The 288,358-nt window shown below is 41.4% G+C and overlaps 3 protein-coding genes and 1 pseudogene across 9 annotated transcripts in view; 1 reads left to right on the forward strand and 3 right to left on the reverse strand.

The window, feature by feature from the left end:
- Nom1 (nucleolar protein with MIF4G domain 1) overlaps nucleotides 1-662 on the reverse strand; it is a 16,348-nt gene extending 15,686 nt beyond the window's left edge. Inside the window, exon 1 of the mRNA XM_032907189.1 lies at nucleotides 1-662. This exon is cut by the window's left edge and continues 333 nt beyond it. Within this exon, the coding sequence (XP_032763080.1) occupies nucleotides 1-630 (630 nt within the window). The 5' untranslated portion in view covers nucleotides 631-662.
- A 27,578-nt stretch (nucleotides 663-28,240) lies between these two features.
- Nucleotides 28,241-28,725, reverse strand: LOC116903026 (annotated as a pseudogene).
- Nucleotides 28,726-65,345: 36,620 nt separating this feature from the next.
- Nucleotides 65,346-194,062, forward strand: Lmbr1 (limb development membrane protein 1). 2 transcript variants are annotated; one of them, XM_032907190.1, is made up of 18 exons: nucleotides 65,560-65,611; nucleotides 95,149-95,272; nucleotides 96,410-96,482; nucleotides 99,016-99,055; nucleotides 101,656-101,795; nucleotides 120,091-120,194; nucleotides 134,733-134,859; nucleotides 135,468-135,536; nucleotides 136,345-136,409; nucleotides 140,090-140,162; nucleotides 161,706-161,786; nucleotides 166,370-166,446; nucleotides 166,999-167,076; nucleotides 170,023-170,096; nucleotides 170,309-170,399; nucleotides 171,641-171,707; nucleotides 191,025-191,186; nucleotides 192,876-194,062. In XM_032907190.1, the coding sequence occupies exons 2-18, from the start codon at nucleotides 95,153-95,155 to the stop codon at nucleotides 192,959-192,961; spliced, it is 1,527 nt and encodes a 508-aa protein (XP_032763081.1). In that variant the 5' UTR covers nucleotides 65,560-65,611; nucleotides 95,149-95,152; the 3' UTR covers nucleotides 192,962-194,062. The 2 variants fall into 2 exon arrangements, with proteins under 2 accessions (XP_032763082.1, XP_032763081.1); XM_032907191.1 differs by lacking the exon at nucleotides 95,149-95,272 and having other exon boundaries at nucleotides 65,346-65,611.
- Nucleotides 194,063-197,152: 3,090 nt separating this feature from the next.
- Nucleotides 197,153-242,788, reverse strand: Rnf32 (ring finger protein 32). 6 transcript variants are annotated; one of them, XM_032907195.1, is made up of 9 exons: nucleotides 242,741-242,788; nucleotides 240,907-240,993; nucleotides 240,090-240,354; nucleotides 236,369-236,511; nucleotides 233,761-233,793; nucleotides 233,148-233,272; nucleotides 232,658-232,766; nucleotides 199,759-199,926; nucleotides 197,153-199,076 (listed from the first exon to the last, which is right to left on the reverse strand). In XM_032907195.1, exons 2-9 carry the CDS (start codon nucleotides 240,919-240,921, stop codon nucleotides 198,828-198,830), a joined length of 1,107 nt encoding a protein of 368 aa, XP_032763086.1. In that variant the 5' UTR covers nucleotides 240,922-240,993; nucleotides 242,741-242,788; the 3' UTR covers nucleotides 197,153-198,827. The 6 variants fall into 6 exon arrangements, with proteins under 6 accessions (XP_032763086.1, XP_032763084.1, XP_032763087.1 ...); XM_032907193.1 differs by having other exon boundaries at nucleotides 240,907-240,996; XM_032907196.1 differs by lacking the exon at nucleotides 242,741-242,788 and adding an exon at nucleotides 241,934-242,734.
- Nucleotides 242,789-288,358: the final 45,570 nt, after the last annotated feature.

Below are 288,358 nucleotides of genomic sequence, written 5' to 3' on the forward strand. Positions count from 1 at the left end.
TACGGAGCTACCATCACCCTTCTTACGCTTGTGGAGGCCGAGGCATCGTTCCAGCTTTCTGATCTCTCGGTCCTCCTCCTCATTGGCCGCTAGAAGTGCCCGCTTCCGGGCAGTGGCGGTGGCAGGACCAGGCTTTCCGGGAGCACCTTTAGCCTTTGCCTGAGTTGAAGTCACGGTAGCCTTGGAGTAGGAACTATTGGCCTTAGGCTGGGTCGCCGAGGCCTTGGTGTTAGCGGAGGGAGCACTGGCCTTGACAGGGGTTGCTGTAGCCTTGGCGGGGGTCGGCCTCATCTCAGTGGGCGGCCGAGTTTCCGGGCCACCGTTAAGGCCAACATTCCCTTCTTGGTCCCCTGATCCGGAGCCTACTGTCCTCTGCAGGCGCCGCACTTTCCTCAGCTGTCGCTTCTTCTTTCGAAGCTCCTTGCGGCTCTTTCGGTCGCCAGGCCGGGAGCGCGCCACAGCGCTGCGATTCTCGCAGGCTTCGCTCTCGGAGGTAGCCCGCACGAAGCCTTCCACGGCCAGCCGTAGCCGTTTCAGGGGTCCCTTCCCACCGCCCGGACCGCGACGGACGCCGCTACACTTCGTGCGAGCCATGAGCCTGTGCTCTACACCACAGACAGCAGGCCCCATGCCTACAGACGCCAGTAACTTCCGGGATTTTTCAATGGCATCACTTCCGGCAGGGGCGGGACTTCCGTACGCTAACTTCTGTGGACTAAAAGTCGAGACTGGTGGAAGGTCCCCTCTGCTGGTCGGAGGGCTGCAGTCACAGACACTAATGGAGTCCTTTAAAATCTGAAGCTCTTGTACTTTGTTTTGGGGTGCCATGAGGAAATCACCCTACATATGGCTGTATCATAATCTTTCCACACATTCTCGTATTTTCGTGCATTACCCAAGGGAAGGTAGTCAACGCTGTTTCTGTGTTTTTTGTTTTTTTTGTTTTTTTTTTCTTTTCCTTTGAGATAGTTTCTCAGTCTGTAGCCCAGGCTGACCTTGAATTCTTGGGCTAAGCACTCCTCAGCTGAGTGTCCCAAGTAGCTACAACTCCAGGCCCACAGCATTGCACCTGATTAGTTATTTCCAACATTTTAATATTAGAAATGATGCTGTAATATATCTTTGAATATATAGAATTTTATGTTTTAAGGAGCAGAACCTGAAGGCCACATTTTAAGAAGGATGATTTCTGGAATAAAGAGTCTGTCTCTTTGTAAAATGAATGCGATGATTCTGCTGGGACTCCTGGGAAAAGGCCATGGACTCAATCAAAGTAGATTTATTGATTATTTGCTAGCAGGATGAACAATCTCTGAACCCTATTTGAGATTGCTTTGAAGAACGGATATAAGAAAGTTTTCTTTTTTCTTAAGGAAAAAAATCATAAGACCTTCGATATCTATGAAAGCAAGCGAAAACTGGACTGTTCTGCCTAGTTAAGTGGTAAAGGCAACTCAAAACCGACTTCGAGTATTTGTATAAGCAAGTTACAGAAGCAAAAAAAAAAAAAAGCAGTTAGTCAGGTCATTACAAAGATAGTCATGGTTGTCCATTTTTTTGGGTGGGAATTGGTGTGTATCACAGAGTCAGGGCTACCAGGAACTTATCATCCAGGGACTAGATCCATAGAAAAATGGCCAGTGCTTATCAGGTTGCTTGGCATAAAAATGGAGCTTCTTTAGCCACCGCATAGAAATGGTAGCTGAACAGAGCCTGAGAGAGGTTCAATAAACAGTGTTCCTCCACTGCTTCTGCTTCAGTTCCTACCTCCAGGTCCCTGCTTTGAGTCTTGCCCTGATTTCCCTCAAAGGTGGACTTGATGTGAAAGCATAAACTAAATAAACCTTTCCTCCTTAGTTGCTTTTTGGTTATATCACAGTTTATCACAGTTACAGAAAGCAAACTTATGGTTACTTTTCATTGTTAGTCTGGCTGGATTTACAATCATCCGAGGACACTAAGGCTCCATTTAAGTTTGTCCATGGGGCCATATCCAGCTGGTTAACAGGAAAATACCCATCCCAGATGTGCTTATATTAATTATCTCCTAGGCAGAGTCCAGATGAAATGAAAGGGAAAAGGAGAAAGCCGGGGTTGGGGGCTTTTGCAGTTGCCACGTGAACATTCTATAACACATGTTCCTGTTGACATCATCTGAACCACTCTCACAGGCTTTCCTTTCCATGATGGATGGAGACCATCTGGATGATCCAAAATAAGTGTTGCTTTCTTTTTCTCCTTCTCCTCCTCCTTTTCTTCTTCCTCCTTCTTCTAATATTTATCTAATGTACATGAGTACACTGTAGCCTGTAGCTCTCTTCAGACACACCAGAAGAGGGCATCAGATCCCATTACAGATGGTTGTGAGCCACCATGTGGTTGCTGGGAATTGAACTCAGTACATCTGAAAGACTAGTCAGTGCTCTTAACCTCTGAGCCATCTCTCCAACTCCAAGTATGTTCTATAACTTGCTTTTGTCAGGTATTCTGCTACAGAGACACAAAAGCAATGAATACACACACAGCCTGTTGAGAGACAGATAGAGGGTCTGTCTGAAGAAGGGATGTCCTGTCTAGCTTTGTGTCAACTTGACACAAGCTAGAGTCAACGGAAAGGAGGGAACTTCAACTGAGAAAATGCCTTCATAAGATCCAGCTGTAAGGCATTTTTTTTATTAGTGTTTGATGGGGGAGGGTCCAGTCCATTGTGGGTGCTAGCATCTCTGGCCTGGTTCTATAAGAAAGTAGACTAAGCAAGCCATAATGAACAAGTCAGTACACAGCTCCCTTCCATGGCCTCTGCATCAGCTTCTGCCTCAAGCTCTGCTTGAGTTACTGTCTTGACTTTCTTCAGTTGACTGTGACGATATGGAAGTATATGCCAAATAAACTCTTTCCACCCCAACTTGGTATTTCATGGCATTTCATCATAGCAATAGTAAACCTAACTAACACAAAGGGTATGGGAGCCCTGTCTGAAAAAACATTATGTAGAGGACTTGTCCAGAGGAGGAGTTAGATATAAGTTCCACAAAGAGGAAAAGGATACTGGCTGTTTGGAAAAGTGAGATGGAGGACTTTGCTGTGATCAAGAGCAAAATAATGAATGCTCTGGTTCACCCAATGTGGTGTGACTTAGAATTTTGTCATTGTCTTTATATCATGGGGTATCACTTTAAACGTTGTTCTTCCCCTATGTGGTCAAGTTAGCTATGTGATGCCTCATTGGCTTCTTAGAGAAGGAGGAGGAGGAGGAGGAGGAGGAGGAGGAGGAGGAGGAGGAGGAGGAGGAGGAGGAGGAGGAAGGAAGGAAGGTTAATTTGGAAGAGGTTGTAAATTGCAATGGAGGAGGCCAGAGCATTCTTCTAAAAAAACAGATGTAGGCCAGTTTTCAAAGAGGTTTTCCTGGCACTCTAAGGTATTGAAAAGATTTTTCACGGACAGTGTGTTGGTACATTAGGTATAGGTTAGGTTTGTATCAGAGAACAGTGAGGAACACTTTGCTGGAGTGGAGGGAGGCAGGCACTGGGCAGGAGGACCACAAGACTGGGCCAGAGCATCTATCTCCCTTGACTATTCCCGTTTCAGCTCTTTAGCAGGTCTGTCTCTAATCTATCAAACCAAGTGTCAAGTAGGATTGGAATGGAGAAATGAATTCCTCTCAGCCGTGAAGCTCCAGTATGTTGGGCAGGGTGCCGCCACCCTCTGCTTGCCCAGCTTTAGTCTTCCAGCTTCTCCAGGTGGTGCTCCTACTCAGGCAGGTACTCCCCTAGCAGTCCTGGTGCTTTCTTTGTGAGATGGTCAGACGCATCGCTATGTATTTTCACAGCTAATACTTTTTTTTCCCCTTTTTCCGGAGCTGAGGACCGAACCCAGTGCCTTCCGCTTGCTAGGCAAGCGCTCTACCACTGAGCTAAATCCCCAACCCCGGTGCTTTCTTTGTGAATGATTGACTATCTCCATGCCGCAGTCTGCAGAGAGAAAGCTCAGATTCAGTTTTCTCCATGTCTACAGTGAAGCCATCTCCACTCCTGGAACATAAGAGCCATTCAGGTATTTGCAGGGCCCCTTTAAAGCCCATTTTTAAAATAGTATTTTTTGTGTGTAAATAAAAAATTGATCTGTAGCTCTTCACTCTTAAGACCATCTTTTTTATTCTGGTGTGCTGTCCCGGTCCTGTAATCCCAGAACTCACAGGCAGAGATGGATCTCTGTAAGTTTCAGACAGCCTGGGCTACATAGTGAATCCCCAGTCAGCCAGGGCCACACAGGAGAATGGTATCTTGTGTGCAGGCAGATAATGTGGCTTACTCCATGGATACTTTATGATATAATCACTACCACACTATATCCGTGCTGTCATGTATTTTGCTACCCCTGAAATATAGTACTCTAGGGAGCTGGAGAGATGGCTCAGTGGTTAAGAGCTCAGATTGCTTTTCTGGAGGACCTGAGTTCAATTCCCAGCAACTATATGGTGTCTCACAACCATCTGCAATGGGATCTGATGTCTTCTTCTGGTGTGTCTGAAGAAAACAACAGAGTACTCACAAAATAAAATAAGTAAATCTTAAAATAAGTAATTCTTAAAAGATACAATACTCTTTAACACATGTTCATTGTTGAGCCTGTGGACCTGTGTTGCTCTACAGCTCCTCAGGAAATATAAACATTCACAAAGGAGTGAAAAAGAAATCAGGAAACCCAGAGCCAGGTGCCTCAGTTTTTCTTGCAATACAGTATCAGTTATAACCACACACAAGAGGTAATGACCCTCCAAATCTTGGGACATAGATTTTTATAAATACTGTTGGTCTTGACCATGCCTTTGCTGCTTTTCTTCTTGTTGTTCAGATTTATTTTCATTATTTTAACATGAATGGGTGTTTTGCCTATTGTATGTCTGTGGTCCTCCTGCATTCAGTTCCCTCAGAGGCCAGAAGAGGGAAATAGGTCCTCTGTTATAGTTGATTGGTAGGCATCATGTGAGTCTCCTGAGAGTGACAAATGCTCTTAATCTATGCGACATCACCTCACCTTCTGCAGTTGGCTTTTGTCCTTGCCATGCATGTGCTGTGTTTGTTGGACGGGATCACCTCCAACTAAAGGGAGAAACTGGAGATGTGTAGGTACAGGTACATGAGGTAGGCATGCTCATTGTCTTAGGCTGCCAGGCATCTGTGCAGGGCTCTGCATTCAGGATCATGCCATAGCATCACTCATTTCCAACTTTAGAGCAGAACTCTCCCGCTAATCTAGGATGGCAGTGTAGATAAGGCACATCTGATAAATATAGAATAGAGATTAGCCTTCTGGAGGCTGGGGTGCGATAACAAGAAAAGTATCTTAATCTAAGAAGTATTGGGAGGAAGCTTAAGCACAGCCACAGTGAATGGAACCTGCAGCTGTGGCCACACGTTTCCGGTGGGGAGCATGGCTATGCAATCCTCGTTGAACATAGGAGGGATGGTTGAAGCTGTCCTTTTGCATGGCAGATCTCAGAGTATATTGAGGAAATGTTTCTTCCCAGTAACTATTTTATGATTTATGGAGTGAAACTGACTTACTGAGACTAGAGGTGAGTCAGAGAGTTAAAGTGTGGAAGAAGTAATCCAGTGGGTCCCCAGACAGTGGCTGGCAATCCTGGGCTTTTAAAAGCTCAGCTTCCAGAGAAGCAGGGTAGAGGCTACTTTCTACCATAGGTCACCTGGTCTCTATGAACTGACCCTCACGGCCCAAGGATGGCCATCCACAGATACACTGGAAACTAGGTGAGACTGGGTTTAGACCACACTACCAAGTTACTACTATATTGGATGGGTCACCTTGTCTATCTTAGTACCTGAAAGGAGCCTGGATTTGGCTATGCCTTACTCACCTGTGGATCCTCAGCATGTGGGGTTTGTTTGGTATCCTAGCTTCTTCTAGTGGCACATGTGACATGAGACAATAGTTTCATATCATCCCTTACCAGACTAAACTGTCCTTAGTATACAATGTGGACTGAGATGCCTTTTTTCTCCCTCAAAGATAGCTAAAGACTCCCAGTCTTGAAAACATTCTGTCAGCCATTGCAAGAATCAGTCTCAAGATGGCCGTATTGCCAACTGAGTGTCTTCATCCAGTCTGCCCTGTAAATAAATGTTTTAGAAGCTGCATGGAGTTTCAGACCTGGGATGGAACTTGGTGGTAGAGTATTTGCTTTCCATGCACAGTTATCTAGGTTCAATCCTACCCCCAGGGGTTACAGGGGAAGAAAAGAAGTAAAGGACCCAATTACATTTGACATGTAGCCTACAACAAAAGGAGAGTTTCCATAAAGGCTTTTAGGCCATTTCTAACCTCCAGCCTCCCCACAGCGTCCTCCATGGAAATCATTTGTTAATGTGTGTTTTCATTAATGTTAACATTCATTCTTGGGGCAGAAAGAATGTGTACAATACCAATAATACTCATATACATTTATGTTCTATGTGGAGAACATAAATACAGATAAACAGCCTATGAAATGCCTTGGTTGCAATGATCAGCTGATGAGATGGAGCAGTAGGTAAAGGTACTTGTTGCCAAGCCTAGAAACCTGAGTTCCTTCCTTGGGATCCTCAATGTAGAGAGAACAAACCTCCCATCAAAGTCCTGTGGTCTTCATGTGTGCATTTATGTGATCCATGAACCCATTATAATTGTTTACATAATGATTCAGAAGCCCAAGCCTAGGTGGCTGACAGACTTCTGTTACTAATTTTTCGTGGCACCTTGTTGGTAACATTGACATGGTGGGCTACTTCAAGACACCTGAAATCTGGCAATGTAGTTATCAGTGAGACATCATTACCATGGAGAACAGCAAGAGCTCCATGTATTCCATGCTGCAGTTCCCCAGGAGAGGCAAGGCCTCCTCTCATGGAGAGGAAGCTAGGATTTTAGGGCAGGAAATAATGAAACTGAGGGCTGAAGTCAATTCATTAGAAACAATAAGAAGAATCAAAACAACCAAGAGCTGGTTCTTGGAGATAAACAAGATGGACAAACCCTTATCCAAACTAACTAAAGGCAAAGAGACAGTACTCAGAGATGAAAAGGGAGACATAACAATGGGCACTGAGGAAATTCAAAGAATCAGTAGGTCTTACTTCAAAAGCCTGTACTCCACACAATTGAAAAATCTAAATGTAATGAATGATATTCTAAACAGAGACCACATTCTAAAGTTAATTCAAGATCAGATCAACTACCTAAATAGTCCTATAAGCCCTGGGAAATAGAAGCAGTCTTTAAAAGTCTTCTACCCCCCAAAAGCCCTGAGCCAGAATATTTTAGTGCAGAATTCTACCAGTCTTTTAAAGAAGAACTAATACTAAAATTCCTCAAACTATACATTGTCAAATTCATTCAATGAGGCCACAGTCCCCTGACTACCTAAACCACACAAAGACACAACAAAGAAAGAATTTCAGAACAGTTTCTCTTATGAACATTGATGCAAAAAAATACTTGCAAACTGAATCAAAGAACACATCATAAACATCATCCATCATGATCAAGTAGGCTTCATCCCAGGGATGCAGGGGTGGTTCAGTATAAGAAAACCTATCAGGGGGTTGGGGATTTAGCTCAGTGGTAGAGCGCTTGCCTAGCAAGTGCAAGACCCTGGGTTTCAGTCCCTGAAAAAAGAAAAGAAAAAAAAAAAAAAAAAAAAAAAAAAAAGAGAAAAGAAAACCCATCAGTACATTCCACCATATTAACAAACTGGGGGAAAAAAAATCACATGATCATCTCATTCGAGGCCGAAAAGACTTTGACAAAATAAATGCACCTTCATGTTAAAAGTCCTTATGAGGGATACAAGATATATCTAAACATAACAAAAGCAATATACACCAAGTCAATAGCCAACATCAAATTAATTAGAGAAAAACATAAAGAAACATAAAGCAATTCCACTAAAATCAGGGACAAAACAAGGCTGCCCATTCTCCCTCCTTCTCTTCAATATAGTACTTTAAGATCTAATAGAAAAATAAGACAACTAGAAATCAGGGGGATACAAATTAGAAAGGGAAAAGTTGAAGTTTGTTGTTCTCAGTGCTATCAATAATATGAAACTCTGAGAGAAATAAACTCTTTCCTCCTTTTCGTGATTTAAATGAAAATGTCCCCCATAGATTCATTCAGAGTGGCGTTATTGAAGGTGCGACTTTGTTTGTGTAGATGTGGCACTGTTGGAAGTAGTGGGGATTGATAGGAGGCGCATTTTGTCACTCTCTCTTCCTGCTGCCTGCTGATCAGGATTGAGAACTTGCAGATCCTTCTCCAGCACCTCGTCTGTCTGTGTGTATCAAGCTCCCAGGCATGATGATAATAGACTAGACCTCTAAAGTGTAAGCCACCCCAATTATATGTTTTCCTTTATAAGAGTTACCATGGTTATGCTGTCTCTTCACAGCAATAGAAACCCTAACTGAGGTACCCCCTCAACTTGACTTTTGGTTATGGTGTTTCATCACACAATAGTAATCACAACTAAGACAGGAAATGAAGGAGAAAGGAAAGAAGGAAGGAAGGTCTTTCATGCAGTGGGGCTGGATACAAGGCTCCTGGCTTGTCTGTCTTTTCTTCTTGGAGTTAATTGTGGAAACTGAAAGCCTAGGGTTCAATTTCCCTCCAGAAGCCTTGAGAAGCACTTGCCTTCAAAATGTAGTCACATTGGCCTCAAATAGAGACATTGCTGGCCTTGTGGTAGAAACTTTGGTGCTCTCACCCAGTTTGTCAGCAGAGGCCCGAACTGCTATGTCTGAAGAGTTAGCTGTAGAAGCCAGAGGAGACTACTCTCTGCCCACATTTCTGACTCTACAGGAAAACACCTAGTGCCATCTGGGCCCCCTATGCACAGGGACCCGGGAGAAGACGGGGCAGGCCCTTCTGGTTGCTGCCCTCACAGAGAGCTGAAACTTATCCCTAAGGAGTGACTTCAGGCCCAAGACCAGAGGTAAGACCAAATTTTCTGCTCCAAGTGACCTGACTGTTGGACTCAGGACACACAAAGGCAAAATTCCTCTGGGACCAGACACTTCCGGTGTCTAGCTGGCACCCGAACCTCACTGATCCCGGCCCACAGCTCCTGAACCCTGTGGGAGAGAGAGCTGATTGCCCAGACGTGTGGGCACTCATGAGACTGCAGGGCAGGAGAGACCACCAGTACTGCCTACATTTGTCCACATCCCTGGCCCAAGAGGAAACTGTATAGGGCCTCTGGGAACAGAAAGATAGGGGCACTCAAGCTGCAGGAGACCTGCAGTCTAGACTGCACCCGGATTCAAGGGACCCGGTCAAACAGCTCCCTGCACGCAAGTCCCGTGGGAGAGAGAGCTAGACCTTCAGAGGGGCAGACATGCCTGGGAAACGAGAGGAGACTACTCTCTGCCCACATTTCTGACTCTAGAGGAAAACACCTAGCACCATCTGGCCCCATGTGCACAGGGATACTGGAGAGGGAGGGGCAGGCCCTTCTGGTTACTGCCCTCATGGAGAGCTGGAACCCAGCCCCGAGGAGTGACTTCAGGCCTGAGACCAGAGGTAAGACCAACTTTTCTGCTCCAAGTGACCTGCCTGGTGGACTCAGGACACACGCCCACAGGAACAGCTGAAAACCAGTAGACAGGAACGACTACAGGCCTGAAAGCAGAACATTCTGTCCCCATAACTGACTGAAAGAAAACAGGAAAACAGGTCTACAGTACTCCTGACACACAGGCCTATAGGATGGTCTAGCCACTGTCAGAAATAGCAGAACAAGGTAGCACAAGAGAAAACCTGATGGTGAGAGGCAAGTGCAGGAACCCAAGCAACAGAAACCAAGACTACATAACATCATCTGAGCCCAATTCTCCCACCAAAGCAAACACTGAATATCCAAACACACCAGAAAAGCAAGATCTAGATTTAAAATCACATTTGATCATGATGATGGAGTATTTCAAGAAAGATATAAAGAACTCCCTTAGAGAGGAAACACAAAAATCCCTGAAAGAATTCCAGGAAAACACAATCAAACAGGTGAAGGAATTAAAAATGGAAATAGAAGCAATAAAGAAAGCACAAAGGGAGACAGCCCTGGATATAGAAAACCAAAGGAAGAGACAAGGAGCTGCAGATACAAGCATCACCAACAAAATACAAGAGATAGAAGAGAGAATCTGAGGAGCAGAAGATTCCATAGAAATCATCAACACAACGGTCAAAGAAAATGTAAAATGGAAAAAGCTACTGGTCCAAAACAAACAGGAAATCCAGGATACAATGAGAAGATCAAAGCTAAGGATAATAGGTATAAAAGAGAGTGAAGACTCCCAACTCAAAGGACCAGTAATATCTTCAACAAAATCATAGAAGAAAACTTCCCTAACATAAAGAAAGAGATGCCCATAAACATACAAGAAGCCTACAGAACTCCAAATAGGTTGGACCAGAAAAGAAACTCCTCCCGCCACATAATAGTCAAAACACCAAATGCACAAAACAAAGAAAAATATTAGAAGCAGTAAGGGAAAAAGTCAAATAACATATAAAGGCAGACCTATCAGAATCACACCAGACTTCTCACCAGAGACTATGAAAGCCAGAAGATCCTGGACAGATGTCATACAGACCCTAAAAGAACATAAATGCCAGCCTAGGTTACTGTATCCAAAAAAACTCTCGATTAACATAGATGGAGAAACCAAGATATTCCATGACAAAACCAAATATACACAACATCTTTCTACAAATCCAGTCCTACAAAGGATAATAAATGGTAAAGCCCAACACAAGGAGGCAAGCTATACCCTAGAAAAAGCAAGAAACTAATCATTTTGCAAAGAAACAAAGAGAAGACAAGCACACAAACATAATCTCACCTCCAAATATGAAGATAACAGGAAGCAACAATCACTATTCCTTAATATCTCTCAGCATCAATGGACTCAATTCCTTAATAAAAAGACACAGATTAACAAACTGGATATTCAATGAGGACCCAGCATTTTGCTGCCTACAGGAAACACACCTCAAAGACAAAGACAGAAACTATCTCAGAGTAAAAGTCTAGAAAACAACTTTCCAAGCAAATAGTCTGAAGAAAAAAGCTGGAGTAGCCATTCTAATATCAAATAAAATCGATTTTCAACTAAAAGTCATCAAAAAAGATTAGAAAGGGCACTTCATATTCATCAAAGGAAAAATCCACCAAGATGAACTCTCAATCCTAAATATCTATGCTCCAAATGCAAGGGCACCTACATACATAAAAGAAACCTTACTAAAGCTCAAAGCACACATTGCACCTCACACAATAATAGTAGGAGATTTCAACACCCCACTCTCATCACTGAACAGACCATGGAAACAGAAATTAAACAGAGACATAGACTAAGAGAAGTCATGAACCAAATGGACTTAACAGATATTTATAGAACATTCTATCCTAAAGCAAAAGGTTATACATTCTTCTCAGCTCCTCATGGTACTTTCTCCAAAATTGACCATATAATTGGTCAAAAAACGGGCCCCAACAGGTACAGAAAGATAGAAATAATCCCATGCGTAAGCTATCGGACCACCACGGCCTAAAGCTGGTCTTCAATAACAATAAAGGAAGAATGCCCACATATAACGTGGAAATTGAACAATGCTCTACTCAATGATAACCTGGTCAAGGAAGAAATAAAGAAAGAAATTAAAAACTTTTTAGAATTTAATGAAAATGAAGGTACAACATACCCAAACTTATGGGACACAATGAAAGCTGTGCTAAGAGGAAAACTCATAGCGCTGAGTGCCTGCAGAAAGAAACAGGAAAGAGCATATGTCAGCAGCTTGACAGCACACCTAAAAGCTCTAGAACAAAAAGAAGCAAATACACCCAGGAGGAGTAGAAGGCAGGAAATAATCAAACTCAGAGCTGAAATCAACCAAGTAGAAACAAAAAGGACTACACAAAGAATCAACAAAACAAGGAGATGGTTCTTGGAGAAAATCAACAGAACAGATAAACCTTTAGCCACACACACAAAGAGTGTATCCAAATTAACAAAATCAGAAATGAAAAGGGAGACATAACTACAGAATCAGAGGAAATTCAAAAAATCATCAGATCCTTACTACAAAAGCCAATATTCAACAAAACTTGAAAATCTGGAGGAAATGGACAATTTCCTAGACAGATACCAGGTACCGAACTTAAATCAGGAACAGATAAACCCCATAACTCCTAAAGAAATAGAAGCAGTCATTAAAAGTCTCCCAACCAAATAGAACCCAGGTCCAGATGGGTTCAGTGCAGAATACTATCAGACATTCATAGAAGACCTCATACCAATACTATCCAAACTATTCCACAAAACTGAAACAGATGGAGCGCTACTGAATTCCTTCTATGAAGTCACAATTACTCTTATACCTAAACCACACAAAGACCCAACAAAGAAAGAGAACTTCAGACCAATTTCCCTTATGAATATCGACGCAAAAATACTCAATAAAATTCTTGCAAACCGAATCCAAGAGCACATCAAAACAATCAATCATCCAACATGATCAAGTAGGCTTCATCCGTTATTCAGTGATGGTTTAATATATGGAAAACCATCAACGTAATCCACTCTATAAACAAACTGAACGATAAAGACCACATGATCACTTCATTAGATGCTGAGAAAGCATTTGACAAAATTCAACACCCCTGCATGATAAAAGTCCTGGAAAGAACAGGAATTCAAGGTCCATCCCTAAACATAGTAAAAGGCATATACAGCAAACCAGGAGCTAATATTAAACTAAATGGAGAGAAACTCGAAGCAATCCCACTAAAATCAGGGACTGGACAAGGCTGCCCACTCTCTCCCTACTTATTCAATATAGTTCTCAAAGTCCTAGCCAGAACAGTCAGACAACAAAAGGAGATCAAAGGATACAGATTGGAAAGGAAGAAGTCAAAATATCACTATTTGCAGATGATATGATAGTATATTTAAGTGATCCCAAAAGTTCCACCAGAGAACTACTAAACCTGATAAACACTTTCAGCAAAGTGGCTGGGTATAAAATTAACTCAACTAAATCAGTAACCTTCCTTTACACAAAAGAGAAACAAGCTGAGAAAGAAATTAGGGAAACGACACCCTTCATAATAGTCCCAAATAATATAAAATACCTCAGTATGACTTTCACCAAGCAAGTGAAAGATCTGCTTGATAAGAACTTCAAGCCTCTGAAGAAAGAAATTGAAGCTCTCAGAAGATGGAAAGATCTCCCATGTTCATGGATTGGCAGGATTAATGTTGTAAAAATGGCCATTTTACAAAAAGCAATCTACAGATTCAATGCAATCCCCATCAAAATTCCAATAGAATTCTTCAGAGAGTTAGACAGAAAAATTTGCAAATTCATCTGGAATAACAAAAAACCCAGGATAGCTAAAACTATCCTCAGCAATAAAAGAACTTCTGAGGGAATTACTATCCCTGAACTCAAGCAGCATTACAGAGCAATAGTGATAAAAACTGCATGGTATTGGTACAGAGACAGACAGATAGACCAGTGGAATAGATTTGAAGACCCAGAAATGAACCCAAACACCTATGGTCACTTGATTTTTGACAAAGGAGCCAAAACCATCCAATGGAAAAAAGATAGCATTTTCAGCAAATGGTGCTGGTTCAACTGGAGAGCAACATGTAGAAGAATGCAGATCAATCCATGCTTATCACCCTGTACAAAGCTTAAGTCCAAGTGGATCAAGGACCTCCACATCAAACCAAATACACTCAAACTAATAGAAGAAAAAGTGGGGGAGAATCTGGAACACATGGGCACTGGAGAAAATTTCCTGAACAAAACACCAATAGCTTATGCTCTAAGATGAAGAATCAGCAAATGGGATCTCATAAAACTACAAAGCTTTTGTAAGGCAAGGACACTGTTGTTAGGACAAAACGGCAACCAACAGATTGGGAAAATATCTTTACCAATCCTACAACTGATAGAGGGCTTATATCCAAAATATACAAAGACCTCTCGAAATTGAACTGCAGGGAGACAAATCCTATTAAAAATGGGGTTCAGTGCTAAACAAAGAATTCACAGTTGAGGAATGCTGAATGGCTGAGAAGCACCTAAAGAAATGTTCAACATCTTTAGTCATAAGGGAAATGCAAATCAAAACAACCCTCAGATTCCACCTGCACCAGTCAAAATGGCTAAGATCAAAAACTCCGGTGACAGCAGATGCTGCCCAGGATGTGGAGAAAGAGGAACATTCCTCCATTGTTGGTGGGATTACAGACTGGTACAACCATTTTGGAAATCAGTCTGGAGGTTCCTCAGAAAATTGGACATTGAACTACCTGAGGACCCAGCTATACCTCTCTTGGGCATATAGCCAAAAGATGCCCCAACATATAAAAAAGACACATGCTCCACTATGTTCATAGCAGCCTTATTTATAATAGCTAGAAGCTGGAAAGAACCCAGATGCCCTTCAACAGAGGAATGGATACAGAAAATGTGGTACATCTACACAATAGAATATTACTCCGCTATCAAAGACAGTGTCTTTATGAAATTCATAGGCAAATGGATGGAATTGGAAAATATCATCCTGAGTGAGCTAACCCAATCACAGAAAGACATACATGGTATGTACTCATTGATAAGTGGCTATTAGCCCAAATGCTCGAATTACCCTAGATGCCTAGAACAAATGAAACTCAAGACAGATGATCAAAATGTGAATGCTTCACTCCTTCTTTAAAAGGGGAACAAGAATACCCTTGGCAGGGAAGAGAGAGGCAAAGATTAAAACAGAGACTGAAGGAACTCCCATTCAGAGCCTGCCCCACACGTGGCCCATACATATACAGCCACCCAATTAGATAAGACGGATGAAGCAAAGAAGTGCAGGCTGACAGGAACCAGATGTAGATCTCTCCTGAGAGACACAGCCAGAATACAGCAAATACATAGGCGAATGCCAGCAGCAAACTACTGAACTGAGAACGGGACCCCCGTTGATGGAATCAGAGAAAGGACTAAAGAGCTTGAAGGTGCTTGAGACCCCATATGAACAACAATGTCAAACAACCAGAACTTCCAGGGACTAAGCCACTACCCAAAGACTGACCCTGGACTCCAACTGCATAGGTAGCAATGAATAGCCTAGTAAGGGTACCAGTGGAAAGGGAAGCCCTTGGTCCTGTGAAGACTGAACCCCCAGTTAACGGGATTGTTGGGGGGAACTCAGTAATTGGAGGAGGTTGGGGAGGGGAACACCCATATGGAAGGGGAGGGGTAGGGGTTAGGGAGATGTTGGCCTGGAAACCGGGAAAGGGAATAACATTTGAAATGTAAATAATAAATATCAAATTTAATAAAGATGGAAAAAAAAAGAAATCAGAAAAAAAAAAGAGTTAGCTGTAGGCTGCTCATCCTTTGACACAGTCATCCATTCATTAGATGAGTAAGGAGTTATTTTGGACCAGTGGCCTTGCTGTCATCTCTCACATAGGGAATAGAAGAAAAAGCAGCTGGAGTTATATGTAGCAGTTTTCAGTGCCTTTAGTTTACAAGCCAACTGTTTATCATGTTAGGACATGGACCCATAAATAAAGTTCAAAATGGTAATACATCTGGGTCATTGCAGACCTCAACTTGAGTCAGTGGCTTATAAATATATTTGTCTGTGTCACTGATCCCTTTTTTATTAATGTCATGGCTTTCACTGTAGTTTTCAATCTCACCCAATTACTAAGGTTCTTGAGAAACCTTTGTTCCCAGCACAGTCCCTGTGAGCAAGTCCGCACCCATTTGAGCAGTAAAAGGTTGCAACTGATTCTGCTGGGATTTAGATGCATCATGCCCTCCTGTTAGCATTTTAATTTTTCCTTTACTTTCCCTTACTTCTCTGTGTTTTTCTATTACCAAGCACAGAGTTTCCTAAACTGTGGGTCGCAAGTCTATGCTAGAATTCATAACCAAATGTGGGTGTTAGGAAACATTTGGGAAGTGTAAGAGGTTTCTGAATGTACAACACCAAAAACAAACCTAATTTAAAATTAAATACTCCACAAAGCCAGTTCTGGCTGTGCTTACCCGTGTTATTTCATGTGACTTCACCACAGATCTGGTCTCTAGCTCCAGTTCTGATTGGTTTTGTGAGACAGGGTCTCCCTAGGCAGTCCTGGCTGGTCCCTGTGTAGACCAGGATGGACTCAAACTCACAGATATCTTCCCGACTCTGCCTTCTGAGTGTTAGGATTGATTCCAAGGATGAGCCACCACACACCACTTGTAGCCCTGGTTCTGAGCCTTTAACAGAAACACTTTGTAGTACACATGCCTTCCTGGCATGATACCGACAAACAGAGGTCATGGGTTATAGTGTCTTTACTGTACAGTACATGTACAGCTTTCTGCTTTTCTAGAACTAGCTGCTATTACAGAACACAAGGACTTAATATTCTCCTACCACTAGAGAAAGGGTTTATCCAGAAGTCTGCTGGGTGTTGGAAGGCATGGTTGCAGAAATACTAAGCTGGTCACACTGCATCCACAGGAAGCAGAGACAAATGTTGAGGCTCAGTTTACTGTATCCTATTTATTTATGCAATCCGGGGCCACAGCCCTGGATAATGGTGCCACACACATTTAGGGTGTGCCTTCCCAGAGCAGTTAACTTTACCTTGAGAGTCTCTTACACTCCTGCTTAGAGATTTGTACCCAGAGAGACTCTAGACTCCTTCAAATAACAGTATCATCAGAGTTGATGATTTGAGTTTCATAAAATTGTGCAATATGACTGAAAGATGCATAAGAGCACGTTCCTTGCGAGACCTAAGTTCAATTCCCAGCTCCTGCACGATGGCTCACAACCGTCTGTAACTCTAGTCCCAGGGATCTAAAGCACTCTTCTGACCTTTGAGGGCTTCATGCATGCGCATAATTTACATACATTCATACAAGCAGAACACTCATACGTATAAAATAATAAGTAGATCCAAGTTTAAAATATCATGCAATAATAATCCAATAGCTTTGGATTAGGACAGAATTTTCAACATTTTCTAAATAGCAATGAATAACATACTCCTGCCATTTTATATATGTAGAATCAGTATGTATACAAAGTAATTTGAGTATATTTATCCTTCATTCCCCTTCATTACCTCCCTGGTTCCTCTCACCTCGCATTGGCCTCCTCTTTCCTGAAGGTTCTTTTTCATTTTCATGCCTTGTGCTTGTGTATCACCTTGTATCAACAATAGTTAGCACAGAAAGAACTTGGGTAGTTTAACTTCTCTATGTCAGCCTTAAAAATATCAAATACTGGGGCGGAGGGAATGGCTCACGTGGGAAAGTGCTTGTCACATTGGCATGGGGATCTCAGTGTGATCCTCAGTACTCACATAAAAAGTTGGCTGCAGCAGCATGTGCTGTACTCCCAGCACTGAGGAGGAAAGAGGATCACTGGGCTCTGTGGCTAGCCAGCCTATCAAGTGAGATGAGTTCCAGGTTCAGTAATATGTTACTCACAATTTTTTTTAACATTTATTTATTTATTACGTATACATCATACAGCTTTCTGCCTGCATGTATGCGCTTGCAGGCCAGAAGAGGGCACCAGACCTGATTACAGATGGTTGTGAGCCACCATGTGGTTGCTGGGAATTGAACTCAGGACCTCTGGAAGAGCAGACAGTGCTCTTAACCTCTGAGCCATCTCTCCAGCCCCTGTTACTCACAATTTAAGTTAGAGAAAACTCAGTGGAATGAAGGAGGAGGGGAAGGGGGGGGAGGAGGAGGAGAGGAAGGAGAAGGAGGAGGAGAAGAAATTAATAAACTTGGGAGGAGGCATGGTGACAGGGGTCTAAGAGGAACAGGATGGGAGGAGTGGGGCTGGATAAGATCAAAATTATACACATGGATTTAAATTCTCAAAGAATAAATAAAAACATTAAAAAACCAAATCATTAAAATGGCAACCGAAGCAAGATGGAGAGGGCCAATGAAACTATTCAAGAAGGAAAGTTCTTGTTGCTGAGTCTGACTGCCTGAGCTTTCTGTACCCGGGAAGCACAGGTAGAAGAGAACCTGTCCTTGAAGTTGTTCTCTGACCCCCACATGAGCATGGCACATGCCTGCCCCACCTCTGCAAATAAAAAATGCCAAGAATTTTGTGAAAAATAATAAAGTGGGGGCTAGAGAAATGAATCAACAGTTACGAGCATAGGCTTCCAGGGGACCCAGTTTGATTCCAGTATCAACATGATGACTCACAGCTGGTTGTAACTCCAGTCTCAGGAGATTCAGTGGCCCTTTTGGCCTTCACAGGCACTGCACAAACAGTGCACAAATATACATGAGGCAAAACACACTCATCAAATACAAATGAAGGAAAAAATGTTTAAAAAACAAAGGAGAGAGCAACTGAGGAAGACACATGCCATTGACCTCTGGCCTACAGAGACACACGAATCTCCCCCCACCCCGCCCCCTGTGAGTGCTGGGAACACCCAGCCCCCTGAGGGCAGTGCTATCTCTGTGCAGACAGACATAAGTTTTGTAAGACACTAACTAAGCAAGTCATGAGGAATAGGCTAATAAAGAGTGTTTGTGGGGTTGGGGATTTAGCTCAGTGGTAGAGCGCTTGCCTAGCAAGCGCAAGGCCCTGGTTCGGGTCCCCAGCTCGAAAAAAAAAAAGAAAAAAAAAAAAAAAAAAAGAGTGTTTCTTCATGGCTTCTGCTTCAGCTCCTGCCTTGATTTCTACTGAATTCTCTTCTTGATGGACTATGAACTATAAACTGAAATAAACCCTTTCATCTCCAAATTATTTTTGGTTAGTGTTTATCACAGCAATAGAAAGCTAACTAGGTCACAAACCACGGGATCAGATTTTAACCCTTACAGCCCTGGAGCAAAAGTCTTCAATGTTTATACTCGTAGAGTATCCTTCAGAATTCCATCTTGAAAAGCAAGGTAAGTACACCACTTCTCAATGAATAGTACCCCCAAAATCCTTATTCCATTAGACTATATATTTATGGTGGAAGTAAATATGTGCATCTGGTTGAACATCGCAGAGCAGCTGGTACCCGACTGCAGCACTTTGCAGCCTGTTTAGTGATTTTGTGTCTGCATGCAAAGCCTCAGACATAAAACATCTAAGGGTAGACTCTTACAATTTCTACTGCAAAGTTATAATACAGATTCAAAACTTAATACAGTTTTTGCCTTTGTCGGAATGTCACCAAGAAAGTCAGAGTGAATAAGGATAGCCTTGTGATATCAAATTCCATGTTTAAATGTTTTTGCAAGACTCTTTTTCTGTTCCCCAGGCACCCACAAGTTCCAAAATAGTTCTTATCCAATCTGGTCATCTGACCTCCAGAGTGAAACAAGCAAGAGGCTCCCTCAGCTGAGGACACAGAGCTGTCACAGAAGCCTGGGAAGCCATGAAACCATTGGCCATCTAGCATCAGGAGCAGCTGCAAAGTTTAAACTTGGCTTACATTAAAAATCTATTCTTGTCAGGCTGACTGTGGTATCTGACCCACAACAGTTACCTCTGTCTCTGCAGTGAGTAGATGTCAAGACCCTCAGGAATTCTAGTATAGACAATGCCCAGTGCCTTGGCTGCTGTGATGCAGGGTTTGCATTGCCTGCCTGTTATCGTTCGTGTGTTTTAAGTTGCTGCTAGATCGCGAAGCATACCTTAGTGTGCAGTGTAGATTGATGTTGGATTATATTGGTGATCTCACATGTATGAACACATGTGTTAGAACCAGTACAGCTGTTATCCTAGTAACATGTATCTGTAATCCTAGAACTTGGGAGACAGATGCAGAAGTATCACCATGAGTTCAAAGCTGGCCTGGGTTATACAGTGAGACTTTGTCTCAAAGACTTAACATTGCATACAACTCTTTTTTAAGATGTTGAGGTTGGAGAGGTGGCTCAGTGGTTAGCGCTTGCTACTTTTGCAGAGGATCTAGGTTGGGTTCCCAGCATCCACGCGGTGTCTTAAAATTATCTGTAATCCCAGTTCCAGTGGATCTAGTGCCCTCTTCTAACTTCCATAGTCATTCATACACAAAATAAAAATAAAAAAGTCTTTTCAAAATGTCATTTTGACTGAATTATACTTTAAAAACATTTCAAAGTTACATTGCCAAAGTGATAAAAACTTTAAAAAAGCAGCTATGACCAAAAGTTAGACTTTATGCCTGTGAACTGGACATGGTGGCACACATGCTTTTAATCCCAGTACTCTGGAGGCAGACCTCTTGCGTTTGAGTCTAGTCTGGTCTATGTAGAGAGTTCCAAGCTAATCAGAGCTATATAGTAAAATCCTGTCTAAACAAACAAACAAACAAATAAACAAACACCCAAACCAAAATGCGCCTATGTGTAGGACTCTACAGGCTGAGTTTACTGGGTTTTCTCTCCCTTTACGCATCTCAGTGTTGGGACCAAAGAAGCAGAAATCTAGACACTCCAGTCAGCCCAGACAAAAAGAGATGCCTTTTTATAGCCAAATAACCAGGAAACAGAAAGCCCCAAAGGCTTTTATTTTATATTTGAGACAAGTTGCACTTTGTAGCTTTGGCTGTCCTGGAACTCACTATGTAAACTATACTGGCCTTGAACTCACAGAGATCTGTCGGCCTCTGCCTCTCCCTTTCCTCTGCCTCTGCCTCTGCCTCTGCCTCTGCCTCTGCCTCTGCCTCTGCCTCTGCCTCTGCCTCTGCCTCTGCCTCTGCCTCTGCCTCTGCCTCTGCCTCTGCCTCTGCCTCTGCCTCTGCCTCTGCTTCTGCAGTGCTGGAATTAAGGTGTGTGTCACCATACCCCACACTTCTGTAAGCTTTCAAATAAAGACTAGTTCATTCAAATCAAGCTCCACTGGAAAACCAACCAAGGAGTATCAGCGAAGGCCAGAGGAAGGGCACAGCAGCCATCCTATGAGGGCATCAAGAGCTGCCCAGTGTGTGCTGCATGGTACCAGAGGAGACAGTGTAGAAAATGTCCACCAAAAATTTTAACATAGCTATGATAAAAATGCCTCACCCAGTGAACTAAAAATCCCAGAAGGTAAATGAAAAATACAAAGAAAAAACGATTGGAAATTTCAGAACTGAAGACTGAAGTAATTAAAATTGAAAGCTGGGTGGATGCAGTCACCTTCAGGGAGAGTGAAGTGGAGTGAATCTATAGAGAAGGTAGATTGACTGCTGGGAAGAAGACCAGCTTCAGGAAACATCAGATCTGACATCATCTAAAGGAGAGAAGAAGAGGCTAGAGTAAACTTGAACAAAGCCACAGAAAGAAACAGACAAAAAATACTATGGAAAGCTCACAAAGGGATTTCCAATTGTAAAAGTAACTTTTGTTTGCCTTTAGTATGTTGGAGTCCAGGAGTCTCCTCACAAACCATATGAACAACCAATCTCAGTCAGACAGGAATGGTTTATTAAATGTACACCCCAAGACTGACCAACCAGGGCAAGAGCTCAAAGCTGTGTACTGGACCTTTCTCAGGGCCAGCTTAGAAACGCTAAAACTGCAAAAACCATGATGAGCTCATCCGCAGGTGCTGGAAGTGCTGCCCCATGGTTGGGCTTGACTGGTCATTTTAGACATAACAGCTCATATTGACCTTTAATTTGATGGGTCCTACAGGAAGCTTATAGTTGTGGAATTCCTTAAGATTAACAAATCTCCTAACATGCAGAACATAACAGGGTATGTGGTCAGCATGACCCTGCTCTGAGTCAACCTACTTTTCTGTGTCAATGCCTGGCAGGCATATTACAGCAACAATATGAAATAGCTGGCATGCATGGAACAGATTGGCTACAGCTATGCTGGGGGACGGGCCTCAATATAAAGAACGTGAGGCAGCCATATGCAATGGAAGGAACTCACTTCAGCTATCAAAATGGGTGGTTTGAAGAAAAAGTGTGCAAAGATAAGTCTGATGTAACATTAAAAGAAAACATGGTTAATACTCAATAAAGTAGACTTTAGAACAAAGAAAATTATCAGAGACAGAGAGGAACATTATATAGTAATATTAAATAACAGAAAAAACAGCAATTCCAATTATGTACACTGTTCTATAGCTATTATGCATTGAAACGTTTCTTCCAGGAGAAAGGAGGGCACTCATAAAACTATGAAAGCTCAAAAGTTTTAAGCACCCTCCCCCGAGGGTGGTGGTGTATTGGTTAGTTTTATAGCATCTTGACACAGCTGTGGGCATCTGAGAAGAAGGAATCTTAAGTGAGAAAATGGCTCCATCAGATCAGGCTATGGGCATACCTGTAGGGCATTTTTAAAATTAGTGATTGATGGGGAAGGTACCAGCCCATTGTGTGTGGTTCTATCCTTAGGCTTATGGTCCTGGGTTCTATAAGAAGGCAGGCTAAGGGGTTGGGGATTTAGCTCAGTGGTAGAGCGCTTGCCTAGCAAGTGCAAGGCCCTGGGTTCGGTCCCCAGCTCCGAAAAAAAGAAAAGAAAAGAAAAGAAAAAAAAAGAAGGCAGGCTAAGCAAGCCATGATGAGCAAGACAGTTAGTAGCACCCGTCCGTGGACTCTGCATCAGCTCCTGCCTCCAGGATCCTGGCCTGTTTGAGATCCTGTCCTGAATTTCTTTGATGGTAGAGACACGGAAGTATAAGTCTAAACAATCCCTTTCCTGAAGTTGTTTTGGCCGTGGTGTTTCATCACAGCAAAAGTAACTCTAATTAAGACAAGTCATTACTAATTTTCTCCTTTAGATTAACCCGTGGGCAAGTCTGTGGAGGATTTTCTTGATTAACGATTAGTGTGGGTACTGCATTGCATGGAAAGCAAGCAGAGCAAGTCATGAGGAGTGAGCTGACAGGTGACAGCCTCAGCTCAAGTCATGAGGAGTGAGCTGACAGGTGACAGCCTCAGCTCAAGTCATGAGGAGTGAGCTGACAGGTAACACCCCTCAGTTCTCCCTCCCAGTTCTTGCCTTGAATTTATACCCTGATTTTCCTTCATGAGGGACTGTCAGCTGTAAAATGAAGTAAACCATTTTCTCCATAAGTTGCTGTTGTTTGTGGTTTTAATCACAGCAACAGAAAACAAATTAGGACAATATGCAAATAGGAAACACATCCGTTCTATTCATGCAGGCCGTGTGTAGCCGTTCTGTACAGAAACATTCCTTCCACTAGAGACTCAGGAAGACTCCCATGGCCCCTTTCTAGGGTCATACAACAGTGAGCAGTTGCTGTGAAGGAGGTGAGTCTTCTGGTATAATTGTCTGAAAGTTGAGTCAGGAGCTCTAGGGATCTAGTTCCTGGCTGAAGGCAAGGAAAGTGGGCCTCTAGTTGGGAGAACTAGGAGTATTGGAAAGCAGACTTCTTACAGCCTCTTGAAGCTTGCTTAGGATTTTGCAACCAAAATGTGCTCCTGGGGCTCTGTTGAATGTGTGTTCTATGGTGCTAGTATGAATTATCTGGCAGGAGATGGTTCATGGATGGGAAGTGCAACCTGTGTCTTAGGAAGTCTGGCTAGAGCTGAAATCTTCAGCAAGAGGGACTCCCCAGAGAGGGCAGGAGCATACAGATGGCCAGATTGCCAAAGTGCTCAGGTTCCAGGGACTGATGATGAAGGGTGGGGAGCATGGCCTGGGCAGACACTCTTGCCTCAGAGGATTCCTTTCTTCACTCAGACAGTGACACCTATGATGACAAATGCAATAGCTATCTGTTGACACTTTCCCTTGTACCCAGACATGGAGAGTGATCTCGTGTGCTCTTGACAACCTCTGTGAGTAGGCATTGGTGTATCACTAGACAGATGGGCTACCCGATATGGTACTGTGGTGGTCTGAATATGTTTGGCCCAGGGAGTGGCACTATTTGGAGCAGGTGTGACCTTGTTGGAGTAGGTGTGTTATTGTGGGCATGGATTTTAAGACCCTTAACCTAGCTGCCCAGAAACCAGTCTTCTCCTAGCAGCCTTCAGGTGAAGATGTAGAACGCTCAGCTCCTCCTAAACCATGCTGGGAGTCATGCCTCGGATGTTCTTTTTTCTCGGTTCTCTCATAAGCAGGAAAAGCATATTAATGACAGGAATCTTTCCAAAAATGAAATTCTTGGCCGTGCCTAGAGAAGCAATTCTGTCACTAACTTTAACAGAACATGGTGGAACCATCTCAGGAAGATCATCTGCTATATTTTAGCTTCTCCTGGCAACACCATGCCTGTCTGGACGCTACCATGGTGACAGTGGACTGAACCTCCAAACCTGTAAAGCCAGCCCCAGTTAAATGTTAGCCTTATAAGAGTTGCCTTGGTTGTGGTGTCTGCTCACAGCAGCACAACCCTAACTGAGACAGACACTTATGCAGTGGAGTGCGACTACCAGTACAGGACTGGGGGCCCAGCCAGCCTCTATTCCTCTCATTCCTGTTCCCAGAGTGGGTGCTTGATTATTCTGATGAGAATGCACGTGGGAGCATCCAGCTCTGCTGTTATTGATGGCTGTGCTCTAGGCCAGGTGCTTCCAGGTCCTTTGTCTCACATCCAAAGAATTAAAATAAATTCTTACACAGATATGCCAAAGTAGCAAAGAACTCTTTCCAAAGCAAAGTGGTAAGAAGGGCAGATTATACTGCAAGAGAGCAACGGGCCACCATAGTGAAGCTATTAAAGGACTGTGGTTACTGTTTGAGGCTTCATTTTGCTGGTTGGAGGATTTGGCTACTACAGGTGTAGTGAGTGTGTTTGATTTATAGATTAGGTCACACAATCATATTTCTACTGCTTCTGCAATTTCTCTCTCTCTCTCTCTCTCTCTCTCTCTCTCTCTCTCTCTCTCGGTTATTTTTTATTTACATTTCAAATGTTATTCCCTTTCCTGGTTTCCCGGACATAAGCCCCCTATCCCGTAACCCCTCCCCCTCCTTTTTTAAGGGTCTTCCCCCTCCCCAACCATCTCTCTTCACTCCTCCCCACCCTGACATTCACCTGCACTTGGGGTGGGGGAGTTCAGCCTTGGCAGGACCAAGGGCTTCTCCTTCCATTGCTGCCCAACAAGGCCATCCTCTGCTACATATGCAACTGGAGCCATGGGTCTGTCCATGTATACTCTTTGGGTAGTGGTTTAGTCCCTGGGAGCTCTGGTTGGTTGGTATTGTTGTTCTTATGGGGTTGCAAACCCCTTCAGCTCCTTCAATCCTCTTTCTAACTCCTCCAATGGGGACCCTGTTCCCAGTTCAATAACTAGCATTCGCCTCGGTATTTGTCAGGCTCTGGCTGAGCCTCTCAGGAGACAGCTGTATCTGGCTCCTGTCAGCGTGCACTTCTTGGCTTCATCAATATCATCTAGTTTTGGTGGTTGGCTGGATCCCCAGGTGGCTCTGAATGGCCATTCCTTTAGTATCTGTCCCAAACTTTGTCTCTATATTTCCTCCTATGAATATTTTTGATCTCCCTTTTAAGAAGGACTGAAGCATCTGCAATTTGGTTGTCCTACTTCTTGAGCTTCATGTGGTCTGTGAATTATATCTTGGGTAATTTGAGCTTTTGGACTAATATCCACTTATCAGTGAGTGCATACATGTGTGTGTGTGTGTGTGTGTGTGTGTGTGTGTGTGTGTGTGTGTGTGTGTGTGTGATTGGGTTTACCTCACTCAGAATGATATTTTCTAGTTCCATCCATTTGCCTATGAATTTCATGAAGTCATTTTATTTATTTATTTATTTTATTTTTTATTAACTTGAGTATTTCTTATTTACATTTGAGTGTTATTCCTTTCCGGTTTCGGGCAAACATCCCTAACCCCCTCCCCTCCCCTTCTTTATGGGTGTTCCCTCCCCATCCTCCCCCATTGCCGCCCTCCCCCAACAATCACGTTCACTGGGGTTCAGTCTAGCAGTACCAAGGGCTTCCCCCTTCCACTGGTGATCTTACTAGGATATTCATTGCTACCTATGAGGTCAGAGTCCAGGGTCAGTCCATGTATAGTCTTTAGGTAGTGGCTTAGTCCCTGGAAGCTCTGGTTGCTTGGCATTGTTGTTCATATGGGGTCTCGGCCCTTCAAGCTCTTCCAGTTCTTTCTCTGATTCCTTCAATGGGGTCCCGTTCTCAGTTCAGTAGTTTGCTGCTGGCATTCGCCTATGTATTTGTTGTATTCTGGCTGTGTCTCTCAGGAGAGATCTATATCCGGCTCCTGTCTGCCTGTACTTCTTTGCTTCATCCATCTTGTCTAATTGGGTGGCTGTATATGTATAGGCCACATGTGGGGCAGGCTCTGAATGGGTGTTCCTTCTGTCTCTGTTTTAATGTTTGCCTCTCTATTCCCTGCCAAGGGTATTCTTGTTCCCCTTTTAAAGAAGGAGTGAAGCATTCACATTTTGATCATCCTTCTTGAGTTTCATGTGTTCTGTGCATCTAGGGTAATTCAAGCATTTGGGTTAATAGCCACTTATCAATGAGTGCATACCATGTGTGTTTTCTGTGATTGGGTTACCTCACTGAGGATGATATTTTCCAGTTCCAACCATTTGCCTATGAATTTCATAAAGTCATTGTTTTTGATAGCTGAGTAGTACTCCATTGTGCAGATGTATCACATTTTCTGTATCCATTCCTCTGTTGAAGGGCATCTGGGTTCTTTCCAGCTTCTGGCTATTATAAATAAGGCTGCTAAGAACATAATGAAGCATGTGTCTTTGTTACATGTTGGAGCATGATTTGGGTATATACCTAGGAATGCTATAGCTGGGTTTTCAAGTAGTACAATGTCCAATTTTCTGAGGAGCCTCCAGACAGATTTCCAGATTGATTGTATCAGCTTGCAATCCCACCAACAATGGAGGAGTGTTCCTCTTTCTCCACATCCTCGCCAGCATCTGTTATCACTGAAGTTTTTGATCTTAGCCATTCTGACTTGTGTGAGGTGGAATCTTAGGGTTGTTTTGATTTACATTTCCCTGATGACTGAGGATGTTGAACATTTCTTTAGGTGCTTCTCAGCCATTAGATATTCCTCAGCTGAGAATTCTTTGTTTAGCTCTGTATCCCATTTTTAAATAGGATTATTTGGTTCTCTGGAGTCTAACTTCATGATTTCTTTGTACAGATTGGATATTAGCCCTCTATCAGATGTAGAATTGGTAAAGATCTTTTCCCAAGCTGTTGGTTGCTGTTTTGTCCTAATGACAGTGTCCTTTGCCTTATAAAGTTTGCAATTTTATGAGGTTCCATTTGTCAATTTTTTTTACTTTAGAAAGGACTTTATTTATGTACAAATAATACTTAGCATTCTATCCATTCTATCCATAAAGTTCTACTTTCTTTTTGGTTGTTTTTTTGAGGTTTAAAAAAATAATCAAAAATGTTGGATATGATGGCACATGCCTAAAATCCCAGCACTGTGAAGGCAAAGGGCAGGTGGAACTCTGTGAGTCCAAGGCAGCCTGGTCTACAGAGTGAGTTTCAGGACAGCCAGACTACAGAAAGAGATCTTGTCTTTAAAAAAAAGGAAGGAAAAGGAAACTGCACACTAAAATTTGAAAGGCACCAAGATTCTTCTGTTTCTAGATCTCTGCTGGGCTGGAAGGAGAGGAGAATCTTTTGGGACAGATATCACAACTTGGAACTGAGCATTCTCCAAAGCAAAAACAGTAAGGTGCCATTCAGGCAAAGTTTATCAACCTGGCCCTCCTCCACCATCACATCTGCCTATTAGAATGGCCAAGGCAGGTCAGACAGACCAACATAATCAACTGTATTGTATCCTGCCATTAGGCAACTCTACTAAGCATACTAGTCCAAAACAAAAGAGACTCAGGTAGACATGAGAACAGTCAGTCCCTGTGTGACCTCCATTTCAATAACCCTAACAAACAGACGATCACAATGCAAGAAATATATTACATCATGTCAAATTTCACACTGGCAGACGGTCAGCTGAGCCATGTTATGCCCACAGTTCATGTCTTCATCTACACACAAACTGTCCTGTTTGCATGAGCATAGCACAGTGAAGCAGAGTGCTGAGCTGAGACCTAACACCCACAAGGGGATGCTTTTTAGGCTGCAATGTTTAGGGGGAAGAACGTTGAATCACCCTCGTCTGAGGGACCTTATGGAACCAATCAGTAACTTAGGGACCGAAAGTCTCCGCTTGACTCCAGTGTGCCCAGGGCTGGTTGCAGGCAGCATGGTCAGGAAGCGTTCTCCATGTCCACATCCTCCTGTAACTGCTGCACCATTTTTTCCTCCACCTGCTTCCCTTTGCCTACAAGAGGAGCCTGGATAAGATGGATGTTCTGCTTGACCTCTTTGATGTCCTGAACCTTCTGCAGCTCTGTTTTTCTCCAACCTGTTCATTATGAATTTAGCTTGGCGCTTCTGTTTGATCTCTTCAACTCACTTCATTGCATCAATAGTTTTATTCCACAGGTCTCGCTGGTATTTCACAGGCTCATTTCTATGTTTTTCAAATTCAAATGAGTTGTCCACTTGAGCTCTTTGCCTGCTGCTTTACGGAAGGCCTTAGTCCCCCTGACCTTTCGTGGGTTCCTCTTCTTCTTGAAGTTTTTATGACACTTGGATTTGCAGAATCGGAACACCTTGCAATCGTTGTGGATGAACATCATGCCGTGGCCTGGGTAGACCTGGAGCAGAAATAACACTTCTCGATCCTCATATTAACACCGTATGGGACCCACCTTCCAGACGCGGAGCTTGAGAGGAAGTCCATTTGTCAATCTTAGAGCATAAACCATTGGTGTTTTGTTCAGAATTTCCCTAGTGCCCATGTGTTCCAGGATCTTCTCCACTTTTTGTTTTATTAGTTTGGGTGTATCTGGTTTTGTGTGGAGCTCCTTGATCCACTTGGATTTGAGCTTTGTACAAGAAGATAAGAATTGGTCGATTTGCATTCTTCTACATGCTGACCTCTAGTTGAACCAGCACCATTTGTTGAAAAAGCTATCTTTTTCAGATGGTTTTAGCTCCTTTGTCAAAGATCAAGTGATCATAGGTGTGTGGGATCATTTCTGGGTCTTCAATTCTATTCCATTGATCTAGCTGCCTGTCTCTGTATCAATACCATACAGTTTTTTATCACTATTGCTCTGTAATGCTGCTTGAGGTCAGGGATGGTGATTCCTCTAGAAGTTCTTTTTATTGTTGAGAATAGTTTTTCTCTATCCTGGATTTTTTTGTTATTCCAAATGAATTTGCAAATTGCTCTTTCTAACTCTATGAAGAATTGAGTTGGAATTTTGATGGGGATTGCATTGAATCTGTAGATTGTTTTGGCAAAATTTCCGTTTTACTATATTAATCCTGCCAATCCATGAACATGGGAGGTCTTTCCATCTTCTGAGATCTTCTTTAATTTCTTTCTTCAGATACTTGAAGTTCTTGTCATTCAGATCTTTCACTTGCTTGGTTAGAGTCACACCAAGGTATTTTATGTTATTTGGGACTATTGTGAAGGGAATCATTTCCCTAATTTCTTTCTCAGCCTGTTTATCCTTTGAGTAGAGGAAGGCTACTGATTTATTTGAGTTAATTTTATACCCAGCCACTTTACTGAAGTCGTTTATCAGGTTTAGTAGTTTTCTGATGGAACTTTTGTAGTCACTTAAGTATACTATCATATCATCTACAATAGTGATGTTTTGACCTCTTTCTTTCCAATTTGTATCCCTTTGAGCTCCTTTTGTTGTCTGATTGCTCTGGCTAGAACTTCAAGAACTATATTGAATAAGTAGGGAGAGAGTGGGCAGCCTTGTCTAGTCCCTGATTTTAGTGGGATTGCTTCAAGTTTCTCTCCATTTAGTTTAATGTTAGCTACTGATGTGCTGTATATTGCTTTCACTCTGTTTAGGTATGGGCCTTGAATTCCTGATCTTTCCAAGACTTTTACCATGAAGGGGTGTTGAATTTTGTCAAGTGATTTCTCAGCATCTAATGAAATGATCATGTGGTTCTTTTCTTTGAGTTTGTTTACATAGTGAATTACATTGATGTATTTCCATGTATGGAACCATCCCTGCATCCCTGGGATGAAGCCTACTTGATGATGATGGATGATCATTTTGAAATGTTCTTGGATTCAATTTGTGTGAATTTTAATGGGTATTTATTTTTGTGTAGATATTCATAAGGGAAATTGGCTGACGTTCTCTTTCTTTGTTGGGTCTTTGTTTGGTTTAGGTATAAACATAATTGTGGCTTCATAGAAGGAGCTGGGTAGTGCTCCTTCTGTTCCTATTTTGTGGAATAGTTTGGACAGTATTGGTATGAGGTCTTCTATGAAGGTCTGATAGAATTCTGCACTAAGCTCATCTGGTCCTGAGCTTTTGTTTGTTTGTTTGTTTGTTTATTTGGGTTGGGAGAGTTTTAATAATTGCTTCTGTTTCTTTAGGAGTTATGGGGTTGTTTAGATGGTTTATCTGATCCTGATTTAACTTCAGTACCTGGTATCTGTCTAGAAAGTTGTCCGTTTCCTTCAGATTTTCAGTTTTGTTGAATATAGAATTTTGAAGTAGGATCTGATGTTTTTTTTTAATTTCTTCAGATTCTGTTGTTACGTCTCCCTTTTCATTTCTGATTTTGCTAATTTGGATACACTCTCTGTGACCTCTGGTTAGTCTGACTAAAGGTTTATTTATCTTGTTTATTTTCTCAAAGAACCAGCTCCTAGTTTTGTTAATTCTTTGTATAGTCCATTTTGTTTCTACTTTGTTTCATACATTGTTGATTTCAGCCCTGCGTTTGACTATTTCCTGCCTTCTACTCCTCTTGGGTATGTTTGCTTCTTTTTGTTCTAGTGCTTTTAGGTGTGCTGTCAAGCTGCTAATGTATGCTCTCCCCAGTTTCTTTTTGGAGGCACTCAGAGCTCTGAGTTTTCCTCTTAGCACTGCTTTCATTGTGTCCCGTAAGTTTGGGAATGTTATACCTTCATTTTCATTTTCTAAAAAGTCTTTAATTTCCTTCTTTATTTCTTCCTTGACCAAGTTATCATTGAGTAGAGCATTGCTCAGCTTCCATGTATATGTGGGCTTTCTGTCGTTTTTGTTGTTATTGAAGATCAACCAGCCTTAGTCCATGGTGATCTGATATTATGGGATTATTTCTCTTTTCTTGTATCTGTTAAGGCCTGTTTAATGACCGATTATATGGTCAGTTTTGGAGAAGGTACCATGAGGTGGTAAGAAGAAGTTGTACTTTTTTTTTTTGTTTTAGGATGAAATGTTCTATAGGTATCTGTTAAATCCATTTGGTTCATAACTGCTGTCAGTTTCTCTATGTTTCTGCTTAGTTTCTGTTTCCATGATCTGTCCATTGAAGAGAGTGGGGCTTTGAAATCTCCCACTATTATTAATGTGTGATTTGAGCTTTAGTAAGGTTTCTTTTATGAATGCAGGTGCCCTTGCATTTGGAGCATAGATATTTAGGATTGAGAGTTCATCCTGGTAAATTTTTCCTTTGATTAATATAAAGTGTTCTTATCTTTTGTGATAACTTTTCATTGAAAGTTGATTTTATTCAATATTAGAATCGCTACTCCAACTTCTTTCTTGGAACCATTTTCTTGGAAAATTGTTTTCCAGCCTGTTAGTCTGAGGTAGTGTCTGTCATTGTTACTGAGGTGTGTTTCTTGTATGTGGCAAATGCTGGATCCTCTTTATATATCCAGTCTGTTATTCTTTGTCTTTTTATTGGGGGAATTGAGTCCATTGATGTTAAGAGATATTAAGGAATAATGATTGTTGCTTCCTGTTATTTTTGTTGTTAGAGGTAGAATTATGTTTGTGTGGCTCTCTTCTTTTGGGTTCATTGAAAGAAGATTACTTTCTTGCTTTTTCCAGGGTGTAGTTTTTCTCCTTGTGTTGGAGTTTTCCATCTATTATCCTTTGTAGGACTGGATTTGTGGAAAGATACTGTGTAAATTTGGTTTTGTCATGGAATATCTTGGTTTCTCCATTTAAGCTAATTGAGAGTTTTGCTGGGTATAGTAGCCTGGGCTGGCATTTGTGTTCTCTTAGGGTCTGAATGACATCTACCCAGGTTCTTCTGGCTTTCATAGTCTCTGGTGAGAAGTCTGGTGTAATTCTGATAGGTCTGCCTTTAAATGTTACTTGACCTTTTTCTGTTACTACTTTTAATATTCTTTCTTTGCTTTGTGCATTTGGTGTTTTGACTATTATGTGACGGGAGGAGTTTCTTTTCTGGTCCAATCTCTTTGGAGTTCTGTAGGCTTCTTGTATGTTTATGGGCATCTCTTTCTTTAGGTTAAGGAAGTTTTCTCCTATAAGTTTGTTGAAGATATTTACTGGCCCTTTAAGTTGGGAGTCTTTGCTCTCCTCTATACCTATTATCCTTAGGTTTGATCTTCTCATTGTGTCCTGGATTTCCTGGACGTTTTGGGTTAGGAGCTTTTTTATTTTACATTGTTGTTGATGGTTGTGCCAATGTTTTCTATGGTATCTTCTGCTCCTGAGATTCTCTCTTCTATCTCTTGTATTTTGTTGGTGATGCTTATTTTTATGACCCTTGGTCCCTTTCCTAGGTTTTCTGTCTCTAGGGTTGTCTCCCTTTGTGCTTTCTTTATTGTTTATGTTTCCATTTTTAAGTCCTGGATGGTTTTGTTCAATTTCTTTACCTGTTTGGTTGTGTTTTCCAGTAATTTTTTAAATGGATTTTTCTGTGTTTCCTCTTCAAGACTTTCTACTTGTTTACCTGTGTTGTCCTGTATATCTTTAATGGAGTTATTTATGTCCTTCTTAAAGTTCTCTATCATCAAAATCTTGCTTTTCTGGTCTGTTTGGATATCCAGTATTTGCTTTTGTGGGAGAACTGGGCTCTGGTGATGCCAACTAGTCTTAGTTTCTATTGCTTAGGTTCCTGTGTTGCCTCCTGCCATCAGGTTGTCCCTGGTGTTAGCTTGTCTGCTGTCTCTGACAGTGACTTGACCCTTCTGTAAGCCTGTGCGTTAGCACTCCTCTAGAACTGTTTTCTTTCATCTGGATCTGGGAACAGAGAGCTGCTCCTGGGTTCGTGTGTCCTGAAGCCTCCAGAGCAGAAGAGTTGGTCTTACCTCTGCTCTCAGGTGTGTCAGTGCTCCTGATGACTGGCTTTCAGCTCTGGGCTCAGGCAGAAACCAGAAGTTCCTGTCCCTGACTGCTCCTAGGTTCCTGTGCCTAGAGGACAGAGAGGGCACTAGGCAGGTTCCTCTTTGGCCAGGAATGTGAGCAGAAGTCATGGTCTCCCCTGAGCTCTCAGGATTTTTCGAACTTCTGAGATTCCAGGTTTCTCCCCAATGGGATTTGGGTATAGAGAGCTGTGAGAGAGGTTCATCTCTGGACACAGGCAGCAACTGGAAGTGTCCTGTCCCAGACCGTTCCTGGGTTTGTGTGTCCTGAGGCCATCAGGCAGGTCACTTAGAGCAGAAAAATTGGTCTTACCCCTACTCTTAGGTGTGTCAGTGCTCCTGGTGACTGGCTTTCAGCTCTGGGCTCAGGTAGATACCTGAAGGGGCCTGCCCCTGACTGCTCCTAGGTTCCTGTGCCCAGAGGGCACAGAGAGCACTAGGCAGGTTCCTCTTTGGCCAGAATGTGAGCAGAAGTGTTTGTCTCCTCTGAGCTCTAAGGATTGTCTGCCCTTCTGAGAGTCCAGCTCTCTTCCCCCCCCCCACCCCGTGATTTGGGTACAGAGAGCTGTGGGAATATATCTCATTTTAATCTTATGCGCACCCACTTATGCATAGGAATGAAATTATAAATAGGGAATACTCCTGAAAAGTTTACTGAGTACACATATTCCTAAATACAGTTTGGACTAAATTGGCCTGTATATGTCAAATTAATTATTAACTAATCCCAGTGTGGGGTTACTACCTGCCTCAATGGTTTATGTTCCCAAATGAAAGACACACACACACAGTCTTTATATGTAATATGCCTTAATTCGCATTATAGCTGGGACACTGTCTAACCTCTATACTGCTAGAATCTACCTTCCTCCGATAATTCTGATTTACTACTAATTTCTATGTTCCATGTTGGCTGTTCTGGACCCATTTGCGGTGTCTTATGGGGATGGGCTTTCTTGGCTTGTAGCCCAAGGTGCTCTCCTTGCTTTTCTACCCAATGCTGGCCTCTGTCTCTACTCTCTCCACACCCTCTTAAAGCATAGTAGAAATCTTTCCTCCTGTTCTCCTGGTCCCAAATCTGGGAAATCCTAAAATTCTACTTTTGTCTGGCTTATCCAACTAGTAGCTGCTGGCATCTTTCTTTACCTATCAGAACCAATGGGGACAGGTTCCCAAAAGCTACTGCAGCCCCTCTTGTATACACATCTTTTTGGGAACCTAATTGGCTTCTACAATACAGTTACATGTGTGTATTGAGTACTTTTGGTGGTTAGAATAGGTATGGCATCCACAGACTCATGTGTTTGAATGAGTCTTGGCCCATAGGAGTGGCACTATTAGGAGGTGTACCCTTGTTAAAGGATGTGTGCCACTGTAGGGTCAGGCTTTGAGGGCCAAGCTATGTCTAGTGTGCTACACAGTCTCTTTCTCCCTACCTTCAGATCAAGATGTGAAACTCTCATCTTCTTCTCAAGCACCATATCTGTCTGCATGCCACTGTACTTCCCACTGTGATGATAATGGACTAAACCTCTGAAGCTATGAGCCTAATTAAAGTCCCTTTAGAAGTGTTGTCATGGTCATGGTGTCTCTTCACAGCAATAAAATCCGAACTAAGACATATATATATTATATACATATATACATATATATATACATATATACATTATATATATACATTTATATAAAGCAGAGTGTGTCCAGGTTTGATGTTTGTCAGGGTAGGAGAAACTTATCTCATTGTTCAGAGATGGGTGTATCTATAGCCCAGGCAGGTGGGAGTCTGAGACTGCTAACAGGGACCTCTGCATGACAAAGGTACATGTGCATAGCACATTCACATAAAAAAGCTAGGCTTCCAAGTGGATTATTAGAAGAGGGGTGTGCACAGCCCAATCCAAGTGGAATTCTAGTTGCTAAGCAATTATTCATACTTTCCTGCCTCACAGCCATCCCTCCAAACAAGAACAAAGCTTGACTGATGCACAAGGCTTGATGTACAATTATAAAAAGTGCTGTCTTTTATCCTGCACAAGGTCTGGCACCATAGTACCCCAAGATATCTGGGATATCTTCATCTCAGTTAGCAAAGCCTTTCACCTGCGTTGCTCTATCCCATATCACACTCCCAATGGCTTCTCTCTGAGGCTGGCATCAATCTCTCTACCTATCTAGTTCCCAAGGCAGGTTGCCACCATTCCAGAAATATACATCCCAATCCCATGGTGGCCTAGTGTCTCTGGCTGCCACATACTCTCCTGAACTTAAATCGCCACATGAAAGAACACACAACACAATAACCTCTGATCCAATTGATACGATATAATTGCCCACCTAAACATACAAAGCCCTGTACACATCCATCCCTTAAGAATATTCATAACAACCTGTAAATGTGCAGAGAGGAATTTTAACATCAGCCTCCATGTTCTCTCTGCCGCTTCTCCTCTCTCACTCCAGTCTCCTCCCCTCTCTAAAACTTTTCTTCTGCCCATCCTTCCTTCTTGTCCAATGACAGGCCTCGTTCTATCTTGTACCTGCCTTCACCTGTATGACATCCTACACTTGAACACAGTACTGTGTGGAGCTAGAGCTCAAACCCCTGAGGGAGAGCTACAGAGTACTCTGTCAAGAGTATAGGGCCACCAGGTGGTGGTGGGACATACCTTTGATCCCAGCACTTGGAAGGAAGAGGCAGATTGATCTCTGAGTTCAAGGACAGCCTGGTCTGCAAGAACAAGTTTCTGGATAGCCAGGGCTAAGCAAACAAACAAATAAACCTGTCTAGAAAAAAAAGAAAGAGGGTGGGGTCTCATGTGCATCGGCTGGGCAGCCAGGTGTTTTGGCCACACACAGTGGCCATGTGGGGCTCTTTCTGTGAGTGCTCTGTGTCCAGAGTTGGAACATCTACTTTGTTGCAGAGGATGGAACCCAGTGGACTCCCCTGGTTGGTTTCTGTCTAGGCTGAAGATGTGAAGGGCCTGGTACTGTGAGTCACTTGGAAATGAAGAAGCAGAATGTGGGCTGGATGGCATTGCTGTGTTGGTAAGTGCTCGCCCAGCTTCCATGAAGCTAGTTCACCTCCAGCATAGACTTCGCATGGTGATGAATACCCACAGGCCCAGCACTTGGGAGGTAGATGCAGAAAGCTCAGGAGCTCAGTGTCATCATTGGCTACAGAGAGAATTTGTAGTTGTCCTGGGCTGCATGAGACTCTGGGAGAAAGAGAACCTCATGTGCATGTGCTTTGATTTTAAATGTTGACAAATGCCATTTTCAAATAATGAGCCAAAAAAAAAAAAGATAAAGAAGAAAGGGAAAGGAAGCAGAGTCCACAGACACACTCTGCACAGTGGCATCTTGTCTGTTTGTGTGTATTACTTTAATATGGTACAGCTGGGAACATGAAGAAGCTTCATTAAGACTGGCCAGATGGCTCACTGGTTAGTGTTATTTACAACAAACCTGATAACCTGAGTTTAAGCCCCAGGTCCCAAATGGAGGAAGTAGAGAACTGATTCCCAGGAGCTACCCTGACATAAAAGACAAACTTAAAAAGCTAGAGAGGGGTCCCCTAACTCCACAGGCAGAAGTTTTGGCCCTGGCTTTCAAAGTGTACCATGGAAGGGATGAGAAGGCTTGCAGACAAAAGTACCATATGCTTGCAAAGACTGTCCAACCAGCCCCATCTACTGTCCTGGACTCTTGGTCTTCTAAGGCTAAGAGAACACCAGGCTCCTGCTATAAATGCGGTCAAGGTCATTTGGCTTCTCTAACTTCTGCAAGTCAAAGGGGCCATGTCCTAGGTGTCAAGAGGAACATTGGGCTGTCGATTGACCTCATGTTGTGCAGGAGAGAGGGCCAACACTCCCAGGTAACCTCCAGCCAATCTCCTAGGCTTGGCTATGGATGACTGAAGGAGCCTGATCTCCCTTGGCCTGACGACTGCCATCACTAGCAGGGAGCCCTAGGTAGCCATCATGGTATATGGGTAGCCCATCTTCTTCCTCTTGGACACTGGGGCCACCTACTCAGTCCTGATGGAGTTTTGGAGACCCATTTTCCCTCCCATTTTCCTATTGTAGGAGGACAACTTACCTTCCTCACCAGACCCCACCACTTAGTTGCATTTTTAGGGGTGTACCTCCCACCCATTCCTTTTTGGTAGTGCTGACATGCCCTGTCCCCTTAGTGGGAAGGGATCTTCTAGCTAAGTTGGGAACCTCTATTTCCTTTGCTCCACCCACTCACCTAAACCCAATCTCACCAGCAGTCCCCCTGCTTCTTCTAGCCAGTCAGCCTAGTAACACTAACATGGTGCTTTCTTTACCCCTGAGTCTGTGAGGTTCAGAACCCCTTTGTTGCTAAAAAAAAATGGTCTTTCCAAACAGGGTCTGGAAACTGCTCCATGGCCGGATGCCAGGAACCGATCCAAATTGCTGCCATCCCTGTATTGGTTATCCCATCTAAGTATTATGATCTCTTTCTTCTTTCTCTTTGACCAGACAAAAGATGACTGTAGAAAATGGCCAGACAAGCAAGGGGGGGAGGGTTGGGAGGGAACACCCATAAGGAAGGGGAGGGGGAGGGGGATGTTTGCCCGGAAACCGGGAAAGGGAATAACACTCGAAATGTATATAAGAAATACTCAAGTTAATAATAATAAAAAAATATAAAAAAAAAAGAAAATGGCCAGACAAATATGGGGGATGCCCATATTGGTCTTATCAGATACATATGCTAGGATCACGGACCAATCACTTCTTCTATCAACAGTGCACGACACTCTTTTTCTGCATACATGACCCATGGAATCCCAGAAACAGATTGATTCTTTGGCAGCTGTGCTGCTTCAGAACCGACGGGGGCTGGATGTCCTGACAGATAAAGAAGGTGGTGTTTACCTGTTTCTCCAAGAAGAATGCTGTTTCTATGTCAACCAATCGGGGATAGTGAGAAATAAAATCCAGGAGCTACAATCAGACATGCAGAATTTCAAGGACTGTGAGACCTCCAATTCCTGGATTTTTAAAAACCCTATATGGAAGTCGATACTCCCTTTCATAACACCTTTCCTAGTCATCTTCCTGGTGTTACTATTTGCTCCCTGCCTCATAAATCTTGTTTCTACATTCCTTCAATGACAGATACAGAACTTCTATCCAAACCATCGATCAGTTCCTGTTACAGCCGCCGTCTACAGGGGAGCCTGATATGAATGTTTACCAAGTGGACCCCAATGGTGAAAGTCAGCTATGCCCCGAAATTGACAATGCCCCAAGATAGCAGGAAGTAGCCTAAGAGACACGGCGCCCCTCCTCCCCTTTCACCATTGGCTTCCCCCTCTCCTTTTCCTTCTTCTTTTTATGATAAGAAAAAGGAGGTCTGTTGGTATCAGGAACTACTCTTGCCTCCAGCAGTGATGTTGCCTGGTCACCCGCACATCTGTTGCCATCACAACAGCCATGTATTCCCTTTGGTTCAGCTCCCACCTTCACCTGGGAGAAGTTATGTCACAGTTCAAATAAAAGGCAGACCCTTTCTGCACCCTTCCTCTTCTCCTTTTCTCTCTTTTTCTCTTTCTCTCTCTTTTCCCTCTATCCCCTCCTTGTCTCTGTTGTCCCAGTAAACCTCCTCCATGTGGGGCCGTGTTAGCCTGGTGTGGTTTGTCCTAATGCAAGCCACGATTTCTATCCCAACATACATGACATATCACTAGTCCCTGGTATTTGGCTTTACACATCTATAATGTTTAAAGGTGCAAAATTCTATATAGCTCTATTTGTTCTGAGACATAGCCTAAGATGTTCTTGAATCTAATATGTAACACAGACTGGCCTTGAGATCCTGACCCCGTTACTTCTACTTCCCAAGTACTGGGAGTGTAGGCACACTTGGACCCATGGATGCCATAAGAGGGCCTTGAATCCCCTGGAATTGGAGTTAGAGCCACAATGTGGGTGCTGGAAATCAAACCTGGGTCTTCTGCAGGAGCAGCCAGTGCTCTAAACTGCTGAGCTGTCTCCAACCTCATATCAGGAATGCTTTTACCTAGCTCTTCTAGATTAGACTTGAAGTTGTTCTCAGGAGCTGGGATTCAGGGATACCTCTCTCTGTTGGCTTGCTGTCTTCCTTGGAGTTGGAACACTGGACTTCTCCCAGAAGCTGTTTTAGACGGTGAAGATCCCTAAGCTCTGTGATATAATCCTGTCACCAGGAGTTGTCAGTTTATGCAAGGCCTCTTTGTGCCATAGGTTAATATATTAATGAAGATGGTGGCTGCTCCCCTCCATTAAATAATGACCATGAGTGACTGGAAGGAAAACATCCCTGTGTCCCTTAGCAGCCTGTGAGATTGATGGGAATGGATTGCCCTGCCAGGAGAGAGCAGAAATATGACAACCTTTTATTCCTCTGCAGCTTTGCTGAGGATGTCTTCATTTCTACGTTATTATTTTACAAAACCTTTTTACGATGATTCTGAGCTAAAAACACATTAAATCATATATTTAATTATATTGAAACAGGACCCTGAGACCCTGTCACTAATCTAGCTTAATCTTGACATCTCCTCCTTTAATATTTTATTTCTGTTTGGGTCATATTAGTCAACTGGGCATACGCAGCAGTATTTATTTATCTTGCTAGTTTATTTTGGTAAAGTAGTAAATTATGGTAGAATTATAATAATTCCCCAGTTAATATGCATCTCACAATCACATGCAGATGACATTTTGAAATATGATCTAAGTGTAATATTGGCATTGACACTGCTTTTTCCTCTTTTCCAGGACAGTCTCAGTGGTTGGAATATTCTAGATTTCTCCTAAACTACTTTTGTTCCATCTGTTGTATTACCTCCAGGTGCAAATACAAACAGAGCTACTTAGACTGTGACAGTGAGCCTTCAAACTAGAGCAGCAGAGCAGGGCAGGGCCCAATGTGGTCCTTGAAGGGCAGCAGGCTCTGTGCTAACCAGAGCTGGTGTCCTGTGCCTGGAATTATCCATGAGACGTAATCGAGGAGTCTCCGTTTCCTCTGGCTTCCTCCCAGTCTGCCTGTCTGGTTGAGCTCTCCTGAAGCCCAATGTTCCCTCAGGGCTGCCTGCTTCTCTACTGGAAGAGCTGATACAAACTTTGTAGGGAAGCTCCTTAGACCCACACACAGTACTCAGGTTTCTATTGACCCTCCTTAGACCACTACACGGCCACTTCATGAGCTTTTTTAGTATCCGGCCCCACATTAGCTTCAGTGATTCAGAAATCCAGTGCAGTAGAAGACCCAATGCTGCTCTCAGGGCTTTCATGTTCATAACCATGAAGACATCACGGGGTGGATTCACAGCCTGAAACAGTAAAACCAATGCAGTTGGGTCCTACTGTAACCAGCTCCCAGCAGCCTATGTGCAGGTCCCAACAGAAAATGAAAACACCTTGAAGATAACCGTGCTCAAGGCTGCAACATGAAGGTCTAGAGGGAGGGAATTCTGCGTAACAGAGTTGCCTGACTCAGTGTGAGTGGGGAGACACTGTGCCAAAGGACGCAGACTCAGGGCACACAAGTTAGGACAGGAGCCTGGGAGCTCAAATCTACCGCAGCGCCTGCTATCCAGGTGTGCAGTCTCTCACTTCCCTGACGTTTAAGGAACTCTTTAAAGGTTGTTTGTTGTTTTTTGTGTGCTTGCTTGTTTCTTTTCTCCTCTCTCTCTCTCTCTCTCTCTCTCTCTCTCTCTCTCTCTCTCTCTCTCTCTCTCTCTTAATTTCTTTCTTTTTTTTTTTTTTTTTGAGACAGGGTTTTTCTGTGTAGTCCTGGCTGTCCTCTGTAGACCATGCTGGCCTGGAACTCTGAGAAATCCTCCTGCCTCTGCCTCCTGAATGCTGGGATTTATGTGCCACCACTGCCTGGCCCTCTAGTTGTTCTGTTCTTTCATGGTAGTTCTGACATTCTTTAAATTTTTAAAATTTTAATTTTAATTTTTAAAAATCTTGAATCATTAATTAATTTATTTTTGAGACAAGGCCTTACTACGTAGCCCAAGCTGGCTTGGAATTTGTGGCTGTGCCTCTGAGTGCTTGAGAGACCTTGTATTCGGAGTCTATTTCTCTCTCTTTTGATGTTAGAGAGATGTTTTGATGTTTATGAGAGGCTCATCCTCTAGTCCAGGCTGCCCTAAAACATGAAGCAATTCTCCTGCCTCAGTCTTCTGAGCACTGGGATGGCATACAGAGGTACCATCTACACTCTGTGTGTGTGTGTGTGTGTGTGTGTGTGTGTGTGTGTGTAACTGTTTGCTTATTATGGAGAATTTCTTACAAGTGTACAATGCATTTTATCATACTGACCTTTTACTCCCTGCTTGAACTCCTTCCCAAAGCTCTCAACAGCCTCTGCCCAACTTCATGTCCTCTTTTCTATTTTTTTAAATAACCCGCTGAGTCAAACTAGTGCTTCCATATACTCCCCAGCATTAGGGCATCCATTGGCCCAACAAGAGACCACACCAAAAAGATAGCTTGCTTAACTATCCATGGCTCCTTAGCTAGGGGCAGGGACTGAGGGGCTCCTCCTCAGACTGCTGGGTTATTGCCTGGTTTGATCCCAGGGCAGCCAACCCCTGCTGCTGAGCTCTTGAACATGGCAGTCCTCTGTCATGTTAACAAGACACGGCTTTACCTGGCTGCTCCCCAGCCTCTGGCTTTTACCATGGTTCTGCACCGTCTTTTGAGATGGTTCCTGAGCTTTGGGGAGGAAGCTTCCCTCACCAAGTGATGCAGCATGGAAACAGGCTTCATTTTTGTCATGTCTTTTTCATGGGAATGTTGGACCCCAGAAGGGAGACCCTCACTCAAGTCTCGGGAGGAACGCGCACCCAGTAGGACACAGACACCGACTTGCTGTAATCACACGAGGAAGTTTTAATTGTAAGCAAAATGAAACGAGAGCTCAGGCCAGCATGCTGGGGTCGAGACTCATACACCACACAGGGAGTAGAGGAGTTCGACCCTGACCTGACTTTTTACAGAGCTTTTAAAGGAAAAAACCACAAACCAGGGGGAACAAGGGGGGTAGGAGGGAAATTCCAAAACTATAATCTGCCCATACAGCTAAATCATATATTAATCATGTACCACACACACCCAAAGCATTGTGACATTGTGATTAGGGATTGGGACATTCTACACGGCCAGTAGAACATTGTGGCCGAAAGCTATGGGCCATTATGGCTATTCAAAGAAACCTTTCATGTAAAACTGTTTCGGGAACCATTGTATAGCAAGGGAGGGTGAAAAGTTCAGGTTCTCACAGGCCCCACTTTTTCTTTCTGGGTAGCTGGACCCTTACTTCTCCTTTTGGTATTAATTTTTAATTTTACACTTCTACATTCCCCACTTTTTCTTTTTTATTATCGCTCTAACCTTAGAGCGATTGTTCATCTCATTGTAACTCTTGGTACTGTTGTCGCAGGACCAGTACCTGAACAGCGCTCACTCTTTCTTTTATAATGGCCCACACCTATCTTGATAGAACCCAGGACAAACATGACTGAATTTCCCTCTAGGTCCCAGCTCTCAGCCCCAACAGCTAGTACACGGCTGGTGAGGGCTGAGAATTGACAGCTGTCAGGGTGGTCAGCAGCACCAGGTATAGTCCTTTCTAGCGAGGCTCGAGTGTCTGGGCTCAGTGTAGCTGTAGTCTCCGACCTGGAACTCAGGGGTCTCCGGGGCATAGGCTGCTGTCAGCTGTGAGCAGATTTCTTTCTGTATCACCTGTAGGTCTTTTAGCCTGGCACACAAATCATTATTACTATGGCACTATGACATGTTGGTTTAGTAACATCATCTAATATAGTCAGGGGGGCTGAGGCCCCATATAAGATCTCAAAGGGGTAAGGCTGAATCTGGAAGGGGTATTTCTTACTCTGAAGAGAGCAAGAGGGAAGGAGTGTCACCCAGTCTGCGCCAGTCTCCATGGTCAATTTGGTCAGGGTCTCTTTTAGAGTTCTATTTATTTACTCTACCTGTCCTGAACTTTGAGGTCTGTAAATATAATGTAATTTTTAATCGACCTCTAAATATTTGGCCACACCCTGGCTTACCTTGGCAACGAAAGTAGGGCTGTTGTCTGACCAGATTACCTTGGGCATTCTAAATCGGGGGAAGATTTCTTCCAGTATCTTCTTGATGATTGTAGAGGCCGTCTCTCGTTTGGTGAGGAAAGCTTCTATCTATTCCTGAAAAAGTATCTACAAGCACTAGGAGATATTTGTGATTATATTTTTCTGGTTTTATCTCAGTGAAGTTCACTTCGACTTTTCACTAAACTCTCTAGGTCTCTTTGTCCTGTTTGCTTGTTAAGCATTTATTTATTGACATACCTTATATTTTCTACTGTCTCTCTGGCTAAAATCTTAAAGTCTATTACATATATCTTAACTATTTTTTTATCTAAGTGTGTCCATATCTGTATTTGGCAAAGTGAGTCTTTTCTTTGTTCTCTGGGGAGTATAGCTTTCCCCTCAAGTGTGTCATTGTCCTTTATCTTTTAAGCAATTTGGGCCTTTTCTAAGTGAGGCCATCCCTTAGTCCAATCCCAGTTTCCAGTGGCTGTCTCTTGTAGGCCTGTAACCAGGATAGGCTCCTGTATAGCCATTTTCTGAGCCACTTTATCTGCTTTGTTACTGCCCCATGTCACTGAATCTCTTCCCTCTTGTTTTCCTGGGCAATGAATAGTACTCACAGTTGTTGGCTTCACCAGGGCATCTAAGAGATGGCAAAGGCATCTGTAGTGCTGATGTGCTGGGGGCGTAGAAGTTCAGCCATCCCAGATGACATCGTTTTGTCCACCATGACAGCACCCACTTATCTCTGACCTTCATTCATGAAGATAACTGTTCCCGTCTGTGACAAGGTCCTCGGCTTTCAGCAGCGGTCAATCAGCCAGTCGCAGAGGTCTTTTCTCCACCCATGGGCTTCTGCCAGTGCTTGACACTCGTGCTGTGGTGGCTCCAGGTCCGGACTGGGCAGCAAGGTGACCAGATTGTCCCCACCCGGTGGAGAATCTAGTCCATGGCAGCTGACCAGTGGTCCCATCTTTTGGGACACTCTATTCAAAGGCAAACATCAGCCACTCTATCACAGTTTAAGTCCTGGATTGGGTGATAATTGTTAGTGCCCGGCTGGCAGGAACGGTGTGTTTCAGGCAGAAAAGCACTAAGCCATTCATCTCCCAGCATCAGGTTCTGGTGCACTGAGACAGGTCTTAAGCTCCACATATACAGTCTGTAGATATGTATATACATGGCCTCACCCAGCCATTTCAGCCCACGCAAGCCATTTTGGGGAGCAATTTTCTCATGAGCAAGGGATGGGGGCAGTCAGGGATGTCTATGAACTAGTGGGTTACCCGGCCCACGCCAAGGTCCACTGTTCTTCGGGCAGTCCATAAGTATTGTTCGTTGTCAGTAGCCCCTTGTACTCAAGGTCTTTGGATATTGGCCCACTGGGGGGCATAGGAGCACAGAGCATTGGGTCCCTGTATCCACACTTCCCTTCTATCTCTGTACATAGCCAGCACTCTGGGACCAAGAAGCTCTCTAGTGGCCCCTCTTGTTCTTTCTTGGGCAGTCCCTGACCCAGTGTCCTTTTTCTTTGCATTAGGCACACTGATCTTTAGCCAGTAATTCTCTTCTGTTGTCATGTACTATCTTCTTAGGTTCTCTAACTACTGTGGCCAGTATATGTTCTTCTCTCATCTTTTATCTCTCTTTAGCTCTCTAACTCTTTTTTTTTTTGTTTTTTTTTTCTCTAGCTTTCTGTTCTTTTTAACTTATATTAACTCTCAGCAACTTAACTTAACCCTTTAAGTTTCTGTAACATTTTCTTTATACCCTTTCCTTATCTTGGCCAGATTGGTGGGGCACTTTCCAACCCCTCAGAGACCCACCCTTGGAGCCTGGCGGCCGACCTGGAGCACTCCCTACCTTCAGGCGTCTGAAGACAGCAGGTTTTCTCCGTGGTAAAGGAGTCCTGTAACAGTTACTAACAAGCATCTCAAGAGAATCTTGAGAATAGAAGAGGGCAAACAGCATTTAGTCACACAGCTAAACCAGGAGGCCTTCGTACAAATAAGCACAAGCTTTGTCTATGAAACGGAAAGGTGAGCAGAGAGGCAGCAGATCTGTTATCGACTATCTCTCTAGACTTAGATTTTTCCCTCACGGAGTATCAGCTCCGTGGCTTTGTCTCTCAAGAGAACCAGCCTCCAAATGACACTAAGCTTCTAGTAACAACTAATAACAAAAGGATGGAGAGATGGTTAGAACCTGGTTGCTAGAGTAAGCGGCTGACAAAAGAATCGTAACCGGTTCACCTGGGGCTATCAGGATCTCAGTAGCAGCCCTTTATCAAACTGTCTCACTGGGTTTAAAGGCCCATGGAAAAGAAAACATTAATCCTAACCTTGGCCACCGCCTGACAAGGCAGGCTCCCTTAAAGAACTTCTCTAAATGAGCGCTCTCCTTCTGTGAGCAAATGTCAGAAATTCTTTTCCTGTTCTTGTCTTCCTCATGGTCCTCTCCCACCTCGCTCTCAGCCTTTTCAGATAGTTCCTCCTGTAACATTTTTAACACAGCCTGTCCCTTTTTTATAGCCTGTTGACAGCATTTCTGATCTTTTAGGCAGCTACGCACTAAGTGTCATACCGGCTGAAACTCTGCTTTTAAGATTCTTTACTCCCAAGCAAAATTTAAATCTTTCCCAGTTCTTCACAGCTGGCTGCGAGCACAAGCACAGATAAAACACTATGTTTTTGTTTTGTATTTTTTCTTTCTTTTTTTTTTCAGAGCTGGGGACCGAACCCAGGGCTTTGCGCCTGCTAGGCAAGAGCTCTACCACTGAGCTAAATCCCCAACCCCCACAGGTGCTGGTATTAAAAATTAACTTTGGCTATCAACCAACACACCGCCACTAGAGCAGGGTCCACAAGATTAAGTTTCTTACTCACTAAGCATTAAGGAGACCAAGTAAAACTCTTCGACGAACAAAGCAAACAGTTTCATGATTTCAAACACAGTTGTCGGTCCATGATTTTAAACACAGTCGTCAGTCTAAATTCAAACACGAAACGAAAGTCAAAAAGACACTAACAGACACCAACACGTCCAGTCGTCTGTCCCATGTCGAGCTCGACAACACACACCACCCACACGAACACAAACAAAAAAGACAACAGAAAACAAAACCGACGTCGACCTCGTGTCGACCAGAGGCACTGAAACTGATCGGCAGGTCCCAGACCTTGCCTAACAAATCGGTCGTCAAGGAGTAAAGTCTCCTCTGGACCTACCAGAAGGGGTTCACCAGGCGTCCCTGGTCCTCCCCCGTGTCCTCCTGGGACGTCTCCCAGGGCGAACGGACGGTGGACACCTGGACACGTCTATCCTTATCCACCCCGCTCTCCTCCCTGGAGTGCGGTCTCACTGAGCGTCCGCAAAACTGAAATTGCGATCGCACCAGATTCCCAGACAGGACACAGACACAGCGCTGAGACAAAACAGAGAATCTTACCTCCAAGTGGGTCTAGGACCCCTGGGTGGATCACGCAGATCCCGGACGAGCCCCCATAAATGTTGGACCCCAGAAGGGAGACCCTCACTCAAGTCTCGGGAGGAACGCAGCACCCAGTAGGACACAGACACCGACTTGCTGTAATCACACGAGGAAGTTTTAATTGTAAGCAAAATGAAACGAGAGCTCAGGCCAGCATGCTGGGGTCGAGACTCATACACCACACAGGGAGTAGAGGAGTTCGACCCTGACCTGACTTTTTACAGAGCTTTTAAAGGAAAAAACCACAAACCAGGGGGAACAAGGGGGGTAGGAGGGAAATTCCAAAACTATAATCTGCCCATACAGCTAAATCATATATTAATCATGTACCACACACACCCAAAGCATTGTGACATTGTGATTAGGGATTGGGACATTCTACACGGCCAGTAGAACATTGTGGCCGAAAGCTATGGGCCATTATGGCTATTCAAAGAAACCTTTCATGTAAAACTGTTTCGGGAACCATTGTATAGCAAGGGAGGGTGAAAAGTTCAGGTTCTCACAGGCCCCACTTTTTCTTTCTGGGTAGCTGGACCCTTACTTCTCCTTTTGGTATTAATTTTTAATTTTACACTTCTACAGGAAGAGATGCTGTCTGTGCTCTGACCTGATGCTCCTGCCATTGTTTTCTGGCCTTGAGTTGCACTATGTCTTGGAGTGCACTTCTTTGTTTTTTCTTTTCCTGTTGTGATGTATTTTGTGTTTTGAATCTGTAAGTTTGTCTTTTTACCAGATTAGCAAGTCTGACATGATTTCCTTGAATATGTGCATGTTGTTCTTGGCTGGGACTCTGATAAACCTAATGCTGGGTCTTTTGTTACTGTCTTGAGCCTCTTGGTCAAGCATGGATTCTAGTCCTTAATTCTCTTTTCTGCCACCAACGCCAAGCCTGTCTAGAAAGTTTTCTGTGCTTGTTATTGTATTTTAAATATTTATAATGTTGATTTCTTTTTTTTTTTTTTTTTTTTTTTTTTCGGAGCTGGGGACCCCACCCAGGGCCTTTTGCTTGCTAGGCAAGCGCTCTACCACTGGGCCAAATCCCCAACCCCGATTTCTTTTTTTAAAACAATAATCTCATGTTCTTTAGTGGAGTCTCTAGTTTTTCACTTGTCTCCAGGGAACTTGTAGTTATTTACTGAAATCTTTTTATTTACTTAATTTTTTTCATTCTTGAGGTCAAATTCAGATATACTAGGTACATTTTTTTTTTTTTTTTTTTTTTTTTTTTTTTTTTTTTTGGAGCTGGGGACCGAACCCAGGGCCTTGCACTTGTTAGGCAAGCGCTCTACCACTGAGCTAAATCCCCAACCAACTAGGTACATTCTTTATCACTGAGCCACACCCCCAGCCCCTAAAGCATTTTTACTCATAGCCGTGTCTGGTCTTTCCCAGTAAGTCTGACTCCTGGATGGGTCTTGACATTTATACTGTCTGATCTACATTCCCTCTTTAGGCTCTGATTTTCCTGGCTCTTGGCATATTTTTCATTGCATCCTGGTCATTTTGGCTACAATATTAGGAAACTGGGAGACTGTGAGGGGTTTGGTGCCTCTGTGGGCCATTCTCTGGCTGCCTAAAAACATAGAAATGAATGAACTGGGCATGGAGCCCAGGCTCACAGGTACTGCCACAGGTGTCCTGGGTCCTCCACAGAGATCAGATTGCCTGTGCAGCAATGGCTAAATCTCCTCACTTTTTCTCACTTGCCTTTGAAGGTAAAGTTGAAGCAGTTGTCGGTGAGTTCAAGCCTTGCCTCCTTTGGTCTGTGGTGAGTGGCCCTGAACCTTCCATGAGGATAGTCCGTGAGCCCAACACTGTTTTGTTAACAAAACAGAAGTGAAGATTGGAATTTTTACAGCATTAGACATTATGGTTTCTAAGCCAACTCATTTAGTTATTTTCCAGGGCTAAGGCCACCACATTAGTCTGATCTTTAGTGTTATCCAGTGTCCAGAAGGAAATACGTTCATCTGAATTCCATTAGAATAGAACATTTGTGCTTTCACAATAAAGCATAGCCCATCTAGTAGTGAAAATTAATCTCAGTAAACCCCATAAGAACTGCAGCACTTCTGGAAAAATCTCTCAGAAGAAGAATGCTGTTTGGTTTTAATTTTTATTATTTTATGACCCAATATGTAAACATATACAATGGTCTTAAATGACATCGCCCCCGACTTAAGGTTACATATTTATTTGTATGCTTTTAGCAACTAAAATTTCTAATTAAAACTTTATTCCATTCTCCACCAAGACTTCTCTGAGGATAATTGCGTTGTTAGGATGAGGTTCGTGCTGAAGAGGAATGGGGTCAGGGAGAAAATAGGGCAAGGAGTGCAAACATGAATACCTTTACCAAGGGCAGCTGAGGAACCCCTTCCATGGGTCCTCAAGAACCCACACGTGTGTGCACACACACTCTAACCTGAAGGTCAAAGGCTGAAGTTGGGTCAGGTTTTGAACTCTCAGTCTTTAACTCTTTGTCTGTTCGTCATGTTTTCAAGATAGAATTTATCTGTGTAGCCCTGGCTGTCCTGGAGCATGTTCTGTAGACAGACTGGCCTTGAACTCATAGAGATCTGCCTGCCTCTGCATCCCAATTTCAGGCTGCAGGGAGGGGAAAAAACACTCTTACCCACCTGTGAACCCTGTGAGCTACAATAATAACCAGCCAAAATATGCTCATAGATGCTCATTAGTGACACAAACATTATGGAGGTAACCAATGCCTTCTGATTGATTTGGGGCCCACCCCACAGGAGGAAAAGCATGACTGGTACTATAGATCTGGCTAAGAACCTGAGGTTGGGGAGTTCGCAGGTCCCAGTAGTGAATTTGCTATTATTATTCTGCTAAATAGACATAGTATTAAACTCCCTCTAAATTCATATCTCTCTGCCCAGAGACTACTGCAGCTCTCAGACCTGATCAGGGAAGCTTCTTTGTGTAGTTAGTTGATGGGATGATGCAGAAATTCACAGCTGATCCAATTGCAGAGATTAAGAATCTATAGAGTGCTTAGGCAGAAATGGGACATCTATATCATACCTGCTCCCCAAGGCTCAGAGACCATCTTGGAAGAGGGATCAGCAAGGATGTAAAAGCCAGAGACCAGGAGGCCCTGAGACAAACCGTGTCCTGTGGGCATGACAGAACTGTTATACATATGAACGCAGGGCAGCTGCGGATGCCCGCACAAGATCGGTATAAGACCTTGCCAGTCAACATCCCAATATGGGAGCAGGCAGGAGCTTGTGAACTTCCATCTGTAGTTTAGGAGCTGTGAGCAGATGATGGCTTCTGAGAAGGAAGAGTCGGTTTCTTTAAGGGTATGGCCCTGGGTAGGCTGCTCACACCTCAGCAGATGGTACCTTAGCTCTGAATACATGGACAGCGTGAGTTGGATTTGGTGTGCTTAAAAAAAAGAGGATGCAATGTTGGGAGATGTGGAGGGTGAATCTGGGAGAACTTGGGGTAGATATGGTCAAAACACATGGTATGCATGTATGACGTTCTCAGAGATTTGATTATAATAATTATATATATGAAATGTTCTTTAGAATTATTTATTTTTATGTATATGAGTGGTTTGCTTAAATGTATGTCTGTGCAACATGTATGTGCTTGATGTCTACCAAGGTCAGAAGAGGGCATCGGATACCCTGGAGCTGGAGTTATGGATGGTTGTGAGCTGCCATGTGGGGGTGGTACTTGAACTTAGGTTCTCTGAAAGAACAACAAATGCTCTTAACTGCTGAGTCATCTCTTGAGCTCCAAATAGTATATTTTTAAAAGGCACCGCATTTGGCCCTTAGGACCGCATAAAGAGGTGATGTGTTGCATGTAATAATTAAAAAAATCAATCCACGTGATTGCCAGCTACTCTGTGCCCCGGTGGTCTCCCATGGCTAACCCCATGTGGTGTCTGCCCAACTTTTTGCTGTTCATTTGCTGCTGAACTGTTATTCCCAGTCTTCTACCCCTCCACTCCTCTTCCCCCTCCCTGTGGCTGGCTACTGCCAAACCAATTAGCTCAGTTGAATCACTGCAGAATGGAAAACACCAGACAATCTTAGTTTTAGAATTAACAGATAGCACAATTGCTGGTCATGGAATCTAGCATCCTAAATTCATGAACTATTCTGTTAGAAATCTTCCAGTGGTGGATCCTTGTGGGTTCCACCACCTGACCTAACAGTCCCCAGCCTATTATCTTGTCTGCTTTGCTGCTACCTCTCCATCCAAAGGAAGTGCTCTCCTCCTGCCTTCCCTCTTCCTCTCTCAGACCTGGAAGACCCACCTCCTCCTCGCCCAGTGATTGGCTTCTTGTCATCTTTATTATTTAATCAATTAGGGGATACATCTGCTACAGTGGTACGTGTCTGAAATTGCAGCACTCAAGAGGTAGAAGCAGAAAAATGAGGAATTCAATGCTATAGAGAGAGTTCTTGGCCAACCTGGGCTACCCTGTCTCAAGCAAATGAAAAAAAAATCAAACTCTATAGATATAAAAACTCTATAGATATAAAGTTACAGGATAGAAAACGAAGTTATCTCCTGGATTCATCCAGTGTAACCAATGTGTATTGTTTAGCCCAAGTCCCACCCTCCATTTTCTACAGAATCTTTCAGACAAAATTGTTACTTGCCTACATTGTAGCTACACTGTCAGATGACATGTTAAAACACCAGCTTTGTAAGGTAGCAATCTAACAGGACAACTATAACTATACTGGACTACAACCCAGTACTGCTAGCTGGGGTGCACGGCGGGCAAACGCTCTCTCTCTCTCTCTCTCTCTCTCTCTCTCTCTCTCTCTCTCTCTCTCTCTCTCTCTCACACACACACACACACACACACACTATGGATACCAGAAGGAAGTTTTTACACAGAGAAACCAAACATGGAACACCTTTGCCTCAGTGACAGCCAAAGGCTTTGGAGATGTGATTATAAGCATTGTAGGTAGAGACGAATCATGATCACAGATGAGTTTTTATATCAGCAGTTTTCAGTGCTCAATAAACATCTGTCCAGGCTATCAGCTCACTGAACACATCTACTTCTCTCTTTAGAATACCAAAGCGTACCCTGGGAACATTGGAAACTCATAAATTGTGGATGGGGGCTTCTCACACTCTGGCCTGGTGTAATTCATGCAGCCTTCCTCTGCCCTGCCCATTATAGGAATGTCAGACAGGATTTATCTGAGAGGGTCTGGGGGGGGGGCGTTATTGATGGCAAATGAATGTCCACACAGAGGAAATCATAAGTACTTCTGAAAAAAAGTAAGAAAGAAAATCCTTTTTATTTGAAAGGGCTATAAATCAGCAAATAATCTCAAATTCACAAGCAAACCTTAATGCAATAAGCTGATAGCAGATATGTTACTGAAGAGACAAACACGTAATTATCTTAAAATCTACCATGGCTGGAAGGGTAGTGTATCTCCAAAATAGAATTCATTGTATAATAGTAAAAATATACAATAACATGTTTGCTTTTTTGAGTTTTAACTTTTATCCTGATGTATGGAAAGGCAAGTCTATAGATGACTGTTTATACGTTTGTATCCCAGACTGTCCAGACACTCCTTACATTTTCTAGTCAGAAAAAAGCAGATTTTGATGACAAGAATAAGGAACATTTGAGGCTCCCTTTGAAAATGTTGTCTTGGCTAGTCTTTGTGGCTTTTATTATAGTACCCTTGGGGGGAGGCAGAGGCAGGCAGATCTCTGAGTTAAAGTCCAACCTGGTTGACATATCAAGTGCCAGGCTAGCCAGGGCTACATTGTGAGCCTCTATCTTTAAAAAAAAAATGGGTCCAGCAATCAACATTCTTAACTTCACAGACATCATTTCTGGGTTAGGTCATATATTACGTTCTCTAACCTGGAACTTCCATGGACTGAAGAGGCTGTCATGGGCTGGGGTATGTGCACAGTGTGATCCTGCTGTGGATTAGAGTTTAGTGTGGTCAACACAAAGGGATATAAGCATCCGTGCCCTTCTTTGTATTCACACATCAATCAATACATAAGTACATCTACATTTAAAACAGTAACCCTATATCTGTATAGATGGTGTCTATATCCATAATTATAATTGTGCCCTTGTTTGCTTATACTCACAGAGCCACATTTAGGACTCTCTCTCTGTCTCTCTCTAATATATATATATATAATTAACCTTCTCTTCTCTCTCACATAGTTGTTTTAATTATTGACGCTAGTTCTTTTAAAAATCTATTTTATAAGTGTTTGTCCATACGTATGTATGTACATGCACCAATGCATTCAGTGTCTGAGGAGGCCAGAAGTAGGCAGCTCTTGTGGAAATGGAGTCAGAGAGGATTATAACAAATGGATTCTGGCATAGCAGCAGTGCTGTAGACCACCGAGAGAGGTCTCCAGTCCATCATACACACAGTTTAGTGCTCAGGGTTGTTCTGTGTTAGCTTGGCCTGTCTGTCTACCTCCATGCTGGAGCCATAAGGGCATGTGAGAGAGTTCCTGTCTCAGTCTGGGATGTGCCCTTGATCCACTCTGCTGTTTGTTGGTGGTGGTGTGTTGTATGCAGGCATCCTATTTCATTTCATTGTTTTTCGGTTTCCTCATATGCCAGTAGAGATCACAGTCTTTGTTTACTTTTGGGCTATTGCGAAATTAAATAATATGAACTGTGAAAAATCTAGAAGATAATAAAGTTAAATATAACTGACTACAATTTATGAATCTAGTTTGGGTGGTAAGAGGGTGAATTTTTGTCTTAAGGTTCTTTCTGCATAGAACCACTGTGATCCATTATGCTGTATCCACACAGGGAGCGTCGGGGGCCTCAGAACACCCCCAGCCCAGGAGCAGGAAACTGCCCATTGCCCTGGCTGTCCTGCCCCTGGACAAAGAAGGAAGCTGATTGTACTGAAGATTCCCCGACCTCAAGTTTATTCTAACTCCAAGGCAGTTTAGGAATTATTAACTTAAATTAAAGATAAGTATGACAAGTAACATTCGCTTTTGGTTGAAATTATTTTTATATTCTAATTCACGTTGGCCTCTTGTGTGCAAGCTTGGAACTCTTTCAGGAAAGACAGGACAGGTCTTCAAAGATTCCCCAGCGCTGCGTGTGGCGCTCGCGCCCCCTAGCGGTACTTCTGGACTGTAGCGTGTTGCCACTGCTCCTAATCAGCCACAAAAACTGCTCCTTCTCTAGATCAGTTAAGGTAAGATGGTAAGAAACTTCATCCAGGTCTTGTTCAGGGAGAGAAACCTCACCTTCTGTTACTGATTTTTTAACGCTGCGTGTGCGTGCTCACAGGTTACTAAAGCAATTTTCACAAGTGACATTCTACAAAGCACTTGCTTGGCTAGCTTTTGCATACATTTTTTTTCTTTTATCTTTGTAGATATGGTTTTATGTAGTTCAGGTTCACCTTGAAGTTGAACTTGAAAGGTGACCAAGGCTGGCCTTGAATTCCTTCCTTTCTGTTGCTACCCTCTGAGTTTTGGGTTTGTAGGTGTCCCTCCTCACACTGTGGAATTTTTAAGTACAGATTATATAAAGTATTTTTGCTTCATTCTAAGACTTGATACAGCAACATACAAATGAACCACTTATTGTTGATTCCACTAGAGATTTTAAATCTTACACCTACTGTCTTCAAGTGTTTCCTCAGAGCCCCTGTTTTGCAAGATTTGAAACTGTCTGTGTAAAGCAGAACTCTCATCTCAAAAGTCAAGAGAAAGAGTGTTTGTTCTAGAGCCAAATATTAGTGGCCAATGGCCTGGGAACACAGTCAGGTTGCCCCAAAGACAAGCTCCACTGAGGAGGTGGATGCATGAGATAATGATATCTATAGAAATAGGAAGTCACGGTCAAGACGTTTATCAAGTAAACTGGTGGAGACCACAGGTTACAGTGTTCCTGTAAAGCAGGGGAGATTTTGCCACAGGCTTCAGATGCTATCTGATGGCAATCTGAGCCTTCGGGTTGGAAGGTGGTGCGGCATGCTCAGTCTACATTTTTAAAGGTTTTGGCCATCACAAGGATGTCATGTCAGACATAGGAGTGGGCAATAAATGGCTACTAAGGGGACTAGAAATAATCCGAGATAATTTCTCTCTGCAACATTCTCGGAAGCCATGAAGCTCTAATCAGTGGATTTTCAGCACAGATGTGGCCTTTTCTCTCCCTTTGGGAACTTCAGTTTCTAAAACCATACTAGGAAGATATATTAGCCAAGGTTCTCTAGATGAATAGAACTTATAGAATGAATGAGTGTGTGTGTGTGTGTGTGTGTGTGTGTGTGTGTGTGTGTGTGTGTATTAGGATGGCTATAGTCCAGCAAGTTCAACAGTGGTTGTCTAGCAAAAGGGGAGGTCTAAGAATCTAGTAGTTGCTCAGTCCATGATGCTGGCTTTCTCACTATACACTGAAATTCAGGGAAAGTGGTTCTAATGCCAGTGAAGGAATAGACGCGCCAGCTAAAGAAAGAGTGAAAATCTTTCATGCCTTTTATGTAGGTTGCTTCTTAAAAAACTTTTTATTAATTAATTGTGAATTTCACATCATGCACCCAATCCCACTCATCTCCCTGTCCCTTTGTATCCACTCTATGCTCTTGCCACCTCCCCCCTCAAAATAAAATGAAATGAAATAAAAGTAAAACAAAATACACAAAAGGGTTGGAGAGATAGCTCAATGGTTGAGAGGAGCAACTGCATTCAAATTCCAGAAACCACATGGTGGCTCACAACCATCTGTAAATGAGATCTGATGCCCTCTTCTGGTGTGTCTGAAGTGTACTTATATATAATAAATAAATAAATCTTAAAACAATAAAAGACAAAAAACAAAACCAAAATAAGCAAAAACACACCCCAATGAAAAGAACAAGAACAACAAACCGCCTCATCACCATAAGCTGTGGTATCTACACTTCTTTACTTGCAAATGTTCACTGCAGAAGGCCATTGGCTTCTGCTCCTTCACTACTGGATCCTCACAGGACTCCTCTTGGATGCCTGTTGTTGCCCTGTGTCAGATTCTGTAGCTTTGGATCTGCAGGACCAGTCCCTTCACACACTCTTGCAGTTTACAGACGGAGTGGATGTTGGGCGGGCCAACTCAAAGCCCTGAATCTGGACCTGGGTGGTGGCTGAGTTGGTCAGCCTGCAAACTCTCCTGCACCCACACTACCAGGGCTAGCCATCCAGCACTGCCTTGGCTAGTTCACCCAATGCTGCAGCTAGCAAGGGGCAGGTCCAGCTCCCCTACTTTCATGCCCTCGTGGGTAGCTCACCTGCCCCTCTGCCACCAAGGTCTGCTCTACTATGCTGTCCAGGTGAGGTGCAGGGCCCATCCTCCTGAGTGCAGCTGGTAAGGAGGGCAGGGCTAGCTCTCCCACTCTCATGACCCCTGAGTCAGCTCTCCTACCAGCTGTAGGTGGTGAGGGGCATGACATGGTGTTTGTGTGTGTGGTGTGTGTGTGTGTGTGTGTGTGTGTGTGTGTGTGTGTGTGTGTGTGTGTGTATGTATGTATGTGTGTTGGGGGAACATCTCTTGTGTGCCCACACCACCTCATGGCGGACAAGTGGTAAGGCCAGCTCTCCAAAGCTTGTGCCCCACCAGGGCCAGCTTTACTGTGCTTCCTAGGCATGATTCAGGGCCCACTCTCTGGAGTGCTAATGCCAGCAAGGGGTAGGACCAGCTCTCCCAACCTCCCCAGTCAGTGAGGGTTGGGTTTAGCTCTTCTCAGCTCTTGGACATCAAATGTTCCCACAAGGCAGCCCAGACCAGGGGATGTCCACATGGCCTTTGGTAGTACTATAAGCCATAGACATCAACACAACCCCTGCTGCTACATGGCCTTCGGTGGCCTCTCACACCAGGCTGTTTCTCTCCATCCTCATCTGCTGTTCCACCTCTCTTTATAGTGCTCAAACCATTTTGTCCTGTTTCTCTCCCATCTCTCCACCGTGATCATAGTGGCTCCTCTGGCATTCACACACTCACTCACATCTCATGGCAGATGGGGAGCCTATGGGTGTCTTCCTTATAGGTGTGTCTTACGGTTTCCATGCTGTGAAGAGACACCATGAAAAACATTTGACTGAGGGTGGCTTACAGTTCAGAGGTTCAGTACATTGTCATCATGGTGGAGAGCAAGGTGGATGCAGGCAGACCTGGTGCCAAAATTGAGAGTTCCAAATCTTAATCCTCAGGCAGTCGGAAGAAGACAGAGACATTTGGGCCTGAATTGAGCTTTTGAAACCCCAAAGCTCACTCCAGTGACACACTTCTTCCAACAAGGCCAGACTTCATAACAGTGCCAGCCCCTAAAAGCCTATGGGGCCATTTCACTCAAAGTACCACGGGATGCCAGCTGAAGGTGTGGCCCAGATTAAAAGTGGATCTTCCCACTTCAAAAGATCTGGAATAAAAGTGGGCTTTTCCACTACAAATGATATAATTAGGAAAAAAATTACTCACAGGTGTATCCAGCCCCTTGGGTTTTAGTTCATTCCAGATGTAGTTAAGTTGACAACCAAGAGAAGCCACCACAGAAAATAAACCACACACAGGAACACAAGCAATGTCAACAGTCACCTCAGACTGTCACAGACCACCAAAGCCAAAAAGAAACACACGGCTCTCGTCCACTGTTCATCTTGATGTCTTAAACAGTGTCCAAGAAAACAAACTCCTGTAAAATGACCCATATCTGTCCAGGATAAATGATTTTTCTCTATTTTTGTAGTCACAAAACCGTACCTGTTCCCACCTTACATGTTCCCACCCACAGATGGAAAATAGTCCGGTATATCTGCTCTCTGGTGGCATTTGTACACTCTAGTGATTTGTGGTCCATTTGCAAGAGATGTGCTCCGTGAAGCACACAGGGATAGTTCAGCAGCATCTGACATCTTCCTTTAAAGTCAGTCAGCGTGATGGACACAGCCAAGGGACCGACGGAGCACAGCGGTTATAGCACACTCCTCGGAGAGTCAGTTTACAGGTGGGTGCAGGGACGGAGGGCTGAGAGTGTCATAGAACGTGGACACAAGCAGACACAGATCTTCCCATCGAGGTTTGTATGCCACCTCAGTGAGACTTTCCAGCCCCTTTGCCCAGGCTCTGCTGAGGCTGCAGCCAGCAGCTGGGACTGGTTCTCAGCAATGAGCCAGGACTGTGGGAGGAGTGAGGCTGCTATGCTTTGTGTCCTGAGCCATGGTATTTAGTTCCCAGATATTTCGTCTCATGTTTTTGTCCTATGGTTTGGCTTGTAACTTCAGAGCCAAGAACTGACAAAAAAATATTTGCTCATTTAAAGACATCCCCCTCTTTGGCCAAGAAGGCTCAGATGTTACGACTATGCCATTCTAATCATGTGTCATCAGGACTCAGGGACAGGGCAGAGAGAGAGAGAGAGAGAGAGAGAGAGAGAGAGAGAGAGAGAGAGAGAGAGAGAGAGAGAAATGACATCAAATTGACCTGGAAAGTAAGCAATTGGGAACAATCAGGAAACCCCAAGCTGGAACAGGGAAAGTTTTAGCAATTTAACCCCACTCCCTCCTCTCCCTCCCTCAGCTCACCGATGGGCTGAAGCTCAGGCCTGGAACCTCTGGGAAGACCAGCTCCAGACCTCAGACACCTGGGTTCATCCTGTGTCCTGGAGGCATGAAGCTCCTCCACTCCCTTAGATTAAAAGCCAACTCTAGCTGATTCTGGCCCTCCTTGGTCTGTCTCTGACTTCTTGCCTAATAGATGCTCCTGGGCTAAGCTCTGGGCTGGCTACCTCAGGGGAATGACACATGTGCAGTTCTGGGAGAATTCTTTGAGGTTCCTACAGATACTGTTTGCTCTCACCTGGCCAGGGGTCACTGAGACTGAAAAAAAAATCATATTCTACTTCCTGCCCTGCCTGGTTTGGCCCTTTGATTATTCCACTGGGAGAGACTAAAGATCGGAGAGGAGTATGCTTAGGCATTGTTTAGTGGAATTGAAGCTGATAGGAACTGAGAGTAATCTGAGTCTGGTTAAGTAAATGCAGCCACACTAACCAGTGGACTAAAGATCAAATATGAAGAAGAAGGAAGAGGAGGAAGAGAAAGAGGAGGAGGTGGAGGAGGGAGAGGAAGAAGAGGAAGAAGAGGAGGAGGACATCATCTGGGCACTATAGATGGGAAAATAGCTTGTTGCTGTAAAACTATAAATGATGACACTCGTCCTGGTTCCTGAGAGTTCCCACTCCTGAGGATCTGCTCTAGCTGCTCTAGCTGTTTCTTTGTTACTGTTTTCACACACCATCCCCTTGGTGGTTATTACCATGCCCGAGACTCAGCGTTCTGCGGGCCATGCTGACATGGCCCCACACCATGCTAGCCCCGAGCATTCTATAGACTAGCATGGCTTCCTGTCACAAACTCTGTTCACACTTCCAACACCCAGTGAAATCATTACTCAGCAAACTGGAACCCAACAACTAGATTTATGTGTTAAATGCTCAATGTACAATACATCCACACAACTAACTTACAAACAATTGATAATATATAATTGCCGACTTAGACACACAAAGCCCTGTACACATCCATCCCTTAAGGATATTCGTAACAACCTGTAAAGGTGCAGAGAGGAATCTTAACATCCGCCTCCATGTTCTCTCTGCTGCTTCTCCAGCCTTGCTCCAGTCTCCTCCTCTCTCTAACAGTTTTCACCCGCCCATCCTTCCTTCTCATCCAATGACAGGCCTCGTTCTATCTTGTACCTGCCCTCACCTGTATGACAATAGCTGAAGTGTATCATTAAGTAGCTTGCAATCACTATGGTAAGCTACAAAATGCTTATGTAAGTGCAGGGAATTCTAGAAGAACTTTATTTACCCTCAGGTGTTGCTCAAAAGTGACAGATCTGAGGAAGAGGGGAGAAAGGCACATCCCACTTGTTGCTCCCATCTTTCTTTTCAGGAAGTATACTTCAGAAGCTACTGTGAAGGAGACCTCCCTGACAACCTCACTGCTGTGGTCTCCTTCCTGGAGCATTTATGAGACAACTGTCCAGTTGAAGTGTTTTCCAGCCAGGGAGTTTCAGAATTTGGCTTTGAAGTGCTCATTCCCAAGGCATATGTGAGAACTTTATAGATGGGTTCCAGACAGAGATGGGTTAACCAGTGCTTTTAACTAACCCACCCTGGGTCTGAAGGACCACAGGAAAAAAAATCCTGTCCTATGCCTGATTCACTATCTCTGGCATTAGAGCATCCTGTTTTTCTCCTAGATCATGCACCAAGTTGCCCAGGTTTTTCCTCATCTTCTTAGCCAACTTCCTGCCATTCACTGTGAGCCCCAGGAGCCCACTAAGCCCTCTCCACGGTTGGGCTGAATCTCACTGGATCAGGTGTTTTCATGTTTGTGCTGTGCAGAGCTGAGAGCAGGATCATATGGTATATGAACAAGTCTCTCACCTGAGGCTCAGTGTGCTTTTGCTCTTCTAGAGACTTTGCGATGGGTACTGCAGGGTCTGGTCCTGCCATAACGGCAGACATTAAACCAAGCCAACACACACATGGCTGATGACACCAAATGGATTGCATGTATCCTGGCCATGCCTCTTTGTCTCTTCTGCTAGCAGACTCTCGACCATATATCGCTCTTTCTTTTCTTCTGAGACAAGTTCTTGCTGTGTCTAGCTGGTCTTGAATTTGCTATTTCATCCAAGTCATCCTCCAGGCACAGCCTCTGATTCAAAAGGATTACAAACACACCACCATCTGTGGTTTTTATCATTCATTATACTTTAATGAGAATCACACTATTAGCCTTAACATAAAACCCTTTTTAAAAATCAGAGATGGATGTCAAAGGTATATGTGGAAGTTATAGAGGACACAATTATAATGTGTGCACAAAACTGCTCCATGATTTTCTAAGCCAACTCAAGTTTGGGGTCCATGCATTTCCTCTGACCATTTCTTATTAACCTCAGTCACAAATCACCACTCCAAATTAAAGCTCCTTTCTTCCTGTCTAAGCATCATTGCTTGTATTTTTTGAGGCAGTCTTGATATATAACCCACTCAAGCTTGGAATTTTCAATGCTATATTTGTTAGACTCCAGAGTTACAGGCTATAGACATATACCATCATGCAACATCTTCAGCACTCGTTTGTTCTTAGAAAACTATGAACATTATGATACTGACACTATGCATATATACAATGTTACAAGTGTCAGTATGCTCTCTCCTTAGAACCCAGTGTTTCAGATGATGACCAAGATCTGAGTTCTACAGAAGTCCTTACACCTGATGGCTTATGTCAGTTAGTTAGGACAACCATATCTGGTGACTATCTCTTTGTCTCCCTCCATGTTATTGATGAGCAAACAAGAGGCAATGAACAGATAAGTAGTTGACCACGGTCAGGCACCCACAAGTGAAGCTGGTGTTCAGCCTCCATGCTGCTGAGACGAAGACCTTAACTCATCTGTCCAATGATCAAAATCTTAGTTCACCGAACCTTACTCAGATGTTGCCTGAGTAGAGGGCCCAGGCTCTGCTAAGCAGACATTCTTACCCCAGTCCATCATGGATCCAGAAAGAAGCAGTGGTGACCAATGTCAGAGAAGGTGGGAGTTGTGTGACTGCATGTAAAACCAGTTGTGTATGCAGAACAAGTTGTGTGCTTTGTAGTGGCACTCCTTTATTCTTCCTCATCTTCCCAGACATCCCAGACCGGTAGGTGTAGCTCTCTCATTCCTCTTAAAAAAATAAACTTGTAACTTTTAGAGGTTTCTGATTTATATAAACATTGCAAATACCGAACAGAGTTTCCACTTTCCTCACACCAGGTTCTCTGGCTGTTAACATCCAACCATAGTATATGTGTCACAGTTAATAACCAAATTAGATACACTGTTAGTCTCAGCCACCTCTGCCCTGGGATAGTTTCTCAGACTTCTCTTTTCAATGACCTTGAAATGCTGCCGAGTCCTGTTCTGATATTTTGTAGAAGATGATTTCATGTATACAGTGTCTGTCTCCTTTCCTGCCTCAGCCTTTTACTTAGACTCTATCCAGCTCTGCATGCAGAAATAGGTGGTCATCTGAGAAACATTTTATCCAATATGATAACATAAGGGACTTGGTCTGTTCGCTTGGGTTTCCTCAGCAGCTCAAGTATAGACAGACCTATCACATGGCCAGGGAATTAATGCAAGACATGAAGATAGCTGTATCCCTACAATTTCTGGATGACATAGACTGCCCATTAACCCACCAAGTACAAGGCCAGCTGCACCTGCTTCTGCCCTCAGGGTATTCAGGCACTGATGTGCACTAGGCCAGACTGTAAGGAATGAAACTTAACTTGGGGCGGTGTGTGTGTGTGTGTGTGTGTGTGTGTGTGTGTGTGTGTGTGTGTGTGTTTATCCACAGGACCTCGACTGAAGGCAAGTGTGGGGAGAAACAGCCTTTTCCAGGATGGTTTTCAGTGAAACAGCTCTTCTTTATTGGGAGTGAATAAGGATATGTAAACCTTGGGGGTTGAGTAGGGGTTTTAAGGGTGAGTGTACGTTATTGGCCTGGCTGAGGTTCTGGAAATGCTTCATTTGTATGAAGAGGAATTCCAGGTACTTGCTGGACATGTACTTATAGGGAGAGAGGAAGTTAAATCTGTAATTTGGCCACCAAAGAGTGGCAGAGGTGCAGTTAGACAGACTACATACACCGGGACATGCAGGTCCAGAGCAAGGAGGAACATTCCTACTCCTGCCGGTCTCAGGAGGAGATTTTTGGGGTTTGGACACATCTTGACCTCGCTCTTGCTCCACACTGGTCCCTCAGTTGAGTGACCTTCTAGCCCCATATTTTTGGCATTGGTGCCAAACAAGACAAAACAAAACAAAATCCAACCAAACAAAACATGACTAATGGACTTGAGCCTACATGTGTTGGCCATGAAAATGACCCTCATAGGACTGCAGGGAGTGGCATTATTAGGAGATGTGGCTTTGTTGGAGTGGGTATGGCCTTGTGGGAGTGGGTGTGGACTTATTGGAGGAAATGTGTCACTGGGGTGGGCTTTGAGGTTTCAGGCCTCAAAAGCCAAGCCTCTTTTCCTAGTGCTCACTGGTCCAGATGTCAAATTCTGGGCTCCTTCTCCAGCATATGTCTGACTGCATGATGCCATGCTTCCTGCATTTCGAATAATGGACTAAACCTCTGAACCTGTAAACCAGCCCAGTTGAAAGTTTTCCTTACTAAGAGTTGCTGTGGTCATTGTGTCTCTTTACAGCAATAGAAACCCTAACTAAGACAGTACCTCAGGAAAGTCAATAAGTCTGTTGTCTCCTTTGCTCAAGTGGTCACTTGGTTACTTCCCATCAATGCTGACTCCTTTTGACTTGAGTCAACTGGCTCAGCCTGAGTCCCAATGAAGTGTGTTGCTTGACTATGTGGCTAGACCTCATTGCTATCATTTCTATGACACGTGCTTCTGGTGCCTGTTATCAGTGTTAGAAACAAAGACCTGGGTGCTGAGTCTGCTCATTGTTACTAGCAGACAGGCAGAGAAGCATGTATACCAGTCTGGATGAACTTGTACACTTGTGAAAACCTATAGCTGTTTCTAGAGCAATACATCTGTGCCTGTATCAAGATGGATGTAAGTTCTTATTGAACCCTCTCTGTTAACTCTCTTTTCCTATCTTCAGTGAGCAAGTGTTTGATTTGGGGGAAGCCTGACTCACCTTTTGTTATTTGTTGTGTGTTAGGTATGGTATTTTGGAATTCATCACCTAATCCAGGGTAGTGGATTAGGTGGATTAGTGGATTAGACATACATGGGGTTTCCATCTCTGGCAAAGATGCTCTTGGATACATGTTCTCTAGACTGTTGTGAACCTTTGAATACTGACAAGTTCTTTTTGTGTTCTCCTTGCTTCAATGAAGGAGGAGAGTTTTGAAAATCCTACAACTCTCTATGGAGACCAGGCTTGTCTCAAACTCACAGAGGTCTGCCTGCTTCTGGTTCTCAAGTCCTGGGATTAAAGATACGTGCCAGGTATCTTAAGTGGTAATGTATAGATAATGTCCACAAGCAGTGGCTAAGGGGCTAGCATCATGAGAAGCCAGTTGCCCCCATCCTGATGGACTGGAGGAGTGACGAGAGCCATCCATTCCTCAGATGGCTGATTTTATGTGTAGACTTGACTAAATCCAGGTAGCTGGCCAGACACTACCAAGTGTCATTACTCTTGGCCTGGGAGCAACTGGTGTGGCTACTGGTACCTCTTCCTTGATGCTACAAGGTCACCAATACAGAACCTCAGGGCTGCCATAGATTTGGACATTGAGAGGATCGATCTCCCACCTACAGGAGTCTCTGACTTCTCTGTCAGAAGTGGTCCTACAGGATAGAAGAGGGTTAGATTTACTGTTCCTCAGACTGTGTGCTGCCCTCAATGAAGAATGTTGCTTTTACATAGACCATTCCGGCGTAGTTAAGGATTCCATGACCAAGGTTAGGGAAGGGCTAGCCAAACTCGGAGGGGGCGCGCGCGGGGGCGGGGGGGGGAGATAAAATAAGTACTGTGCAGCTGATGGTTTTATGGCAACAATATGAGTCCCTAAGATCAGGAGAGGAAGAATATGAGCTAGCAAAGCCTTATTACCAAGGAAGAAGAGCTCCGTGATTGGAGCTCACGCAAGAAAAAGGGAATGATAAGATTAAGCAACATTGAGATGGCTCCAGGAAAGGGCGTTAGGGCCCAGGGAAAGTTTCATATCCCTGGACCCAGGATGATTTCCTAGAAACAACTCTGATAAAATACTTCTCAGAAAAACCATAAAATGTACTGGCCGAAGCCCACTTGGACCCTCTGGGGAACGAAGGTACCCTCCCAGGATGATTGCTGTTACTGTAACCTGCCCTCTTAAAAAATGTATAAAAGGTGCTTGTAAGTTAGAGGATAAGCTCTGGTCTCTTGCTTGAGAGATTGCTGAAGGTTGATCCTGGCGCGCCGGAAAAATAAACCTCTTGCTTTTTACATAGATATGAGTCTCGTTGTCTCACTCCAGATCTCCTGGTAGGTAAAAATCCTCTGGGGCTTTATAAGCCCAGATCCCGAGAGCAAGGGTGAACCAAGGCAAAGGAGCCTGCGTGTGGTCCAAGCTTCTGCCAGCAAGGGAGGGCCGGATGCACCTGTGCCTGGATCTCCTCACTTCTCCAAATCCCGTCCGCACCCCGGCTTCCGCCTCTAGACTTCACCCTCTGCCTGGAGCCTCCGGCCTGCCCTTACTCCCAGCCCCGGGTAATGGCCAACAAGGCTAGACCCCAACACTTCAGGCCCAGATCCGAGATTTTCATCCAACCCCAGCACGCGTCAGAGTTCCATTTCAGTCCAGGACCCTAAAAACTCCACCCCCATTCCTCCAGCCACTCCCCTTGACGCCAAGCTACTGTCCGCCCAGCGCCCCAGGCGCAGAGGCGCGCGTCTCTGACGTACGGCGCTCTCAGATTGACGCACAAGTCCCGCCCCGACCTCAAGCCCCGCCCAGGCTGTGGCCATTCCCCGCCTCCCTTATTCTGAACTGCTTCTCTCTGAGCTGAGGCGGCGTTTTCTGAGCCTGCTGCGGTCTAGGTAGTGTTCCGGTCCGGCCACGAGAGACTGTGTAGCCCCGGCGCCGCGGGCAATGGTGCGGCGGAGCGCGCGGACGCGGGCGGCCCTGCGGCGGGCATGAAGGAGGATGGAAGGGCAGGACGAGGTGTCGGCGCGGGAGCAGCACTTCCACAGCCAAGTGCGAGAGTCCACGGTGCGTGGCCGGTCGGTTTCCTGGTGTTGCGCCACGCGCTGGACCCAGGAGCGCAGCGCACACCAGCACGGTCCCATAGCTTCTTCCCGGAGCCCCTCTTTCACGCCGGCCTTTCAGCGCCCCACGGGGTCTGCTGCAGACCCACTCCGACGCCACGCGTCACTTACGTCCTCTGTCACTTGCGACCTGGTCACCTGCTCCCCATCTCCTCACCTATTTCACCTCCTTGCCTGTCGCCCTACTGCCCTCTCATAGGTCTCCCTCGCGCTACCAGCGCTCTCTCCCCTCCTTTCTGTCCTGTCTTTACCTGTATTTCTTCCCTTCACCCTCACTTCCTGTCCCTCTCCCGTCACCTTTATTCCCCTCCCCCATACCTGCGCCCCCCCGCCCCCTGCAACCCACCGCTTCCGCTGAGTCCTATGCCCTTCTCTTTTCCCTGAGCTCCCTCCTATCATCTCTGTCAGCTTCCAGTCACCTGTGCCTACCTCCTGTCACCTGCGCTCAGCTCTCCTCCGATCACTTGCAGCCCTTCCCATTATCCGACATCCCCTTCCTGCCCCCCTCCCCAGTCATCTACACTTAACATTTGCCCATTTCTTCTGTACTCTTCCTACTTGTCCATTCAATTCATTCGTACCTTTATCACCTGCTTCACCATCTTCATCCGAGTTTATTCCACATCTGCTGATTAAGGAAGGGTGTAGGGTGATGGGTGGCTGCCTCTTTTCCTTTACCCTGGCATGGTACCTGGGCTGAGCTGGCTGTGGCTCAGGTGTAGCAGTGCAGGCAGTGCCTGGCTTCCCAAGCTTCCAGCCCTGCAGTGGTTCTGGCCTCTCACCTAGGCAGGACAGAGTTAAAAACTTCCAGAGGAGTGAAGACAGGTCTTTCTTAGGAGGGGCAAGAGCAGGAGCCCACGGTGCTGTGAAGCAGTTGCTCTGGAAAGGATGGACCTGCTTCATCTTGCTGCTTCTAATAGTCCAGGAAGCCAGCTTGGCTCCCTAAAGTCTCCTTTGATGAGTGCCTAAATGGATTAGTTTGTGTCCCCATAACTGCAAAGTATGTCCAAGTTACATATTTGCATTCATCTCTCATCTAGCTCCCTTTTCCCGTTCAGTCATACCCTTGGTTTGAGGTAAACACATTCTGGTTCACAGTAGTCCAATTTGTGCAGTTACTGATTTTGAAAATTGAGAACTGGCTTGCCGAGTCATATTGGAGTAGAAGGAGATGCAAAAATCTGAATTGATAGAGCTCAGAACAGTGCAGTTGGTTAACTTTTATTTTTATTCTTTGAGTATTTCATACAATGTATTTTGAGCACATTCATTCCTCCCCAACTCCTCCCAGACCTCTCCCCATATACTCAACTTCATGACATTAAAAAAAAACCTATTTGAATCAGATATGTGCTGTACTTCCACTCTTGGGTGGTTGGGCATTCCTTGGAGGCTATGGTTGATCTATAAGTAGCATACTCTTAAAGAAAACTGACTCTCTTTTGGCAGCTATCAGTTGTCAATAATTCCTCAGACAGGGGTGGGACTTCATGTCTACTTCCTTTCTCCTTACTGAGATTTTTGTCTGGGTTGAACTTGCCCAGGTTCTGTGTGTATTGTTCCAGCCACCATGTGTGTTGTTCATTTATACAACTGCCCCATCATAGCTGGAAAACACTGGTTTCGTATGGACATCCACTGCTTCTGGCTCTTACAATCTTTCTGCCCCCTTTTCTACAATTATTTTACGTCCTAGGAAGAGGGGAATGATACAGAATTCCTATTTAGGGCTGAACATCCACCTTGAGCAGTTGTGGGTCTCTGTTAGCTGTCATCTACACAGAAAGTATCTCTGGTGAAGATTGAAAGATGCACTAGTCTGGGTTTAGCAGTAAGTCATTAGGAATTAGTGTTTATGGTTTCCAGTTAGCAGTGTAATAGTGTAGGTTCTGTCGTAAGACCTATGGCCTCTTCACCCACTGATTCTTGTCTCCAGTAACAGTGCGAGGTATGAGGTTCATTCTGTGGAGTGGACCTTATAGCCAATCAGAAAATGGTTGGTTCCTCCCACAAATTAGGCCACTAGAAAGGAATTTATAATTTTAAGTATTCCCTAGATGCATTTCCTATAAAACATACTTGACTAATCGTGGTTTCAGATACAGAAATAGAATTTGAGGCCCACCTTTCCTTAACAGTTGTAACTTTTATCCTCTCCAAGAATAACTGCTGCTCTGGCGTCTAAGGTTAAGTTTTGTTTTATTTTAAAATTGTTTTATATGTGTGAATGTTTGTACTTATATCTGTATATCATGTATGTGCATGATACCCATGGAGTCCAGAAGAGGGCATCAGATCTTTGGAACTGGAGTTGAAAGTAGTTGTGGATTGTCATGTGGCTACTGGAAACTGAATCCGGGTCCTCTACCATTGAGCTACAATATCAGTCCAGAGACATGGCGGGTCTACTCATTCCTCTGTGCCTGGTATATCTGGTGGTAGACATCTGTTAGTTTCTGAAAGTTCTCTCAGGGTAGATCTGCTCTGGCACACTCGGGAATCTGAAACATGGCTGTAGGGCAGCATGAGTGTGCCCTTTAAGTACTAGGAGCTGTACCAGTAAGCAGAGGTAGATATTTCACAATTCCTGGCAATGGACTGGAGTGCCTGTTTTGTTCTTGTTTTTAGCATATTTAGGGTGGATGTCTAGTTGCTTCAACAACATACATTATTTTCCTCATTGTATTGCCCTGGTGCTTTGTGAAAGATCAGTTAGCTATATTATATGATTGTATTTCTAGCATTCCTATTCTATTCCATTGGTCAGTACTTCATTGATTACTTAAGCTTTACTTTTACTTTACAAAAGTCCTTTGATTCTATTCTTTCTCTTCAGATTGTGCTGATTATTCTGGATTTTGATTCTCTGCATAAACTTTAGAATCAGTTTGTTTATGTCTACAAAGTAACTTGCTTAGGTTTTGATTGGGATTGCATTCAGTTTGTAGATGAAATAGGAAGAACTTACATCTTGTTCATGAACATGGGCCATCTCCCATTTATTAAAGTTATTTTTAGGTGTTTTTCATCAGAGTTTTATCATTTTCGTATGCATATTTTAAATATATTTTGTTAGATTTCTACATATTCTGTTAATTTTTTTGGCATGCTAATGTAAACAATGTGTGTTTTATATTCAAATTTCACTTATTTCTAGGCTGGTAGCTCATGCTTTTTTTTTTTTTTTATCCCCCGGTGCTGGGTACCTAATCCAGTGCCTTGCGCTTCCTAGGCAATCGCTCTACCACTGATCTAAATCCCCAACCCCAGCTCATGCTTTTTAAAATAATTAATTTACTTTACATTCTGATCAATCGAAGCTTCTCCTCCCTCTTTTCTTCACAGTCTCTTCCTCTGACTACCCCTCCCCCTATCTCAGAGAAAGGGAGGCCTCCCATTCATATTAACTTGCCTTTGCAAATCAAGTTGCAGTAGGACTAGGCACATCTTCTGTTGAGCCTAGACAAGGCAGCCCAGTTAGGGGGAAGGGGTCTAAAGGTAGACAGTGTAGTCAAAGAGAGCCCCTGCTCTGGTTTTTAGGGGTCCCACATGAAGACTAAGCTTCGTATCTGTTGCATATGTGTAGAGGGTGTAGGTGTGTCCCTTGCATCCTCTTGGGTTGGAGGTTCAGTCTCTGTGAGCCCCTATGGGCCCAGGTTAGCTGATTCTGTAGGCTTTCTGGTGTTGTCCTTGACTCTTCTGGCTCCCTCAATTCTATCCCCCACTCTCCCACAAGGTGCCCTGAGCTCTGCCTAATGTTTGCCTGTGGGTCTCTGTGTCTATTTCCGTCTGCTGCTGGATAAAACCTCTCAGATGACAGTTTTGCTAGGTTCATGTTTCTTCATATAGTGGAATATTACTTTGTATGTTAATATAACATTGATGGTGGGATCTCAAGTTGGGCCAGTCATAGGTTGGCCATTTCCTCAATGTCTGCTCCATCTTTATCCCTGAATATCTTGTAGGTAGGACAAATTATGTGGCTGAATTGCTGCCCCCATCCCTCCATTGGAAGTCTTGCCTGGTTATAGTAGGTGGCCAGTTCAGATTGGTGGCACATACTTTTTTTTTTTTACTGGATTTTTTAATTTACATTTCAAATGTTATTCCCTTTCCTGGTTTCCTCGACATAAGCCCCCTATGCCATCCCCCTCCCCCTCCCCATCTTCTATAAGGGTATTCCCCTCCCCATCTACTCCGGCTTCCTGCCCCCCTCCCACCTACATTCCCTACACTGAAGGTCCAACCTTAGCAGGACCAAGGGCTTCTCTTTCCATTGGTGCCCAACAAGGTCATCCTCTGCTACATATGCAGCTAGGGCCATGGGTCAGTCCATGTACAGTCTTTGGGTAGTGGAAAGCTCTGGAAGTTTTAGTCCCTGGAAGCTCTGGTTGGTTGGCATTGTTGTTCTTATGGGGTTGCAAGCCCCTTCAGCTCTTTCAGTCCTTTTTCTGATTCCTCCAACGGGAGACCTGTTCTCAGTTCAGTGGTTTGCTGCTAGCAGTCACTTCAGTATTTGACATGCTCTGTCAGAGCCTCTCAAGAGATAGTTATATCCAGTTCCTGTCAACATGCCCTTCTTAGCTTCATCAATCTTATCTAGTCTTGGTGACTGTATACAAATATGGGGCACATATAGGGCAGGCTCTGAATGGCCGTTCCTTCAGTCGCTGTTCCAAACTCTACCTCCATATCCCCTCCTATATTTTTCTTCTCCCTTTTAAGAAGGAGTAAAGCATCCACACTTTGGTCATTCTCATTTTTGAACTTCATGTGCCCTGTATATTGTACCTTTGGTGATTCGAGCTTTTGGGCTAATATCCATTATCAGTGAGTGCATACCATGTGTGATTTTCTGTGATTGGGTTACTTTACTCTGTTTGATATTTTCTAGATCAATCCATTTGCCTATGGAGTTCATGGAGTCATTGTTTTTGATAGCTGAATAGTACTCCATTGTGTAAATGTACCACATTTTCTGTATTTATTCCTCTGTTGAAGGGCATCTGGGTTCTTTCTAGCTTCTGGCTATTATAAATAAGGCTGCTATGAATATAGTGGAGCATGTGTCTTTGTTATATGTTGGAGCATCTTTTGGGTATATGCCCAGGAGTAGTATAACTGGGTCCCAAGTACAATGTCCAATTTTCTGAGGAACCTCCAGACTGATTTCCAGAGAGGTACCAGTTAGCAATCCCACCAACAATGGAGGAGTGTTCCTCTTTCTCCACATCCTCACCAGCATCTGTTGCCATCTGAGTTTTTTATCTTAACCATTCTGACTGGTGTGAGGTGGAATCTCAGGGCTGTTTTGATTTGCATTTCCCTTATGACTAAAGATGTTGAACATTTCTTTAGGTGTTTCTCAGCCATTCAGTATTCCTCAGCTGTGAATTCTTTGTTTAGCTCTGTACCCCATTTTTAATAGGGTTATTTGGCTCTCTGGAGTGTAATTTCTTGAGTTCTTTGTACAATTTGGATATTAGCCCTCTATCAGATGTAGGATTGGTAAAGATCTTTTTCCAATCTGTTGGTGGCCATTTTGTCCTAATGACAGTGTCCTTTGCCTTACAGAAGCTTTGCAATTTTATGAGGTCCCATTTGTCAATTCTTGATCTTAGAGCATAAGTCATTGATGTTTTGTTCAGGAAAATTTCCCCAGTGTCCATGTGATTGACACAAGTTTCCACTTTTTCTTCTATTAGTTCCAATGTATCTGGTTTGATGTGGGGGGGTCTTTGATCCACTTGGACTTAAGCTTTGTGCAAGGCAATCAAAATGGAACCATTTCCATTCTTCTACATGTTGACCTCCAGTTGAACCAGCAGCATTTGTTGAAAATGCTATCTTTTATCCATTGAATGGTTTTAGCTCCTTTGTCAATGATCAAGTGACCATAGGTGTGTGGGTTCATTTCTGGGTCTTCAATTCTATCCCACTGATCTACCCATTTGTCTCTGTGCCAATACCAGAGATCTTTTACTTGCTTGGTTAAAGTCACACCAAGGTATTTTATATTATTTGGGACTATTATGAAGGGTGTCATTTCCCTAGTTTCTTTCTCGGCTTGTTTCTCTTTTGTGTAGAAGAAGGCTACTGATTTATTTGAGTTAATTTTATACTCAGCCACTTTGCTGAAGGTGTTTATCAGGTTTAGTAGTTCTCTGGTGGAACTTTTGGGATCACTTAAATATACTATCATATCATCTGCAAATAGTGATATTTTGACTTCTTCTTTTCTAATCTGTATCTCTTTGATCTCCTTTTGTTGTCTGATTGCTCTGGCTAGAACTTCAAGAACTATATTGGATAAGTAGGGAGAGAGTGGGCAGCCTTGTCTAGTCCCTGATTTTAGTGGGATTGCTTCAAGTTTCTCTCCATTTAGTTGAATTTTAGCTACTGGTTTGCTGTATATGGCTTTTACTCTGTTTAGGTGTGGGCCTTGAATTCCTATTCTTTCCAGGACTTTTATCATGAAGGGGTGTTGAATTTTGTCAAATGCTTTCTCGCATCTAATGAAATGATCATGTGGTTTTGTTCTTTCAGTTTGTTTATATAATGGATTATGTTGATGGCTTTCCGTATATTAAACCATCCCTGCATGCCTGGGATGAGGCCTACTTGATCATGGTGGACGATTGTTTTGAGGTGCTCTTGAATTCAGTTTGCCAGAATTTTATTGAGTATTTTTGCATCGATATTCATAAGGGAAATTGGTCTGAAGTTCTCTTTCTTTGTTGGGTCTTTGTGTGGTTTAGGTATAAGAGTAATTGTGGCTTCATAGAAGGAATTCGGTAGTGATCCATCTGTTTCAATTTTGTGGAATAGTTTGGATAGTATTGGTATGAGGTCTTCTATGAAGGTCTGATAGAATTCTGCACTGAACCCGTCTGGACCTGGGCTCTTTTTGGTTGGGAGACCTTTAATGACTGCTTCTATTTCTTTAGGAATTATGGGGTTGTTTAAATGGTTTATCTGTTCCTGATTTAACTTCAGTACCTGATATCTGTGTAGGAAATTGTCCATTTCCTGCAGATTTTCAAGTTTTGTTGAATATAGGCTTTTGTAGTAAGATCTGATGATTTTTTGAATTTCCTCTGAATCTGTAGTTATGTCTCTCTTTTCATTTCTGATTTTGTTCATTTCACACACTCTCTGTGTCCTCTGGTTAGTCTGGCTAAGGGTTTATCTATCTTGTTGATTTTCTCAAAGAACGAACTTTTGGTTCTGTTGATTCTTTCTATGGTCCTTTTTGTTTCTCCTTTGTGATTTCAGCTCTGAGTTTGATTATTTCCTGCCTTCTACTCCTCCTGGGTATATTTGCTTCTTTTTGTTCTAGAGCTTTTAAGTGTGCTGTCAAGTTGCTGATATATGCTCTCTCCTGTTTCTTTCTGCAGGCACTCAGAGCTATGAGTTTTCCTCTTAGCACAGCTTTCATTGTGTCCCATACGTTTGGGTATGTTATACCTTCTTTTTCATTAAATTCTAAGAAGTCTTTAATTTCTTTATTTCTTCTTCAATTTCTTCATTGAGTAGAGCATTGTTCAACTTCCATGTATATGTGGGCGTTCTTCCCTTATTGTTATTGAAGACCATCTTTTTAGCCCATGGTAGTCTGATAGGACGCATGGGATTATTTCTATCTTTCTGTATCTGTTGAGGCCTGTTTTGTAACCGATTATATGGTCAATTTTGGAGAAAGTACCATGAGGTGGTGAGAAGAAGGTATATCCTTTTGTTTTAGGATAGACTGTTCTATAAATATCTCTTAAGTCCATTTGGTTCCTGACTTCTCTTAGTCTGTCGATGTCTCTGTTTAATTTCTGTTTTCATGATCTGTCCAGTGATGAGAGTGGGGTGTTGAAATCTCCTATTATTGTGTGAGGAGCAATGTGTGCTTTGAGCTTTAGTAAGGTTTCTTTTATGTATGTAGGTGCCCTTGTATTTGGGGCATAGATATTTAGGATTGAGAGTTCATCTTGGTGGACTTTTCCTTTGATGAATATGAAGTGTCCTTCCTTATCTTTTTTGATGACTTTTAGTTGATAATCAGTTTTATTCGATATTAGAATGGCTACTCCAGCTTGCTTCTTCAGACATTTGCTTGGAAAGTTGCTTTCCAGCCTTTTACTCTGAGGTACTGTCTGTCTTTGTCTCTGAGGTGTGTTTCCTGTAGGCAGCAGAATGCAGGGTCCTCATTGCGTATCCAGTTTGTTAATAAATGTCTTTTTATTGGGGAGTTCAGACCATTGATGTTGAGAGATATTAACGAATAGTAATTATTGCTTCTGGTTATATTCATATTTGGATGTGAGATTATGTTTGTGTGCTTTTCTTCTCTTTGTTTTGTTGCCAAGACGATTAGTTTATTGCTTTTTTCTAGGGTGTTGCTTGCCTTCTTATGTTGGGTTTTACCACTTATTATCTTTCGTAGTGCTGGATTTTTAGAAAGATATTGTGTAAATTTGGTTTTGTTGTGGAATACCTTGGTTTCTCCGTCTATGTTAATTGAGAGTTCCTGGATACAGTAACCTAGGCTGGCATTTGTGTTCTCTTAGGGTCTGTAGGACATCTGTCCAGGATATTTTGGCTTTCATAGTCTCTGGTGAGAAGTCTGGTGTGATTCTGATAGGTCTGCCTTTATATGTTACTTGACCTTTTTCCCTTACTGCTTTTAATATTCTTTCTTTGCTTTGTGCATTTGGTGTTTTGACTATTATGTCATGGTTGGAGTTTCTTTTCTGGTCCAATCTATTTGGAGTTCTGTAGGCTTCTTGTATGTTTATGGGCACCTCTTTCTTTAGGTTAGGGAAGTTTTCTTCTATGATTTTGTTGAAGATATTACTGGTCCTTTGAGCTGGGAGTTTTCACTCTCTTCTATACCCATTATCCTTAGATTTGATCTTCTCATTGAGTCCTGGATTTCCAGTATGTTTTGGACCAGTAGCTTTTTCTGTTTTACATTTTCTTTGACCGTTGTGTCGATGATTTCTATGGAATCTTATGCTCCTGAGATTCTCTCTTCTATCTCTTGTATTCTGTTGGTGATGCTTGTATCTGCGGCTCCCTTTCTCTTCCTTTGGTTTTCTGTATCCAGGGTTGTTTACCTTTGTGCTTTCTTTATTGCTTCTATTTCCATTTTTAATTCCTTCACCTGTTTGATTGTGTTTTCCTGGAATTCTTTCAGGGATTTTTGTGATTCCTCTCTATGGGCTTCTATTTGTTTATTTATGTTTTCCTGCGTTTCTCTAAGGGAGTTCTTTATGTCTTTCTTGAAGTCTTCCAGCATCATGATCAAATGTGATTTTAAATCTAGATCTTGCTTTTCTGGTGTGTTTGGATATTCAGTGTTTGCTTTGGTGGGAGAATTGGGCTCAGATGATGCCATGTAGTCTTGGTTTCTGTTGCTTGGGTTCTTGCGCTTGCCTCTCGACATTAGGATGGTTGTCTCTCGTGTTACCTTGTTCTGCTATTTCTGACAGTGGCTAGACAGTCCTATAGGCCTGTGTGTCAGGAGTGCTGTACACCCGTTTTCCTCTTTTCTTTCAGCCAGTTGTGGGAACAAAGTGTTCTGCTTTTGGGCATGTAGTCTTTCCTGTCTACTGGTTTTCAGCTGTTCCTATGGGCGTGTGTCCTGAGTCCACCAGGCAGGTCGCTTGGAGCAGAAAAGTTGGTCTTACCTGTGGTCCCTAGCTCAAGTTGCTTGTGGGGGCTGCTTTTGAGTTTTCCTTGAGGCCGGCAACCAGGAGGGCCTGCGCTGCCTTTTCCCTAAACTCCAGTGCACCGGGGTCCCATATGGTGTTAGGTGTTTTCCTCTAGAGTCAGAAACGTGGGCAGAGTGCAGTCTCTTCTGGCTTCCCAGGCGTGTCTGCCCCTCTGAAGGTTTAGCTCTCCCTCCCATGGGATTTGGGTGCAGAGAACTGTTGATCCAGTCCCTTCAGGTCCCAGCGCTGAGTGGAGTGCAGGGGACCTGCCACTCAAGTGCCCCATCTTCCGGTTCCCAGAGGCCATATACAGTTTCCTCTTGGGCCAGGAATGTGGGCAGGGGTGGGCAGTATTGGTGGTCTCTCCCGCTCTGCAGTCTCAGGAGTGCCCACCTGTCCAGGTGGTGAGTTCTCTCTCCCATGGGTTTTGGGAGCAGTGAGCTGTGGGCAGGGATCATTGAGGTTGGGAATCTGGCTAAAAACCGGAAGTGTCTGGTCCCAGAGGAATTTTGCCTCTGTGTGTCCTGAGTCTACCAGGCAGGTAGCTTGGAGCACAAAAGTTGGTCTTACCTGTGGTCCCGCGGCTCAAGTTGCTTATGGGGGGCTGCTGTTGAGCTCTCTGTGAGGGCGGCAACCAGGAGGGCCTGTGCTGCCCCCCCCCCGTGCACTGGGGTCCCAGATGGCGTTAGGTGTTTTCCTCTGGTGTCAGAAACGTGGGCAGAATGTAGTCTCTTCTGGCTTCCCAGGCATGTCTGACCCTCTGAAGGTTTAGCATTCCCTCCCACGGGATTTAGGTGCAGAGAATGTTGATCCAGTCTATTCAGGTCCTGGCATCGATGTTTTCTATTGTATCTTTTACTCCTGACTTTCTCTCTTCTATCTCTTGTATTCTGTTAGTGATGCTTGCAGCTATGACTCCTAATCTCTTTCCTAGGTTTTCTATCTCCAAGGTTGTCTCCCTTTGTGCTTTCTTTATTGTTTCTATTTCCATTTTTAAATCTTGGATGGTTTTGTTCAATTACTTCACCTGTTTGGTTGTTTTTTCCTGTAATTATTTAAGGGATTTTTTTTCCTCTTCAAGGGCTTCTATTTGTTTACTTGTGTCGTCCTGTATTTCTTTAAGGGAATTATTTATGTCCTTCTTAAAGTCCTTCATCATCATCATAAAATGTGATTTTATATCTAAATCTTTTCCAGTGTGTTTGAATTTCTGGTATCTGCTTTGGTGGGAGAGCTGGGCTCTGATGATGCCAAGTAATCTTGGTTTCTGTTCATTAGGTTCCTGCACTTGCCTCTCGCCATCAGGTTGTCTTTGGTGTTAGCTTGTCTTGCTGTTTCTGACAGTGGCTTGACCCTCCTGCAGGCCTGTGTGTCAGCACTCCTGCAGGCCTGTGTGTCAGCACTCCTGTAGGCCTATGTTTCTTTCAGCTGCATGTGGGAACAGAGAGCTCTGCTCTCTGGTAATCAGGTGCACCTGGTGACTGGCTTTCAGCTCTCGACCCAGGCAGAAACCTCAACAGTCCTGCCCCTGACTGTTCCTATGTCCCTGTGCCCAGAGGGCACAGATGGCACTAGGTGATTTCTTCTTGGGTCGGGAATGTGGGCAGAGAGGAGTCTCCTCTGAGTTCTCAGGAGTGTCCACACTTCTGAAGGTCCAGCTCTCTCCCCCACAGGATTTGGGTACAGAGAACTGTGACTGGTTCAGTTCAGTTCCGGGTACAGTCCGGACCCTGGCAAATACTTTTAATTCCAGCATCTCCACAAGTAGATACAGGAAGATCTATGTCATTTTAGGGCTACTCTGGTCTATGTAGTGAGCTTCAGGCCTGTCAGCGCTGTATAGTGATACCCTGTGTCAAAACAAAAAGCAAACAAACATAAACAAAACCCTGACATAAAAACTGAGGCCAAACCAAAACAAAAATTTCACTTTTCTATTGCTAGCATATAGGAAAGTGACCAACTTCAGCATATTAACCTTGTGACCTTCACTCTTGCTATACTTACATGTTAAGTCCTAGGGCTTTCTGTGTAGTCTTCAGATTTTTTTCAATTAGATAATATAGTTACCAGTGTATAAAGGCAGTTTTACTTATTAACTTACGTCCTTTTTCTTGTTTTCTTGCACTAAGTAGGATTCCTAGAAATGCACGGAAGAATGAGAAAGGGTGCCCTTGCCTTGTTGTAGGTCTTAGAGAAACTTTGCATTTCTCATCATTAAGTGTGTTCGTTTTTGATACTTTGTAGATATGCATTCTTTAGCAATTGAGGAAGGCCTCTAATCTTAGGTTGTTTTAAAATTCATACTTTCTCTTATGTTTCTAGTTTACTTTTTCATTCATGATGAATTAATGTCTCTTAGCTAAAGTAGTGTTTTATTTATCCTTTAAAATAAAGTTGATGTATTTAGAAATGATTTATTAATTAAAAATAATTTATTTTATGTATATGAGTGTTTTGGTTCTATGCTTTTTTTTAAGTACATGATGATACATCATAGTTATTTCTTCCTTTTGGGTTACTTCCATTTTAAATAAAGTATTCTAGTGGGTCTTTTTTTTTTTTTGTGAGAGATAGGGTCTCATATAGACTAGGTTAGCCTTGAACTCTCATTGTATTATAGAAGGTAAACTTGAACTCCTGGTCCTCCTACTTCCATTTCTCAGGTGCTGAGAATATAGGTGAATGCCATCATTCTTGGGTTAAATTATGCACATTAATTAAACCAATGATTGGATTTTACTGTGACATTTCTATGTATTCATATATCCTCATTTGATTGTGTCCACTTTCTTCTCCCTTTTGTGCTCCTCTGTTCTTAGATACCTCTTGGTCCTTTTACCCTTCCTTTTATATTTCATCTTCTACTTTAGGTTTTTAATCAAACCAGTTTCTACCTAGGAAACAAAACATGGCATGCTTCTCTTTCTTGTTTGTCTTCACTTAATCTGAGTTCTTCCTTTCCATCCATCTCCATTTACATGTTAAGCGTCATCTTCCTTTACAGCTGATTAATTCTCCACTATGTATATGTACCATATTTTTTTTGGTTCAGTCAGATATCTGTCAATAGACTATTGTGTAGCAATAATTTTAGCTACTTCCTTTTGGCCTACAGCCACCCACTCAGGAGTTCTTTGGATCTGGGAATGAAAGACACACACACACACACACACACACACACACACACACACACACACACGTTAGTTGATTTTTGAAATGCCTTGGGTATTCAAAGGTTCAAAGGCTAGGAGTTCCAATCGTTCCTTGGCGAGCGAATTTTTCCCTCCTGTACTACTGGCTCAACATCTTCTAAATCTACCTTTAACTTTGATGCCCTGTGAGGCCCATTGGTTTATGCTGTCCAAGATGCTTCTGGGCTGCCCTACCAGGACCACTTTCCCTCCCCAACTACATTTTGAATGATCTTCCTTCTGCAGCTTTAAATCTGATCTCTCTCAATTCTGCATCTCCTCTTCCCTCCTGTCTTCTAGCCTGCAGGAATCTAGAAGTCCTGTCTCTTTCTCTTCTCCCAGCCATTGGCTATTGTGTTATTGATACATCAAAACCCAACTGGGGACAGGATTTCCAATTTCTGATTAAATCAAAGCATTAGACCCAATCTCCAACACTATTGTGTCAATAGGCTATTGGGAATAGTGCTATGATGAACACAGGAATGCAGTTCTTGTGCAGGAGTTGTATAACTGAGTTATATAGAAGTCTGTTTGTAGTTTTTTTTTTTTTTTGAATCTCCATTTCTATGCTGGCTGTACTGATTCATATACCTGCCAGTGTATATAAAGGTTCCTTTTTGTCCACATCTTCAGCAACATTTTGGATAAGAACCATTTGGATGAGTGGAATCTTAGTTTCCATTCTCTGATAGATAAGGATGTTGAACATTAGCCATTTGTTTTTCGTTGCCTGCCTGCCTGCCTGCCTCCATCTCATTAGAGCATGTGTCATTTATTGATTGGATTATTTGTTCTTTTGCTGTTAAAGTTGGAGTTAAAATATTTTGGTTATTCTCTTTTAGATTAATAGCTGACAAAGATTTTCTCTCACTCTGTGGGATAACACTTGACGTTGTAGTTTTGTTTGCTCTTCAGAAGCCTTTTATTTGGTGTAATTTTGTCTGTCAGTTCTTGCTTTTATTTCTTGAGCTGTTGGAGTCCTACCAGGTAGTGGTTCCTCTGTGCTTCCCTCTAGTAGTTTCAAGTCTTACATTAAGATCTTTGATTTATTTCACAGTTGATGTTTGTGTAGGGTGAAAGATAGAGATCTAGTTTCAACCTTTTACATGTGGATATTTAGTTTCCCAGTACTATTTTTGTAAGACTATGTCTTTTTTTTCACTGTCTATTTTTGGAACATTTGTTAAGCACAATATAGCTGTAGATGCACAGTTTATTTCTTGGTCCATTATTCATTGCTTTGCATATTTGCTTTTATTCTATATACATGCTGATTTTGTTAGTATGGTGCATTATTGTATTTTGAAGTCAAGAATTGTGGTATCCCCAATCATACTTTTCTTTTTTAAACTCAGGATTGTTTTAGATATTAGGGGTCTTTATGACTCCACATAATGCTTTGGTTGCTTTTTATAGTTTTGAAGAAAATGTTAGTATTTTGTTTAGGTGCATTAGATTTGTAGATTGCATTGGTAATATGCCATCTTATTAGTATTAATTCTCTCAGTCCATGAACATTGGAAGACTTTTTATCTGCTATTGTCTTCTTCAGGTTTTTGAGTGCTATATAGTTTTCATTGTAGATATCTTAATGCTTTTGGTTACATTTGTTCTTTTTCTTTTTTCTTTTTCTTTTTCTTTTTCTTTTTTTTTTCGGAGCTGGGGACCGAACCCAGGGCCTTGTGCTTGCTAGGCAAGCGCTCTACCACTGAGCTAAATCCCCAACCCCTGGTTACATTTGTTCTTATCTATTTTTATATCACTTACTCCTTACTCCTCTTCCAATTTACTTTTTCTTGTTCTCTTTTACATTTATGGCCTCTTTTTTATTAATTGTTGTGGTAGTTTGAATGACAGTGGATGTCATATACATATTTGAATGCTTGGTACTTAGTATGTGGAATTGTTTGGGAAGGAGTAGGAGCCTTATTGGAGCAGATGTGTTACTGTGGAGTACTTTGAGGTTTCAGAAGCCCATGCTGGACCCAGTTAGCTTGCTCTCTGTCTCTGTCTCTCTCTGTCTCTGTCTGTCTCTGTCTGTCTCTGTCTGTCTCTGTCTGTCTCTTCTCTCTCCTCTCTCTCTCTCTCTCTCTCTCTCTCTCTCTCTCTCTCTCTCTCTCTCTCTCTCTGCCTTGTGTTTGTGGATCAGGATGTAAGCTTTCAACTACTGTTGGAGCCTTATGCATGAATGCTGCTACACATCCTTCCATAATGATTATGGACTCACCATCTGAAACTGTAACTCCCAATAAACAGTTTCTTCTAGAAGCTGCCTTATTGAAGTCATGGTTCCTCTTCACAGCAATAGAAAACTAAGACAGAAGTTGGTACCAGGGAGTGAACTAATGCTGTGATAGTGCTGACCATACTGTTTTGGGGAGAAATATGTAAGACTTTGGTACTTTGGACTAGGAAAGTAGTTGAATGCTGTAAGGACTATCATAGTAGGAGCTTAGAAGACATAATTGCTGAGAGCAATGGAATCCCAGCTCAAGAGGTTTCATAGGAGAACAATTTTAGCAACTGGGCAAGAGACAACTCATGCTTTTTGGTAAAGAATGTAAGTAGAAAAGCTTTGGACTTAATTTCATTGGCAGAGATTTCAAGACGGCATAATATTGACTCTGCTACATGGTTATTAGTGATCATCTTGAACAGGCCTGCAATGAAAAAGAGCAAGCAGTGCAAAAAGAAATACAAAACATATAGTTTGAGGAGAAATTTAATGTTGGAGTAAAGGTTTGTGCCGAAAGAGGAGAAATGGAATAAAGAGAGTGGTACATTGTGAGACCTTACCCAGCTAATCCTGCAACTTCTAAAAGGGACAGGTCTATGGAGTTATCTGTTCTTAGAAAGAAGCAACAAAGGAAAAATTGTGCAAATATAATTCAGAGAAGGGCCAGCTTTCATCCTAAGCAGGGGACAGAACTTAGCAGCATTGGCCATGTGGTTCTGGCTTTAAAGTCATGAAGGATAAAAGAGTAAAGGGGTCTCAAAAGAAGGGCATCATTCTTCTTTGGATGTGTCTTTTCCCTTTCTATCTTATGGAATAATTTAAGGGTCTACTTTGTTGTAAGGGTCTTATTTTTATCTTTTAATTTTCATCATATATTTTAACCTGACTCTAGTTTTATCTGGGAATAAAGATTGAAACTCAGTCCCAGCACTCAGGAGGCAGAGGCAGTGGATTTCTGGGTTCAAGGCCAGCCTTGCTGGTAGAACAAATTACAGGATAACCAGGGCTACAGTAGAGAAACATTTGTATATTTATCTTTATGATCTTGTGTGTTGAAGTGGAATTGTATGTGTATGGTATGTGCATGGTGTGAGTTTTTTTAATTAGTCATTCCATTTGTTTACATCTCAAATGACATTCTACTTCCTGGTTACCCCTCCACAAGCCCCTCATCCCACAACCTCTCTCTCCTCCTTCCCCTTTGCCTCTCTGAGGGTGCTCCCTCACCCATCCACCCTATCCTACCTCACCCTCCAGCATCTCCCTTCACTGGGGCATCAAACTTCCACAGGATCAAGGACCTCCCTTACTGTTGATGTCAGACAAGGCCATCCTCTGCTACATATGTATCTGGAGCCATAGTTCCCTCCCTGTACACTCCTTGGTTGGTGGTCTAGTCCCTGGGGGCACTGGGTGGTCCAGCCAGCTGATGATGCTCTTCCTATGGGGTGCAATGCACCTCAGCTCCTCTAGTTCTTCTGCCAGCTCCCCCACGAGGGTCCCTGAGCTCAGTCTGATGGTTGGCTCCAAGCATCCATATCTGCATTGGTCAGTTGCTGCTGAACAAGGAGCAGCAAGTGCTTCTTGGCAATGGCAACAGTGTTGGGTTTGGTGGTATCTGCAAACAGGATGAATCCCAAGTCCCCAGATGGCCCTACCTTCGGTCTCTGCTCCATTTTTTTGTTCCTGCTCTTCCTTTGGACAGGAATATTTCTGGGTTAAAACCTTTGAGATAGGTGTGTGACCCCCATCCCTCGTCCGGGCCCTGTGCCTATCTCTCCTTCTCTGCTAAAATCGTTTGGTTGGGTCCTGAGAGGCACTCATTTCCCTGGCACCCGGGACTCTCCAGTGGCTATCCCCATTTCCACACCCTCTCAGCTACATATTTTTATTCGATTTCCTGACCCTCTGTACCTCTCTCCTGTCCCCTCCAGTACCTGATATTGGCCCTTCTATTTCCTCCTCTCTTCTCTCCCTCCTAGGTACCTGCCTCCATCCACCTCCCACTATCATCCAGTTTCCCCCTCAATTCAAGACTGAGGCGTCCACGCCCTGGTCTTCCTTCCTCCTAAGCTCCATATGGTCTGTGGGTTGTACCCTGGTCATTGTGAGTTTTTTGGATTAATATCCACTTATCTATGAGTACATACCTTGTGAGTGCTTTTGTGTCTGGGTTACCTCATTCAGGATGATATTCTCTAGTTACATCCACATGCCTGCGAACTTCATGAAATGATTCTGAGTAGTACTCCACAGTGTAAATGTACCACATTTTCTGTATTGCTTCTAGCTTCTGCCTATTATAAATAAAGCTGCTATAAACATAGTGGAGCATGTGTCCTTGTCATATGTTGGGGCATCTTTTGGGTATATGCTCAGTAGTGGTATAGCTGGGTCTTCAGGTAGAACTATTTCAATTTTCTCAGGAACTACCAGACTGATTTCCAGAGTGGTTGTACCAGCTTGCAATTCTACCAACAATGGAGGAGTGTTCTTTCTCCACATCCTCACTAGCACCTGCTGTCACCTGAGTTTTTGAACTTAGCCATTCTGACTGGTGTGAGGTAGAATTTCAGGGTCATTTTGATTTGCATTTCCCTGGTGACGAAGAATGTTGAACATTTCTTTAAGCGCTTTTCAGCCATGCAAGATTCCTCAATTGAGAATTCTCTGTTCATCTTCATACCCCGTTTTTAAATAGGGTTATTTGGTTTTCTGGAATCTAACTTCTAGAGTTCTTTGTATATATTGGATATTAGCCCTCTATCTGATGTAGGGTTGGTAAAAATCCTTTCCCAATCTGTTGGTGGCTATTTTGTTCTGTTGACAGTGTCTTTTGCCTTACAGAAGCTTTTCAGTTTTATGAGATCCCATTTGCCAATTTTTGATCTTAGCACATAAGCCATTTGTGTTCTGTTTAGGAAATTTTCTACTGTGTTCATGTGTGAAGGCACTTCCGCACTTTTTCATCTATTAGATTCAGCGTATCTGGTTTTGTGTGGAGGTCCTTGATCCACTTAGACCAGCTTTGTGCAAGGAGATAAGAATGGATCAATTTGCATTCTTCTACATTCTGATCTCCAGTTGAACCAGCACTATTTGTTGAAAATGCTATCTTTTTTCCACTGGATGGTTTTAGCTCCTTTGTCAAAGATCAAGTGACCATAGGTGTGTGGGATCATTTCTGGGTCTTCAATTCTATTCCAATGATCTACCTGTCTGTCTCTGTACCAATAGCATGCGGTTTTTATCACTATTGCTCTGTAATACTGCTTGAGGTCAGGGATGGTGATTCCCCCAGAAGTTCTTTTATTGTTGAGCATTGTTTTGCTATTCTGGGTTTTTGTTATTCCAGATGAATTTGAGAATTGCACTTTCTATCTCTGTGAAGAATTGAGTTGGAATTTTGATTGAATCTGTAGATTGCTTTTGGCAAAATGGCCATTTTTACTATATTAATTCTGCCAATCCATGAGCATGGGAGATCTTTCCATCTTCTGAAGTTGTCTTCAATTTTTTTCTTCAGGGACTTGAAGTTCTTGTCATACAGATATTTCACTTGCTTGGTTAGAGTCACACCAAGATATTTTATATTATTTGTGACTTTTGTGAAGGATGTTGTCTCCCTAATTTCTTTCTTAGTCCATTTGTCCTTTGAGTAGAGGATGGCTACTGATTTGTTTGAGTTAATTTTATATCCAGCCACTTTGCTGGTTGTTTTTCAGTTATAGGAGCTCTCTGGTAGAATTTTTGGGATTGCTTATGTATACTATCCTATCATCTGCAAATAGTGATATCTTGACTTTCTTCTTCCCAATTTCTATCCCTCTGATTTCCTTTTGTTGTCTAATTGCTCTGGCTAGAACTTCAAATACTATATTGAATAGGTAGGGAGACAGTGGGCAGTCTTGACTAGTCCCTGATTTTAATGGGATTGCTTTGAGTTTCCCTCTGTTAACTTTGATGTTGGCTATTGGTTTGCTGTATATTGCTTTTACTATATTTAGCTATGGACCTTGAATTCCTGATCTCTCCAATACTTTTAACATGAAGTGGTGTTGTATTTTGCCAAATGCTTTTTCATCATCTAATGAGGTGATCATTTGGTTTTGTTCTTTGAGTTTGTTTATATAGTGGATTACATTGATGGATTTCCATATATTGAACCATCCCTGCATCCCTGGGATGAAGCCTACTTGATCATGGTGAATGATTGTTTTGATGTGTTCTTGTGTTGAGTTTTTGAAAATTTTATTGAGAATTTTTGCATTGATATTCATAAGGGAAATTGGTCTGAACTTCTCTTTTTCTGCTGGGTCTTTTTGTGGTTTAGGTATCAGTGTAACTGTGGATTCATAGAATGAACTAGGTAGTGTTCCCTCTGTTTCTATTTTGTGGAATAGTTTAAAGAGTTTTGGTATTATGTCTTCTTTGAAGGTGTGATACAATTCTGCACTAAAACCATCTGTCCCTGGGCTGTTTTTGGTTGGGAGACTTTTAATGACTGCTTCTATTTTCTTAGGAGTTAAGGGACTCTTAAAATGGTTATCTCATCCTGATTTAACTTTGGTACTTGGTATCTGCCTAGAAAATCATTCATTTCATTGATATTTTCAAGTTTTGTTGAATGTGGACTTTTATAGTAGTATCTCATTTTTTGAATTTCCTCAGTTTGTGTTGTTATGTCTACCTTTTCATTCCTGATTTTGTTAATTTGGATACTAGCTCTGTACCCTCTAGTTAGTGTGGCTAAGGGTTTATCTGTCTTGTTGATTTTCTCAAAGATCCAGCTCCTAGTTTTTCTGATTCTTTGTATAGTTCTTTTTGTTTCTACTTGGTTGATTTCAGCCCTGAATTTGTTTATTTCCTGCTGTCTACTCCTCTTAGATGCATTTGCTTTCAGATGTGCTGTTATGCTGCTAGTGTATGATCTCTCCAATTTCTTTATAGAGGCCCTCAGGGCTATGAGTTTTCTTCTTAGCACTGCTTTATTGTGTCCCATAAGTTTGGATATGTTGTGCTTCATTTTCATTAAATTCTAAAAAGTCTTTAATTTCTTTCTTTCTTTTCTGACCAAGTTATTGGTGAGTAGCTAGTTGTTCAGCTTCCATGTATATGTGGGCTTTCTGTTTTTTTTTTTTTTTAATTTTTTTTTTTGGGAGCTGGGACCCGAACCCAGGGCCTTGCGCTTGCTAGGCAAAATGCGTCTACCACTGAGCTAAATCCCCAACCCCTCTGTTGTTTTTGCTGTTATTGAAGATCAGCCTTCATCTGTGACGGTCCAATAGAATACATGGGATTAATTCAGTGTTCTTGTATCTGTTGAGGTTTGCTTTGTGTCTGATTATATAGTTGAATTTTGAGAAGGTACTGTGAGGTGTTGAGAAAAAGGTATATTTGTTTTGTGATGACATATTCTGTAGGTATCTGTTAAATCCATTTAGTTCATAACTTCTTTTAGTTTCAGTGTGTCTGTGTTTAGTTTCTGTTTCCATGATCTGTCCATGAGTGGGGTGTTGAAATCTACTATTATTGTGTGAGGTTCAATGTGTGCTTTGACCTTCCGTAATGTTTCTTTTACAAATGTGGGTGCCCTTGCATTTGAGGCATAGATGTTGAGAATTGAGTGTTCTTCTTGATAGATTTTTCCTTTGATGAGTATGTAGTGTTCTTCCCTATCTTTTTTTGATAACTTTTGGTTGAAAGTCTATTGGATATTATAATGTCTATTCCAGGTTGTTTCTTGGGACCATTTGCTTGGAAAATGTTTTTCCAGTCTTTTACTTTAACATAGTGTCTGTCTTTGTCACTGAGGTGTGCTTCCTGTATGCAGCAAAATGCTGGGTCCTGTTTCCATATTCAGTCTGTTAGCCTATGTCTTTTTATGGGGGAATTGATTCTATTGATGTTGAGAGATATTAGGGATCAATAATTTTTGCTTCCTGTTATTTTTGTTGTTAGAGGTGGAATTGTGTTTGTATGGGTATCCTCTTTTGGGTTTGTTAAAAGAATATTACTTCCTTGCTTCTTTTAGGGTGTAGTTTTTCCTCCTTGTGTTGGAGTTTTCCATCTATTATCCTTTGTAAGGTTGGATTTGTGGAAAGATATTGTGTAAGTTTGGTTTTGCCTTGGAATATCTTGGTTTCTCCATCTGTGGTAATTGAGAGGGTTTTTCTGGATATAGTCCTCTGGGCTGGCATTTGTGTTCTCTTGGGTCTGTATGGCATCTACTGAAGATCTTCTGGCTTTTGGAGTCTCTGTTGAGAAGTCTGGTGTAATTCTGATAGGTCTGCCTTTATATGTTACTTGACCTTTTCCCCTTACTGCTTTCAGTAGTCTTTCTTTGTTCTGTGCATTTGGTGTTTTAATTATTACGTGACAGGAGGAATTTCTTTTCTGGTCCCATCTGTTAGGTGTTCTGTAGGCTTCTTGTATGTTTATGGGCATTTCTTTCTTTAGGTTAGGGAAGTTTTCTTCTATAATTTTGTTGAAGATGTTTGCTGGCCCTTTGAGTTGGGAAGCTTCATTTTTTTCTATACCTATTATTCCTATGTTTGGTATTTTCATTGTGTCCTGGATTACTTGAATATTTTGAGTTAGGAGTTTTTCGCTTTTTGTACTTTCATTGACTGTTGTGTAGATGTCTTCTATGGTATCTTCTACATCTGAGATTCTTTCTTTTATCTCTTTTATTCTGTTGGTGATGCTTGCATCTGAGACTCCTGCTCTCTTTCCTAGGTTTTCCATCTCCAGGGCTGTCTCCCTTTGTGTTTTCTTTAATGTTTCTATCTCCATTTTTAGATTCCGGACGGTTTTGTTCATTTCCTTCACCTGTTTATGTTTTCCTGTATTTCTTTAAGGGATTTATGTGTTTCCGTTTTAAGGGCTTCTACTTGTTTACCTTTGTCATCCTGTATTTCTTTAAGTGAGTTATTTATGTCCTTCCTAAGGTCCTCTATCATCTTCATGAGATATGATTTTAGATCTGAATCTTGCTTTATATATGTTTGTCTATCAAGGGCTTCTGTGGTGGGAGAACTAGATTTTGTTATTGTCAACCAGTATTGGTTTCTGCTGCTTATGTTCTTGTGTGTGCTTCTCGCCCTCTGGTTATCTCTGGCGTTAACTGGCCTTGCTGTTTCTGACTGGAGCCTTTCCCTCCTGTGTGCCTCTGAGTCTGTGATCCTGTGATCCTGGATGAATCATGACCCCTGCAGAGTTGAGCTGCAACTGTGGTGTTGGCTGAATGGGTTGGGATCCAGAGCAGAGGCTCTTCTTCAAGTACAGGTGCAAAGTGGAAGGATGAGTGATGTGAATTGTATGTGTATGGTGTGAAGTGGAAACTTCTGGTTTCTTTGGAAAGTCAGTTATGTCAAATGATGTTTTGCTGAAAGGATGTTTTGGTGAAGGAGACACATGAAAGGACACATAATGTTTAGAAAGAATATAACTATGACTCCAGAGACAGTGGGAGTTGGAGCATTGGTTCACTTTTTGCTTTGCCTTGCTATTCTTCATTCTTCGCTGAAAGCTCTCATGTATTGGTTCCCTTTGCATTGCATTGTTGAGCTTTATTTGTGGTGAATTCATAGAATTTCTCATGGAGTTCCTGCGGCTTCTTGCTATTTCCAGGATGGACTCAGGCTGGTTGGCGAGCCTTGTGGTTTCTTCTGGATTGAATTGCCCTTCCTGACTTGTATGTGGTGTCTGCTGAGTGTACTGGTCTACAGCTGCTGTTTTGTGTTTGGTATTTGCTAGTGGACTGGACTGAGAACAACAAAGTTTAGACTCAACCCCAAAGAACTATTTCTAAAAGGTCCACTTCCCCCATATCCTAACAACCTGTCTTTTCTATTACCTCTGGTGGGTGGGCCCAGAGGGAGCTTGCATCCTTATTAAAGTAGATTGAGAAAAATTTTAGCCTACAGTAGTGCATTAAATCATGGAGCTCACTGTTTGGGTTGGAATAGCTGGCTAGTAAACCCCCTAGATCTGCTTGTCTCAGCTTCCTGTGTGTTGTGGTTTGCCCTGGAGTTATCTGTATTTTGATGCTAATTCCACTGCCCCAAGGACGGCTGCCTAGTCAAGTACTCAGGAATCAGGCGACTTCACCAAAACCTCCCCATTGAATTTGTAAAGTACAGGTGAGGGGCAGGTACAAGATAGAAGGAGGCCTGTCATTGGAGGAGAAGGAAGGATGGGTGGGAGAGAAGTTTGAAGGAAGAGGAGGAGACTGGAACGAAAAGGAAGGGAGACGGGAGGGAGAGAGAGAAGCTGTGGCAGGACAAGGGAGGCTGATGTAAAGATTCCGGAAGCTCTGTGTATTTACAGGTTGTTATTAATGTTCTCAAGGGATGGATGGTACCGGGCTTTGTATGTTTAAGTGGGCAATTTTATCTTACCAAATGGGTCAAAGATTGTTGTGTTGTGTGTTCTTTTATGTGAGGGTTTGAGTGTAGCAAAGTGTGCGGTGGCAGGAGACACGGCCGCTGCGGAGTTGGGATGTGTTTCCGCCAAGATATTTAGCAGATATCTTGGGGCACTGTGGTGTGGACCTAGCGGAGTAAAAGACACCAATAAATTTTTTTATTTTTTATATTTTTACAACACCTGTGCACAGAGGTTACAGATGTATGTTGCTGAGCCTTGCTTTTATGTGTGTTCTGGGGATCTGAACTCAGGTTCTCATGTTTGTATAGCAAGCATTACTCACTGAGCCATCTTCCTAGCCTGTTTCATCTTTCTATATTTCTTAAATTAACTATTTGATTCTTTGCGTCTTTTATTGATACGGATTTTAACTTTTCCTTGTCATTGGGGTAATTTCAAAGAAGTATGATTTAAAACCTTTTTAATTGGTGGCTAATTTGTAGCCTTTCAGCCTACTTATGTCTTTATATTTTGGATTAATGATATTAACATAAATCTGAGGCAGACAAATGAGCCTCTCAGGAATAGGTCTTAGCTCTCAGGGTAGGTAGAGATGTTTCTGGTCCAACTTGGCATCTTTCAGTTTTAGATCTTAAATAAAAAGTTAAATAGTAAAATTTTATTATAATGTATCAGCTTGAATCTAAGTTCAGTGTTAAACATGGAATTTAAGATTATTAAATTTTAACAGTACATATTAAATTCAAGTTACTGGGGATTGGGTCCCTCAGTTCAAATCAGGAGTAAAAGCATGTAGCTCCAAGGCCTTGGATTGCCTTCTCCGAAGGCTGGATGTCTCTGAGAAGTGCTGTGGGATTCTCTGGGAGGGGTGGTATCAAGATTGGTCTTCTCTGGCAGTAGAGGGAAGCTCAGTGTCCTCAGCTCACCTTTCTGCTCCTGTCAGCTGTGTCTCACCTTTAGTGGTAAGCTGCTGAAACACTTTACTCCTGCTTTTTCTTAGGGGTTGTTGTTGTTGTTCCTGGAGTGCAGGGAGATTAGAAGGCACCATTGTAGCTTGCATTCAGTTCACTTACCTGTAAGGCTCTCACTGAGGAAAAAGATGTGTTCATGTAGAGACCAGTGTGCAGTCCACCTTGGGAAACCACCTGTAGTCAGTTCTTTGATTTCTGTCCCAGTCTCTTACAGATGTATTTTTATATTTATGACAAGTAGCTTTTATTCTAGTTGAGGAGCACTTACATTTTTATAATTTGTAGCCTTGCCTGTACTCCTAAATATATGACTTCCCCTTGCTTTTCTTCTCTGCATTCTGGCTCCTAGAGGGCCTTTTGTTCATTAACTTTCATTATTTATTATCCACTGCTGTATGAACTCCCTGGGATTTCTGAAATTCCTATTTTTCACTTTTAAAGGTCATTAAAAAAATCCTAAACATCTTTGCTGAAGACTTGTATTCTTATTTTGGGGGGAGTGTTGAAGATCTATTTTAGTTTAAAATTTTCCATTTGAGAATTTTTTACATGTATACAATGTGTTTTGATGCTATTCATCTTTCACACGTCTCCTAACTTCTCCCAGATTGACTCCTGACCTGCTTCCAACTTTGTTTCCCCTCCCTCCTTCCCTTCCTTCCTTCTTTCCTTCCTTTCCTTTTTTCTTTTCCCTTTTCTTCCCCAGCAAATCCATTTTGTGTCACCCATATACTTCTGATTATGAGGTCATTCACTGAACTGTGGTTCCCCTACCCTCTACCATTGGCATACCCTTAAAGAAAACTGACTGCCCTTTCCTCTGAAGACTTCAACCATCAATGGTTCCTCAGCTAAAAGTAGAGGCTTGTGAGCCCCTCCGCATTCCATGCTGGAGTCAAGTTGACTGACTGGATCTTACACAGCTCTTCTTCAGGCAGCCAGAATGGCTATGAGTTCATGAGTGCAGTGACTTGTCATACTCAGAAGACACTGTTTTGCTCTGGTCCTTCCCAGTCCTTTGGCTTTATTCAGTTTCTTCTTCCCCAGAACATCCATTCTTGTACTATCCCTGATTCCTGCACTGCAGCCAGCTGTCTGACCCGGCTCCTGCTCCTCTGTTCCTCAGCCTGAGCTTGCCCTCACTCCTCTTCCCGTCTTCATGAGTCTTACTTTGTTTTGCATTCTCATAAGTCAGTGCTTTTCTACCTGTGGTCAGGGGCTTCCTGGGGCTGATGGTTAAATCTGGTGAAGTGACAGAGCCTGTGAAGACTTGTGGAAAGAGACTAGAAGGGTGTCCAGCTCACGAGTCAGAGCACAGCTGGTAAAGACTGAGGAGAAGAGAAGCCATCAGAGAAGGACAGACACTACTGATGGAGGTTGCTGCATTGAGGTTTGGCTGTTGAGGCATTACTCCTCTGCCTGGGTCCTTTGCGCTACCTGGTGGGTATGAGGTCAGGCTAATGATTAGAAGAATGGAGAAATAATGGGGGGACAGAAGGCTTTGGAAGTACAAACTCTTATGTTGAGGAGTTTGACTGGAGAGAAAGGGAGAGGGAGAGGGAAAGGCAGGGTGAGGGGAAGGGAGCGAGGAGGGAAGGGGAGGTGCACAGTCAGGTTGGAGGGGTGCAGGAAGAAAGAGAAGGAGAGAAGATAATTAATGAGAAGGGAGCGAAACTGAAAGTATCTGTGTTGTTAGGGTTATCTAGTGGCTGAAATTGCAGGGGCTCATTGTCAGACTTCAGGTATCAGGAATTCTAGTCTGGGTTTGCCTGGAACTTTAAAGACCATTTAATCTCTATTTGTCCCTTGCTTTTATGGTATTTCTCTATTTTTATTTATTTGTTATCTCCTTCCACTTTCTGTATACAATCAGAATTCTATATGGACTTGGTGAATTGATAAAAATTTCCAGGGAATAGAAGGCAACTAAAGAGGTAATTTATGTTTGTTTCTAGGCAGACGTACTTAACCAGCAGCTGAACTCACCTGTCTGTGCTTACCTTCCCCCTTGCCCTTCTCTAAGACTGAGGACACCATAATGGGCAGGTAGTAGACAATAACTGAGTTACAGTGTCTCCGGTGATGCTTGGTACATGCGTAGAAAGTGTCAGCAGAAGGGCCATCAGGACACACACTTTGTCAAGATGGCATCCAAAGAGTTGTGAGACAAAGGATGAGAGATTCAGACAATCTGTCTTAGAAAGTTGGCTTAGAGGCAGACACAATAGTGTTTCCAAGGGTCTGATGTAGTATGGCTCCGGTGTGCTCAAATGGAGAGAACATAGGAGGTGAGAGCAGAGATTCGTGGAGCTGCCCTCTTTCTCCTCATTTCCCTCCTTCAGGTTTACTCTTTCTAGCTCTTCCCAGAATCTACTCAGCCAGGCTTTTGTCTCCACCTCTTCAGAAAACATCTCTTGTTAAAGTTTCGGTGACTTTCATGCTGCCTGATCCAGTTGTTAACTGTACCACCATCCTTATTCTGGTTCTTCTCTCTATTCCCTCCCCATCACTCATTTCCCGCTCCTTGATCCACTCAGATTTTCCATGAGTTCCTCAGCTGTGTAGTTATTTCAGCATTACTCTATTTCCTTCTTCTGTTATCAATGACTGCTGGATTATTCATTCTTCCTTCTGTAATTTTTCTCAGTTTTTTTTTTTTTTCTTTCGTAGCTGGGGACTGAACCCAGGGCCTTGCGCTTGCTAGGCAAGTACTCTACCACTGAGCTAAATACCCAACCCCAATTTTTCTCAGTCTTAAAAAAGCTTCTTGACTTTGAGTTCCTCTTCACAACTCCTTTGTTTTGTGATAGCACTAAGGAAGAACTCAGCTTGCATTTCTCTCTAGCTCTTCCAGGAGTCCAATTGAGCCAGGCTTTTGTGTCCATTACTCCAGAAAAACAAGTCTTGTCTAGGATGCAGTGACTTCCAAGGCACCAGATCCAGTTGTCAATCCTCTGTCCTCATCTTGCTTGGCCTGTCAGCAATATTTGACACTGTTGTAAATTCTCCATTCCTTCGTGTAGGTCAGCAGATGTGCAAACCCTAGGTGCCCTGCCCTTGGTGACTGCTTGCCTGGCAGCTCTGCCCTGATGATGAGCATCTGAGAGCTATGCTCTGTTTTCAGACTTATCTTCTCTGCCTGTTTTTGCAGCACAGCCTCAGGACATTGTGTGTTATCTGCTGATTGTTCTTTGTTTTTAGTGTGTAGTCTAGCCTTTCCTCTGAACAGTATAGATTTATATAAAGACCTACTTACTCAGCTTTCCACCTGTGAGTGTACGTTCAAACTCAGCAGAGTCTGCTCCTCCTGTGAACCATTTTCGTTTATAATCTTCTCCGACTCAGGACTTTGCAACTCAGGCTTTCCAGTTCCAGGACTAGAACTTTTGTGTTTATTCTTACAAGTCCTAGCAGGCCTGCTCTCAAAACACCCACAACTCATCACTTCTCAATGTTTCATCCTACAGGTCTGAGTGATGTCTCTCCTGCCCTGTTTTACACTCAAGTTTTTTTCTGGTCTCTGTTTCTGTCCTGATACATATATACATACAAACATACGTATAGTGTGTGTGTGTGTGTGTGTGCGTATGTATGTGTGTGTATGCATGTGTGTGTCCCTAGCAATTGGGATGAGTTTTCTTCCCTGAGACTGATCATGCCACCTCTCTGTACAGACTGTTACAGGATTCCTATCCCCTTCAGGACCAGAGCCAACTTGCTAGTTACCATGTGTAAGTACTAGTGTGTGTAACTAAGTCTTCTGTGCCCTGGACTCCTATTAATCCCTACATTTCATCTATTATTTTTCCCTTTCATTTGAACACAGCAGAGCCTTGCTTCAGGCCCTTGACATACTATTATCTGTGCATCACGTACTCCTGCTCTTGCTCCTCTGTCCTACCGTTCTTCCTTAGATGACATCCTGGTGAGTGAGCCTCAACTGCCAATAGCCCATACTGTTCTCAAACACCGTAATTTAATTGTCTTTTATGTGTTGATATTTATTGTTACTGCTCTTTCTGGAATGTGTCACAAGGGTACACCTTTGCTCAGTAGTGTTCCCAGTGTTAGAATAGGTTCCTAGATGTAGTAAGCCCACAACAAACAACTTACTAAATCAACCCAGGAAGACTCTGTTAGTCATCTCACATCCTATAATCTTAGGATTTTTTTTTTTTTCTGCTTAGTTATTCTCTTTGCTTGTTCATGGAGCCTGACATTCATTTCTTCACCAGCATTTAGTTTTTCATTGAATCGTTTTCTGTGTTCCAGAGGATTTCAGGAGGAGGGTGTAACTCTACTAACATCCTCTTACTAGCCAGTTTTTGTTGTTGTTGATGTTGTTTGCTTGTTTGTTTCAAGACAGGGTTTCTCTGTGCAGCCTTGGCTGTCTTGGAACTCACTCTTTAGACAAGGTGGCCTTTAATTCACAAAGGTCTGCCTGCTTCTACCTTCCTGAGTGCTGGGATTAGCCAGCATCCTTAACATCTTCTGGCTTCCAGAACATTCATTAGGATTGTCTTCCATCAGTCTCCCACATGTACGATGAGGATGTTGCCACTCAGTTTGTGGTCCTCCTCTCCATTTTCAGTGTTGTTTTCTAAGCGGATGACTTATAGACAGGGATGACTACCAACCCAGTCTGAAGTCTTTTTTATTACATGTCTATCAACTCATACTCAGAGGTCTGTGCTCAGAGTGCTCTCTAGATTTCAGTACTTTGAAAGTCAAGGTGTTTTTCAATGTGCTCCATAAGCTTGAATGAGGCTTTTTTTTTTTTTTTTTTAGCATTTGGTGTTTGGTGGCTATCCTGTTTCTTGACCTTCCCTGTTTACCCATTTGTTGTCCCAGCTCTGACAAAAATAAAGTGCAGTGTACACATATGACCCAAATAAAAATGGGTGGACTTAGGTAGATATTTCTCAAAAGAAGATAAATATACAACAGAGAAGTGAAAATCTACTTAGCAACCTTTGTCATAGAAAAATGAAAAGGAAGATTCACCTCATATCTGTTGTAATGGCTGCTTCCAAAGGACAAGAGAGAGTTCTGTTGAGGATGTGGAATAAAGGAAGCCTTGTGTACCACTGGCACCAGAGCACTATGGTATGCCCTCCAGAGTGCAAAAATGATATCCATTCTGGATCCACATTCAAAGGAAATGAATTGTTTAGGAGAGACACTGTACTCAGGGTTCACCATGTCCGTTTAGAGAGATAACTGATGTGTGTGTCAGTAGATGAATAGGTAAAGAAAATGTGGAAATCCTGATGTGGACCATTCAGCCTTAAGGAAATTGTGCCATGTAGGGCATCAAGGAATAATCTGGGGAAATTCTGCCAAGTGAAGTCTGCATATATAGAAAAACTAAACAAGTTGAGCTCCTAGAAGTAGAAAGTATATAGAAAGGGGACTGTGGATTGGTGTGTGGCCAATGGATGCCAGAGTTCATAAGATTGAGTTTAATAGGTCTGCTGATCTAGTGATGTGGTGAAGAACAGTGCACTGTGTGTTAAAATCCTTGAGAATATATTGTAAGTTCTAATCAGTAGTGATAAGCCGGCGAGCTCCTTCCTCCATTAACTAGTCCAGTGGGGAGGGCTTTGCCATACATGGAGAGTAACCTCAGGTCACATGTAGTAATCCTGTACAGTTTTTGTTAGACAAAGTGAGTGGAATTTATCTTTAAGACTTAAACCACAGTTGAGTAAAGAGTTTTAATTTTAATATGTGGTATATTTACTGAACAGTTGTTTTTTCCTCCACACTGATCTGTGATGCTGCTTTTATGCAGAAGCTCCATGTGACTGAATCTGTCAGGTTGTGGTGCCAGCACACTCTCCACACATCACTGCAGCTCTTCACATGTTTTGCTTTTCAGGACACTGTGCACCCATTATTTTCAGTTTTTAGAACTGTTGATGATGGTTTAGCTCTTTACACTTCCACATGACTTTGAAAAACATTTTCTTTTCCCCGCCCCAAAAAACATTTTCTTAAGTTATGAAAAGAGAAACTTTGTACTGGGCTTTCTCACCAAAATATTAAGTATTAAGTAGAATAATTGACCAGTTCACATATTAATATTTTTTATCAAAATGTTACATTTGTGAAGTTTCCATAACTTTTACTTTTCAATAGTTATAATCCTTCATTTCCTTTAAACACCAAAGATGTATCTCTTGTTGGTTATAAAAATGACAGACAGAAATGTAAATGACCTGTTAAATTTCTTTGTTTCAGATATGTTTTCTTCTTTTTGCCATTCTCTACGTCCTTTCTTACTTCATCATTACAAGATACAAGAGAAAATCAGGCAAGTAGAAACAGTTTTGTTATAGCTTTCATCAGAGCTGGGTATGTGGGGTATATGGGCTCCACCCACACAATGCAGCCATGTGAACATGCCGGTGGCTGAAGTAAATAGTTGCCTGGTCCTAAGAATACTGAAAATAACCTCCAGGAAACCCAACTACACTCAGTCACCCTCCTAGACCAGACCAGAGTCCTTGCTTATCACAACTCTCATGCCTAACTAAGAACAGCATTGGCTAGTTAGTACCTGGGAAATTCCAGAGTTTATGAGGTCGTTTGGTTCTTTGTGGCTGGTTCTAACTGAGGATCCTAGTCATCCCAGCCCCTTTCATCTTATCACTACAGAACTGTCTTGTCCTTCTTTCCTTCTCTCTGATTTCCTTTTGTTCAGAAAGATGTATTTATTTACTTATTTTTGTTTTATGTTTATGTTTTGCCTGCATGTGTATTTTGCATTGTATGCATGCCTCATGTCTGTAGAGGCCAGAAGGGGTTGTTGGATCCCCATGAACTGGAGTTAAAAATGGCCTCCATGTAATTGCTGGGAATCAAACTTAAGACCTCTGCAAGAGCATCGAGTGCTCTTAAGTGCTGAGCTATCTCTCCAGCCTCTGTTTTCCTTCTCTAAAGCAAAATAGAATTTAGAGTACCTATAATTATACTGGCATTCAATTGTATAGTATCCTGTATATTTCATTTTGTCCTGAGTTAATCACAGTGTTTTTCAAGTCTTTATTTTTTAATGGGCTGATCAATTCACACATTTTTGGATTAGTATTTTATATGTATTCCTTACTACCTTCTGCTAATTCTTAGCTTTTTTTTTTAATCATAGTATTTTCTATCTGTGAATGTTGGGCTAATAATGGTCAATGCTGTATGATACTTGTATCAAAGATTCCATGTATTAAAGATTTTTTAATATAATACCATCAGTTTAACATTCATCAGACTTGTAGTATGTTTCTTTAGAGCCATCAGCAGGATCTGTGACTGTTTGGAAGTGTTCCTTGGATCATGTAATCTGTCAAAACTGTGAAGATCTGCAGATTCAAGACAGTACCTCAGTTGTTTTAAAGATACCTGGTCACATTTCTTTAAAGATTACACACATAGAAGAAAAGCGTGTAGGGTGCAAGTGAAAATCATGAATCTATTGTTTAAGGGGAAGTTAAGGGTGATGTACAGGAAAACTGTAGATTTAGATGACCTTTAGGTGAATATAACAGTCCCAAGGAATGGGAAAGCCTGTGGACTTTGTTGGTTGGATGGAATGGATATGGATAAGGAGACGGGACTTTTTCTCCAGGCTTGGTGATGGGTTAGGTGTGAGAGTAGCAGAATAAGAATTAATCATGAATGTGATTTTGTGGTGCCTTTGACTGTAAAGTTATTTTGGGAAGCCTGTAATTCAGGACAGACACTGCAAGGATTGGTTAAAATGCGCCACTAATATTGAGGCTTGAGAGTTTCCAGAGTTCCAGAGACTCAAGGAGAGCCTTTCAGGACATGAGACAGATGAGGAGCTGGAAGGACTGTGAAGGTTTTGCAATAGTTGTGTACTTATATAGTCCCTTTAGCTGGTAAGTTTATGAATGAAGACAAAAGAGATGGTGTCTGGGAGGTATGAGAGAGGAAGAGGGGGTGAAGAAGGTATCCTGATGGAAGCTGCCTGCTACTTAAAAAGATACAGAAAATGATATTTTTTTTCTGTTTCTAAGTTGGACAATGGTTTTGAATTGTTGAGATGCTCTCTAAGGTTGTCTTAGTTAGGGTTTTACTGCTGCGAACAGACACCATAACCAAGGCAACTCTTATAAGAGCAGTGTTTATTTGGGGCTGGCTTACAGGTTCAGAGCAGTCCATTATCATCAAGGCAGGAGCATGGAAGCATCCAGGCAGCCATGGTGCAGGAGGGGCTGAGTGTTCTACATCTTCATCTGAAGGCTGCTAGCAGAAGACTGGCTTCCAGGCAGCTAGAATGAGGGTCTTAAAGCCCACACCTACAGTGACACACCCACTCCAACAGGGCCACACCTTCTAATAGTACCACAGCATGGGTGGAACATGTACAAACCATCACAAAGGTAGTTTAGGATGGTTTAAGATCTTATCATTTTCTCTACTTACAAAAACTCAAAGAAAAGTCGGTAAGTTTTACTTTATAATAGAAATGTCTTTTGGTCATTAATAGCCCAAACATTTTATTCATAGACACCTTATCCTGACATTGTCTATCTGCATTTTACAAAGGTTCTGCGGTTCTAAGTTTTATTTTCCTGAGACTGGGTATTTATAAAATTTTAATTTACATGTTAAACAGATTTTTTTTTTAAAAAAATCATAACTCACTCACTTATATACCTTCTACATGTTATAATGAAATCTATGGTTGGGTTTTGTTGAAGTCAACAAAAACATGCTCTTTGAAAGTCTTTCATTCAGCAATTGAATTTTTAAAACTTTGTATTTTAGATAAATTCATGGTACATTTTTCTGGAGATAAAATAGTAACACTATAAACATTTTTGCAGATGAACAAGAAGATGAGGATGCTGTAGTCAACAGGATATCGTATGTATTCTAAAATTTAATTGTTCTGTTTATAGTTGTGAAGTTAGAGTCTGAAGGAAGTAATTGCATAATGTACTAATCCTTATCACATTCTTTTTTAAAAAAATCTAGTTTCCTAATTGTTTTTTTTTTTTAAATCCACTTATTTTATTTATATGAATACATTGTAGCTGTCTTCAGACACACCAGAAGAGGGCATCAGATCCCAGATGCTTGTAAACCACCATGTGGTTGCTGGGAACTGAACTCAGGACCTCTGGAAGAGCAGTTGTGTTCTTAACTGCTGATCCGTCTCTCCAGCCCCCCTTATCACATTCTTAAAAAGCACACATAAACAAGTACACGTGGTTAATTTAGATCTGATTCTCTCTTGCTGAAAATGTGCTTATTCAAACTGAGTGTGGCACATGTCTGTAATGGTAAGGGGAGGTAAGGCTGGCCTAGGCTACATGAGACCACATTCCCTTCCTATGCTATGTAATTATTTAAAAAAAAAAAAAAAAAAAGGATACATTTCAGCTTCAGGAGATTTAACAAGGAACAGGACTTAAAGGAACAGTTGTTTAAGAAAGACCTAGTATGGCACAGAGGGCACCATCTTGTAGTCTCAGCATTCTAGAGTTAGAAGCAGGAGGGTTGAGAGTTTGAGGACAGCTTGGATAACACAGAAAGAGCCAGAGAAAGAGGGAGAACAGTCAAGCTGTGCTGGCTGGTTCTGTGTGTCAGCTTGACACAAGCTGGAGATATCACAGAGAGAGGAGCCTCAGTTGTGGAAATGCCCTCTTGAGACCCAGCTGTAAGGCATTTTCTCAATGAGTGATCAAGAGGGGAAGGACCCAGCCCATTGTGGATGGTGCCATCCCTGGGCTGGTGGTCCCGGGTTCTATAAGAGAGCAAGCTGAGCAAACCAGGGGCAGCAAGCCAGTAAGTAACATCCCTCCATGGCTTCTGCATCAGCTCCTGCTTCCTGACTTAGTTGAGTTCCTGTCCTGACTTCCTTTGGTGATGAATAGCAATGTGGAAGTGTAAGCTGAATAAACTCTTTCCTCCCCAATTTGATCATGATGTTAATGCAGGAATAGAAACCCTAACTAAGACACAAGCTGTCAGCTGTTGCAAACTCTCTGCTCAGTGAGCAGATAGACTTTCTGGTCAGAGCAACACATTTGCTCAATTGCCTTATAGGTTCCTTATTTATGAGGGGAGATATGATAGAAATGGACTTTAATTTTTGAAGTATTAAACTGAAGATCAAACAGTTAAGTTCTTCCTATTAGATTTTGCTAACTAAAATGTGAAATCTGGGGCTGGAGAGATGATTTAGTAGTTAAAAGCACTTGCTGCTCTTGCAGAAGATCTGGGTTTAGTTCCCACCATCAACATGGTGGCTCACGACCACCCCAACTCCAGTTTCAGAGAATCTGGCAGGATGGCAAGGTCTCCACGAGAGTATCAATGTCACCATAAGTAAATATAGCCAAAGGGAGGGCCTACCAGGAGTGCTGGGAGCTGAGTTGGGGAATTAAGTTTCCTTTGCCATTAGTGCTGCTGTTTCTGCTTCCTGCCTGCCTTCTTTCTTCCTCCCTTCTCCTTCTTTTAATCCTCCCCTTTCCTCCTCTTCTCCCTTCTTTCTTCATTTTCCCTCCCATATCCCCTTTCTCTCTCTGTCCTCTCCCTCATCCTCCCCTCTTCTTTCTTACTCTGCTGTCCTAACTGTCCTGGCACTCCCTGTGTAGACCAGGCTGGCATTGGACTCAACAGAAATCCACCTTCTTTTGCCTTGTCATTTATTTTCTAAAAAACCCTTTCAAAATTATGTGTATGTTATAAAAGAATTTAAAACTTTTCAGAAATGTCTAACTGAGAAGTAAAAGTCCCTCATGATTGTAGTCTCTGTTCTGTGAGTTGTTATAAATGAGGATAGATTTTGAAATAACATATTTCCCGTTAATATGTAAGCATTTCTTAATGTGAATAGAGAGTCTGCTTTGTATTTATTGTCAATACTTCAGTTTGTTTTGTTAACTTAATAAATAAATAAAGATCCTTTTTACATAGAAGCTGTATTATCTACGAAGTATTGAAGGGTTGTTTGAAATATTGATTAGTATTATAGTTTTGTTTACCACTTCTCTGCTATTTTACTACTATAATTTAACCTTGCTTAATGAGATTACCAGGGGCTGATGAGATGTCTCAGTGTGTCAAGGTACTTGCTGTGTGAGCCTGGAGACCTGAGTTCAATATTGGAGTTTTGTGTAAAGGTACAAGGAGAAAACAGACTCCACATAGTTTTCCTCTGACCTTACATGTATGCCATAGCACCCCACTCCACTGGCTTCATACACAGGCATGCATGCACTTGTGTATACCCACCAATCATAATGAAAATTCTTAAACTGTGCAGCACTCTTTTCAGTATATAGATCTTTTAGGGCCATTTTTTAGGGATTTTGCCTGGTTGCATTTTCCAGATCTTACACATGCCATTTGTACCTCAGTTGCATATCTGTAATGGGATTCCTATGTAAGACTCTGTCCGGTGTTTCCATGTTCACTACTTTGCAAACCCCAGTACTGATGCCTCTTCTCTTTTGCAGGTTGTTTCTGAGCACCTTTACTCTAGCGGTTTCAGCTGGTGCTGTTTTGCTTTTGCCCTTCTCCATCATCAGCAATGAGATCCTGCTTGCTTTTCCTCAAAACTACTACATTCAGTGGTTGAATGGCTCCTTGATCCATGGTTAGTATACATTACATGAGGTTTTTTTTTTTGTTGTTGTTGTTTTTTTTCTTTTTTCTGCTCTTTAAGTTATAGGGTTTTCTTAGTTTCCTTCACAAGTTGTAACATCTTCCAGTAAACTGTTGTCTTAGGGTTTCTTGCTGTGATAAGACACCATGATCGAAGCAGCTTGTGAAGGAAAGGGTTTATTTCAGCTTCTATTTCCACATCATAGTCTCCACATCATTGAGAGAAGTCAGGGTGGGATTCTGCAGGCAGAAGCTAAGATAGAGGCCATGGAGGAGTTCTGCTTACTGATTTTCTTATCAAGGCTTGCTCAGCTTGCTTTCTTATATACTTGAGTACCACCTGCTTAGGGGTGTCACTGACTGTATTAGACTGGCCACCCATGTCAATCACTAATCAAAAAAATTCCCCACAGACTTGCCCATTTAGTGGAGGAATTTTTTTAATTAATAGGTTAAAGTTGTGTCAAGTTGACAAAAAACTAATCGGTACAACTATTGAACTCCTCAGTGAAGTCAGAAACCAAGTTTTCCTTACCGTGCCTAATTGCCTATCGTCCTTTACCTAACCAAGAAATAGTTTTGTATTTACTATAAGTTTTGTGTGCGTGCGTGCGTGCGTGCATGCGTGCATGCATGCGTGTGTGTGAGTGAGAGAGAGAGAGAGAGAGAGAGAGAGAGAGAGAGAGAGAGAGATCTCAGTTAGCCATGTGGATGTGGTATGACATAGTGTCTTACACTGCACCCTCAACTGGCCTGGAATTCACTGTGTAGACCTTGAACTCAAGACAGTTCTCAGCTTCAGCCTTTTGAGTGTGGAATTACGGACATGAGCTATCCTGGAGGAGTTACTGTGATTTTGATTCATTTCAACGTTTTAGGAAAAGATTTTTTTGGTTCATCTGATTATATCAGAGGACTTTAGTTTCCACTGAAGGCCCAACATAGCAGAGGCTACAGTTGTTATTTTGTTTCCTCAGCTATTTTAAAACATGATAGAATAAAACACACTGCCAAGTTAAAATCTTAATGTGATTTAAAAAGTAATGGTGGTGGTTGGGAATGGTGGTACATACCTTTAATCCCAGTGCTGAAAGACAGAGGTATACAAATCTCTGTGAGTTCCAGGTCATGTAGGACTACATGGAGAGACCATGTTTCAAAATTAAAAAACAAAAGCAAAACAAACAAACAAACAAAACATGACAGTGTAGTCCACAAGATCTTTTCCCTTCAAGTGATATAGATCTATAGTGCAACTTTGGGGGAAGGATTTGGGAGGCTGGGACTGTAAGAGAGGAGGAAAGGGGGTGGTGATTAGGATGTAAAATGAATAAAAAAATAGTAAGTACTTGTCACTGACTACTCTTCAAGATATTGTTCACTATTATAAAATACCTTTTCATTGGGATAAGGGAAATGATTTGTGTCCATACAAAACTATCTCATAGTGAGGTGTCCCAATTTTACCTGCCTTTGATGTTTATAAACAATCTATCCAGCCTTCCATATAACTATAAAATTATATAAATATAATAAGATTAGCTTGATACTGATAATACCAGTAAGTAATGATATAATTAACAACATTAGCCACAAAAGTCAACACTAAGAAAATAGAAATGGTATGGACAGGAAGAGTAATAAGAAAACTATGCTTTGGGTTTCTGCCTGCCACTGGAACTGAACTGGTCCCACAGCTCTCTGTACCCAAGCCCGGGGGTAGGGAGAGCTGGACTCTCAGCAGTACAGACAGTCCTGAGAGCTCAGAAGAGACAACTGCTTCTGCTCACGTTCCTGAACCAAGGCGAACATGCCGAGTGCCCTGTGTGCCCTCTGGGCCCTCTGTGCACAGGAAACTAGGAACAGTCAGCGACAGGACCCCTATAGCTTCTGCCTGCGCCCAGAGCTGAAAGGCAGTCGCCAGGAGTGCTCACACACCTGAGAAAAGAGGTAAGACTAACTCTTTTGTTCCAAGCAACCCGCCTGCAGGCCTCAGGATACACAAACCCAGGAGCAGTCTGGGATAGGCCCCTTCTGGTTTCTGCCTGCGCCTGGAGCTGACCCAGTCCCACAGCTCCGTACCCAGATCCGGCTGAAAGAAAACAGGTCTACAGGAGTGTGGACACACAGGCTTAGAGGAGGGTCAAGCCACTGTCAGAGACAACAAGACAAGCTAATTCCAGAGACAACCTGATAGTAAGAGGCAAGCACAGGAACCTAAGCCACAGAAACCAAGACTAGTTGGCATCATCAGAGCCCAGTTCTCCCACCAAAGCAAACACTGGATATCCAAACACACCAGAAAGCAAAATTTGGATTTAAAAATTACATCTCATGATGATAATAAGAGGACTTTAAGAAGGACATAAATAACTCCCTTAAAGAAATACAGGACAACACAAGTAAACAAGTAGAAGCCCTTAAAGAGGAAACACAAAAATCCCTTAAATAATGAGAGGAAAACACAACCAAACAGGTGAAGTAATTGAACAAAACCATCCAGGATTTAAAAATGGAAATAGAAACAATCAAGAAAGCACAAAGAGAGACAATTCTGGAATAGAAAACCTAGGAAAGAGATCAGGAGTCATAGACACAAGCATTACCAACGGAACACAAGAGATAGAAGAGAATCTCAGGGGCAGAAGATACCATAGAAAACATCAGCACAACCATTAAAGATAATGTAAAATACAAAAAGCTCCTAACCCAAAACATCCAGGAAATCCAGGACTCAATGAGAAGATCAAACCTAAGGATGATAGGTATAGAAGAGAGTGAAGACTCCCAACTTAAAGGACCAGTAAATATCTTCAACAAAATTATAGAAGAAAATTTCCCTAACCTAAGGAAGAGATGCCCATAAGCATACAGGAAGCCTACAGAACTCCACATAGATTGGGTCAGAAAAGAAATTCCTCCAGTCACATAATAGTCAAAACACCAAATGCACAAAACAAAGAATATTAAAATCAGTAAGGGAAAAAGGTCAAGTAACAAACCTATACGAATTACACCAGACTTCTCACCAGAGACTATGACAGCCAAAAGACCCTAGGCAGATGTCATACAGATCCTAAGAGAACACAAATGCTAGCCCAGGCTACTATACCCAGCAAAACTCTCAGTTAGCTTAGATGGAGAAACCAAGATATTCCATGACAAAACCAAATTTACACAATATCTTTCCACAAATCCAGCCCTACAAAGGATAATAGATGGAAAACTCCAACATAAGGAGGGGAACTACACCCTAGGAAAAGCATGAAAGTAATCCCTTTGCAACAACACCAAAAGAAGAGAGACACAAAAACATAATTTCACCTCTAATAACAAAAATAACAGGAAACAACAATTATTATTCCTTAATATCTCTTATCATCAATGGACTAAATAACCCAATAAAAAGACAGAATAACATACTGGATATGTAAAGAGGACCCAGTATTTTTCTGTATACAGGAAACACACCTCAGTGACAATGACAGACTCTACCTCAGAGTAAAAGGCTGGAAAACAGTTTTTCAAGCAATGGTCTGAAGAAACAAACTGGAATAGCCATTCTGATATCAAATAAAATGAACTTTCAACCAAAAGTTATCAAAAAAGATAAGGATACTGCATATTCATCATAGGAAAAATCCACCAAGATGAACTCTCAATCCTGAATATCTATGCTCCAAATGTAAGGACACCTACATTAATAAAAGAAACCTTACTAAAGCTCAAAATACACATTGTCCCTAACACAATAGTAGTGGGAGATTTCAACATCCCACTCTCATCTATGGACAGATCATGGAAACAGAAACTGAACAGAGACAGAGAGAAACTAACAGAATTTATGAACCAAATGGACTTAACAGGTATTTATAGAACAGTTCATCCAAAAACAAAAAGATGAACTTTCTAAGCACTTCATGGTACCTTCTCCAAAACTGACCATACAATCGATCACAAAACAAGTCTCAACAGACACAGGAAGATAGAAATAATCTCATGCATCCTTTCAGAACACCACGGACTAAAACTGGACTAAAACAGCAAAAACAACAGAAAGCACACATATACATGGAAGTTGAACAATGTGCTATTCAATGATAACTTGATCAAGGATGAAATAAAGAAATTAAGGGCTTTTTAGAATTTAATGAAAATGAAGGCACAACATACCCAAACTTATGGGACACAATGAAAACACTGCTAAGAGGAAAACTCATAGCTCTGAGTGCCTCCAAAAAGAAACTGGAGAGAGCATACATACATTAGCAGCTTGACAGCACACCTGAAAGCTCTAGAACAAAAAGAAGCAAATTCACCCAAAAGGAATAGACAGCAGGAAATAAACTCAGGGCTGAAATCAACCAAGTAGAAACAAAAAGAACTATACAAAGAATCAACAAAACCAGCAGCTGGTTCTTAACCAGACTAACCATAGGTCACAGAGAGTGTATCCAAATTCAAATCAGAAATGAAAAGGGAGACATAACAGAAGTCTTAAGTATATGATAGTATACTTAAGTTGTGGGATGATGTCACAGGTGAGGCAGGTACAAGGTAGAAGGAGGCCTGTCATTGGAGGAGAAGGAAGGGTGGGCGGGAGAGAAGTTTGAAGGAAGAGGAGGAGACTGAACGGAATGGTGAAGAGACAGGAGGGACAGAGGGAGAAGCCATGGCAGGACAATTTGGCAGGTGACATTAAGATTCCACTCTGTATTTACACATTGTTATTAATGTTCTTAAGGGATGGATGGTACTGGGCTTTATATGTTTAGGTGGGCAATTATATCTTATCAGTTGCATCTAACGTTATTGTGTTGTGTGTTCTTTCAGGTGTAGATTTAAGTGTAATGGGGTGTGGGGCAGCTAGACTGGGCTGCCACGGAATTGGAATGTGTGCTTCTGGCAAGATATCCAGCAGATATCTTGGGGCACTGTGGTGCCGGATCTAGTGGGGATAAAAGACAACCATACTTTTTTTATTTTTTACATTTTACAACAACATTAAGTGACCCAAAAAGTTCCACCAGAGAACTGTTAATCCTGATAAACAACTTCAGCAAAGTGGCTGAGTATAAAATTAACTCAAACAAATCAGTGACCTTCCTCTACTCAAAGGATAAATAGGCTGAGAAAGAAATTAGGTAAGACACACCCTTCACAATAGTACCAAGTAACATAAAATACCATGGTGTGACTCTAACCAAGCAAGTGAAAGATCTGTATGACAAAACTTCAAGTCTCTGAAGAAAGAAATTGAAGGTCTCCAAAGATAGAAAGACCTTCCATGTTCATGGATTGGCAGGATTAATATAGTAAAAATGGCCATTTTGCCAAAAGCAATCTACAGATTCAATCAAAATTTCAACTCAATTCTTCACAGAGATAGAAAGTGCAATTCTCAATTCATCTGGAATAACAAAAAACCCAGGACAGCAAAAACAATGCTCAAAAATAAAAGAACTTCTGGGGGAATCACCATCCCTGTCCTCAAGCAGTATTACAGAGCAATAGTGATAAAAACCACATGCTATTGGTACAGAGACAGACAGGTAGAGCATTGGAATAGAATTGAAGACCCAGAAATGATCCCACACACCTATGGTCACTTGATCTTTGACAAAGGAGCTAAAACCATACAGTGGAAAAGAGATAGCATTTTCAACAAATGGTGCTGGTTCAACTGGAGATCAGCATGTAGAAGAATGCAAATTGATCCATTCTTATCTCCTTGTACAAAGCTCAAGTCTAAGTGGATCAATGACCTCTACATAAAACCTGATACCCTCAAAGTAATAGAAGAAAAAGTGGGGAAGAGCCTGGAACACACATGGGTACTGAGGAAAATTTCCTGAACAAAACACCAATGGCTTATGTTCTAAGATGAAGAATTGACAAACTGGACCTCATAAAACTGCAAAGCTTCTGTTAGGCAAAGTATGCTGTTGTTTGGACAAAACGGCAACCAACAGATTGGGAAAAGATCTTTACCAATCCTACAACTTTCAGAGGGCTCATATCCAAAATATACAAAGAACTCACAAAGTTGGACTGCAGATAGACAAATAACCCTATTAAAAAATGGGGTTCAGAGCTAAACAAAGAATTCACAGCTGAGGAATGTCGAATGGCTGAGAAGCACCTAAAGAAATGTTCAACATCTTTTAGTCATAAGGGAAATGCAAATCAAAACAAGCCTGAGATTCCACCTCACACCAGTCAGAATGGCTAAGATCAAAAACTCTGGCAACAGGAGATGCTGGCAAGGATGTGGAGAAAGAGGAACACTCCTTCATTGTTGGTGGGATTGCAGACTGATACAGTCATTCTGGAAATCAGTCTGGGGGTTCCTCAGAAAATTGGACATTGCACTACCTGAGGACCCAGCTATACCTCTCATGGGCATATACCCAAAAGATGTACCAACATACAACAAAGACACATGTTCCACTATGTTTATAGTAGCCTTATTTATAATAGCCAGAAGCTAGATGCCCTTCAACAGAGGAATGGATACAGAAAATGTGTTACATTTACACAATGGAGTACTACTCAGCTGTGAAAAACAGTGACTTCATGAAATTCATAGGCAAATGGATGAAACTGGAAAATATCATCCTGAGTGAGGTAACCCAATCACAGAAAAATACACATGGTATGCACTCACTGATAACTGGATATTAACCCAGATGCTCAAATTACCCAAGATACAATCCACAGACCACATGAAGCTCAAGAAGAAGGACAACCAAAGTGCTCATGCTTCAGTTCTCCTTAAAAGAGTGAACAACAATATTCATAGGAGGGGATATGGAGAGAAAGTTTGGAGTAGAGACTGAAGGAATGGCCATTCAGAGCCTGCCCCACCTGGTGATCCAGCCCATATATATACAGCCATCAAACCTAGATTTTATTGATGAAACCTCTAGGTAGCAACAGTGAGTCTGAAATGATTATCAGGCATCTGTGGTTGTTGTGAACCAGCAAATTGTTCCTCTGGAAGTATCTTTCTGTGTGACATAGGAGTAAGCTTATTAATCTCCTCTGTTTTGTGAAAGTATAGGAGGCATTGTTGCTGAGAAGATGACTCTGTGAGCAGGGGCAGCTGTACTGCCAGCTTGTAACTTTATTGAGTACAGTTATAGTACATGCTCACTCTAGAATGAACAGGAATATCAAAACATACAAAGCAGGAAACAACATTGCATTTTTTTTGTAGCATATATATATATATATATATATATATATATATATATATAATGTAGCTTGTATTTGTAGCACATTTAACTTGACCTTTTCAAGCACTGAATCTGTGCTGATTATTTTTCTACTCTTCATATTCATTGAAAATATTTTTAGACCTTGTATTAGCTCTTATCTATTGCTTTCAGGAATGAGTCCACTTATTCTTCCATGACTTCTGACAGCTATGAGATGGGGGCTAAATATCCCCAGTTACAGAGCAGCTTTCTCTCTTCTCAGGACCCTTTCTTACCTTTTTCTTTTGGGTCTCCAGGGGGATTTTTCACAGTGACTTTTGAGTTTCTCACAATTTGCATATGAAGTTGCGATGGAAATCATTAGAGTAGTGAGTGTCATTGCCAGACTATGTTTTGTGTGTGGCTGCCTACAGCCTTCTGACAGATGCTATGGGTGCTTTTATCTCTAACATAAACCCAGTAGCATCAAATAAGATAAGACTAAGAAATAGCTTCCCTGAGTATCATTAGAAAACTTAGTAACTTTTCCATTTTAATTCATTTAAAGACATCTAATGTGTGTGTGTGTGTGTGTGTGTGTGTGTGTGTGTGTGTGTAATTTTTCATGAACTCCTCCTGTTTTGTATCAACTATATTGTCTCTTTAAAACTAAACCCATATAAATATTTACTTATAGTTGCTATTTTGATTTTTTATTTTGTATGCTGTTTGGGGATCCAGAGTTTTTATATTTTTGTATTGACTTTTCTTTTTCCCGCCTTTGTTTTTTCTCAATTGTTTTTCTGTGCAGAAGATCCTCTTCCACCATGAACGTAACAAACACTAACATCCTTGTCAGAAGTTTTGTTTGTTCTTGCCTGTTTATTCCGTCAGGAGGTTACAGAGTAGTTTATACCTCACTCTTCAAAACTCACTATCTTAGTGCTACCAGTTTATTAATCTTCCTTTCAGAGTCTTTAACATTCTACCTTTTTATTTTAGAAGTTATCCCTGTTTCTTGACTTTGGAGTCAGCTAGACCTAGCTTAGAATTTCAGCTCTCTGTTTTACTGTTAGGGACCCTGAACAAATTGTTAAAAATTTCAAGTCTGTTTTATCTGAAGAATGAATAGAACAAGAACTAGAAGACCTAGTTTTTATGTGTGGTGAATAGAATGTGTGTAGAGTATAAAGTACCTTCCTAACCTAATGCCCGTGCCAGAGTAAGATGAAGTAAACAGATGATTTTGCTGAGTCCACTGGGTGGTGAACAGTGTCTGGAGAAGGAGGCCACTGTTTATCCAGAGCTACCCACATCCTTTTGGATCATTTTGTCTTCTTTATCCTCTTGTCTGTGAAGACCTCCTCTGCTCAGGGACACTTTGGTGAGATGGGGATGCAGGTGTCTTTTTTATTGTTGTCCTGAGAGGGCTGTAGAGCTAGAGCCTCACACATACCTGTAGCGACTGCAAACATTCTAGACTAAACTAGGCAAGGGACCTCTCTTCAAGGTCAGAGGGAGTCTTGAGTATTTGGGACACTTCTTCATGGAATCACTTTGTTCTATTAGGACTTATGCTGAGCCACACATATATCAGTTTTATTTGATAATACACAGTATTTTTGTGTGTGCCTAGCATTTTGGATTAGGAACTCAGACCTATCATAGTTCCAAGGTCAAGTGCTTATACTTGTATCAGGCCAAGAACTGATTTCCAAAAGGCAAGTAGTTATCCAAAGAGAGTAACTACCCTGTGATTCTTTGATTGAGTGTGCCATACACTTTAAGCTGGAGTGAAGAGGCAGGTGTCAAAGTGGCATCATTGGCATACGTAAAATAGGAATTAAAGGATAAAAGGGGGACAGAAAAGTTCATCTGTAGTGTCTTGGCACTATTAATTTTTTATTTTGGAAGTTATCTCAAGATCTTGCTTTACATTGACTACTTTTCTGCCATGTGTGTTTAAAATTAAAAGCCAATAAATGGTAAAAATTTGAAAGAGAGGAAAGTGATAGAATTAAAGTTTGGGCTTAATTGTCTAGTTTTGGAGGTGGTGCTCAGTGTGTTTGCTTCCGTGATGTTTGCTGGCCTGGGGCTATACATTGACAACTGAAGTGTCCATCTCCAGTTCAGTCGTTACAATGAGCTTCGGTGACCTAGCTAATCTCTGTGAGGACTTTTGATGCCAATGAATATGTCTTGTTAGTAATGAGGCTGAGAAAGAGTGCTTACAATCAGATGCACTCGACTGCACCATTTATTTTGAAGTATAAAGGCTCAAATCCAGGGATTTTGCTCACTGTTTTTTTTTTTTTTTTTTTTTTTCTTGCGAGTCTATCAGATCAACAGAGGCTCTAAACTTGAGGCTCTCTCAACAGGAGTTGAAAATTGTATTTTGAACTATTTTGTGATACCAGCAGGTGGCGATAGAAGATAAAGAAGGCTATGGTAAACTAGTAATTTGGTCTTGTATTTGAACCTCCAACTGAACTATCTTTGGGGTTGGGCACTGGCTGCTACTTCAGTGGCTTGCTGTGGATACTGACCTGACAAACTACCTTTCTTAAGTCTTGCACTCTATTTTATTGATGCATATAATTTTAGTTTTTTTGAAGCAGAGAAATTGGACATTTTTTATAAATTAAGGTAAATATATATAATAAAATATGTGTAAAGTCAGTAATAATAATTTTAATTGAATCAGAATTGTAGAATGCTTTTAAGAGAAAGACCACAAATTTATTGAAGAGTTGGGAGGCCACTTTGCAATGCATATTGAATACACATTTTTTTTTTCCCAAAAAGGATTAGCATTATATTCAGTTCCTTGCCTCTACCTCTCAAGTGCTGTCATTAGAGAGGTGTACTACCACTCCTGATTTTTAGTTTTTGGGAGAGTAAGTTTGAGCCCTCATGTTCATGCAGCAAACACTTCATTGACATACTAGCTCTCTAGCCCTATCTTAGTTTTAAATGAATGACTTGGTTAACATACTGATAATAATAATAATAATAATAATAATAATAATAGTAATAGTAATAGTAATAGTAATAATTATTATTTGATCTGTGAGTTTTTGCCTAAGGCAAATTTTACTTTTTTGACTTTTGGCCTGGAAAGAATAATTTGGGTTTCTTGTTCTGCAAATATATATGTGCATAGATCAGTGATAAGAATAAAAGGTCTCCTTTTTATGCTACAAGTGGCAGTTTATTTCCTGTTTATGAAATTATAGCAGACATTAGCATTCGTATATTTGTATTTGGTAGTTTTAGATGTACGCATGGTGTGGAGAGTGTAGCTAGAAACAGAGTGCCTGGCTTGGGTCTTCAGCTTAGTTTATCTTTGTTGTTTTCTTCCCTTTTAATGGATTTTATGGGGAAGATGAGGTGATGCAGAGATCTGGATATTTAGGCATGTCACAAAGGTGCTTAAATACACACTTAAGACTTTTAGTGTGCTCCTGTGCCTCTTATAGACGGAAGGTTTAGACTATGCAAAGCGGCAGAGAGGAAGAGGAATGCACCGCTCTGCTGTATTTGTGTTGTTAAATAAGTGGTGTCTCTCTTTGCAATTTATTTTTATGCTTAGTTTAAAAAGCACTTATTTGTTTTATAGGTGTTTATGTGTATGTGTGGCTGTGTGTATGTGTGCTATGTTTCTGCTGTGTTGTGCGTGCTCCTCATCACAAATGTGAGTGCCAGAGCAGTAGACTGGAGTCTTCCTCTATCACTTTCATCTCACTTCCTTGAGACAGGGGATCTCACTGAACCGGAAGTGCAGCTGTTTGGGGTGGCTGGGCAGGAAATGCTTGGGATGCCCGTCTCTATGCCCCAGTGCCTAGCTTCTTGTCTGGGTACTTCCATTCAAACTCAGGTCTTGCAGAATAAGTGCACTTACACAGTGAGCCAGTCCCCTGATTCTGATGAGGTTTTTGGTCACTATTATTATTATTTATTTTTGTATTTTTAATGTCATGTTTAGTTTTTTTGTAAGCCTTTTTGAGTAAAATTAGTAAGAAAGGTAAGGAAAGAGTTGAGCTAGTTTCAGCTATAATCCCATTTTTTTTTTTTTGTCCTTGTTTTTCCTGAACCCTGGTGCATTAGAATTTTTCATTTTTTTTTATCATTTATTTAAAATTTTGGGTGTCGTTTCTCTTCCCTTCTCGGTAAGGGCAGAGTTGTAATCCATTTAATAGGAGAAGGCCCAGTGATAGAGTTGAAGTCTTTTCAAGGCTGTGACAACCAAGTAGTCCAACTGTGGCAGATGTAAAATGCTCTCACTCAAATGACTCCTGGAAAGATGGCAAGCCTCCTTTAAGTTACAGACGGGGTGAATGGCTTATCTTTGGCCAAGGCAATAGAATATATCTAAAATTTTGGGTTATTAAAATTGAATTGACTTGGAGAGGTGGCTCAGCAGTTAAGAGCACTGACTTCTCTTCCAGAGGTTCAGAGTTCAATTCCCAGCAACCACATGGTGGCTCACAACCATCTGTAATGGGATCTGATGCCCTCTTCTGGTGTGTCTGAAGATAGCTACAGTGTACTCATGTAAATAAATAAACCTTTTTTAATAAAAAGACTGCTCTAAAATTGAAGTGATCAAGGTTTTTGGTGTGTGAGTGCTGTGTGTGCACATGTATACGTGTGGAGGTCAGAGGTCAACCTTAGGTGGTATTAATCAAGAACCATCTACTTTGCTTTTTTTAAAACAGAATCTTTAATTGGCTTGAATCTCACCAGTTAAGATAGGCTGGCTACTAGCCAGTAAGTCATCTCCACCTCCCCAGCTCTGGGATTGCAAACATGTTTCACCCCACCTGGATTTTTATGTGAGTGCTGGGGGCTTATCTCAGGTCCTCATGCTTGCAAAACAAGCTGTCTCCCCAGCTCCTTGAATTAATTTTTAAAAATGTCCTGCAGTTTGAAGGTGTTTTAAGGAGGCTGTATGTATGTATGTATGTATGTATGTATGTATGTATGTATGTATGTATGTATGTGTGCATGCTTGTTTGTACACAACTGAACAGTTAACCATAGTATTGCTTTGTCCTATTTAATTGTCTTAATGACCATGGGCTCAGTTAAGCACTTATGCCAATGGACAGACTTAGTGGGCTAATATATCCACTATGGCCTGAATAAAATGTTACAAACTGATGTGTTCTTTTGGTAGATAAAGTAATTAAGTTTAGTGATATCCTTCTCAAACAAAATAGTAATTTTGAGATGGCATAGAGTAGTAGACAAAGAGAGACCTGGAGTCAAGTTCCAGGTGTGTCATTGTGAATTAGGGATTTGTGTGTGAGGGGGATTTATCAAAACTCTTTAAACAAAAAATAATTTCCTTTTGGGTGAGATAATTTTCTCCTACAAATTTCTGTTTCTATGTTATTTTTGGAATTACTGTAAATATTTTACTTTTAGTTTCTTAACAAGTGGTTCATCTATTTGTGCAAGGATTCTAGTGAGACAATGGCCTTTATTGAGTACATTAGAAGCAGGAGTAGCTGTCCTCTCAGTTTTAAACTCAGACATTCCTTTGTCTTGAGACAATAGAAAACCTGAATCTTTTCTAAGTAATCTTCTTTCTCAAGAATGAATACCAGTAGCAGACATTGGACATTCATAGGACCCTGGCCCAAGCGAGGCTTGGCAGCCTTCATTTTATGTCTGAGATCTTGTAGCTCCCTGATATCTCTAAAGCTCTGACTTCAAATGGCATCACTCGGGGTCTAGGGCTCCAGTTTGTAAGTTTGGCTACATTTTCATCCATGATAATGTTAACAAACTAGTCTTCTCTCTCATTAATTTATAGATTTAACAGAATGCCAGTCAAAATCCCAATAGACATTTTTTATGGAAATTGATAAATTTACTTAAAATTCAGGTGAGAATTCAATACATTTTCAGTGGTCTGAACAACTTTGAAGAGAATGAGTTTGGAGGATTTTCTACTTCAAGATGTTTTTCAGTCTGTAATGATCAAGACAGGTGGTGACAGCATAAAGACAGAGCAATATTCAATCTATCTGGGGACTGAGTCCAAGAACACACACACCTATGTGTTGATTGACTTTTGACAAAGGTACAAAGATAAAATTTAGTGAGTAAAGGATATTTTTAACAAATAGAACAGTTTGATAATCACAGACATAAATTAACCTATACCTGGTACCATATGAAGTAGCTTGATGAATCATAGAGGTAAATGTAAAGCCACAAAAGGAATAGAAGCAAACAGGACAATCTCTGAGACACTGGTCTACACCATCTTGTCTCATACAATACCAACATCAGGATTCATGAAAGAAAAGCTTCATAAATTTGACTTCTTTATATCTGGTAAACTGTTCTTTGATTAGAAAAAGAACCCAGGAACTGGGAAAGAGAACCTGCAGATCTCATAACTGTTAAAGAGTTTGTTTCCAGGGCATGTGAAGAACTTTGCTTTTCTAGTAGAATGGAAAATACAACCAATTAGGAAATTATTGTCAGTTTTCTAAAATATCACACACATAACTCCTATCCTCTGCCATCTTCTGCTGCACATGTTTTCAAAATGAAAGCCTGTGTCCATTGCAAAGTCTAGACATGCATGGTTAATGACAGCTTCATATGTTATAGCCACAAGGTAGGAGCAACTCAGATGCTGACATGTGAGACAATTCATTAAGTGTTTGTTATGGTTTGTGATACAGACACAGAACACAGTGATAGAAACCAGAGGCCCCTCACCTCCACCAAAACAACAACAACAACAACAACAACAACAACAAAAAACCCAACACAAACTACATGATCCACATACATTGAAATTATACAGAATTCCGTGTTTTGGAAGTACAGAATTAGTGGTTGGCTGGGGTGGGTAAAGGCATAAAGATACAGGAAGCATGGATTCAATAGGGTTTTGTGGAAATGTCTGGGGCAAAGGTGTGTTCACTATCTGGTACAGAGCCAACACTTGCCAAACTGTACCCTTGTGTATTAGTCAGATTTATGTTGCCATAATAACTTCTGAGGTTGGTACTTTGGAAAGAACTGTTGCCTTACAGTTCTGACAGTTCAGGAGTAGGGGGTCTCCTTATGAACGCCCTGTTCCTGATCCCCACCCACCAGAGAAGTAACTAGTTATGTGCTACTTATGAATGCCCTGCTCTTTCGATCATGCACCCACCAGAGAGTAACTAGTTATGTGCTGCTTATGAATGCCCTGCTCCTGACCCCGCCCACCAGAGAAGTAACTAGTTATGTGCTGAACGTATTACGATCATGCACCCACCAGAGGAGTAACTAGTTATGTGCTGCTTATGAACGCCCTGCTCCTGACCCCGCCCACCAGAGAGTAACTAGTTATGTGCTGAACGTATTAAGATCATGCAGTGGTCTCTTTTTACACTGACTTTCTGGGTTTGTTTGTTTTTTGCTTTTGTTTTTTTGTTTTTGAGACAGGGTTTCTTTGTGTAGCCCTAGGTGTCTTGTAACTCACTCTGTAGACCAGACTGGCCTGGAACTCAGAGATCCACCTGTCTCTGCTTCCTGCGTGCTGGGATTAAAGGATTGAGTCACCACCATCTGGTACCAATGACTTTATGTAAGAATGAGGAAGTATTCCCATGAAAAAAGTATTAATCCCTTCACATCACCCTTTAGAAATTAACCATTTTCATGAGACCATGCCCCTAAAAGATTGCACCCCTTCAGCATTGCCACACTGAACACCAGACTTCTCAGACTGGGCATGTGGAGAGGCACGATGTATCTTAACCAGAGCACTGTGTGTAATTTACTGCTCAGTGGGGCTATTAAGATGAATGTGTTTTATTTTTTGTATACATTGTGATTTCTTCATTTTTCATTGACAGTTAAACTTTATTCTAAGGCTGGAGTTAGGAACCCAAATGATAAAGAGCAATAGATGCCTTACAGAGCTTGGATTTGGGAATTTCTCATTATCAAATTGCAGAGATGTAGAATTACTACTGGAAGGTTAGGGAATTGAATTTATTTTGCCCAAAGGTATCTCAACAAACTAGGAAGTGAAGCATAGTTGTTTTCTGGATTTAGATCTGACTTTTTTTTTTTTTTTTTTGGCTTTTCTTTCCTTTTTTTTCTTTTTTTTAAATGAACTATTTTACTAATTTTAAAATTTAAACTTAAAAAATTGTTTTGTCTACATGTTTGTGCCTGGTGCTCACAGAAGTCAGAGTTGGTGGGGGTTGTCTTAGATCTCCTGGAACTGAAGTTATAGATGGTTGTGAGCTACCATGTGGATGATGGGAATTGAACCTGGGTTCTCTGCAAGAACAGTGAGAGCTCTTAATTTCTGAGCCATCTTTCCAGCTCTGCCTGGCATTTTTGAACCTGAGGTTGATTGCAGAACAAAAGCCCCTTGTCAGAAGGATTGGATATTGCCCCATAGTGCTCTAGTGGGTTCTTAACAGATACAGATAGTTTCTTTTTTAAAAAAGAAACCCCTTCTGAAAGGGTTGTGTTTCATCTAATTGTATAAAACCTGCTTCCTCTAAGGTGAGTATGATCCTTGACACAGTGATACTTCTTATAACACAGCTCATTTAAAATTGCTGTTTTCCACCATACTTAGAACCAGGCACACACAGTGCTCCATGATGTGTTTCTAGGATGTAATAATTCACATCATACAATTACTGTTCTATCTCACATATCTGGAAAACCTTAAAATACTGTTGAACAGTTGAAATCGGGAGCAGAGACCACACACAAATGTTTATACTGGACATGATGCACCGCTTTGATCCAGGCCCATTTACTCTTTCTTCAGATAGAGTGCCTGAAAAGTTGTGTCTTGGACCCCTTGCTCAGAGCAGGTTAGGCATGAGGAGACTGGATGGACACATGGAGATTGCTAGTAAAGAAAACCAGGAGTTGATATACCTGGGGTGAGGGAGGTGAAAAGACAGGAAAGGAAAAGGCAGAAAGTGGTGAGTCTAGCGTGCTGGCAGCTAACAGTCCTACCAATTAGTTGTCTCTGGGGAAGTGATGGTTAATAAAAACAGAAAAGCATAAAGTACTTGTTCTGTGGTGACACTGACCCCATTGTCAGCCATTCCTTCTTTCATTTAATACTAATAACGGCCACACATACAGCATTAAACCTCAGTTTCACCGGTGAGGAATCTGGAAACCTAGCAAGGTCGCCACAGCCTAGTTTGAGACTTAGGTGTATGCTTTTACATGTCCCTCATTCTGTATTCCTTTCCTGGTAATTGTAATTACAGGTTTTCAGTAAAGAAAAGAATAAAGCTCTTTTTCTTTTTTTTGAGGGCAGATTTTCCTAAGTTATCCTGGTTAGCCTTGTATACTTTAGTGGTTTTCATGGTTGGCCTCCTTGGTATATAGAGTTAGAGTTATCTTTTTAAGGGTCAGAACATATTAAAGTATTTTAAAGCAATTTTTTACTTTATGTAATAGGAATTATTGTCCTACTTCATATGTCTAGAAGACCTTAAAATAATGTTAATTTAAACTTAAGCTTTAAAAGTTTAGATTAGTTTACCACTAAAGGATGTTAAGACAGTAGCTGAGGATGTAGCTCAGTTGTATGAGAGAGACCCTGGGTTCCAGCCCAGCACCAGATAAATCCATACATCCAGTGTCGTGACATATGCCTTTAATCCCAGAAATCAGGAGGTAAAGGCAGGAGGATCAAGAGTTCAAGGTCATCTTTGGCTACATAGAGAATTCAAGACCAGTCTGGGATATATGTGATGTAGTTTCAAAAAAGAAAAAAATATTTAAGACATTGATTTTAACTTTTTTTTTGTCTTGAAAAGGTTAATGCACATTATGTGTGCATCAAATCTAGATTTCTGGATATGAAACTATGAATTGATGTCATTATCTTACCTATTAAATTAAGTGACTGGCTTTAGATACAAGTGTTCAGGAGCTTAGTTCCCTGTCTTTCACAGTGTCCTAGGAGCAGGATGTGCATGCATACACGTTAACTTATGCCGTCACTTACTGCTTGTTAAGAGAACAGTGTGTTGTGTGTCTGACTCTATGTCTCCGATGATGTAGACCTTGAAGGAAAGGTGTGGCAGGAACAATTTTTGTCTGGCTTTTAAATGGCATGTAGTACTTTGAATGCATTGGTTTAACCTTTAACTTTGACTCTCTTTTCAAGATTACTGCCATCACTCTGAAGCTCAATTTTGAATTTTTTTTTTTTTCCAGAGCTGGGGACCGAACCCAGGGCCTTGCGCTTGCTAGGCAAGCACTCTACCACTGAGCTAAATCCCCAACCCCTCAATTTTGAATTATAATGTTTTTTCTATTTTAAAAAATATATGTTGGGTCAAACACTCTGCCTGTGACATACCTGTCAGTGTATCCTTATTTTGTTGCCATTTATTGTGCCATGACTTGGCCAAGAGGGAAATGGCTCTGTGAGCTTGCCCACTTGGGTCACAGTTTCTTTCCCAATTGGCATTCTTTGTTAGAACTCCTGTGACATGGCTTTTAGGATTCCAGGAGTCTGCTCCGATACTCACATGCTCTGCAGCTTGGCAAGCGACAGTGCTGCCTGCTCAAGGACTCCTGTGACTAAAAATGAGTTCCTACAATGTCTTCATGGCACTGAGTAATGCTTGGCTCATGGAGTTCAGAAAATGCTAGTTTCCTTTAGACTGTCTTGGAGGCTTAAATGGTGTGTATATGAAACACTCAGTTTGGTCCTGGTACTTACTGACAAGTAGATGCTAGTAGCTCTAATTAAAGTATTTCAGCGATGATATCTCTAAAGAGCTGTGTCCTTGGATCTCTGCATATAAGATATCTTTAGTTAATTTACTTGGGGGGAGTGAGGGAAATTAAACAGTTTCTATATTGGCTTCTCCAATAGATAAAAATTACAGATAAAATATATCAAGTAAATATATAATTATTTTCTAATAGTCAAGTTTAGATAGTCAGTTCAAATAGGCATTGATTTTTATTAGTAAAACACAGATCTTGATGGGCATCATAACTTCGCAAACTTTGAAACAATGTCAGTGTTTAACCTGATTTTCTTATTTTTTCTTATTGTCATCTTTATAGGTTTGTGGAATCTTGCGTCTTTATTTTCCAACCTTTGTTTATTTGTGTTGATGCCCTTTGCCTTTTTCTTTCTGGAATCAGAAGGTTTTGCAGGCCTGAAAAAGGTAAGTAAATTAGGTTTGGATTAAATTTATTAAATCACTCATATTAAACTAGAAGTTGATATAAACCAACAGTTGAATTACTAAATAATGATATTGCCCCACTGTTGATAATATTAATAATACTGCACGGTGAATAACTTGTGTACTCATCAGGGAGTGCATTTATGGTGCATATCCAGCTTGATGAGTGTCTCCAGTGGATCTGACAACCTGACATCACAGCCATTAGTTAGGCCTTTCAGGGAAGCTTCATTTACTTCAGAGCCCAATAGGACACACTTAAAGTACAAATATTTTCAGGATAGTAACACATTATAAAAATTAATTACTCTGCAGTATATAGAACCCCCTCCCCCATGGTATTGAGAATGGCCCATCTTATAAGAATGTGGAAGACTGGGGAGCAAGCACACTGGGAAGCTTTTCAAGAGCATCTGAAAACAGCATGGTTTTATAGCAGGGGATAACTGACTCTGACTTTGATACAGAGTGTCTAAAACAAACTTTTGAATATAACTTTAGGATTTAATGAAAAGATTTAAGTAGTTAATTCTTGTCAGAGTGACAGAGCTAGTGTGACAATTGAAGCATTTTACAACATTCTGAATCTTCTATTCCTATTGTAATGTATGGAGTGAATTGTGCTTATCTTATGTGAAGTTGTAAACTGTGGATTATTGCTTGTCCCCTTTTTTGTATGTGGCATATGAGCATTTTGGTTTGTGTTTACATATGTTCTTGCAGGTCCATGTATGTGTAAAGGACAGAGATCAAAATTGGCTGTCTTTCTCAGTTTGCTTTCACTGTTATTTTTTTTGAGACAGGGTCCTTGATGAATCTAGAACTCATTAATTTAGCTCAGCTGGCTGACCAGTGGGCTCCAAGGGTCTTCATGTTTCTGCCTCTCTAACACTGGAGTTACAGATACACACCACTGCACTAGCTTCTACATGAGTGCTAGGGATTTGAACTAAGGTCCTCATGCTTACATGGCAAGTACTTTACTGATTTCTCATGGATTTGTATGCCATTCTTGCCCAGGGACATGTGATGACTGTTTTAGTTTTAGTTGTGGTGCCAAAAGAGCACTGTTGATGTGGGAACAGTCTGAGTGACACTGGTGACAGTCCCTGAGGGGTCATGTGTTTGTGTGGGTTTCTTGTTACTTCAGATGAACACTGTAGGTGAAAGGCATCAGTTGACTTCCTGTTTAGTAAATGTACAGAGACGAGAATGTCTTGTGTTTTGTTTTCAAGCTTCACATTGAGAAAACTGGCTTTCGTATGTTGGAATTATTTTACATTCTTTTGTATTAAGATTAACAATTAAATTGTGTAGTAACATAATTACTTGGTTTTAATTTAGAAAGCTGCTATAGCTGACTGTGGTGGGTAGTGCACGCCTTTAGTTCTAGCACTTGGTAGGCAAGAGACAGGTGGATCTCTGAGTTTGGGGTTAGCCTGATTTAGAGAGTGAGTTCCAGGACAGACAGGGATTAACAGAGAAATGCTGTCTTGAAAAACCAAACAAACAAAAACGAAAGTTGCTTTACTATTTATAGTTTCTAGAAGGAATTATGGCTAAAACTGAGGCTCAGTGGTATTAAATACTGTTAACTTATCTGAAGACCCCGTCTATAAAATAGCAGTGGCCTCACACCTGACTTTCCCAAAGGCATTGTTCTCTTTGTAGTCCCTTGTGGAAAGCACAAGGAGTCCAGCAAGAAGAGGAGAGATGGTCAAGGACAGAGTGTGGAAAGGGAAGACAAGAGGACTGGGAATGCTGACAGTAGAGCAGCTGTGCTGTTAGAATGTAAGGAAAAGGGGGGTGTCTTCGTCAGGGCTTCTATTCCTCCACAAACATCGTGACCAAGAAGCAAGCTGGGAAGGAAAGGGTCTATTCAGTTTACACTTCCACGTTGCTGTTCATCGCCAAAGGAAGTCAGGACTGGAACTCAAGCAGGGCAGGAAGCAGGAGCTGATGCAGAGGCCATGGAGGGATGTTACTTACTGGCTTGCTCACTTGCTCTCTTGTAGAACCCAAGACCACCAGCCCAGGACGGCACCACCCACAATGGGCTGGTTCCTCCCCCCTTGATCACTAGTTGAGAAAATACCTTACAGCTGGGTCTCATGGAAGCATTTCCTCAAAGGAGGCTCCTTTCTCTGTGATAACTCCAGCTTGTGCCAAGTTGACACACAGAACCAGCCAGTACAGTAGGCATCCTGAAACCCACGGCCAGAGGGATTCTAGACCAAGTATAGAGTACACAGCTTGACAGAATGCTACAGTGAGCCAACAGCCTGAGGGTGGCCACCAGACACTTGAGATGTTAGTTTCTGGGAAGTTTGGAGCTAGAGTTTTTCATAGATAGCTGTCTTTTCATCAGAAACGTAGTAAGCAGCTCCATGTACAAGTTACTGTATCCTTAAAGGAGCTTTCTAGGGCTGCTCATGAAGAGCTCAGACTCTGCATTCAAGGGACAGACAGTAGGGATATTCAGCGATGCACACAAAGAAGCCATAGCTTGCCTTATGCTGAGGAACTGTGGGAGCCACTGAAAGAAATGGTGTCTTGATCTTGGGGTAAGAGCGGGGCGGAGGCTAGCTGGGATGGGGCTGAGCGTTGAGGGTGAGCAAGGCTCGGAAGAGAAATTTCAAGGCTTGCCCTGTGGTCTTGAGTTCTGATTGAATTGATGAATGCTAGAGGATGCGGAGCAGTAGAGGGTAGAGGGAACCTCAGGATAAGGTTCTGGAGGGTTTAGCTCTGGCAGGGTTTAGATTTTATGCTGTAGACAATAGGGAGCTGGAAAGTGTTTTTCTGGAGTGTTTTTGCACCTACTGTTTCATCTAAGTGTAGTGATAATTCTGCATTTCAGTGTTTTTCATTTGTCACCAAGGAGAAGAGTACCCTTGGAGCACATGTTCTACCTAGTGCCAAGAGCTGCTGGGGAGGGAGTCATGGAGGCAGTATTGCACAGGTGTATAGGTATTAGATGTGTAGACTCACTAAAACCACTTGCTAGTGTCTGTTGTGTGCACAATTCCTCCTCTTCCTAACCCTACCTGGATGCTGTTGCTGAACTGTTCCTCTTTGCTGTTCCAGGAGGATCTCAGTTCACACTCCTTATGAAGATGTGGTTGTTAGCGAGATACATCATGACTTAAGGCAGCCTGTGATGTGGGCAGTCCTTGCCTTTGCTTTGTCTGCACTGACAAGCCAGGAAAGGGACTCAGTTAGAGTGAGGCATAATTGACAACAGGTTCTGGAATTAAGACTCAGTGGTGAAAGCCAGGAACAGTCACTTCTTGTGTTCCTCCTCTTAGACCTGTGGGCTTCAACCTTCCTACTGCTGCAACCTTTTAATACAATTCATCATGTTGTGGCAGCCCCTGACCACAAAATTATTTTCATTGCTACTTCATAACTGTAACTTTGCTACTATTATGGATTGTAATGTAAGTATCTGTGTTTTCTGATGGTCTTAGGCAACCCCTATAAAAGGTTCATTCAACCTAAAAGAGGTTTTGACCCACAGGACTGAAAACCACTCTCTTAGACCTCACGTCAGCAGGGAGAAAGAGCTGAGCCCAAGAGACAAGCATGACATCCCATGTCCACATTTGCACAGCTCTTGCTGTTAATTATTTTTACTTCTAATTTTTCTATAAAATTGGCTTTAAAAACCCTTGTCCTAAACACATATTTAAACATATTTCGTCCCTCCAAACCCTTGGAGGGTCACCGTGCTCTTCTTCATCTGAAATGTTGAATGGACTTAGTGTTGAATGTTTGGACAGTGTGGTCAGCATCATCAAATAAACTGATTTCCAGCCACAGGGATTTAAGAATTGTCCAGCATGTAGAGGCCAGGAGGTAGAGTTCAACAGGTAGAGGCTATGGTGACTACCATTGCTCTGACTTGGGAAGCTGGAGGAGGAATAGATGTTGTAAAAAGCCAATATAAATAATTTGTTTGTTAATGCTAAAATTGGAAAAATGTGGCTGTGACTTGGAGGTAGAGTGGGGTCCAAGAATTAATGGTGTCCAAGAAAACCTGGCTATGCTGACACACCAAGAAGGGGCCAGGGAAGGGAGATCTGAGGGTGCATTAGGTATTAACATCAGATTAAAGGCCTGTGTCACCACGTCTGGATGAATTAGTTTGATGATTAAATGAGGTAATTTATGTAAAAGCACAGATTAGGACTTTATATATATAAAAATATATAGATATATTTATATATAAAATAATATATATTTATTGCTTTTTCAAAACCATTCATATATTTTTAGACCTGTAATTTATAAGGAGAATAGTGAGGAGATTGCCCTAAGAAAATATCAACTTCTACCATAGTAAAAAGACAGACGAGGGCTGGCAAGATGATTCAGCCTGCTGCCAAGACTGATGACCTAAGTCCAGTTCTCAGGTCCATGCGGTAGAAGTAGAGAACTGACTTCTGCAGTTGCCCAGTGATACCTACATGTGCACCGTGGCACAGGTGCCCCCACCAAACAAGCAAATAGATAAATTCAGTTAAAAAGAAAAGAGAGACGATAGACCGTGAAAGGACCTTAAGAGTGCTGTTTTACATAGCACGGTGATTTAATTAAGACGTACATAGTCTGTGAATGTACTCGGCCAATGAGTGTGTTTATCGAAGGCACTGGCCAGTCCTGAGTAATGACAGATTTCAGATGGTCTAACATTCTAAATTATTTTCTGCACTTTGAAGTATTGAGTGTAGAAGCAAAACAAGCCAGTTTTAGCATTAGGAGTTGTATCCTTTGACAAAAGCTACTGGGAGGTAAGGTGTATTACAGAGCCTAGTAGACATGTTTTCAGATTAAGTGGTCAATGCTATTTTAAAGTATATAAAAGTTTTAAAATCAGTTATAGGAAAGCAACAAAGGCTGCTGGCACTGTACTATAACTATATCTTCAGTGTGTTGAAATCTAGTATGACCTTTGACTCCTAGGGTCTATCTGCACAGGTTCTCAGTGTTTCTCCAGCAGCAGCCATCTCTATAGCTTCTGAGGCTGTATCAGAGCAGTGGACTATACTGTGAGGCTGCTCTTTGTGCTTTGATTGATCAAAGTCATCAAAGCGTTTATGAGGATGGCTGAGGCCTACACGTGTTCATGTATGCTTCTGCACAGCTGTCTGCTGATTGACTTCATTAGGCACATCTGTCTCTGACTGATACTGGAGAGAGGGTAGAAACTTTCTCAGTGTAAAGTACCCCATGGTTTGAGTCATGACAAACTTACAGCCTGGCTCGTTCCATTCCCCTTCCCCTGTGACCACCCTCCTGGGGTGTTTTACTGAGTTTACATCTGGTATATTCTCTAAGTGGCACATGGCCCCCCATGTAACCGTGGATTCCCCTGGGCAATCGATTTTTAAAACAGCTCCTTGCATATTGTGCAGAGATGCGGAAATTGGCTACTGGCTACAGGATGGATGCAGAACTTGAATTGAAAATCCAGCAAAGCAGAATCCTTTCCTTAGTTTTTAATTAAACAGCTATGTTAATTCAAGCAGGGCATTTTAGGTCTAGGGAGCTGGTCATTTTTTCTGAGCTGTAAGTAGCCTTTCTTCCATCGTCTCACACGGGGTGAATTGCTGTTTTATTGGGGCCATCTAGTCACTTTTTTTTTTTTAATGAATTCTCAAGTATGAGAAAACAGAGTTTTGAAAAGTGATTTTCTTTTAATAGTAAGCAGCCTGCTTTTGTTGTAGAGATTTTACTTCCTTCTGTAGTGAGGTTTCTTAGGTATATACTATTTTGCAGCCATTCACTAACACTGCCATAGGCATTTGGTTGTGTGTTTGAACATGATTCTGTGCTTGGATTTTAATTCAACTCTGATAGGAAATGCCTGTGTTGAATCTGTTTTGACCTCAGTCATTCAATGGTATGAGCGAGTCAGTGGTCTGAGGGGTTGGGTTCATCTTAGGGGAGACCACAGTGCTGTGACTATCCGCTTTGTCAATGGTATAATGCTTTCTTCCTCTCCTGTTCAGAAAGGACCTCCTGGTTATTGATAGTAATTCTGGGTTCATAATGAACTCCAGACGGTAACGTACTGGCCAGTGTTAAATGAGAGGAATATATCAGATTCATTTTGTATGTTACCATCATATTTTGAATTAAAACTTTATAGAGACAAAATTAACTTAAAGCAGGGAAAAGATCTCACCACATGATTGTTTTGGAAGTATAATGTAATGACAGATTAATTCATAAGCTCAGGACTTTTCTGGTAGCAGATTTATATTGCCCTTTACTTTAATGCCTATCTTTGATTTGAAGTCCTAGCATAAAACTTAACATAACGACAGCAACATCCTGACCAATTATCCAAACCATCTAGCCATCCTAGAGTGTCCAGAACCTCACACATGATCTGTAGGATTAAGAGGTTAGCTCCTGTAACTTCAAACAAAGTGCTTTCATAATAAAAGTAAAATGCACAAAATCTGAGGTCACTTCCTCTCTTAATTAGTTGCACTGGCCAGGTGGAGGCGAAGTGCTCTGTGCTGGGCTCAGGCTGTCCATAAAGCCAAGCAACATGACAGCACAATAGAGGAGGAACAAAGATCGTTTTAATATGTTTCTATCCTGTGTCACAGTTTGAGATTGCCCTGGTTTATGTCGCTTTTGGCAAACTTACATAAAAGTGACCTTGTACTGTATTTTATGACCAGATGACTTTTCCCTTCAGTGGCTAATTTGTCTCAGGCCTCCATCTTAAAGAGAAGAGAGTAGGAAGTCCAGCCTGGGACTCCATGAGCTTTCATTGGATTCTTTCATTATTTTTGCTCCTTTTTTTTTTTTTTTTTTGCCACTGATGATCCATAAATTGTTGGAAATGAGCGATTAAGGAAGTGCTGCTTAGTGTTAGTGGCAAATGCGCATACTCAGTCTGGTTCTGCTGGGTGAGAGGAAATCACAGACAAGAGGAAGGCTCCTGCTGGGAACCTTGCGAGGAAATTTGACTTGGGCATGTTTTGATCTTGGCATTTATTACAGAAAATGAAGTCATATCTCACTAACTGTTGCTATGTGTTAATTTGATTCTCCCAACACCTGCAAGAAAAAAAATGTAGTCATGTATTAATCAAAACTCTCTGCCCTCCCCCCACTAGGGAGCACTGGTTTCTTCCCAGAAATATTAAAAGACAGGATCGTCTGTTTTCAAAACACTGTTCTGTGAAGGGTGGCTGTGTAGTCCCTTAAACTTTCCATATCTGGAGATGCATGCAGGAACTCAGCAGAACTGAGCACAAGAAAAGAACATGTGACATTTCACTTGGTGATTGCTCAGATTTACAAAGACTGTAACTTAAACTCAAACTTAAGCTCTTAAAAGAGTGAGGTAAATAAAATGGGTAAATAGAAATAACTGTTGCCACCCTTCTTAGTTCCCTGTATGTGTGAGGGACTGGATGGATTACATCCCTGGCTACACTGTTTGCTTTTGTTGCCACTGTTCTTAGTATCCCTGCATGTGTGAGGGAGGTAATTGCATCTTTAGTTACACTGTCTGGTTGTTTTGTTGATGGTATTGGTTTTTTAACACAACTCAACATTCAGACTCTATGGTTCTTTTATCTCATCCTCTAAGTATTATGTTAATTTTCTCTGTACCCATAAAGAATAAGGGATTTCTATATATAAGGCTAAATTGTCTCTCTATTTGCATAGTAATGAGTTTTGGACTCAAGTCCAAACTCTCCTTACCTACTGTGCCTCAGATGTATTTCTCAAGAGTGTTTCTGTGAAGCTTGCTGCTCTTACCTGTGTTGGTATCATGTCCAAAGTGTGCTGGGAACACAGTTATGCTCAGTGCTCACACGTGTTTAGCATGTCGAGGGTTGCTAGTGAGACAGCAGGAGCATGGTAAGTGTTACTTTTTCACACTATAGCCCACTGAGCTTGTATTGCTTTGAGTCGGGGTGGGGGGGCACATGTGTAATTGCAGCATTTGGGAAGCTGAAGCAGGAGGATTGTAAGGACTAGGCTAGCTTGGCCTACAAGGTATGAAGCCAGGTCCCATGACATTGTATTGTCATGGGGCTCTTTTGTTGATCTATCTCTTGAATTATAAGGTCTGTTTTACTTAGAAAAGTACAGGTTCCAAAAGATGGGCTGTGCTGCTTTCATAGGGAACCAAACCTCAGACTCCATTTTATAGGATGATGAAATTAACTAACGTCTCAGAATGTCTTATAGTTCAGCCTTTTGCTAAAAGAGTAGAAGAGCTTTGTGAGGGAAGAAATAAAAAGCTACCAGCTTCACATTTGAAAGTAATATGCTTTTAATTACCATGCTCCCACAGCTTACATTCAGAAAACAATTTTACAGAAATAATTATTGCTAATTAAAACTTTCCCTAGTTTTTTTTTTTTTTTTTTGGGGGGGGTGGGATTGAAAACTATCTACTTTTGGGTTAAAATGAATTTTCTTTGAAAGTGAGGTTAGATTCAGATTTTATGCTGCTGGAGACTTCTTAGGTATGAATCCCAGGCCTACCACACAGGGCCTACCATGTCCCATGCAGTTTCAGTTGTAGATCTTGTGTCTAGTTGACATTTAAACTCATATTCACTTGCTTATAAAATCATTGTTCAGTATGTTGCCCTGGTAACAATTTGCAATGTCTGTGAAATATTTGCCAATGACTCTCTGAATCTACACAGCTGAAACTGTCTGGTTGAAACTTGGAGCAGTGTATTAACTGACAGCCATTATGTAGTTTGTATCCAAGGACTAGAAGTGACAGTAGCACTGTTTGACAGCTTAGTGTAAGTGGCATCTCAAGTCGTGGTGAACTATTCACCACAGACATCACCTCAGACAGAGTCTGTGCACACCTTCAATTAAAAGAAAACTCTAGTCTTGGTAAATACTGCAGCGATGCCTTTTAAATAGCAGACATATTAACCTACATATGTGTATGTATCTTTTTAGTGGGTAAAATAAGATCAGCAGGTAAAAACTGCAAAACAGAGGGATACATTTATAATCCAAACATTAAAACAAATATATTAAAATGAAGAGAGTTCCCTTTTTTTTCTTGGAATACACTGAAAGAAGAAATTTGAAATGATTTTTGTAACAGTAGATTTAAATATTTATACCCTCTGATTCTAACAAGGATTACCTATTAATGTTTTCATTATATAATAATGAGTCTTAAAATCTATAAGCAGCTGTTTTTAGCATAGGTTTATGAATGGCTTACATTTTAAAAGATTTATTCTATTTTTTTGTGTGTGAATGTTTGTATGTGTACCACATGTGTGCCTGGTACCCAAGGAAGAAGGTGTCAGATCCCCTGGAACTGGTGTTATGGGTGATTGTGAGCAACCATGTGGGTGCTGGGACCCAGCTCAGGCTCTTCTGCAAGAACTCGTAACAGATGAGCTACCTCTCCAGGTCCTAAGACTTATATTTAAAAATTTTTTGAGGTATCAAAATTATTGGCTGAATATTTTTTACTTCTTTTTAAAACACATGTAGTTTATGTCATATTTCTGGTGTAAGGTTTATTTTGTTTGTTTTATTTTAAGACAGGGTTTCTTTATGTAGTCCTGGCTGTCCTGGAACTCACTCTTTATACCAGCAGGCCAAACGTGAACTCACAGAGCTTGGCCTGCCTCTACCTCTTTCGTACTGGGATTAATGGCATGTGCCAGTGTATCTGGCAAATGTTTATCTATCTTTTGTTAGGAAAAATTTAATGAAAGACTACCCTGTGTTGTGGTAAGAATGTATTTCATTAGATAACTTTCGATACCTTGATTCCAGAGAGGAATTGTCTTTTCTTTCTGCTACTATGTTGGTACACCTTACTGATTGCTCACGTGGAGATTCAGCTACTGTCTGTTTTTTTCTGGTTCAAGGCTTCCTTCCCATACAAAGTACCTTTTATTGTTTTTTTAGAAGTATAGTTGCTTGTATAAGTAACTTTCATAAAGATTTTGATGGCCTCTAATAGCTGACAAACCTGTCCAAACTTATATTGTATGTCTTACATACACAGTGCTCTGAAAGCCTGACTCTGTTTTTTAATTTTTTTACTAGATTTATTTATATTTTATTTTGTGTGTGTGTGTGTGTGTGTGTGTGTGTGTGTGTGTGTGTGTGTGTGTGTTTGGTGTCCACAAAGGACACACGAAGGCATTTGGTCCTTTTGAGCAACAGCTATAGGAGATTATGAGCTGCTATATAGATGAGAACCAAATCCAGATCCTGGGCTAGGGCAGCAAATACTTCTAACTGCTGAGTCGTTTTTCCAGCCCTGCCATCTGTCTTTTTAATCCATTGTTTCCGTTAGGCACACCTGTTCTTCCTGTGTTGTTCTTGATGAACTCGCCCCTGCCTGGAACCTGTGGGCTCTTCCCTTTCCCAGCTTGGAGCCCAGTGTTGCCTCTGCCTGGAAGTAGTTCCCCTCTCTTATCTGTCAGCATCCTGTTTTTGACTGATTCCTCATGGTTTCCTAATGCTCCTCAGAGACTTTCTTTACTTGTAACTGCTAGGTTCTCCCTCATTAGGGTTACATTGTGATTAATTTGTTGATGTGCTTTTGACATAAGTACTTGGGACACTATGGACAGAATTCTTGTGCAGGACAATGAGGCATGAAAGCGGAGTATTCATGTCTACCTGAGTTTATGGGAAGGCCCAGGAGTATGCTATATATTCCCATGTCTTTAGTAGTTGGTTTAAAGGAGGTAAACAAGCTGATGCCATCATTAAATAAGGACAAGTAAAATAACTTGTGTGTCAAGTATATAGTTCTTAAGAAAGCAACAAAATCTCTGGGAATTTGGACGACTACGACGACAACGACACCACCACAAATCAAAAACAACAGCAAGAAAGAACAAAGCCCAGATAGTGAATGAGCATGTGTTTCCCCAACCTCCTCAGGGAAAAGAGATGATTGGTACCGTCACCTTTGAAATGAGTCCACTGAGCATGGAGGGGGTGGCAGAATATATTTTAAGGAAAAGTTCTCAGCCACAGGGCAAACTGATTTAAAGTGCAGGTATGCCTTCAGGAAGGCTTTTTAGACCCAGCTCTGACAGAAAGACACCTTCCTTTGGAGTTTTTCCATCCACTTGTATCTCCTAAGAATTTGGAATTTAGTATTAAATCAGTGTTATTAGAAAACTAGGTCAAGAAACTAGCATAAAAGTTACTGAGAAATATCAAATATTATCTCATCATTATCTAATGCATAGTACTGACTGAACATATATGGTGGCTTACATAATGTATATTTAATGTAGATTTTGGAAAGTTTATTTGATATAATCTAAAATTCATATTATACAATGCATTTAACTTGGCCCTGCTTGTGCTATCCTTTAAATTACTTTAATTAATTTAAATTAATTGTGGTCGAAGACTCAGGGCATGACAATAAACAATACATTATCAGTCCAAACAGAGAATTTTTTCTGCCTTTTTTATATCTGTTGTTAGCTTCTTTCTTGGTAATTTGATAGTTGATTTAACTCTTAAAGTGCGGACATCCTTTCAAAGCAGGTGTGTATTCTATTTCAGTTACTTTTTCCATGAGTCTTTATAAAGATCTAATATTTATATCTATTTTAGCTAATTTTGTAGAATGATTTAAAAGAGCAAATTACAATTTTATCATATTGCTATCCAGTTTTCCTATAAAAATTTGTACAACATCACTCCTCACTTTTATTTCTTAATGTTCAATTCTTATTCATGATAAGACATATTTTGAGGCTTTTGGATCATAAGCTTAGAGCATCAGGAATAATCACTAACTCATTTTATTTTCCTTTTTCTCCTATGATTTCCTGGTGTTTCTCCACAAGTCAGCTCCCCCTACTCTTGGTCTCGCCAAGCACAATGAGATAGATGCAGTTCAGGCTACTGACTGCTCACACAGATGCTGGGCTCGGGGCTGAGGAAGGGCAGAGGCACTGCTTCTATGCTCTTGCTTTCTCCCTTCTGGTGTGCATGTGTGTCTTACCATCCCAAAGCTGCACCTCTGGGTCCTTTTTATTTCTTGCTTGGAGTGCTATTGGTCTTTATCTGGAACATGGCAGTCATATAATTCTATGCTAACTTTTGTCTTCTGTCCTTGTTTCTGACTCAGAAAAGATTCATGTCCTCTATCTGAATCTGTTCAGATTTCTTCTCTAAAGATGGATATAGGGTTTTCTCCATTGCTTTACCCTTTTTTTAACTGCTTTGGCATCTCATGACCTTACTATTCTCTTTAAGAAAAGTGACTTTTAATCTATTCCTAACTGCTGAGACTCCAAAGTGACACTATAGGACAAATTCTTCCTAGCTGCTGAGACTCCAGAGTGACACTATAGGACACTATAGGACACTATAGGACAAATTCTTCTGAGTGCACCTGGGCTTCAGAGCCTTCACGTTCACTTTCCCTGTGTTGTTTGGCTTGCTGGGACACCCTCACGAGGCAAATGGTTTTAGATAATTCTCTTGTGCATATTGACAAATGCCTGTTTTCATTCATATTTTATTTTTTTAAGACAGTATTTTCAAACATACAATTCTGCTTCAGCCTTTCAGATGCTAGGATAACAGCTCTCTGGTACCACATGTATCAACATCTTAATTTAGACGTTTCATAGAAAGCCAGTTAAATTGGGTTTCATGTTATTCACTGTATTTGTGTTACTGTACATTAGTATGAGAATATATTATTGGTCTTCCTCTCTGTGGTAGTCTGAATGACTCCCATAGGATCATATATTTGAATCCTTAGTCATTAGAGAGTGGCATTACTTGAGAAAGATTGGGAGTTGTGGCCTTGTTGGGTAGATGTGTCCTTGTTGGAGGAAGTGTGTCATTAGAGTGGGCTTTGAGGTTTCAGATGCTCACGCCAGGCCCAGTGTCACTCTCTCTGCTGCCTGCTGATCAGTTATCTGCTGCTCTCAGCCACCTCTCCAGCACCATGTCTGCTTGTATGCTCCCATATCTGCTACCATGATTATCATGGAATAAACCTCTGAACTGTAAGCAAGTATCAATTAATGTTTGCCTTTATAAGAGTTCCTGTGGTGTGGTGTCTTTTGATAGCAATAGAATATTGACTAATCATTTATTTTGTATACACAAATTTTATGGTGCCAGAAAAAAAAAAGATCGCTTAAGACTTAGAAATGGAAGACCAAACAAGGACATTGGTAAGGAAAGTTAACTGAGAATAGTGCACATGGTTTATGTGATGGAAAAAAATTGATGCCTGTTCTGTATGATGCATGACCCCTGAACATTTCATTTTACTGTCCTCTGGGATTTATTTCTCCAGCCTCTATCTGTTACCACACTGTAGATTTCTGATTAATATCTGTGTGGATCGGTTTTAAATTTCTCTTTGACCTTGTTTTAGTGGAAAGTAAACTCATATAACTATGTGGCTGAAGGTGATGAGGACTGGAGTGATCATTGGGGGCATGGTGACCAGCAAAACCAGAAACATTTCCCCAGGGATACAGGAGATGTGGGTCCTCATGGTGTGAGAACAGGGCAAGATAGTCTGTATCAAACCCGAGAGATACAGGAGGAGATGCATGTCCTCCACAGGGCAAGGTAGTCTGTACAGAGAACCAAACCCAAGGGATACAGGAGGAGATGCAGGTCCTTGTGGTATGAGAACTGGGCAAGAGAGTCTGTACAGAGAACCAAGCCCTGCCCACCAGATCCACCAAAACCAGAGGTAAGAGATAATAAAGAGAGGAAACCTCCAATCAGAACTTTCTTGAGATTATTATTATTTTTTTTTTACCTCAGTCAGAACAAGTATGATTAAGAGAAAACAAAACAAAACAAAACAAAAGAAGTACTGTCAAGGATGAGAGGAAAGGGGAACACTTAGAATATTGATGAGGATTTAGTTAAGCTAGCCACTCTGAACATTAGTATGAATTTTCCTCAAAGATCTAAAAATGATCCACCAGACTATTATATGATCCAACAATAATTCTCCTGGACTACAAAGGCTCTAGGATGTTGTGACATTTAATTTTAATTGTAAATTTGACTGGATAACTCTCCAGTTGGCCACTAGAGGACTCCAGAGGCTGCTAGGTGCCCTTCCTGAGCTGGTTATAAATGTCAGTATCCTAGCCCAGTGTCTCCAGTGTCAAACAATCTGTCGTTCTTTGATTAGAACCACAGACGGAAATCCACAAGTGGAGTCTTCTGGGAAGTACTAGGAAAGTAATAGTTAAAAATGTTTCTGCAAAGTACTGGAATGATTGATATTTTTTGTGCTTTATTCCAAGTTTAATATATTTTTAAAAGAATGTAATTTTGTAAGTCACTCTAAACATAAACCATAAACATTTAGTGCTTTCTCCAATCAACATAGATTTATATAAAAACATATTGTAAACTCATTAAGCCTGAATATATGTTTCTCCCCTCCCCTAGACAGTTTTGTGCTTGGTTGTTCATGAGATGATATAAAGTATTAAAATGCTATTGTTGTTGTGTTTCAAGGGAATCCGAGCCCGCATTTTGGAAACTCTGGTCATGCTGCTGCTGCTTGCGTTGCTGATTCTTGGGATAGTGTGGGTGGCTTCCGCCCTGATTGACAGTGATGCTGCCAGTATGGAGTCTTTATATGGTACCTGATTATTGTTTTAGCTAGTTCCTATGATGGGCATCTGAGTTTGGGATACGGTTATATCTGTTTTGTTTTGTTTGAGACAAGACTTCTCAGTATAACAGCTCTTGCTGTCCTGTAACTTGCTTTGTAGACCAGGCTGGCCTCAAACTCAAAGGAGGTTGGCCTGCCTCTGCCTCTGGAGTGCTGGGAGTAAAGGTGTATGCCACCATGCCCAGCATGTTTTAAAAACTTTAAAATAATTCTTTGTGTGGTTAATTTTCTGTTAACTTATAGAATTTAGATGTCTTTAGCGATACTTAAACAAAGCAGTGAATATTATTCATTTGTTCAAAATACTAAGCAGTTTTCTATATATTTTTGATTAATTGGTTTTTGTTCTTAAAATTTCATGGAGCATTTTCTCCCTTTGAAACAGATTTCTCAAAAGGGTTATTTATTATTTTCTTACTTTAGATCTTTTTATTCTGTAATTTAGAAATTAGACTCCCTACTATACCTAAATAGGCAATTACAATGTTTATCTCAGACTACTACTTATTAAGATAAAACAGACTATTTTAATGTGCCATACTTTGACTTACTAAAGTGCTCTGATATTTTCGCAGATCTCTGGGAATTCTACCTGCCCTATTTGTATTCTTGCATTTCACTGATGGGATGCTTGCTGCTTCTCTGTAAGTACTCCTCATGGTGACACTGACAGGGAAGTGAGCTCGGCTTGGACCCTGGAAAGGGTGCGAGTTTCCTAATGAAAGCCCTTAATGATGGAGGCTGGTTTTTGAGTTGGCCCCTTTTTTACTGTTCTAAATGGATTTTAATAAACAGAACCGTGAAATAATTGGGTGCTTTGTTCACTAAGGAAAGCCTTTTACACTGGGCTGAAGACACACAAGCACAAGCATACACACATACACACATGTACCACAGAACTCTTAACACTATCCCATGTCCCCTCCCAGCCCCCACCATGTGCTCATTCTTTACATCCTCTTCTAGTCCAAGCATAACACTGGGTTACTTTAAATGGCAGGAATACAATTCTGTTTGATGAATTTGTGGTTTTTATTTTCAGATCTGTTTGGTTTCACTGAAGGCACCACACTCTGTTTCAGGGACAGTTTAAGTTGTCAAATGTCGTTCAGAGGACTTGGGACTGTGGCTGTCACTTTTACAGTCGCTTGGCTCTCAGTCCTCACAGCTGAAGCAGTGTGTGTGCTTTCTCTGGATCTGCTGAGTTTAAGCAGAGAGTGTTCCTTCTGTAGGATCTTGGCCATTATAGCCACTGTTTGTTCTCACAGTCCCTGTGATATACCTGCCCCCTCACGCTGCCTGGGCTTTCCACTAGGGGAGTCGAAGGGCCCCTGACAAAGTACCTGGAGAAGCTCATCTCAAGATGAGAGTGTACCTAGGTGCTCCTTAGGCTGCTTTGCCTGGCTTTGCATACTGAGGACCTCGTTCTCACCAGTCACCTCATTTCTACAGTGTGTACCCCAGTTGGCCTGTCCCGTATGTTCACAGTGATGGGCCAGTTGCTGGTGAAGCCTGCGGTAAGTATTTTATTTGTATTTGCTAAATACTTATGCTTGTATTTTTGGTTATGTAAAAATATTTAAAAAGCTGAGGACAGTATTTTTCTTGGTTTATTCATATTTTTTTAATGTTTTAAAATTAAGTTTTTAATCGTTGGAAAGAAAGTCTGTTTTTCCTTTTTAAAGTACTAAGTACATGCACTTAAGTAAAGTTTGCATAGAAAATCTCAAGACAGATTTTTCAGGCATCTGTAAGTATCTGTGTGTTCACTGCTCTGCATCCAACTGTGATGGTATCTGTTTCAAAGTCAATCACATAGCTGACTGGGATGTGGATGCCTCTGATTCTAGGATAGGAGAGGCTTGGGGATTGTGAGTTCATGGCTATTTGGGACACAGCTGTCTACAGCTAAAACAAATAAATCAACCAGATGCCCTAAACACACATAAAACAGAGACAGATGCAAAATTGCTCATATCTATGGTTTCATTTATAGATCGGTTTCTGAAAATATGCACATTGTGTTTGGATTATATTTTACCTCTTAGAAATGTTATATATTTATTTTAAAATGACTTTTAGTGGGTAGTAATATCTGTTCCTGTCTTTTGGGTCTTTGAACTATTTCTACAGATAATAACTTCTTAGCTATGCCTAGAAGATCTGTCATTTAAGTTACTCCCCTGACTCCTCACTGCCTACAAACTCAGCCTCAGATATCTACATGTTTGGGCTCCCAGCGTTATGTGTTGCCCACTCTTGCTCCTTCACAGACTGTCATAACAGTGTGAAGCTGCCTTGCTGCGTCCACAGCGTCTGTCTGTCCCTTTTGGGCTTGCTCTGTCTGCACTGCTGCTTACCTGCCACAACTCCCAGCAGGCTCTTGGAGGGACGTTCAGACACCATTGTGGTCACCATTGCATGCCTTCTCTACAGTTACTGGTGTTAGTGGCTTGTACCTGACCAGAGTTACCTGCTGAGCCATTTTGACCATGTGTCTGTCCTCCCTTTGTGGTGATTTCATTATGGGGACATACTGAGACAATATTATGGTAGATGCTCTTTCAGTAAACTCATTGTTTTATTTTGAAAGTTACATTCTCTCATTCAGTTCCCTCTAAAAGAGGTTTTGTGATACTAGATTTGTTTAGTTTTCTCTATTTCTGTTTTTTTTTTCCTTTCTGTCGACAAGTTTTCAATTTCCGTTCATGGTCTAAGGCCTTGTTATTACTCTGCCCTGTGCTCCGGACCTTCTCTGTCAGCTGCACCTCATCTACAGATGGCACTTAGAGGATAGGAAGCCATTATAATCTAAGTGCTGTTGACTTAGTACATCGCTGCCAGCCCCACCTCATTTATAAAGCAACACACTTCTGAGTCACTTGTCCCCATGTTGCCTTATTAACAACACTTCCACAACTTTACTTGTCTTTACTCTTTTCTTTTACCTAACATCCAGTAACAGTGGTTAGTTACTGAGTAATTATTCACCTGCCCCATACTGGTTCTAAGTGCTGTATGTGACATTCAGTTTCATTTCATCTTGATGACAAGTCACGTGGGTGTTGGGTGATGGTAGTCTGATTTTCTAGGTACGCAATTGGCTCTGGTCCAGGGAGGCTGAGTAGCTGGACACAGAGCCAAGTAAATGTAAGTTTGAACCCCGAGCCCAGGATCCAGACCACTATCTTCTAGTCCTTTATGAGTTCCAGACAAGCAATTTCCTTTGCATGAACTTGCCTCCTCTCTACCTCTGTGTTTGCACATGGCTTTCTCTGCCTAAAGTATCTGCTCTCCTCTTATAGTTTTGGCTATCATCAGATGTGGTATTATAGCCACCAGAAACATAGACTGAATGTTCTTTCTCCTCAGTTAGAAGTACTTTTTCCCTCTGACTTTTGCTGACTTTAAGCCTCAGTTTTGACATTTATTTTAATCTCAAAGTTACTGTGTGGAATTCTTGGTTGCTGTCTCCATGGGTGCCCATGACTGAATTCCTGTTAGTCCACAGTAGGAATGAGCCAAGACCCTGAAGGCACTTGGGATTTCTCCATGAAGCCTTTGCTTCTTAGGGTAGGAAGTGCTGGGATACTCAGAGGCACAGGGCACACACCTCTGAGATCCTGTAGTCACTCAGCTATGGTTAGCATTGTCAGTCATTTACTCTCAAAAAGGAAATCCAATTTAAATTCAAATAGTGGAAAGTGATAGAAAACAACAAGAGTTCTTGTTCCCACCCCCAAGAGTCACAATTTTGAGTTGCACTCCATTGGTTATCCAGTTGATCTCATCATAGACCACGCCCACTGATGACCTCATGATTTCTAGCATGTGTTTCTCAGCCTTGGTAAGGTCTCTTGAGAGGTTTCCTTCCCCATCCTCCCCTCATGTGATGATCATCCTGTGTCATTGTTTATTATCTACTTCTGCTTATTTATTTTGTTTTTATTGTTCTATTACTCCCACTGTGGATCTAGTTGCACCTCTATTTGGTAGAAGCTTCATGTCAGGTGAAGGGATGGTAGAAACTTGTGAAAGGATTGGAAAGCTGTGGATTGCTTTATGAATGTTTTCAGATGGGGACCACATAATTTTAGAGCAACTTGTCAAGTTGGCAGGTACACAGAAGTAGTTATACCATACTTACTTTTCTCTAGTAACTCTGCCCATTTTATTGCTTTCCTGGAATCAGTAACTTGGGCTTGAGTGAGAGAGAGAGAGAGCACTGCTGTTAACTTTCATACTTCCTTCAGTGCCAGGAGTCTTTTCATAGGACAGTAGGTTAATAAGGCCAGAACTGAATAGAAGTTTTAGGTTTTACCAGCTTTGAGACAGTAGAGACACTATCCCACCAGATGGTGATTGATAAGAGCTTTTCCCTGCAGTTGAGTGTTTATAAACACAATACTTCTTTAGGGCTATGTCTTGAATGGATTTTATGGCCCGAGCTTCCAGTACTCATGGAAGTACTTAACTGTATCTAGTTTAAAAAACCAAACCAAACCGAACCAAAACAGGATGTCCTGTGTATTTCTGATACAGTTTATGGGGTTTTTGTTTTGTTTTATTTTTATTGTTTTTTGTTTTAATTTTAAGACAGGGTCCCAGTGTGTATTCTTGCTGGTCTAGGACTTGCCATGAAGATGACGCTAGTCTACACATGGCTGCGAGTTGGCTTGTGCCTGATGAGAAGCCAGCATAGGCCTTTGAAAAAGCAACCAGTGCTCATAACCACTGAGCCATCTCTCCAGCCTCTACCTTACAGATTTTTGACTTAGAAAGTAGGTTAAAAAAAACACACAGGAGACAAATATACTAGATGATTTCTTCCTTTTAGCTCTAAAATAATAGCTTGTGCATAAAGATATATATGCTGTGTGTCTCTCTGTTTAAAATTCATGCCCCTGTTAGCCCCTGAGAATGCTACAAAGTGTAATCTCTTAAGCCTTAAAATATCCAATTTAGATGCATGTTATATCAAGTTTTGAAGAATTTGGTTAGTACTAAAATAGAAAAACATAAATGTATTAAAAATAAAGATTGTAAAATATACTCAAATTTTCATAAATTAGATTTTAATTTTAGGGTCTTAGTCAATACAACATATGGTCCTAAAAATGATAGGTTGCAGAGCCTGAGGTGTCATAAACATGAGTGTGTCACACTGTATTATTGAGTAGTTTACTTTTCAATTTAGATTCTTGAAGACCTGGATGAACAAATTTATATGATTACTCTAGAAGAAGAAGCGCTCCAGAGAAGACTACACGGTATGTGTGTCACATAGATTACACGGTATGTGTGTTACATAGTTAGATCAGGTAGAAAGCTTCTTTGATTCAACAGAGACAGACAATTGAAGAATGGAAATATAACCCTCTCTAAGGCTTGTAAGTGACAAAGGACCTTCCTGACACAGGGAGCCTGTGAAAATTAGAGGCAGGTGGACCAGGGCCAGAGGACTAGTGTCCTTGGAGGTAGTGACCCCTGGGGTCCTCAGACTTCTACAGTATCTCCTTGGACATCTGCAGTCCAAAGGTCTGCACACTGCCCCAGTGACCTGGGCCTGCTTGTTTTCTTCCTGCCAAGAGTTGAAGGTCCTCGGGAACAGTGTCGGATCAGGTGACTTTTATACCAGACTTGGTAAGCCTTGGTAAGTCCTTCACCATTGGACCTATTCTAGTTGTCAAATTGCCTTTGAAATTATTTTAGGGAAACTGTTTTATAGAGTGTTGCCATGTTTGTCCACTGTGGACTATTTCAGATAGAAACTAATAGGCTGGATTATTTATTATATAAATGATTCTAAGACCAAGTTGACATTTGACTGTATTAAGATTGTAAGCTTTCGTTGCTTATTGGTTAACATCCATAGAGTATAAGAAGCAAGAAGAAAAGAACATTTGGTGGTTTGCTGTTTTAAACTTTAAACAAGTATTTGTTACATATATGAGTATTTTGGCTGCATGTGTGTCTGCGTCCTGTAACACAGTGCCCATGGATGACAGAAGAAGCCATATGATTTCTTGGAACTAGAGATAGAGACGGTGTGAGCTATTATTTGGGTGCTAAGAATCAAACCTGGGTCCTCTGGAAGAGCAAGCCGTGCTTTGAACCACTGAGCTATCTCTCCCACCCCAATGATTTGCTAATTTTAGGAAAAAGTAGAAGTATGTCTTTAGTAAGTTAAACCTCTTAGGGATTTTATTATATATGGTATAATGTTAAATGCATTTTGCTGTTGCAAGTATTTTATATTTTAAATTATAAAGCAAAGGTATGCTTTACCCTTGCTCTGGGAAGAATTGTAAAACAGCAAGAGCATTAGACTCTAAAGATATGGTCATGCTGCTGGTGTGTGGAATTGATGGTGGCATTTTACTAATGGTGCATTAGTGTGTGGGCTGTGGGGTGTTATTACTGGCAGCTTTGGGGCATGTGTTTTCTCTAGTGCATCCTTTCAGTGCTCTAGACGGACCCTATAATTGACTGGTGGTAAGAAGGACTTTGCTGTGGGGCTAGGACTTGTTTCACCTTGAAGGTAGCATGGCATGTTATAGCCAGCTCTCTGTACTGGCATGGAATTCCCATGTCTTTTTAAATGTCTTAGTATAACTGAAATATGGAATGCCTCACTGGCTTCTCCAGTGTTCTCTGATACTTGAAAGTGCTGCTGTATAAAGTGTTGAGTGGTTTTGTTCTTTTTCATAAGCCATGTTAATGAAATAGTAAAGCTATGTTTGGGTATAGGGTCAGTGCCCTAAGGAAGCCAACCTGTTCTCAGCCTGTCCACTTTCTAAACCCCAACCCTGGTTTTGCATTCGATGTGGTGCAGATGAATTAAGACTATTTCAAGATGATACACTAGTTGACTGATGGAGAAGAAAGACTAAAAATAAAAAAGTCTTAGTGTCCAAACACATAAGAGAGTAGGAGGGATCCACAGAGTTCTACACAGAGATCTGAGTTCCATGCAATCCTGGCAGAACTCTACCCCTTGTGTTCCTCCCATAACCCCCTTCAAATGCTGCCTGGAGGTTCAAGGAAAAGGGTGTACTTAGCCCTCATTCTCTGTGACTGGTGACCGCAGATGAGTCCAGTGTTTGGACTCCTGACTCTATGTTTCTAAGTATCTTATTGCTGTCTAGGATTTCTTGTTCCCTGGCTCCTGTAATCAATCCATTTGTGACTTCTACACCTTCAGTCTCCTTTGTGCTCTCTTCACTGCCGTGTGTCCCTAGTACCTAGTACCTTACAGCTTAGCTCTACTCTGGGGGAGTGTGCAGCACTGTTGAACTCTTTCCTATATGCTGTCCTTTCTCCTGGAGTCCTGCTCACTCCTCTTCTCTTCTCTAACACTTTGATCTCTTGTAGTCCTGCCATTTCTGCTACCAGGCCATTCCAGCTTCTCCTGGCATAGTAGCTCCTTGTTCCCTAGAACTCTCTTTTCTGATGACTCTTTCTGATCTATTATTTTTCTATGCTTGTTATTATAGCCTTTCCAGTGTTTTGGGAAGTGTCATGGACTTCTGTTATGGTATTCTATCTGTCTATAACATCTTGGCCTTGTGCTCTGCAGTGATCTGATGCCTTACACTCAGGCATCTACACTCCTAGCTAACCTTCCTGTTTCTTCAACTCTTTTCTTGTCATTTTCCACTTTCTACAGTCCTTCAGCAGAGATGCAGCATGCCACTCTCTCAGTAGCCTTCACCCTCATATGTACAGTCTTATAGCTGAACTTTTTTTGCTCAAGCCACATTGACTGGTAGATTAGAAATGGAGCCTGCTTTGTTCTGGGACTGTGCCATATTTGGTGAAGCCCAAGCCTTGGCTGCTTTTCCTAATTTGTGCTTATTCCTGATTATCTGGCTGCTCTTCCTACTAATATGTTACCATTCCTTAAGTTTTACTTTAAAGTCTTTGGATGATTTTTCTTTTTAAATTACTTCTTTTGCCTTTTGACATTATGATTATTTTCCTCTTTCCTTTCCTTACTCCAAACCCTCCCATATTACCCCCCCTTGCTCTTTCAAATTCATGGCTATTTTTCATTAATTGCTGTTACATACATGTGTATATATACATATATTCATAAATCCAACCTATTCAGACCATATGATGTCACTTATATGTATGTTTTCAGGGCTGATGGTTTGGTGTTGGATTAACCAGTCAGCCTGCTTTTCTCTGGGGAGGACTGTTCTTCCTCTCAGCACGACTTAGTTGTGTCACAGGACATTTGATCACACTGTGAATCCTGAGATTGTATTATTCACTGAGAAAGACAACTTTTTCTAGTTTTGGTGTGGCTCAGTCTTTAGCATACACTTTTAATCCCTCTGGCTATAATATAGATACAACCTTATTGTACAGTTTTAATTCTAAACAGTGAAGGTAAAGTTAGTTTGTAGAAGGCAGCACCATGCTTGAAAGGATGTCTAATTGAGTAGCAGACAAAGTGACTAATCAGAGAAAGATTTGACAGAATAGGATTTTCTCAATTCTCACCAGAAGAGACAGGAAAAGGAAGCTTCTTAAGAGAGCAGCACAGAGAGGGAAGGAGGCAGTTTTGCTGGGACAGTTATACAGAGACTCATTGGCTAGAGAGAACCAGCTAGACACAGATGAAGGCGGAATGAGCCAGAGAGTGAGAAGGAGCCAGAAGATTAGAGCAGATTGCCAAAGTTAGTCAGAGGCCAAGCAGAGCAATTCAGGAGAGGCCAAGAGAGAGAAACCAGAGTGAGTCACTCAGCTTGGAGAGGAGCTTGAGCTAGAACAGCTGTGTTGAACCAGGCACTGTGAGACCAGAAAGAACTAGAAAGATGTGGTGAGCTTATTCAGCAGTAAATCTCAGAGGGTGAAAGCATTCTAGGCGTAGATAAGTTTGTTTAGGAGGCTAGAAGCTTTCAGGACCAGTCCTAGGTTAGCAGTTAGCCTGGGAGGTGACAATCACACACGAGAATAAATGTTACTTTTACATAGCTACCTATAGTTCTTTGTGTAGAGTTTTGTGGTGAGTTGAGGCTTATGGAACAATAAGTAAAAACAAGGAAATTTAAGCCACTTCCTAGTCTGTAGGCAGGGGTAGGGCCTGGGAGAGTGGGACAGCAAAAGCCCCTGGGCCTACTACAGGGTTTGAAACCTCAAACTCCACCTGCAGTGACACACTTTCTTCAACAAGGATACACTTCCTAAGCCTTCTGATTTTTTAAAAATAGTTCCAGTCACTGGTGGCTAAGAATTCAAGTATATTAGCCTATAGGGAGCATTCTTATTCAAGCCGCCACATTCCTATTCACAGTAGTCTCAAAGGAGATAAAATTCCTATGAATAAACCTTACCAAGGTAATAAAGGACCTTGACAATGAAAAATTTAAACCTTTGAAGAAAAAGATAAAGCCACTGGAAAAATTGAACAACATCCCATGCTCATGGATTGGTAGAATTAATATTGTGAAAATGACTATTTTTACTTAAAGCTATTTATAGATTCAATGCAATCGCAGTCAAAATCACCATCTCATTCTTCACAGAAATAAAAATAACTGTCTTATAATTCATATGGAATCGCAAAAGACCTGGGGCAGTCAGAACAATACTGAACAGAAGAGGTCAGTGCTGGAGGGAACACCATTCCAGATGTAAGACACAGCTTTAGTAATACAAACAATGTGGTACTGTCACAGAAATAGACCAACGGAACAAAATCTAAGATCCAAACATGAGTACATGTAACCTCAGCCATTTAATATTTGGTAAAGATGTCAAAAGGATAAGCTGGAGAAATGAAAGCATCTTCAATAAATGGTGCTGGGAAAACTGGATGTCCACCACCGAGAAGAGCTATATCTGTCATCTTGTACTAACTCCAAGTGGAGTAGGACTAAATTTGAAACTGGAAACGTTGAAGCTGCTAGAAGAAAACCCAGGAAATACCATACATCATATAGGTGTAGGAAAGGACTTCCTGTATAGGATTGCATTTGCCAAAGAATTACCGCCAACAATTGATAAGTGGAACTTCCTTAAGTTAAATAGCTTCTGCACACCTAAAGAAGCAATCAGGTATACATGTAAAGAAGAAGTCCACAGAGTGGGAGAGAAACGTTGCCAACTATAGATCTGACAGAGGATTAATATTGAGAATTTAATATGTAAAAACCCCCCTCAAAAAGAGAGTCAAAGCACACCTAAAATCTCTAAAACAAAAAGAAGCAAACACACCCAGGAGGAGTAGAAGGCAGGAAATAATCACACAGAGCTGAAATCAACCAAGTAGAAACAAAAAAGACCATACAAAGAATCAACAGAACCAAAAGCTGGTTCTTTGAGAAAATCAACAAGATAGATAAACCCTTAGCCAGACTAACCAGAGGACACAGAGAGTGTGTCCAAATTAACAAAATCAGAAATGAGAAGGGAGACATAACAGAATCAGAGGAAATTCAAAAAATCATCAGATCCTACTACAAAAGCCTATATTCAACAAAACTTGAAAATCTGCAGGAAATGGACAATTTCCTAGACAGATACCAGGTACCAAAGTTAAATCAGGAACAGATAAACCATTTAAACAAACCCATAACTCTTAAAGAAATAGAAGCAGTCATTAAAGGTCTCCCAATCAAAAAGAGCCCAGGCCCAAATGGGTTCAGTGCAGAATTCTATCAGACCATCACAGAAGACCTCATACCAATACTATCCAAACTATTCCACAAAATTGAAACAGACAAGCACTACCGAATTCCTTCTATGAAGCCACAATTACTCTTATACCTAAACCACACAAAAACCCAACAAAGAAAGAGAACTTCAGACCAATTTCCCTTATGAATATCGACGCAATAAAATTCTTGCAAACCTAATGCAAGAGCATATCAAAAGAATCATCCACCATGATCAAGTAGGCTTCATCCCAGGTATGCAGGAATGGTTTAATATATGGAAAACGATCAATGTAATCCACCTTATAAACAAACTGAAAGATAAAAACCACATGATCATTTCATTAGATGCTGAGAAAGCATTTGACAAAATTCAACACCCCTTCGTGGTAAAGTCCTGGAAAGAACAGGAATTCAAGGCCCATACCTAAACATAGTAAAAGCCATATACAGCAAACCAGTAGCTAATATTAAACTAAATGGAGAGAAACATGAATCAATCCCACTAAAATCAGGGACTAGACAAGGCTGCCCACTTTCTCCCTACTTATTCAATATAGTTCTTGAAGTTCTAGCCAGAGCAATCAGACAACAAAAGGAAATCAAGGGGATACAGATTGGAAAAGAAGAAGTCAAAATATCACTGTTTGCAGATGATATGATAGTATATTTAAGTGATCCCAAAAGTTCCACCAGAGAACTACTAAACCTGATAAAGACCTTCAGCAATGTGGCTGGTTATAAAATTAACTCAAATAAATCAGTAGCCTTCCTCTACACAAAAGAGAAACAAGCTGAGAAAGAAATTAGGGAAATGACACCCTTCATAATAGTCCCAAATAATATAAAATACCTTGGTGTGACTTTAACCAAGCAAGTGAAAGATCTGTATGATAAGAACTTAAAGCCTCTGAAGAAAGAAATTGAAGAAGATCTCAAAAGATGGAAAGATCTTCCATGCTCATGGATTGGCAGGATTAATATAGTAAAAATGGCCATTTTACAAAAAGCAATCTACAAATTCAATGCAATCCCCATCAAAATTCCAATCCATTTCTTCAGAGAGTTAGACAGAACAATTTGTACATTCATCTGGAATAACAAAAACCCAGGCTAGCTAAAACTATTCTCAACAATAAAAGAACTTCCAGGGGAATCACTATCTCTGAACTCAAGCAGTATTACAGAGCAATAGTGATAAAAAAAAAACTGCATGGTATTGGTACAGAGACAGACAGGTAGACCAGTGGAATAGAATTGAAGACCCAGAAATGAAACCACACAGCGATGGTCACTTGATTTTGACTAAGGAGCCAAAACCATCCAGTGGAAAAAAGATAGCATTTTCAGCAAATGGTGCTGGTTCAACTGGAGGTCAGCATGTAGAAGAAGGAAGATCGATCCATTCTTATCACCCTGTACAAAGCTTAAGTCCAAGTGGATCAAGGACTTCCACATCAAACCAGATACACTCAAACTAAGAAGAAAAAGTGGGGAAGAATCTCGAACATATGGGCACTGGAGAAAATTTCCTGAAGAAAACAACAGTGGCTTATGTTCTAAGATCAAGAATCGACAAATGGGATCTCATAAAACTGCAAAGCTTCTATAAGTCAAAGGACACTGTGGTTAGGACAAAACGGCAACCAACAGATTGGGAAAAGATCTTTACCAATCCTACAACTGATAGAGGGCTTATATCCAAAATATACAAAGAATTCACGAAGTTAGATGGCAGGGAGACAACCCTATTAAAAAATGGGGTTCAGAGCTAAACAAAGAATTCACAGCTGAGGAATATCGAATGGTTGAGAAGCACCTAAAGTAATGTTCAACATCTTTAGTCATAAGGGAAATGCAAATCAAAACAACCCTGAGATTCCCCCTCACACCAGTCATAATGGCTAAGATTAAAAACTCTGGTGACAGCAGATGATGGCAAGGATGTGAAGAAAGAGGAACACTCCTCCATTGTTGGTGGGGTTGCAGACTGGTACAACCATTCTGGAAATCAGTCTGTAGGTTCCTCAGAAAATTGGACATTGAACTGCCTGAGGATCCAGCTATACCTCTCTTGGGTATATACCCAAAAGATGCCCCAACATATAAAAAAGACACATGCTCCACTATGTTCATAGCAGCCTTATTTATAATAGCCAGAAGCTGGAAAGAACCCAGATGTCCCTAGTCTGGGACATGGGCCATATGCCTTTGAATTCCACCTCCACCTGTAGAACAGATCACCCAGTCCTCTGTTAGGTCCTCTGCCTTGACCCTGACATAGCATGAGACCCAACTTGAAGGCTGATGCTGATATGTCAGTGAGGTACTAGAGGCTGGGAAAGGAGGCCTCGGCAAAGAAGAGATGATGCTCAGAGGTACAAAGTCTTAGAGAAGCAGTGCTGTGAGCTAGTGCACTGCACGGAGAGTACAGCTAATAATGAGGACAAGTGCTGGCAAAGATGCAGGGATACGGGAACACTTGGTCACTGCTGGGAGAGTACAAACTGCTGCTGCCACTCTAGGAATCAGAGGGGATCTTCCTCAAAAAGATGGAAGTAAGTCTGCCACAAGATCAAGCTCTGTGTCTTTGTATAGAGCTACTTGCTGATTAGTGTTCACTGCACCTCTATTCACAATAACCAGGAAATAGAAACTTCTAGATGTCCTCAACTGATACATTTACACAATGTATAAATGTGTGATACATTTACACAATGGTAAGTTGTTTAGTTAAGTGGATTTATGACATTTACAGATAATAAATAGATCTGGAAACGGTCATTAACCCAGATTCAGAAAGATAAATATCACATTTTCTCTCATTTATGGATGTTAAAGATTCATAAATGAGAGAAAATATGTGATGCACACATACCCATACATAAGTTTTAATGGGACTATCCTGTAATAGCACCACAATTCTCCTCCTAAATACCTTGGGCTGACAAAACCACAGTGCCAGGTTGCATTCCCTCTTTGTGAGTTGTTGGCTGGTGACGTTCCGGAGACCCTAAACATTACAGACAGTGTTTTTGGTTACCCTTCCAAACTTGACAGAAAGGTCCAATTGCTGAAGTTTCTACATACATGCATAAATTAGGCTGGTTCAAATCTGGACGTTTCATTCCTACTGGCTAGTTTTCATAGTGCAGGAAGATGCTATTGCAAGCTACTGGAGAAGAAAAGTAATCATGTATTACCCAACTGTGAACACTAGGAGCTACAGTAGCAACTGGCCTGACAAACCATGTATATATGAAAATAGGTTTGCCTCTTTGTTCTAGGTCTTGGCCTCAATGCTCCTCCTGCAGGACTTGCCATATTTGTGAGTGCAGCAAGTATTGGTCCTTCGTCCTCAAGCACCTCTGCTGCACACTGCCTCCCTCTACTGCACACTGCCTCCCTCTACTGCACACTGCCTCCCTCTACTGCACACTGCCTCCCTCTACTGCACACTGCCTCCCTCTACTGCACACCGCCTCCCCCACTGCACACCTGCCTCCCCACTGCACACTGCCTCCCCCCACTGCACACTGCCTCCCCCACTGCACACCGCCTCCCCCACTGCACACCGCCTCCCCACTGCACACCTGCCCACCTCTGCTGTACACTGCCTCCCCCACTGCACACTGCCTCCCTCAGCTGCACACTGCCCACCTCTGCTGCACACCGCCTCCCCACTGCACACCGCCTCCCCCCACTGCACACTGCCTCCCCCACTGCACACCACTGCCCCCACTGCACACTGCCTCCCCACTGCACACTGCCTCCCCCACTGCACACCGCCTCCCCCACTGCACACCGCCTCCCCCACTGCACACCGCCTCCCCACTGCACACCGCCCCCACTGCACACCGCCTCCCCCACTGCACACTGCCTCCCCACTGCACACGCCTCCCCCACTGCACACCGCCTCCCCCACTGCACACTGCCCCCACTGCACCCCTGCCCACCCCTGCTGCACACTGCCTCCCCCAGCTGCACACCGGCCCACCCTGCTGCACACACCGCCCCCACTGCACACGCCTCCCCACTGCACACCGCCCACCCCACTGCACATTGCCCACCCCACTGCACACTGCCTCCCCAGCTGCACACTGCCCACCTCTGCTGCACACTGCCCCCACTGCATACTCCCTCAGCTGCACACTGCCCACCCTGCTGCACACTGCCCACCCCCCTACTGCACACTGCCTCCCTCTACTGCACACTGCCTACCTCTGCTGCACACTGCCTACCTCTACTGCACACTGCCTACCTCTACTGCACATTGCCTATCTCTACTGCACACTGCCTCCCTCAGCTGCTATTTTCTCTACAGTCCTTCCCCTCTGTGATATGCCTGTCTCTCCACGTGGGCGGGGAGCCTCATAAGTGTGCTCTACTGGGCCAGGTACAGGCTAGATATGTGGAATATATGTATCCCAAGGTTGTTCCTTGCATCAGTGGGTAGATAAGAAACAAACGAAACCAAGGTAGAGCATTAAGAAGGCAGGCTTGGGAAGTGAAACTCAGTGGGAGGAGAAAACAGAATCCTGGTGAACATGTTTAGAGAGGGTGACACTGAGGCACAGTAAACAGCTGAGGTTGGGCAGGTGGAAATAAGGGGTTTTCCCCCACTGTTGTACCTACACAGTCTGAGCAACCAGAACTGTTTACTCCCAGGACCCTGCAGGGAGGACCCATTACAGTAATCAAGTAGAAAATCATTTATAGCTTCTTCCAGTGTTAAGAGAATGCATATATCATTAACATACTTAAATGTTTAAGTAATGCAGCTGCATTAATTGAAATAATTAGATTTTGTGTGTGTATAGCCCATGGCTGTACTGGATAACTTTAGAAGTTCCATAATGAATAGAAATTATTTTTTGTTGTTTGAGTTCAAAACATTTACAGTTCTTTTAAGGTAATTTATTTTAAACTATTATAGTCTTTGAACTATAATTCAATTCTGTTAAGTACTATTTTCATCTTTGTGATAAAAATTTGTATATCAGTTTTGGAGGGGGTGGCAGTTTCTTTATTCTAAGTTTGTTTTTTAATACTGGAGATTGAACACTGGGCCCTCTTTGTACGTGTTAGCCAGGCGCTCTACCACTGAGCCCTCTCCAGCTTCATGAGCCTAATCTTTTTTTTTTTTAAAACCCTTCTCATTGAAACTTACATTAACTCTTTATTATTAGAGCACAGAAGACGTAGCAGTTTTTTCTAGGTTTTAATATCTTTGGACTAAAAAATAAAGGGACTGAAAAAAATAAGACGTGTCTGTGCAGCCTCTTCCTGGACCTCGGCGGTCTCGTCAGCTTCCATGTCATTGTCAATATTTGAGTCTTGCTACTTAGAAGTAGAGTTTCAGGGTTTCGTGAAGATATTGAAACTTGGGATCTATGGCTGCTGTGTCATAGTGCTTTCTGTTAGGCATCTCCTTGTGTTACTGGCAAGACTGCAGGCAGTTAGGATATTGCTTATCTAATGTCATTCATTTATGACCAACACAAAATGTTTTTAATCACTGAATAAAGAATGCCTCTTTGAATAGGGATATAAACACCATATGCCGAGTACGATAGTAGGCTATGTGCATAGATTACTGTATTTGTTTGCCTACACATAAAATATATATTTATATACCTGTAGGGAAATATTTTGGACTTCAACTCTGGGATTCTATGCAAAGTGTCTGGGCATAGTCAGACAGCCTAGATCTGATACGGAAAGCATTGGTAAATACAGGGATGGAACTGACAGAAGCCATAATTTCTTTGGCTTTTTGGTCCCTTTGAGTCACTTTCATAATAATAAAATGTAGTTCAAACAAATTTTTTGCTGCAAGAGTGACTGTGGGAAATATAAACCAAAATGTCAGTGAGGAGGGCAGCTTTGGGAAACAAAGCAGAAGAGAATGGATCATTTGTCATGCATAACACGTGAAATTAGTAGGAGAAGTTGTATTATAAAACTCACATTCTAAAATTTGGAATGTGAATTCCAGACAATGTCAGCTCCCTTTAAACCACAGTCTGTGTGAGTGATTGGGTTACTACATTTGATGGCAGCATCAAATATGAAGGGTAAAGGGTGGTCTTAACATCTGGTCTAATTTAAGATCTATAGTGCTTGTGTCTAAAATAGAAAAGGACCAAAGCATTTTTCCATTGTATCTAAAATTATATAATATTCTTAAAGCTGGTTGTCTTAATATTTTTGCTCTTGTTTGCAATTATTAGTTGTGGAAGTAGGTTTGCATATCCACCGTTTTATTTATTTTTTTGATGTTAGAAGTCCTGTAACACCAAGTTCATAGTAATAGTCATGAGACATCAGAAGCCAAAAGAGACAATAATGTTAATAGTATAGAGATGGTGTGTGTGTGTGTGTGTGTGTGTGTCTTCGACAGACAGCCTGTGTTAATACACAAACAACAGATCTACTGGAGACTTGAAAATGAGGCTTCAGCTTCTGGGTGCCTCAAACACATGTGGTTTCTCTGGGGACAATCCTTTTGCTCAGTAAACCCTAAGGTGCCTTGGGCTTGAATAATTATTTTTTTGTTACTTGGAGTAATTATCAAAACTTGAAAAATCTCCCATTCTTGGAGATGGGATTGCTGGTAAAATTTAAAATTGTAAGCAGTTAAAATTTTACAGTTACTTGAATCAGATTTTTTAATTTACCTCTTTTTGATCAAATGCTAAATGAAAAATAAATATAATCTGTTTATACTGGAAATTGCTAATTTGAATAATATTCACAGAATACTAAATTTAGTACCCTGATTTATTTAAGGTACAGAATTGTTGTGGGGATAATTTTATTGCCTCAATCTATTTTAATACACATGCCTACGTTGAAATGTATGTTTGTTTTAAAGTTGTATATTTTAAGTTAAATAATGTCTGCCATTGAACATCTTATGTGATCATATATTGAGACTGTTTTGTCCATTGGGTAAGCTTAGTTATTGAAGAAGTGCTGGAGTTTGGGAAATTTTTCTTATCTTGTGAGCAAAATATTTTCAGTACCACACCAGTTTTTCAGCTTAAGAATAAAGCTGGGAAGAATGCCTTCAGCTATCAGTTTTCCTGAATCCAAAGACATGGGTGGGGCAGGATCAAAAATACTCATTTGATCAAAGTTATTGGCTCTGAAGGTATTCTTACCTGTGTAAGGAAGATGAAAGGTGTTGTTTTTATTGTATGCTAGTAACAGTGTAATTTTGAACTAATTGGTGTTGGACTGCCAATCATCTGGGGGGAATGCAAATAGATACTCTTACAATTTCCTTTGAGGTAGTGAAATCTTATGTCGGGGCTGGGAGAAAAAAAGAATAATACTGTTAAATTGACCTTAAGTGAGCTGCTTTGTGGTTTTCTTGGAGAATCCCTTTTTATTTTTTAGGACTTGTCCAAACAGGTTTTTGTCTACGATTTGACTTATTGACTAGACAATGCTGACACTGAACATTTTAGGTTTGTTTTGAAATAAAATAATGATAATATAGTTTTTAGGATGTTTTCATTTTTTTGTGCAGCTTAAATTTATATAATAGTCGAGCATTTGTTTACACTGTGTCATAAATCCTCATACTGGCCATTGTTGACTTTTGGTCATGTATAATGAAAGATTCTGTCCATCAAAGCTTGCTTTTTGCTTAGGTATTAATATATTAGCATGTAATAAAGGAAGAGAATGTCCTGGAAAACTCTCTTGTGGTGACTTTTTGGAGGACTGTAGGAATGTGTTCTTGATTTTCATGTGGAAGATAGCATCACCTCTTGTATATTGGGAATTGGGGCACCTAAAATAAATAACACATTTCAGAAACGTGACTTCAGGGGATTGGAGAGATGGCTTACTGATTGCTGTACCAGAGGACCTGGGTTTAATTCCCAGCATACATACAACAGTTTACAACCATCCGTAACTCCAGTTATAGGGAGTCTGACACCCTCTTCTGGCCTCTGAGGGCACTGCATGCATGGTCCACAGACATACATTTAGGGAACACACCATAGACATACAATAAAAATGTCAAAATGTCACTTTAGTTATTTTTCTTTGAAGAAACATGCATTAAATGTTCTAGACATCTGTATTAGGTCTTGTAGACATACATATGCTGCTACTCTCATCACTTAATTTCAAACTGACACCAGAAATGCATTCTCTTCCAAAGTTCAGAATAGTTATTAATTTCTCTCCACGTTTCAAAATGATTCCTGGAAGTAAAATATCACTGTTGGATATTTTATACTTTGATTTAAAGATATTTAGCAATCTTAAAATCCTGTGCTGTCTCCTGCAAGTCGTCTTTCCCTTGGAGATGCCCACTAGCTTTGCAACCTAATTGCTTCCTTTTTGCTTTGGTTGCCAGAAACTGAAAACTAAATTTGTGGTCAAACTGTAGTAGTTTTGGGTCACAGTGCTTGAGTATCTGTGTGCTCAATATAGCCCTACTCTTATAAAAATAAAAGTTGAATATTTATGAATAAAATAATGAAGCCCTGGAGACAGCATAGAACTTTCAGCCAACAGGTGGCACTAGATCTCTATTTCTAGTGATGCGAGGAAATAAGGGGCACACATAGGAAACTTAGGATCTAGGGTCTTAAAAAAGAAGGCATTTGAATTTCCACAGAGGCTCACAGAAACTTATGTGGCTCAGTACTCCTTTGCATCTTTGCTTGAGAATGATCACTGTTTGCCTCTACTAGTCAGGTTAGCCTTCTTCTGATTTAATTCTTTTGGCTTCTTGCTTTTTAATCCCCAAGACCAAGAGTTAATAAACTTCCAGCTATATAGGGAACACCCTCTGCCCTAAATAGGTATGAAGGAAGCAACAGTGAAGACAGAAAACAGAAGGAGGGGTACTTATTTAGGTCATTGAAGAAGAGGATCACTTGGCAAGTGAGACTTAATAGTTAATTGGAGAGGCAGGAAAGAATTTGTACAAGACAGGATTTGTTCCTAACCTCCAAATGTAACAAGATGTGCCAAGGAGATGTATGAGAAAAGGAAACAAAACTCTCTAGAACTTTAAAAAAGAAGAAAGTAAAAAAATGATGATCTAAAGATACCCATTTCTAATCCCCAAAACCTGTGAATGTGACTTTTACTTTGCAGATATGATCAGAGTAAAGGTCTGGATAATCATAGGCATACAGGGTATCTGGTGGGCTCAGTGTAAGCCTGCAGGAGGATGGCCAAAGAATGGAAAGGACAGTTAAAGCCCAAGTGGGAGTGATTTGAGGGAAGTTCTTAGAACCGAGGAATGCAGGTAGCCTTGAGGTACTAGGAAAGACAAAGTGTAGCTCTCCCCTAGCAGGCCCTAGGGACAGTCTTGCTGACACCTTAATGGTAGGACTGTAGACATCAAGGACTATAAGACAATAAATTGATGCTATTTTGGGTCTTAAACTTTATGGTAATTTGGTCTAGCACCATTAGGAAATTAATATAGTCTTTCAGAAAAATTAATCACCTAGCAGATTGTGGTGTGAATCACAGACAAGAATATAGGAGAAAATCATTAATGAAATAATAAATATGGACTACAGAGGTAAGGTACTAATGTAAGCACAGATCTAGATGGGAAGAAAGTAAGTGACAAAAGACAGTCAAGTAAATAACAGGAAGAAAGTTCATCAGGCTGAGACTTGAGTGCAGAGTCAAAGCCATAGAGGCTCACAGGAGACATTGCCACATGGACATTGACATCTCTGCTATACTGGTGCTCTGTGCTTTGTACCCTGAACAGGGATTTAAAATATTGACATTTATTCCATAACAACTCTGACTTCCAGAAGTGGTGTGAACAATTGCTTATAAAAGAGAGTTCGACAGAGAAGTTGAGCTGGTGCCTAACTAGAGTCTTTATCCCTATTGACTAGTATACATGGTACTGGAAGGTACTCTGTATGCTACCAGAGAAGACAGGCAACCAGCTCAACTATAAGCTCTTCTGATCGGCAGTGGTGACCTATCTGTATGATACGCTGGTGTAATAGTGGCACAAGCATTGTAGGGTAACCAGCCACTCTGATTGGACGTAAGGCCCACTCCAGGAATTGGAACCTATGCATGACACTGCTTAGATAGCCAGGAACCTGAGACTAGATAGGTCATGGGTCTAGGGGAAAATACTGTTGTCCTGTTAAAGGAACATAGCAATAAAATTACTCATATGTATATACGTGTGTGTGTGTGTGTGTGTGCGCGCACACACACACACACACACACACGCACACACACTCTGTAATACACCATTGCTCAGCTACCATCAAATAGGTGAGTACTACTACAGAAACCCACAGCTGAACAATTTGTTAAGAGTGAGAGATTTTGGAATATTGAGTTCCGAATGGGACGTCTTTGTCAAACCCTTCCTCTCAGGGCTCAGAGAACTATGCAGAAGAGGAGGTGGAAATATTGTTAGATCCAGAAGAGATGGATGACTGCAAGGAAAATGTCTCCCAGATGTAACAACTGATGCACATAAAATTTTAGAGACATGCACAGGATCTGCACAGGTTCAACTGTGCAGGGGGGGAGGTGAGGGGCTCCCAGAACTGAGAGGAGAAATGTAGACATGAACTCCCATCTCTGATGAAGCCATCTCCAACTTACAAACCACTTGCAAAGAAAAATTGGTCTTCTCCAGGGGAGTCTCATGGAGTATATTAACCACACTTAAGGGTAGGCCCCATGTCCTGTGGAAGATGGCCCAAAAAAAAGAAAAATGAACTCAGTGGTATTTTTTTGTAGACTTTTGGTCTCATATTGCTCTGTTTGATCACAGTTACTGGTCTCTTGTATATTATGGTTTCTATTTTGATTTTTATGGGTTTTGTTTGTGTGTATGTTTCTTGTGTTCTTTTAAAAATTTCTGGTTTTTTGTTTGCCTGTTTTCTGATGGGAGATAAAAAGAAAGGAAAGAAAGTGTAGAATTGGGAGGGTAAGGGAAATGAGGAGGATCTGGAGGAAATTGTAATTAGAATATATTATATAAAAATTATTTTTAATAAAAAATATATTTTTGAAGAGAGTTCAGTGTCAAACTTACCATCTGCAACTTACAGTTGTGGAGAGTTACGTACACATTCCCTAAGATGTTACTTATTGATTAGGGTCAAAAAAAAAAAAAAGCAGTATTGGTGTATTCCTTCTACATCTCTCTGCATTGACATAAGACATTAATTAGTCTAACTATGGAAGGAAAAATGTAGCTTTAGTCTTGAAATAGTATTTTAGCAAGATGAGGATTTGGATGAAGGGGTGTGGAACAGTGAAGAAATGGTAAGCTAATGTCGTTGTGAGTTTCACCATGAACAGAATGCTGTACAGAAAAGCAGGCTGTAGGCTAAGGCTACTTACACTGATGTTACAGTGAAAACTCTGACTCAGTAGGTGTATTACAAGTAAGAAAAGAAGCACTAGAATACACTGAATTGGGGAAGAACTATCAAAAGTCCATGTAGATGAGGAAAGAAGGAAAAGAAGAAATCAAGGTAAATAAACAGTCCACATGTTTGCCCTGCATAGAGGGAAAACCATAGTCCTTACACACCAGTCTAGTGTGTGGGAGGCACACTTTAGTCCCTTGATGTCACTATTGAGCTGCTGGAAAACCACATGGTGGCTTGCTCTGTCTGTTTCCTAACTTCCAATTATGTGAAACTACTTCCTTATTTTTAAGCTGCTCTGAGTTTGAGACTTCATGGAAGGCATCCTGATAGGTATGTGCCATCCGTGGGTGAGAGCAGAGAGTCATAGACTCAGGTACATGCCATCCCATGGGTGACATGCCATTCTGTGGGTGAGAGCAGAGTCATAGACTCAGGTACATGCCATCCCATGGGTGAGAACAGAGAGTCATAGACCCAGGAGGTCAGAAAATCCCAAGGGAAAAACTACAACAATAACTTGGAATTTAGCAGACAAGAAAATGTTGGAATTAGCCATTTAAACAGAACAAAAGGAGTCTATTTTTAAGTCATCTATGCTTGATTTATACTTTAGAATTCCCCAAACTCACAAAGGGTCACCACCAGATAAGGTGGCATGAGCTAAGAAAGGGAGGGCTTGTTAAAAAGCTGTCATGAAGTGGCTTAATTACTACATTCTTTGCTTCCATCTAAGGTACCAGGCACTTGCCTCTCACTTGCCTCTTGTTCATCTTAGAAGAAGACTAAAAATTACTTTCTAGGTAGAACAGACGGTCTCTGGCCTGGTAGGATAGGAGTGCTTGCAGACAAAAATGTAGATTCCGTCCTCTTATCTGCATAGCTGAACTTTAATTTGAGAAGTAAGTTAGGGTTTCTCTCAGAAATGTACCCAGCCTAAGAGAGCTCTGCAGCTCTAGCAATAGGGAATCACTGGATTGTTAGGGGTGAAGCTCATCTTGTCAAGATCCTCCAGAAGTCTGAAGTTTAAATTAGCATTTATTTCTCATGGCTTCATTCTTTTTTTTTTTTAAGATTTATTTATTTCACATATATAAGTATACTATAACTGTCTTCACATACACCAGAAGAGGGCATCGGATCCCTTTACAGATGGTTGTGAGCCACCATGTGGTTGCTGGGATTTGAACTCAGGACCTCTGGAAGAGCAGTCGGGGCTCTGAACCACTGAGCCACCCCTCCAGCCCATGGCTTCATTCTTAAAGCACAAGAGCACAATCAAAACTATGGTGACTGAGGAGATTCCCATGTGAACACAAGCAGCTGTGAGCATGTGGACGCGGGGTACGTGGAAGAACAGCTAAGAGGAACCACTCCTCATGCCCCGTGTAGACAAGAAGGCCACTTTCAGGAGAAAGGCCAAGGCTCCATTATCTGAGACATTCAGTTAGCAGAGGAGTTCTTGAAACTCAGAGATCAGAAAATAAGCCAGTGACAAAAATAAAAAAAGGTAAGAATGTTCCAGACCAGTAGAGCCTCTAGCTAACACAGCTTCCACACAGGGTTGAGAGAGAGAATATGGTGGGGAAAAAAAGGATCAAGAAATTGCTCTGATCTGATAGTGAATTTGGGGGTTGAAAACGTTCCCCTGTGCCCAGTGGATATGTCACTGCATAGATGTGTATTTACAAGAACCAGAAACAAAGATCCTGCATCATTTACAGCGGTGTTGACGAGTAGACATTCCTGGGGTAAGGCTAGGTGTTGCTTCAGACTTTGCAGAAGCAGTGCTGCAGCTGTAGGCTTAAAGGCCTATCTCTAACTTGTGCTGTTTTGTGCAGTGAGTCTCAACCTTCCTAATGCTGTGACCCTTTCATACCATTCCTCATGTTGGGGTGGCTCCCCAACCATAAAACTATTTCCATTGTTACTTCATAATTGTAATTTTGCTTCTGTTAGGAATCATAAATGTTTTCCGATGGTGCTAGGTGACCTCTGTGAAAGGGTCACTTGACTCCTCAAAAGGTTGCGACCCACAGATTGAGAACCACTGCATTAGAAGGTGCATCTTTGCAACCAGAAGCTGGAGGTTTGTCCTTGAAGGGTATCGTGTCTGTAGTCCCTTCCTCTCTTGCTCTCTGCTTCCTGAATACCTTGAGGTGTGAGGAATCTGTAAAGCACCTCGTGGTGATGTGGTATCGGGGAGAAGCAGGCATTGAGACAAATCCAGATAAGGGTAAGGCTTAAAAGTCACTGAACACTAAGACAAATAGTATGGAAAGTTGACGTTCTGAATTATTCTGAATGCAGGAACTATATTTTACTGAATGTAATTAGGGTAAATTGGCTGTAAAGACAGAATAAATGAGGGTGGGCTATTAGTACATCACTTTTTTCCAGGTCCTCTGGTCCCTTCTCTGATAAAGCCAGAGCCTCGCATCTTTCCTTTCCTGGCTGAAGTAGGGAGCTTCCCCAGACTTTCACTCTGAGGCCAGTGACTTAAAGACCCAGATGTTTGGGCTGACCTCTTCCTGCTCACCAAGGCTCCACAGACAGACCTTACTGAAGGGGTCTCTAACATGCTTACCTCTTCTGCTATACTTTTCTTGTCATTCTCACCCGTTTTCTTATTTCTAAGTCTCAATGAAGAAAGAGAGATACAGAAAAAAGTTGGATTCAGTTGGGTTGGGCTCTCTAATGGGGAAAGTGAAGCAAGGTTACTGCACATACCTGAACAAAGATGTCGGTTTAATTAATCTGAATAGGAGCAGTCTCTGCCATACATAATCCTGGGGAGAAGGTAAGGTTGACATTTTGTGCACTCACAGTGAACAGTTGCACTTGAACCAGGAAAGAAGGACTTGCCATTTGTTTCCGTGGGGTCTGAGGCCTTGTGGTTCTTGAAATGGCTGTGGCCATATCAAAAAAACACACTCAAGAGTTCATTCATTCAGGGCTTTCTCTGCTCCCCATACTGCTGGGACAGTTCTTGACATGGGGGCCTCCAACTGCCTGGTTTTTCCACTTGCTTGTATATGTGCTCCTTTCATTAATAGTTTATTCATTTTTTTTTTTTGAGAATTTCAGACACGATCATTGCATCTGTGTGGCCCTTTCTATTTTCTAACTCCACCCTGCCAAATTCATGCTCTCTTTATTGTTCTTACGTGTAAACACACACATATGTACAAATGCATGTAAGACCTACTGAGTCCACTTTGTTTTGCTTGTATGTGGGTGGACCCAGGGCTGACCTCTGCGGGAGAGTTTCCTGCTGGCCTATCCTGTTAATTGCTCACTTTTCAACTAGGGAGTCGGGCTCACTTGCTTATCACCGGTGGATTCTTAACTGGTAGAGACTAAACGTGACATAGATTTACTTAGATGACAGTTTCAGTGAACACATGCACATTCGTGGCAAGTAAAACCCAAAAAGGAATGAAAATGTAAAAGTTCTCAAAACATATTTAAGAAAATCATCATTGTGAAATGATAAAGCGTATGTTGTACATTACTTATACATAAGCATGTTAGAGATATAATAAGGGCAACTCTCAGCAGCCAAATACACATCCATAATGAAACTATCCCTTAACAATGGAGGAGTCCTAACCTGGCACATTTGTGTCTGGGAGTTTGAATTTATCTGTTTCAGAATTTTATAGATCAAGCAGAAAGAAGAGGAAGGTACTGTACATAGGCCATTGCAGAAGCAAGCAGAAAGAGGGAATGAGGAAGTCCACATGAGAAATAAGGATGTGATCTGTTGCATTTAGGAAAATGTACATTTAAGTGGCCCACTACGTTGGCAAAAATTCACCAGTTGGCCACACCCAGTGCTAATGACGAGCTCTAAGTAGGAGTTTTCAAAAGCTATTGATAGTAGTCAGACTTACTATAATAATTTCAGTTATTGTGGTACATAAGAACATTTGGGGAATGTAAAAACTTTAAAAAGTTCCTAAACCTGTAGTGGCCCACTCTTCTCAAGGTTGGAAACATGTTTCACAGAGACAGGAGCAAGTGAGCTGGGTATGTTAATGCTCACTAGAACACTGACAAATGAGATAGCAGTGCTGAGTGAGGTGGTAGCAGCTAGATTGCAGTTTGCACACTCCACTCGTAGGACATGTTTATTGACAGGTAACAGCAGGCAGCTAATGTGTCTGGCTTGATATTTGTATAAGAATTTGCCTGAGAGAGAAAACCCACATTTGAAACAGAAGTTAAATATGAATGTGAAGAAAGCTGCAGAAGCACCAGCCACCCCGGTGATAATTGTCATCTTAGGGAGGCAGATTGGAGTTGAAGGTCTTGACTCCTTGTAATCTAACAGAGCAAGTTTGGGAAGACATTGTCCTGAGAAACATGGATGCTCTAGAACAGTGGTCCTCAACCTTCCTATGTGACCCTTTAATACACTTCCTCATGCTGTGGTGACCCCAACCACTTCATAACTGTAATTTAGCTATTGTTATGAACCATAATGTAAATATCTGATATACAAGATACCTGATATATGAGACCCCTGTGAAAGAGTCATTTAACCTCAAGTAGGGGTGTGACGCACAGGTTGAGAACCACTGATCTAATAGTAAGTCTTTAACATGACTCACAACAGTATCTATTCCTCCTGTCTCTCCGTGAGTAAGTACCAAATGTTTTGTATTGTAGCTAGTGCTCTACCTGTTCTCCAACCTGTCTACTGCTGCCCTTAAGAATGCTTTTGCTTTAATAGGGCTGTCTTCATCGGCGGAATATAATATAATGGAATTGGAGCAAGAACTTGAGAATGTAAAGACCCTTAAGACAAAATTAGGTACTGTATTTTTTTTCTTGGTTTATTTGTTGCTTTTAGTTATTAAGATTGTAAAATAGTCTTAAAATATTTGAAACTTTATGAAAACTTTGTGTTAAAAACTTACTGTGTTCAGAGTCATTGATTAGTCTTTCTTTTGGGAGAGGGTAAGTATATATTTTCTAAAATTACTTTTAAGGCTTATTTTTTATGTGTATGAATATTTTGCTGGACTGTCTGTGTATTCCCTAGAACTGGAGTTACCAATGGTTGTGAACCACCTTGTGGGATGTGGGGAATGAACCTGGGTCTTGTGCAGGAGGAGCAAATGCTCTAAGCCCCTGAAGTTACTTTTCAGATATACCAGTATTCAAAATGATGTGCTTTTGTCTCTTGACTGGAGTAGATTTTTTCCTGTGTGTGGGTGCACACATGCCACACACACAGTGGGTGTGGAGGTCAGAGAACAACCTGCAGGACAAGGTTTTTTCCTTACATCGTATGGGCTTCCAGGATTGGACACAAGTTGTCAGGCTGGTGGCAGGAGCCCTTAGTCACACTGAGTCGTCTTGTTAGCCCCACTTGTATTGTTTTTGAGAAATAATAGGTAAATGACTCCTCTGCCAACATGGTTTTAAAAAATATGCTTTTAAGATTTTTTTAAATCACTGATAAAAGGTAGTTCGATTATGACATGCCTTCATGGTCTTTAGTTCGAGTTTCATGGATGTAGGAATTTATACTTTTCGTATATCTTTGAGAGATTTTGCTGTTAATTTCTTCAAATATTTTATTTTCCACTTGTGTTACCCTTTTCAGAGATTCCAATTATTTGCAGATTGGCTGTAGCCCAGGGCTGACTCTGTTTTATATTCCTTTCTCTCTGTGTTTGGCTTTGGATTTCTGTTGCTATGTTTTTCTCATTTCAACCTTTTTTCTGTAGGTCTGATCTCTTACCCAACTGCTGTATTTTGTTCTCAGAGGCTGGGTGTTCAGTTTTACTTGGGCCTTTTATCATCATGCTGCGAATTGACATTGTTAAGTCTGTTTCTTCTGCCTCTGCAGGGATAAAAAGTAACAGTTAGGAGAGTACTTTGAATGTGTGCATGTGCGGGCGTGTGTGTGTGTGTGTGTGTGTGTGTGTGTGTGTGTGTGTGTGTGTGTGTGTGTTTTCACATGCGTGTATGCCAGAGGTTAATGGCAGGTTTACTTTCCACTTTTTTTTTTTTGAGGATTTTTGTTTGTTCAATTGAAGCGCACTGATTTGACTACACTTCTTAGCCAGCAGTCCCCAGAGATGTTTCTACCTCCACCTTCCCAGCCCTGGGATTCCATGCATATGCCATTACACCAGACTTTCTCATGGGGACTCTGGAAATCAAACTCAGGTTTTCATGCTTGCACAGCCAATGTTTTACCAACCGAGCCATTTCTATACTCCTCTGAGAGCTGTGTTTGTTGGCTGTCTAGTGTCAGTGTGACGCAAGCTAGAACAGTGCTTCTCAACTTATCTGTACAGTTCCTCATGTTGTAACGACCCCCAACCATAAAATTATTTTTGTTTTACTTCATAACTGAGGTTGGTACTATTATGAATCATAATGTAAATATCTACATTTTTAGGAGACCCCAGTGAAAGGGTCGTTTAAGCCCAAAGTGGTTAACCACTACAGGTTGAGAACCACTGAGCTAGAGTCATTTGGAAAAAGAGAACCTCAATTAGAAAATTCTCTCATTAAATTGGGCCATTTTTTTTTTTATTAATAATTGATGTGGGAGGGCCCAGCCCATTTTGAGTGGAGCGCCCTTGGGGAGATGGCCCTGGTTGTATGAGCAATCAGACTGAACAAGCCATGAGGACAAGCTAGTGAGCTACACTCCTCTGTGGCCTCCGCGTCATGTCCTGCCTCCACACCCCGTCTCACTACTGTCCTGACTTCTCTTTGTGACAATGGACTACAATTATAAGCTGCAATGAATCCCTTTCTCCCCAGGTTACTTGTGGTCAAGGTATTGTCTATCACAGCATTCCTAATGAAGACAAGAGCACTTCTAGTATCTTTGCCTCTGAATTCTGACATCTTTGTTGGCTCCTGATAAATTTTAAATGATTGGTTTTGTTTTATAGTATCGTGTTTATTGTGTGCTTCTTTGCATGCTTGGCCATTTTTGATGGGAAAATAGGCATTTTGAGATTCCAAGTTTTTTCGCCTTCTCTGGGAGGAAGGAACTTTGGTTTGGAATGCTGATAACGGTTCAGTTACCTAGAATCTCAGTAGGTTGGATCAGAGTGCTGGTGCTCCAGGACACCTGCACCACCATGTGGCATTTGTCCTTGTGGCCCCTGCAGCTGTGGGCACTTTTCCCTCATGCTTGTCTTCAGCCATGGGTTGTTACGGGTTTGAGGTGATCCTTGGCAGATTTTAGTGTCCTTTCTTTGTCCTGAAGTCTCATCTCTGAAGACTTACAAGTTTGTTTTCTCAAACTCACATTTCATGTTTCCAGGGTAGGAATGAGCTGATCTTTTCTTGGCTCCTTCTCTCAGCTGCATGTTCTGGAAACTCTCAAGATGGTAAGCTGGGTCATTTAGGTTCGTATTGTTCTCTGTCCCCAAAGGCCATTGTATTTCCCATGACCAGAAGTCCAGGGTCCTGAGCAGTGTGTGTGTGTGTGTGTGTGTGTGTGTGTGTGTGTGTGTGTGTGTGTGCGCGCGCGCGCGTGCGCGTGCGCACACACAGGTGCATATGCCTGCTTGCCTGTCCTTTTCTTTTTTCTTTCTTTTGTGGCTGTGGCTTGATAATTTCGTTATTGAAAAATTGTTGGTCATTATCTTACCAATTTTTATCTGTCCTATTTTCTTTGATTCCTTCAGATTCCAGTTAAACACACTTCTCCCATTCTTATGTCACCTTTCTGTGCCCTAGCCTCTCATGCAGTCTTCTAGTTTGTTTCCCACTTTAATATCTCCCAGCTGTGCCATAACTGTTGTTCAAGCTTTTTGTTGAATTATTTTAGTTACAGGAACTCTCAGCTCTGGGATATCATGTGGCTGTTTTCAGTGGTTCAGATTTCTTTGTCAGTTTGTTTTTTTGTCATTTATTTAGTTGACTGTCAATCAAGGCCTCTTTCTACTAAGTCTGTATGTGTACCAAGTGAGGGTCTGTTTCTGTTGTCTCTTTCTTCTTTGCCTCCTGGCAATATATGACTTCTAGATATTTCTTACAAAACCGTAGAAACTGTACATTTTCTTCTTTTGGGTAGGCTCTTATAGTGGCCATGTCTATCTGTCTGTCTGTATTCCTAGGGTGTTGCTTTTCATTGGTCCTGATGTGTTTTGCCTGCTTCCTAGTGAACTCTTAATTGGTCTGGAACATTGCTGAGCTCCAGGCCTCTCATCTACATCTCCATTCCTTTCTGTAGCTTTTCTATTACTGAGGTCTTAAGGAGGAAGAAATCAACTTAGCAGCCTACTTCTTATTTCTTATTTCTGAGATTTTTGCCCTCTCAATTTCTAGCTGCTTCTGTAGCTCCAAGCTCCTTGGTTTATCTACTTGCTTCTATTGGGTTTTCTGAGAATTTCACTTCAGCATTGCTGCTTTAGCCTCTTGTACAAAAATAAAGGGAAAATATCCTCTCTCTCTCTCTCTCTCTCTCTCTCTCTCTCTCTCTCTCTCTCTCTGTGTGTGTGTGTGTGTGTGTGCGCGCACGCACGTGCATGGGTTTGCATGTGCATAACTCTTTGACTGTATGTGTGCCACGTGTGTGCAGGTGCCCTCAGAACCCTAGGAACTGGAGTAACAGGTAGTTGTGAGCCACACAATGTGGGTGCTAGCAACCAAATCCAGGTCCTCTAGATGAGGAGTGGGGGCTCTTACTGTGGAGTCACTCCAGGCCCTTGCCATTGTCTCTTCACTTCCACTTGATTTCTCAGACTTTTGGGCCCATGCCAACTCCAGACTGAAAATACATTGCCAGGAAAGGGTGCTCACAGGAAGGATTCACCTCCATCACGTCACACAATGTCAGCCTTTCTTTACCTTCTTGCTTTCCTTATCTTGTTGCTCTAAACATTTGGAGACTGTTTCGAAGTTTAATGTTTCTTCCCCGATGATCATAGCACAAGGAGGGTGTGGTACAAAGTAGTTTGTTTCAGCTAGAAGGTAAAGTTCCTTTATAGTCTTTGGAAAACAAAGTATTCATTCAGCCTTGGGACCTGAAAATAGAAGGAATTATTATTCATACTTCTTTACCCACTCAAATATCTGCCCACATTAGTAAATACATGTGTATCGAGTACACATATTCTTATCCTAAAAGTGAGCTACTCATTAATGATATATTTCTTTAAAAGCAAAGTTGTCTTTACTAAGCTGAAATTTAAGCCTCATGGGATTGAGCTTTTCATGTAGTAAGCTGGTTTTAAATGGATTTTTATAGTTTGTAGAAGATAATTAAAAACAGTTTATCGTACAATTTACATTTTTCAGAAAGCAAAAACTCATGTTTACTGGTTGAAATATAATGAGGTGTATGAAAACATGAACCTGGAAATAAGTTTTGGAAATTGCTGAAATTTTTATTTTATTTTGTTTTCTTTCTAATAGAGAGGCGGAAAAAAGCTTCAGCATGGGAGAGAAATTTGGTGTATCCTGCTGTTATGGTTCTCCTCCTTATTGAAACAGTAAGAAGCAATTGCGAGCTTGAGTAAAGTGTATCATCTTCTGTGTTTCCCTTAGCCAAGCCACTCCCAGGAAAATTTGTTTCTGTTAACAGAATCAAAATCTGTCTGTATTTCAATTTGTAAAAATGCAGCAGAGCAGAAGTGGAAACGAATGACAATTAGATAAGTCGTCATAAGTTGTCCAGCTTTAGCTTCTGCATGCATCAGGGACTTCAGGTTTTGCCCGAGGAGAATTAAAAAAACAAAAAGCATGGCTGCTGCTCCCGAATCTTTAGGAGTGGCGTTCCTGTCTAAGATGAGCTATGGTTTGTGAAGCTGTGGGTCTCTCACTGCGGCGTCGACATAGGAAACACTTCCATATTGTTATCTTCTGTCATGAGCCTTGAAATTATAATTTACAGAAGGTTTGGAATTGTCTTAGAGTTCTTATGTATACTGTATAGAGTATACTCATTACAGGACTGTCCCCCATTCTGAAAGACACATGTTCTATGTATTGTCAAAAGTCGTGTTTGAAACTGAGACCTGACAGTAGTACCCTTTCTGTTGCAGTCCATTTCAGTCCTCCTGGTGGCGTGTAATATTCTTTGCCTGCTGGTTGATGAGACTGCAATGCCAAAGGGAACAAGGGTAAAGTTAAATGCATTCCAAAGTCTTTCTAGATGTGTCAGAATGTTTTGTGTTAGCTCATGGAAACATCTTTCTGGTTGTAAACATTTTAGGCCCTGTGAACTTCTCTGAATAAAGTTTGCATGAACATGTTCATATCTTATGTATATGATATGTATGTATGTACTTTTGTTTCTAGGGTGTTTCTTTCAAGTATCTGGGTTATTTATAGACGTCTGTGTCAGACTTGACGTTGATTTTTACTGAATTTTTTACTTGTAATTCTTTAAAGAAAATGCTTTCTCTAAAATAGTGATGTATAAAGGGTAGATCAGCTAGACTCCATCAACTTACTACATGTTGGAAAAGTAGAGGGACTGTGTGTCAGAAGTATCACACGTCTTCTGAAATGCACTTCAACTGTGTGGCTATTGGAGGGGCATCTAGATGAACTTGTTTCATGAGTTAACTTTATCTGGTTTAAAGATTGATGATGCCACCAGTCATGGTGGCACATGCATACAGTCCCAGCACCTAAGGGACTGAGTGTCATGAGTTTGAGTTCAAGATCAGCCTGGGCTACATGCTGATACTGTCTCAAAAGTAATCCCAAGCAAAAGAAGTTGAGGATTTTAATAGAGTCTGGTGGTTACCCCGTTTTAACTACACCTTTTGTTAGGAAGGTGTTTATCACTGAACACTTGTACTTGACACACAGTCTTTTGTCTTTTGCAATGCCTTGCCTCAGCTTCCTACATGCACACACTCACTCAGCCTGGCCTGAGACTCCTTATGGAGCCAAGGATGACCTTGGACTTCTGACCCTATGCTTTTACCTCCTAAGGACTGGAAATACAGGTGTGGGCCATCAGACCTAGCTACTTTTGAATATGTAAAGTGGGTATTTGATTTACCTTTTGAAATTCACTTTATTTTTCTAAGTCAGCAGTTTTCCAATCCTCATAGTGGTGACATTAAAACCCTCCTGACTTACTCTGTCATGTTTCTCTTTAAGGCATATGTTGTCATTCTATGTCTTAATTCCTTTCTACTTGAGATGAAGATAACCTGCTTTGAATTTCTTCGGCCATTTTTGTCTTTCATAAGCAGCAGCATGTGTGAGAGCTCCTCTACCTTTATCACCTTGTTTCCCTCAGCTCTCACTGGAGGCCTTGTGCACAGGATGCTTCTCCTTGCAGTCCTGGCTTTGCCTTTTCCTTTTACTGTAATCCCAAAGGGGGAAGCTGCCTATGTGACCCATGCTTGCTCTCACTCCACTGTAGTGTCGCAGAAGAGCAGGGTGCGTTTTGTAGCATCCCCTACTGCACAGTACCGTGACCTGTACTTCCAGGCTCCATGCGCTTGTGCAAATGTCTGAGTGCTTTTAATCTTCCTGTCATTGCTTTTGAGACAGTGAATATTCCAGAACATTTTTTTTTGTCTTGCCAGTATACCTTTGTAGGGGAGGAAAGTAGGATCTTTTTGTTACCCAGCACAGGGTTCATAACAGAGGGCCTAGTAGCAAAAGACAGATTAATGAGAGAAAAGTGGATGAAATGATTTACTATAAAATTTATGAAAGCTGAGCTTCCATTTGTTGAGTAGAGTGGTGGGCATGTTGGACTATGATGGTATGGTGCACTCTTGAACACTCTGACCCACTGCATCTGGGTCCTGCCTATTATTGGGAGAAGGAGGCACAGCCCCTTAAAAGTTGGTCCCAAGACCTCACTTTATGTATGGAATTCCATGGGTTATTCTTACTCCTTTATCTCCACTATAATGTGTGTGATATTAGCTATTGTTTTCCATTGTATTTTGCTTTATCTCTGCTGTTGTAATTTAAGACAACCAGGGGAATGGTGTTGTGTATTTAGAGATTATCCTTTAATCTCTATCAGTAAGCTTTGAAAATATTGTTCCTACTTTAGTGGACTGATGTTTGCTGTCAGTTATCAGCATCTGGACATTATTTGTTCTGTTTTGCATAAGTAAATATAGGTCTTGAGATTAGGATAATATTTATAAAAATATGTGTTACTTTTTATTTTGTGTTAAAATTACTTTTAAAAAATAAGTGTTATCAGTCATACATTTGTAGCTGAATTACCAAGGAAAATTTGGGAAAAGGAAATTGGATATACATTGCTTTATAAATATATCTTAAATTTGGCAAGCTCTAGCGTATAATCTTTATATTTTGCTTCTGCATTGGTTATATATTACTGTATTTAAAAAACAAAAACAAAAAAGCCTCCCCAGAGAGCAGCACCTCACCTGGGCAACACAGTAGAACTGGCTAGGTGGTAGGGGCATATGTGAGCTGCCCCCCAGGGTATGATCTTGGGAGAGCTAGCCCTGCCGCTGGCCTGTGCAGCTTGTGAGAGCTGGCCTGGAGGGCATGGGAGCATAAGAGCAAGTGAACTAGCCCTGCCCCATTGCCAGTTGCAGAAAAGTGGGCCCTGCCTCTTTCTTGGGCAGTGCTGAAGAGCTGTAAGCTGACCAACTTAGCTATCGTCCAGGCCCAGATGCAGGGCTTTGATAGCCTACCCCAGCATCTACCCCATCTATGAACTGTTGGAATGCGTGAAGGGGCTGGTCCAAAACTGCATGCTGTGAAATTCACAAATAATCAGTAAAAAGTTTTTAAAAAAGAAAGGAAAATTAAATATAAAAAAAGGAAAAAATAACTCCCAGAACATTCAAGGTGTTTTTCTCAGATAGCAGATTGTTCTATTTTACAGCACTAATCATAATGATATCATTTTGGCAAATGACTTAAAAGTACATTTGAGGCAAACCAGGTTATTTTTGAACCTGTTAGAATTAATAACATGCTGTTGAGTGTATGAAGAAGTCAGTCAGGCTTTGGGGGGTTCATGCTATCCTAAGTAGGTGTTAAGTGTTCCTCATTCAATTGTCTTGTGTAATGGCATCACTGGATTCTGAGGAGTGTCTTCCCTGCAGGGCCCTGGCATAGGAAGCGCCTCTCTCTCCACTTTTGGCTTTGTGGGAGCTGCACTTGAAATCATTCTGATTTTGTATCCTTTCTTCAGCCGAATGTTATGTCTGTTAACAAGTTTTCTGTCTAGTTTCTGGGACAGTAGTAATTTACTAAGACACTTGTCTGCAAAGAAAAACAAGCCAGTCTTCCATAAGCCTTAGTGGCTATTTGTTTTGCTTTGCTTTTCCTATGGGTTTTAACTTTGGGAAGTATGCATTCTCTTGGAGAGTTTTTCCTTCATTCTCACAGCTATCTCATGGTATCTTCTGTTGTTGGTTTCTATAGCCTCAGAGTTTTTGGAAACTTTACACCCAAGAAGGATGACACAACCATGACAAAGGTAAGGTAAAGTCTTAGAAGCCACTGGCTTTTCTTTTGCTTCCAAGATAAGCAAGTGTTTTAGTTAGTAATCACCCTGAATAGCTCTTCTGGGCTGATGTGTATTTGTAAGTAGCAGATACACAAAGGAAGGTTTTCAGAATGCTGAGTGAGTGGGATAGGATGTGCTCTGTGTAATTTGGACTGCATCCATTCACTTGTAAATGCATAGAACTACAGCACTTGGTAACTAGCTGTGGAAGTCTCCTGAAAGGACCCCTTTTCTTCTTAAAGAAAACATATTGCTAATGAGTAACTTGGACTGTGCTAACTGTACTTTGGGAGCTTGTTTGAAATCTGAAGAGCTTAGTTGCTACAAGTAGTAGAGACAAAGTATTCAATTCTGAATAATTAAAGTGAGAAGGAAGAGATCTGTTCAGAGACAGTGTGATGTGAGGCTAATTTGATTTTATACAATGTGTCACTGACTCCAGGGCAATAAAGGCTGTTTCATTACATAATAAATGGATCTTTATAAAATAATCTCACAGGCTGCCTAAGGAGAATGGCTAAAAGCTGCTGCTGGCCTTTCCCATTTGTATTACATAGTCTATATTTACAGTCCGCAAGAGTGTGTGTGTGTACCTGCTCTATAATATATATTACTTGTATGGAATATCTATCCATCCACCCAGATGTATACTATTACAGGTTCCTTAAAGTCACTAAGTAGCAAGTATCTAATTGCGGCGATTATAAATACTAATTGTTTTCAGTGCCTCTCATTGGAGGAGACTGAGTAACTAGAAGATACATTGCACATGAATTACTTAGATTTAGATGTTTTTGTTTCTAGTGTTTTCAAATCCCAGAGTTGAAGCTTATAATGGTTGTATAGGTCAGAATAGATGTTACGTAAGATAAGATTTAGTCAGGAGTCCAAAGGTGTTCTTTTTTTTTTTTTTTTTAATTTCATAGGCAAAGCTTTCAAATTGCCAACCACATTAAAATAATATAAAATGTATACGATTTATGTATTCTATGAGTGTCTATTTGTTTGCACCTATACGCTGTTTCATAAATTCATAAATGTAACTTTAAATGGAAAGGCTCATTATGTTTAAATTCTACTCTGTGATTAGTGTCTTTAAGAAGTTGCCAGGTGCTCCGAGTCTTTGTCCTGCACTGTCCTTCCAAGAGTGCTGTGAGGGGCTCTTGCCTGCTGCTGTTTCCCTGCACATCATGCTTTCCTTCTCTCCACAGATCATTGGGAATTGTGTGTCAATTTTAGTCTTGAGCTCTGCTTTGCCTGTGATGTCAAGAACACTGGGTAAGTTGGATTGAGAAATGCTCATTAAAAGTCCATGGTTTTACAGATAGCTTTATTACATCTCTTTAACTTTTGCTTTATAAATTCTTTATAAAAATCACCTTTAAAACATAATATTATATTATCCTATACTTTATTTGTGTATAGGGCCATACCAGAGCCAGTGCTTTTTTTAAACAAAGACCATTTATTTTTTAAGCACTTAAACCATTCCTTTCCCAAACAATAAATAAGTCTTTTATTTCTTACCACATTTGCAAGTTGGGCTTTTGAATCTTCTAATGAGGAAACTGTGACTTTTAAAAATCACTTTAGCACCTAGAAAATATTAAAACAATTTCCACATATGAATATATTTCCAAATGTATAGTTTAATGTGTGCTTTTAAAAAAATAGAAATTTGTAAACATTTTTTAAGCTGCTCTGTGCTCATGGAAATAGAGCTGAGCATGATGTGTGTAGTCCCTGAGAGCAGACACCAAGTCAAAGGACAGTTGTCAGTCCTGCGGTCTCCACTTGCCTGCCAATCATAGCGTTTCCTTAAATGACTGAAATACAGGCAGGCTTTACTGTGAAAGAGAATTCTACTTTGTTGCTGAAATAGTTGAGTCATAAGTCATTTGTCCTTTATAATGCACTGTTCTAGACTGTTCTTAGCTAAATATTATTTCAGGCAGATGTTTCTTTTAGGCAGTTCTATATAATTCTCAAGACTTAGGTTTTAACCTTGTAAATTAACGATGAGAAAATGACCAGGCAGAGTAATCTGTGAACTCTGTCCCTATCTTCAGTGGCAGTGTAGACCAGGAGCTTGCTCTGCTCTGTGTGAACTCTGTCCCCATCTCCATTGGCAGTGTAGACCAGGAGCTTGCTCTGCCCTGATACTGCCTCCATTACCGACTCAAGGGTTTTGCCATCAGTGTCACAGCTGTGTCAGAAAGCGGGTGCTTTGCGGTAGTTTTGTATGCTTTAATAAACAGTAAAATTAAAGTATAAGTCTAAAACCTCTCTTCCACAGGCCATTTATTGAGTATGACTCTTTCGTGTTTGATTGGTAGAACGCATCTGCTTATGATGGGCTAATATTGAAACATGAAGCATACACATTAGTGCCACCACTAATGAAGCTAATGCTGCATCTGTCAGGATAGTCCAGCAGATACTGGTAGTGATCAGCTGCCTTTCCATTTCGACCCTTTGAAAGTCTTATTTATTGTGCTTTGTTATTTAAGAGTAATTCATAATCATTAATGTATTTTTATTTTATGGGAGAAAATCACCTGCTGTGTATAGGCTTACTACAAACAAAACAAATTAATGGTAAAATTTACTTTTTGAAGCCTGACAAATTAAATTCCTGAATAGTTTGCCATAGAGATAAATAAAAAGGAAAAAAAAAAGATGGAACAATTAAAATGCAGCTGAGAAGCTCTTGGCCCCAGCTGTCCAAACAGGATTAGTGGAGTGCGCTGCGGTACAGTGAGTCATGTGGCGCCATGTGAGACAGCAGTACGCACTGCAATGCGTGTTATGCCCAGTGGCACTGAATAGATGAAAAGAGTAAATACGTTAAACAGATTCATGGAGGCTTTCTGCAGTGTTCAAAAAGTTCTAGAGTAGAGATAAAGCCTGCGTTTTGTATTATGGGAAATGCAAACTAGAAAGTTACTTTGTGATCTGCTAATGCTTTGGATTGAGCCTTTGATTTTAAGAAGGTGAGGTACAGATGAGTGTGCCCCTGCTGAAGAGCAGGATTGTGATGCACCAGCTGAAAAGCTTGAGATCAGAACAGAGGCCGCATTAACCACATCCCTGGCTGTGAAAATTTCCCTCTCTCCTCAGCTCTCACAAGGAGATCTGACCTCAACTTGATCTCCTTCGCTCCTGTGAGATCAATCCGCAGCATCTGTCATTAGGAGAAATGGGCACACAGCAGAACAGAACATAGGACCTGACATCTGAGTGATGGTTAATGAAGAGGATAAATTCAATTATGAATTGAAAGTACACTGATTCCAGAGTACCATAGTGAATTTGATGATATAGTTGTATAAGAAAATGAAAACAAAAATGTCTTATAGCTGTTTTCTTTTAAGAATCATCAGCTGCTATTGTTGATGAAGTCTGCAGCTCAAGGTTTAAGTGCACGATGTGACTAACATGCCCATTGAAGCATTACTCTCACATAGCTTACTACATTTGAATGGGGGACATGGGTTCATTGAAAAATGTTCACTAAATAACTTAATAAGCTTATCACTTGCTACAAAGAAGTTGTGAGGGTTATTTTGAGCAGGCATTTTAAGTCAATGAAATGAATGTAGTTTATTGTATGTAGCAAATGTAAGTTTTTTTTTTTTTTTTGCATTCAGTCCTTTAAAACCTGTAAGAACATTGCTGTGCCTTCAATGAGCTGACACATTGTTCTGGTGTGTGGTCAGAGTTTGATTGTAAAGAATCCCTATTTTGGCATAGTGGATGTTCTTATTTTAAGTATAGATCACTGTTTAATACAGACTGAGTGTGACTAGAGGACATGGTTACAGCAGGATGAAATGAGAGTGGTTAAGCAGTTCCCTGCAGATGCTCAGCCGTGTGTTTTGAAGAACACCTCCATGACAGCTTGCTGTTCACTGCTTGGCTGGGAAGACAAGCGAGCTTATTTTCCATCACTCTTCTTCTCAAGCCCCAGATGAGTTTGCCTTCGAGTTCAGGCACCATCTGTGAAATATGTTTGCTTGTTATGTTTTTAAATGATTTTTATCTTTGTACCTTATAACTCACTAGTTATGCAAGGTCAAAATGCTGAGTTACAAAGGTATGATACTGAAACAAGAGTAGCCTTTCTTTCAGATCAGCTTGTATATAATTTAGGTATCTGAACCTATTCCTTATCTGAGTCCTCGGGAGAGGGACTTTGTTAGAGATTACTGTTTCTTGAGAAGGCTTGCATTTGGTCAGTGTCACTCTTCACTCTGAGCTTTGCCTGCTGTGTTCCTTGCTGTAACATGGAAGTAAACAGTACTTTGACAGATACTCAGCAGTGGTAGATGTGAAGCAGAGTGTGATTTATACTTTCACAGATACTCAGCAGTGGTAGATGTGAAGCAGAGTGTGATTTATACTTTCACAGGTACTCAGCAGTGGTAGATGTGAAGCAGAGTGTGATTTATACTTTCACAGATACTCAGCAGTGGTAGATGTGAAGCAGAGTGTGATTTATACTTTCACAGATACTCAGCAGTGGTAGATGTGAAGCAGAGTGTGATTTATACTTTCACAGATACTCAGCAGTGGTAGATGTGAAGCAGAGTGTGATTTATACTTTCACAGATACTCAGCAGTGGTAGGTGTGAAGCAGAGTGTGATTTATACTTTCACAGATACTCAGAAGTGGTAGATGTGAGGCAGAGTGTGATTTATACTTTCACAGATGCTCATCAGTGGTAGGTGTGAAGCAGAGTGTGATTTATACTTTCACCGATACTCAACAGTGGTAGATGTAAGGCAGAGTGTGATTTATACTTTCACAGATACTCAGCAGTGGTAGATGTGAAGCAGAGTGTGATTTATACTTTCACAGATACTCAGCAGTGGTAGGTGTGAGTCACAGTGTGATTTATACTTTCACAGATACTCAGCAGTGGTAGATGTGAGGCACAGTGTGATTTATACTTTCACAGATACTCAGCAGTGGTAGATGTTAAGCAGAGTGTGATTTATACTTTCACAGATGCTCAGCAGTGGTAGGTGTGACAGTGTGATTTATACTTTCACAGATGCTCAGCAGTGGTAGATGTGAGGCAGAGTGTGATTTATACTTTCACAGATACTCAGCAGTGGTAGATGTGAAGCAGAGTGTGATTTATACTTTCACAGATACTCAGCAGTGGTAGGTGTGAAGCAGAGTGTGATTTATACTTTCACAGGTACTCAGCAGTGGTAGATGTGAGTCACAGTGTGATTTATACTTTCACAGATGCTCATCAGTGGTAGGTGTGAAGCAGAGTGTGATTTATACTTTAACAGATACTCAGCAGTGGTAGGTGTGAAGCAGAGTGTGATTTATACTTTCACAGATACTCAGCAGTGGTAGATGTGAAGCAGAGTGTGATTTATACTTTCACAGATGCTCAGCAGTGGTAGATGTGAGTCACAGTGTGATTTATACTTTCACAGATGCTCATCAGTGGTAGGTGTGAAGCAGAGTGTGATTTATACTTTAACAGATACTCAGCAGTGGTAGGTGTGAAGCATAGTGTGATTTATACTTTCACAGGTACTCAGCAGTGGTAGATGTGAGTCACAGTGTGATTTATACTTTCACAGATGCTCATCAGTGGTAGGTGTGAAGCAGAGTGTGATTTATACTTTAACAGATACTCAGCAGTGGTAGGTGTGAAGCAGAGTGTGATTTATACTTTCACAGATACTCAGCAGTGGTAGGTGTGAAGCAGAGTGTGAATTATATTTTCACAGATACTCAGCAGTGGTAGATGTGAGGCAGAGTGTGATTTATACTTTCACAGATGCTCAGCAGTGGTAGATGTGAAGCAGAGTGTGATTTATACTTTCACAGATACTCAGCAGTGGTAGGTGTGAAGCAGAATGTGAATTATATTTTCACAGATACTCAGCAGTGGTAGATGTGAGGCAGAGTGTGATTTATACTTTCACAGATGCTCAGCAGTGGTAGATGTGAAGCAGAGTGTGATTTATACTTTCACAGATACTCAGCAGTGGTAGGTGTGAAGCAGAGTGTGATTTATACTTTCACAGATACTCAGCAGTGGTAGGTGTGAAGCAGAGTGTGATTTATACTTTCACAGATACTCAGCAGTGGTAGGTGTGAAGCAGAGGGTGAATTATATTTTCACAGATACTCAGCAGTGGTAGATGTGAGGCACAGTGTGATTTATACTTTCACAGATTCTCAGCAGTGGTAAATGTGAAGCAGAGTGTGATTTATACTTTCACAGATACTCATCAGTGGTAGGTGTGAAGCAGAGTGTGATTTATACTTTCACAGATACTCAGCAGTGGTAGGTGTGAAGCAGAGGGTGAATTATATTTTCACAGATACTCAGCAGTGGTAGATGAGGCACAGTGTGGATTTATACTTTCACAGATGCTCAGCAGTGGTAAATGTGAAGCAGAGTGTGATTTATACTTTCACAGATACTCATCAGTGGTAGGTGTGAAGCAGAGTGTGATTTATACTTTCACAGATACTCATCAGTGGTAGGTGTGAAGCAGAGTGTGATTTATACTTTCACAGATACTCAGCAGTGGAAGATGTGAAGCAGAGTGTGATTTATACTTTCACAGATGCTCAGCAGTGGTAGATGTGAAGCAGAGTGTGATTTATACTTTCACAGATGCTTATCAGTGGTAGGTGTGAAGCAGAGTGTGATTTATACTTTCACAGATGCTCAGCAGTGGTAAATGTGAAGCAGAGTGTGATTTATACTTTCACAGATACTCAGCAGTGGTAGGTGTGAAGCAGAATGTGAATTATATTTTCACAGATACTCAGCAGTGGTAGATGTGAGGCAGAGTGTGATTTATACTTTCACAGATGCTCAGCAGTGGTAGATGTGAAGCAGAGTGTGATTTATACTTTCACAGATACTCAGCAGTGGTAGGTGTGAAGCAGAATGTGAATTATATTTTCACAGATACTCAGCAGTGGTAGATGTGAGGCAGAGTGTGATTTATACTTTCACAGATGCTCAGCAGTGGTAGATGTGAAGCAGAGTGTGATTTATACTTTCACAGATACTCAGCAGTGGTAGGTGTGAAGCAGAGTGTGATTTATACTTTCACAGATACTCAGCAGTGGTAGATGTGAAGCAGAGTGTGATTTATACTTTCACAGATGCTCAGCAGTGGTAGATGTGAGTCACAGTGTGATTTATACTTTCACAGATGCTCAGCAGTGGTAGGTGTGAAGCAGAGTGTGATTTATACTTTAACAGATACTCAGCAGTGGTAGGTGTGAAGCAGAGTGTGATTTATACTTTCACAGGTACTCAGCAGTGGTAGATGTGAGTCACAGTGTGATTTATACGTTCACAGATACTCAGCAGTGGTAGGTGTGAAGCAGAGTGTGATTTATAGATTCTAATTATGATATCGATATAACAGTAGTTTCAAAATCCACAGTGAAAACTTCTCAGAAAACATGTATGTAATATATTCAGTTTTATTAAAGATAACAAAGCAGCTGTTTAATTAACTTATGTTTGAGTGTTACATCTGGAGATCTGGTTAGGATTTCTAAGAATGAGGAACTGCTGAAACTGCCCTGCGTTACATGACAGAGGCAGAAGAGCAGCTGCTGATGGTCCTCAGCCCATGCCTCCCTGGCCTGGGCATGCTTTCCACTGCTGTGCACAGAACTGGCTATGCTCGTCATGGCAGTCAAAATATAGCTGGCTGATGTAGTTCCTAAGCTTTTCCAGTTGGGATTATCAGGTGAGAAGGAGCCTTCAGGGTCTACTTTAAAATGTGAAGTGAAGGTGCTGTTGTCAGAGTTCTATAGTAGAGAGCCTTTTCTTACCCAAGTGAGTATCTCCAGTGGAACACATGACTGGCTTTGAGACAGAGGAACGGGCCATCTCAGTTGTAGGATATTTTAAAAATGAATTATATACATAAGTACATGAGTAGATTGCATTTATGAGGTGCATTAAGAATTAGACTGGCTGAAGTAGCTTCTGATCATGATTTAAAAAGAAATCTAAAATACCATTTTCATTAATTTTTGAGACTATTATGTATATACAATGTACTTTAATAATATTCACCCCACTCCTCTCTTTAACACCTCCCAGCCTCCTCTCAACTCTGTATCCTTTTAAAAAAACCCACCGATGCTGGTTTGTGTTGTCCATACACTCATTAGTGTTGGACCATCTACTGGAGCTGGGTCTACTTATGGTTCTCCCTCCCTAGAAGTCATCCGCTTCAAAAGCTTCCCAACCAAGGTGGGTGGGGCTCAAGAGCCCTTCCAAACTGGAATGCTGCCTGACTCCATATTGTGCAGGTCTTGTGCAGGTAACCACAGCTGCTATAAAGGTCATCTGTTAAGAAAACATGGCTTGATTCAAATGCTCCCCAACCTCTGTTTCTTGTAATCTTTCCGCCCCCTTTTCCTTGTTGAGATCTTAGCCTTGGTTGGGAGCTATGATACAGATGTTTCCATTGTGGCTTAGTAGACCATAGATATGATAGTTAGTTTTTGGATTTTGACGAACTGTGAGTTTCATGTTAACTACTGTCTACTGTGCCAAGAAACTTCCTTGATGAGGCCTGAGAGCTGCACTAATCTACACGTATTAGAGATAGTGAATTTAGGGGCAGATTGGCATTATATCCATTTAGGAAAATAGTAGTCACATTCACCCCTGGACCTGTTATTGCATTCATGGGGTTCACAGCTGGGTAAGAAAGACTGTTGATGACTTCCTCTATCCCAGCAGCCTGTAGCACCTTCTAGAATTGTGAGAGCCAGTAGGAAGGAAATTTCCTGTGGAATACCAGCTGAGTGTCTCCATGTGGTGTGGCCAGAGTTTGTGGTCTGGCCATGCTTTCAGTCCTTGTCCTTTCTTTACTTTCCAGCAGCCACATTGTTTCAGTTTCTCAGATTCTTTTTCCTGGAGGTGTGTGCATGTACTCTATAGGAAATTGTAATTGCACCTGGATATTTCTTTGTTTCAGAATCTTTTGTTGACTTTGCTTTTCCTTCTGAATATTATTTTTTTCTTGTATTTCTTGGCACTTGAGTTTGAACCCAAGGCCTCAGGCATGCCAAGCGTGTGCTCTACCTCGGAGCCACCCCCAGGCTCTTGAATATTATTTTTTTAATTGGATGTTTTATTTATTTACATTTCAAATGTTATCCCCTTTCCTGGTTTCCCCTCTAGAAACCCTGTATATATCCTCCCTCCCCCTGCTTCTATGAGAGTACTCCCTGACCTACCTACCCACTCCCGCCTCACCACCCTAGCATCCCCCTATACTGGAGCATCAAGCCTCTACAGAACCAATGGCTTCTCCTCCCACTGATGTCCAACAAGGCCATCCTCTGCTATATATGTGGCTGGAGTCATGGGTCTGTTCATGTGTACTCTTTTGTTGGTGATTTTGTCCTTGGGAGCTCTGGGGGTTCTGATTGGTTGGTATTGTTCTTCCTATGGGTGCAAACCCTTTCAGCTCCTTCAGTCCTTTCCCTGACTCTTCCATTGGGGACCCCATTCTCAGTCCAATGGTTGACTGTGAGCATCCACCTCTGTATTTGTCCGGCTCTGGCAGAACCTCTCAGGAGACAGCTACATCAGGCTCCTGTAAGCAAGCACTTCTTGGCATCCACAGTAGTGTCTGGGTTTGGTGTCTGTATATGGGATGGATCCCCAAGTAGGGCAGTCTCTGGATGGCCTTTCCCTCAGTCTCTGCTCCACACTTTGTTTCTGTGTTTCCTCCCTTGAGAATTTTGTTCCTTCTAAGAAGGACTGAAGCATCCATGTTTTGGTCTTCCTTCTTGAGCTTCATGTGGTCTGTGAATTGTATCTTGGATATTCCAAATTTTTGGGCTAATATCCACTTATCAGTGTGTTCTTTTGTAACTGGATTACCTCACTCAGGATGATATTTTCCAGTTCCATCCATTTGCCTATGAATTTCATAAAGTCATTGTTTTTGATAGCTGAGTAGTGTTCCATTGTGTAGATGTACCACATTTTCTGTCCCCATTCCTTCATTGAAGGACATCTGGGTCCTTTCCAGCTTCTGGCTATTATAAATAAGGCTGCTGTGAACATAGTGGAACATGTGTCCTTGTTATAGGTTGCAGCATCTTTTGGGTATATGCCCAGGATTGGTATAGCTGGGTCCTCAGGTAGTACTATGTCCAATTTTCTGAGGAACCACTAGACTGATTTCCAAAGCAGTTGTACCAGCTTGCAATCCCACCAAGAATAGAGGAGTGTTCCTATTTCTCCAAATCCTGTTCAGCAACTGTTGTCACCTGAGTTTTTGATCTTAGCCATTCTGACTGGTGTGAGGTGGAAACTCAGGGTTGTTTTGTTTTGCATTTCCCTGATGACTGAGGATGTTGAACATTTCTTTAGGTTCTTCTCAGCCATTGGATATTCCTCAGTTGAGAATTCTTTGTTTAGCTCTGTACCCCATTTTTAAAATAGGGTTTTGTGTGTCAACTTGACACAAGCTGGAGTTATCACAGAGAAAGGAGCCTCAGTTGAGGAAATGCCTCCATGAGACCCAGCTGTAAGGCATTTTCTCAACTAGTGGTCAATGGGGGGAGGACCCAGCTCATTGTGGGTGGTGCCGTCCCTGGGCTTGGGTTCTATAAGAGAGCAAGCTGAGCAAGCCAGGGGAAGCAGCCAGTAAGCAGCATCCCTCCATGGCCTCTGCATCAGCTCCTGCTTCCTGACCTGCTTGAGTTCCAGTCCTGACTTCCTTTGGTGATGAACAGCAATGTGAATGTGTAATCTGAATAAACCCTTTCCTCCCCAACTTGCTTCTTGGTCATGATGTTTGTGCAGGAATAGAAACCCTGACTAAGACAGGTTATTTGGCTCTCTGGAGTCTAACTTCTTGAGTTCTTTGTATATATTGGACATTATCCCTCTATTGGATTTGGGTTGGTAAAGATCTTTCCCAATCTGTTGGTTGCAGTTTTGTCCTATTGACAGTATCCTTTGCCTTACAGAAACTTTGCAATTTTGTGAGGTCCCATATAAGCCATTGGTGTCATACTCAGGAAATTTCCCCTGTGCCCATGTGTTTGAGGCTCTTCCTCCCATTCTCTTCTATTAGTTTGAGTATATCTGGTTTGATGTGGAGGTCCTTGATCAACTTGGACGTGAGCTTTGTACAAGGAGATAAGAATGGATCAATTTGCATTCTTCTACATGCTGACCTCCAGGTGAACCAGGACCATCTGTTGAAAATGCTATCCTGTTTCCACTGGATGGTTTTAGCTCCTTTGTCAAAGATCAAGGGACCTAGGTGTGTGGGTTCATTTCTGGATCTTCAGTTCTATTCCACTGATCTATCTGCTTGTCTCTGTACCAATACCATGCAGTTTTAAATCACTATTGCTCTGTAATACTGCTTGAGGTCAGGGTTGGTGATTCCCCCGTTCTTTTATGGTTGAGAATAGTTTTTGTTATCCTGGGCTTTCTGTTATTGCAAATGAATTCGCAAATTGGGCTTTCCAATGGGAGTTAAGAAGGAAAGGTTTAGAACTCATTTCCTCAGTCAGCACTCAGCCATCTGAAAATGAATTTCAAACCAAATCAGAATTTGGTCTCTGTTTAGGCCCCTGCTGACTTTTGGGTTGCCCCATACTGTGGTTTTTGGCATTTGTGATCTCACCTCCGCATCCCTTCTTTATAATTAACAACCTTTCCCTCTGTTTTCCCCCTTTCTTTGTTGATCCCTTGACTATCTGTACCTCTCACTCTCCTATCCAGTGCTAACCAAAGACTAGCCTAACTCTGCATGCCCTGGGCTCTCATGAGATGCTGCACAGGCCATTGCCAAAGCAGAGCTTATTGCTGTTTCGTTAGTCTTCAGGGTACTTCCACCCAAGAATCCTGCCAAATCAGAAACTTGAAAGTTAGGGGGGTCTTTGCTGTCTTACGTCCAACCCCTCCCCATCCACCTTGTTTTTATCCTGAACAACTGAGAGGAATCTGTGTATGACAAGTGGGTTCAGGGCCTTCTTCTTTTTTATTTAGAGGAGAGTAGGGTTAAGAAGATTCGAGGTCAAACCAAAAGAGAAAATGTCTCTGAGAGACTGCTGGACCTCCTCTGAAGATTTCTATCAGGAAAGGGGTCAGACTCTATCTCCATCCTTGGATTTAGTGAATATTTAAGTTCACTTACTGAAGTTCACCTGACTACTTAACTAAATTGCCTTCCATTAGAACAAAGTGAGTTTGTAGCAAATACACAGTCATGAAAAATGATAATTTCAGACACATTTCTCCACTCCTAAGCTTTCGTTCCATGTTCCTGAAGCTTTCTGCCCTTGACCTTTCTTTCCTGTCCAGAGACTGCTAGTTCTTTCTGGTGACGTAAAATCCTGCATTGCAGGTTCTTGGACTTTTAACTTCGCATTACAAACTTCGCTCATTTGCATTGATGTTCATTTATTATTAATCATTTTACTCATTTACATTTCAACTGATATCCCCCTTCCCAGTTTCCCCTCTGCAAACCCCTCATGAATTGATGTTCTTTTTCTAAGATTTATTTATTTATTTTATGTATATGAGTACACAGTAGCTGTCTTCAGGCACACCAGAAGAGGGCATCAGATCTCATTTCAGATGGTTGTGAGCCACCATGTGGTTGCTGGGATTTGAACTCAGGACCTCTGGAAGAGCAGTCAGTGTACTTAACCACATCTCTCCAGCCCAAATTGATGCTCTGAAGAAACTTTGCATTCCTTAAAGAGCAAGAGCCCACTTCCTATATCTTGTCTTGCAGAGCTTTAGTGTGTAAGCTCCTGTGATGTCAGAGAGACTCCTCATTGATGGCTGTTCTCAATGTGGATGAAGTAATTTCCATGTGCGTTGCCTGAATTTGCCATGTCATCTCTTTTATTCTCTCAGCTTGTTTAACCAAGTATTATTTCAAAAGGTCTTTACAACAATAGCCAAAAAGTAGAAGTAGCCTGTTGTTAGATGATAAGCCAAGCGAAAAGTGGTATGCATGTCAAATGGAATGTAACTTACCCCTGGAAGCCAGTCCAAAGAGACAGACTCTGGGGTTCTGTTTCCAAGAGGAATTGCAGTAGTCTAGTCTATAAAGACAGAGATAGGTGATGTATACCAGAGATGGGGTGGGTAGGGGTGGGTAGGTGGGTGGAGAATAGTTTGGGAATACTTTCAAGTTTGCAAGATAAAGGAGTTTGGTGGTAATGGTTATAAGTAATATGACTATTATTAATAGTACCAAGCCATGCTTTAAAATAAAATTTTACATTGGTACATTTTATGTTACATGTCTTTTACCACAATTAAAAACAAAGGAAAGGGTTGGGGATTTAGCTCAGTGGTAGAGCGCTTGCCTAGGAAGCGCAAGGCCCTGGGTTCGGTCCCCAGCTCCAAAAAAAAGAACCAAAAAAAAAAAAAAAAAAAAAAAAACAAAGGAAAGGAAGTCTGTTATATGATACAAGATTGATGTGGAAACATGTCCTATGACACAGCCTATACAGAAATGGCCCACCCAGTGCTCTCTGATTCCAATGATAGGGGTAGGGATGAAGAGAGAGTCTCAAGAGAAACTGTCTAGTGGATGTGGACTTTCCCACTGGGGACCTGCACTTGAGTTCAAACTAGGGAGAAGGTATTTAATGCTGTCGGGTAGTACTTGTCTTCGACTATGTTCGGTATGCCCCTTTCTTTCCCAGCTTTGCTGAAGTTCTGACGCAGATGGATGGTGGATTTTGCTAAATGTTTTTGTTTATATTGAAACAACCACACACTTTTTAAGTCTCAAAGTATGTTAAATTGCATTTATTCTCAAATGACAATTAGCCTGCTGTTTCTTGAATGAGCTGTCATAATATATTATCTTTGGGGGGTTGAATATGATGAAAATTGGCTGAAGACTTTCTTTAGTGTTTTTGATGACATTGTTCTGCGGTTCTCCCTTTTTGTTTGATGCTTATGATTTTGATTTATGTGTCATGCTTTCCTCACTACAAGTGTTCAGAAACAGGCTCTTTCCCTGGGTGGTTTTCATAGACTTATTTTCTCATCCTTCAGTGCACCATTGCTTATTGATGATACCATCTGGTTTGGAATTTATTTTTTGGAAAAGAGTTTAGCAACAGTTCAGTTTCTTTTATGGGAAGCCCTACTCAGCTTGAAGAAGCTTTGTTAATGTCAGCAGCAATGTCAGATCCATGGGCAGCTCCCTCAACGATCAGTGGAAGTAGAGACTTAGCACTTACCCAGATCCTCGCCTGAGCAGTGTGCTTACACATGTATTGATTTATTGATCCTCTTAAAGGAGCAGCATTGATTGCATTTTTTTCCTGTTTCTTTTTCTTTCTAGTTTACTGATGTAGACCTTTGGAGTAACATTTTCTAACTTGCACTTGGAGCTGATCTTTCTGATCTTTGAGGCCATTTTCCTTTTCTGATCTGAGTACTTAGCTGCACCCCCATACTCCATCTGCTACCTCCCTGTGCTGTACCCCACTACATAGCTTTATCATCCTTGTTTATGAACCCACAATCCTTTCCTGTAGAGCATTTTAATTTTTACTTTGTCAAAAATACTTTTTCTTTTTTGATTCCTGGGATATTTTGAAGTATGGTATTTTGTTCTGAAACATTTGGGGATATTTGAGAGATTTGCTTGTTAGTAATTTTTCTTTAGTTTCTCTGTTGATCTCAATGTGAAGGGATACACTTCGTGTGTGTGGCATTTTAATTTGTTGATCAGGCTTTCTAGCCTGTGTGCAAGGCACAGAAGAAAGGACAGGACATTTGCTTCATCTGTGTGCTGTGCTTTTTAGTGTTAGCTCCACTGTTGGTAGGTGTCCTCATTCTTTCGAGATACTTAGGTCCACTTGTTTAGACTGCCGTTGAGAGGACTATGAGGCACTGGGTAAAACTGTGAGCCTCTTTCTCCTGTACTTCTGTCAGCTAGCATTGCATGCTTTTAAGTTCAGGCACCAGTAGCATAAGCATGGGATCCCAGGTGAACCAGCTCTTGTAATTATGGTAGTGGGGATCATTGTTTAATTGGTAACTCTTCTCAAGTCCTCTTTGACACATGTTAAAATAGTTATTTTACCTTCCTTACAATACTCTTCAATCCTTACGCTGTAAACCTGTGTCTTTGTGTTAAATGACTGTATAAGCCTGTCTGGATTTGGATAGTTAGAGTATTCATATCACATTTGATTCTGGGTGTGATCCTATCTGTGCCTGTTTCTATCCATACCATCTCTCCCTGGTTTCCCTGTCTTCTTCATCTACAGTCGTAGAGATAAACTAACATTGTTTTGGCCTGTAGACAGAACTCTGAGAAGTTACTTGCCCAGTTACTGCCAGGCTTATTGAGTGTTAAACTTCTGTGAAATGGGGAGTGGCAGTGACACTCATAGTCTATCAGTTGTAAGCTGTCTGGATTCCTTGGATATTTAAGTAGAAGGGGTACTACTGCTGGATCATATGGAGATTAAGTTTTGAATTTTTTAAGAAACCACCATACTGATTTCCATAGTGGCTATAACAGCTTATATTCTAACTAGGACTGAATAGGTTTCTTTCCCACCCCCACCTCCCATTTTCACAAGCATTTGTTGCTTTTTGTTTTTGTTTCTTTGATAAAAGCAGTTCTGACTGGGGAACGATAGAATCTGAGTGGCATTTTGATAAAAGCAGTTCTGACTGGGATAAGATAGTGGCATTTTGATGGGTAAATGTTAGATTTTTTTAAATCTGTATTTATTAGTCATTTAAAAATTGTTTTGAAAACTGTTCAGTTGTTCATTTATTGAATTATTTGCTCACTTGATGCTTAATTTCTGAGTTAAATTATTCTGTGTATTAATATGTTAGATGAATAGATGCCACAGATTGTCTCCTTTTCTGTTGGCTCTCACTCTGTCTCTGTCATCATACAGGTTGCTAGTCTGACACAGGCCCGTTTGTTTCTTCTTGCTGTTGTCTTTCTGAGCTGTGGGTTGCTGTCCAGATTTTTTTTTTTTTTTTTTTTTTTTACTTTTAGTTTGGTAGTTTCAAAGTATCAGGTTACACTGCAGTTTTTAATCTATTCTGAGTTGATTTTTGTGCAGAAGAGGCAGGATCTAGTTTTGGTTCTTAGTGTAGACACACAGACTTTCTGGCACCACTTGTTAATGAGGCTGTCTTTCTCTAGTACTTTTGGTTCCTTTGTCAAGAGTCAGAGGGCTATGGCTTCTTTCTGTGTCTTTTTCTACCTCAATGCTTTTTTCTGTACCAGTGCCATGCTGTTTTTGTTACCACAGCTCTGTGGTCTAGTTGGAGACCTAGTGTAACATTTCTTGGAATGCAAGTCTGCTGCTAATAAATTCCATGATATATGGACGTCTAAGATAGCTTTATTTTGCCTTATTTTGGAAGATATTCTTATACATGAGAGTTTAGATTATTTTCTCTCAAACATTTAAAATAGTTTTGCATTCTCTCCCCCTTTGCATTGCAATCTTTGACAAAAAACTTTCTATGGTCATCATTTCTGTTTTCTTTTCTTGTGGAATGCTCAGTAGTCTTATTAATGTATGGTTAGGCAGGATCCTACTCAGAGTTTTCACTTTTGGTTCATTATTTATATGTGTCACCAAATTTGGTCTATTCCTAGTTGATAATCCTTTTGCCGATATTTTTTCGTGGAATTTAACCTTTTAATCTTGTAGGGATTGTGTGTGTGTATGTGTGTGTGTTATGTGTGTGTGTGTGTGTGTCCATCCTTGTGTGTACATTTATGTGTTGAGTATGTGTGGTATGCATGCACTTGTGTGTGGTGTGTATATATGTGAGTGTATGTGAGTATAGTGTCACACAAGGCCAATTTCATGTGTCTACCTTGATTTTCCCAGACAGGGTTTCTTATAGGCTGTGAACTCACCTGAGTAGAATGTCTGGCTGGGTGGCCTGGAGCCCAGGGATTGATGTTGTGCTTTCAAAGAGTTTGGGAATTGAACTTAGGTCATCCTACTTACATAGCAAGAACGTCACTGACCAAGCATCTTCACAGCTCTTCCCCAGGGACTCTGCAGAGTGAGTGCACCGTCAGCCATTGGAGTCAGTTTAGTTCATTAACACTGGTACTTGACTTGTTCTGTTTTGTGTTCCAAGAAGGGACTCAGTGTTCAGCGTGAGAATAGCCCGTGGAGTAGAGAATTGCTTGGAGTGAGGCCCAACAAAGAACTGAGCAGGAGACCCAGAAATGACTGTTTCCAGTGGCTACAGCCTTTCCTATCATGCAGAAGCTGGAGAAAAAGACTGAACTTACTAAATATATACACAGTTTTAAAAGCCTGAAGTTGACATATAATGTCACACACAATGTAAATAGGAAAAGCATTCTTGATAGGATTAAGAGCTGGTTAGATACTACAGGAACTGGAAAACTTAAAGATAGCAAAAGATGGTGTTGAAGCTAATCATTGAGTTTAGATATTAATTTTTAATAATTTTATTAGTAAATTTGATTAGAACATGTGTTGTTTTGGCACCTTTACATTAAAATCATGGATATTTTCGGTCACATGTTTGTGTACTAGGCTAAGTTGTATAATTTACTGATAACATCACTCTCAGGTCTTTTGTGTCCCACCCTTTACAAAGGCTCCAAATGGCCTCATGCAGCTCTGCCAACATGAACATGCTTGCTCAGAGTAGAAGTTGACTCAGGTGGGCTAAAGAACTTGAGTTCTATTGACTTATACTGTGGGTGGGGCAGCTTGCTCCTTCTTAGAGTTGACTGTATTTTGTGTACCCGTTCTTTTAAAAAAGTGAATAGAGAAAAGGTTGTTTTTGAAGGAATTACTCATGAAGCATTCTCAGTTGAGCCTTTGTGGGAGAGGCAGTGCATTGCTTGTCATGAAGTGTTCTACCAAGGCCACATGACCCTGCACCTCACTGCTGTCTAATGAAGCTACTTTGTGAGTCTATGTGTTTTAACAGTGATGCGATAGGTGAATACTTTCCGGATATTTGACCAAAGGTATTTAATAGTTTAACCTTGTTGTATTTTAAAACTCATTGTCTTAATACCATGTTATCTTATTTGTATAATAAGCTTTACATCAGTACTGTTACTTTTTCTTAAGTGTCAATAATTTCAAATTGAAAAAGACATTTTTCTTTAATTGTTTCTGGGACAAAAGCCACCTAGCCAGAGTTTCAAAGAAATGATTGGTTTTTTTGTTTTGTTTTCGCTTTTTTGTTTTTTTTTTTGTTTCTCTCTCTTTCTCTCTTTTTTTTTTTTTTTTTTTTTTTTTTTGCTTCTAAGTAAAGAGTTGTATGCTACACAGAATAATCTTTTGGTTGGTCAAGATCAGTCAGGTTTTTCCTAAAGTACAAGTGAAAAAATAGCGTCTTAGTCAGGGTTTCTATTCCTGCATTAACATCATGATCAAGAAGCAAGTTGGGGAGGAAAGGGTTTATTCAGCTTACACTTCCATGTTGCTGTTTCTTACCAAAGGAAGTCAGGACTGGAACTCAAGCAGGGCAGGAAGCAGGAGCTGATGCAGAGGCCATGGAGAGATGTTACTTACTGGCTTGCTTCCCCTGGCTTGCTCAGCTTACTTTCTTGTAGAACCCAAGACCACCAGCCCAGGGACGGCACCACCCACAATGGGCTGGGTCCACCCCCCTTGATCACTAGTTGAGAAAATGCCTTACAGCTGGGTCTCATGGAGGCATTTCCTCAAGGGAGGCTCCTTTCTCTGTGATAACTCCAGCTTGTGTCAAGTTGATACATAAAACCAGCCAGTACACAGCCCAACCCTATGAACTAGCATTTTTGTTCCTCTTGGATTTCTGTATATCTTTGCCTGGAACAAAGTTTTTGCATAAGCCCTTTGCCTAGACATCTTGTTATGTCTGGACCCTGACAAGTGCCCAGTGGAGTCCATTTCTAGGGTCTGTGACCACCCATCTCACTGTTCTACGACTTATATGCTCAGTGCTACTGATTTGATCCCCCCGCCCCAGCTCTCCTTTTTTGTGGACAGCACAAAGCTAGCTACCGTAGGCATACAACAGGTGTCCCAAGTGGTGTATGTACGCCCACAGATTCATTAACGAGGAGAGAATATGGACCTTGTATTTGTATCATTGTTAAGGTGATTTTGTCCATATGGAATGCCAGTGGTACATATAGTAATGGATAATCAAGTAACACATTAAACACATGATCCATGTGTTGAATCCATATCAGCCTGCTCTTTGTGCCCTTACCCATAGCAGTAGACATCATCCAGGGTACACTCAGCTTCTCGTTTGGGAGCTTTATAGATGCAGAAGCTTGAGTGTACCTTTCTTGATGGATAACTATAGTTTCTGCTGGACTCATATGGAGATCTTTAGATTTTGAGATCATTTCAGTTACCAGTATGGGGTCTCAGTGAAGCCTTTAGGTTTGTGTTGGTAGGACCATAACTGTTTATATAGCTACTAACATCATTTACATGTTCTGGTTTGAAAAGTAAAGTATCCGATTAGGCATCCATTCCATTTAACAAAGTTCTTTCTTTTAGGCTATTTTTAAAAACACTTTGCTAATGTCTTTCAAACTTAAATGCATTGGTCCAGGTGGGAGTGACTATGGAGCTAAATTTGAAATTCCCTGTTCTTACTGAACTGTTTGCGTAGAAAGATTTCTGCTGTCCGTAAGCTTCTCTGGGAGGCCCCCAGTAGTATTTGATAGGATTGTGTTGGCTCACGACTGAAAACCAAATTCAAAAGTCAGTTGATGATGTGATATCAAAGTTATTTTTGAAATCACCCATAAAATCCTTAAATGGTCAATAGTGTATACAGTACATACTTGTATTTTTACAGTCCTACAGCAAGTATCTATTGCATCTTGTAACTCTTTGTTATTTAGCTCCATGTAGCCCGTCAGTGTCTTCCTCAGGACTCTACCACATCCTCCTCCTCACTCCACTCAACCACATGACTTGTAAGATTTATTTAACAGAAAATCCTACCACTCATGCCCAGAGACACATACTCATGGAATAAACTGAAATATTCTTCCAGTGAAAAGAATGAGTTTAAGTAACTTAAATCCATATATGATGCAGTCATCACACATTCCCAGCTTCCCACTCTTATTTTATAAGTCTGTAGTATATTGGAAGGAAGTGGTCTTGTTTATTCAGTTATGTGGTGAGCATTAAGAATGTGTAAAGTGTTGACAGTAAAGTGGAGTTGCAGGAGTGGAACAGACATCACATGTATGTAACTAGTGGGGAAGAACGGGCTCTAGTGAATAGTACCCAAGCTTGCTCTTCAGTATAGGCATGAACCCTAAACAGGTGATGGGTACTCATGCCAGTCTCCTATGTATCACATGCAAGTGACTGGCACAAACATAAGGTCAGGGATGGTTGGGTTGCCCTGCTGGGAAGCAGTCATATGCTTCATGGCAGAGTCTTCCCACAGAACTCCACACACCTCTGAGGCAGTCTGGCCTAATCCTAACTGCATTTGTTATGGGTATGGACACACCTCACTTCATTAAGAACTCTTATTTATTTTTATTTTTTAACAGGGATCACTAGATTTGATCTACTTGGAGACTTTGGAAGATTTAATTGGCTGGGAAATTTCTATATTGTATTATCCTACAATTTACTCTTTGCTATTGTGACAACGTTGTGTTTGATCAGGAAATTCACATCAGCTGTACGAGAAGAACTTTTCAAGGCCCTAGGTAATCTTGAGATTTATGGACATTTTTCTATGATTTTTTTTTTTATTCTTTGATATTTGTGTCTATTTAGTTTCTAAGCGTGCATGGCTGTCAGTCTCATTTTGACTCATGTGTTGGTGTGACTAGATCAGAATTATATCATTGTACTACAGGGCCTCATCTGTAAGGTGTGAGTAGGAACTGTGGTTGTTCTTATGGGGCCTTAGCACACCATAAGAACTTGGGAATGGCAGTCAGCCCTTTGTTCCTGTCATGATAGTGATGAGAGCAACTTGGTGTTGAAGGCTTGGTCTTTGTAAGGATGCCTTTTACTATTATTTACTTGAAGTTTTAGGAGGACTTGGATTTTCTAAGTGAACAAACAACCTATAATTCTCTTCAGTAAGCCAATAACCCTGGAAAACAACGTTAGCATTCTTGGTATAGACAGGGTAGGCGTTTGCTGTCATGTCTTGGTCATTTGTGTTGTGGTGGTGTCAGAGCCTGCTCCAAGTGATATGCCTTTGCTGCTACTGCTCCTGAGCAATGCTGAGGGTTTGTGCTTGAAGGTGAGCAGCACTCCAGAAGCTTCCCAGGCTTACAGCATGTACTCCATAGCAGTAAAGAGAGATCTCCCTAGCATTAGCTCATTTTCCTGACCCCACTTGAATGCTTGTGTTCCATATAGGTTGTGGTTTTAGCTATTTCAAGAGGCAACATATTGGTAGATCCATCAAGGCCCCAATTTCAGAAAACTTAAACTGTAGTAATAGCAATAAAGCTTCTCCAAGCAGCAACCTTATGACCTTGGTGTGTGAAAGGATGACCTTTGAAGTAAAAATACCAGGTTACTGCTCCATGTGTATTTTATTTGTAACATGCACTTTGAAATATTGCCCAGGGATGAAAAGCTACATCTCATTTCAACTAAACCAGCAGATAATTTATGAATTTTAGTGTCTGGGTTTCACAGTATCAGCCACTTTAAAAATAGGCAGATGCCTTTGAGGGTTTGCCTCAATCACGTGTTTAGTTGAAACATCATTTTAGCTAGGATCTCAGATCAGTTCCAGCTTGGCTACCACTAAGATGGCTGCAGTATTGTATCAGTGTTGGCACTTTGCTGTGTAGCTTCTGTTAAGGTCCAAGTCAACTTGCCAGAGGCCCTGTGCATCATGTCATTAGTCTGACCATAGTACAGTACAGTTTTCAAGAGTCACGTGAGACTCAGGAGGCGTGTTTGTTTCTTTTTTTAGATATTTTCTATTATCTTTTTGTGTATTACTTAGGGGCAATTCCTTGTATAGAAAAGACCCTTTTTAAATATATGTTCAAATGGCCCAAGATGTTAAGTCTGACTTTGATAAGCAATTCCATTGCTAGCAGGCATCTTCAGAGACCATCTGCTACACAGTAGCAACAGGAGTGCTGCTGACCCAGGTGAACTGTTTCGTGGGAGGCCTGCAGGTGACATCAGTCCTGTGTCATACCCACATTTAAGAAGTGAACCTCCTTACATCTTAAAAGTGTAGTTCCGGGGTCAGCAATGTGTCTCAGTGTTAGAATGCTTGCCTATCAAAATGCGGTCCTGGATTTGATCTCCAGCATTGCAGCCTACACAGGAAAGCTGTTCTGCTTAGTGAGTCTTTTCTGGTCACCCGGTTCCTTAGCAATGCTTTCTCACCTTTTCTTATTTTTTTTTTTCTACAGGACTTCACAAACTTCACTTGTCTGATACCTCAAGGGATTCAGAAACTACAAAGCCTTCTGCAAACGGGCATCAGAAAGCACTGTGAGACCTGACTGCCTCAGTAGCACTCTATAGCAAGACCTGACAACTCCAGATCCATGACATTCCCATAGACACTGGTCACTCTGGTGGGCCTGGGCCAACCCGCCAGTGCCCCTTCTCATAAGCACTGACAACTTGGCACTGCTTATCTGTGTCTCCTTTGAGTTTCCTGATTGACTTTATAGCTTTTGGTTAAACCTGAGTCCTAGAGACTGAGGAAAAGCTGTGTGTCTACAGCAGGAGCCATCAGGATGCGAGGTGTAATGTGCCAAGAGGCAGACTTGGACTTCTTACGTTTTGAGAAGTTTGGTTCTGCAGGCAGAAGCCCGCCTGAAAGTCATCTGGTACCCAAAGCATCTCAGGTGGTCAGAAACTGCTGTACTAGTAACAAACTAACTACATTTTTTATTTCCTTAAAAAAAACCAAAAGCAGATTTTCTGATTCATGTTACAGAATCTTCATTAGACTTTGAGCCAGTGGAAAATACTAGATTCTTTTCACACCTGAGCCTTGGTGGGCAGCCCCAGGACTGTCTTTGTGGTAAGCTGCAGTCTGAAGCATGTGATTGTAGATTTGAACAGTGTATGTCTGTGTACCTGATAATACTTTTCCTAGCACAGTGCCAGTGTTGTACACATGTGTAACTTAGACTTTGCCTTATAGGCTGTATGTACATTCACTTTTTAAAACCCTTTTTCAAAAACTACTCCACTCTGTGCTTGTTGTGCCTGTGAAACCCAAAGATAGAAATTGCTGCTGCTGCTTCGTGTCCCTCAGGCCTTGGTGACTTTCATATACACCACCTTAAGTCTCCACCTCAGGAAGGTTACCAGTGTGATACCTGGAACTTAAAGGTTGGGTTCTCCACGAAAGGGCAGGTGAAGTGTAATATGAGTCCTTAACTATTCAGTTGTTTAGTTTAATTGTTAACAGAGATGGTTTTTCAACTCCTGAGTCTACTGATTAAAAAGAAATGAGCACATGCTGCTGTTGTTTCTAGGTAGCACATATTTCACAGGAATATAGTGATGCTCACATGCAGTGTATGGATGACAGAACAGGCTTTGTGTTCAGAAAAAAAAGTAAAGCATTTTTTTTTCAAATTGTTGAGTTTAGTTTCTTTTTGAGAAATATGTGAAAGGTTGTATCTGACACTTTTTTCTACTTTGAAAAACAAGAAAATTTAGCTATGTTTATAAGCCATTGAGTCAAGGAAAGGTCAGAGCAGTTTTCTACTGCAGTCACTTATAGTGCACACCATTTGCCAACAACCAAACTGTACCTTACTCTGTAAGGTAAGGTGTCTGAAAATTTCATAAAATACTGAACTTTTCATTGTTTGTCGCTAACTTTCTTAGTGTGTGTGTATGTGAGGGGGGAGAGAGGGAAAGAGACAAATGGGCAGACAGACATGGGGTGGTGGGAAACATTAATGAGTAAAGATCTGAGGACAGCTTTCAGGAGTCAGTTCTTTCTTTTTACCATGTGTGCAAGTCCTAAACTTGGTATTCATTTGAAAGTTCTTAATTTGAAGATGAGATCCAGGCTTAGGTGCTCAAGCTTGAGTCAGATAGATGATGACTTTTAGAACACTGACTGGAGCTATTGGTGGTGAGATGGGAAATGGGCTTTAAGGATTCTCTCAGCTTGGATCTCAGGCCCTCTGTGGTTGATCTGCTGCATGGTCACTCACCTCAGAGTTACCTGGAAGGAGGTACTGGGTCCAGGTGCTGTCCCTGCACTGGGCACGTGCTGGAGGCTGGTGATATGGATCGTCAGTGGACAGCCGTGTGCAGACAGTTGCACGCAGGGTCCTGCACTGCAGTGCTGTTTACAGAGTGCAGAAAGCTCTGCAGACGCATGCTCCTGTCCACACTAGTCATGACGCTCTACTCTGACTAGACAAGGCTGCACCAGTGACTCCGTAAGGAGTCCTCTTGTTCTCTTGTCTTGAATGTCCTCTTTAAAAGGGCATGATGCTGGGCGTGGTGGTGTTTGCCTTACAGCACTCAAGTGGCAGAGGCAGGAGGTTCCCTAAGAATTTGAAGCAAGACTAGTTTACATAGTGAGTTCCAGGCAAGCCAATGCGACATAGTGAAACTTTCTCTCAAAAGTAAGCAAATAAACAAACGAAAAAGAGCAATGACTCAGATTTAGTTCCCAACATCCACATGGTGGCTCAGTAATTGGTGACTCTGGTCCCAGGAGATTAAATACCCTTTTCAGGCCTCTGTGGGCACTGCAGGCATGTGATGAAGGGAAAACACTCCTACACATAAAAATAATTAATATAATTTAAACAAAAAAGGGAACCAAGCACTTTATAGATCTTGATGAGGATATAACAAATTTTATACATTGTAACATCATTTTTTTTTACAGATTTTCTAGCATATATTTTAGATCTATCATCCATTCATCTTTCATCTATCTTATATAAGATAATGTCTGATCTAAATATGAGACCCTGTGAGGTTGGCCATAAGCACACTGTTAGCTCCTTCCGTCAGACCTTTTTGGGGCTGGCTGGTGAAACAGAATGAATCCTGTTGGGTCTCACAGCCTATGGGGCTGTGTGCTTTTACTCATGGTGGCAGCAGCAGTTGTTGTCACATCTTTGGCCAGGCACAGTGGGTGATCCTTACAGAGCAGCACAGATTCCCATTGATTCCAGTCTATGTATTTACTTGTGGTTGGTACAGAATTTAATGCAGATAGAGTCTTTAAATATGTGAAGATATGCAGCACTGATTTTAAACTTAAACTGGCATGATACTTTCCATATGTCTAGACACACTGGTAAATTTTTGTTACATATTGTTTTCAAATTTTCCGTTAGTCTTGTTTCTATGAGATACTTTTATTGTGACTTAAAATTCTTAGAAATTAAAGTTCTGAAAAAAAAAAAAAACCTTATACTTGTTTTTATGTCCCTGCACATAAAAACATATATCTAGTCTTCAATTCTATTATGATGAACATTCTGCTTCTGGTTCTGTGTTAGAACACAGTGGTATTAGAGGAAGTGAAAGATATTTTCATGTGCTTTCTATTGTGGATTTATGATACATTTCTTTGCAACCCAAAAGTAGTATTGATAGTTGATAATATGCATCTTACATTATTTAATGATTCAAGCCCATTGGACTTGTTTTTGAAACCAAGTTCTTTCCATAGAAGAACTGAACTGTACCCAGAGTTCTATAGATGTAAGTGCTGTTCACACTGGCTCATTTGCTAGAAGTGTGTACACACAGCCTGTGAACACCAATGGCTTCATACCTCAGTTCACAATAAGAAATGAATCTCCCATGTAACAGAGTTCACATGCACACCAAAACACATAATAACAAAACAGTGGCATTTTCTGATGTTTATTACTTTTTTAAATACCAGGCACAAATGAAGCTATTTCCTGACCTATTAGTACAAAATGGGTGCTAGGTTTCCATTTGAAAAACATAATGAATCTGGTTTGTTGTTAGTGTTAGCTTGAATATTAATTGGGTAAATTTGTTGCCTCAAAACTTTTCTGAGTGTTTTCACATTCCACCCAAGAACTGTTATGAGAAGTCCTGCTGCAAACATGAAACCTTGGCACCAAAGATGTAAGTTCCTACAGCGTTACACCCAGAGACTTAAAAGATGTAAGTTCCTACAGCGTTACACCCAGAGACTTAAATGGCACAGACCATGTTCCTGAGACCCCAGGCTGTCCCCACTGCTTACTGTTTGAAGAGTCTGGCCTTTGTTCTCTTAAAGGCCTGCACTGGCTCAGGCTCCAGGGCGGGTCGCCATGTCTTATGTGTCTTACTGTGAGCTCACATCAGAGACTGTGACGTGGGGCTGATGTGTAAGAAGCATGAGGACAGGAAACAAGTGTTCCTCCCTGACACACGGGCAGCTCTGAACTGTCAGATAGGAAATGCATACCCCATTCATGTCTTTGGAGCATAGCCTAAACAGCTGCAGGTATTTGAGGTTGCCCCAGTCGTGAGTGAAGAGGTAGGTCAGGCCAGGTCAGCTAGGTTCCCGTGACTCCCATTGGCATGTTCAGAGTTTGCAGACACCAGACACATTTTGGAGGCTTGCTTCTGTGTTGATGGGACTTGAGAGCGTGAGCAGCCACCCTAGCTTGCCTGTCCATGGAACACAAGGAACCTCCTCTATTGTTTAAATGCAGTCAATACTGACTGCAGATCAATAAGCAGATGTCTAAGATGGGGTGACTCTAAAAGGAGACCAGTTTTAGGGATGTATCTTGCAAGGACTTTGATCTTGAAAATAACACTAGCAGCAGCAGCAGCTAGCTTTTGCCACTCACTACCTGAAGCCCTTGCTTACTCTCCTTCTCTACTCAAACCTATAATGTTACTTAGGATTCAGAAAGTTTGAAGTAGGTCCAGTTCTAGCTATACTTTGTGGATAAAACTCATTAGCTATGTCCTGAGTAGTAAGGATAAATAATAGAGGGCTGTGTGACACTGCAGTCTTATAATGATGTGTCTGTCTCATGTACTTTGAAAGGGAAAGGTGTCCTACAAAGCACCGTAAGGCTGGACTCCACCCTAGCTTGTCATGGGTTTCTAGGACTCTTATTGCTCTCCAAGCAGAAGCTTCAGAACACCTGTTGTTGGCTCACATAAACCTTTTCTGGACCAAAATGCTCTGAAAATGCATTCCTTTGACAGTGTCTTCCTCAGTTCATGTGTTAGCAATGAGAGTGCCTAAGGATGGGTCAGGTCCTATCGATCAGCAACCATAAAAGTTTATAAGTGTGGAAAAACTCATGTCTATCTGCAATGTGGGGAGAAAGGGAGACTACAATTGCTAAAACCCAGAGCATGCAAGCTTCCTAAGTATAAATGGGAGTGGGCAGTGACAAGACGGCTTAATCTTGCAAAAATGCACAGACATCTGCTAAGCTAAGGGGAGAGCAGTTCATTACAGTGAAGCTGTGCTGAGGAAGAAGCCACAGTGAGAGGGTCATCACAGTCGATGGCCTCTGAACCTTCTCACTGGCATGAGATGTTCCAATCAATGTTGATTTCCCTGTGACAGCTGACTAAAGGCATGGTGGAATGGTAAGAGTTTGCACTGTGCTCTCAGCTGAGTCTCCTGAATGGAAGAGTGGTTCTCTGAGATGCAGCCTGTCTCTACCATTGAGTACTCTTAAGATTACCCTCTAGATGTCATGACAGTATATCTAATCACTAAGAAGAATTTGAGCACAACATGTATATACTAATTCACAAATTATATATCAATGCATATATCATTTTAAAAGGGTTAAAAATAAGGAATGAGTTGTAAAATGCTTCTCACATTGTGTAGGGAACAGTTCTGAGCTCTTGACCATGCCTCTGTTTGCCCCATGCTGCTCTGCTGCACTGACATCCAGGCTGGATGCTGTCTCACACAGGCACTGCCTCCCAGCACATGCTCTTCCCCCACAGAGAGCAGATTCCCTGGTGAAGGCTGAGGTGAAGGAGACTTAAATCCTTGAGATAGGAAGAGCCGGGGGCGTGAAAGGTCTGTAGGATAGACCCCAGTCTCCATTCCCACACTGCTAATGCTACTGACTGGGTTTTTACCTGTTCCGGTTTCCTGGCTGTTGGTCATACACTAGCCATGTTTTAAGTAACACTATTTTTCATTTATTTTAAGTGACTAACTTCAACAAATACACAAGCTGTTTTTTATGTAATAAAGATCACAGTCAAATAGGTACTTATATTTTCTCTATATAATCACAAAGAACAGTCAGTAGTGTAGTCCTCAACCCAAAACTCATTCAGCTCATCCGAAAGCAAGGTAGCCTTTTCCCCTCTCTTGTTCTAGTCCTAGATTTAACTTCCTGGACATGGACTCAATATTCAACAATTTTCTTTTGGTAGCAAGAGCGACAGAGAGGACAGACGTGGAAAGGAGCATTGTCTCCTAAAGAAAACTCCTCCAAGGCCAGGAGGCAGGCATTGTGGAACAGATGTGCACAGGACAGGAGGACCGTCTCTCGGGGATGCTGGCTGCTGGTCCCTGCGGCTGCTTGCCGACCATCACAGTGGAAGAAGAGTGGAGTCAGGCAGATAGAACATTCATAGATCTCATGGTGAGCAGCCTGCAGCATAAAGCATACACAGCTTTGTTAGAGCAGTGGTCTCCCAGTCACATTCCACAGTTACTTAGACCTACATTGAGAGCAATAGCTCAAGACATGAAAACTTTAAATGTCAAGATGTGTGATGTAGATTATAATAAGCAATTTTAAAGAAAAATACTTTAAAACTGCTGAGTATTGGTAGCATACACCTTTAATCCCAACATTCAGGAGGCAGAGGCAGGTGGATCTGGAATTCAAGGCTGGTCTACAGAGTGAGTTCCAGGACATCCAGGGCTACAGAAAAACCAAAAAGAAACAAAACAAAAAGTGAAAAATGGCTAAGCACTTGGTTGTTACTGTTAAAGTTTTAAAACATTCCCAATTTTATGTGTTAAGCTATTTTTTAACCTCCAATTTAATATTTTAAGTTTTCCCTCCATCTTGGCTTTGAGTTGCTGTAGAGCCCTGTTTTCCTTCATAGGCTCCTGCAGGTACAGGAGGAAGGTAGGAAGCATTAGGATTGCCCTCTTGGGTTCATTGTTCATAATACCCACCATCAAACTAGAGTGTTAACATTTTAGAATGAAGAACTGAGCTCATGGCAAAGGCCTGGGTGTCCTCATCCAAGGAGAACTTGCCAAGGCTCCCAGACCTGTGATAGCAATCTTTTCTGCAGAGGGGAAGTTGTTCTGATGCCTACCTGCGCTTGGATTTTCTCCCAGTCCTCATCAGTGATCTCCTGGCCACACCTTTCATCTAGCTGCTGAAGAATGCTACGATTTACTGCCAAGCAGACGTCAATCTCTGAGAAGAGTTCATCTATGTTGGTATTGTATGAGCACAGGATTCGGTGGCTGATTTCTGTGAACTGGGAACAGAGCCATAAGCTGGAGCTTCTAAATGAAGAAGGAACTTAGCTTCCCTGTCCAGAAGCGGTCATGTGGCAGCTGTAATGTAACAAGAGTACCCTCACCTCTGAAGACAGGGGTTCCTGAGAGGAATCTAGAACAGACCAGGCCAAGCTGTCTGTCTCACCATCCTCAGCTGTCTCCTTTTGTCACCTTTTTGGGAACTTTCCACTCTTCATCAGTGAGAGCCCAGTTCATTGCTGCTTAGATGTTGACGCAGGTCTTTATTTCTATAAGAAGTTACCCATGTCACTGGAGACTTTATTAAATAAGTGTTTATACTTTAATCTTGCTAATCTGCCTCGTGCTGGTCTAAATCACAGGATTCTTGCTCAAGAGTTTAGGGATATGTAAAAAAAAGAAAAGAAAAGAAAAGGATACTTTTTGCTCTGCTGCAGTTAGCACGGAGTGCATCTGGAACTAAAGCTGACAGGAGGGAATTGGAATCAAAGCTGACTTACACAGCACAGTGTAGAAGTTCTTGATACTGCTACCAGGCATGTGAGGACTACAGCTAGCTCTTATGCTAGCTCATTATCCCACCAGCCATTTTCCCTGTGGAGCTGTGGCTCCAGAGTGTAGATGATTTTATGCAAGCAGAAAAGGTAACCCAAGCAAAGGAGGGTGGGTTATCTGTGACTTGTTCTCATCAAGCTCTAAGGTCACAATTTGAAACACTCCTTGCCTAATATAACTTTAAAGTCTTCCTCCAAGCACAGATAATCAAGATGGATAAATAAGGTGCCGTACTACAGAACAGACTCCTTGGGACCTAGGTTAAATTCTACACTAGTAGTGTCAGTACAGAGGCAGCATATGCATGCCACCTGAAATTTTAACTTCAAGTTAAGTCTAGTGTTCTTTAATCTCACTTCTTTTATAAAGCTTTATATAAACATAACTATAAAAACATGTAAAACAGATTTAGAAAAGCAACTGGTCTTAGGACAAATGACATTCGATGCCTGCTGGCTGTGGCAGGGCATTGCAGTCATATCCTAATGGCATCTGGAGCAGCTGAATGCACAGGACACCAACACTTTGAACACACATTGGTGTGAACTAGTTACACACACTTAGGGGGGTGGAGCATGCATTTGATAGAGCAGTCATGTAGGTTCCTGGGCAAGCTTTCCATCAACTTTACCTACTGCCATTAAATATACATCAGCCTGCCTCCTCCTTGATTCATCTGGCTATGTCTGCTGTGATTCTCTGATCTGAGTTGTACCCTCTCCAGTTACAAAGGCTTGACTTTGTGGCTGCCTTTCCCTCAAGATGCTATCACCATATTTTAAAAGAGTAAAGTCTTATAAGTACTATATTGTTGCCCTTCTGGTCTGAACCTGTGCCCTGAGCAGACATTGGTTGCTGGCCCCAAACTTCCCAAAGGAAGCCCGGCTCCTAGGTAATCTAACATGCCCAGCATCAGAGATGAAGAGACCACAACAACTGCCCCAACATTGGGAGTAAGAATCCAGGGACCCAGCCAGTGGCACCAGTTCCCTTCGGTCTGAACCAGTGCCCTAGCAGACCTTGGGTGCTGGCTCTGCATTAGCCTGACTCCCAGGTGCTCTGAAACACCCAGGATCACAGAAGAGGCCACAACATCTGCCCCAAGACTCAGAGTAACTAGGTCCCCCAGAATCCAGGGATGCAGGGGGCCAGTCAGGGGCACAGGTTCCTTCTGGTTGGAACCAGTATCATGAACAGACCTTGGGCACTGGCTCCATACTAAGTACCACAACACCCAGAGGAAGTCTCACTCCCAGGTGCTGTAACATGCCCAGGATCACAGGAACACAGGATTAGAGAGGAAGCTTGACTCCCAGGATATCAGGATCCCAGGATCCCAGAATCACAGGATCACAGAGACAGCTAGACTCTGAGGAGTTCTGACAACCAGGATCACAGGAGGGACAGGCAAGGGCAGGTAACATCTGGTTATTAGAGATAACCAGATGGTAAGAGGCAAGCACAAGAACATAAGCAACATAAACCAAGGCTACTTGGCATCATCAGAACCCAGTTCTGACACTACAGCAATTCCTGGATCCCCATCACAATGGAAAAGCAAGATTTGGATTTAAAATCACATCTTACGATGAAGACAGAGGACTTTGGGAAGGACATAAATAATTCCCTTAAAGAAATACAGGAGAACATAGGAAGACAGGTAGAAAGACCTAAAGAGGAAACACACACACACACACACACACACACACACACACACACACACACACACACACACACACAAACCCTTAAAGAATTATAGGAAAACACAACCAAACAGGTGAAAGAATTGAACAAAACCATCCAGGATCTACAAATGGAAATAGAAACAATAAAGAAATCCCAAAGGGAGACAACCTTGAATATAGAAAATCTAGGCAAGAGATCAGGAGTCATAGATACCAGCATCATCAACAGAATACAAGAGATAGAAGAGAGACTCTCAGGGGCAGAAGACACCATAGAAAACATTGACACAACAGTCAAAGAAAATGCAAAGTGCAAAAAACTCCTAACCCAAAACATCCAAGAGTCCAGGACACAATGAGAAGACCAAACCTAAGGATAATAGTTATAGAAGAGAAGAAAGATTCCCCAACTTAAAAGGCCAGTAAATTATAGAAGAAAACTTCCCTAACCTAAAGAAAGAGATGCCCATAAACATAAAAGAAGCCTTCAGAACTCCAAATAGATTGGACCAGAAAAGAAATTCCTCCTATCACATAATAGTCAAAACACCAAATGCACAAAACAATGAAAGAATATTAAAAGCAGTAAGGGGAAAAGGTCAAGTAACATATAAGGGCAAACCAATCAGAATTATACCAGACCTCTCACCAAAGACTATGAAAGCCAGAAGGTCCTGCAGACATCATACAGACACCAAGAGAACACAAATGCCAGCTCAGGCTACTATACCCAGTGAAAGTCTCAATTAACAGAGAGAAACCAAGAAAATTCCATGACAAAACCAAATTTACTCAATATCTTCACACAAATCCAGCCATACAAAGGATAATAGATGGAAAACTCCAACACAAGGAGGGAGACTACACCTTAGAAAAAACAAGAAAGTAATCTTCTGTCAACATACACAAAAGAAGATAGCAACACAAATGTAATTCCACCTCTAAAAAGAAAAATAGCAGAAAGCAACAATCACTTTTCCTTAATATCTTTCAAGATCAATGGACTCAATTCCCCAATAAAAAGACATGTACTAATAACAAAGACACATGCTCCACTATGTTCATAGCAGCCTTATTTATAATAGCCAGAAGCTGGAAAGAACCCAGATGCCCTTCAACAGAGGAATGGATACAGAAAATATGGTACATCTACACAATGGAATACTACTACGCTATCAAAAACAATGACTTTATGAAATTCATAGGCAAATGGATGGAATTGGAAAATATCCTGAGTGATTTAACACAATCACAGAAAAACACACATGGTATGCACTCATTGATAAGTGGCTATTAGCCCAAATGCTTGAATTACCCCAGATTACCACAGAACACATGAAACTCAAGAAGGATGACCAAAATGCGGATGCTTCACTCCTTCTTTAAAAGGGGAACAAGAATACCCTTGGCAGGGAATAGGGAGGCAAAGTTTAGAACAGAGGCTGAAGGAACGCCGATTCAGAGCCTGCCCCACATGTGGCCCATACATATACAGCCACCAAACTAGATAAGATGGATGAAGCAAGTAAGTGCAGGCTGACAGGAACCGGATGTAGATCTCTCCTGAGAGACACAGCCAGAATATAGCAAATACATAGGCGAATGCCAGCAGCAAACTACTGAACTGAGAACGGGACCCCCATTGAAGGAATCAGAGAAAGGACTAAAAGAGCTTGAAGGGGCTTGAGACCCCATATGAACAACAATGCCAACCAACCAGAGCTTCCAGGGACTAAGCCACTACCCAAAGACTATACATGGACTGACCCTGGGCTCCAACCTCATAGGTAGCAATGAATAGCCTAATAAGGGCACCAGTGGAAGGGGAATCCCTTTTTCCTGCCAAGACTGAATCCCCAGTGAACGGGATAGTTGTTGGGAGGGCGGTAATGGAAGGAGGATGGGGAGGGGAACATCCATATAGAAGGGGAGGTGGAGGGGTTAGGGGGATGTTGGCCTGGAAACTGGGAAAGGTAATAACAATTGAAATGTAAATAAGAAATACCCAATTTAATAAAGATGGAGGAAAAAACCCACAAAAACAGATACGGAAGAAGTGGACCTGTTTTGAAAGGTTCTTTGTAGCAACTCCTGTCTGTATGGTTTGGAAATCAGCAGTTTAGTTCACAAGTTAGTGGGTAGTGGCAGCTTGATCCACTCAAAAACACTTCACAGATATACCAGCTTGGTAGAGTCAGTATAGCAAACGTGAATCAACAGTGGTGGCACAACCTAGCAGAGACAGCCAGGCCTCAGCCTGGGCTCAAGTGAGCAGGAGGAACCAACAGGATCACCAGAAGTTCTGGTTGTGCTTCTCTCAGGAAGTCAAAGATCAGTGAAGATGAGAAACCTACAAACATTGCACAACTAGCGGTACCAGCAAGCCAAGCTCTGTCTTTGTGACTCGGTGGAGTCCTATTTATACTCTTCAAACATCACATGTCCTCCACATGCCTTGCTTCAGCACATGCATCCAATCAGTGGCAAGAAACTGCAGCTCACCACCAGAAGTTTTTGGGTGCGTTTCTTTCTATGGAGTCCTGACAAATGCAGCTCAACTACACAATGTAAGGCGGACCAATACATGTGTGCTGTTAGCAAAGAACCCTTCATCACGTGTCCTTTTACCTTGCTTGCTTTAGCAGAACATCTCTCCTCTGTCTGCTTCAGCAAAACGTTCCTTCACGAGTCTGCCTTAGCCTGTCACACTTGTGTCTACTTTACTGAAACGTCCCTTCACGTGTTTGCCCCAGAAAAACACCATCCAACTGAGTTTCCAAAGAGCCCTTAAGTTCACTTACCCTTGTTCTCTAATAAACTTTTTTCCTTTATTTGATCATCCATAACCTCAATAATTTTTATTTACATTTTTATATATATATACACTGTGTGTGGGACCACATTACAGAAGAACGTGCAGACTTTAATGAGATATTAAAGGAGCAGTTCCTGAATTCTGGTTTACTGCAGCTATATCAAATTTGCAGATTTTCAGGGACAGAGCCAGGGATGGGGCTGACTGAAGACAACTGCATTGTGAGATCTGGCCAGGGCCAGATTCCCAAGGACAGTAACTCTCAATGGGAACAAGATTGCTTAGCTCTGGCTGACTGCTGCTGTTGAAAATTCAGCTTTAAAAGAATTTTTTAGAAGACTTTTGGCAAAGCAACTGTATGGACTGGGGCTGACTCAGTGGCAGTCCGTTTGTTTTCTGTATCCTGAGCCCAGCCCGTATTGGACTTTTCTTTGGGCAAAACTCATAAATTTCTAATTTGTTTTGAATACTCCTCAGTCAAGATTGATTCACAAGAAGAAGAAAAAGAATCCAGTAATTACTTCTTTTAAACACTGTTGTGTTTTCTCATAAGCGTTTGTGTGTTTAGGTGTGTAATGGGAGAGTAACAAGAATCCTTTGGGGGTTAGAGTTTATTGATTCTATTTTAAGAACATATGAACCCTTCAGTAAATACTATGTTATGATCTGTCTTAGGTAACTTATAATCTGTGACCTTTTCCTGGCTTGTGAGTTCTCTTTCTCCAGTTAAATAAAAGGCAAGTAGAGACGGAAAGAGATAAACCATCCACACTTCTTCCACTTGGAGCAGTTTCAAATTAAAAAAAAAAAAAAAGACATGTACTAGCAGACTGGATTCATAAAGAGGACCCAACATTTTGCTGTATACAGGAAATGCACCTCAATGACAAAGACAGGCACTGCCTCAGAGTAAAAGACTGGAAAAAAATTTTTCAAGCAAATGGTCCCAAGAAACAAGTTGGAGTAGCAATTCTGATATCGAATAAAATCATCTTTCAACCAAAAAGTTATCAAAAAGATAAGGAAGGACATTTTATACTCATCAAAGGAAAAATCTACCAAGATGAACTTTCAATTCTGAGCATCTATGCTCTGAATGCAAGGGCAACTACATTCATAAAAAAAAAAAAAAAAAAAAAAAAAAAAAAAAAAAAACTTTACTAAAGCTCAAAGCACACATACCACCTCACTCAATAATAGTGGGAAACTTCAACACCCCACTCTCATTAATGGATAGATTGTGGAAACAGAAACTAAAGAGAGACACAGTGAAACTAACAGAAGTTACCAAATGGATTTAACAGATATCTATAGAACATTTCATCTTAATACAAAAGAATATACCTTCTTCTCAGCACCTCATGGTACCTTCTCCAAAATTGACCATATAATTGGTCACAAAACAGGCCTCAACAGATACAAAAAGATTGAAATAATCCCTTGTACCCTATCAGATCCCCTGGACTAAGACTAGTCTTCAATAACAACAAAAACAACAGAAAGCCCACATACACATGGAGCTGAACAATGTTCTTCTCAGTGATAACTTGGTCAAGGAAGAAATAAAGAAATTAAAGACTTTTTAGAATTCAATGAAAATGTAGGCCAAACTTATGGGACACAATGAAAGCAGTGGTAAGAGGAAACCTCATAGCTTTAAATGCCTTCAAAAAGAAACTTGAAAGAGCATACACTAGTAGCTTGACAGTACTTCTGAAAGTTCTAGAACAAAAAGATGAAAATACACCCAAAAGAAGTAGGCGCTGGGAAATAAACTCAGGGCTGAAATCAACCAAGTTGAAACAGAAAGAACTAAACAAAGAGTCAACAAAACCAGGAGCTGATTCTTTGAGAAAATCAACAAGATAAATAAACCCTTAGCCAGACTAACCAGAGGGCATAGAGACAGTATTCAAATTAACAAAATCAGAAATGAAAAGGGACATAACAACAGAAACTGAGGAAATTCAAAAAAATTATCAGATCCTACTACAAAAGCCTATATTCAACAAAATGGGAAAATCTGGATGAAATGGACAATTTTTCTAGACAGATAACAGGTATGAAAGTTATCAGGATCAGATAAACCATCTAAATAGTTCCATAACCCCTAAAGAAATAGTAGTAGCAGACATTAAAAGTCTCCCAATCAAAAAAAAAAAAAAAAAAAAAAAGGAAACTCAGGACCAGATGGGTTTAGTACAGAATTCTATCAGACCTTCAAAGAGGACCTAATACCAATACTCTTCAAACTATTCCACAAAATAGAAACAGAGGGAACACTGCCCAACTCGTTCTCTGAAGCCACAACTACACTTATCTAAACCACACAAAGACCCAACAAATAAAGAGAATTGTTGGGAGCTATGCCCTTGAAACCCTCCATTATTGATGTTAATATTATAGTTAGAATTAAGTATGACTGGGTTCATTAAGAGGTCAGGATAATGGAAAAAATCCCCAGCCAGCTGCAGAAGGCTAATACAAATCTGACATCAGGATACCTAATGATATGACAAACTTGTGACCTTTCTGAGAAACCAACATCCTGTTGATGTCAGCTGATTGCCTGGCCACAGGAGCCAGTGTCCTTGGCTTACACAGATGTTTCCCACTTACTCCCTCCCTCTGTTACCCCTGCTATGGTATAAATTCAGCCTTGGGAAAAAATAAAATTTGTCACCTGATCAGACTCTTTTGTCTTGGCATCCTTCATCGCATCTCCTGACCCCCATTCTCTTCTAGGTGATCCCCAACCTCTGCTGACTGCCCCTGTGGACCAGGGCAGAGAATTTCAGACCAATTTCCCTTATGAATACCAATGCCAAAATAATGAATAAAAATTTCCCTAACCAAATCCAAGAACAGTTCAAAATGATCATTCATCATGATCGAGTAGGCTTCATCCCAGGGATGCAGGGATAGTTTAATACATGGAAACCCATCATAATCCACTATATAAACAAACTCAAAGAGAAAAAAACCCACAAGACCATCTCATTAGATGCTGAAAAAGCATTTGACAAAATTTAACACCCCTTCATAATAAAAGTCTTGGAAAGACCAGGAATTCAAAGCTTATGCCTAAACATACTAAAAGCAATGTACAGCAAACCAGTAACCAGCATCAAACTAAATGGAGAGAATCTTGAAGCAATCCCACTAAAATCAGGGACTAGACAAGGCTGCTCACTCTCTTTCTACCTATTCAATACAGACTTGAAGTCCTAGCCAGAGCAATTAGACAATAAAAGGAAGTCAAAGGGATACAAATTGGAAAGGAAGAAGTCAAAATAACTAGTGATGATAGTATACTTAAATGACCCCCCAAATTATACCAGAGAACTCCTAAACATGATAAACAACTTCAGCAAAGTGGCTGAATATAAAATTAACTTAAACAAATCAGTAGCCTTCCTCTACTCAAAGAATAATCAGGCTGGGAAAGAAATTAGGGAAATGACACCCTCCACAATAGTCACAATAATATAAAATACCTTGGTATGACTCTAACCAAGTAAGTGAAAGATCTGTATGGCAAAAACTTCAAGTCTCTGAAGAAAGAAATTGAAGAAGATCTCAGAAGATGGAAAGAACTCCCATGCTCATGGATTGGCAGGATTAATATAGTAAAAATGGCCATCTTGCCCAAAGCAATCTACAGATTCAATGCAATCCCCATCAAAATTCCAACTCAATTCTTCTTAGACTGAGAAAGAGCAATTTGCAAATTCATTTGGAATAACAAAAAACCCAGGATAGCAAAAACTATTCTCAACCATAAAAGAACTTCTTGGGGAATCGCCATTCCTGACCTCAAGCTGCATTACAGAGCAATTGTGATAAAAACTGTAGGGTACTGGTACAGAGACAGGCAGGTAGATCAGTGGAATAGAATTGAAGACCCAGAAATGAACCCATACACTTATAGTCACTTGGTCTTTGACAATGGAGCTAAAACCACCCAGTGGAAAAAAGATAGCATTTTAAACAAATGGTGCTGGGGGTTAGCATGTAGAAAAATGCAAATTGATCCATTTTTATCGTCTTGTACAAAGCTCAAATCGATGTGGATCAAGAACCTCTACATAAAACCAGATACACTGAAACAAATAGAAGAGAAAGTGGGGAAGTGCCTCGGAATACCCAAGATACAATTCACAGACCATATTAAGGTCAAGAAGAAGAAAGACAAATGTGTAGATGCTTCAGTCCTTCTTAGAAGGGGGAACAAAATACTCACAGGAGGAAATATGGATTCAAAGTGTGGAGCAGAGACTGAAAGACAGGCTATTCAAAGACTGCCACACATGGGGATCCATCCCACATGCAATCACCAAACCCAGTCACTACTGGGGATGCCTGATATAGCTGTGTCCTGAGAGACTCTGTCAGAGCCTGACAAATACAGAGGTGGATGCTGGCAGCCAACTATTGGACTGAAAATGGGGTCCCCAATGGAGGAGTGAGAGAAAGGACTGAGCTAACCCAGGGCATTTGCAGCACCATAGGAAACAACAATATCAATGAACTAGTCCGCCCAGAGCTCCCAGGGACCTAACCACTAACCAAAGAGTACACATGGGGAGAGACTTATGGCTTCAGTCACAAATGTTGCAGAGGATGGGCCTTGTTGGGCATCAATGGGAGGAGAGGCCCTTGGTCCTGTGAAGGCTAAGATGCCCTAGTGCAGGGGAATGCCAGGATGGGGAGGTGGAATGGAGTGAGTGGGTGGGTGGGTGAGCACCCTCATGGAGGCAGGTGGGGGGGGGAAGGAATGGGGGGTTTCTGGAGGAGAACTAGTAAAGGGGATAACACTTGAAATGTAAATAAAGAAAATATCCAATAAAAGACAAGAAAAATGTACTGTATTGTTTAGTAGAAATATAACATGCCTTAAACTTTAGTGAGGTTTGCAATAAGATACCAAAGAGGCATGGTGGTGCACACCTATAATCCCAGCATTCAGGGGACTTGAGGCAAGGGATCAAAGTTTGAGGTTAGCCTGAGCTATATGGAATCCTGTCTCAAAAGTGATTCTTTTCTTTTTGGTTACTGTTTTCTTTACAAAGTTGAATCTGTTTTAAGTGTTTTGCTCTAATTCATTTTTTGCAAGCTTTCATGACTTATTTTTAATTAGAACATTTATTAAAAATGTACATTACTGGTCTGGTGCTTAAATGTCATATTAATTGTGGTCTTAGTTACTTAAAACATAACTGTAGGGGATTCTTCACAGTTGCCTCTGGACAGAAGTTCAAATGTAGACTGATGACTTAACAGGATGGTACCACTTCACACAGCATATTATAATCAATATTTTTAGAAAATTAAATTTCACAATATTTACTATTATACTAGTATTCATGGAAGGTGGGCATGACAGGCACATGAGAGCACTCTCTGATCGTACATGAGTTTTGTATTTCACAGATATTTCGCTGAATCAGCTAACTTTGCCTTGTTCTTAATAAGTACTATTATTATATGTCTTTCCAACCAGTGTTGCCTTCCTGGGTCCATCCTTTCCACATAAAGACACCTGTGACCAGGTACTCACGGTGACACCCACTCTTCATTTGCTGCCCAGCTTAGGATAAACAGAGTGGCCCCCACTAGGATGGATGTTCCATGGGGATTAGATCACATTTTCACCATGGGTGTCCAGCTTAGGTGTGAGGCCCTAGGTCCTGACGCAATGGCTCTGTATCACCAGCTTCTAGCACTGTGCTTTGCTTTAGTCCCAGTTTGAGTTTTTAGGAACAGATATACAGCAGAGATGCTCAGGTGGGTGGCAACAGTGCAGTCACAGGTTTTCCTGGGTCCAGAAGCTGGGTCTCTTTCATGTGGGCTGGGAAAGAGAATCATTCCCTGGGTTTCAATTAGGCTGTAAAGATTTGGTTTCTCTGAGTAAGAGGAAGAAGATTTGCTGTTAAGGAAATCATATGAGAAAAGACTGGGGAAAACACTGCAAAGCAGCATATGACATACTTTTTACAAGTCTTTTGTTATACTGCCATTGCTTTGAGGACTGAAAGGTCCAGGAGTTAGTTACACTATGCCACTGTGTAACAAAAATGTAGTTGGAGCTACATGGGCAATCCTAATTTCTAGTAATTATGCTGGAAAGGTTCTGAGTTTAATTTTTACCACCTAATATGCCAAAAATACCATTTCACCATTTTCATTTGAATGATTCCCCGTCTCAAGTCAGATCTGTCCTGTTCCCAGGACTCAAAGCCAAGTGGCTTGTGGTCATCTGTATAGGACTCTGATGCCTAGGAAAGACATACAGTTTAGTAGATGAAGCCATTAAAGAGTAGTCCACAGTGTCATTTGAGGCAGGAGAGGGAGTTCATTCAAGGCCATCCACAGATCCCTTTTGTAAACCCAGGGGCTTAGAGGCAGCTCTGAGCTGTCTTCAGAGCTGACAGATGTATTAGACTATAGGAGAACCATGTTGTTAGGGGGGTGCAGCACTGACAGATGACCACTGCATGCATGCTCAGCTGCTGGCAGCTCTCATCTCACCTATAAGCCCCATTTCTCATTACCTGTGCACTTGGAGCCCACAGGTTCGTTGGTTGCTTGCAGGTCAGAGCACTTTCTGTGCCTGTGAATGAGACAAGCTGTCCTTACAGCTGACCAGACCCATTTGTGTAGTTATCAACACCTCTTCAGCTGTGTCTAGCCTGTATTCTCTTCTGTTTTCTTTTTGCCCTGTCATTTTAAAAATTAGTTTGTACGAATGTGTACGTCATGGCATGCATATGGAGATGAGACAATTACTGGGAGTCAGTTCTCTTCTACCATGCAGGTCCTGGGGATTGAACTCCAGTAATCAGGCCCCACAGCAAAGTGCCTTTGCCTGCTGAGCCGTCTCACTGTCCCCTTGTTAAAAGCAAAACAAACCTGAGTTCTCCAGTAAAAAGTTTCTATTTTTAGCTTTTCTTTCTGTCACCTTAAAGGTGAAAACTCTTTTATTCTTCTATCTCTCACCCTATAGATGCATGCTTAAGTTATCACAGTCCAAAGTCAGCAGCATCTTCATTTTCTGAGCCAACATGAGGACTTTGTATGCTTACCCTCAAATAGCCTCTTCTGGCCCAGGTTGGCAAACACTAGAATTCTGTCTTAATTTGTTAGGGACACACCGTTATTCTTGTTTGGTGGATTCAATGCCTATGAGACAACCCTTTCCTACTTTCTTTACCACTTACACCATAGACTTCCCATCTAGAGGCACTTTCTTTAGGGAACAAAAAGGCTTTTAGAGTCATAACCACATCGTCCATCTGAACTCATGTCTCCCTTGGCCTCTCTTCTTACACATGCTTTTCATTTAGCTCACACAGAGTTCTAGGCTGTTTCATTCCCCCTGCCGATGCCCAGTCTTCTGGCTTCTGCTGAACCTCTGAGACATCTTATCTATATGGTGCAGGTGCCCTTCCTTTCAATACCTTGTCAGAATTCTCAGCCTGAGGTCATCCAAAGCATTTACTAGGTGGAACACTGATCCCCTTTAAGTCAAATTAAGGTACTTTGATGAGACAACTCAAGTTTGGTCTGGTTTAGCTTCAGATTGCTGCTTCAAGCTGTTTCTTTTGTCCTTTAAATTAATTCACTTTTTCTTCTCAGTTTTGATACGATAATGGAGCCTACCAACACCATCTCCATTTGTGATTTCTGTGAGACACTCCCCCTGAGAGGAGAAGGTGAAGGTGGCCAGGGCAGTTGAGGACCTTTCCCTGGGAGAAGGTGGTCACCAGTGACCCCAGTGCTATGTAGAAATTCCATCCTGGAGGGAGAAAAGCTGATTAAGACTTAGAAAGTAAACAACTCAATCTCTGGAAGGCCCTGAAATTGAGCACTCACCAAGGCCCCTTCCCAAATATATAAACATTAAGGACTGCTGAAGAGAGGAGACTGAGTCATCGAACTACCTGCATGCTATGTAGGGAGAGGGCATCTTCATGCTGTGGTGGGCTTTCTGTGATGTTATCTGCCTTTGAGTCATCCATCCTCTTTTAAGTAAGCTCAATAAACTCATTGTTCACCGAGTTGCTCTCTGTTGGTGACTTTGTTGTGACTTTGTTTGTTGTGACTTTGCTCTGCTGTTGGTTTCCTTACTGGGGTTCACATGTTCCCAGGAGCAGTGTCACACAGACTCAACATGTGGCAGTGAGGAGCAAGACTTGAGGAGCAAAAGATAGAATACTAGAGCTGCAGTATGACCATAGCCCAGGCAGGCAGCTCCTTTAGCCCTGCAACTGTTCTGAGAAGTGATGGGCACATGTGTAGGGCAAGAAACTGTTAACTGCATCCACATGTGAATTTAGTCATCAAATCACTACCTTAACAGTCACCATATAGTTAAAGCTAAGTGATATGCTTATAACTTATAAAGTTATTCTAAACATTAAATCACAACTTAAAAGGCCAAAGAAAAGAGAAAAACTGTATTTTAAATTTTTTTTGTGTTTTCATTTCATGGCTTGGTCCTGTCACCTGGACTACAGTATTCATATCCCTCACATAATTGTCATTAGCTGCAGCTGTTCCCATCTCATAGCTTCTAGCTCCAGATTCAGTACACCACCCTCTCCTTTTGACATGTCCATGCTGGGGAGCAAGGGGCCTCCCATACCCATACCTGGTCATTCCTTCTGGGAGCATGAGACATAATAGGGAATCCCAGGCATGGTGGTGTTCTCTCACCTCTTTGCTAGCTGTCTTCTGAGTCCCACTCTTTTCTCTGTCCTTTCCTTGCTGTACCTTGCAGCTTCTTGTAGTACTAATACTATTTGCTCCTGAGTTCGGGCCAGGAAGCATTTCCCTTTGAGATCTCAGAGGCACCCCAAGCAACAAGCCTAAGGGATCCTCCCCAGCCCAAAATATAGTTAAGTTTGGATCTGTGAGCCCAAATCACAAGAGCATAGCTGTAGGCCTCTTTCCTCAAGGTCTTCCATTGATTCATGAGCAAAGCCTATGGTCTTGTCCCTGAGCACTCCCTGGTAGGCAATGCCTATACATTATGGCTACTACCCTCCAGTGGCCTCTTAGGCCAGCTCTGAGCCTACTCCACTATAAGGATGCCACCAACCAGCCTCCTGCATCCTGTAGATGGCCCAGGGTAGCTTGCATGCCAGGCCTTTCAAGACATCCTTCCAGGGGTGGCAGGGTCCACTGACTTTGTTTCTATTCACATTCATCTTCCCATATCCCTTATTCCAAATCAGCCTTTTTCTGCTCCCTCTGTCTCCTTGTCTGCTCTCATGGTATCTACTGTTTCTTGAAATTTAATATATTTTGTTTTATGAAGTCAAAATATGAATCTGTAGTTCTGGCTGGCCTGGAACTCAAGGAAGAACTCTGCTAGTAGAGTAATGTCACATTTACACTTCCAGCTCACACTTCTTTTTAACTTTTAAATTTAAAACTTTTAGTATTTAACCATTTGTATGGGGCTGGTTATTAGAACAGCGCAGGGACTGAGCTAGTGTTTAACAATCATGAGGATCAAAGACCACAAGCACTCTTCTTTCAATGAAGAGCTCCTAGGGTAGCAGGAACACTACTGACAGTACTAGTGTCCTGGGACCTGCAGGCTCCTGGGGGATGAGGAGAGGGCAAACTGTACTGTATTTTAGAAGTTAGGTGGCCAGAGCTGGGGCTGCACTGGCTTTTCCCATGTGTGTGTCATTTGTCACCACTGACTTCAGCAAAAGCTGTCTTGAAGGAATCTTGTGGTCTGGCCTATGTGCTTGCTTAGTTCTGTGAATAACTGCTGCTTTCCCTCTTCCTGCACTTGCATTTCCATGTGTTGCCATGGCATGGGCTGAAAGTAATCTCTCCTCTGCTCTCCCACTGAACTTGTGGGATGCTTGAGGGCCAGTGTTACCTATTTTGTGTATATTTCTCAGATGAGCAACACAGATCTAGGGAAGCACCTGATCCATCTATGTAAAGCTCTTAGCACTGAAAAATGTTGACTTCCTGTTTGCAAAAGATTAGAAATGAGATGCCCTAAATGTACACATTTGGAAGCATTGCGGTACAAATTCCTTCTTGGAGGAAGGATAAAATGGAAAAGGAACAATGCTTCTCTAGATTTTGAAGTGATTTCTGGTGGCAAAATTCAGTAAATCACCAGTGATTAGCTGAAAAGCACAGTACTGATGTAAAGTTGTCAACACCCTGACGTGTCTCAGGGTGTGTCTGAAGGAGACAAAGGACTGCTCCTGCTCTTTAGAGTCTCAGTGTTCAGCTCAGCAGCAGTAATCTTTGCAGGCCTAGAGCCATTGTCAGTAGCATAGAGAGATCTGAAAAAAGTCAACACACATTTACTGAGTGCTCACTGTGATCCACCCAAAGCAACTAAGTATTTCTGAAATGTCAAATTCTTGTTTCCAGAAATTCTTATTTCCTCACTTCTTATGTTAATTAATAACCTTCATAATTCAAAGGCCAAGGATGACAAGAAAAACATGTCAACTCAGTTCTAGTTTTTAAACATTAATGCTTAATATTATGAATGTAACATAAACAAATAAACATATATAAAAATTCAATTTAGAAATATGAGTACCTTAACTTTTTTTCCTTTTAAGTGTCCTATTTTGAATATTTGATAAATTTAATAACCAGGAGTCCAGGTACTTGATATGCAAAGCAATACTAGTCATTTGAAAACAGTACACTGGCTAAATGTTAAAAAAAAAAAAAAAAGCATTTAGGTGAATTCTGTCTGCTCAGGAAAGTCTTAAGTGATCCATCTCATGTCAGCAAATTGCTTACTAATGTGTTGACTTAGGGCCACTCTCAAAAGCAAAAAGAAAAGCCTGGAATTTATAGCATCTCAATGCATCAGCTGATAAGCTTTTACTGGTTTAATATGCTTCCAGGCTTGCAGCCTGGAGCCACTTCAAGTTAGCAACAGAATGTTTGCCATCTCCATGTGATAAAGGAAGTCAAAGGGATGAACAAACTTCAGGACCATTATGCTGTTTGGTGAGATGGAAATGAAAAACTAGAGAAGTCACAGGTTGGGGGTGTGTGAGAGCTGGGCCTTCAAGTCCAGCATCTGACGGATTGTTAGCCTCACTTCTCAAACAATGGTCTGGACTTTAGCTGGGGCAGAGATAACATAGTGCATTTGAAAAGTTTTAATTGCAGCAATAAAAGACCATGCCTCAATTATATGACAGATGCTAGCAAAGTTTCCAGATAAGGATCAAAGCCATCCAAGGAGTGGCCACTGCTCTTTAGGCCACACTAGGCTTTCTGTACACACTGCTGGGGAATTAGCACATCAGCTTTTCCGACCTTTTTTCTTCCTTTGATGTGAGTTCCTAAGCAAGTTAAGTGTATCAAGACTACTGTATCAGCCAGACAGGTCCAACACTCCCTTGCTGAATTTTAATCCTGACACTCAACAGTACAAAACCTAATACCTGACCTTTGCAGTTCTTACCACAAAAGTTCAGTGTGCTTTAAAGAACCCGCTTTGTCACAGTGCACCACTTTGCTCTGCTTATGTTTTGCTAGCAGCATGCCTATGATACTTTAAAGCCAGACCACCTTGAGAACTTCTTAGTGTATGAGAACATTGTGTTTGTAAAATTTAGATGGATAAAACCCAAAGCAAAGAGCTTCATTAACTCTCCGAGGAACAGAAGGGGTATATGTAGAACCATGAGTTGTGTTTTAACAAGACAGATTGTAAAATCAGAACGACCTGAGCTAACCTGATCCAGAGTACTACAAGCATATTCGTCTCAGCACACGGAGCGAGCATTCAAGGACAAGCCTCCCGAGAGTGCATTGCTACCCCCTTTCTTTCTATTCATTAGACTTCATTTCCTCGGACGGGACTTTAGTTAGTTCTAGGGTGCCTGTCCCCCAGCAGACTAGAGGCTTTGCCTACATGTCAGCTAAGGAGGTAGAGATCTCATGAGGTCAGTTTTGCAAAGCAAAGCTGCAGCTCAGTAGTCATACTGGTGCTGCAAGCCTCTTGCTTTTAATTGCTGTTATATGATACTAAGATAAATGATATTTTGTTTTTAAAATGTCTCTAATTCAGGTTTCCACTGAGGCACAGATCACAATGGCTACCACTTCCGTTTTACTGACTCACTGAAGCAGTGTCTATCCGTCTTTGACAGCAATGAGCCAGATTTATTTCTCCTAGTAACTTCCTTCCTTCCTTCCTTCCTTCCTTCCTTCCTTCCTTCCTTCCTTCCTTCCTTCCTTCCTTCTCTCTCTCTCTCTCTCTCTCTCTCTCTCTCTCTCTCTCTCTCTCTCTTTTTTTTTTTTTTTTTACTAAAAATGTAAAAGTGAATTTGCCTTACTCTTTGTTCATGGTGAAAAGGATATATATCCTAAACATGTGGTCATTTCCAGATTAAAAGAATTGTTGCCATCTGCAGATGGAGAATTTGCTACCTCCACACTGTTATTCACTATGACCTGTTTACTAAAATCTCCACTTTCTGACACAAACCTTCAACCTGATCTCAAAACTCTAATTACTGATCTGAAGTTTTGTTCAGTTAAGATGGTCCAGCAGACATGTGAAAACCATAGGGCCTCCTCTCTACCTAGAGTAGCCCGGTGTCTCTGGAGTGCTGCTAACTGACTCACAAGTCTAGTCTGTCACCCAAGGGAGGTTGCTAGAGCCAGGTTCATTGTGGCTTCGAAGTTGTTCTTAATGTAGTTACTTCAGGAAACGTCTAGGCACACTGGCTTACCTCAAGCTGGATTTTAATTTTAGTAAACAGTTTTGTTTACTAAAACTTCTAGGCTCAAGCTGCAGGGCCACTTTAAAAGCCAACCAACCAACCAAACAAACAAACTATATGACCTTGGGCTAAATCAAAGACAGTGAAAATAAGTTTACAAAGACAATTTCTTTTGTCAAAAAGGATGCCCTGGAACCTAAACCAGGTTAGTAAACACCTCTGACCAAGATGGCCTCTGTTTTTCATTAACACAGCAATAGGCAGGAAGTAACTATTTCTCATCCTACAGTTGGGAGCTACATTTTATAATCTGATGTGATTGACGAATTAGCTTGAGAGGGATGGGAATTCAGGGAATAAGGGTCTTTGTTGAGCTAACTACCTTTGATTGAAAAAAAAGTGTTTCTCATATACTGAGGTGCCAAGGTAGGTAGTTACAAGCTTACTTTAGATATACCAATGTCTAATTCTTAAAACACCTTTATTTACAACCTTACATTAAGGTATTTTGGGGCAAGAGGACGACTCAGTGGATAAAGAGCACTTGGTGCTCCAACATGAGGACCTGGTTTCAATCCCCACATCACAGAAAAAGCTGGACATGGATGCCTGAGCTTGCAATCCCAAGAGACAGGTCCATTCCTACGCCTTGCTGACCAATTAGTCTAGCAAGCCACACATTCAGGGAGAGACCCTGTCTCAAGGAAAGAAGGTAGAGACCAGTATAACACGGTACATTTCTGGCTAAGCACACAGTACTCACACGCACGCACACACACACACACACACACACACACACACACACACACATTCACACCACTGTACACACAACTGTACGTGCACATGCATACATGAACAAACACAACCACACACTCATATACACATACTTTTTCTACCACCTTTCTAAATTGAAAACATCAAACTTTTTTTACTGAAATCATTTTTCTTATTAAACAATAAAATTGTTTCTATTATTATAAAACTATGTTGAACTTCCTAAGACAGTGTGCAGTGCCTCAGGCTGACTAAGTATTGCACTTGCACTGCTGGGCCACAGTACTAACTTTCTGTAACTCTTGTTACTTAGTTGTCTTAGTCCCACTGTGAATTATTAATTTCAATTCTGTCATAAAAACTTTTTAAAAATACAAGAAAATGATTGGAACACGTAAACATTTGTATATGTCTGTGAGCTAATATTCTTTCACTAAACTTAGTTTTATTAACAATAAAGATGGCTGCTTTGCTGTGCCCAGAACAATCGGGTTTCCTTCCTGCTGGTCTTGGGAGGCACACAAAGGTGCTGGCAACCTGATGTAGTGGCTTCTGTCTATCTAAAAGCTCATGCCTTCCACCTAACAAGGTGTAGTATCCAGGAAGAAGTCTTTGATCCAGTTTCATTTAGTGTTTAGATATTCAAAACCCTAGCAGTGTTGGTGGATTATGATAGTATGAAGTAATGTTTTCTTGCCCTCTCCATGTGAATGAACTAAAAATTTCAGTTTAGATTATTTTATATGCTGTATGTGTTTGTGTGGCTTTCTACACTTCACCAGTTGTCCATTACTTAATGGGGACTTTAGCTACCAAATATGTCTTGTAGTCAAAGGTTTGTCTCCTCAAACATATGATGGCTCTTCCACTTATCCTGCTAGATAAGTGTTAAGTTGACTTAACACTTAAGTTAACAGTTTAAGATGCATAGGCAAGCTTATGAAATTTTTTCAGTTAAAAGACATATTAAACTCATCTGGGGAAATTGATGTTTATAAATCATTTTTTTAGTATAGATTAGAGTTTATTCAGGGCATGGGGAGGGGAGTTAAAAGGGTAGTAGGGGCAGAGAAAGGAAGAGAGAGAGAGGAGTCGGGCCATGAGCATGTGGAGAGGGGGGAAGGGAATGGGAAGAGAAGGGACAAAGTTGGAAGAGGATAAGAGCAAGAAAGCAAGAGCAATATTAATCATTTTATTCAAGACTTTGACTATTAGAAGTGCTTCGATGGCTTGCCTACCTTAAGCTTAGAGTGTGATTATGTAGGGAGAGTTTCCTGCATTTACATCTGATTTCTGTGGTTGTACAGCAAATAATCACCACATTGCACTCGCTAGTCTAGTTGGGATAATTTGTGATTTTTGTGCATTTTATCATTATACAATAGCATTTGCAACACACACCCCTATAAACTGTCTCCTTGCACTACTGCTGGGCAGAGACCGGACAGAATGCTCTGTTGCCGTGCAATCTATGGCTACATTGTCATTGTGTGATATGTAGAGTTTTGTTTTAAAGATGGGGTCTCTTGTATCCCAGGTTGGCCTCTAACTTGCCAAGGATAGAGGTGAGGATAATCTTAAAAATTTAGTCTTTTGCCTACTTAAGTGCTAGGCTTATAGGCATATACTGTCATACTTGGTTTATCTGGTAATGGAGAACTCAGGGCTGACTGCATGCTGACCAGGCAGCTAACAACTGAGTTACAGTCCCAGCTACAATAAAAAGCCTTTATTTTAACAAACTCCATCTGACTACTGGTACTGGAGATCAGGATTAGGAATGGCTATTACATTTGGGTATCTTTTTAGTGAAATTGAAATGCTCATGTGAGCTTCTACTATAGTTTAAATTTCTCCCCATGTTTACTAATTTCAATTACATTTTGGCCTTTAATGGAATTAAGCATATATATGAGCCTCTTACAATTTTAACATGATTTCCATATATGTGGATGCTTTTCTCCTCGGTGTTTTAAAGCTGGTGATACTTTATTGTCCAGATTTTACTTTAAAAAATACTTTATCGGCAGCAAGAGCCCTGCAGTCCAGACTGCGCACGGATCTGAACGCACCCGGTCAAACAGCTCCCTGTACCCAAATCCTGTGAGAGGGAGAGCTAGACCTTCAGAGGGGCAGACACACCTGGGAAGCCAGAGGAGACTACTCTCTGCCCATGTTTCAGACTCTAGAGGAAAACGCCTAGTGCCATCTGGTCCCCAGGTGCACAGGGACCCGAGAAAAGGCGAGGCAGGCCCTTCTGGTTGCTACCCTCATGGAGAGCTGAAACCTACCCCCGAGGAGTGACTTCAGGCCCGAGACCAGAGGTATTACCAACTTTTCTGCTCCAAGTGACCTGCCTGGTGGACTCAGGACACACAAAGACAAAATTTCTCTGGGACTGGACACTTCTGGCGTCTAGCTGGAGCCCGAACCTTGGTGATCCCGGGCCACAGCTCCCTGCTCCTAAATGATGTGGGAGAGAGAGCTCATTGCCAAGACGTGTGGGCAATCCTGAGATTCCAGGGCAGGAGACACCGACAGTACTGCCCACCTTTGCCCACATACCTGGCCCAAGAGGAAAACTGTATAGGGTCTCTGGGCACAGGAAGATAGAGGCAGTGAAACTGGAGGAGCTCTGCGGTCAGAGTGCAGCCGGATCTGAACGGACCTGGTCAAATACATCCCTGCACCCAAATCCTGTGGGAGGGAGAGCTAGACCTTCAGAGGGGCAGACATGCCTGGGAAACCAGAGGAGACTATTCTCTGCCTACATTTCTGAATCTAGTGGAAAACACCCAGCGCCATCAGGGCCCCCTGTGCACAGGGACCCAGAAGTAGGGGCAGGTCCTTCTAGTTTCATGGAGAGCTGAAGCCGAGCCCTGAGGAGCAACTTCGGGTCCGAAACCAGAGGTAAGACCAACTTTTCTACTCCAAGTGACCTGCCTGGTGGACTCAGGACACACGCCCACAGGAATAGCTGAAAGCCAGTGGACAGGAACAACTAGAGGCCTGAAAGCAGAACACTCTGTTCCCATAACGAACTAAAAGAAAACAGGTCTACAGCACTCCTGACACACAGGCCTATAGGACAGTCAAGCCACTGTCAGAAATAGCAGAGCAAGGTAACACGAGAGACAACCATCCTGATGGTGAGAGGAAAGTGCAGGAAACCAAGCAAAAGAAACCAAGGCTACATGGCATCATCTGAGCCCAATTCTCCCACCAAAGCAAACACTGAATATTCAAACACACCAGAAAAGCAACATCTAGATTTAAAATCACATTTGACCATGATGATGGAGGACTTCAAGAAAGACATAAAGAATTCTGATAGGTCTATCAGAATCACCAATTTCTCACCAGAGACTATGAAAGCCAGAAGATCCTGGACAGATGTCATACAGACCCTAAGAGAACACAAATGCCAGCCCAGGTTACTGTATCAGCAAAACTCTCAATTAATATAGATGGAGAAACCAAGATATTCCATGACAAAACCAAATTTACACAATATCTTTCTACAAATCTAGCACTACAAAGGATAAAAGATGGAAAACTCCAACACAAGGGGGAAAACTACAAAATGGAGAAAGCAAGAAACTAATGGTTTTGCAACAAAACAAACACAAGCACACAAACATAATCTCACCTCCAAATATGAAGATAACAAGAAGAAACAATCATTATGCCTTAATATCTCTCAACATCAATGGACTCAATTCCCTAATAAAAAAAACACAGATTAACAAACTGGATACATAATGAGGACCCAGCATTTTGCTGCCTACAGGAAACACACCTCAGAGACAAAGACAGACACTACCTCAAAGTAAAAGGCTGGAAAACAACTTTCCAAGCAAATAGTCTGAAGAAACAAGCTGGAGTAGCCATTCTAATATCAAATACAATCGATTTTCAACCAAAAGTCATCAAAAAAGATAAGGAAGGACACTTCATGTTCATCAAAGGAAAAATCCACCAAGATGAACTCTCAATCCTAAATATCTATACTTCAAATACAAGGGCACCTACATATATAAAAGAAACCTTACTAAAGCTCAAAGCACACATTGCACCTCACACAATAATAGGAGATTTCAACACCCCACCCTCATCAATGGACAGGTCATGGAAAGAGAAATTAAACAGAGACATAGAAAGAATAAGAGAAGTCATGAACCAAATTGGCTTCACTGATATTTATAGAACATTCTATCCTCATGGTACTTTCTCCAAAACTGACCATATAATTGGTCTTAAAACAGGCCTCAACAGATACAAAAAGATAGAAATAAACCCATGCATCCTATCAGACCACCACGGGCTAAAGCTGGTCTTCAATAACCATAAGGGAAGAACGCCCATATATACATGCAAGTTGAACAATGCTCTACTCAATGATAACCAGGTCAAGGAAGAAATAAAGAAAGAAATTAAAGACTTCTTAGAATTTAATGAAAATGAAGGTGCAATATACCCAAACTTATAGGACACAGTGAAAGCTGTGGTAAGAGGAAAACTCATAGCTCTGAGTGCCTGCAGAAAGAAACAGGAGAGAGCATATATCAGCAGCTTGACAGCACACCTAAAAGCTCTAGAACAAAAAGAAGCAAATACACCCAGGAGGGTAGAAGGCAGGAAATAATCACACAGGCTGAAATCAACCAAGTAGAAACAAAAAGGACTATGCAAAGAATCAGCAGAACCAAAAGCTGGTTCTTTGAGAAAATCAACAAGATAGGTAAACCTTTAGCCAGACTAACCAAAGGACACAGTGAGTGTGTCCAAATTATCAAAATCAGAAATGGAAAAGGAGACATAACAACAGAATCAGAGGAAATTAAAAAAATCATCAGATCCTACTACAAAAGCCTATATTCAACAAAACTTGAAAATCTGGAGGAAATGTACAATTTACTAGACAGATACCAGGTAGAGAATTTAAATCAGGAACACATAAACCATTTAAACAGCCCCATAACACCTAAAGAAATAGAAGCAGTCATTAAAATTCTCCCAACCAAAAACAGCCCAGGTCCAGATGGGTTCAGTGCATAATTCTATCAGACCTTCATAGAAGACCTCATACCAATACTATCCAAACTACTCCACAAAATTGAAACAGATGAAAGTCTACCGAATTCCTTCTATGAAGTCACAATTACTCTTATACCTAAAGCACACAAAGACCCAACAAAGAAAGAGAAATTCAGACCACTTTCCCTTATGCATATCGATGCAAAAATACTCAATAAAATTCTTGCAAACCGAATTCAAGAGCACATCAAAACAATCATCCACCATGATCAAGTAGGCTTCATCCCAGGCATGCAGGGATGGCTTAATATACGGAAAACCATCAACGTGATCCATTATATAAACAAACTGAAAGAACAAAACCACATGATCATTTCATTAGATGCTTAGAAGGCATTTAACAAAATTCAACACCCCTTCATGATAAAGGTCCTGGAAAGAACAGGAATTCAAGGCCCATAGCTAAACATAGTAAAGGCCATATACAGCAAACTAGTAGTTAATATTAAACTAAATGGAGAGAAACATGAGGCAATCCCACTAAAATCAGGGACTAGACAAGGCTGCACACTCCCTCCCTACTTATTCAATACAGTTCTTGAACTTCTAGCCAGAGCAATCAGACAACAAAAGAAGATCAATGGGATACAGATCGGAAAAGAAGAAGTCAAAATATCACTATTTGCAGATGATATGATAGTATATTTAAGTGATCCCAAATGTTCCACCAGAGAACTACTAAAGCTGATAAACAACTTCAGCAAAGTGACTAGGTATAAAATTAACACAAATAAATCAGTAGCCTTCCTCTACACAAAAGAGAAACAAGCCGAGAAAGAAATTAGGGAAACGACACCCTTCATAATGGTCCCAAATAATATAAAGTTCCTTGCTGTGACTTTAACCAAGCAAGTAAAAGATCTGTATGATAAGAACTTCAAGCCTCTGAAGAAAGAAATTGAAGAAGACCTCAGAAGATGGAAAGATCTCCCCTGCTCATGGATTGGCAGGATTAATATAGTAAAAATGGCCACTTTACCAAAAGCAATCTATAGATTCAATGCAATCCCCATCAAAATACCAATCCAATTCTTCAGAGAGTTAGACAGAACAATTTGCAAATTCATCTGGAATAACAAAAAACCCAGGATAGCTAAAACTGTCCTCAACATAAAAGGACTTTCAGGGGAATCACTATCCCTGAACTCAAGCAGTATTACAGAGCAATAGTGATAAAAACTGCATGGTATTGGTACAGAGACAGACAGATAGACCAGTGGAATAGAATTGAAGACCCAGAAATGAACCCACACGCCTATGGTCAATTGATTTTTTGACAAAGGAGCCAAAACCATCCAATGGAAAAAAAGATAGCATTTTCAGCAAATGGTGCTGGTTCAACTGGAGGTCAGTATGTAGAAGAATGCAGATCGATCCATGCTTATCACCCTGTAAAAAGCTTAAGTCCAAGTGGTCAAGGACCTCCACATCAAACCAGATACATTCAAACTAATAGAAGAAAAAGTGGGGAAGCATCTCGAACACATGGGCACTGGAGAAAATTTCCTGAACAAAACACCAATGGCTTATGCTCTAAGATCAAGAATCGACAAATGGGATCTCATAAAACTGCAAAGCTTCTGTAAGGCAAAGGACACTGTTGTTAGGACAAAACGGCAACCAACGGATTGGGAAAAAATCTTTACCAATCCTACAACTTATAGAGGGCTCATATCCAAAATATACAAAGAACTCACGAAGTTAGATGGCAGGGAGACAAATAACCCTATTAAAAATGGGGTTCAGAGCTAAACAAAGAATTCACAGCTGAGGAATGCCAAATGGCTGAGAAGCACCTAAAGAAATGTTCAACATCTTTTAGTCATAAGAGAATTGCAAATCAAAACAACCCTGAGATTCCACCTCACACCAGTCAGAATAGCTAAGATCAAAAACTCCGGTGACAGCAGATGCTGGCAAGGATGTAGAGAAAGAGGAACACTCCTCCATTGTTGGTGGGATTGCAGACTGGTACAATCATTCTGGAAATCAGTCTGGGGGTTCCTCAGAAAATTGGACATTGCACTACCTGAGGACTCAGCTATACCTCTCTTGGGCATATACCCAAAAGATGCTCCAACATACAACAAAGACACATACTCCACTATGTTCATAGCAGCCTTATTTATAATAGCCAGAAGCTGGAAAGAACCCAGATGCCCTTCAACAGAGGAATGGATATAGAAAATGTGGCACATCTACACAATGGAATACTACTCAGCTATTGAAAACAATGACTTTATGAAATTAATAGGCAAATGGATGGAACTGGAAAATGTCATCCTGAGTGAGGTAACCCAATCACACAAAAACACACATGGTATGCACTCACTGATAAGTGAATATTAGCCCAAATGCTCAAATTACCCTAGATGTACAGAACACATGAAACTCAAGAAGGATGACCATAATGCGGATGCTTCACTCCTTCTTTAAAAGGGGAACAAGAATACCCTTGGCAGGGAATAGGGAGGCAAAGTTTAGAACAGAGGCTGAAGGAACACCCATTCAGAGCCTGCCCTACATGTGGCCCATACATATACAGTGACCAAACTAGATAAGATGGATGAAGCAAAGAAGTGCAGGCTGACAGGAACTGGATGTAGATCTCTCCTGAGAGACACACCCAGAATACAGCAAATACATAGGCAAATGCCAGCCACAAACCACTCAACTGAGAACGGGCCCTCCGTTGAAGGAATCAGAGAAAGGACTGAAAGAGTTCAAGGGGCTTGAGACCCTGTATGAACAACAATGCCAACCAACCAGAGCTTCCAGGGACTAAGCCACTATCCAAAGACTATACTTGGACTGACCCTGGACTCCAAGTGCATATGTAGCAGTGAATAGCCTTGTTGGGGTACCAGGGGAAGGGAAGCCCTTGTTACTGCCAAGGTTGGACCTCCAGTGTATTCGATTGTTGAGGGGGGTGGTAAAAGGGGTGTGGATGGAGACCAGAACAGGGTGTCGTTTCCCTAATTTCTTTCTCGGCTTGTTTCTCTTTTGTGTAGAGGAAGGCTACTGATTTATTTGTGTTAATTTTATACCTAGTCACTTTGCTGAAGTTGTTTATCAGCTTTAGTAGTTCTCTGGTGGAACATTTGGGATCACTTAAATATACTATCATATCATCTGCAAATAGTGATATTTTGACTTCTTCTTTTCCGATCTGTATCCCATTGATCTTCTTTTGTTGTCTGATTGCTCTGGCTAGAACTTCAAGAACTGTATTGAATAAGTAGGGAGGGAGTGTGCAGCCTTGTCTAGTCCCTGATTTTAGTGGGATTGCCTCATGTTTCTCTCCATTTAGTTTAATATTAACTACTAGTTTGCTGTATATGGCCTTTACTATGTTTAGCTATGGGCCTTGAATTCCTGTTCTTTCCAGGACCTTTATCATGAAGGGGTGTTGAATTTTGTTAAATGCCTTCTAAGCATCTAATGAAATGATCATGTGGTTTTGTTCTTTCAGTTTGTTCATATAGTGGATTACGTTGATGGTTTTCCGTATATTAAGCCATCCCTGCATACCTGGGATGAAGCCTACTTGAACATGATGGATGATTGTTTTGATGTGCTCTTGAATTCGGTTTGCAAGAATTTTATTGAGTATTTTTGCATCGATATGCATAAGGGAAAGTGGTCTGAATTTCTCTTTCTTTGTTGGGTCTTTGTGTGCTTTAGGTATAAGAGTAATTGTGACTTCATAGAAGGAATTCGGTAGACTTTCATCTGTTTCAATTTTGTGGAGTAGTTTGGATAGTATTGGTATGAGGTCTTCTATGAAGGTCTGATAGAATTATGCACTGAACCCATCTGGACCTGGGCTGTTTTTGGTTGGGAGAATTTTAATGACTGCTTCTATTTCTTTAGGTGTTATGGGGCTGTTTAAATGGTTTATGTGTTCCTGATTTAAATTCTCTACCTGGTATCTGTCTAGTAAATTGTACATTTCCTCCAGATTTTCAAGTTTTGTTGAATATAGGCTTTTGTAGTAGGATCTGATGATTTTTTTAATTTCCTCTGATTCTGTTGTTATGTCTCCTTTTCCATTTCTGATTTTGATAATTTGGACACACTCACTGTGTCCTTTGGTTAGTCTGGCTAAAGGTTTACCTATCTTGTTGATTTTCTCAAAGAACCAGCTTTTGGTTCTGTTGATTCTTTGCATAGTCCTTTTTGTTTCTACTTGGTTGATTTCAGCTCTGTGTGATTATTTCCTGCCTTCTACTCCTCCTGGGTGTATTTGCTTCTTTTTGTTCTAGAGCTTTTAGGTGTGCTGTCAAGCTGCTGATATATGCTCTCTCCTGTTTCTTTCTGCAGGCACTCAGAGCTATGAGTTTTCCTCTTACCACAGCTTTCACTGTGTCCTATAAGTTTGGGTATATTGCACCTTCATTTTCATTAAATTCTAAGAAGTCTTTAATTTCTTTATTTCTTCCTTGACCTGGTTATCATTGAGTAGAGCATTGTTCAACTTGCATGTATATATGGGCGTTCTTCCCTTATGGTTATTGAAGACCAGCTTTAGCCCGTGGTGGTCTGATAGGATGCATGGGTTTATTTCTATCTTTTTGTATCTGTTGAGGCCTGTTTTAAGACCAATTATATGGTCAGTTTTGGAGAAAGTACCATGAGGTGGTGAAAAGAAGGTATATCCTTTTGTTTTAGGATAGAATGTTCTATAAATATCTCTTAAGTCCATTTGGTTCATAACTTCTGTTAGTCTGTCTATGTCTCTGTTTAATTTCTGTTTCCATGATCTGTCCAGTGATGAGAGTGGGGTGTTGAAATCTCCTATTATTGTGTGAGGTGCAATGTGTGCTTTGAGCTTTAGTAAGGTTTCTTTTATATATGTAGGTGCCCTTGTATTTGAAGTATAGATATTTAGGATTGAGAGTTCATCTTGGTGGATTTTTCCTTTGATGAACATGAAGTGTCCTTCCTTATCTTTTTTGATGACTTTTGGTTGAAAATCGATTTTATTTGATATTAGAATGGCTACTCCAGCTTGTTTCTTCAGACTATTTGCTTGGAAAGTTGTTTTCCAGCCTTTTACTCTGAGGTAGTGTCTGTCTTTGTCTCTGAGGTGTGTTTCCTGTAGGCAGCAGAATGCAGGGTCCTCGTTGCATATCCAGTTCATTAATCTGTGTCTTTTTATTCGAGAATTGAGTCCATTGATGTTCAGAGATATTAACGAGTAGTGATTGTTGCTTCCTGTTATCTTCGTATTTGGAGGTGAGATTATGTTTGTGTGCTTGTCTTCTCTTTGTTTTTTTGCAAAATGATTAGTTTCTTGCTTTTTCTAGGGTATAGCTTGCCTCCTTGTGTTGGGCTTTACCATTTATTATCCTTTTTAGGGCTGGATTTGTAGAAAGATATTGTGTAAATTTGATTTTGTCATGGAATATCTTGGTTTCTCCATCTATGTTAATTGAGAGTTTTGCAGGATACAGTAACCTGGGCTGGCATTTGTGTTCTCTTAGGGTCTGTATGACATCTGTCCAGGATTTTCTGGATTTCACAGTCTCTGGTGAGAAGTCTGGTGCAATTCTGATAGGTCTGCCTTTATATGTTACTTGACCTTTTTCCCTTACTCCTTCTAATATTTTTTCTTTCTTTTGGGCATTTTGTGTTTTGACTATTATGTCACAGGAGGAGTTTCTTTTCTGGTCCAATCTATTTGGAGTTCTGTAGGCTTCTTGTATGTTTATGGGCATTCCTTTCTCTAGGTTAGGGAAGTTTTCTTCTATGATTTTGTTGAAGGTATTTACTGTTCCTTTGAGCTGGGAGTCTTCACTGTCTTCTATACCTATTATCCTTAGGTTTGATATTCTCATTGTGTCCTGGATTCCCTGTATGTTCTGGACCAGTAGCTTTTTCCGTTTTACATTATCTTTGACAATTGTGTCGATGATTTCTATGGAATCTTCTGCTCCTGAGATTCTCTCTTTTATCTCTTGTATTCTGTTGGTGATGTTTGTATCTACAGCTCCTTGTCTCTTCCTTTGGTTTTCTGTATCCAGGGTTGCTTTCCTTTGTGCTTTCTTTATTGCTTCTATTTCCATTTTTAATTCCTTCACCTATTTGTGCTTTCCTGTAATTCTTTCAGGGAATTTTGTGCTTCTTTTCTATAGGCTTCTGCTTGTTTATTTGTGTTTTCCTGCATTTCTCTAAGGGAGTTCTTTATATCTTTCTTGAAGTCCTCCATCAACATGATCAAATATGATTTTAAATCTAGATCTTGCTTTTCTGGTGTGTTTGGATAGTCCGTGTTTTCTTTGATGGGAGAATTGGGCTCCGATGATGCCATGTAGTCTTGGTTTCTGTTGCTTGGGTTCCTGTGCTTGCCTCTTGCCATCAGGTTGCCTCTGGTGTTACCTTGTTTTCCTATTTCTGACAGTGGCTTGACTGTCCTATAGGCCTGTGTGTCAGGAGTGCTGTAGACCTGTTTTCCTGTTTTCTTTCAGTCAGTTATGGGAACAGAGTGTTCTCCTTTCAGGCGTGTAGTTGTTCCTGTCAACTGGCTTTCTGCTGTTCCTGTGGGCGTGTGTCCTGAGTCCACCAGGCAGGTCAACTGGAGCAGAAAAGTTGGTATTACTTCTGGTCTCTGGCTGAAGTCGCTCCTTGGTGCTGGGTTTCAGCTCTCCATGAGGGCAGCAACCAGAAGGGCCTGCCCAGCCTTCTCTCTGGTCCCTGTGCACAGGGGAACCAGACAGCACTTGGCGTTTTCCTCTAGAGTCAGAAATGTGTACAGATAGTAGTGTCCTCTGGCTTCCCAGGCGTGTCTGCCCCTCCGAAAGTCTAGCTCTCCCTCCCACGGGATTTGGGTGCAGGGAGCTGGTCTCTTCAGATCCGGGGACAGTCTGGACTGCAGGGCACCTGCAGCTTGAGTGCCCCTGTCTTCCTGTTCCCAGAGGCCCTATACAGTTTCCTCTTGGGTCAGGGATGTGGGCAAAGGTGGGCAGTACTGGCGGTCTCTCCTGCCCTGCAGTCTCAGGAGTGCCCACCTGTCTGGGCGATGAACACTCCCACCCACGAGGTTTGGGAGCAGGGACGTGTGGGCTGGGATCAACAAGGTTCAGGCTCTAGCTTGAAACCGGAAGTGTCCGGTCCCAGAGGTATTTTCCCTTTGTGTGTCCTGAGTCCAACAGTCAGGTCACTTGGAGCAGAAAAGTTGGTCTTACCTCTGGTCTCCAGCCTGAAGTCGTTCCTCAGGGGTGGGTTAAATCTCTCCGTGAGGCCAGCAACCAGAAGGGCCTGCCCTGCCTTTTCTCGGGTCCCTGTGCACCTGGGACCCAGATGGCGCTAGGTGTTTTCCTCTAGAGTCAGAAATGTGGGCAGAGAGTAGTCTCCTCTGGCTTCCCAGGTGTGTCTGCCCCTCTGAAGTTCTAGCTCTCCTTCCCACGGGATTTGGGTGCAAGGAGCTGTTTGACCGTGTCCCTTCAGATCTGGGTGCAGTCTCACCATATTGCTTTATAATCAGTTTTGTTATAGCATAGTTGAAATGTGTTGTCTCACTCAGGTAAGGGCAAAGCTACACACAAGGTTGTATATATTCCATTTCTTCCTCTGAGATACATGAGTCTATTATGGGACCAGAAAGTATAAGGCTACGGTCACTCAGTCTTGTGCCTAATGAAGACAATAACTAGGAAAACAGAGAAAAAAGGAGCTATCTATTTCATTAAAGGCTGCACTGGCTGGTTTTGTGTGTAAACTTTACATAAGCTAGAGTTATCACAGAGTAAAGAGTCTTCCTTGAAGAAATGCTTCCATGAGATCCAGCTGCAAGGCATTTTCTCAATTACTGATCAGTATTGAGAGGGCCCATTGTGTGAGGTGCCATCCCTGGGCTGGTGGTCTTGGGTTCTATAAGAGAACAAGATGAGCAAGCCAGGGGAAGCAGCCAGTAAGCAGCATCCCTCCATGACCTCTGCATCAGCTCCTGCTTCCTGCCCTGCTTGAGTTCCAGTCCTGACTTCCTTTGGTGAGAAACAGCAACATGGAAGTGTAAGTTGAATAAACCCTTTCCTCCCCAACCTGCTTCTTGGTCATGATGTTTATGCAGGAATACAAACCCTGATTAAGACAAAAGTCCATTATCAGTCACCATTCTACATGGAAGAACAAAGAGCTAAACTAAATGTGTCAATGATGCTTCTACAGGAAGTGATGATAGCACAGTGTGGCTGCGAGAAGCTGCTCTTCTTTTATGCAATGGGGTCTTGCTATGATGCCCAGTTGGCCTCAAATTCCTGATTCAAGCAATCTTTCTACCCAAGCGTTAGTACTACAGATATGGAGACCATGTCTGGCTGAGGAGTTTATCTCAGTGACCTGTGACTGGCATGTTGGGATACCACAGTGTTACCATAAACACAACATATTAACAAACCTAAAATAAGATACATGAAAATTAACTTGGAAAAGATATTATTGTTTTTGACAACTATAAAATTTCCAGTACCTATGATGTATTTCTTTATGATTTCTTTGATTCTTAGGCCAGCAGTGATACGATACCTTAGGTGAGGAAAGAGCCCATAGCATCTACTCATGGTAGTTAGGCCTGCCAGGCTGGAGCAGGCATAAGAAAGGTTCCCCATTTAGGGGCTGGTTACTTTTAATTCCTGCCAGTCCTTTTTGTATAAGTGGAGACACAGAAAACTGTTAAACAAGCAGTGGCCACACCCTACAGGTAAACATCATAGTGGTAAGTGAGCAGGAGCACGCACAGACAGGAGTTGTCTATTTCTGTAATATGGTGGCCTCACAAGGCCCAGTGAGCTACCAGAAGATGTCAATGAGGTCTCCATTTTCACTCATGTTGCAGGCATTAACTGGGGCCTTTTAAGAGTTGAAAAAACTCAATTTTGTCTTGCTGTATCAGATGGTACCTGACTTAAACAAATAGCTGACTTAACCTTGCTGGTCTGAATGTCATCATTTCATGCATGGAGTTGGAGGCCACTGAGTTGAGCAAAGAGCTCTGAGAGTGTAGGGAGCTGCAGCTACACTGCCTGTAGCTTTACCAGTCCTGGATGCTCACAGATGCACCCACCTTTTCCTCAAAGAACTTTCTCCTTAATTTGGCATCCGTAGGTGGGATCATTTTTCTCAGGTTTCTATACCACTTTCTAACGATGTACCCTCTCCAATAGGCTTGGATTCTAAAATAGAGATATAGAAATGAGGACCACCTTATAGTCTTACTTTAAAATTTTAAACTATTTTATTTTGTCTACGAATGCTTTGCTTGCATGTATTTCTATACTATTCATGTGTCTGGTACTCATGAAGATCAAAGCATCCAATTCCCAGGAAACAGTAACAGATAGTTGAAAGCCACATTATATAGGTGCTAGGAATTGAATCTGGATCTTTTAAAAGAAGAGTTGGTCCTCTTACCCACCAAGCCACCTCTTTAGTCCCTATTTTAACAAGTACTTCAGTATTCCTCCCAGCCTGGTGATCCTCTAGGTTAGTGATCACATCCTGAGCTGTAAACCTCTGCCTCCCTCCCCTGTGCAGGGCACCGAGGCCCCTCTTACCTGGTGGCACACTTTACTCTGAACAGGCGAGCCCCGTCGTGTATCACTCTCGTTTGATATTGGTTCTTTCTACAGAGAGGACAGGTTTTTCTATTTGTGAACTTTTCAAAAGCCTGAAGGCATGCCTGAAGAAAAGGATTTCACTTAAAACTTTACAAGGAATTGTTTATAAACAACATTTCTACTTCTAATGTAATATACAGTGTTTTCTTTTTCATAATTGAGACTGTCTCATTTAAAGAAATAGTTTCATTAAATGTTAACACCTTCTTTATGAAACCTGTTCCAAATATGATTTCTCACAGACCATGCATGCAGAGACTTCAAAAACCTCTGAATGTCACGTGGCACAAAGGTAAAATGCTAGGCATACGACTGCTGTGCAGACAGCCAGCAGGAAGTAAGCTCAGCAGCTTTGATGTGTGATGTGCAGGTAGCAATGTGCTATATACATAACATTCGTGGTTACATCACACTAAATCCATGATTTTCACAACAGGATGAGGTACAGTCTAACCTAAAGCCATGTTCCTAACTACATGGGGCTCATGTATCAACAATGGCTCTTTAATAAGTGAGGTAAGGAGGCTAGGCCTAGGACGGGACTACTTACCCTATGGAACACGTGTGAGCAGGAAAGCAGTACCTGTCCACCAGAAGAGAAAAGGAGTCCTAGGTTAGGAATTCTTCCTCTAGCAGAGCAGTCTGAATACTTAAAGGTAGCATTCAGACAACTGACCACTTCTACACTTACATAGTGTTAAGTTTAATATAGTATAAACATGTCATCTAACAAACAATGACCCCAATACCACATAACCACATCACGCTTGATATTGAGCTACTGAAAGGATTGCCAAGGAGACACTGCTAGGTAGATGGGGTGGGGCAGGGAGGAACCTGACCATGTAGTGTGGTCTTGGTAAGAGAATAAGCAAACATCTTATTTAAGATGTTTAAGAAATAGGCAAACATCTCTTATAGGGCCTTGCTTAGCTAAATTACACTCCTAAACTGAAAATTGCAGCTTACTGTGACATAATTCTGAGAATCTTACATTTAAACAGCAAGACATTATGGACACAAACTACATTTTTCTTTTGAAATTGAAAGCAAGTGTGTTCCTAAGAAAACTTCACCCTTCAGACTCAAACTTCACACCCAACAGTGATGTTTTGGTCTGGAAAAACCAAAAACAAAACTAGCTTAGATTCAATAAGGAGAAAGGATTTTAGACCATTGGCCACTGCGAGGTATACTGGGCTGTGAAGGTGAGTGGACAGACGCATGTCTTCATGGTTTCAGTCACCATCCCCTATGGCTTTGCTCACTCTGTACTCGAAAGTGGGATTAAAGAAAGAAATTTTAGAATACAGCCCTTAAACCTAAAACCGTTCCTGTAAAAACTATTTATTTATATGCATGGGTGTTCTGCTTGCATGTTTGTCTGTGTACCACATCCATATAATGTCCATAAAGGCCAGAAGAGGGCATCAGATCCCCTGGAACTAGAGATACAGGTGGTTGTAAGCACCATGTGAGTGCTAGGAATTGAACCCTAATACTCCCGAAAAGCAGCCAGTGCTCCAACCCAGTAAAACCTTTTTGTTGTTCCTGCCAAGTATAAGCTTAAATTTAATAAACTACTGTATTAAAATTATCTGTGGACTCAGTTATTCACTTTTAGGAATTGAACTCAGGACCTCTAGAAGAGCAGTCTTAACTGCTGAGCCATCTCTCTGGCCCTAGTTATTCACTTTTAAATATAATTTTTCAAAGAATTTTATAAACAGATATCAATTTGCTCTAAATAATTCTTATATAATTCTAATATTAAAATATTATATTCTGAAATGTCCATATTATTCATTATAGGCAAACAGTTTATGGTGATTGTTAGACAAGTGAGGACATTTACATTCTTCCATAACTTCTGAGTTGGCCTGTTATGAATCACCTGAGTTCTGTTCTCACTTTAGAGAGTGTCTTCTACTGCAGAGATAAGAGATTACTTGAAAGTATCTTGAAATCAATCAATCATTCATTCATTCATTCATTCATTCATGTGATTGGGTATTCTGCCTGCATGTATGTCTATGCACCTCTTGTATGCCTGATACCCAGGGAGGTCAGAAGAGGGCATAAGATCTCCTGGAACTAGAGTTGTAAGCCACTGTGTGTGTGCTGGGAATGAAATATGGGCCTCCTGGGAGAACAGCCAGTATGTACTCTTAACCACTGAACTATCTCTCTAACCCAGGAACTTTTCTTGAACTAAGGAATCTAGTGTGGTAATATTAAGTGCAATATTATTTACACAGCAGTGTTGGTATCTGGAACCAAACAAAATGACATTTACTCAAATGTGTACACAGCCCTGAGATAGCTACATGCTCATTCTTCATACAGCTTAAACACATGCAGGACAATGACCAGGGTTGATGAGGCGAAAAGATTCCCTGCAGCTTTAATGATCTTGTGTTCTAGCACTAAATTATAAACTGCCCTGCATATGTCAGCTTTGTGGCTCTTTCCAATATCCATCTCCTGCATAAGATGAGGTCCTCTTGGAGAGGAAGATCAAAGTGTACTTCTAGCATCTTTGTACTTTACATTACCAAAGAGCAGAAGTGTAATGACTGGGAGTTTCCTTGCTGATGATGAAGCATCTCCAGTCTGAACAGTCGGAGAGCCCATCAAGCTTAGGGTCCTCAGCTGGGACTCAAGCCTGGGGGTAAGCTGGCTCTTCTCAGCTGCTGTCTCAGCTACCACATAGAAGCGAAGGCTACACACTAGACAAAAGCCTTCGGGAAAACCATCAGTTTTCCACAAATTCTGAGAGCATGAATGACATTGGCTCAACTGGAGCTGAGAGTTTAGTCAGGCACAGCAATGGGTCTGTGCAGCAGGTCATGAGCTTTCTACGAACCAGGATAACCACCCCTTATCTTTTAGCAGATGTGTGAACAAAGGTTTCACTCTACATCAGGATTATCATATACTTTTTTTGAAGATATTCAAAGCATTCTTTCATCCAAATGGCATACTTGAACTTTAGGTGACACACCAGTAAGTAGACACTGTCAGTGGTACATTCTCCCTCTCCCAATCCTTCTGTCTCTGTCTCTCATTTGAAAGTCACGAGGAAGGCGGAACTGGGTGGCTCATTTACTATTACTAGGAAGCAGCACCTGGCTGGTTTAAAGCTCTGTCTTATGTACCTGGGGTTGGAGCTCAAATTCTTCTTTACATATTGGGCATGGCTGCATGGAGTCCCCTTGTAGAAGGGATCTCTGCTTCACTTTCTCCCATTCATCTGATGACAGTGGTAATGGGGGAAGTGCCAAGAGGCCCAGTTTCTGGGCTACAGGAAAGACAAGACACAATGTCAGCTCATGAATGTTAGCATATGTAGTAACATTTTTAAAGAAACAATCTACAACACACAGCAAGATGCTTTTCTATGAAGGGATGAGGACAGTGATGACCCTTGAAGTTCTCAATAATGATTGATGACTGTGGTCATTCTGAATGCTAAGTGATTTTTCAAGCAAGCAGGACTGACATTTAGTTGTACAGAAGTTGAAGAACAACAATGTTTTTTGATTTTGCCTGGTTTGGGCCACTTTCCTTCATGTTTCTCACCTACTTTAACTGTCAATCTGCAGCACTGCCTTGCTGCTCTCACCATGGCCCTTACAAAGTGTACATCAATCATGTGCTACCCAAGGATACATTCCTTAATTAAGTTTATGAGTGCCCATAACGTGACCTTATATCCCATGGGAAGACTCACTTTGAAAAAGAGACTGCAACATTCCTGGGCACTGGGCTAGTAGGACTGTAAGTGTGAACCACTAATCTGTAAACTGCTAAACAATGGTAAAAGTTACGTTAAAGAAAATTAACCTAGAGCAAGATCTTCAATGAGAACAATAAATATTACAGGAATGGGAGGCTATGGCAGAGGGCTATGCATCTATGTAAAAGGCTGGTGTGGTACTCCATACCTATGATCCTAGTGCTGGCAAGACAGAGACAGATCCTTAGAATTTGCTGCCCAGCCAATCTAGATTAACTGGTTTATTCTAGTTGAGAGACTCTGTCTCAAAAAAAAAAAAAAAAAAAAAATAAGTGATACTAACCTCTAGCTGTGGAGCAAGTGGAACCATGTCACCAGACAAAAACTTAGTAAGGTTGAGTGGATTAAGAAACCACAGTACTCTCATACCTGAGGATGGTAGGAGTTGCATCTACTTCCGACCAGGTTTCTGTCCTGGGACTTGGGACCATGACACCCAGTAGAAAGAACTGTGCCAAACAGTCATGTAAGGGGGAGCACCCTTAGTCCCTTCACATGAAGATGAGACAACCTTAACATCTTAGACCAAGCTAATAAAAAGTACCTACCTTTAGACCCCAACTCACCCTAAAATGTATATAAGACCCTGTCCACAAGGAATAAACAAAAACAGTCTGAGAGTATCTGTCTGTCTGTCTGTCTGTCTGTCTGTGTTGTATAGAGCTATAACACTTTGGGGAAGAGAAATTCTCTCCTGAAGCTTTCACTGCTGGAAGCTGCTCAAGCCTACCATAGTCACTTCCCACAGGGTATCCCTAATCTTCCATCAACTCTTTCTTCCCTTCAGAGAGGGCAATTCAGAGCCACACAGATCTTGGCAGACAGCATCTGGTACAAAGATCGGCATATGGCCTCCACATGCACACGGCATGCCTCCACGTGTGAAAACAAATACAAACAAAAATTATGTTAACATTTGCATTTTCCAAACTCACATATAAGGAAGCTTAACTCACTTCACTAGATATACTTCTGGTAAAATATACCAACACTAAAACCATCAGAAAAGGAGGAAACAAAAAAGCTGAGTTGAGCCTGGAGCCATCAGACTCAGGGCCTTGGTTAAATACCTATCACAGTTGGCAATGAGCTCAGTCTTTGTTTATTCTTAGAACAGTGATGGGTCTACGATTATTGTAGGTGAAGTGACTCCTATGGTCAAAGGCCAGACTCTGAACTGAACAGACATGTATCCTGCAATAGCACCCCACTCCACAAGAATCAGAGCTGAGAAATGGCTTTCTTGGTGAACATCAGTGACAAGGCTTTCTCTCAAGATGCTTGTCACTCTTGGCTGGCTATTCTGTACTTGTAATCAAATGTGAAAATTTTCTTCTCCTCACACCAGCAGCTAGAGGAACAAAAGGGATGCAAACCAGATAACTAGCAATGAGTGCGTGTCCTTTCTCTGCTGTGCAGGCCTTCCGATACCTCCTGTCTCTGTCACCTACACTACAACACAATAGCCCTAAGCAAACCTATTTTCCATGCCCAGTCATCTAGGAATCTTTTATTTCTAGCTTTTCAGTATAAAATGATTTCAGACTTACAATAGATTATAAGAATGCAATAAAGAACTCTTGGCCTTAATATGCTGGTATAATGATGGGAACCAGGGAATTAGTGCTGAGTTAATTATCAACTGCAGTCACGTTGCCTTTTCTGTGGTTGCAGTTACTGAGGTTCCAATGATTCAGAGTGAACAACCATCTGAAAATCATCAATGGCATATTCCAATTCATACGAGTTTTATTTTTTCAAACTAAGCAAAACAATGAAATCTCACACTGTTCTGTGCACTATTCCTGTCTAGTGTATCCAGGCTGTGTATGTGATGTAACCTTTGTCCCTCTGCAGTTGTCTTGGTGATTGGATTGACTGTGGCAGTACTATTATAGCCTTAGGGCTCATTGTCACAAGCAACACATGAGAGTTGCTAGTCATTCAGATATACCCAAGACAGGAAGTAAAGAGCTTCCTTCAAGTGGGAAAGGGGAAAGATTTAATTTCACAGAAAACAAGTACATGCAAAAGTTGCCAAGGTAAGATGAGATCTTCTATGTGCCAAACTATAAATATAGAAAAATAGATTCCCACAAATTTTACAATTATATTTCTGCAATACTCATCGGCCTATGGTAGGAGCAGTGATGGGAAGACAGAGTTTAAGGCAGCTTGAACCGCACAATGTGACTTTTGCTCAAAGAAAAAGTTATGGCCGCAGTGTATAGCAGGAATCCAGTTAAGATGGAGAAGGCAGTAAATTTGTAATGTTATTCAAGCTGATGGCAAAGCTTTTCACCACAAAGAACTGAGCCTGTGAAAATTTTGGCAAGGAGTCCCTAAGAATAAGGAACATCAAGACAATTAGTTCAAGTAAAGGATTCAAGGAGAGTTTCAGGCTGAGGATAGGAGGATCACAGCTGGCCTACCCACAGCTGGAGACACTGCAGCCTCACTGGAGCCGGGCACTCAGCCAGAAGGAAGGGCGGGCCCAGAGCGAGTCTGCAATTCAATGTAACCAGGCTCTCCTAGATAGAAACTACATTTACAAAACAAAAAGATACAGACAAAAGCCTACAGTCCAGGCACTCCAGAGGTGGAGGCCGGGAGATTTAGAGTAGAAGGCCAGCCCGGACTATAGAGGGAGACTCCCAAAGTCAATAAAAACATGCAAAGGAAGGCAGCAGGACTTAAAAATACAGAAGCACTAATCAAGCTCGGCAGTAGGTAAAGTGCCACAGAGCACGTGATAAAACCAGACACAATGTATACACTCAGGAATTCGGACTCACAAAGCAAGTCACCTGCTCCTGTAGGTGTGTTTTAGTAAGGGTATTTCCGACAGCCATCTTGTTTAGGGGCAATTCCACCAATACTTTACCTCCAAAGTGAAAAACAAAAACTTGGCAGACAGAGTTGGCATTAAAGCCTTATTAACAATGCACTTGGCTGCCAATAAAATGAAAATGTCAAGGTTCTGTTTTTACCCCAAATACAGCATTGCTTCATCCTGCCTGACAAGGTTACACTGGGTTAATTAGCATTAAGCCAAAGGGAAAGAGACCAGGTTAGCTTACCTAAAGTTAACGGTGGGGGTGTGGGGTCTAGAACATACTCCTTCTCTGGATCTTCCCCCTTAGGCCCCTCTGCAGTCTTTCTAAGTCCAGTGTCCACCATGGCTGCTGAGTCTCTTCTGAGAGATTTTGATTTGTTCTCTTTCTTTTGCACTTTCGTCTTACAAGGATCTGCTACTGAGAGATGTCCAAGTTGAAGATCACGTAATATGTGGTCTTGTAAGGCAACTGCAGAGACTGCTAAGTTACTTTTTTTAGATGAACGATCCTAAAAAAAAAGGGGGGGGGGCTTATTTAGTGGAACAGCATGTAACATCATTTAGAAGAAAACTCAGGCCTTGTTGCTCCTTGATGGCAGATTACCAAGTCAGTGGGAAGGAATGCCAGGGCAATATTTAATCAGAGCAAACTCCAGGCCCAACATCTAGAGTGGAAATAAAGGAAAACCTTTTCATTTAATTACTGGAGCCTTAATTATAAACCAATAAATTCAAACCTGTGTGTGATTAAATAAGATGCTACTGCTTTGCTATAGCTAAATTAGACTCCAGGCAAACTCTAAAAGGAAATCTTGCTCTTAAGTAAAAGATCTCTGTTGAAAACTTAAAACATTTCCTACAGGACCAGGTCCCTGAGGCAGGAGACATATGCAGGTAGCACCCAGAGACTGTCTGTTACCCCTATCACATGCACTTTCCACTTCTGCTCACAGTTTCCCAGGAACACAAGGTTTGTAAACTATTTTTATACCTGTAGAAGGTCCAGTTAGACTACACCGCACAAATACAAACATGTGTCAGTTCTGAGGAGGATGGGATACCTTATTTTTTAACATGCTGTATCAGGAAACACCGTGGTGAGGCTTCAACAATCTTTAGCATCCCATTACAATAACTTCCATTTTTTTCTGCTGAAACAGAAAGCAAGAGTGTGTGTAAACATCTGGATCTACTCGGGCTATGAAAATGGTAACAGTGATGCCAGCCACAGAGCATGAGCCACCCTGTCCAATCTACACAGTCATAACCCAATTCATCCCTGTCCTCAAACAGCTTACCATGGTGCTAGAAAGAATTCCACTATAAAGAACAATCTAGCAGCAAAAATGGAGTCTTAGAACAAAGTCTTAGAACAAAATGAGACACTAAAAGTAAATGAACAATCCTTCAAGATAACATTTAGCCCAAGTCTTAAAGAGAGAAATGTGTGTGTTAGACGGCAGGAGCAAGAGCAGAGATGCCCACCAAAGCAGCTGTGCTTGTGTTTGGCAAGAAGGGCAACAATGAAGAAGTGGGTATATGGTGCACGCTGGCTCCTTCAACCTGGCCAGCACATAGGTGGCAGACACTGAGTCCCACCTATGGTAAGTTACTTAAGCATCTGCGGCTCAGTTTTATAAAAAACACAAAAATGCTGACATTTGAGGATTATTATACAAAAGGAAACCTCTTTAAGGGCTTACAAGGGAGTGTTCTGCACAAGATACTCATAAATGGTTACTGTTGCTCCAATTCCCTCAGAAATGGGGGGATGTATTTGGTATTGACCTTTTTAGTTTTCAGACCATGCTGACCATGATATTCTACAGTGGAGAGAAAAGGCACCTTTTCAAAAGCAACCTAACGGAATAGTATTGAGGGACTAACTTTCAGAAAGGTGCTCACAGAGCAGCTGATACACCTTCAGGCATACATGAGGCCCTGGGTTCAACCCCTAGCACTGCAGCAGACACTTGAAAAGATTACAGGAAAATGAGTCCCACAGGAACTCATGTGTGAGATGGGAAGAAGAGAGCCCGGTGCTGTTCAGATCCTTTGGAAGCCTAGGACAGTTTTCAGTGTGCTCACCTTCTTGCTCCTTTTCATTGCTGGCATGGAGATCTATGAAAGAAGTTTGTATGCAGTATTTCTTACAGTAACCTTGGCTGGAGGAAGGCATGTAAACTACTGAAAGGTCACTTATTATTTTCCAAATTCAAAATGCCTCTAACTTGGCAATGACCAAGTATGCATCATAAAAATAGTTTATTTTTTTTTAACAAGATTCATATCATCGTTAACCAGTAGGTAGCTCTTTGGTCTACAATTTCACCAGGTTTGTATTGTGCCGTTGTGACTAATGTCAAGGTAAAAAGCGTTAAAACTGTGCCTCACTAAAGTCACATAGCATTAGCAAATTGTATGATTTAAAGAATAACGAAACATGCCAGATGTAGTCGAACTGTATGAGAAAACATAACGGTGACCCGTTGGACTGGCAATAGGTGAGAAATAAACCTCTGCCTGACGCTAACTGCCACAACAGCAAACTGACTGTAATTAGTTTGCACACGGTTAGGAGGTTGTGCCAGGTAGGAAAACACAGGACTAGACGACAAGACATTTAATCACCGATTGCTTTCAGTGATCAGAAGGCAATTAATACATGCGTCAATAGAAATGCACTGGAGAGACGGCATCTAAGTTTAAAATACTCTCCCAGTTTGGTTTGAGGTCCCTCGCCACATCACAGCCTTGTGCCGTGTAGGAAGGATCCGCGGACCGCCCACAGCGACCCGCACCTTCCGCCTCAACACTACCCGCGTTCGGCCCTCTCTCCCTCCCTATGAACCAGAGCTTTTTTTTCTGTCGGACAGCGCTGCAGGACAAACTCACACTGGCCCTTCCTCTTCTCTCCGAAGCACCTCAGAGCCGCTCCTCGTTGCCACGGCAACTAGCGGCCGGTGTGCTTCGGAGTGCGCACGCGCGCCGGCTTCGCCTGACCCTCAGTGCGCATGCTCGTCGGTCCCCCACCCCCAACCCCCATTCGGCTGAGCAGTCGTCCCTTCAGTTTCATCGGCGGCGAGCGGCTTGCTGCACCCGCGCTTTACGTCATGGCTCCGCCTGTCACTTGTCGTCAGCGTCTGGACGCTGGTGCGGTTACGCTGTCTTGAGGCGCGGGCCCTGGGTGTGTGGTGTGGTGTGCGCGGGCTCTTCCCCCTCTTCCTCGGCTGTGTGATGTTTGGCGTCTTTTCGCTGCGCCCTGGCCAGTTTGTGTGACCCGAGGATGCGCTGACCCGTGCGGCTGTTTGTAGTGGGCTTTCAGTCGTCCCCTCAGTCGGAAGATTTGATAGCTGCCCCTTCGACTGTTCTGTGGCGTCGCCATTCGACCTCCTACAGATCCTCATGATGGTTGCCATGGCTCCCGGTAATCGTGGCCTGTTCTGTGTTGCCGGGTGAAAGCCTTTTCACGTTCGCCCCTTCCAGTGGTCTTCCTAGCTCTAGGCAAGGCTTCTCTGAAGGTGAGGGTGGAGAGAGCTGCCCCTGTGGCTACTGACCTTCCAGGGTACCTAGCTCTTCTGCACTCTGTGCCATCTCCTACCCCTCTAAATATGCACCCCCGCGCTGTCCGATGAACCAGGCTTGAACCCCTGGGGTCCTTTAAAAGTCTCCCACTTCTTGGTGCCAAGCAGAAATAGTGTATTGATTTTCTTCTGCCTGTAGTGACAGTGACTTTGCTGCATCTTAATTGTATACAATTCACCTGGAAGTGCAAAGAAAACACAAGAATGCAAGGTCCTCCATAAAGTAAAGTCTGCAGAAGTTACTGAGCTGTGAGATTGGTTTTCTGTCACTAAAAAGGCCCAAAAGTCGATTTAAATCTGTTATACACGATAAGTCTCTGGAACAATATAATTTTAAACTCACTTAAAAGTTACAGATTTTTTTTTTCTTGGCAATGAACTTTATGAATTGGCTCTTACTACTTGAAGCTTGTAAAAGCAGATTAAAAGCAGGCCAACTGTTTTAAAAGTCAAATTCACAATGAGTTTTAAGTTCTGAATTTTCACGTGGTGGTTCAGGTGCTTTCTAGACATAGTATAATCTTAGCTTATGTTTTAGTGAGTGATATATTTAGGAGAGCAGTTAAGTCCACCATTTTGCTGTCTTAAGACTGGTTTTTATTTGAAGTTTAAGAGGGAAAAGTTTTTGGATACCTTTAGCTAGACCTGAATTTAAATCTACACTTACTTTCTGGATGTCTGAATTTTAGCAGCTTGCTTTATGTTGTTTTCAAGGGGGCCTTGCTGCATCCTGTCATTGGGACATCTATTAATTACCCCAACAGTAGCCCAGGACATTATTCTGTGACTGAACATGTTGGCCAATCTAAAACTAGTTGGAAGCTCTGGTCCTATGATGAACCACCATCATAATATCGTAAGGTGGGAGCTGGGGGACCTGGCCTAGCTGACTAGTCACAAGAACTCAAGTGGGTTTTTATTTGGGGGAGGGGAGCATTGGATAATTTAGTTCTTCTACTGAATGTGAGAACAAGAAAAGACTGGAAACTGCGGCTGCATCTGCTCCATTAGCATCTGGGGTAAGAGCTGAAGGGGCGGAGCTGCCAGGTGAGCCTTGGAAGGAAGATTATACAGGAAATGGCAGAACACGGATTTGGACACAGTCCAAGATGGGTGATGCAGTTTGAGCCCTGGAGCTAGCCCAGCTCTTGGTTTTTTCTTTTAACCTACTTCATTTATTGTGAGTCTAGTTTTCTGTTACTTTGAACATGAAGAAATTCAATCAAAATAGGGATTTTGGTACCACAATTTAGGATTGTGATGAAGTTAAAACATGATACTGTATGTGAATTGCTTTGTGCAGTGCCTACTAATTCTGTTTTGAGGTCTTTCTCTCCAACTTTATAAAGTTATAAAAAGTCCCATTTAAAAATTCCTCACCTTATCCAAGTCATGATGTTTTGCTATCCAAAATAGGTTGGCCGTAAAGATTTGCTGCATCCTACAAACTTTGAAGACTAGTTGTTTGATTTTCAAAATATGTTTTTAAAGTTTCTTTTGAGTCCAGTAACATGGTACTGTGTCTTGACCTATGGCAGGTGCTAGCCAGGTAATGGTAAAAGGATTGCCAGTCATTTTACCCAGCTCTTAAAATATGTGAGTTATAACATATTGTCCCTCAGTTCCCTTATCCTAATGTGTAATCACCCAATAATCACTTCTTTTCATTGAACAAAGGAAAGTGGGAAAACAGACTAGTTCTGAGTTTCTGTCCTAAATCATTTCCTTTTTCTCTGCATGGCTTCTCTGGACATTTCTTAAAAGTCAGACCTTTGGTAGCAGTTTCCTGAGCTTTTCATTTGTTAAAAAACACTGTTCTGTTAGTGTCCCTGGGCGGTCTGTAACTTGTGTAGCCTACGCTGGCCTAGGATAGATTAGTCCTCCTGGGTACTTCCTGATTGCAAGGAACTCAGGTGTGCACCGTCTTTTCCATCAGTTTTTAAATGAAATCCCTTAAGGTAGCAGCCATGTAGAACAACACCGATCATCATAGAGTGAATATCTTGGTGGCATTTGATATGTCTACATTGCTGTCATGCTGGCTTCTCTAGTTTTAAGACATTCCTGTACTGCACAGTGGAGATAAATCCTATATCCCTGTTACAGTCTGCCCCACCCCAACCCCTAGCAGCTGCCAAGTTTATTCTGTGTCCATAGACTTGGACGCACCTATACAATACATAACCTTTTTTTTTTATTAACTTGAGTATTTCTTATTTACATTTCAAATGTTATTCCCTTTCCCGGTTTCTGGGCAAACATCCCCCTAATCCCTCCCCTTCCCCTTCTTTATGGGTGTTCCCTCCCCATCCTCCCCCATTGCCCCTCCCCCAACAATCACGTTCACTGGGGTTCAGTCTTGGCAGGACCAAGGGCTTCCCCTTCCACTGGTGCTCTTACTAGGATATTCATTGCTACCTATGAGGTCAGAGTCCAGGGTCAGTCCATGTGTAGTCTTTAGGTAGTGGCTTAGTCCCTGGAAGCTCTGGTTGCTTGTCATTGTTGTTCATATGGGGTCTCGAACCCCTTCAAGCTCTTCCAGTTCTTTCTCTGATTCCTTCAACAGGGGTTCTATTCTCAGTTCAGTGGTTTGCTGCTGGCATTCGCCTCTGTATTTGCTGTATTCTGGCTGTGTCTCTCAGGAGAGATCTACATCTGGCTCCTGTCGGCCTGCACTTCTTTGCTTCATCCATCTTGTCTAATTGGGTGGCTGTATATGTATGGGCCACATGTGGGGCAGGCTCTGAATGGGTGTTCCTTCTGTGTCTGTTTTAATCTTTGGTGTTTGGCTTCTTTTATGTGGCGTTTTTCAGGTCCTTTGATATCATAGCATATATCAGTGCATTGGGGTTTTTTTTGACAGAATGCTGCTGTACAATCGATTGTGGTCATATGTTGACACACATGAGTATTGCTGTGAACACATGTTTAATGCACTTGTGTGTAAATGAAATCACTGATCAGTGTGTGTGACTGGTTTTTGCAGCAGTCATTTAGTTCTCACAAGGCTCTCTCACAAGTTCTCACAAGCCAAGTCTGAGGCTTCAGTGCTTCTGCATCTCTCTTAACACTTGTTTCCTGCTTTTGTCTTGACATTGAGATAAGCTTTCAATATTATGCTAGGCTTACTTTGTTCTTTCTGCTTTAGTCCCCCATGTGGTGAAGTTTTGATTTAATCTACCATGCCTGGCGTATTAGTTAGGAGATTGTATTATGGTTAGAATTCCTCTAGTTTCTGGTGCTGTGGTGGTTCTGTATGTACTAGCCCTCTAGTGAGAGGTGCTGACAAACCTTTGGCCCACAGATTTTAACTGGATGTGCTCCTTCTTCTTTTTTTTTTTTTTTTTTTTTTTTCTTTTTTTTTTTTTTCAGGGCTGGGGACCCGAACCCAGGACCTTGTGCTTCCTAGGCAAGCACTCTACCACTGAGCCAAATCCCCAACCCCTGTGCTCCTTCTTCTGATGGACCATCCAAGGTCATTCTCACTTCTGTTATAGTATTTCCAGCTTGTGTTTCCTTTTTATCCTGCTTTGTTTCCTTTTTTATGCTCATAGTTACCATCTGCCATTGCATATGACTGACTTGTTTCACTGGAGCAGGGTATGCTACTTTATAAAGTAAAAACAAAAGTACTATTGAACTTGATGGTCAAGACACGATGCCGGTACCAGCTTGACTCTGGAGAGAGCCTCATACTGGATGCTGTGCAGTGGTAAGAGTTTCTGAGGCGGGAAGAGTCTGTGTGTCTTGACTAGAAGCCTTGTGAATCAGAGCCTATCTCAGGCTTTTCGTAACAAAAGAACTAACTTTGGGTCCTTTTTCTTTGACCATAACTCTTCCCTTACTTTTCCTGAGAGGATGCTCCAATGGCCTGACGACTTCCCAGGATGTCATCACTGCCACAACGAAGACCAAGCCTTTAACATAACCATTGGAGAACAGACAACATCCTAACCATAGTAGCCACTCTCATTAACCACAGTTTAAATCTCCTCTTCGTTAACTTCAGACTCTGCCATGATTTTGTCTGCTGCTGCCTTCTGGCTTAAGATAGTGTATTTTCTTGCCTTCCTACATGCAGTGTCTTTTCCTGTTGAAAGCTGGACATATGCATTGAGTGATGTGCTCTAAAGCAATAGGTTATTGATATGAGTTCTCAGGCTCCTCAGGTTGGGGCTATTGACTATTTGAGAGCAAGGCTTTCAGCATTTTCTAGTCTTGTTTTAGCTCTCCACACTCACCCTACATAGTGTTTTGGGGTTTTCTTTGGGACTTTTAAAATGAATTCTGTGTCCCTTGGTGCCTCACTTCTAGTCTAGAGATAGACATGATTGGTTTTCTCTGTTTGGTCCTAATTGGAAAGCAGGACAGGATGCACAGGAGCTCACCATACCAACCCTATTGTGGTGTTGTGTTCCTTGGGAGACATGACCATTCATCTGTCTACCTCAACTGACAGTAAACCAAAGAAAGGATAAAAGAATAACTTGGTGAACTGATGAGTTTTATTGGGATTATTTATAGGAATGTGTGGGAGGTGAGACAATCTAGCCACAGTCCATAAGGCTTTTGTGGTTGGTACTATGCATGTACATAGGCAGGAGAGATTGGAGTCAAGTTTGAAGAATCCCACCACATACTTCCTAGTGAATCTGCAGGTTTGCCCCTCCCTATTTCTAGTGGGGCCATGTTACTCACTTTGTCCAGGTAAGTGAAAATGGTTGCACATAAGCACATAAAGAAAAGACAGCTTAATGGTGGTTTGGTTATCATCACATATGAAATGTATCATTACTTAAACTTTCAAGTAAGATATCAGTCCATGAGCTCAGTATTTATGCATTCACAGATAAGTACTAAAAATGAGGCCACTAAGCTGCTATTCTGTAGTTTATATACCTGTTCCATAAACGAAGAACTTTGAAGTAAATACCTTTTTTGAAAAAACAAAAGTAAAGTTGTGAATGTCTCTTTATTTCATACAATATTTGTTTGTACTACTACTTTGAATCCTTAAGGACTTTCCACAGAGAAAAATCCATGTCTTTTGTCTGGGTAGTTTCTTGGCAGTATTAACTGATCTTTCTGATAGGTTATATTTCCACAATACTAGATCTTGTTATAAAAGCTGTCACTATTCCTTTATTCTTAAAATGAGTTAAAGAAATTGTGTTGATACTCAAGAACAGCAGCTTTGGGTTTAAGGACCATCTTTATCTATATTTAAGTGCCTCTGGGTAGGTGCCTCAGTTGTGCAGTGCCCTTTTGTGATTGCCTTGAAATACTTTTTAAATTTGAAATCCACTGGCTAGATTTGGAGGCCAGGTTTTAGTGTCAGAAGATTTGGAGGAATAATGGCCATAGGAATCAACAAAGATCAAGACTTGGCAAAAAAGGGGGTGGGGAAGCACCTGGAAAGAACCCCAAGGTATACAGGTAGAGAAACAGCCCTAAGACTTAAGAAGACGTGGTTGAATAGGAGAGAGGACTGAAGGTATGTGCTTAGAAAGAGCAGTCTATGAAGGCTCCAGGTATATAGATTCCAGGGTTATGGACATTGGGATTGTGGGCCTCGGGTTCGAAGACTCCAAATGTATAGTTCCCAGGGATGTGAATACCAGGACTACTAGTATAAGCACTTCAAGTATATGGATCCCAAACGTGTGAACTCCAGATGTGTAGGGCCTGGGTATATAGACCCTAAGATGTGGACCCAAGATGTGTGTACTTCTGGTGTGTAACTTCAGATATGTGAAGCCTGCTACCTTGAAGTATATGGGTCCCAACAGTGTATACTCCAGATATGTAGACCTCAAGGTATGTGAGCCTCAACTGTGTGCATTCAAATATATAGGCTGTGGGTGTAGAGGTCCCAGGTGTGTGGACTCCTTAAGTGTACATCTTATTGGATGTAGAGGCTTCAAGGTGAGGCCTGGAAATTGATTGTTCTGCCATACACTACACACTACACACACACACACACACACACACACACACAGCTAGCAAGATGGGTCAGTAGGGAAAGTACTTGCTGTGCGAAGCTGACCATTTGAGTTCAATCCCCAGAACCCATGTAAGGGTGGGAAAGGAGGAACAACTCCCAAAGGTCCTCTGACCTCCACATGCATGTCACATACACCACATACATTAATGATAAAAATTTTTAAAAATTTGGAGGGAAGAGAATTTTAGATTCCTAATAAGTTCAATAATAACCTTTAAAATGTGAAGAGCTTGAAGGGGCTCGAGACCCCATATGAACAACAATGACAAGCAACCAGAGCTTCCAGGGACTAAGCCACTACCCAAAGACTATACATGGACTGACTCTGGACTCTGACCTCATAGGTAGCAATTAATAGCCTAGTAAGAGCACCAGTGGAAGGGGAAGCCCTGGGTCCTGCTAAGACTGAACCCCCAGTGAACGTGATTGTTGGGGGCAGGGCGGTAATGGGGGGAGGGGTTAGGGGGATGTTGGCCCAGAAACCGGGAAAGGGAATAACATTTGAAATGTAAATAAGAAATACTCAAGTTAATAAAAAAAAAAAATGTGTCTCCCAGCTGGGCGGTGGTGACACACACCTTTAATACCAGCATTTAAGAGGCAGAGCCAGGTAGATCTCTTGAGTTTCAGGCTAACCTGGTTTACAGAGCAAGTTCCAAGACAGCCAGGCCCATTCAGAGAAACAAAAAAAAAATGTGTCTTCTATTGTAAAGTATGAGTATACAAGCCTGGTTACTGTACTTCACTCTTGCAAGGTTCAGAACCATTCCATGGTTGCCATTTGAACAGGGATTCTTGAATATTTTTTTCTCTTTTGTCACTCAGTGCACACAAAGAGAGACAGAGAGAGACAGAGACAGAAGGATGGGCCAACTGACTGTTCTCTCAGTTTGCTATTTGCCTATTTAGGGACCACGGTTATCAATGTGTTAATGCATATGTTTGCCTAGGGTACTGCCCTGATGTAATAAAGTTTGGGTTATACAAAGATAAAAACCGGGGCAGATGGTGTAACTTAGTGGTAAAATGTTTATCTAGCATGTGCAAGGCCCCAATTTCTATCTTTAGTACTACAAAGAAAATGAAGGGAGGGGGACACAGTGAAAAAGAAGAAGAGATGTTCAAGTCCAGACTGGGTCCACTTTCTTGATGTGTGTAGGTTTAGGGAAGTTTTTTAGCCTTTTGGTCTCAAGTCTTCACTTAGAGAATGAATGAAGTAATTGTCATCTTGCAGAATTTTGTAGAGAGTGAGTGAGATCATACAGTTTGCACCTTGGAATGGAGGCTCTGAGCAAGAGGCGACTTTGTGCTGATGGTGGCATATTTGACAGTATAACAGTCCAGGTGAAGATATACTTCCAGTCCAGCTCTGTCTGATGCTGTTCCTTGTGGAGAACACCTGTAGTTGAAGCTCACAGGGAAAAATCAATGTTGAACACAGCCAAGGCTGGCGATGCAGTCTGGTCTGGGAGAGATACACCACAAATTGTTTCTAACTAAGAAAACAGTGGTGTGTTAGCATGTTTGGTTTAAACCTCACAATGAGCTTTGTACAATAGCAGGTTAAACCGCAGTTCTTTGAACAGGAGGAATTTCAGAACTTGTGGTATGTGGGCTCTCTTTATGTTTTTCCCTTCATATTTGAAGCTCCTTGTTTGAGAATGTAGAAAGTTCTATCATTTCAGACATCAGACTTAGCATTGAAAACACAGCATTCTTAATCAGACTGATGAAAGTCATTTATTGTTTGCTATGTCAAACATGGCATGCTACTTGCCACTTTGTGGTCTGCATGTCTTTCTCGAAGCTCTGGGCTTTGATCTAAGGCAGAGTACAATCAGTAGCACAGATGACAGCACAAACCCCCTAGCACCAGTGATGTGCATTGTCATTCTTGACTCTAAACCAACAAATGCAGAGGTGCAGAAGTGCAGAGGAAAGAGCCACCTGACTAAAGGGGCTTGTGCATTCTTGTGAGAGCAGACCTCTGCCTCTCTTGGCAGAGACAAAGGTGTGGAACAATTTATTGGTTAAAGATTGGGTTCACTGTGTGCAGTCAAAAGGCGCCTCTTCAAGGCCAGATTCTGGTCCTTGCCTGCATTTTAAGGTAAACACTGGCATTTAAAAGGCCTTGCAGAGCCAGGCTTCCAGCACATAAAAGCGGCTTTCTTAAACTGTCATCAGAGTGGATTTTAGAACGTGCTTTTAATACTTACAAGGTTGATGTTTGCCTTTTAAAAATGCTATTTGAGATAGCTTTTTATTTAACTTTCACCCCGGCATGCCTTTTACCTGGTTTGTAGCAGCATTAAGGAAACTTACCTTGTTGTGAGACCAGACAAAGATTTAGAAAAATGTTGCACAGTGTGACCTTTTAAAAGTCAGGGCTTAAAAAAAAAAAAAAAAAAAAAAAAAAGATCCTTGTTTAAACAATATAAAAACTGGGCGAAAAAAAACAAAAGTATATAATCTCAATCTGAACACTGGGTCTCAAAGTGGGGTTGGTTACTCTGCAAGATCAATTATTTTTATCACCACTACTCTTCTGTCTTTTTTCTAGTTCTAAACTAGATTGTGAAATCCAGGAAACGTTAGAACTGGGATGGAAGCTTTGCATGTATGTGAGTCTGACTGCTGAGTGGTTAGCCTCAGATGCTGCTTTTGTGTTCATTTCCATTTGCAGAGGTAGCAGGAACCTGAGCATGTGTACCAAGATATTACCAGTAGCAGTGGGCTGCACCCATGGGATAATCGGGGTAAATACTCAGTACTGTCCCTTGGCTTCATACTCTACAGTAAGATCAGTCCTATTAACTCGTATTGATAACTCGTACTTTAAAAGTCAAATATATCGGGTTGGGGATTTAGCTCAGTGGTAGAGCGCTTGCCTAGCAAAAGGCCCTAAGGTTCGGTCCCCAGCTCAAAAAAAAAAAAGAAAAAAAAAAAAAAAAAAAAGTCAAATATATCGAGATAAAATACATAGTCCCTTTACATTTCCCAGTTCCATGACAAATGCAGTCATGTACCTACAACCAGATTTTATAACAACCACTGCCACAGAGTTGCTCTCTGAAGGTTACTTGGGGTGGTTTCTCCTTGAGTTCAGCTCATCTGTCTGCACTGCCTGTAGCTTTGCCTATTCCACAGTGTTACATCCAGGAAGATTTACAACATGTAACCCTTGAAATCTGGCTCTTCTCCCTCGGCAGAATGCACTAGAGACACTTACATGCTGCTACATGTATGCATGGCTTTTTGTTGCTAAGATTTATTCCGTCAGTGACGGAACCTCACTGTGTTTATTCCTTTGCTGGTTGACGGACATCTGGGTGCTTTCCAGGTTTTGAAAACTATCAGCAATTAACTATGAACATTCCTGTAGTGATTTCTCTGTGAGCATGTGCTTGCATTATGTTGGGTAAATATGAGTTGTTGGGTCCTATATCAGTGTTTAACTTTGCCAAACTTACAAGGTATTGCCTCTTGCCTGGATCTCAGTAGATGAGTTCTGGATACCTCACACCCTTATTAGTATGTGGTACTGTTAGTTTTTTCCCCTCTCCTCCCACTTATCCTGGTTTGAATTTCCAAGATGCAGAGTGGTGCTGAGGCTTCCTTGTCAGCTACACACTCTGTTTGGTGATGTATTTGTTAAATCCTTGTGTCTGTTTTTTTGAAAAATGAACGTATTGTAGTTTATTGCATTTTTTGATACAAATCCTTTGCAGGAAAGAGAACTTGTGATATTTTCTTCTGGTATATGGTTTTGTTTTTACAACAAAGTCTTTTGTTGAATAAATTTGATGAACTCCAGTTAATCAATTCTGCACCACGAACCCCACACCCCTGTTTTGGTGTCAGGATGTCTCCTAGGACTTCTAAAAGTTTTGCAGAATAACATTTTACATTTAAAGCTACAGTACATTTGAGTTAACTTTCCATCAGGTTTTAGAGTTTCTGTGAACACCCAGTTGTTGTAGCAGCACTAGGTGAAACTAGCTTGTGATGGTTTGTATATGCTTAGGAGGTGTGGCTTTGTTGGAATAGGTGTTGTCACTATTGTCGTGGGCTTTAATACCCTAGCCCTAGCTGCCTGGAGGACAGTCTTCTCCTAGCAGCCTTCAGATGAAGATGTAGACCTCTCAGCTCCTCCTGCACCATGCCTGCCTGGACGCTGCCCTGCTCCCACCTTGATGATAATGGACTGAACCTCTGAACCTGTAAGCCAGTCCCAATTAAATGTTGTTCTTTATAAGACTTGCATCAGTGTGTCTGTTCACAGCAGTAAAACCCTAACTGAGACAAAAGTTGGTACCAGGGACTGGAGGTATTGCTGTGATAGGCCTGACCATGCTTTTGTTTGGAGGAATTTGGGGACTTGGGGTTTGGAAAGCAGTGAAATGCTTTAAGTGGGGCTTAATGAGCCATCCTAGTAGGAAGTTTTTTCATCCTAGTAGTATGGAAGACTTTGTGGCTATGAGCGATTTGAACTGTGCAGACCTAGCCCTAGAGGTTTCAGTGGAGAACTTCAGTATGTAGCCTAGAAACTGTTTCTGTAGAATTTTGATGAATAATGTGGCTGCTTTTTGCCATTGTCTGAAGAGTCTGCCTGAGGCTAAGGTGAAGGGACTTAGCCTCTTCCACCTTCCATTGACAAAGGAAGTCTCAGAAATGCACAGCACAGACTTCGTTCTCTGGTTAAGTCTCATGAAGACTGTTTTCAACATGCATAGCAAGCTTAGAAAGGAAAAATGTAAAATATATGGTTCAAGTATTAAATGGTCTCCTAGAGGAAGTGAAGTGGAACTGAATCCTTATTCAAGGATATTAAATTGAATTAAGGGAGTGGTGACCTTGGGACATGGTCACCCAGCAAAGTTTAGGTCCAGGCTTGGCAGAACAAGGCTTTAATCCCAAGAGGCAAAGGCAAGCATATCTCTGAGTTCAAGGTCAATCTACAAAGCAAGATCCTGGACAGCCAAGACTATGCAGTGAAGGAGTTGGAAAAGGGGAAGCTAGTGATAATGTAGTAGAACAAGGGGCGCCATGTTCCAGCCCCAGCAAGCAGTAGAAACAGTGGAGTGGATCAACCTAAACTTAAGAATGCTACAGAAGGCAGAGCTGGAGAAGTGATGCTAGCCCTTTGGAAGAGCCCAGAAGATCATGTGTGGATCCAAGACATTGAAATAAGAAGGTGTAACATTGAAGTTGCCTTGGAGACCTCAAGATTTTCAAGATGCCAGAGCCATGGACTATCTACTGAGGTAAGCTGCTAACAGGGAGTGGAACCAACCCAGGAAAAAGAAGTTTGTTGCAGTCAACAAAGATGAAAACAGAGTTGGAGATCTGAAGAGTCCTTTGACATCAGCCATGGAGATGCAGAGTTGAAGTTTGCCCAGCTAGGATTACAGTTAAGTGATTGGATGAATCTCAGAAGAGACTTTCAAATTTGGACTCTTAAACATACTACAATAGACTACAGAGACTTTGGAAGTTGGACTAAAATGTACTTTTTAATTATGCTATGGCTAGATATAGCCCCTATAGACTCATGTTTGAACAAGGCTATGGGGGGACAGGGAGTAGAATGTGGTGGTTTGTATATGCTTGAGCTAGAGTGTGGCACTATTAGGAGGTGTGGCCTTGTTGGAGTATGTGTGTCTCTGTTGTCCTAGGCTTTAATACCCTAGCCCTAGCTGCCTGGAGGACAGTCTTCTACTAGCAGCCTTCAGATGAAGATGTAGAACCCTTAGCTCCTCCTGCACCATGCCTGCCTGGACACTGCCATGCTCTCCGCCTTGATGATAATGGATTGAACCTCTGACCTGTAAGCCAGCCCCAATTAAAAACGTTGTCCTTTTAAGACTTACATTGGTCATGGTGTCTTTTCACAGCAGTAAAAACCTAACTAAGACATAGTCTTTCCCTTGGATTGCTGTGTGCTTGTGGGGGTCTTGTTTTGATTCTGATCTGCTCCACTGCCAGATGTTTCGTTCGCCCCCTTTGCTGCTGGTGTCTTGTTGCTGCAGCTGGAAAGTGATTATTTACTGTGTTGTGGTCTCCTCCTCCAACTCATTCTACTTCCACCGTCGTTTGACAGCCTTGTCTCTTCTGTCTTTCCATTATCAGCTTGGGATGAGCTTGAAAGCATACACAGAAGTTCTTGAGGGACTTTTGTTGAATTCGATTAATTTCATAGGCTGAGTTGGGAATAAACAGGTGAGAGGGATCCACCCTGGGCAGATATTAGATAATGTTGATTCAGTATTTGGATTAATGATAGTTCTTCTAAAAATTTTACATCTATTTATTTGCATTGTGTGCAATGGAGACAGAGGACAATTGGCAGAGACCGTTCTTTCCTTCTACCACACGGATCTGGAGATAGAATTCAGGTCTTCAGGCTTGGCAGAGAGTGGTTCTACCCATTGAGCAATCTTTAGTAACCCTATTGATAAGTTCTTTAAGCACTTAATATCAGCATTCCTTCTGATGTTTCTATTTTTATAAAAAAAAGCAATGATAGGGGTGAGATCAGACACTTCTGCTAACTATTTGGGAGCTGTTGAATCCTTTCTAGCTACATGCACTGACTCTCTTGAACAAAGGAACTGTTAGGCAGAATCTGGATTGCTCTTATGGCCATTTTGAAGACATCTTGAGGAAATTGAGTTGTGATGGTAGCTGGTTGTGTTGATTCCTGAAGGCAAAATACCACCAGGACAGTTTCAATTTGTACTGGACATCCATAGTGGACTCTAGGTAAACCTACAAGGACTTTGATCTAGAGCAGTGGTTCTCAACCCTCTTAGTGCTGTGACCCTTTAATACAGTTTGTCATATTGTGGTGACCCCCAGCCATAATATTTTGTTGCTAATTCAAAACCAACATTGTTACTGTTATGAATTGTAATGTAAATGTATTTTCCTATAGTCTTAGGTGATCTCTGTGAAAGGGGTCACGCTCCACAGTTTGAGAAATACTGACCTAGACCAAAGAGGGATGGCTTGGCAGAGGTGTTGCTGTGCCTCATGAAAAAGAGATACTGCTGTGATTGGTACAAACACCCCTTTATTTGCAAACACATCTTTTCTTGCTACGTAAGGAGGTAGGTCAGTTCATTTTGTGATATTGCTGAAGGTGCTTGCCTGCTCTGCCTCTCCAGTGTTGCACCATTAGGCTCAATAAATGGCTTCTTTTGTATAGTCTTTTCTTGCCCACTTTTAATAGACCAGGCTGAGCTAGTAATAGGAGGAAATAAGTATCAGAGATAACAGAGCAGTATCAATGGCAGAGGCAGCAGTGGTAATGAATGAGCTGCAAAACTGTGACGCAGCCAGCTATTTGGAAACTGAAGAAGCTGAAGAAGAGTCAGAGTTGAATGATTCACAGACAGATCTGCAAAAGCAACAAGTTGTGGCTGCACTGACAGCTGCAAAGGGGATAGAACCATAGAGTTTGAGGCCAATGTCAATAGAAGCAGCAAAACCAATAAAGAACATCCATGGCTGCCTCCCTAATGGCAGCACCTATGGAAGAAGCCAAGGCAACAACAGGCAGCTGAACAGTTTGAAGGAGCAGCTAGAGCAGGGACGAGACAAAATGTGGAAGAAGAGAAAGGTTAGGAATCAAGGCTAAAGAAGCATAGAAGGCTGTAAAGAGCCAAGGAAGAGAAATTGAAGCCTTGGTCACTAGAAGTATTTCAGAGAGCTGTGGCCAAAGGTCTCAGGTCCCAGGCCCTAAAGCTACAATGCTAACTACTGTCTTAAGACTAAGAAAATCCTGACTTCCTAGGACTACCTATGAGCTGAATACTTGCAGAGCCAAGGATTTCTTTAATGGAGGCCTGCTTGAGAACTGTAATAGAGCTGCTGTCAAAGGCTACAGTGAAGAGCTTCACCATGTGCACCTACCTTTCCATCTGGGCAGATCCAACACGCTGACTGTTAATGTACTTGACAACCACAAAGGAGCATCTGTTTCAGAGGCCTTGGCAAGAGTGTGAACAATGATGGTGATCAGTGCCTGCACTCCTTGGCAGTGAGAGGCCTGAACCTTTGCTTTAGTTGTCAACCACTTTTGAGAAGTCTATGCCTAGTCTTCTCTGGCTAGACAAGCATCCACCTGAGAGATGCGCACCCCTTCTCATTATGTTGGAATAGTGTTCACTAAGGTCATTTGATTGTGCATATTGATTTGTAGTTTCCAAAATATCAAGTCTGATATTTGGCTTGATTGTATGGCCTGCATCAGATCTTCAGTTTTATAGATGTTTTTGCACAGACTTTGATTTGATAAGAACTAAATACTTGAAGGAATGTTTTGGAATTATTACTTGTGTCATTGCAGTGGCTTTTATACTGGTTTCTGAGATACCTTTGGGTTTGGTAACTTTGAGATGCCTTATACATCACAGTAATCTTTGTGGTCACTTCTGAGATTTAGGCTTTGTGAGAATTTGGTACCTGGAACATTGTTTTTTAAGATCTTACATAGCTTGGGCTGGCCTGTATGACTTCAAAGACAAATGTTCTTGCCTCTCCTACCTAGTTCTGAGAGCACAGGTATCTATTCCCATGCCTAGATTATAGAGAAGACATTTGTGTAATGAAAAGTCCTAGAAGAAAATAACAACTTTCCTGTCTGCATGTGCTTTGTCTCATGAGATACTTTCTCTGAATAAAAAGGGCCAACATAGGGAACACATCTAATTCCCTGAAAAAAGCCACTCCTTGTGTTTCTAATAATGAACTGGGGCCAGGGTAAGTCAGAAGGGATCAAGAAAAATAACTAGCTTTCCTTAGGAATAATACCTGGCCTGAGTACAAACTAGGGAGCTAAGGACATGGGCTAGAGAATGGGCCTCTTGAGATGTATCCTGATCCACCATCTACAATTGTTTTGTAATAGGCAGACGTAGGAAGAAATACCACATTCCTAGGCTCTAATGAAATTATACCAGGACTGAAATCTGAATCTGTGGTGTGCCAGATTGAAAGATTGTTGTTAGATTTGTTCAGTGACTGCCTCTGACCAAACCAGTGACTCTATGGTGTGTGTGTGTGTGTGTGTGTGTGTGTGTGTGTGTGTGTGTGTGTGTGTGTGTGAGTACCACAGCAAATGAGGGGGGTCAGAGGACAGCTTCCAGGAGTTAGTTCTCTCCTTTGATTATACAGTACCTGGGAACTGAACTCAGGCCATCAGCCTTGGCAACAAGTGCCTTTCCCACTGGGACACCTCACAGTCTTTCTTTGTGCTTTCATGCAGCAGTGGGTGTCAGTTTTCAGGGTACACGTCTTTGCCTCCTTGATTAAATTTATTCATGAGGATTTATTTACTTATTTTTATCTGTTTATGGAGTCTTATTGTTTGCCTCTGACTTCCAAATGCTGGTATTATAGACATACACTATTACACCCAGGTCTAAGTGTTTTATTTAATTTTTGGTGTTATTGTAAATGGAATTGTTTCATTAATATGTCCTATGGAGAATGAATTGTTAGAGCAAAGCTAATCTTTATGTTCCATTTATACTTTACTAATTGTTGTATATTTTGCTTCTGAAGATCAGTATATAGGTTTTATAAGTTTATAGGAACATGTAATCTTCTTGGCACAGTCTGTGGAAAATTCTTCCTGAATGTGATCATTCATTCACTTTCTGTCTGATTGCCAGTCATATGTCTTAATGTTCATTCATTCCCATATGTCTCAATTTCTAGCATCGTGCCTGAATGTGTTCATTCACTCACTGTCTGATTGCCAGTGGTGTGCCTGAGTGTGTTCATTCAATCACAGTCAGTCTGATTGCCAGCAGTGTGCCTCAGTGTGTTCATTCATTCACTGTCTGATTGCCAGTGGTGTACTTGTCTGTGTTCATTCATTCATTTACTCACTCACTCACTCATTCATTCATTCGCTGCCTGATTGCCAGCAGTATGTTTGTGTGTGTTCATTCACTTACTGTCTGTCTGACTGCCACCCATGTACATAGGGAGAAGAGTAGAATGAAACTCATGTTTGGAGGAATTCATCAGGAAAGAGACAATTGTGTTGAAGTAGTTACCAACAATGAATTAAATTATTTACTCTAAAGACAAAAAAAAAAAACAGGCAAATAATTGCAGAATTAGGTGGTAGCCTTTTAGAACCATCACAGGCTTATAAGGATGACTGTTCAGGAGAGGAGAGGGGAGGGGAGGGGAGGGGAGGGGAGGGGAGGAGAGGAGAGGAGAGGAGAGGAGAAGATAACAAACCACCAAGTCCATGACAGTGGAAGAAGCTGTGTGGTTTTCTGAAGTGGACAAGTGAAGGAGGAAGGATAGAAGGGAGAGGGAGGTCTTTGAAGTTATATTATCTACCTTGAGAACATATTCTGTTTTACTTTTCTCTTTTTTTGCCATCAAAATACTCTTTATATATATTTTTTTATTTTTAAATTTATTTATTCCTTTTCCATCCCAATATCACGTCCTCTCTTCCAGTACTCCCTCACACAGATCTTCCCCCTTTCCCACATACTTACCACCCTTTTACTCCCATCGCCCACCTCCCACCCCATGCACATCAAATCACTATAGTACTAGGTACGTACTCTCCCACTGAGGCCAGACAAAGAGGCCCAGTTTGGGGAATAGGATCTATAAGTAGGCAGGCAGATAGACAGACAGAGAAGCAGGCAGGCAACAGATTCAGGGATAGCCCCCACTCCAGTTGTTGCAGGACCCACATGAAGACCAAGTTACACATCTATTACATATGTGCAGTGTGCCTAGGTCCAGCCCATAATCGCTCTTTGGTTGGTAGTTCAGTCTCTGGGAGCCCCCAAGGATCCAGGTTAGTTGACTCTTTTGGTCTTCCTGTGGAGTCCTGGTTCTTCTGATCCTTCAATTCTTCCCCTAACCCCATGCTTCTGTAAAATTCCCCCAGTTCCATCTAATGTTTGGGTGTGCATCTCTTTCCATTGGCTGCTGGGTGGAGACTTTCAGAGGACAGTTATGCCAGGCTCATGCCTCAGGCATAACAGAGTATCATTAATTGTGGTCAGGGATTGGTTCTTGCCCATGGGATAGTATCAATTTGGGGCAGTCCTTGGTTGACATTCCCTCAGTCTCTGCACATCTTGTACGTAGGACACATTTTGGGCCAAGGTTTTGTGTGTGGGTTGCTGTCCTTATCTCTCCAATCAGAGTCCTTCCTGGCTACAGGAAGTAGCCACTTTAGGATCAGTAACCCTTGCCCCTCTGCTCGGAATCTCAGCTGTAGTTGCCCCCATAGACCCCCAGGGGCTTCCCTCCACCCCATGTCTTCAGCAGCATATCCTAGCAATTGCCCCCACCCACACTGTCAATTTCCATTCTTTTACTCCTGCTCTCCCTACATCTGATCCCCACCCACTCCCTGTTCCCTCTTCCCCTCTTCCTCTTCCACTCTCATCCCCTCTTCCACCCGGTCCCCTCCATCCACCCCCAATACCTATTTTATTTCTCTTTCAGAGGAAGATCTGACCTTCATCCCTTTTGTCAAAGGTTTTTTGTTTTGTTTTGTTTTTTGCAACTAATGAGATAATCATGTGCCCCTCCCCCAGCCCCAGTTTGTTTATATGGTGGATTACATTGATGGATCTTTGTATATCAAGCCACCCCTACATCTCTGGGATAAAGCCTACTTGAGCATGGTGAATGATGTCTTTGATGTGGTCCTGGATTCAGTTTTCAGGCATTTTATTGAGCATTTTGCATCACTGTTCATGAGGGAGATTGGTCTTCAATTTTCTTTGTTGAGTCTTTCTGTGGCTTAGGTATCAGGGTGACTGTGACTTCACAGGATGAGTTTGGCAATGTTTCTTGAGTTTCTATCTTGTGGAATAGTTTGAAGAATATTGCTATTAGCTCTTTTTTGAAAGTCTGGTAGTATTCTATGCTAAAACCATCTGACCCTGGTCTTATTTTTGTTGGGGCACTTTTAATGACTGCTTCTATTTCCTTAGGGGTTATAGGAATATTTAGATAGTTTACCTGATCTTGATTTAACTTTGGTAATTGAAATCATCCATTTCATTTAATTTTTCCAATTTTGTAGTAAGCCCTAACGATTCTTTGAATTTCCTCAGTGTCTATCGTTATGTTTCCTTTTTCTTTTCTGATTTTGTTAACTTGGTACTGTCTCTCTGGCTTTTAGTTAGTTTAGCTAAAGGTTTGTCTATCTTGTGAATTCTCTCAGAACTAGCTCTTTGTTGTGTTGATTCTTTGTATTGTTCCCTTTGTTTCTAATGGATTGATTTCAACTGAGTTTGATTATTTCCTGATGTCTACTCCTCTTTGGTGTGTTTGCACTTTTTTTTCCTAGAGCTTTCAGGTGTACGATTACTTTGTTAGTATAAGAAATCTCCAGTGTCTTTTTGAAGGGTACTTAGTGCTATGAACTTTCAGGACTGTTTTCATTGTGTCCCATAAGTTTGGGTGTTTACTGCCTTTGTTTTCATTGAATACTATGAATACTAGAAATTGTTTTATCTCTTTCTTATTTTTTCCCTGACACAGTGATCATTAAGTAGAGAGTTGTTCTGTTTCCATGAGGATATATGCTTCCTGTTGTTTCTGTTATTGTTGAAGTCCAGCTTTAATCCATGGTGATCTTATGAGATGCAAGGAGTTATTTCAATCTTCTTGTATCTGTTGAGGCTTGTTTTGTGACTGATTATATGGTCAATATTGGAGAAGGATTTGTGAGATGCTAAGAAGAAGGTATATTATTTTGTGTTTGAGTGAAATGTTCTATAGATATGTTAGGTCCATTTGAGTCATAACCTCTGTTAGTTATATTATTTCCCTGTTTAGTTTCTGTCTCAATGACCTGTCCTTTGGTGAGAATGGAGTATTGAAGTCTCCCACTATTAATGTGTAAGGTTTGATGTTTGATTTAAGCTTTAGTAATATTACTTTTATGAATGTGGGTGCTATTGCATTTTGGGGCATACATGTTCAGAACTGAGATGTCCTCTTGGTGAATTTTTCTTTTGATGAGTATGAAGCATCCTTCCCCCATCTCTTTTGATTACTTTTGGTTGAAAGTCTAATTTATTAGATATTAGAATGGCTATTCCAGCTTATTCCTTGGGTCTTTACTCTGTGATAATGTCTATCATTTTGCTAAAATGTGTTTCTTTTTTTTTTTTGTAAAGATTTATTTTATTTATTCCACGTATGTAAGTACACTGTTGCTGTCTTCAGACACACCTGAAGGGGACATCGGATCCCATTATGGATGGTTGTGAGCCACCATGTGGTTGCTAGGATTTGAACTCAGGACCTCTGGAAGAGCAGTCAGTGCTCTTAACCGCTGAGCCATCTCTCCAGCCCTAAAATGTGTTTCTTGTATACTATAGAATGTTTACTGATTTTGCAAATTCTGTTAGCCTGAATATTTTTATTGGGGAATTGAGTCCATTGAGACATTGAGAGATATTAGTGACCAATGATTGCTAATTTCTGTTTGTTTAATGTTGGTGGTAGCTGTGTGTGTGTGTGTGTGTGTGTGTGTGTGTGTGTGTGTGTGTGTGTTTCTCTTCTATTGGTTTTAGTGGTGTGAAATTATTTGTTTCTTGTGTTCTCTTGAGTATAGTTAGTCTCATTGTGTTGCAGTTTTCCTTCTGTTATCCTCTGTAGGGCTAGGTTAGTGGAAAGATTATTTAAATTTGGTTTTGCCATGGAATATCTTGGTTTCTCCATGTATGGTGATTGAAAGTTTTGCTGGTTATAGTAGTCTGGGCTGACATCTATGGTCTCTTAGGGTGTGCAACTCATCTGCCAGAACATTCTAGTGTTTAGAATCTTTGTTGAGAAGTTGGGTATATTTTTGATAGGTCTGCTTTTATATGTTACTTAGCCTTTTTTCCTTGCAACTTTTAATATTCTTTCTTTGTTCCATACATTTAGTGTTTTGATTATTATGTAGTGGAGGATTTTCCTTTCTAGTCCAATGTGTTGGGTGTTCTGTAAGCTTCTTGTGCATTTTTAGGCATCTCTTTATGTTTGGGAAATTTTCTACTATTATTTTGTTGGATATTTTCTGAGCCATGGAGGTGGTCATCTTCTCCTTCTATTTGTATTATTCTTTGGTTTGGTTGTTTCATAGTGTCCCAGATTTCCTAGACATTTTGTGTCATGAACTTTTTTAGATTTTTTTTACTTTCTTTGACTGATGTATAGATTTTTTTCCTATCATATTTTGTATGCCTGAGATTCTATCTTCTGTCTCTTATATTCTGTTGGTGATTTTTATGTCTGTAGTTCTGTTCTCTTTCCTAGGTTTTCCATCTCAAATTGTGTTTTCTGTTATTGCTTCTATTTGTTTATATATTCTGTTTATTGCTTCTATCAGGTCTTGGGCAGTTTTATTCATATCCTTTACCTGTTTGTAATTTCCTGTATTTCTTTAAGGGATTCATTCATGTCCTCTATGATCTTTATAAGATTCTTGTGCTTCAGTTTCCTTAGGATCCAGGGCCTGCTGTAGCAAAGTAGCTGGGCTCTGGTGGTGTTATATTGCCCTGGCTCTTTTGATTGTGTTCTTATGCTATCTTTTACATATTGGCTGGATGATCCTGATGATGCAGGACTTCTGGGGGGAGTAATGGGGCAGATAGTGAAGATCAGGGGACCTGACTCTTCTGACTGTGCCTCTGGCAGACCTCACTGGCAAGGGCTTGGTGAGGGAAGTTCTCAGTTGATAGTTCTTTGGGCTTCCACAGGCCTCTCTGCTGGCTGTGCTCCAGGTAGACCAACTGAGAGGAGATTGGTGGATGGATTTCAAAGCAGGTTAATCTTGGGGACTTCACAGGCCTTCACAGGATGCTCCTCAGGACTGAAGGGCAAGTCCACTACCAGATATGAAAGTCAGTGCAACTTATGTCTGCTGGCTGTGCTCCAGTGAACTAGACTGGGAGGTGATCGGTGGGGTGGGTTTCCAAGCTGGTTATTTTCGGGGCACCTGCCAGCCTCCACGGGAGAAGCAGTACACTTTTGGGGGTCCTGCAGGCCTTCTCAAGACCAAAGGGTGGACTGGTTCCAGCTAATGGTGGTCAGGTCAGGACCATGTGCAACTCACCTCTCCCCTACTCTGATTTTGAGATAATGCAGGAATACAACTTCTTCAAGAGGGGCCAGTGTGACCAGAATGATGTTTAGGCAGACAACTCAGGGTTTAAAACAGAAGGATTCCTCAACTATCTAGCTGCCTTCATAGGAACCACAAAGGCTTAGACAGGCAGAATGATCTAGCCCAGATGATCCCCATCTTGGGGAGACTGTAGTAGTGATAGATATCAGTGTGAGAACGTAGAGGAGCAGAGAGAGACGATATTTGGACTCTGAGATGAGAGAGCCTAGCTCTTTTTTTTTTTTTTTTTGGTCTTTTTTTTTCGGAGCTGGGGACCGAACCCAGGGCGGCCTAGCTCTTTCTAAGGTGTTGATGTTTGCACACACATGTGTGTGCTGACTTTACACTTCAGGAGGTCACATGAGAAGGATGAATAGTTGAGGGAGATTACAGCCTTGCCAAGGAGGAGGTTGATTAATATGAAATAAGGCAAGATCATGCAGATGCTATGACTCTGTGTTGCTGGCATATTGAAGAAGGTGGACTTCAAATTCCTGAAGATTTATGTGAACAGAAGCCTCTTTTAGAACTACAAAGATCTACAAAATTGACTCTCTTCATAGGCTTTAAGATGCGGTAATGAAAAACAAAACAAAAGTGGGCATCATATTTATAAATTTCTAGGTGTGAACATCAGCAGCAACAGTGCCTGATACAGGAAACATTAGTTTCACATCTTGAATCATTGTAGTTATTATTCCTCCTCCTGAACTGCAGTGTGAGTCTCCAAAGTTTCTAGTGTAATGTTGTCATTTTTTGGTGGTACAATATTCAACTGCTTACTACTGAGAAGTCCCTCCTAACTGGTTGTCCCAAGCAATGCCTAGCTGTATCTCAGAGCCCTTCTTTCTGACTGCAGAAATAGCCATTCAAGTAGCAGAGACAAGCTGTACAGCCTCTATTCTATAGAGCTATTAATTCAGAGGCATCATCACTGAAATGTAATTTTTATTATTACTATTAAAGACTCATTTGATTTTATGAGATCATGTATTTTTATTTTATGGAGATTTTATAGGCAAATTTAATTTACAATATTGCCCCATCTTTAAAAAATATAAGCAAGGAGAGCAGTACAATTACAGTGGTCTTCTCTTGCAATCTATTGTTAAAATTTCTGAGAAACTTGTACTTTGTGTCATATGGCAACCCCAGTTTGACTGACTGACCAAAAGCCTTAGGCTGTGAGGTTACAAGCCATTGTTGGCCGATTATTTATATATATCGGGGAGTCCACCTCCATCTGTCTGTCTGTATGTCTGTATATCCATCCATCCATCCATCTCTATGGGCATAACTCCCACCCCCTTACATACATATAGGAGGTACACACACACACACACACACAGAGACACCTATCATCAATTAAATGCATTGCTCATTCTTTTCAGCATTTTTGAGTTGATTTTCTTTTGGCTGATACTTTGGAAAGAGTTTCTTCGGCTCAAGGCAAAGTTCTTTATTGTCTAAACATCACAAAGTAGTAAAAATTGAAATTAGCTATTAAACATGCCAGCTTCTGTTCCTGCGGTTTTAGTAGAAGAGGCAGTTTAACAGTGACTGCTGACTGTGTACTTGTGTGAAATAGACACAGCTGCTTAGGGACTGAGCAAGAGACCCTCGGGAGTTTCTGTTTGGTGTTCTCAGGTTATATGCTGCTTTCCTTTTCTTCTTAGGAAAGGAATGTAAAACATATTTGCACTAATAGACTAAGTGGTTAGTAAACATGTCTGCTTTAAATTGGCTGGTGCTGAAGGCTTTGTTACAAGTCACCAGCCCTGTTAGAGAGAGCAGAGCCTGCCTAGATCCCTAATGGACAGAGGGTAAATCTCAAAGGCACTATGCAGTGAGCCACACGGAATTAGATTCTTCCTCCCATTTATTTTGACTAAAGCTTGCCTCCTCTTCCCTCCAGGCCTTCTTTTAAAGGGAAACTGTTTTGTTTTCACAATCAAATTAGCATAAGAATGAACACCACTACAGAGGAAAGCGGACTTTTCAAGGATCTGCTGACTTGCAGTGACTGAGTCCCAGCTTGGAGAGTGGCTGCAGACACCTGGTGTACAGCCCTCATCTTGGTTGCTAGACTGGAGGAAAGGTCACATACTGTCAGCAGTGTCAGTGGGGGTCCTGGGCCGTGGGGTGGGGAGCGCTGTAAGGCCTCCATGAAACAGGGCACTTCCCACTGTGACTGACTGCAAAAGGGAGGGAGAAAGAATTCTGTGTGTTCAGGGATATTTGCTGGGAAGGCTTTTGTCCTGGGAAGGGACTACAAACCCTAGGGCATGCTAAAGAAGGGGAACAGCATAGACACTCTAGGGAAATAGTCTTTTCAACAGTTCTAGTTTTCAAATATGAGACTTTGGATTTCTACGGGCATGTGTCAAAGAAAGGAAGGGGAACTGGGTTGAAATGAAAGGCTCGCTCCCAGGGTTGCTTGGTTCACTAAGGTGAGTTAGGCCGTATCTTCAGAGTTGGGGAGTCACACATGTCGAGATGCTGAAAGGAATGATGAAAGATGGTACTGTGCACCATTTCCATACAGTGCTGACAGTTCTAGGAATTCAACTTGGAAAATGTCCTGTTAGTACATAGGTGAAAAGTCCTGCTTGAAGAATAACAAGGGACTTCACAGTCCTTTTGAGAAAGGGACTAACTAGCTAAGACAGGACTGTACAGGACCTGATTCCTCCACTTCAGAGTTCCCAGTATCCTGCAGGACATCTCTGTGTCTGGTCTCTTGCTAGCCATACACACTCTGGTAGTGGGGTACATGTGCAAAGGGTAGGTCCCAGGGTTACAGACTCAGACTGGTCCAGTGCCTTTAGCTTTCTAGTCATGCTTAGTTCACTGGAGTCAACTGTATTTCTTAATAATGAGAACAAGAGATAGAAACTTGTCAGGCATTGGAGGGTCAGGAACTCAGAAAGGAGCAGTTAGCTCTGCTTCATTGACAACCAGTTATGTCTTAGACAGAAGTCAGAGTTGTCCTTGGGTCTGTCTATCTCTAGTTCTATCTCAGTTAAAGAAGTACTTAAAAATTTAGAGGCATTTTGTTGTTGCTGTTGCTGTTTTGTTTTGTTTTTTGTTTTTGTAAAATTTTCCTTCAACATTCACATAGTAACTTATGAGCATAGCTGCCTGGAAGCAATACTTGACTAGACGCTTGTTGGCCTGGAAGGGGGTGTGGCTGAGATGCCTTCAAGATCCTTACATGGAAAGACTTGTGAGACACTTACAGGTGGACTGACCAGTTCACCCACATGCCTAACCCGGCAAAGCTTTATTAACTCCCAGATGGGACCCTTTGAGGGAATTCTTTTTTGAGACTTGCTTCCACTGTGCAGGAGCTCTGCTTGCTTCCTTCTTTTTAAGCTCTTACTGGGATAAAACTCCTTTATAAAACTAACTTCCACTATCTGTGACGTTCACTCTTTGAGTTTACGAGACCTAGAAGCCTTTAGTAGCATTGGGGGCCATTGATTATCTGTCTAAATTGTGAGATTTATTCTTCACCTTATTCTGAAAAGGTTCCATAGATACCCCAGGGCCTCTGCAGGCCTCCTCCCTATTTCACTAGAGGACAAGAGCTAAGAAAGTGGGAGGTGTCTGGTTCTGAGTGTGGATTCTGGGGTTTTTATAACCTTCTATTTTAGTCCTAAGGTTGACAACCAGAGCTAGGGATTGTACATGTATTTCATAGGGTTGTTTTAGACAACCACACACCGAACAGAGCAGAAAGCCTAGTGTTTTATTAGACAGATTGAATCTGTTCTTTTTACCAATATTGGTACTTGTCATAAATTTAGCTAAGGGCTATCTATGCCTTTTGCCCTGACCAGCGGTGCCTAGAAGGTGCTGTTAGCTGTGAGGTACAGTTATAAGTTACACTGAGAAGGGAAGACCGTAGTGAATGCCCACCAGGAGGAAGAAGTTTGATCTCATGGCCTGGAACCAAGATCCCCAACCCTGGAGTTAGATGTGCCGCATCCACTTTATTGCCATGCTACCCTGTGGTGGCTGTGGCTGTGCTTTGGTTATGTCTGCCCTACTATTACAAGGATTTTGATGACCACTGAGCTACAGCACACCATGGGCCCTTGGGCTTTATTCCAGTTCTGTACTTGTTCACTTGGTACTTCCTAGTTTTCAGAAGGCTGTGCAGATGAGCAGTATAGCTTTCACCTTTGACATGGGGGAGACACATCAAGGAAGGCCTCATGCACAGATCCTTGCAGTCCAGCAAGTTGCTAGAAGTACAATCCCCGTATATTCATTTAAAGACAGTTTGAGATACTAATGGAAATAGTTTAGATAGTAGATTGAATAAAGAAAGACCCTACTAGAATTAACTATTGTAATTAATATGAAAAGCTTTCAAGGTTACAGGCTACAAAATTATTAATACTTATATTTGTACTGAGCATCATTATACAATTAGACTTACAATTCAGTAATTTACCAGTAGCATAGTAATACCCAGTCATGAGGGAAGTGAGTGATAAGATCGCTGAACCAAAAATTATAGAACCTCAGGAAGATAAATGAATAGTGACTCTCAGATTTCATGACCATGGACCTGCTCCAGACCAGATGTATTCATGAACTGGAAGATACATTATCATGAAAGTAGGCGTGGTGCAATCAAAATATCCCCAGCAGTATTCTATAGAGATTGATAGATATTATAAAGTTTCCATGAAAATAAGAAAGATCTAAAAATAGTAAAGGGAACTTTGAACAAAACTAATTATAGGATGATTTCTTGTCTCATAAAATAATCATAGACTGAAGTAGGTAAGAGGCACATAGACTGTGTGTGTGTACATGTGTGTATATGTGTGTATATGTGCAGTATTTGTGTGTATACTTGTGTGTGTATACGTGTGTATGTGTGTGTGTGTGTGTGTGTGTGTGTGTGTGTGTGTGTGTGTATGTGTTGTGGTAAAATATATAAAAGGGTTTCTTTTATCCTGCACTGGCCAGCACCGTAGGGCCACATGGCATCTGCAGGATATTTTCACCTCAGTCAGCAAAGCATCTCACTGGCTAAGCTCCATCTCATCTCACACTGCCGATGGCTACTCTTTGAGCCCTACAATCTCTCTACCCATCCAGTTCCCAAGGCGGGTCGCCGACATGGCAGTTTTATAGAGAGACCACCAATCTCTTGGTCCTCCTACTGAGGACTCTGCTCACATTCCAGCATCCACCCCCGGTCCCAGCAGTGGCTACCTTCTCATAACTCTCTGCTCTGTTTACATTCCAATACCTGCCCCCTAGACCTCCCCACTCCCTGGAGCCTCAGGGTTAGGAGCATCTACTCTCATTGAGGCCAGACTCTGCTGTATATGTGTGTGTTGGGGGGCTCATGTCAGCTGGCATGTGCTGCCTGGATGGTGGCTCAGTGTCTGAGAGAGCTCAGGGTCCAGGTCAGCTGGGACTGCTGGTCTTCCCATGGGGCCACCCTCCTCAGCTTCTTCCAGCCTTCCCCAATTCAACCACAGGGGTTCCTGGCTTCTGTCCATTGGTTGGGTGCTAGTATCTACATATGACTCTTTCAGCTGCTTGTCGGGCCTCTCAGAGGGCAGCCATGCTAGACTCCTGTCTGTAAGCACACACCAGCATCAGTAACAGTGTCAGGCCCTGGAGCCTCCCCTTGAACTAGATTCCAACTTGGGCTGTCACTGGACCTCCTTTCTCTCAGGCTCTTCTCCATTTTTGTCCCTGCAGTTCTTTCAGACAGGGACCACTCTGGGTTAGAGCTTTGACTGTGGGATGACAACCCCATCCTTCCACTTGTATTCTTTAAAGAACCTGTCTTCAAACGTGGCCCTGCTGAGGATAGGAGCTTAATATATGAATAACGGGTTATTCAAATGTAACTCATATAATTTCTCTTTCTTTTGTTAGAATTTTCAAGCTTATGTTTGTACATTTTAATTTTTTTCTCATACATGCACATAAAGCTAAATATTTCCATTATGTTGCCATAAAAGCTGTTCTCATAGGTCTTACAAATATGCAGTTTAGTACTTACTAGTCTCTTGATAATGGGTAAGTTATATACATAATTTCCTCAACTCAAAAATAGGAGAAATAAAGTTGTTAGTTCTATGCGTATGTGTGTGTAAGCACAGAGAAGGTATATAAATGTATGTGTTTGTATACAGGTAGCCATATAGCCATTTCTATTTGTGTAGCATTTCTATTTGTGATGACTGTTCTTTTTTTTTTTCTGACAAAGTTTTTTTGTTTTTTTTTTTTTTTTTTTATATTTTTTTATTATTATTGTGATGACTGTTCTTAATAGTCAACTTAGTTGACTAGATCTGGAATAAATTAAAATCTGAAAATGGTGGACACATCTGTGAGGGATTTTTTTTTCCTACTGGACTTGACATGAGCATGAACTGGATTCTTAGATGTTCCATTCATATCAATCCATTGTTCGATTAGCAGACTTGCAGACTGTAAGTCATTCTAATAAATCTCCTTTCTAAATATATAGAGATTTGTTCTAAGTTCTGTCACTCCAGAGGACCCTGAGTAATGGGTCGTCTTTTCTGGACTTTGAATTCCCCATTCAGAGTACTCTCATTTTTGATGGCTGGATTTATGTGGTTTTCAAGGACATTTCTCTGCTTGGGGATCCTGCTCTGCAGATATAGCTAATAGAGTCCCTGTCTCTTTTGTACTGAGAACTGCGTGCCTATCAAATTCTGAATGGCATGAAACATTTTTGCCTTGCCTACCCATAGAACAGCCTTTATGATTCTGCATTTTATCTACAAGGCTCAACATTTATCTGCTATAGGAAGAGGTCATGCATGCCCAGAGGAGTCCTAGGCCAAAGGAGATGGATCACCAGAATGTCTGCTGCCACTCTTAACTTTTGGGCTTCTCTTATTATCCTTGCCCTCTGGACTTTTCTTTTTGTTAAGCTCAGCTATATATTTTGAACTGATTAGATTTTAAATGAGGTTTTTCTATGTGATGATAATTGGAAAGACAAGATTATTTCAGTTTATTTCTGGAAATAGGCTTAAATCTGCAACCTCACAAGGGCATATGTTCAAGCACAATTTTTGTTTTATTAGGTAAATGACTCCTTTAACTGGCCTGGAGTCTGGACCTTTAAAAAAAAATCAATGCATGCAATTCATTCAATCATATAATTCATCTCAATTCCAACAGTCTATACAATGCCTTTCCCAATGAAATGCTGAACCAAAGAAGAGTAGGTAAAGTGTAACTGGCTGTGCAGGGCAAGCACTGTATACACAGGATGGTCCTGAGAAGCAGGCTGCAAAGTCTTCTTTGTCCCATCACGACTTTGTTCACTATTGTGTGTGTAATTTGTCTAACAGTTTGATATCCCCTATCCTCATTTCTAAAGACTACTTTAAGGTTGTTACTCCTTCCCGAAGTCCTTCTGCTTACCTTACAAAGTTGAAATAACTGAAACCCACCAAGATTGGGAACATATTTGGAAGGAACTTGGGAATTCTTTGGGAAGAGGAAAAGCATATAAGTGCATGAAGCACACCTCTCGGTGTTCTGAGCAATCTCAAGAACAGTGCTCTTGGAGACCTACAATTATTTGAATTTTCTTCTTTTTGTTTTGTTGGATTTCATTAAAGTTTAAATTATAAAAAAGAAGCATCTCTTTTGCACGTTGGCTAACTGCCTAGATCTGTGTTAAATTGGGTCTTATAAATATTCCATAAAGTTCTATGTAACGGACTTGCTTTTTCCTGGCAGCAAGCCTGTGTAGATGCATTTTAAATATTTATGCTGTTTTTGCAAAACTTGATGAAAACATTTCAGGCATTAATACTTTTGTTAATAAATTACCAAAACAATACATTATTTAAGAAAAATCCTGAAACCAATCAGTCTACTGTTTTTCTTTTGACACTTGACAGAGGCATTGCTAGCCAATAGACCAGTAGTGCTCATAACCTCTTTTGGAGGTTGCATACTGAAATTTACATTACAACTTATAACAGTAGCAAAATTATAGTTCTGAAGTAGCAATCAAATAAATTTATGGTTGGGGGTCACCACAGCATGAGGAACTGTATTAAACAGTTGCAGCATTAGGAAGGTTGAAAACCACTGCTGTAGACCATCAGTTTAGCACAACACCTACAATGTGTAGGACTTAGAAATGCTCGGAGTAAAAATATTTATATTTGTCCCCAGGAAAGACAAGCACAATTGGCTTCATTTGAAGAATTAAGTTCACTCAGACCTATTGAGCACCAATCTAAATATTATCTAATTCTAAATGTTATCTAAGGTGCAATCACTTTTGGCAATTCTCTGTATCTCCAATTAGGAGCATTCACTGAATTCAGAGTCTGTGCATGACTAGTGATAAAAGCACTGTCCTCAAATTGCACAAGAGTCTATATTGTAGCATATTAGAAACCATCAAAACATGAAGTTATTCATTTGTACTTCCAGAATAGTTTCCTTAGGAAATATTTTTTTTTTTTTTTTTTGGAGCTGGGGACCGAACCCAGGGCCTTGCGCTTCCTAGGCAAGCGCTCTGCCACTGAGCTAAATCCCCAACCCCCTTAGGAAATATTTTAACATCAAGATGATTCCACCATGAGAAGTGGGTACATATTTAATTTCTTATAATTCTATAAATCTATAGCTGTATTAGGGTTTTCTAGAGTAACAAAACTTATAGAATGAATCTTCCTCTCTCTATATGTAGAACAGGATTTATTAGAATGACTTATAGTCTGCAGTCTATCTAATCTAACAAAGGCTACCTTTGAACAGAAAATTTAAGAATCTAATAGTTGCTCAGTCCACAAAACTGGATATTTCAGCTTGTCTCCAGTATGTACCAGAACCCAAAGAAGTGGACTCTAATGCCGGAGTAGGTATGGACTTGCCAGCAAGGTGAGAGCAAGCAGGCAAAGAACTGAAGCTCCCTCTTCTATGTTCTATAGGCGGCCAGCACAAGCTGTGCCTGGTTAGAGGTGGAGCTCCTATGTCCGGATCGAAGGTGCATCATCCTGCCTCATAGGACTGGACTAGAAGTCCACCTTTCACTTTCAGCAAAAATTGCTCACAGGTGTAACCTTCACTTTTGAGTTTTAGTTAATTCCAGGTGTGGCCAAGTTGACAAACAAGAATATGCATCACGGTAACTAATTCTAAAAATTTTAGATTTATTATAATGTTCTGGAACTAGCCTGTGATTCCATTACCATAAGGCGATGTGTCCTATTATTATACTCATCTGTGGGAACATAGGCATCAAAAGGTTGAATGACTTGTAGGAGCTGAGTTGGCCACTGGGTCTTTGAGAACTATCCAGAACCTGTGGACTGTGCCTTTGTGGACAGGCATACTGTACCTGCTGTGTAGGTAGGTATGAGGTCACTACTTGGGGCAAAGCTAGCTGACTTACTTTGTTTTGTCCCTATATATGTCAAATTTGGTACAAGAAGAACAGATACACATTTTGTGGAGAAAATTCTCAACACACATGCATGCCCTTCTTCCCTATCCTGGGAGATTCTCTTATAAAGTGTCTGGGCAGTGTGGTCTCCATAGCCCTGGGAGGAGAGGCAGTTACAGGAGCAGGACAGCTTATCACGAGGTGCTGACACCTTGGCTGAGGATATGGGGACTTGTAAAACATAGTTTTGACTTTCAATGCCATTTGGAAATGTAAAAGCTTTCTCCCCTCGAACTACCTGCTTTCTGACATTTTGTCTTTGTTAAGTGGGTACTGTGAAAACTTCAACAAATCTGACTTATTACCAGCTTAGAAGCTCCAAGTTGTAAGATAGTAAATGCGAGAACTTCTATGTGGAGATTTGACTAGCAAGGACCAGGGAGGCTGCTCGCTGCAGCTCATGGCATTTTATATGTATTTCAGCTTTGTGAAGCAAGGAGACAGGCAGAGGAGTCTGTCCCTAGGCAGTGAGGAAGCAGGCATTAAGTAACGTGTCGAAGTCACAGTGGGCAACCTGGGGTTCACAGCTTATTTACTGCGGTTCTTCCCACTGTTACCCAGCTGTCCTCGGTTGCTACCTCTGAACTTGCTGCAAGCAAGGCCACTCAAACTGCAAACCTTGCAGACTAGCGTGCACGTGTGGATAATGAGATCACTTGCCTATTAGTATGGACTAATTTGCCCTCTCCTGGTACCACATGGAATAGTATATTTTGGAGTCACCTGAGTCTCTGTAACTAAGCTTGGGAAGTCTGAGTCATCCTCATGGCTATATATATTAGTAGCTGGATTCTTTTCATTTATGAAAGACCATCTAATATATGAATATAAAATTTAAAATATGATCAAGTTGCATCAGACTTAGCTTTTTTCTTATGTAGAATTATTCCGTGTTGTAGTATGCATGTCTGTCAGACATTTAGGCTTCATGACTGCATGCCTGTAATCATGTTTGAGTCTCTGATTCCCTTAGCTATTGCTTTAACAGCATGTTCAACTGGTTTAAAGCCAGGGCCAAGTATGACTGAATATTCTGTAATGCTGAGCTGTACCCAGGCTCCCTCTCACTGAGGAAGCTGTGAGTCAATGTGTATTGCTGACATGAATATAACCATATCAAGAACCCCAATGCCTCAGACCCATGGGAGTGGCAAAGTCTTCTCCGTGGGTGAGGCTCAGAGAGATAGGAAAGCCTTTCTCTGGTCTAAGTGCTGACAGTGTGTACAAGTACAAGTGTTTACTAAGAAAGACTGGTGTGTGTAAAAACTAGTAACTGCAGCTTCCTCCCAAGTGTTTGCAGCCAAAGACTGCTGCCTACAGACATTTCCTACCAGGACTCTCTAACTCCTCCCCCACGTGCTGTACAAGGCAAATGTACTGAGGTTCTGCGTTGTTGTAGTAAGCGCCACTCCTTTAGAGTGCATACAGCCTACCTGACCCCAGCTTCTCTGTATGTGTATTGCTGTGTTTCTGCTTTTTATTTTTATGATTCTTCCATTATTTTTGTCAAATCAAGGCACCAGGCCATGCTGGTTGTGGCAGAGAAGTTCGTGTAATATAAAATCAACCATTTTTAACACCCAAGATTCATTGTTGTATAATCACTGCTTTTCTTTGGTTCCGAGGGAGCCCCATACCCATTGACAGGTACCCCTCTGGCTCTACTTTCTAGCATATAGATTTATTCATTCAGGATAGGTCTTACAGATGGAACCAATCAATGCGCGACCTTTGGTGCTTGGTACCTTTCTTTGTGCATGGTCCTTTATGAAATAAGTAGCATGTGCCAGTACCTCCTCATTTTATGGCTGAGGAATGTGTATAATGACCATATTTGTACTTATCCATTCATAGTTGCCACATATGTAAATATACACATATATATGTATAAACATATGGATACAACTTACTTAGTCTGTTTAGTGTCACTTGTGTGCATGTGGTGCTTTCAGAGCTGACCAGTTGGTATTGTATAACCCATTAGGGGGCTCATCCCTGGGAAGACTCTTTCTCTTGCTCTAAGTATTTCTTAGTCCTCAGTTACTTCTAGTTCCATGTTTAAAAGTTGAGACCTGTAAAATTTCTCCCTTGCATGTTAGGAAGTCTGTTGGTAATGTACTTGTTCAGGTCTTGCTTAGGCACGGTTCGTGGGAGAAATGTTCCTGTGATGTCTAGATGTTCTCACAGCAGATGCCCTGGCTCTTACGATCTTCCCACCCCCATGTCTGAGGAATTTCCTAGCCATAGGTACAGGAGGTGTGCTGTGGATTATTGCTTAAGGCAGGGCACCACGTGATTATCTGTTTTCTGCATTTTGACCAGTTACAGTTTTCTGCAATGGTCTCCATTTTTGCAAAGAGAAGTTTCTTTGACAAGAAGTGAGGGCTACACTTATCTGTTGGCATAAGGATAAGTATTCAGAGTACAGTTAGAAATTATGTTTATTAATTAAGTAGGGGTAGTAGGTTCTCCTCTAAGATTCAGGACCTCACTAGCCTTGAAGAGTTGGTTAGGTTTCCAGTATCAGGTATGGTTTCTCTCCTGTTGAGCAGAACTTAGGCAACTGTTGGTTACTACTAAAATATGAGTACCACTATTGAAGCCATTGTGGTACCTTGTTGTCCTGGTCATTGTTGTGGTTCATAGTCATCAAAGCTATATAGAACTATTGGTTTCTTCCTTCCTGTGGAAGCTTACATAGTACCTTTCACTACTATAAGAACTAATACTACTACTCAGGGAGTAGGCTTTTAGGTCAGATCCAGCTCCTACTCTCTGAGTCTTGGGTCTGAACCACATACTGTCTTAATAATAGGGACTTCAAATGTTTTGGGAGTTTTTTTCTAGTTCCATCCATTTGACTGAAAATTTCATGATGTCATCATTTTTAACAGCTGAGTAATACTCCATTGTATATATATGTTCCATATTTTCTTTAACTATTCTTCTTTGGTCAAAACACATGTAGGTTGTTTTCAGTTTCTGACTATTATGAATTAAGCTGCTATAAACACATAAATGAGCAAGTGTCCTATGGTAGGATGGAGTGACCTTTGGTTATATGCCCAGGGGTGGTATAGCTGGGTCTTAAGGTAGATAGATTTCCAAATTTCTGAGAAAGTGCCATATTGATTTTCAAATGGGCTGTACAGGTTTGTACTCCCACCAGCAATGGACAAATGTTCCCTTTGCTCTCTCCACATCCTCGCCTGCATTTTGATCTTAGCCATTCTGACAAGTGTAAGACAGAATCTCATAGATGTTTTGATTTCCATTTCCCTGGTGGCTAATAATGTTGAACACTTATTTAAATGCTTCTTGTCCATTTGAGATCCTTCTGTTGAGAATTCTATGTTTATATGTGCCCAACTTTAAAATTGGATTATTTGGTTTGTTGATGTCTAGTTTCTTGAGATCTTTGTATATTTTGGAAATGAGCCCCCTTCAGATGTGGAGATGGTGAAAATATTTTTCCATTCTGTTGGCCCCTGTTGGACTGCTAGTGGTGGTGTCCTTTGTGTTATAGAAGCTTTTCAGGTTTATGGCTTGACCAACATCTTGAAAGGTGGTTTCTCAAACCTGATACTGGGGTTTTGTTAGGCAGTGTATAGCTCTTGGGGGAGCATTGTTAGTCTAAGGAACATACTTCATTCTATATATACACATATATTTGTATGTATTATAAGTATTTTTAGGCAAATAAAAACTATGATTCTTATGGCTCTTTCAAAGATCCTGTGTGTTGTTTCCCCCTCCTTTTCTTTTAGTACTGACCTCCCCTCTCCCCAGTTAAAGCCCATCTCCCTTTGCCCACTCCCTCCTTCATATCACTTAATTGTCCTGTTCTTTTCTATAGTGCCCCTCCACACATTTTTACATTCCTGGTTTCCATAGTTACTCCAGGTTATAAACTCACATCTGACAGACAAAAGAGAATAGTGTATTTTTCTTTTTGAATTTGGATGCCTCACTCAATATATTGTCTAGTTCCATTCATTTAGCTAAAATTTTCATTTTTCTTCACAGTTGCATAGTACTCCAAAGTGTATATAGACCACATTGCCATTATTCCTTTATTAGCTGAAGGGCATTCAGACTATTCTACTAACTAGCTATTACGGATAGAGCAAGAGTGATATGCCTGAATTATATGGTGGATTTATTTCTGTTTTTTAAGAATTCTCCACACTGATTTCAAGAATGGCTACATTAGTTTCCTTCCCAGCAATAGAGGATGAGGATTGTATATGGACATTTGGATTTTTAAGATGTGTTTGGATGTCAGAGAACTTCTATGAGTTAGCTCTCTCCTTCCACCATGTGGATACCAAGTCACCAGGCTTGAGCAAAGTCAGTACCTGACCCATTGAGTCATCTTGCCCACTTGACATTTGGATTTTTAATTTTATCACTTGTGGAGAAAAACCAGATACTTGTGATGGGCATGTGGCTTGTCTTGGGCCTCTGTGTCCACTATACCTTGATGTGTCTCTTAAGTCTGTCAGATCTAGGACACTGGGTGAAGACTGGGCATCTCTGACCATGAAAGTTCTCTCTTGCTTATTACCTAAGTTCAGTTCTTGGGAGGGTCTACAAGGGTCTTTGTACCAATATCTGCTGCCATTTCTTTCTTTCTTTCTTTCTTTCTTTCTTTCTTTCTTTCTTTCTTTCTTTCTTTCTTGCTTGCTTGCTTGCTTGCTTGCTTGCTTGCTTGCTTGCTTGCTTGCTTTCTTGCTTGCTTGCTTGCTTGCTTGCTTGCTTTTTTTTTTTTTTCTGGAGCTGAGGACCCAACCCAGGGCCTTGCGCTTGCTAGGCAAGCGCTCTACCACTGAGCTAAATCCCCAACCCCCTGCTGCCATTTCTTAGGGCCTTCTCTTCTCAGTTGTGTCCATTTCATTCGTGGGGACCTCCCCCCTAACCTGTTACCCACCGGGCCTTTCCCTGAGTCCAGTTAAAAACATTTCTAGGCTCTTGCTGATTGCCCAGCCTCTCTAGGACATTATCTTCATCTTCCGTCTGTCCCTGCTACTTACCTTGAAGGAACTTCTTGTCTGTGTTCTAGTTTTAGAGGGATCTTGTTGGTCATTCTCAGTTTTCTGACATGGTTGAAGACTGGTAGTCTCATAGACAACACAAGCTGTTTAGCATTGAGAAAGATAATAAATTTGACAGGGTGGTTTTTCAGATGGCGTACAATCTCAAACCAGGATATAAGTCAGGTATAGAATTATAGTCTTTTAGGTTAGATGACAAAGTGCTTTAGTTAATGGACAAAATTGATGGACTGGATGTTGAGTGTATCGTATGTTTTATAAATTGTAGAATGGTAATAATTGCACTCAATTTACATATAAGGGAAAAGGCCTTTTAACTGGACAAAAAGGGGGAAATGTTGTGGTTTGCCCTGGAGTTATCTGTATTTTGATGCTAATTCCGTTGAACCAAGGACTGTTTTGAGTCACCTATTCAGGACTCAAGTGATTTCATCAGAACCTTCTCTCCATTGAATTTGTAAAACACAGATGAGGGCTGGTGCAGGATAGAACGAGCCCTGATATTGGATGAGAAAGGAAGGATGGATGGGAGAAAAGTTTAAGGGAGGAGGGAGGAGAAGACGGCAGAGTAGCCACAGGACAATATGGAAGCTGATGTTAAGATTCCATGCTGTACCTTTACAGGTTGTTATGAATGTTCTTAAGGGATAGATGTATGCAGGGCTTTGTATGTTTAGGTGGGCAATTATATCTTATCAATTGGATCAAAGATTATTGTGTTGTGTGTTCTTTCATGTAGCGATTTAAGTGTTAGAGAGTGTGTGGCGGCTAGGGACACTGAGCCACCATGGAATTAGGATGTGTGTGTCTGCCATGGTGGCAGCCTGCCTTGGGAACTGGATGGGTAGAGACATTGTTGCCAGGCTCAGAGAGAAGCCTTCGACAGTGTGATATGGGATGGACAGAGCAGGTAAAAAGATAGCATTCTATTTTTTATATTTTTACAACAGGATCTGGTGTCTCTGGCTTAATGTGCATATCTTCTCAAATGTGTACTTGCGTGCGCGTGCACACACACACACACACAATTAAAAATAATAAAATAAGTCTTAAAAGGAAAGTTTAAGAGTTGTTGATGAAAACTAGAGAACTGGACTAACTGTGGTGGTCTGTGTGTATAGCACCACAATACCAAGCCAAAACAAAAGACTGAACTTTTGAAGTAAGTACAAAGAGAGGAAGGAAATACAACAATGGCCAGCTATTATAGAACCACAAATGCTTCAACTTTCATCTGAAATAAAGAGGACTTTTAAATTTTATCTTCCCAGGTCCTCTCTCCTTCCCTATATACCCAACTTTAAATTTCTTTCTCAAATAAATAAACAAGAAAATCCAAAAATGAACAAAAATGCAATGCAAACCCAACTAACCAAGAAAACAAAATAAAACCATACCCAAAAGGAAAAACTAAAACCCCACCAAATAACAGCATACAAAAAAAGTAAATCAAAACAAAAAAATCAAACTGTGAAGTCCATTAAATGTTGGCCTGTCCTGGAAGGGGTTATACCCAGTGTCATTCTTTTGGAGAAAGCTGATTTTCCCTCTTTCAACAGACAGCTCAATTGTTAACCTTTATCCTAGTTGCTAGGTCTTCCTTCCTTCCTTCCTTCCTTCCTTCCCTTCCTTCCTTCCTTCCTTCCCTCCTTCCTTCCTTCCTTCCTTCCCTCCTTCCTTCCTTCCTTCCTTCCTTCCCTCCTTCCCTCCTTCCTTTTTTCCTTCCTTTTTTTTTCTTTTTAAACTAATGTAACAAAATAAAATAGAAGATTTAAAATAGCTATCATGTTGAAGGTAGACAAGACTTGTCAACAGAAGGAAAAGAGGCCATGAGAAGGTACAAGAATCAGAGACCCACTCATTTGCACACTCAAGAATCCCATAAAATACCAAAATGTAATATTATGGTAATATTACAATAATATTACAATAATGTAATAATATTTATGCAGAGAACCTGGTGCAAACTTAACTGTAATATATTATATATTACAAATGCAGGTCTTTGCTTCATAAGAGTTTGTATGGGCTTTACTCATGTTGATTTAAAGAGGACTTTTTAAAAATGATAACTTTTAGTGTGCCTAAGTCACAAAGCAGGGGGATGAGCTTGTTCTGTATATGTATGTGGAATTGATATCACAGTGCTCAAATGTCCCAAAGAAGAAAAGTAAAGATGCAAAACACTGGGCATGATCAGCTTTGCATGGTGTAGCTCCTGGGAGACTCAGCACTGAGATGACTGCCAGATGGAGGTTAACCCCAGGTTCACTGAATTCCTTGGAACAGGAAGAGAAACTGGAGGAAAGAGGTGTAAAGTTTTGAGAATAGCAGGGCCCATCTCACTGATCCAGGGACTAAGACACCAGGCAGTCACAAGTCACTGAAAGTCAACTGGAAGCAGTGGGCAGTTGAATTTGTTGTCTCACACTGATGATGATTGAAGATTGTGCACACATACAGAGTAAGCAATCAGAAGCAGGTTTGATTAAGGGAAAGTGAGAGAAATCTCCAAGAATGGGAGTGTGCTGGGGTTCTACGAAAGAAAATCCACCAACTTGCCAAGGTTGTCTATAGGGCTTATGGCAGTGACTGGACAGAGTGTGGTAAATTCTCTAAGCATACTGGGGGCCCAGGCACAGTGTGAAGGCACAGTGTGCTTGGCTCTTAGAACCAGCCATCCACATAACCACGTGCTGTCCATGTATGGCTCTTAGAACCAGCCATCCACATAAGCACATGCTATCCATGTATGGCTCTTAGAACCAGCCATCCACATAAGCACGTGCTGTCCATGTGGATGCTGTAGCTGACACTGCCCTCTCTTCATCTTTGCTTCCTGCTCTCTTGGCTACAAACTCTGGCTCCTTTGTCTTCTGCTGCCGACATTGGCAGATGTTGCTGCAAGTCTTCAGTCTTGGCTAGTGTTTTGCTAATTAATTAAGTAGTTAATTAATCTGTCTTCACTCTGGTCTCATGGCTTCTTCTAATTTTCCCACGGGTCCTCTCCTATAGGGATGGGTGAGGAGTTTCCCTTAGTTGTGCTGTAGGAATAGGGAATAGATGCTAGATCTTAACTCCCTCCTGTGGTCTCATCTCACCTGTCTTGTCTGCTTGCCTATTTGTCTTAATTTCTCCAATCTCTTACCCTTTCTTCTCTCTTCTGAACAAACTCCAGTTTTCTCCTGTTTCCTTAATATTGGTTGACATACAATTGAGCCTTATATATAGACTATAGTGTTTTTGGAGTAACAGAAGAGACAGTAAAGGAATGCTCTCAGATATATAGCAAAAAGATAACTGATTAGAGTCCAAAATGAAAGAAAGCTAGCATAAAGAATTAGAGAAGTAAGCTGGGCAGTGGAGGCACACACCTTTAATCCCAGTGTGTGGAAGGCAGAGGCAGGCAGATCTCTATGAGTTCAAGGCCAGCCTGTCTACAGAGCAAGTTCCAGGACAGCCAAGGCTACACACAGAGAAAACCTGTCTGGAAAAGAAAAAGAATTAAGAGAAAATGTAATTGGAGAAGATCATGGAAAACAAATGCAACCAAACAGTGCATGGAGAGGCAGCCACTCTACATGAGTCCACTGGCTTTAATTTCTTTTGTGTTTGCTAATGAGCATAGGTAGCTATACCTAGACTTTTGGCTACTTTATGGGCTCCTATTTCTATTCTCCTTCTCCACTCTTACCCCTTGCAACCTCAACACTAGGTAGGAGAGAAATAAGATCAGAGGAGAAAGGGAGCATCAATATCATGAGTCTACTTCCTGCTGATTAGGGACATCGAGTTCTTCCAGGCAATTTTGATGTTTGTTGTCGAGAAATCTCCACCAGTAACTACCAGCAACCACCAGCAGCAACAACCACATCCCTTTTGGGGTTCTTGCATTTATATACCCACTCAAGAGTACCTAGAATTTCAAATATCATACACTTGCAAAACAATATCTGCAGCGGGGAAAATCACAGCCCTGCCAGAGCATGAGGCAAATTGTAATCAGCTGCTGTGGACAATTTGAAGCGGCCCCATATTCCACACCTGGGATTAAAACAAAGACAAATTCCCACAACATTTTCATGTTTAAAATTCTCACTACAAGTATCAGCAAACATACTTTGCTAGAACTGTCTTATCTTACCTTATGAAAGAACAGGACCGTGAGGAAAAAGATATAAGATTGCTTCCTTAACATGCAGATGTGACGACCTCCAAGTTTTGTTTCGTAAGTACTTTTTAGATTAAAATTTATTATATTATTATTGTTATTGTTTTTTGGGGATAGGGTATTGCTATGTAGCTTTGGATGGCCTGGAACTTAATATATAGAACAGGTTGGTGGTGGACTCACAGGGATTTGCCTGCTTCTGCCTCAATGCTGGGATTAAAGATGTCTCTACCACAGCCAGCCCTAAAATAATTGTTTTACATTTATTTATTTTATTTTGTGTATATAAGTGTTTTCCAGCATGTATGGGTGTAAATTGCATGTGTACCTGTTGCCTGTAGAAGTCAGAAGAGAGCATCAGTTCCTCCAGAAAAAGAGTTATGGTAATTGTGAGCTACCATGTGGATGCTGGGAACCAAACTCAGATCCTTGGCGAGAGCAGCCAGTGTAATGGCAGCAGTGCGTGAGTACACTATCACTGTCTCCAGACACACCAGAAGAAGGCATCAGATCCCATCTTGTAAGCAACTATGTGGTTGCTGAGAATTGAACTCAGGACCTCTGGAAGAGCAGTCAGTGATCTTACCCACCAAGCCATCTCTCCAGAGCCTAAGTGCACAGTTTTACTTTGGAAGCTAGTCACCCATAGTTGTTGACCACAGTGCCTGCTGGACACCAGACTTCCTGTTCTCTCTAATCCCCTTTACTCTTCCCTCCCTGTCCTTTCACATTCCTTTCAAACATTTGTTCTTTTCTTTGTTAGGATCTTGTGCAGATGAGGAAGTGTTTGTATCTTTTTTTTTTCCCATCTATTTCTTCAGTTCTTCCCCATCTTTTCCTCTCAGGTTTCTAAAGTACTTCCATTTGAGATGTGATAAAAAGACTTGCGATCTTGTTTGGTAAATACAAAACTCAAAATCAAACAGACCCTCAGAAAAGCCTTCTGTTTTCTTAGCATCATGTATTTAACATTTTTTCTTTTATAATACACAGTAGCCATGAAAAGTCTCTGGCAATAACAAGGCCAATCATTATAACCACATCCAGCAGTGATTTCATATTCTGATAGATTACTTAATAATAATTACATCCACCCTGCCATGTAATTAGATGTTTATTTGCAATGTAACTTTTATATTTCATCAAAATGATGTGATTTATACAGTAAAGATAATTATCCTGTGATTACAAGCTGTGACCTTGAACTATACTTTAATAATTAGTTACAGTTTCTGAGGTAATTAAATTGTTGAGGCAGATCTTGCCGGGTGAGTAGGGAACTACATGCAAATGAGTGCTTCAATCCATAGGTGCAGTGATAAAGAATCATGGATGACCTCACTAATACACAGCTATTAACCCCACCTTCCACATCACAGGGCCCTGTCTTAGGGCTTTGTGTCCTCCTCCACTGAAGACGAGCCCTTGGCAGCAGATTTTACAGCCCTGAAAGTAATTCCAGAGGCCTTTACACTGAGAGATTCAGGGATGGAGTGGGATTCTGCTCTGCCAAGGGAAATGTAGAAGGCAGCCTTTCCAATCGTAAAGCAAACCTGGCAAAACATCCTTCCTTACAGCGTGAAAAGACACATGGACACCATCATCAGAGCTACAAGAAGAATGGTCAGAGAAAGAGTTCAGTACGTTCATAGTCAGGAGAGGTGAGCAGGCCTCTTATATAGACCTGTTAGATTTTCTGTGGAGACAGATGCTCTGATCTGTGCTTCTCTGCCCTGTTATCTGAGCCACTGGGGCCAGTCTTTCTATTCTTTAAGGCAAAGTTAGACTGGTTGGGAAAGGGAACATTGAACCTGGTCCTCACTGGCCTTCTGTAGGCTGAACTTTTGTCTTTTAGTCTTATGTTTACACAATTGGCTTGTGAGATTGCTGTTCAGGCTTCTTCAAAATGAAACATGGTGGAAAAGAGGCTTGACATCACTGGCGCTATCCAGTCAAGCTGTCAAACTAAATGGGCTTCTGAAGGACTTCAAGGAAGCTGCAACTCAACTTAGCATGTGACACAGAGCAGGTATGAAGGTATGGGTGTAGAAGTCTCTAAAATTAAGCATGTTAGTTTCCACTGTTAAAGAAAACCTATTTGTCTCATTTGTCAGACTATCTATCTATCTATCTATCTATCTATCTATCTATCTATCTATCTATCTATCTATTTTTCTCTTATTATTGAACATTTTTTATGTACTATATTCTGATCACATTTTCCTTTTCCTGACTTCTCTCAGATTCTTCCCATCTCTTGATCTATTAATGCCCTGCCTTTTCTTTCTCTTTCTATTTATGAAAAGGGAGCAAGCAGGCAAGCAGGCAAGCAAAGAAAGAAACAAAAGTCAAACTGAACACACACACACACACACACACACACACACATAACCTATAAAAATCAAAATTGGAAACCATAATCAAGCAAAAGACCAATACGGCAAAAAAAAAAAATGTCCAATCAGTGCTAGGACTTCTTCTGGCTTGAACCTGTACCAGCCCTGTGCATGTTACTACAGTGCATGCCATGAATTCATATGTGCACTAGTGCTGTCCTGCCAGGGTAAACAGTTGCCTTGCTACCTCTTCTCTCTGGTCCTTGCAACCTACCTCTTCTCTCTGGTCCTTGCAACCTTCCACCTCCTCTTCTGCATAGCTTTCTGAGCCCTGAGGGGCAGAGTTTGATGGAGACATCCTATTTAGTGTATACTGTCCAGCCGTGGGTCTCTGTGGTAGGTCCTGTCAGTTTCTGATGATAGCTGAGTGGGGCACTATTTTATGGGTGTAGTAGAATGTTGTGTCCCGTTAGTGGAACAGTAGTACTTGGTTTACCTATAGGTCCAAGGCCTATGCAGTCTCAGCTTCATGACCTCTCAAGCAGTGTCATACATAGGTTCCAACTCCTGGAGGGGCCTTAAGTCCAATCAGAGAATTGTTGATTATGTCCACAGTGTTTGTGCTTCTACTGCACCAGCATGTGCTGCAGACAGGTCACCATTGTAAGTTGCCATCGCCAGACATTTTTTTGATTAAAAAAAAAAACCTTCCATTTTCATTTATCATCAAGACTCTACCACATGTCTTTAAAAACATATTGTTTGCCAGTTTATTATTATGGCAAACCTTTATTTTTTTTTTAGTCAAGAAAATTGGGACTATTTCACATTTTTCATCTATCTCCATTTTAGACACTGATAAAATTAGTGATTTATCTTATTTATATTATCTGATCTTTTGAATCTTTGACACTCAAAAAAATGGCTGCCCACCAGAATTTATGTGTTTGTAATTACTTACACTTACTTTATGTTTCCAGATTTATGGCAATGTTTATTGGATCCCATCTGTTTGATTGGGTATGTTCTTACGATTATAATATTGCTTCAAATGTTAATTTACTAAACATATAATTTGATGCTTTTAATTAATAACATGGCATACTGTGAAACTCAGGAAGATAACCTAATGGTTAGGGCCTACAATTTGTGAACTATTAATTACTCATTAACTCATCTACTCACATGACCTAAAGATCCATCAGCTTGATTGATAATAAAGACCTAAATGATCCTATAGGTATTTCATGTAAATTTCAAAATAAAAATCCAGGAAACGTTGATCTTTGGATAGAAAATAAGGCAGAAAAAGTTGATTTTTAGGATATGTTTCTACCTTCTTCTACCAAGCAGGCGGGTGTTCTTCTGAGCAGCACTGCATGTTTCTCAGTTCTCCCTAATGTACATGACATGATTGACTCTTTCCTAATCCCTAAAAATGTGTGTGTGTGTGTGTGTGTGTGTGTGTGTGTGTGTGAGTATGTGCGAGTATGTATGTGATCGTGTGAGTGTGTGAGTGTGCGAATGTGTGACTATGTGAGTATATATGTGTAAGTGTGAATGTATGTGTGTGTGTGTGAATGTATGTGCATATGAGTGTGTGTATGTGAGGGTATGAGAGTACATGTGTGTGAGTGTGTGAGTATGTGTGTGTGTGTGACTGTACATGCTGTACATGTGTGTGTGTGTGTGCATGTTGATAGTAGAATCAAAGCTCTATCTTGCAGCCTTGGAACTCACAGTATTAGGCATAGATGTAACTGGGCTTCATTTACTAAGTGTGCATTACCTCATCCTTTGGTTCTAACTATGGATTTTCCATAAATCTCCATGTGGCTAACCATGATAAACTGCCCAACACATCACAGAACAAGGCAGTGCTTATTAGCACTTGAGAAGTTATTGATTCTTGTTCTGATTAATCTTTTATGGGTCTCTGTTGTATTAATTCCAGAGGGAAGACTTGGTTCTACTGCAGAGAGCTTGTTCATGGCTTCTACCTCAGTGACAAGATTTTTAATGTTACCACTATCAGTCTAATGATGACTTTTCTGGCATTGATTTTTTTTTTCTATTTATCAACAATGAGTACTTTTCAATTGAATTCATTTTAAGATGTGTCAATAAAATGTGACTCCAAATATGTTTTATTTTTTATTAGGATAAAAAGGAGTTTTTATTTGTGGTTTAAGATTCTGTCTATTTTTCTTTGATGTGAATGAAAATACACATATTTTTGGCGAAAGGGATTTTTTTTTTTGGAGCTGAGGACCGAACCCAGGGCCTTGTGCTTGCTAGGCAAGCGCTCTACCACTGAGCTAAATCCCCCAACCCCGAAAGGGATTTTTAATATGTGAAATTAATTTTATTATGTTTCTGAGCACCTTATGATCTTCCAACACTAATTTTACTGTTGGCTCCATGTTAATATTTCTAAGCTAATAGTATGTTCGCTTCTATTACCAAGATACATAGCTTACAGGAGGAAGGCTTACTTTGGCCTGGATTTCAGTCCATGGCCACTCTGTTGCCCTTTGTTCTGTGGTGAGGTAGAGCACCATGTTGGGAGCATGGTGAAGGAAGCCTCTTACCTCCTGTGACAAGAAATCAAGATGAAGAAGGAGCTACAGTCTCAGTGTGTCTTCAGTCGCTGAGCTTCCTTTCACTAAGCCCCACCTCCCAAAGGTCCCACTTTCTCTCAGTAGTGCTTCTGGCTG

This window comes from Rattus rattus, chromosome 6, assembly GCF_011064425.1.
Source record: "Rattus rattus isolate New Zealand chromosome 6, Rrattus_CSIRO_v1, whole genome shotgun sequence".
Taxonomy (NCBI): Eukaryota; Metazoa; Chordata; class Mammalia; order Rodentia; family Muridae; genus Rattus; species Rattus rattus.

Excerpts from the sequence above, each read along its gene's own strand:
- Rnf32 (XM_032907195.1), bottom strand. Across the intron at positions 233,794-236,368 it reads AATTTGAGCTCCAACCCCAG|GTACTGCTTTCCTGCTCACA; the intron begins GTACATAAGACA and ends TCTGGTGGACAG. Across the intron at positions 233,273-233,760 it reads GCTCACACGTGTTCCATAGG|GCATGCCTTCAGGCTTTTGA; the intron begins GTAAGTAGTCCC and ends CCTTTTCTTCAG.
- Lmbr1 (XM_032907190.1), top strand. The coding sequence starts at position 95,153 with ATGAAAAGGAAGATTCACCTCATATCTGTTGTAATGGCTGCTTCCAAA. Across the intron at positions 95,273-96,409 it reads ACTGGCACCAGAGCACTATG|ATATGTTTTCTTCTTTTTGC; the intron begins GTATGCCCTCCA and ends TCTTTGTTTCAG. Across the intron at positions 170,097-170,308 it reads CTTGAAATCATTCTGATTTT|CTATCTCATGGTATCTTCTG; the intron begins GTATCCTTTCTT and ends TCATTCTCACAG.